Below are 281,872 nucleotides of genomic sequence, written 5' to 3' on the forward strand. Positions count from 1 at the left end.
TAATTTTCTAAATGCCAAAGTGTTTTGCAAAGTGGCTGCACCATTTTACATTTCCATCCTTGATGTATGAAAATTTGAGTTGTTTCACATCCTTGCCAATACTTAGTGTGATCAGTATTTTTAATTTTAGTCGTTCTAATAGGTGTATGCTGGTACCTTGAGTTTTAGTTTGAATTTTCGTAATGACTGATAGAATTGAGCGTATGTTCATGACCTTCATTGCTACCACATGTATTCTTTGTTGAAATGGCTCTTCAAATATTTTTTCCATTTAAAAAATTGGATTTTTCCTCCTTATTGTTTATTTTATTTTTTTAAAGATTTTGTTTATTTATTTGATAAAAAAAGAGAGGGAAAGAGAGCAAGCACAAGCAAGGGGAGCAGTAGGCAGAGGGAGAGGGAGAAGCAGGCTCCCCGTTGAGCAGAGAGCCCGAGGTGGGACTCCATCCCAGGACCCTGGGACTCCAACCTAAGCCAGAGGTAGACACTCAACCAACTGAGCCACCCAGGAGCCCTGCCCTTATTTTTGAGTCTTGAATCTTCTCCAAATATTCTGAATACAAATTCCTTATTATAACTATCATGTTTTCTTTCAGTTTAACTTCTCATTATTTTGATAGTAATTTTTGACAACAGAAGTTTTAAATTTTGGTGAAATCCAATTTATCTTTTTTATTTTTAGATTTTTATTTATTCATTTGAGAGAGAGAGAGAGAGAGAGAGAGAAAGCACAAGCAAAGGGAGGGGTAGAGGAAGAGGGAGAACCAGACTTCTAGCTGAGCAGGGAGCCCAACATAGGGCTCAATTCCAGGACCCTGAGATCATGACCTGAGCCAAAAGTAGATGCTTAGCCAACTGAGCCACCCAGGTGTTCCATCATTTTTTTTCTTTTATAGATATGTTTTTGATGTTGTATCAAAGAAATCTTTGCCTAACATAAGATCACGAAGATTTTCTCCCATTTTCTTCAAGAAATGTTAGACTTTTCAGTTTACCATTTAGGTCTAGAATCCCTTGTAGTTAATTTGTATATGTGGTGTGAGGTGTGGATTAAAGTTCATATTGTGCATGTGGTTATCTAGTTGTTCAAACACTGTTTTCTGAAAGACTGTGTTTTCTCCATAGAATTGCCTTTTCTCCTTTGCCCCAAATCAGCTGTCTGGTAAGGGTAAAAGTAAAGGATTCTTTCTTGACTATTGTTCCATTGATTTATTTGTCTATCTTTATATCAATACCATATAGTCTTCATTACTTTAGTCTTATAATTAGTCTTGAAATCAGGTAGTTCTCTTTTGCTCTTATTTTTCAAATTTGTTTTGGATTTTCTGTGTTTCTTGAATTTTCATGCAAATTTTGAAACAAATATCAACTTATCAATTTATACAGGAAAACCCACTGGGATTTTTGAAAGATCAATAAGTCTATAGATCAATCTGAGGAGAATCACTATTTAAAAAAATCTAGTCTTCTGATTCATGGGTAAAGAACATCTCTCCATTTATTTAGATTTTCTTTAATTTCTCTCAGCAATGTTTTACTGTTTTTAATTTATAAGTAATAACCTTTGGTCAGATCCACCTCAAAGTCATTGTTTTTTATGCTATTGTAAATACTATTTAAAAAAATTTCAATTACTGATTGTTCATAGTTAATATAGAAATACAATTTTCATTTTTGTGTAGAGATCTTTTCTTCTACAACATCTCTAAATTCACTTTTTTCCTTAGTAGCACATTGTCCATCAGATTTTTTATGAAGATGATCATGTCTTCAAATAAAGACAATTGTATTTCTTACAATCAGGCTTTTGTTTAGCCGGCCTCAATGGCCAGAGTCTTTCACACAAAGAAAGGAAGTGGTAAAAGTGGACATCCTATCTTATCCCTGATCTTAAGGGGAAAGCATTTAGTTTTCACATTAAGAATATATTAGCTATAGAATTTTCACAGATGCACTTTATTCGGTTAAAGAAATTTCCTTCTATTCCTTATTTGCTGAGAATTGTTATTGGAAATAGATATCAGGTTTTGACTGATTGTTCTCTGTATCAATTAAGAAGATCATAGAGATTTTATTTTTATTTTTTTAACATGGTAAATTACATTGATTTTAAAATGTTAAACCAACCTTGTGTTTTGGCATAAACTCTGCTGAAATCCAATTTACTAAAAATTTGTCTAGTATTTTTCCATCTATGCTCATGAGGAATACAGGTCTGTCGTTCTTTTTTGTGTAAAGTTTTTGCCTCGACTTAGTATCAGGATATTGCTAACCTAATACAAAATGTTGAGAAGTATTCCTTCTTTGATGGTCTTTAGTAGTTTGTGTACAATTGGTATAATTTCTTCCTTAAATATTTAGTGGAATTCACCAGTAAAGCCATGTGGTCTTAAAATCTTCCATTTTAGTAAGATTTTTTTTAAAAATATTTATTTATTTATTTGAGAGACAGAGAGAGAGGGGTGGGGAGGGGCAGAGGGAGAAAGACTCTCTTCTGAGTGCTGAGCCCAATGTGGGGCTAGATTCCAGGACTCTGAGCCAAAATCAAGAGTTGGCCACTTAACCAACTGAGTCACCCAGGCACCACTTTCTGGGAAGATTTTTAACTTCAGGTTTGATTTATTTAATTATTATAGGACTATTTTGTTTATTTATTCTTTCTTGAGTGAATTTGTTTATTACTTCTAAGGAATTTGTCCATTTTACCATTTTTGGCACAAAGCTTTTCATATTTCCTTATTATACTTTTAATATCTATAAATTTTGTAGTGATGTCAACTCCTTCATTCTTGTTATTAGAATTTGTGACTTCTCTCTCTTTTTTTTTTTTTTTTTACATGTTCTAACTGGTTGGAGCTTTACTAATTCTCTTGATTTTCTCAAAGAATGAGCTTTTGATTTCACTGATTTTTCTTTATTGTTTTTATTTTATTTTTTTCAGTAATTTCTTTTCTAATCTTTATTAGTTTATTTTGCCAGCTTTGAGTTTAAGTTGCTGTTTTTTTTTTTTCCCCAAGTTCCTTAAAGTTGATGTTATCAGTTTAGGACTTTTTTTTTTGTACTATAAATATTTAGTGCTACAAATTCCTCTACATAGTTCTTTCATGGAATCCCTCAAATTTTATATACTGTGTTTTAATTTTTTAAAATGCTGCATAATTCTATTCTCATTTCAAAATAGAAAAATTTTTCTCTTCATTTCTCCTTCAAACTATGGATTATTTATAAATGTATTCTTTATTTTCCAATATTTATAGATATTCCAAGGATATCTCTATTGTTATTTCTAATTTAATTCCATGTTCTCAGAAAACATATTTTAAAAGACTTGACTCCTTTAAATTTATTGAAGCTTGTTTTATGACTTAGAATATAGTTTATCCTAGTAAGTATGCCACATGAAACTGAAAAAATATATAATTTCCTATTGTTGGAAGGAGTATGTTATAAATGTCGATTAGGTCAATTTAGTTGATAGTATTGTCCAAGTATTCTATGTATTTCCTGACATCTGTCAACTTTTTTTTTTTTAAGTCAATTATTGACAGAGGAATATTGAAATCTTTAATTTCAATATAATTGAGATTATATTTGTGGATTGTTTCTTTCTTTTTGCAATTATATTAGTTTTTGCTACCCACATTTTGAAACCTGGTGATCATATGCATAAATATTTAGGATTGCTATGGTCTCTTGAAAAAGGCACCCATTCAACAATATCAAATGATCACTTTTATTATTGATAATATTTCTTATTCTGAAACTGAATTTTTCTATTCTTAATATAGCCACTCCAACTTTTCTTTTAATTAGTATCATCATGACATATCTTTTTCCATTCCATTATTTTTAGACCCTTTGTGTCTATTTAAACATCATTTCTTATAAGCAGTATATAGTTAAGTTTTGTTTTTATACCCAATATGACAGGTTTTTTGCCTTTTAAGTGATGTGTTTAGACTGTTTACATTTAATGTAGTGTTGATAATTAGAATTAAATATATTATTTTGCTAGTCACTTTCTATTTGTCTCATTTGTTTTTTTTCTTATTTTCTTCTTTGGTCTGTCTTCTTTTGAACTAATTGAGTATTTTTGTTGTTGTTGTTCCTTTTTTGTTGGCTTATTAGTTATCTTCACTTTTATTAGTGATTATCTAAGGTAGATTGTATGCTTATTTAAATAGTCAAATTTTAATGACATGATATCACTTTATGTGTACTACAAGAACTTCACAGTAGTGTATTTTATTTATCTTCCCCTGTCCTTTGTGATGTTGTTACATGCATTTTATTGTTACATATGTCATAACCCCCATACTACCATGTTGTTTTTGCTCAAATAATCAATTACCTTCTAGATACATTTAAATAATAGAGAAAAACATGCATACATTTTCCCTTCTAGTTACCATTGTTGCTGATCTTCATTTCTTCATGTATATTAATATTTTTATGCAGCACCATTTTCTTTCTGTCAAAGTACTTTCTCTAATATTCTTTATTTATTAATATTCTTTATTCTTTTGGTAGTGTAGGCGTGCTGGTGATGAATTCTTCAGCTTTGTATTTCTGAAAAAGTCTTTTGCCTTTATTTTTGAAAGGTATTTTCTTTATAGCATTCTCAATAGTTTTCTTTTCTAAATGTCAACGTTTCAATAATATTATTTTCTCATATGTATTGTTTCCAGTGAGAAATCTGTGTTCATGATTAGCTTTGGTCTTCTGTGTGCAAAGTTCCATTTTTCTTTGGATGTTTTCAATATTTCTCTGTACCATTGGTCTTGAGCAATTTGATTATGATGTGCCTTACTATAGCTTCCTCCTCCTCCTCTTTCTTCTTTTTTTAGGTTTCATCTAACTTCTTGAACACATGTGGGTTTATGGTTTCCATCAAGTTTGGAAATTTTTCATCCATCTTTTTCAAATGTTTTTTCTATCCATCCCTTCCTGAGAATTTCAATTAAATGCATGTTAGGGACCAACATCATCAAAATGCAGAGTAGAAGAACCCGGTCTCTGTTTCCCCACAAAAGTAAACAATTAGACATCTATCCATGAACAAAAACAGCTTTAGGAGAGGTCAGGAGTTCACTTAAGATACTTTGGCAACACAGCAGTGGAAACAGCAACAACAACAACAACAACAAAACAAACAAACAAATAAAATACAAAAATATCCCTGAGAATAACCACATAAAAAGGGAAGGAAGAGCAACTTCATTTTCTTGCATTATTCCACCCGCCAGGCTGAAACTGCTCAGTGCGAAGAGGGAACTCCCTAGCTAGAGTTTCCCATGACAGGAAAGGGATAGCAGGGTGAGTGATCAGCATCCTGAAACTTTTGGGGGCGCTGCATGAAGGACTCACTTTAGTTTCACCTCACCCAGATATCAGCAAAGCCGAGACAACTGGAGACAGTCTAGAACAAGAGGGCAGGGTCAACCAGTATTAGCCACATAGTGGAAATGGCCATGGTTTCCGATGGCCCTCTCTGCAGGGGATCCCAGCAGCTTTTGCCACTGTAGAAACCAAATGCTAGCACAGTCACTTTGGACCCTGAAGGTTTCACTGTTGATGTTTTCTCTCATAAGTTTCATGTTCATAGGTGCCAGCTGCTTGAATATCTACCCTGTCCCTCCTATTACCCCCATCCCCCACTGGAGCCCAGGATTCACATAGGCAGCCAACCCTGGCCTCTGCAGTTGCACAATGAGACACAAGTCCAGACCCTCACAGCTGACTGCCACTGCTGTGTGCACAATCTGGGCTAACCTCTCCAGCTATGAGCCTGCACTCTATTGTCTTGATTCTCCTACCAGACCTCCACTGCCATGTGTGTATCCCTGGAGAGACCCTGCTACCATGGTAGTGCTTACTAAGAGCCAGGGATCCCACAGTTATTTGTGACCCCAAATCCAGCCCTGTCTCTTGTCACAGACATGACCATTGTGCTCACGTGCAGCTAGCCCAACCATCTGTGCACTTGCACACCCATGATGAGATTCCTATTACTGGCTTTCTTTTGTGCATGTGCCATGGCAATAGCCTCCAGCCGTGGGGGGTGGACACTGACAGCCCAGACCCCTATAGCTGTTGTGCTCTGGCAGTTAAACACTGCCCTTGCTGCTGGCCATGGCCCTTTTACTACATATGTCTGCAACCAGCTCTTGTCATTACACAGGATCTGCAACCAGCCCTGCAGCCAAGTGTGTACACACCACCACTCAGGCCACACCACTGCTTGCCCTCGTCTTAGCTGATTGATATGGAGGTGTTCCTGAGGATTCCAACAGTCCTTGTAGCTAATGAAGACCTACCCTACAGTGCTTGCCAAGGCCCATGCAGTTGTTGATCCCTGCAGCCTGAGCCATTAAGAGATCACACAGGTTGAATCCAGAGTCACCAGACATACCACATGCACTTAGCACTTAGCACTTAGCACCTTACAACATTACAACATTAGACCCAGGATCACAGAATGCTCTAGTGTATCCCTACACACAGAAAAAGGCCTTTCTTTCCTGAACTCAGTGTAGAAAGACTGAAGAAGAAGACTGTTTCTTCAAATATGCAAATACTTGAACAAGGCTACAGAGATTGTGAAGAATTAAGGAAACATGACATCACCATAGAAATACAGTAAGCCTTTAGAAACTGAGCCCCCCTCCACTAAAATAGAGATACATGAATTGCTTGATAGAGCATTCAAACTAATTGTCTAATAATGCTCAGAAAGCTACAAGAGAACACAGATAAACAATTTAACAAAATTAGGAAAACAATATAAGAGAACAATGATAAGTTCAAAACAGAGAGGAACATGAAAAGGAGCTGAAGAATACAGTGGCTGAACCAAAGAATTCAATAGATGGTTTTGACAACAAACTGGATCAAGCGGAAGAAAGAATCAGTGAAACTTGAAGACAAATTGTTTGAAATTATCCAGTCAGTGGAGCAAGAGAAAAGGAATGAAAAGGAATAAACAAAGTCTACAGGATTTTTATTATGTTAGTAAAAGAAACAATCCATGCAGTTTGGAGTCCCAGGAGGGGGAAAGAAGCAGATAACTTATTTAAAGAAATAATGTCTGAAAACTTCCCCAAACCAAAGAGATATTTGGAATCCAAGTTCATGAAGTTCATAGATCTACAAACAAGTTCAACTCAAAGACATAATTTTGGAGATATATTATAATGAACTCTCAAAAATCAAAGACAAAAAATATCTTGAAAAGAGCAAAAGAAAAGAAGTGTGTAATTTATAAGAGAAACTTCATAAAAATAAGTCCATCAGCTAATTTCTCAGCAGAAACTGTAATGACTGGGACAGTAGGATGAGATATTAAATGTGCTGAAAGAAAAAAATTGTCAATCAAAAATACTTTATTTGGTAAAGTTGATCTTCAGAAATGAAGGAGAGATAAAGACTTTCCCAGACAAATAAAACTTGAGAAAGTTTATCATCACTAGACGTGCCAACAAAAAATGCTAAAAGGAGTTCTTCAAGAATATATTTGCAATTCATATATCTGATAAGGGTTTAATATTCAAAATCTATAAGCAACTCATACAAGAGAACAACAACACAAATGATCAGATTAAAAAAATGAATAAAGAATTTGAATAGACATTTTTCCAAAACAGACATAGAAATAGCCAACAAGTACATGTAAAGCTGCTCAGCATCATTAATTATTAAGAAAAAGCAAATCAAAATCACAATGAGATATCAGCTTACAACTATTAGAATGATGATTATCAGAAAGCTAAGAGGTTAGTGTTGGTGAGGAGGTGGAGAAAAGAGAACCCTTGTGCAATGTTGTTGGGAATATAAATTGGTATAGCCACTATGGAAACAGTATGGAGGTTCCTTTAAAAATTAAAATCAGAACGACCATATGATCCAATAATCTCACTTCTGGTTATATATCCAAAGGTAATGAAATCACTATTCCAAAGAGGTATCTGTGCTAAGCATTTATTTTAGTTCTTTTTTATATCATTTAGCTAATCTACCTAACCCATTTATATCATCTCCTTAACTTTTTGAATAAATGAAATGCAGTTTTAATGACTATTTGAATGCTCTTGGCTGCTAATTCTGCCATCTTCATTAGTTCCGCATCAGTTTTAATTGATTGAATTTATTGTCATTATCAGTCATATTTTCCTGCTTTGCATATATGGTTAACTTTGGTTTAATGCCAGACACTTTAAATTTGCCTTGTTTGTGCTGGATGTTTTTATATTTCTACAACTTGCTGACTTTTATTCTGGATGCAGTTACTTAGAAATCATTTTGTATTTTTGAATCTTGCTTTTAAGATTTGTTAGGTTGGTCCAGATCAGCATTTAGTCTAAGGCTAATTATTCTCTACTACAAGACATTCTGAGTAACCTATCAATATCCCGTGATTTAGAATATTGTTCATTTTGATTGATGTGAGCAGACACTATTCCCAGCTTGTATGAAGGCCAGATACTGTTTCCTCTGATCCTCTTGAGTGGTTCTTTCTCTGGCCCTGAATTGTTTTCTCCCATGCATGTGCTGATCAGTATTCTGCTGAATACTCAAGAGGACCTTCTGGAATTTTTCTGTGTAGCTTTCTAATTTTCTGAACTTTGTCTCACAAACTTAAGCTGTGTTGGTTTTCCCAGACTCTTGGTTCCATTTCCCTAACTCAGGGGATTTTCTCATCTCCACAGCCATGGCCAGTTGTCTCATTCAAGTTGATAAGCCATGGCAATTGTAGAGATTCCCTTGTTTGTCTCTAATCTTTCAGTAATTACTTTTCTTCATTGCTTAATGTCCAACATCCTGAAGATCTTTGTTTCATCTATTTATTTAGTCCTGTTTTTGGTGCCTATGAAGAAAAATAGAGCAAAGTAGGAGATAGAGATCATTGTGGAATAGAGCATAGATTTGGATAGGCTTCTTAGGACCCCGTACGAGTGATTAATCTGAAGAAACACTGACAATATTAAAAGAGTGAGCCATGAGGCTCTCTTGGAGAAGAACATTTGATGCAGAGATATCAGAAAATTTTCATTTTATTTTTTTAAAGTTTTTTTTTTTTTTTTAATTAATTTGAGAGAGAATGAGAGAGAGTGCACAAACACGGGGAGAGGGAGAAGACAACTCCCTGCTGAACTGGGAGCCTGACATGGGGCTGGATCCAAGGACCTGGAGATCATGACCTAAGTTCAAGGCAGATGCTTAACCATCAGAGCCACCCAGGCACCCCCAAGATATCAGCAAATTTAAGAACAGTGATGGGAACATCACTAGCTTTCCAAAGAGCACTGTAAAGGTCAATATGGCTTGAGACAGTCAACAGGACTGAGAAGATGAGACAAGAGAGAAAACAAGGTACACAAATAATCTGAGACTCATATAAAGAAAGGACTTTAGATTTCATTCTAAGTATTATGAGAAGACATTGTAGGATTTTTAGGAAGGTTGTATGTTTAAAGAAAGAGATTTAACATTTTAATGGGTATCACTAGATCCTATGTAGAAGATAGATTATAAGGGGTCAGGAGTAGAATCTGATTTAGACAAGGATATTGACATTGGAGGTGGTAAAAACTGATTCAGTTCTATATTATTTTAAAGGATATGCTGCATATGAAATGAATTATGGGGCATGAAATGAAAGGAGTATGAATATGGGGTATAAAAAAAAGAAAGGTGTAAAGATGAATTATTAAGTTTTTAGCCTAAATAATGGCTTCATTTATTATTATGGATAACAATGAAGAGAAAAGTTTTGGTGGGGAGAATTAAGTTTGAGATCAAGTAGGCAGCTGAATATTCAACTCTTCTGTATTCACTCTTCTAGAGATATTGTAGAGTCATCAGCATACATATGTTGTATGGGGATCACTAGGTTGTGTGAGGCTTAAAGAAGTCTAAAACCTGAGTTTTGATGCATTTTAAGATGTCTTGGCTGGCAAATTGAGACTGAATCAAAAGACCAAGAAAAAGCAGCCAGCAAACTGGGACAAAAACCAGGAAAGTGTGGCATCCTGGACACCAAGAACAGAAAGTACTTCAAGAAATAGGGAGAAATCAACCATATCAAACATTAGTTAGAGGTCCAAGAAGACAAAAACTGAGAATTGACTTCGGATTATTCAATGTACAGGTCTTCAGTAAATCTTCATTTTTATTTTTCTGCAAAGCCTCAAATATTGAAAGAATTTCATTTATTTAATTAGATTAAGATTCGTGATGTGCTCACTCTTTTTACTCCTGAGTTTGGATGAAAATTTTGCTTTCTTTATTTGTTGGTGTTGAAATCAAGAGAAAATCAATGTTTTCCACTTTTTACTCACTAGGTTGTTGAAGCTTAATATGGAATCCAGAGCCTACCCTCTCAGGGATATGTTCCTAGAAGGACTGCCTAATGGAGCTCCTCCTAACAGCGTGAGCAGTAACCTTGTGGGGGAAAATGTCACCTTGTGCCTCCTAATGTAGGCAGCCAGTCAGTGTTCTATTTAGTTTGTTTCTCTGTTTATTTTTAATATTGTCATACTATATATATACCCCCAAAGATACTTGAGATCCACAAGAACCCAAAGGTACACTTTGATAAAGAATATACTCTGTTTTTCATTACATTAAAAATATTTCACTCCAACTATGATTAAAAATATAAGAGCCAAATTTCAAAATAAAATAATTAACTATAAAACCTAATATCCTGTTTGAGTTTTTTACCTTAGATAATTTTTTATTTAAACACTAAAAAGGAATTGTAAAAGAAATGTCTATTAATAACCTCGTTAATGTTCTCAATATTTTATGTGCTTGATTCAACATGTTGGTTTAATTTTAACTTTACAAATGCAGTTGCCTCATTTAACCTACTACATTCTTTATATCTGAGTTGACTCTGGTCTGTACAATACATCTCTTGTTTATTTAATCACTTAGATGCCATTTAAGGATGTTTAAATAATCCATAAGTAATATATTTCCTAAATAAAGCAAATACTTTATTTATCAGACATGGTGGTGGCCTTGGGGTAAATGTCCTGTGAGAGTGTTTAAGGGTCAGAAACAGAGCAGAAGTGGGTATTTGGTGTAAATGTGTACTCTGTCCCGAGCGACAAGGGCCCTGCCAGTGACACTCTTTACCAACGAGAGCAACTCTTCCACAGAGGTGCAAGAAGCTAGCAGGCTCACTTGATAGCTCTTCCTCCCAACCTAACAGAGGAAATACTACAATTATCTGACTGAAAAGTAAGTAAAAGAAGAAAATGGATACAAAATCTATTACTTTCAACCATAGAAGTTCATATTTTTTAAATAAATGGTACTGAGGTGTTATAGGAGCCAGAAACTACACAATTTCTCTCACACAAGAGTGAAGGAAATAAGTCAAGTATGAACCTCTCTCCTGCTTTTTTAGTACTCTGATTCATGGCTTTTAAAAAAAAAAAATCTTACCCTCTGTGATGGTTAATTTTATGTATCAAATTCACTACCATAGGGTGCTCAGATTGAACATTATTTCTGGGTGTCTGTGAGGATGTTTCTGGCCGAGATTATCATTTGAAGCAGTGGATTCAATAAAGTAGATTGTCCTCACCAAGGTGCGTGAGCATCGTCCAATCTGTTGAGGGACTAAAAAGAACAATATAGAGGAAGAAGGAATTCCTTCCTTTTTGCTTCCCTGTTGAGCTGGGACATTTTACCTCAGACTGGGATTTACATCATTGGTTTCCCTAGTTTTCAGACCTTTGAACTCAAACTGAACTACATACTGACATTCCTATGTCTTCACCTTACAGACAGATATATAAATATACATACGCACATGTATTTATGTATGTATGTGTGTATGTATACATTCTTCTATTGGTTCTGTTCCCCTGAAGAACCCTGACGAATACATCCTCCATTTTGTTCTTGAGCTTAACAAATAAAATAATGAGGCTAAAACATGGCCTCTGAGAAACATAATTTGTTATTAGATGTCTTATGTGTAAGTAGGGGATCTTTGTTGAGCACTCCCAGAATGGCTAGTCCTGATCTATATATCTGAGTTCTTAAATTAAGGGAGAAGAACTTCCTTCAATGAGTTTTTGTTTAGAAGGATAGGTTTGTCTAGACAGTGGAAGCCAACAACCTCAGCATCTCAGACATTTAACAGAACTAAGTTCTATTTCTCACTCATACCACATGGACTGGCCAGGAACTTCTCTCTCTCTGCCCATTGTCTCATTTAGAGATCAGCTTCTTTAAAAAAAAATTTTTTTTTTAAAGATTTTATTTATTTATTTGACAGACAGAGATCACAAGTAGGCAGAGAAGCAGGCAGAGAGAGAGGAGGAAGCAGGTTCCCTGCTGAGCAGAGAGCCCAATGCAGGGCTCGATCCCAGGACCCTGGGATCATGACCTGAGCCGAAGACAGAGGCTTTAACCCTCTGAGCCACCCAGGCGCCCCTCATATATGGTTCTTAATGCTGCCACCCAGAAGTCACACGTCACTTGCACTCACATTTTATTGAGCCAACCAAATATGATGGTAAAACTATTCAGGCTTGAGTAGAGAACAACAAAACCACATCGTTAAACTAGATGGTGGTTCTTTAGGTTCATGATAGGGTTACCAGGCCCTGGTTAGAAACACAGCTGCCAATATCTTGGGGTGTAATAGTTACAAGTTTAATGATCCAAGGCCAGGAACACAAGTCAGGAAAGCATTCTAAAGAGAGAGCCAAAAGTGAGACTTAGCTGGGATAGGTTCAAACTTCTGCTCTAACAAGATAGATTGAAGAGGCACGTAACAGGATCTCTCTAGAGTATCTAGAAGTGTATCTAGAAGATTTCTATGCTCATCTCCTCTTCCTGATATTTATTCAAATGTTAATTCCAATGGACAATGAATGTCTGGTGTTTTATAGCCTCTGCATATTTAGGTTCAAGTCCTGACTTCAAAGAACTTCAAAGTAAGTAGATTCTGACACTTTTCAAAGTATTTTAGCTATATACTTTTTTCTACCTTAAATTATATATGAAAACAATTATATCTAATAATCTATTTACATTCCCATAATAAAGGTGCTGTGGCTATTGTTCTAGAGATAGAATGACGAATATTTATTGAGAACGTTCTCTCTGTTAGATATTTGATATACACTATGTCATTTGATTCTCCCATTAAGCCTGTGAATACATTATCACTAATTTGATGTTCAGAGACTGTTTACCAAGTGCTTACCATATTCTGGGCCCTGTGCATTGCATATTTTAAATTGGTTATCTTATTTAATTCTCACAACAACCTTAGATAACTAACTAGATAACTAGGTAACTATTCAGGAAACAGAGGCACAAAAATATTAGGTAACTTTACCAAAATCTCAATTAAAATATAGAGGAGTGGATATTTATATTAAGTTTTGTCTGTTTGGCAAATCCTATTCCATTATATCAAGCTATGCCTTGTTTATTGAGAAAAGATTCTAAACTAAGAATAACTTTAAAAAATCTAGTTTATCCCATCACATGCTACCAATTAAAATTTTAGGTGAGTTGGATTCCTAGAGTTTTATTCATGACTTACCTGCTCTCTGCTTATTTTTCTGTCAAAATTCCCACTTGAATGTTCTGCTCTCTATCAGCAAGAATTAATTCATAACTGAAAACTCTACCACCTATAGTTTCAAGCATAAAGATATTTATTGCTTCCTTTATAAGAAGTCTGGAGTAGGTGATATCAGTGTGGATTCGTCAAAATCCTGGGTTGGTGTTTTGCAATTCTGTAAGATTTCTTACTGCTACTACCCAGAAATAATACATCATTTCCACTTACATTTTATTGATCCAAGCAAGGATAGTGGCAGGACAATTGCTCGAGTAGAGGCACCTAAACCACATCATTAAAAAGGTGATGGCTCATAGCTCAAACATCAAGGGGGCATGGGTAGAAAGCAAAGGGGCATTTAAGGAAGAGCAAGGGAAAGAAGACAGAGAGGGAAAGAGAGATCTCTTCTGACCTTCTTCTATCAGGTAAAAAGCATCTTTCCAGAGGATGATGCAGCAAGAACATGCTTTCGCTTACCTCTTATTGATGATAACAAGTCCACATTACAATCCTTGTCTACAAGGGAGGCTAACAAAGGATTCATGGCTTTTTCAAGATTTGTTGTGGTTCATATTTTTCAAAAATTTGTTGTATGTGGTGAGAAAGGGTGAAAATTCGCTGTATGTAGTGAAAAAGGGAGAGGAGTTAGGGAACCAACATTAGAAACTGACTGCCACTCGCCTCTAATCTAGTATTAAGTAATTAAAAAATAGTTTATTCGTCCATCCCTACAATTTACACAGTTTCATTAGCCAGTTTCAATACTACCTTCCATTAAAAATTCAAAAAATTATATCATCCAATTTACCAAAAATTTCTTCTACTTTTATTATTTTATTTAATCCCTGCATTAAAGTGCCATTAAATTAACATTTCATTTCAGGGAAAAGAACCTTCCAATTCTGAAACTTTCTACCTCCAAATCTCATCCCCACCCCATTCCCACCATCATATTCAAACTGGTGGTGTCAAGTCCTGTCAAGTTTACATCAAAATTATATTTGCAGCATGTCCATTTCCTTCTACTCTTAGCATCCTTATTTCTAGGCACCATCATTTCTCATTTTGAACACTGCAATAGCATCCAAGTTGATTTCCTCACTTCTGTTCTAGGTACCCTCTAAGACATTCTTTGCAGAGTAAAGAAGATTTAGAAATATAAGTCAGATTATATTGCCCCTTGCTTAAAAAACTCTTCATGATCATCCTATTGTGTAACTTTTACAGTCCTTAATATGGACCACACCCTAATAGACTGAGAACTTCTTGAGGAGAGAGACTGTATCTATCTTGCTCATATTCTACATTTAGCAAACAGAGAAGTATCTATTATTTATTCAGGTGTGTGTATTAGATGAAAGAATGAATGCTAGAATTTTAAGTTACTCTTATCATAGTATACAGAAGATTTATAGTAGGAATGCTTTGAGCAAGTTCTTCCTTTTTATAGAAAAGATATTCCAAAGGCTCCTAACCATTTGGATAATGGGATCATAGAGCCAAATGAGACTAAATAGTATTGACTGATTTCAACCACGTTAACAGTGAAATAATGTATATGAAAACATAACATATCTAACTAATAGGGTATTTTCAATTCTGTTATTTTATAGCATCTTCCTACTTTAAGTGTCAACATTTTGTCTAAAAATAGTTGGATCCACCATTTTACTGTCTTAAAATGATACTTAAAATCTATTCTTTTTCCATTTGACTTTGTAAAGCAAATAAGATAATTAGTCTGGCAGCAAAGAATTCTCTACTATGAAATAATATGTCTAGGTTACTGAACATTTTAACTTAACCATAAATACATTTCTACCATTTACAAGTAATATAAAAATTTATCAGTAATGTCTTCTGTATCCGTTTCCATTTATTCACATTAGATTATTAATGAGAATCTTATCAGCAGTTAATGCATTTTTTGTTGTTGTTGTTGTTCCTGGCCCTATATGATGATTTTCTTCTTTTGACATCTCTCTGTTCATCTTTTCTGCCTTACTCTGATCTATATCCCATGCTAAGCCAAAACAATTCACAGGGATGGTAATTTACCTCAGAAAGCATACACTCATTAAAGATGATCCCTTGTCTCTCCACACTTACTCCAAAGTCAGTCATTTAAAGTACAGAGTCTTAATTAACCTTGAACTCTACTGTTAAAGCTCTGCTGTTTCTGTTCATGTTTGGTACCTCACAGATCCAGGCAATAGAATGTTGCCAATGGCAGTCACGAGTTACATAATGCTTCTAAGCTAGCTTGCTTTCCTTCTTAAATCTGCACAGTAAAAGAGGCTTTACAGAGACAAATTTTTGTTTCTGATGTCACCCAGAAAATTCTCTCGAATATTACTCAGAAGCCCCACATTCTACTTAATTTCACCTATCACATGATGAAATTTATACTCACACTCCTGTTCCTAGAAAAAGTAACAATAATTAAAAACTATCTGCTTGTTGTTCACTGGGTTCTTACTCTATAATTTTTACACTTTATTGTGTACTAACAAAACTATCCTCTACAATGAAAAGTTATTAAATGTAAAATATTGTATTTTTCAATGTCACTATTTCTTTTGATTCTGTATTTTTCTATTTTTGTAATTATTCCACTTGTTACATATCAACGCTGATTCTTTCCACCATAGCTTTTCTTATGATTGATATGTAGCAAATGGCTCTAGTTTAAGGTTTATGTGTCAAGAATAATGCTTATAAAGTGCAATAGGTAAACTCTATTTTAATCCTTTACTTCAATTAGATCGGAAATTAGTAGTTGCATTGATAATGACACCATTTTATAGCATCAAAATGTACTTAGTGAAAAATACTTTGGGGGGATGTCTGGGCATCTCGATTGGTTGAGCGTCCTCCTCTTGGTTCAGCTCAGGTCGTGATTTCATGGGTCGTAAGATTAAGCCCCGTGTAGGGCTCTGTGCTCAGTGGAGAAGTTTCTCTCCCTCTGCACGTCCTCCCTCAAATAAATAAGTGAATCTTTACAAAGAATATATTTTTGATGTGTCATATATACTAGTGATGTAAAAACCACATTAATTAATTTAATTTTGGAGAATTTTATGCGGTATTGTTGGACAGTTGTTGCAGTATTTTATATTTAAATCTTAAGTCATTTGGCTCCTTATTATCCAATCACAAATGTATGATTGACAAGTTCACCTCATTTCATGGTGCAGCTTTCCTCTGAAGCTCTCTGAAACACAGAGGTCCTGGACCTGATCGGGGAAAAAATGAGAGGACCATGTGTATTGAGTCTGCAACGACCAGAGAGAATTGTTATTTCTCCACTTATTGTTTAAATCACTCACAAAAAATGAAAAACTCTGGTGTCCTACTGCATGGGTTTCTCTCCATTTCATATCTCTCGGGATATATGACAAAACTTTAAAATTAAGTCTATAAGAATTTTCCTTTTGGGGGGGGGAAAAGAAAAGCCATCTGATTTTGTGGTTATCATTGTTTATAGTAGTAAATGTGTAACAATCCTAAAGTTCCAGCACATAATCGAATGACAAGTACTCACTCTGTGCTGCCTCAGATCCGTGTTTCTCAATATTACCCCCAGACAACACTGGGCAATATCTGGGGAGAATTTTGGTTGTCACCCTTGGGGGTGAGGGGAGAGGTGCTACCGGCGTCTAGTGGGGAGAGGCCAGCAGTTCTGAACATCCTTCGTGCCCAGAAACGTCTCCACAACAAAGAAAAGCAGACCATAATGTAAATAATGTAAAAAGCCCTTGTTGGATTGAAGGAAATCTCTCATTTTTTTTAAGTCATCAGAATGTGAAATTTCTGTGGAAGAAGTTAATTCTAAGAATACATCTTTTCTTTTTTAGAAATATCTAAAATTTCCATTGTTGAGATCCAGATGAAAGCTGCTCAGTGACCCACTCTGACAGATAGGGAATAATTTGGTGGAGGTGACAGAGTAGGGGGTATTTGTGGTGACTTTGGTAGTGCACAAACACAAAGCACCCCTATGAGCTGCCTTTTGAAGAAGGAAAAAAACTGTCTCTCAAGCAGAGTGTATGTAGCTCATTAGTTACCTAACTGGACTCTCTGTTCTTTTTAAGAGAAACTTCCTCTGGGGTTGAGAGTGGGGGAAGGGGGGCACTCAAGGCATGGGAGGGGGTGGGCAGTTTGCAAGTCTGAGGAATACAAATCTTTGAGGTGACTAAATTAAAAACATGCTATGAAGCTATAAACTCACTACCGAAAACTGTGGCCTCAGGTCAGAGTCCCTGCAGGAGAGCGGTTTCCTCAATGCCTGCGCTTGTTAACATTTTCTGTAAGGAGCAGCCCAGGGCTAAGTCAGCTCTGAGCAGGACTCTGGAAGCCCACATCAAAAATGACAACAGGCGGGCCAGTGTGATGAGGCCTCGGTGGGAGGTTCACCCTGTGTGAGGATTCTGTCCTGGCACACCCCGGGAGAGTAGCAAGGACAAATGTAAATGTTCTGTTTCATTGAAAATCACTTTGGATTATACAAAGCCTATTCTTTTTCACTTGAAAAGCTACCCATTTTTGCATTCATATGTGCAGGAGATGATTGTCCTTGGGCCACAGAACTACCCAGTGACAATTCCTGTGCGTGTTTTCTCCCCACAGTCGAGATGGCGTGATTTCCCAGCGCTCCGTCCCGGTTATCGCGGATAACCCGGCACCCTTCTTCGTTTCTCCGATGACTATGCTTCCCAGCTCTGGGAAAAGAAGACAAAGAATGACATCATTTACCTACGTGAATAGAAAAAATGGTTTTAAAGCAATGCCTGGTAAAAGACGATGTTCTCTTCCCAGTGTGTTTTATTTATTTTTAAAAATTCCTAACACAATTCATTGATTTCAACAGGGGGAGCGGAGGGACCATGGCCGTTTTACGTCCTCCCTGCCCCCTCCGCCCCACTCCAGGACAATCGGCACTATTTGGAGACCTTTTTTGGTTATTGGGATTGGGGTTCTTACTGGTGTCTAGCAGGAAGAGGCCAGGAGTGCTGTTGAATATGCTTCAATGCTCAGAACACACTTTCCCAGCAAAGAATGATCCGACCACAGTATTGACAGGGTAAGACTGAGAAAGCCGGGCCTAATCCAATGTCAAGGACATAAATGGAACTCAATGCTCGATATTCCAATTACTTATGAAGGAAACTCCGTAAGAATGTGGGGAGTGAAAAGATTTTGCATCAAAATTTCTGGACCTTTTAAAGATAATCATGTAGATTTTGAGCCTGGAATAAGTTGAAACATATTTTCAACTCACACCTACTCAGCCACCCCACTTCAGGAACACCTCTCTGTCCAAAAAAGAAAATTAGTTTAATTATAATTAAGTTATGAGTAATAAAGTCCTAGAATATCAACCTCGATATATAAAGAAATAACAGGAGTTCATAAATGAATGAGTTACCTCTTTCATGTAACTGGATATGGCAGGTTTACCTATAACGCCAGCAATGCCATATTTAAATCCCTTTAGTCAGGTGCCTGGGTGGCTCTGTCACTTAAGTGGCTGCCTTTGGCTCAGGTCATGATCCCAGGGTCCTGGGGTTGAGTCTTGCGCTGGGCTCCTTGCTCAGCAGAGAGCCTGCTTCTCCCTCTCCTCTGCTGTTCCCCTCACTTGTGATCTCTCTCTCTGTGTCAAATAAATAAATAAAATCTTAGAAAAATAAATATATCCCTTTATGTCATAATTATTGCATTAAAATTGAAAGTCACAAAGGCTCCAAACAGACCTAGACTATTATAATTTCAGCACACCTAGGTCAAAACTCAAAACAGTAAATACTAACTTACAAATATAAGGGAATATCACATATTTGTTGTTTTCTTTTTAATATCCGCCTGCATTTTCATATTGCAAGACTGAGTATAGAAAAGCCAGAGGCCTGAGATGAAAATCATTTTGGAAAATACTCATTCTAAATCATTTTGACTTCAGGCCTGTGCACTGTTTTCTTGCACCAAATTGTTGGTCTTGATCCTATAAAATATAAAACTCAGCCTCCACGGCTGGATTCATTATGAATTATGTAAATGCTCTATTGTTGCAGTCACTTAGGTGGTCAGCATTGGTTACATGACACAATGTTCAAAATATGTACTTTATGTAATTCATCATGCACTTGGCATTTTCTTGCCTTTAAGTGTTTATATTTTCTTTTATATTTGGAACTGCTAAAATAAACGAGGCACATTTTCTGCCAAATTTAGCAAGCTCCCAACTAACAGCTTCTTATACACTGTATAAATAAAGTCTTTGTGCCAATGGAAGATGTACTTCGCAACTTTCAGATTTCTACAGGTAGAAGCACATGACTTAATGTTTGAAGTCCTCATGCCTGTCAAATCCACCTGTGCCATGTTGGGTAAAACACATTTTTTTTTTAAAGATTTTATTTATTTATTGGACAGACAGAGATCACAAGTAGGCAGAGAGGCAGGCAGAGAGAGAGAGGAGGAAGCAGGCTCCCCACGGAGCAGAGAGTCCGACGCGGGGCTCGATCCCAGGACCCCGGGACCACGACCCGAGCCAAAGGCAGAGGCCTTAACCCACCGAGCCACCCAGGCACCCCGGTAAAACACATTTTTGAAGAGCTATTTTTAATATTGTTCTCACTAAAAACCCTTTCAAGGTGCATTGTTTTATTAGATGAATTTAGGAGCAGCCTTTGAGCTATGATCATGGGCCATCTCTATTTACCACTGGGTTAAAATTGTAACCATCTCCACACCAACTGCTCTTACCATCCACAAAGAGACAAGGTCCACTCCAATTAAATCTGATTAAATGAAAAAGACAATTACAAAACCTTTCTTTTAAATAGTACCTGGAAATGGCACTCTCAAAATGTGATTCAACATCCACATTGGACAATAATTAGTCTTTAGCCATTGGCCTATGGGGATATGATCACTGGGCCTCAGTAGCCTCCCATGTAAAATGAAAGTGCTGCATGAAACTGTCAACTCATCTTATTAAGCATATTCCATAGAAAATCTAATCCTTTTAAAATAGTTGAGTTTTTGGAAGAGCTATTTTAAATTTGATGAACTATTGCCATTCTTGATGTCATTACATGCACAGCTGAATGTCTAACAGATAATCTCAACACTTAAAGCTCTTAAAATGGTTAGTGTTTTTTAAGTTACTATTTGAAATTTTAAGGCCTCTGTTATATTTTTAAGAGATCAAGAAAATATTTTATATGTACTATTATAGACATTATTTGTGTTCATTTCTAAAAAGGAAAACTGCACCGATTTCTTTACTCATAAAATGTGAGCAACTTATTTCAGGCTTCCCACAGAGCAAGGAGCCAGATTTGGACTCCAATCCCAAGATCCTGGGATCATGACCTGAACAGAAGGCAGAAGCTTAACGACTAAGCCACCCAGGCATCCCTTGAACAAGAATTCTTATGATTATTATGATATTATTGATTTACAATGAACTACTTGTTATTATCAAACACAACACTGCTATTTGAGAATCATTGTATGGCATTGTCATAAAGAAAGAGAGAGCTGAAAATAAAAAGCAAAACAAAACCAAACAAACAAACAAACAAACAAAAAAAAAAAGGAAGAGACTCTTAGGAGCTTTCAGTCTAGATGGGAAAAGCTCCTATTGCAGCAAATATTGAAATGTGTTTAATCATTAAGTTTCGTTGTATTTGCAGAAGGACATAAAAAAGTGAACACGTGGTTTGTTGAAGTCCCTTCCTCCATCTCATAAGTCTTTGTAGCTCTCTCCACCATACATGTACCCAAGAAGAATTGTTAGCTAACCGAAATCACCTTATTGTCAAGTGCACACCATGGCCAAACGGTGTCTGTACGCCAGGGGACCCAACCTCTACCTTCAGTTTGCGCTGGTCTCTGTTATCACCGCTCATTAGAATTCTAGGTGGCAGGCTGGGGGTTGGCCAAAGTTTCTTCTCAACCGGAACCTGAAAAATAACAGGATTGGAGGAGATTTTTTCAGCTTCTACAGCACATTTATTTTGTAAAGGGCAAAAGAAATCTCAGAGGGAATTTGGAATGAAGAAAAGACAGAGGTTAAAGCTCTAGCCAATATCAACAACCCCAAAACTCTCATAGAGTAAGTCTGAAAAGCTTAATGCCCGCAGAGGGGGATTGAGGTCGGGGTGATGTTAAAAACTAGCCCAGGTCACGTGGCCCCTCATTCACATCTGTGCACACCCTGATCTATTCCTTTCCTGTCTCTGGGTCTGAAGTCTACTCACTCTTCTACCATGAAGAAAACTCTTTGTCTGCACAAAGGAAGAGATCTCAATCTCAGGGTCCTTTATGATTCTGGCAGTAGAGGATTTTCTTTACGTTCCTTTTCATATTGAATATTCGTGCCCATTACAAAACAAGTAAATTCTCTTTTGCTGGCTGTTCTTTCTCTATCTTCCCCATACTTAGACCCACATGGGACTGTGCTTAGTGAATGTTGTCTTTTTTTTTTTTTTTTATTCAGAGTTTTTTAAAAATAAGGATGTTTGGGGAGGACTTGTCATTACCTTCTGCACATGGCTAATATATTTATAATAATGTGAACAAACTGCATGCAAATGGGGACTTGTGCATTTTTGCCAAAATACTTTTAGCATAAAAAACAAAAGAATATTCACTTGTACTCTCATAATTTAAACTCCTAAAATTAGCCATTTAAAAAAAATAGTCTATTTTCCAAAGATTGCACTATTCTAATGTTCGTGCTATTTTATATTTAGCTGGCACTATTTAAATGTGTGAAGTAAATTATGTGGAAGAAAAGTAGATGTATTGGTGAACTGTTTTCTGACAAGCTTTTCATTTGGATGTCAAGAATTCAGGTCATTTGGGTAGCTGACAATTCTGTTACTTGGCACCAATTTTAAAAAAATATTTTTTTCCTAAGAAATTGTAGTAGCTATTTTTGGAAAGTGCCACGTTCTTACGGAAAGCCTGTCTTTGGAACATACGTAAATTCAGTGTGACCCTCCCACTTTTCTTGGTCCCTTCTTATTTTTCTTTATCCTTTCATGGTAGGAGCCTAAAGCTTTTATGATCTGGTGGCTCCTCTTTATCAAAAGAAATACAGAAAGATCTTACCTTTGCAAATGTTACTAAAGTATACAACCATGTAAACACCTTGCTAGGACCCTGAAGGGCACCTGTATAGGCCAGGGGCCCTGAAACCCGCTTTAGTAGTTTCAACATAATTTCATTGCTGCTTTATTCCTGGACTTATGCACACTGGGATTTAGTACTTGCCTTTATTTCTTCCAGGTTCCTGTGTGGCTCAGACAGTTAAGCATCTGGCTTGGGCTCAGGTCATGATCCTTGCATGGGGTTGGGCTCTCTGTTCAACAGGGAGCCTGCTTCTCCCTCTCCCTCTCCCAGCTGCTCTGCCTTCTTGTGCGCTCTCTCTCTCGCTCTCTCTCACTCTCTCTCTGTCAAATGAATAAATAAAAAAGTCTTAAAAAAAAAAAAAAGAAAGAAAGAAACTGACTTCCTGATGTCTAGACTGTATATGACTCTTCTTATCTCCCTTTTCCCTCCCAGCACAATCCACATCTAGCCAAGTGATCTACTTATTTTGTTGCAGACAGATATCAAAGGAGTCTAGTTGGGTGGGAAGTTTCTTTATCTTGGAGTACGCTCTCAAGTCTCAGCTGATTCAGTTCTGGATTCAACCCTGATATGTGTATGGGAAGTATAAGTAAAAACAAAATCATCTTTGAACCCAGAAATCCTCTACACAAATGTAGTAGAAAAAAAACCCACTTTTATTAATGAATAAGCATTAAACCAGACTGTGACATGTGTCACAAACAATCCACTAAGAAATTGTGATGACAGAAAGAAATCTCATTCCCTAATAGAGGCATACAGATATAATCCATTACATACACGTTTTCAAGATTCAAGATAAAATATAACTAGTCCTCATGTAAGAGAACTTTGATAGTCGGGGCGCCTGGGTGGCTCAGTGGGTTAAGCCTCTGCCTTCAGCTCAGGTCGTGATCTCAGGGTCTTGGGGTGGAGCCCCGCATAGGACTCTCTGCTCAGCAGGGAGCCAGCTCCCCCCGCCCCCCGCCAGCCTCTCTGCCTACTTGTGATCTCTGTCTGTCAAATAAATAAATAAAATCTTTAAAAAAAAGAGAGAGAGAGAGAGAGAGAGAGAGAGAGAGAACTTTGATAGTCACACATAGCTCATCCTAACTACCACAATTGAAGTCACTATCTATGGTAACAGTTTTGCTTTATTCAGAGGAGAAACAAACTCCTACTACCTTTATGACAGGAGGTAGTTTTGCAACTTGGAGCATGATACCAATCACAGTTAGGTTAGTACCCTCCCACAAAAACTGAAGATAGGAATACAATCTCCCTTAATGTTTACATTTCCAAATGATGGCTCCCAGGTCTGTAGAAGGGTCCTGGGTCATAAAGTTAACAAAAGGCCCATCTACTTTTCAAAAGGATATGTATGTGCATTTTAAGAAGAAAGTACTAAAAATGACAAGATTTCTAGGGTAAATACTCTAGGAAAAAGGATGGGAGAAAATTGTTTTTCTTATTTTCAGTAGGAAAGATTAAGCCTTACATATTTAATGCATATTTGCTCTTACAATGTCCAACAAAAAATATAGGTCGATGATAGAGGATTTTGTTACAAGTGTCTCATAAATCATCTGTTGCAAAGACTTGTCCTATTGAAGCTTCCCTTGTCTAGATGCTGTTTTTCTTAGAGGTTTTTATTTTATTTTATTTTATTTTATTTTTTGTTTTGTTTTCTTTTTTGAGAAACAGAGATTATGAGTGGGGTGGGGGGGGGCAGAAAGAGAGAGAGAGAATCTTAAGCAGGCCCCATGCCCAGTGTAGAGCCAAACACAGGGCTTGATCTCATCACCTGAACTGAATTCAAGAGTTGGACATCAAACCATCTGAGCCCCTTCTTAGATTTTTTTATACCAATAATTTTCAAGGATTTTTTGATATTAAAAACCAAAGTAATGTATATATATTTTGCTATATGCAATGATCTTTTTTGACCCCGTATCATGTCTGTATCTCTGTAGTTCTATAATTCTATAGCTATAAAAAAGAGGACTTAGTACACCAAGTGTCAGTATTTGGAGACAAAGGTTTGTAGTTCCTACCCCTGCTATGACATTCTCCAACTATACAATGCTGTTGGAGATGTCTTGCTGCACAGAGTTCCCTATCTACTTGAGAAAAGCATAGAATCCCTTTAAAACTATTCAAAAAACTATTGTAATTTGGCTCTCACCTTCAGTAATATAATGCTACTTGATTAAAAAATGTGTCACGTTTTCTTAAGCTATATATTTTTAAGCTTTTTATAACATTTCATAATATTGATCATCATTTCCCCTTTGAAACTTTGTTGTTAGAATAGAGAGGAACACTGGAAATAATTAGACCATATTTCTTGTATTAGAGATGAGGAAAAAGTGGCCATAGAAGATGAAGGGTCTTGTCCAAGTTCACATACTTAGAAAGTATCTAGACACAACTTTCCCAGTTCTCTTCTCTTCTTAATCTCCTCCAGAAGATGCTTTTTACTTGGCAAGAAATAAGTGTCAGTCAAGTTTCTTTCTTTCACCTTTGCTTATCTATTACCTCATTCTACCAAAAGGCTTCCATGATCAACCCTATGTGACTACAAAAGAACATAGATATAAGAATAAGGCAGCTTGGATTTAAATCTTTGTTCTGTTATTTCTATTAACTTGTAAATGTGTCACACTGACTTGAACAAGTTTAGGACCACTTAAAGGATTTGTAAACGCAAATTCTGTCAGTGATAAAGGAGGTAATATAAATGAATTAAGTTGGTGGTATAAGACAATACTAGATATTGAAAATTAATATCTAAATTTCCATCTCAAGAAACTAGAAATGGATTGGCAAGTTAAATTGAAGTAAAGTACAAGAAAGGAAAAATAATATATACATAAGAGCAAAAACCAGGCCAACTAAATACAAAATAATTGTATGTGAGAAAATAAACAGAACACCCAAAACTGGCTCTTTGAAAAGATTAGTATATATTTAGTAAAACTAATCAAGAAAAAAGGCAAAAAAGATAAAATATTAACACTGATAATTTATAAGAATATCACTATAGATCTTACAAATTTTAATTTTTTTCCAGTTCTACTGAAATATAGTTTAACATATAACACATTAGTTTGAAGTGTACAACATAATGATTTGATGTATGTATATGTTGTGAAATAATTACCACAGTAAGTTTAGTTAACATACATCACCTCACATAGTTATAATTTTGTTTTCTTGTGATGACAACTGTTAAGATCTATTTTGGTAACAACTTTAAAATACACAATACTCTGCTGTTACCTATAGTCACCATTCTGGGCATTTTATCTCCAGAACTTACTACCTTATAACAGGAAGTTTGTACCTTTTGATCACCTTACCCATTTCACCCACCATCACACCCATCCTTCACCATCTTATGTCATAACCACCAATATCTTTTCTGTATCTGTGAATTCAAAGTTTTGTGTGTGTGTGTGTGTGTGTGTGTGTGTGTCCATGCACATATGTTTAGATTCTACATACAAATGAAATCATTTGGTATTGTCCTCTTCTTTCTGGCTTGTTTCACTTAGCATAATGACCTCAAAGTTCATCCAAGTTGTTGCAAATGGCTAGATTTCCTTCTTTTTCATAGCTGAGTATGTATGTACATTTTGTATGTATGTGTGTGTATACAGACACACACACACACACAAACATACCACATTTTTATTTTAATCCATTCATCCATTGATGGACACTTAGGTTGTTTCCATGTCTTGGTTATTGTAAATAATGCTGTCATAAACATGAGTTTGTAAATATCTCTTAGAAACAGTGATGTTGTTTCTTTCAGATATGTATCCAAAAGTAGAATTGCTGGATTATATAGTAGCTCTATTTTTAATTTCTTAAGGAAACTTCATACTGTTTTTCATAGTGGTTGCACCAAATAGATCTTATGAACTTTAAAAAGATAGTAAAAGAGGGGCAGCTGGGTGGCTCAGTGGGTTAAGCCTCTGCCCTCAGCTCAGGTCATGATCTCAGGGTCCTGGGATTGAGCCTCGAGTCGGGCTCTCTGCTCAGCGGGGAGCTTACTTCTCCATCTCTCTTTCTGCCTGCCTCTCTGCCTACTTGTGATCTCTGTCTGGCAAATAGGTTAAAAAAAAAAGAAGATAGTAAAAGAATATTAAGTGCAATTTTGTATGAAGGTTGTCATAATGTCATAAAGTTGTCAATTTATATTAAATAAATTTCTTGAAAACACAATTTATCAAAACTTCCTCTACAAGAATTAGAAGATCTGAAATTTTTATTTTATTTTATTTTTTTAATTGACAGAGAGATCACAAGTAGGCAGAGAGGCAGGCAGAGAGAGAGGAGGAAGCAGGCTCACCACCGAACAGAGAGCCCGATGAGGGGCTCGATCCCAGGACCCTGCGATCACGACCTGAGCTGAAGCCAGAGGCTTAACCCACTGAGCCACCCAGGTGCCCTGAAAGTTTTTTTTTTTTTAAACAACAAGTTTATTCCATTATTAAAATCTTTGCTCTCCGCTCCCTCAAATTCCTCCAGCCAAAGAACTTCTCATAAGTGGCACCAATCTTACACACAAACTCTTCAAGGAAACAGAAGAAAGAAAACAATTCCTATTTTATAAGAGAAAAGCAAAATCTTGCTATCAAAGGCTTACTCTGGCATTACAAGAAAGGAAAAATGAAAAAGAATGTAAAAATATTAAATAAAATATTAGCACACAAGCATAAAGAAATATAAAGAGGGAAATGTACATCCATGTACAATTTAGTCCAAGAATGCAAGAGAAGTTTAGCACTCAAAAAACAATCAATATATTCTACCACATAATTAAGAGAGACAAAGAGAGAGGGATCCCATAATTATCTCCTTAGATGCAGGGAAAATAAACACACTGTGACACAAAAAACTCAGTGAACTATGAAGAGAGAAGCACTTCCTTAATTTAAATATAGAACTTCTATTAAAAAACTACAGCAGATACCATAGTTAATTGTCCATTAATGAAAGACTTTCTCCTGAGTTTCGAGCTAAGAAACTTTTGCTCAGTGTTATCAACAAGGTACTGGAGATCCAACCTAGTACAAAAGACAAGAAAAGGAATAAAAGTGAAATGAACTCACGAGTAGCTAAAATTCAGAAGTGAATTTAACAACATGGAACTATAATTGCTTGATATGAGGTCATTATAGAAAAACCAATTACATTTCTACATATCAGAAGCAAACAAATAGAAAATGAAAGTAAAAACACAATGTAATTTACAATAGTATCAAATAACATTAAATCTCTAAGAATGCAACTAGTAAAAATGTGCAAGACATCTACAATTAAAACATAGAACATTCCTGAGAAAAATTAAGCAATATCTAAATAAATGGAGGTATATACCATACTATTCATGATTTGGAAGATAAATAATGTAAAGATATAAATTATCACAAAATTGATTTATGCGATATAATGTAAGTCAAAATCCCACAATATATTTTGAGAAAATTGCCAAACTATTTCTAAAATTTATGTGGAAATACAAATGACCAAAATTAGTCAAGGCAGCAGTGCCTGGGTGGCTCAGCTGGTAACTGCCTTCTGCTCAGGTCATGAACCCAGGGTTCTGGGACTGAGCCCTGCAATGGGACTCCCCACTCAGCTGGAAGCCTGCTTCTCCCTCTCCCTGTCACTCCCTTTGCTGTACTCTCTCTGTTGAATAAATAAACAAAATCTTTAAAAGAATTAATCAAGGCAATCTTATAGATCAACACAGAAAGGCTTATATTTTCATATATCAATTTTTTCAATAAAGTTACAGTATTGAAGACACTGTAGTATAGAGAATATGCAAATAGTCAAATAGACTTATGAAAAATACTCAGTTTTATTCTTTATCAACAGAATGCAGATTAAAAGAATGAACGATATTATTATACTCCTGTAACTAAAAGGGAAAGGTAGGGAAGGGAAAAAAAGAAAAGGAAGACAACTCCAAGTATTGGTGAGAACTGGGAGCAGTTGCAATTCTCACACACTTCTGATGGGAGTGTAAATTGGTACAATCATTTTGGAAATAGTTTTGACACCATCTAACAAAGCTGAATACATGCGTAACATATGACCCAGAAATTCTAGTTTGAGATTAATTCTCACAAGAAATTGTGTGTATGTTCACCAAAAGATAGGCACCAGGATAGTACAGCAGCATTATTTGCAATAGCCAGTAACTGGAAAAGAGCCAGATGTCTATCAATAATTGAATGGCGAGACACAACTGATAAACTCTTGAATGAAATTGTAGAACACAGCTAGAATGAACAAGGTACAAAGATAGAGCAACAGGAACGAATCTCAAAAATACAACGATGAGGGGCACCTGGGTGGTTCAGTGGGTTAAAGCCTCTGCCTTTGGCTCAGGTCATGATCCCAGGGTCCTGGGATAGAGCCCCGCATTGGCCTCTCTGCTCAGCAGGGAGCTGCTTCCCTTCCTCTCTCTCTCTCTCTGCCTGCCTCTCTGCCTACTTGTGATCTCTGTCTGTCAAATAAATAAATAAAATCTTAAAAAAAATACATGATGAGTGATAGAAGCCACACACACACACACACACATACCCCAAATGGCATATTATTTATGTAAAATTTAAAAACAAGAAAAGTAATCTATTGTGCTAGAGTTAAGACAGCAAGACAGCGACCTTTGGGGTGGAGACCCAAATTTGGAGGAGGGAATTACTAGGAAGAAAAGCAAGGGGGGATTGGAAATGTTGCTAATGATCTATTTATTTTTTCTTGGTTTTCTAAAAATTAATTTTGCACTAACTTTCCAAAAATTCATCAAGCTGTGATTTTTGTGTGTGTTTTTCTAAAAAATATATTGGTGAGCAGCTGGATGCTTTAGTTAGAGCAGGTATCAGTTACTCAGCTTTAACATATGATTCTTATGCAAAAATTAGACTCTAGTGAAGTACAGTTTTCTAGGTTTCCAAGAAAAAATTAAAATGTGAATTTTAAATAAATCCTTTTTTTCTTTTAATTCCAATATAGCTAACATCATTAAATATTTTTAAATGTTAGCAACCAATTCAGATCAAAACAACCACAAAACCAGCAATGTGGGTCAAAAGATAATAATAACAGCCACAAGTTTATAGCGCTTGCTTTGAGATCCATCTCTCAGTTTTGTAACAGGGATAATACCACACTATAGTGATTTCAACATTTAAATGAAAAATTGTGTGGAGGGGTTTATTAAAATGTCTGGGGTATAACAAGTGATTGATACATGGTGGCTATAGATACGTTGCTGTTTGAAACCATAACGTGTCTCTTAAAATTTATCTTAATGACCCTTTATTTTGGTGGACCTTTTACTGAAATCCCACACCATTACTGTAGTAGCATTGCATCTACCACAGAGCAGTTATTCAATACAAATTTGTGGCTTAAATATATGTGAATTGATTGATTAATAATGATCTATATTTATATAATTCAGTTTCAGCATAGTTGACATTATTTCTATAGCATATGTCATATCATGGAATGTTGTAATAATGTTAGGATTCTGGAGATCATGGGAAATTTAAAGGCTAATTATAGATGGTTTAGACTAGGTATAGACAATTTTCAGGTAGCTGGAGTATCATGTGTATCATTAAACATATGTAAAAGTGTTTCCTACTCTACCCTAGGCAGGTGGTAAGAATTGATTCACAATATCCCTTTTGCCATTTGTGAGCTCCGTCTTGCATTCTTCATACTCTTTTCAAATAGTTCTGAGCATGGGGCAGGAAAGGCATGTACAGCCACTGTTATTGACTCATTCATTTACACCACCCCTCCCACCAACTTCGGTCTTTGTTATTTTCAGTTCTTATGATATGTCTCCTTCACTCCAGTCCCTGCTGGAAGTTCTGATGCTGCCAGTACCTGTCGCTGCTGCTGAAATCCACAGACATACACATCAGGGCAGCCAACGTACACCACTGAGGGTGTCCATATCTATGTCAAGGGCCAATGAGTCTTAGCACAGTAGAAGCTATCAGCACCATATCCTATTGATGTAGAAGCAGCCAGCAGCATTCTCTGACACCTAGTACCATAGTACTTTTTAAGATTTCAGTTGCATGTTTGCTGTAATCCTCTTTCCAATAAAGGAATCCAAGGGAGTTGAACTGGTGCTAGATCTTAGCAAGCAACATCCAATATTATGCAGGGAAGAGGGAAAGGCTGGAGGGAGATGTCAAGTTGAAGAAAACAAAAACAAAACAAAGAGACAAAAGAGGACTAGAACAAGCTCTTTAGCCGCAGGGAGGGGAAAAAAAATGGCTTCAAAAGAGAATTGAAGTCATATTCTAATGTTAGGATTTCAACCAGTTTACCTACTGTCCCTGATACAAACAATCAAGAGAGGGGATCCTTGAGTTAGGGGCTTAGAACTCAGTTGCCTTGAACTGATATAGAAGAGAGCTGCCAGCATCCAATTTACCCACTGGGGCTGGACACAACTCTAGAACCTGGTTGTGCTGAATTGTCCTTGCGAAACCATGTTCCTCTACTCTGCGGAAATTGACCCTTCCACTTTAACGGTGTTTTCCAGATTTGAACATTGGCACAGAAGAACTTCAGAAACCCACAAGTCCAAAGCACCCATTTTGTCAATTACAAAGTTGACAGTCACTCAGAGAAGTTAACTAATTTGTCGAAATCATTCAGCTAATTATAGCAGAAATAGAACTAGATTCTAGATCTTTGATTTTCAGTGGAGAACTCCATCCACTCTGTCACTATGACAGAATTTTTCTGATCCTTTCTTGAGAATGGGTTTACTCAGAAGAATGAATGGAACAAACTAGAAAGAAAGGCACTAGTAATGGTGTCATTTCACTGTTTCTTGCTTGAACTACACTGCATATATTTCCATGAACAACACTGCACACATCCTAATCCCCTGAGGAAGAAAGTAGAGAAACTTATCTCTGTCCTTTTCAAGCAAAAACCGGTATTTGTTTGTTGCACATTGCTAACTTTTTAGATATGTAAGTGTGCTACTTTCTAAGTGGGGTCCAAGGATAGCCACGATGAATATCTAATAAATATGACAGCAGATGTTAAAAATTAAGAATAAATTTCTTCACCTCAATTAACGTGATGAAAGAAAATATCAACTAGGCAATCGTGTGATTTTGAGTTTATTCTATTTCATATTTAGGTACACCTCTATGAAAGCAATACATGTGTCATTCATTTGTAAGATATGCCTTGAGGTGGGAGTGGAAGTCAAATGTCAGCTCTCTGGTTATCCTTAGGCTAGCTTCGCTCATGATACTTTAAATGAGAAGAAAGAGATTTTCCCTTGAAAATGTAACAGTCAGCTTGACTTAACTTCTCTTATGATTAAGCCTGCCTCCAGTATCTGAATAATTCTTTCCTTAGATATGGAGGAAAATACAGTGTTAAGGAAGTTGTTTATTTAGAATTTCAAATTCTTTGAAATAAAAACCACACTGTTAAATGCCATCCTGAGTGAAAAAGGAAAAGAAATGTGAGCATACGCACAACCTTAAAAAGAGCTTAATGTCATTGCGTTTTTCTTGAGAAAGTCAACATCGTGCATGTGCGTGGTGCATAGAATACGTTGTTGGCCAATAAGTTCATGCGTTTTTCAAATAGGACAGCATTAAAGTCAATGTGTTCTCGGTGTGCCATAAACCCTTTTAAAAGTTGTGTGTTTTAAAATGATATAACTCTCATTATCAAAAAATGAATGAGACTAAAATGTACAAAAAAGAGAATATGGGCCCTCAACAATCTGACGTTCAGAGATAATCAGTTTTCCTCTTGGGATACGGACCTCTGGACATCTCTCCACACACACGTTTGTGTTCACACACACACACACACACACACACACACTCTTACATGAATGCAATCTTACAAAATATGTTTTGCAGAACCTACTTTCCCCAACCATGAATAAACTTGCCCATTTCACAGGAAGATGGATAAAGTCTCCATGAATGTGTGTTTGAAAGTGTCCTCTTTCTTTGTTTTTAAAGATTTTATTTATTTGACAGAGATCACAAGAAGGCAGAGAGGCAGGCAGAGAGAGAGAGGAGGAAGCAGGCTCCCTGCTGAGCAGAAAGCCCCATGTGGGGCTCAATCCCGAGACCCAGAGATCTGAAGGCAGAGGCTTTAACCCACTGAGCCACCCAGGCGCCCCAGAAAGTGTCCTCTTTCTTAACGGAACTTCAGCTGTATACACTTTCAACACAGGAGCCCAGTGAGTACTACTGCATTATGCAACACTGGTAATATTTCAGAGGGTGAATATCAAATAGTTTTGATAAGATACCATTAGCTGAAAGCCCCACCTGTGAGCTAAATTTGCATATTTCTTACACTTACTCTTTTTTAGGATTTGTATTATGAAAATTTAAGCAAAAAGAAAAGAATTCTACAGTGACCATCCGCAAACCTGTACTTCGATTCACCAATTGCTCACAGGTTGCTATATTTTCTTTGCCTACCTATGAAACTCTCAGTTTAATCTCTTTGATTTTTTTTCTGAAGCATTATAAAAAACAACATGACACTTTGCTCTTAAAGACTTCAGCCCAAGTAAACAAAAATTTATCAACATTCTCTTACATTTACATTCATATTATCATACTATTATGTATAGAACAGTTAAGATTTTTTTATAATGTCATGATGAACTTTTGTCAAGCGCATATGGGGTGATGTGAATTTTGCACAAAGTTTACTTTGCACTTTATTTTTTATACACATAGAGAATTCACAGGGTGTCAACACTGATAAACTATAAAAGAGCTGTTTATATCCTTTGACATGGAAGCATTACGTTTGCGTAATTAGCCCCTCTTGTATTCAGAAAACCTAGATTCACTTACATCCCTTTAAAACTATTACCACAGAACATCAGGCAGGGGGTCACCATCTTCAAACACAGTACAACGTGCACCTGGTTCTTATAATGCTAAGAGACAAAGATGAAAGCAACAGACAGCAAATACGAGCTGGCTTCCAGGGATTTTATTCACCTGAATCCTTTGGGATCATAAGGAAATGTGATAGAAGGGAGTTCCTTCAGCAGTCCTGAATCAGTTCATGAGGATCAAAATATGTATTTTTCTTCATAATATACTTGAGGAGATAGAGTCACTTTCGTCATTGATATGGTCTTCTTCTCCCCCACACTTTTTCTCTTTTCCGTCATTCGTTTACCATTGCAGTGACGATCCATAACGTGGTAACAAGGAAAGAGGTCTTTCCTTATTGATATATTTCTAGGCATCGAAGCCATTTGCCACTCATCCTAGGTGTTCTCCAATCATGCATTATTTAAATGAAGGCAGCTGTCTCGAATTAGGATGGATTTATTAGCCAGGGCAGGGACTGCAGGAGCTTTACATGGGTATGATGGGAGGGAAGCAGGTCTCTCCTGTTGAAGAGGGGCTGCTTGGAACAGCTGTATGAATGCTCATTTGCCGTCCTGAGAAAGGATGATGGCTTGTGCTGCTCTCTTCTACAGCAACATGGGGACTCTTAACCTGGGCATTGAACTCAGCTCTGCTAGCTGTGAGATTGGAGCTGTGCCTCACCCTTGAGAAAACCTATGCTGTGAAACTCAGATGGTTGCTTCCTGCCCCACAACCTGCCCTCCACTCAGCCATTGGAAAGAAGTTCCGCGGGAGGGCAGGGCAAAGACAACAGCTCCTGAGCAGTCCAATGCAGAGGAGTTGTATGAGGCAGTTGCTGCAGACTAAACTTCGAGCAGGTATGGTTAAAAAGGGAACCACTGACTTCCTGTGAGCACGCGTTCCAGTCTGCAAAGTTGAGGCTGTTTAGTTCATCACAAAGGAAGTGCTCTCAGCACCCCGGAGGTGCTGCTCCCAGGGGCTTTGAGTTGTGGGTGGAGGAAGGCATGCTGAGATGAAAGGCCACGTTCCCATTGTTAAGGTCACCATGCCTCTGGTTGGGTTTGTCCCTGACTTACGGCCGCAAGTCATGGATGTGTGGCCCTCAGAGTCTTGCTTACAGGGTTCATAGCACACACACTGCAGCTGCACCACCCAGCTAGGAGGAGTGAAACCAGTGGAGCCTTGTAGGCTGAGCTCATTTCCGCCCACATCAGAAACAACAGAGGAGTTTGTGGAGAGCTACACTTGAGCCCTCCATTAGCTGTTTTACATCTTATAGACCAAGATGCCACTTCCTACACCCTGTGTAAGCGGGGAACCATGTGGACATAAAGTCATAGGAGGACCTAGCCCTAAATGTGCTAAGGCATTGAGAAGGCTTTCCTTGTTCACACTTGCTTTCCAGCGACATTCTTCACAAATAAACTCCACTCCCTTCTCCCTCCTGGGATTTTATGACACTAGACACATTTTGAGTGCATGGAGAAAAGAAGAGGAGAGGAGAGGAGGGGAGAAGAGGGGAAGACAGAAGAGGAGGGAAAGACAGGGGGAGAGATAGGAAAGAATGTACCAACCAAAGGTTTAGGGGTGTCTGGGTGGTTCAGTAGGTTGAGTATCTTACTCTTGGTTTCAGCTCAGGTGATGATCTCCTGGGTCCTGAGATCAAGTCCTCTCTGGGGCTCTGAGCTCAGCAGGGAGTCTGCTTGCAGATTCTCTCCCTCTGCTGCTCCCTCTACTCTCTCTCTCACACTCTCAAATAAGTAAATCTTAAAAAAAGAAGATAGAATTTTAAAAACGGTATGTTACCAAGTCATACATTCTTTTTTGAACGAAAATAAAAATGAGTTGGTAGTGAAAAAGAGAAAAGGAAGCATTTCAAAGATACAAAACAGGAGAAGATGGGATAGAGTGAGAAAGGGAGATCTTTAGTTTTACCCACATTTACCGTACCTTACAGGTCTGACCAGTATAAATACTGGTGAGTACTCAGAATTTTTCATTCCATTGAAATCGACACTCTCAAATGCATTGATGAGACATCTTTAAGACCTTCTACTTCTGGTTCCTGCCATCAGCTCCATAGCTCTTCCTTTGATTCTGGTCCTCACCATGGTGTTGTGATTATGGTCCCTTCACTCAGTCAGATCTACTCTATGCTATTGACAAGAAGATTTAGTAAAAATAAATTTTATTATATTCCTCCCCTACTTAGATGGCTTTGATGATTATTCATTACCCACAGACTGAAATCCAAACTACTAGTAAAACAGCCAAGGCTTTTCCTGGTCCAGGAGTGGCCTACCTCCCCATATTCCCACCTTTGCACACCCATGATTCTGTGAATTGAAGAGTTTTGTTGGAAACTTCTGTGCAGTACATTTGTACCTGTTGTTCCTCTAACCCTCTCCCCACCCCCATCTCAATAACCTTGTCTGTGCACCTTCTACCCACCACTCAAGCATAATTGATCACTTCCTCCTTTATGCCACAGTGTCATACTTTATCACACCGTATTTTAATTATTTGTTTATAAGTCTGTTTGCCTACTAGATAGTAAGCTGCTGGTGGGTATAAGCTTTGTTCCTACTTATTTTTGTGTTCTTATATCCTATTGGTAATAAGATATTGCCTGGAACATACTAGATATAATTCTAAAAGTATTTGTTGAAGAGTAAATCATTGAACACTCCACTGTAAGAAAGTCTTGTTTCATGTGGTTACTCAGGGCATTTTCTGTTGCAAGTGTCACAAAATTGGACTCAATCTCATTTAAGCAAAGAGGTAAATTATTAGTTAACGTCAGATAAAACACTTAGGGCAATTATTAGATTAGAAATAACTAGACTTGACACATGAAAATATCCTGTTTTTCACACCTCTTAGTTCTCCTACCCATGGTTGCATTTAGGCTGTTTTGGCTTTAGCTTTAGAAATGGTATGGTAGCAAGAGAAGGTCCAAACTCCAGCCTTTTTAATTTTTTCAATTTTCAGTGCAGCAGGGGAAAAAGAAAGGGGGTGGTGGTGGAGTTCTTTCCCAGAAATACCAGTTAAATTCACCTGAGCCAAATGGACTCTAATTGGGTTATGTGCCCCTTATGGAGCTCATTTCTCTGGCAAGAAGACACCTTACCCTGATGGACTTAAGGCCAAATGCTGTGCTCGACCATTTGGTTTTGGTGTTTCTTCAGGGTCACAGGAGCTGACAGTGGAGAGGGGAACATAGTCACAGAGTCACCAGAAGGAGGAAGAATGAAACTGGGTGACAAAAACAATGGGTCAATTATAGGGTAATGAAGGAAATATTTGGTTCCTTTAAACCAAGATTTGGGAAGTTGGGAGCTTCATTTGTTGCTTAATTTCTAATGAGAAAATCTGAAAAGTCATCTCCTACTTGATTTTAGTGTAACTCTTACCACTCAATGTAGATCTTTTAAATGGAAACTTTGTTCATTTTGATATTGGAGTTGAATTTATGGCACAAGAAAACTAATTATTTTGATCAACACAGTCAAAATTGTTGATTCACATGGCCCAGTGGGGAAAGACATTTGTAAGGGATAAGGCTAGTAAAATAGTCACTTTTGTTTCTTTTCTTTTTTTTTTTTTAATTAAATATGACTTTTCACCATCATGTTTAAGAGCTGCCCTGGTTGTCCATTATTGTCTAACAAACTATGCCAAAAATTACAGCTTAAAACAATTTATTATTATCATATCTCATGATTCTGGGGACCAAGAATTTAGATAGGACATGGTGTAGATGACCCATCATGCCCTGCTATCTGGGGCCTCAGCTGAGGTCACACAAATGTCTGAGGGCTAGAACTATTGAAGACTGCTGAGTATCTCTTTTTCTCTCAAGATCTCACTCTGCCAAACCCAGTCTGCAGCCTATAGTATAGCCCATCAGCTAAGATTTAAAAATTTTTTAATGTTAAAAAAATCTGAAAAAAACATATCTGAAGAAGAACAATGTACCTTCAAGTCTGAAGCATTTTTGTATCTTCAAATAAAGCTTTATTAGGACACAGCTACACATATCTGTTTAAATATTGTCTATTCTCTGCAACCATATATCCTATGGTTTAGCAAAACCTAAGATATCTACTATTTGACCCTTAAGAGGAAAATTTGCTGACTTCTACTTTAAATGACTTCTACATGTGGCTGCCTTAGGAGTAAGGCATCAAGAGCAAGTAGTCACAGGACAGGAAATGGAAGGGGTCATTTTCTTCAAGTCTTTTCTGTTGTTCAAGTAATGTCACAGAATGTGTAGCTGGGGCTCCTGAGTGGCTCAGTCTGTCGAGCGGCCAACTCCTGATTTTTGGTTCATGTCATCATCTCAGGGTCCTGAGATCAGTCTCTACCCCTCATCAGGCATAGAGCCTATTTAAGATTTTCTCTCTCCCGCTCCTTTTGTCTCCCTCCCCCTATGGATTATCAAATCACTAGCTGAGGAAGCTAAGGTTTGACAGATAATTTTATAAATAGGAAGAGATGAATAATTTTCCTAAGAAGGGAAATAAAAAAAAGAATGGCTAAGTGGTCAGAGAGCAAATAAGTGGGAAATGCAAGAACAGAAAGAAGGTCTTATTGTTCATGGATCAATGCTTAGATCACAATCTGTGTTCTCTAAAGAACTAACAGTAGTTGAGCCCTTTCCATGTATAAGACCTTGTGCTAGATGCTTGGCATATTTCATTTAGCTCACATTCTAATGCTAGTAACTACCATTTTATATTGAGGAAACTGTGCTAAGGAAAAAAGTGCCAGTAAATGCAAAATAACTTTCCATAAGGTCTCAAAACTTGGCAGCAGCATTTAAATTTTTAGGAAAGAAAACTGACTTGAAAGCGCAAGCTACCGATGTATTACACCAAATCTCTATCTAATGAAGTTACTTGTATGTTAAATTTCCTCATGTGGGAAAAAGAAATGCACATTTTTCATGTATTCATGTATTAATCTACTTGTTCATTTATACCATTATTCTCTGCTTTACTGACAGATATGTACTGAGCATCTTCTAGAAGATAGGCCCTGTTCCTGGCACCATGACTTAATGGTGGGCAAGACAAGTAGGCCCTTTGCCTTTATGGAGTTTACATTTGAGTTGAACACTAGCCAGATGAAAGGCTAGTAAATAAAAGAAACATATACATAAAATATCACAATTACTGAAAAATGTTACAAAGGAAAAGATTGAGAGGTTGAGATGAAGGAGAGAATGAGAGTTGGTCATCTTCTTCAGAACCTGGTCAGTGACATACGTCCTTTCTGATAGTTAAGCCATGATGTAAAATTGAGAAGGACTGAATGATGGGAGGTCAGAGGGAAAGAGCATAGTTCAAGGAAGCAGCATATGTAACCACCAGAGTAGGACCAGAATAAATCCTGGAGAACAAAGTGAGAGTCTGGAGGGTCAAGTGTGAGAACCAGGCTGGAGCTAAAATTTACAATCTAGCTGTCCTCCAAAGGTTACATTCCATAGTAAGCTGGCTGGTAGATGTTCAGCTGGAGACTGGATTTTCCCATTTCTCCTTTCCCTGTATGGAGGCCTGACAATGTGGCAAGTTATTGTCAAAAGTGTGGGTGGCAAAGTGGTATGTGTCAATTGCAGGCCTTGTGGGTTCTGATAAGGAGTTTGGATTTTATTTGAATTGCAAATAGAACCCATTGACAGTTTTTAGGACACAACAGAGGCATATATACATTTTAAGAAACTTGTTGCCTTGTGGAAAAGGAAGAGCGGAAGCGGAAGGACTGGTTAAGATGCGTTATTAGTGCTCTAGGAAAGGAGTGGTGTCCTACAGACATAGAAGTCGCAGAAGTGGGAAGAAGGAGATGACATGGATACGCATCGTAGACACTCAACTGAGAAATGTGTTTCTGGATTGGGCTTGCTAGCTCGACGTGAAGATGCAGAATGAGGAGAAGGATGAGGATGCAAGGTGATCTGCAGGTATCTGACTCAAGAGTGACTGGGTAGATGGCTGTACCCCACATCAAGGTAGGGAAGGATGCTGGGCCAGGAGAGCAGCGGGGTGGCGTGGAAGTCAAGAGTTCAGATTCAACATGGTTGTCTGTGGAACACGCACGTGACTTGACATTTCAGGCAATAGGAAACAGGGACACAGAGGTAAGGTTTGGACTGAGTATAGAAAGTATGAATGGATCTCTGAATCCATGGAAATCCTCAGTTTTTCAGTTCAGGGCAGTCAATAAGATTATCATGGGAGAGAGTGTGGAAGAGGACAAGAGCCCTGAACTATAATATTTAAAAGCTGGATAGAAGAGTTTAAGTAGGAGACCCTTGAAAAATTGCTTTTTTGGTATTACATGCATTAACCCTGTTGATTACTTCTAAGAGACAGGTGGGTAGGTTTGATTAAAAATGTTACTTGAGTCTGGGTCATTTCTGTTTCCCTCTGAGTTACATAGATGTACATTTATTCGTAAGTGAAAACTGCTTAATGTAGAATTTTGGGGAGTTGGGTGCAGCTCAGATTTATAAACTCAGAACTTGGGTTCAAATTTAGAATCTGTCTCTTATAAATGAACGAAGGAAAGTTTCTTTCCTAATCCGGGCCTGTTCACTCATTTAAAGAAATGACAATATACTCCCTCATACGGGTGCAAAGATCAAAAGGGTGAATTCACATTAGTGCTTAGCACAATGCTCTATACATAGTAGGTACTGAATCTACCAGCACCTTACTACCAAGACTCTGTCCAAGCAGGATGCTGTGGTTAGTAGTAGCAGTATTTGAGAAAACATAACTAATTAGAGCTGAAACTTCCCCCTTGGTACTTTAATTTATATTCTTGTTCTATCGACTTGCACAGGTACATGATATGTTTCCATTTTTGCTCTAGTTCGCTCGCTACTATGGTGTCCTTGTTATGGTGCTTAGTTTACATTTGTTTTGCTTCAAATATTTGTTTCTTTTTAAAAAATTTTAATTCAGCTAATTAACATATAATATATTATTAGTTTCAGAGGTAGGGGTTAATGATTCATCAGTCTTACATGAGACCCAGTGCTCATTACATCACGTGTTCTCCCTAATGTCCATCACCCAGTTATCCCATCCCCCCCACACCCCCTTCCCTCCAGCAACCTATGATTTTTTTTAACCATGAAAATTTGTTACTTTACATATTAAATAGGTCAGCAATCCTTAAAAATGGAAGTGCCAAGATTACCTGACAAGTAATAAGTATTCACAAATACTATGCTTCTCCTGTAAAACAAGTAACTTTTTAAAGATAATATTCCTTCAGTACCAAAAAAACACCAATGCTTGACAATCATCTGAAAGAAAACTAAGCAATTCTTAAGACCGAAGTATGCCCTGAAGATTTTTTTTTTTAAAGATTTTATTTATTCACCCGACAGATAGAGATCACAAGTAGGCAGAGAGGCAGGCAGAGAGAGAGGAGGAAGCAGGGTCCCCGCCGAGCAGAGAGCCCGATGCAGGGCTCGATCCCAGAACCCTGAGATCATGACCTGAGCCGAAGGCAGAGGCTTAACCCACTGAGCCACCCAGGTGCCCCTGCCCTGAAGATTTGAACTGTCTTATATTCATCAAAAAATTGAACACACATGCAGACACACACATTGGTTCATACATATATCACCTACATACATCATATTATATTACACTATAGTTAGTTGTGCATTTGTCATTTTTCTCCCTGACCTGAATTCCTACAGGGTATGGATAATATTTTACTTATTTCTTATAAGCACTGTACTCCACACATTGTACAATGTTTTGGCACTCTCGTTTCTACTCCTAAGTTTTCATGGAAATTTTTTTCTTATCCAAAGTCAGAGTATTTTTGGTAGAAATGTCTAGCTGTCCTCCAAAAGTTACATTCCATGGTAAGCTGGCTGGTAGATGTTCAGCCGGAGACTGGATTTTCCCATTTCTCCTTTTCCCCTGTATGGAGGCCTGACAATGTGGCAAGTTATTGTCAAAAGAGTGGTAGGCAAAGTGGTATGTGTCAATTGCAGGCTAGGTTTTTAAAACTTGGTGTGTGCCTTACCCATGCTTTCTCTCCCCTTCTGCCACTTAACGAAGATAATAGCAAGGCCCAGAAACTGTGAAGGCTCAAGGTGGAAAGGACCCATTCCCTGAATCACTACCTGGAGAAGACCAACAGCCGACCTCGGAATGGTAGCTTGGGCTGTTTTGTGAAAAATAAGCTCCGTCTGTGTTTGAGTTTTTATCACTGTGAGTTGCTGTTAGTTCCAGGAGGTAGCATGAACCCTAACAAGCCCAGGGCTCAGAAGACTTGCATTAAGACGGAGCTACATCTTTGGAAGCTGAGTTTGGCTTTACATGCTTATTCTATTTCCTTCTGCATAGAGTGAATTTGTCTTTGTAAACAGGAAGAATAAAGGTGCCCAACTAAGCAAGTATAGCAGATATTATTTTGTAACCTTAATCCAGGTGTTCAAAACTTGTCACACTTCTGTATTTCCTATAACCCAATCTAGCTCTAAACCTCTGTTGATTTTATTACCAAAAAGGGCAGCACATTTCATTTCCATCTCAGGGCTGCAAAGGAGTTCTGTCCATCTTGGGCTACCCAGACGCATTAAGAAGGATGCTGTGGCTATTTATGCATTTTAACAGTGAATTACAGTACACCTCTGCCCATGGGCTCAGGTGGCCATCCTTATTAAATGTAAGTTTTCATGGGAAAGACAGACAGAAATTAAATAATTACCCAAACAATGAGACTTCTTATAGACAAGAAAAATAGATCCTACCTATAGGACTGGGAGAATATTGCCAGATAGAGTTTTTAAAGTAGAGAGGGCACTGTATATAAAGTCTCTTACGTGATAAGGCTAAGGTAAACAGGAAAGAGTGAGCCAGTGCCTTCTGACTGGGGAGAAGTGAAATGGTAAAAAGCGGGCTTATAGAGGAAGGCAAACATTGGGCTGGCAGGGCCTTGGGGGGTTCTCTTAAGCATTTTTCTTTAAATCCAGATTCAGTGGAGAAGTATTGACAGGATGAGGGAAAGGTGCACAAGATACAATTTTGTTGAGAAAAGACCTCTCTGACTAAAGAGTGGAGAAGGGATTGGGGAGTGAGAAACCATATTAGGGCAGTTACAGGTAAAAGTATTAGAAGGCCATTTTAGTTGTTTATTCAAGCTATGTTAGTAGTTGGACGAAGATGGTGGTGGTGTACATGGCGACAAGTTGACAAATCGAAGATAAATTTAGGAAGTAATGTGGAGAGAAGCTTGTGATGGATTGGAGCAATTAAGTTTTGAGAGTGATCCAAGGTCTCTATTTTCACAATGGAATGGCTGGTGGCACCACAGCCTAAGTTAGAGAACCCTAGAACAAAATCTTATTGGGGGAAGAAAGATGAATTTAATTTTAATCTCCTCTCTTCCACAGTTCTCTCCCAGTGTGTCCACTGGGTCCGTTTTCTAAGCCTGGCCCGTCCCTGGAATTGTAGCTACACTGCTAGAGTTCTAATTATTTTACCAGATGTTCTCATGACCTCCTGGGGCACTGTCCCTTTAACTACAGTGGCCAGAGTAAAGCATACGAAAGCAGAGTAAGAAACGAAACTCCCAGAAGACCAGACCAAATGGAGAGCTGAACGTGGGTCTCTTGCACACGTGACTCACAAGGTTATGCACCACACATCTCTTCTCACTCTCCAGAGGAGTTTGGGTTCTCAGAAATCACACCAAGTACTTTGCCTGACTCAGTGGCCCAAGCAACAGGTTTTCTCACCTTTTTATTCTCAGAAACAGCAGCTCTGATGCCTACTGAGGCAGTCTTACTGCCATTGAAATCTCCCTTTACTGGTTTGTAAAATAATACGTGGAACCTCGAAGCCGATGGCATTGGCCTGGCTCCTTCTGGGCGGAGTTACCCCTAGAGGGTTTGTCATGAAGCACTCCATCTTGGCATGGGCACAAGCCTAATATGACCATCACCCTGCACACAGGGCTTAGTGGGGAGGGGCTGGGTGACCAGGATTTCTTAGAGGAAGTGCCATATTTATGTTTTCCAATTTTTTAAAAAAAAATAATACAGAGGGACGCCTGGGTGGCTCAGTTGGTTAAGCGGCTGCCTTCGGCTCAGGTCATGATCCCAGCATCCTGGGATCGAGTCCCACATCGGGCTCCTTGCTCGGTGGGGAGCCTGCTTCTCCCTCTGCCTCTGCCTGCCTCTCTATCTGCCTGTGCTTGCTCGCTCTCTCTCCCTCTGTCTCTGACAAATAAATAAAATCTTAAAAAAAAAAAAAATACAGAATTCCCCCCCTCCCCCGCAAAGGGCATGTTGTATCCCATGTTGTCAACCTGAGGAAGAATTTAAGATTGCATCTAACTAAACCTGCCTAACCAGAGCTAATGTGTTAAAGACTTTCAACAAATCAGAGTAGAGAATGAGCCTTTTTAATGTGTTTCAGTGATTGGCCAAAGCAATCTGTAATGGCTTTAAAATACCAAGAACATGATGGTTAAGAATTGTACCAGATTGAAGTTCTAAGAACTCATTACATCCAACTTGCATATTTCCTCATGTTTCGCCCTTGTTTTACTTAATTTAGTTTTATTTAATTTAATTTTGCAGAGTCCAATCCATAGCTCATCTAACACTGTTTACTCTGACTCTGTACTAAAATTTGGGAATGTCGACGTTCTTTGAAATATATGAAATCTGCTATTAACTTTTTTGAAAAAGCATTTTTGTATTGTTTTGTTTGTTTTTGCAGTCCGTTATCTATTTGCACTACTTTCAAGCTGGATGCAGAAATTGTAACTTAAAATAGCATCTTTTACCACTTTGTTTCGTTTATGACACTGTCTACTGGCTATTTATTGATGCTGTTATGCTGCTATTCCATAGTGCTGCTTGAACCACCATGGGATTCACAGATGGGCTTCTAGAAATGTTTTATAAAAATAAGAAAAAAAAATAAGACTACTGTTTTACATCACTTTCAAGTAATCAGGGCTACCAAGAAGGACACTACCACCAACCCCCACTTCCTATTAAATTGATGAAAAATTGGAGGGTTGTTTAAGTGATAGACACCTGTATGTAAGGGCGAACACATCCATGCCCATCCCCTCCATGTGCAGGACTCCATCTGTATACAGAGTGTGAGGGAGGCATCAGTGATGGTTAAGATACAGCAAAATGTGTATCATCTTTCTTTTTTATTTTCTGTTGAGAAAGTAATAATACTATCTGAGTGCTGTTGTGCAACAAAGTTAACTAATTAAGCAAGCATGCGATAATTATTACAATTACTTTACCAGATGCTCTCATGATGTCTCAGTGAGCCTGTTATAATTAAAGCACACACCATAGGTCATACATGGAGTCATGACTCCCATTGTACCTCATCGTCCTATTTTCCAACATTTTATTTCATCATAAATTCGGAAGCTGATACATCTCCTGTGCTATATTTGGTACTGTGATATGTATGTGTCTAGCCATGCAATTGAAATAGTCCAGAAAGGAAAGTCATCCATTGCCAGAAGCCAGTATAGAAAGAAGTGTGGAATGAGAGTTCAGCTTCCTGACGTCTTCAAAGGAATCTACCAATGTTAAGCATGGCTTGTAATCAGTAATGTGGGGGCCTGAAGTTAAAACATACACATCTCAGCGTAGTCCTTTTGGAATAAGAACAATGTGGAATCCATGGAAGATCAGGCCAGAGTGGAATATTCTCTTAGTTTGTCAAAGGCTACAAATATTTTGGAGGCAGATTTGGAAATCGGTATGAGAACTCATTGCCTGTATCATAATTCTTCATATAATTACCTGTTCATTAAACAGTCTGAGCTCACTTGGATATAAACAAAATCTTTATATTTTTTTTCCCCTGCCGCTGGTCAGCTATCCTGCCACATTCCATTGATTCTAAGATGTACCTTTTATAAAATATATTTTAACATCACTGAAATCAAGACACATCTTTCAATTAACAGTGCCTTTAAGCCAATTAAAGAAAACAGAATAGTGAATTTCATTTTTTCATGTCTAAACAATAAATAGGGCAGTTCTTATAACTTTCTAATTACTTTTGGGTACAAAAAAAAGATTTGTTCCAGCATATCAAACCCTTTCATTTCATATTCAATTCAATATTCATATTCAATTCAATATCATATTTCAAATTCAAAAATCCTTCACCTCTGTCAGAACCCTGCCTGTACGATTTGCAGAAAGGAACTGGTAGGGTCAGGTCCTAGGGCACTCCTCTCCCTCCGTCCTTTGGATTTCTATTTCCCTTTTTTGGGGGGCTGAAAGGAGGGCTAGGATACATATTCTATTGTATATTCTTTTAATTCTAACCCAGTGTGTTTACTCTGCAATGTTAGTTGGATGTTTTCTTCATTAATTAATTTGGTTCTGAAAGCAACACTGAGGTAGTATGATTAGCTCCATATTGGAGAGATTAAATATTTGCTAGAACTCTGGTTTAACTCTGTTTCTTGACCACTAGGAAAAAATACATAGACATCAGTATTGTATTTTGTGCATCAGTTGGCACTGATGTATAAGAATGCATGGGTCAGGTTTACCTACACTCACCAGGAGAGTTAAAAGTTCTGGTGCTCAGAGTGAAAACATCTGTCAAGGCAGTGCCACCTCTCCCTTTACACAGCTTGATGTTAGTGAGACTTACATTTGTCTGGATTTGCATTTTACATAAAGACAGAGGGGCAGATATATCAAATAACATGGATTTCTTTGCTCAATACCCAAGTTTTCAAAAGGCAAAATGGCAGAACACAAGAATGTATTTTTAGAGTAAATCATAAAAATGTAGTATGCCCTCCTTTGTGCTCTTAAAATATTTTGTTAATTGATAACAGTAGATACGAAGTTTTATAATTGCTGGTGTTAAGTAATGCAGCCATTTATTTCACTGGTAAACATTTCTGCTGCCATCACGCCTTTCCTGTAATACAGCAAACTTCTCAACAATTTTGATGGCCCTACTCTTGCCTACTCTCAATATGTTGGCCACATCACAGCTTCATATGTCAATCTTTTCACTCATTCATTCAACAAATATCATTTATGGCAACCACTGTAATTAGCATCCCTTATACCTCATAGTTTACCATCCAGAACATTGTAATCAGCATCCCTTATACCTCATAGTTTACCATCCAGAACATTGTAATTAACATCCCTTATACCTCATAATTTACCATCCAGAACATAGGCTTAGGTACTAGTGGGGAAGGTGGATATGAATAAACAAATATGTCCCCAGATTTGGAAAAAACAAACATGATTTTGAAATAGAGAAGAACATGGAAGGGCTACTTTAGTGGGAACAAGGTGGAAAGGGGCATTACATGAGTTGAGAATGTGTACCAAAGCTGGATTTTATTCAACATGTAAAGTGGAAACCATTGAGAGGTGTCAAGGATCTATCATAATTTTAACTTGTATTTGGAAATTGCTTGTGGAGGAAATACTGAAGGGAGATAAGATAGAAGCTCAAAGATCAGTTAAAAGGTTGTTTCAACAGTGATGGCGGCTTGGTCCCAAATGATATAATTGGAAAAGGAGCACAGTTAAGATGGTAGAGATAGAATAAATTGAATGCAATTGTGACAGAACAAGAGAAATAAAAAATAATACTGATGTTTCTGGCATAAGTTATTTGATATATATTGGCACATTTACAGATATGGATAAGATCGGGAGCTAGGGCAGGTTTAAAAAGACTTTCACATTCCATTGAGTTGGCCATGAGGCAATGTAGTGTACATGTCAAGAAGGCAGGACCAAATGTGATTCCAGAGACCTGAATGGCGGATCTGGCTGGAGGTAAATATCTGTGAGTCATCAGCATGAAAGAGCTTACCCAGGAAGAGAGAAGTAGACCCAGAACCGGGCTTCAATGTATCACAATCCTTAGAAGTCAGGTAGAGGAACAGGACTCAACATGGCAGCTGCAAGGGATATGACAGTGAGGGTCAAGAACAATCAGGAGGTGATGGTATTTTGGAAACTGGCAAAAGATAAGGATTAGGGGAGAGTTAACCATATTTAATGCTTCTGAGAAATCATGTAAGATGAGAACAGAGAAATAAGTGATGGTATAAGATCTGGCAAAGTGGATTTCATTGGCAAGAAGATTAATTCTTAAAAAGTTTCAATAGCTCCCGGTATCTCTTAAGTAAGGTTAAATTCTTAGAACCACAAAGCCTAGCACAGTTTGGCTATCATCTCCCTTGGAAGCCACATGTGTTTTCTTGTTGTTGTTGTTGTTGTTGTTTCTTTCTTTCTTTCTTTTATGTCTCCTTTTTTTTTAAATTGAGATATAATTGATATTGTGGAAGTTTAAGGTATATAATGTGTTGATTTGATATATTTATATATTTCAACATTCCAAGTTCTGCTTCTCTTTATCCCAGCAACACATGTCTCGTTCAGTTCCTTGAACACACTCTCCTTCTTTCAATATATTGTTCTTTCTGCCCGGAATGCTCTTTTTTTTTTTTTTTTCTCCCCATGCCCACTCAACTTCCACTACTTTTTTAGGTCTACCTTCAATGCTTTTTATTTCAGGCAAATGTCACCTCACAACTAGACCAAATACCTTATTATTCGCTTAAATCAAGTATGTCCTGTGTGCTGAATTTGTCACTGCAATTAGTTAATGAATTACTGTCTCTTCCACTAAAATGGAATAGAGAGGGAGAACGTCTGTTCTGCTTACCATTCTTTCTTTGTATTAGAGAAAATAAATGTCTTATATGCTAGGAAATAACTACATATTTGTTGAATGAATGAATAGATAATGTCTGCTTCTGCTGTTAATCTCATGTAATCTGTTTCTATCCTTTCTAAAAAAATGTATTTATTTGAGAGAAAGAGCATGTGCAAGAGAGGAAGAGGGAGTTGGGGGAGGAAATGACAGAAGGACAAGGAGAGAAATTCTTAAGTAGATTCCATACTAAGCTTGGAGCCTGACAGTAAGTTTGGAGCCTGACACGGGGCTTGATCTCACCACCCTGAGATCAGACCTGAGCTGAAACCAAGAGTCCAGTGCTCAACCTATTGTGCCACCCAGGTGCCCCTTTGTTCTTTACAAAACCTTTATTATAGGTGACTGAAAGGTTTAGGAAATGATGATTAATTTAAATAAAATATTATTTACTTATTTAATATTACGGTTTTTAGACTCTCTTTTAAGTCAGCTATGATTATTTTAAAATTTTATTGATCTAGCTTTGTGGCCATTCCGGCTACATACTATTTCAATCACTCAAGAAGTACCACTCTCTTTACTACATTTAAATTCTGATGTTCCCTGGTCCCTTCCCAGCCTCAGTTGTTCTCAGTCATTCTTAAATACATACATTTATCAGCAGCCCGCCCACTCTCCCAGAATCAAGAGAGTAGATCACATCAGTTTGTCACAAATAGTTCTATTTCTGTAAGAGAGTTCTGCTCCTCCTGTATAGGGTTTGGATGCTAGACCCATACATGATAGATTTCCTCAGATGCCCCTTGGAAAGCCTCACTACTAACCAGACTTCTGCCTAGATAATCCAGTCTGGAGCTGTCCACTCTCAAAGAGAGGCTGTGCTTTTCCCCCAGCAAACCGCTAGGGTCTTCCTTGTTGTCTCCCTCCTTGCTCTTCGCATCTCAAGGGGTATCAATCCTCTGGCTCACCATTGCCTCTATTCTGAGAATATGTGAACTGAGTGCAAATCTATCCATTGCTTTCTGTCTACATTAGGCTCTATTTCTTTCTTTTTTTTTTTTTAAGATTTTATTTATTTATTTGACAGACAGAGATCACAAGTAGGCAGAGAGAGAGGAGGAAGCAGGCTCCCTGCTGAGCAGAAAGCCCGATGTGGGGCTCGATCCCAGGACCCTGGAATCATGACCTGAGCCGAAGGCAGAGGCTTTAACCCACTGAGCCACCCAGGCGCCCTAGGCTCTATTTCTTTATACCTTTTCAGTATACAATATAAATTTTGCTACCCAAAGTCTAAAATTTCCTATAGACAGTAGACTCATTTTTAATACATTAAAACAAAATGTATAATTCAACTCAGGTATTCCTAATTAATCTCAGTGTTTCTTGGGTAGAATCTCTCTGCCCATTTGTTTAAAATGGAATTTAATTTAAGTTCTTACTGTTTCTTCAAAGTCACGATCTACAAAGCCCCTTTAAAAATCTCTCTTTAAGGCTTCTAAACCCCTCCTAGCTTTAGCTTGTTGTAGAGGGTACTTCTTATACTTAACTCCCTTGAGTGTCATGCACTGTCTTCCTGGCTTCTAGTTTTGCCAAATAAGCTGCCATAGTAGCAAGCTAAGAGAACACAAGTATTTGCTTACAGGTAGATAAAGCTAACTCCTGGAGAGTTTTCCATTGCAAATGTATTTGGAGAAATAAATTTGAAAGCTGAGTACTTGAACTTGTGCCTCCTGACACGTTTCTCATGAAGATTACCTCCTGAAGAGTAGTGTTTATATTCACAGCAATTTTATTTGAAAAGACACTTGCAAAAAGAGAAGAGCATCCTTTTTATGGAATCAATGTTCTAACTTTTAGAGATCAAAATTTTTAAAAATACATAATAAAAAAGACTGGAGAAAGAAGTGAGAAAAACGAAGAAGGTTAGTAAAGCAAGAAAGGAAAGTAACATGAAACTTAGAGATTTCAAAACACAACTTGTCTACTTTTTAGCTATGAGAACTTGGACATACCACCTAAGCCCTCTGAACTAGATTGGTAAAATGGGGAGTAATAACATTATTTTTCTCAAGCATTTGTTGCACAAATTAGATTATGCAGTTAAAGTGTTAAGTATATTTCGGGACATAGTAAAAACCCAATAGGTTAACTATGGTATGGTAATAATCAAAATAAAATAAAAATCATACCAAAAATCTCATTATAATGTTATTATTCAGAATCCAGTAGCCAGTGACGAATAAAATAATGAGTTTGTAAATATGAAAAGATCTATTCACTGAAATACAAGAACCCTTAAATTGTGCTTTCTACCTGAGGATTGTAGAGTTACTGCAAGGGTTCTGTTTGTAAGTCTCTTAACTACCGTATACGGCTCAAATCATACTGTCCTGTGCACATGCGCACTATTGGTTTTAAAGGAATCGGATATTGTGATAATGATACCAATTTATTTAATTGTGTTGCTGAATTCACTGTAGCTTTTTACCAGTCTGCATTTTCCTAATTGATGGACTTGCTAAGAGCACCATCAGAATCATGAAGAAGGCTGTATTAATTTGCTGTCTTTTAATCAAAAAGATTGGGAGTGTATTGCTGAGGAGGAAAAAAAAGGTTAGCTTTGTAAAAACAACAACAAAACAACCAGCAACAACCTCCCAGCTGTCGATTTCATTGCCCTTCATACCCTCATCAACAGCCTAAAGACCTCTCAAGTCACAGAAGCATTCTTTTTTTGAAGCAGGATTTGCTGCTGTAGACGTGACTTTCTGATTCCATTGCTAGCCCCATGAGGATATCTGTGAAAGATCTGGGGTAAAGCTGTTAAGCTTTCTGAGAGTGCTTTTGCATAGAAAATGGGTTTGACTGCTAAAACTGTTACATTGGTGGAGTTTGAATATCTGCCTAGTAAATGATACTGGTTGCAAAAAATAACCAGATAGGTAATTGTTTACTTGCTCCTTTGGTCATTTTGAATCAAATAGAGGTATTTTCTACTAACTCAATCCTTGTGTCATCTTGCCAACCCCATTTTGGTATCCCACCCTGGATCTGATTTATCATCTCTTAGGTGAGAGAATTATTGATTTTTTGGGGATGGGGATGTGACTTTTTTTTTTTTAAGTTGTAATGAAATACTGTAAGAGAGTATTATTTAAAGCTTTAGAAAACATCTTCCTTGAAGGAAAAAATCTTTTAAAAGGCCTACTAACGTGGCCTAATTACTTGAGTTAAGGAAGTAAGATACTTTTGCACTGACTTTGAACAACTTTCTTGACTTCCTGCAAAGAGGATTCTTGACAGTATTTTTGGAGAAGTTAGTAAAACCGAATCTGACATCACTACCTAGCAGTTTCTGTAGCTACCAGAGTGGTTTGTTCTTAGGGTAACAGAGGAGGAAATTGCTCCCTGTGTGATAAGACAACAGCAAAGAGTATGCATTCATTTCTTTTATTTTTGACTCAATTTCACAAAGAAAACCTTTTGCAGAGATAACTATTATTTTGCCTTTCAGAAGGACGCATGCTGTTTCATAGGAATACGGCTGATTTCCAGATATGACCATGTACTTGTGGCTTAAGCTTTGGGCATTTGCCTTTGCCTTTCTGGATGCAGGAGTGTTTGTTACCGGTAAGTACAAGTATGTTAATGTATTCTTAGTAATATTTTTTTTCCTTATGGAGAGACATGGGTTTGAAGTAGACATAAAAATAAGTTAACTGTTGGTGATTGGAAATGAGGAAGCTCACTCTAAAATGATCAAGGCTATTGTAGTTCAGAGAGACAAGTCTTGCTATGTGACAGAATACATTGTTACTGTTTAAAAAGCATAAATGTATTTGGGGAAAAATCACAATTTAAAAGAAACGTCTACCTGTATCTTTGTTTATGAACTATTCAAGGATATTACAAAAGCAATGTTGTTACTTAACCCTCAAATACGTGAATATAAGTTTATGAAAGTCTGAGGAAATCTTAATGACAAAGTAAGTGAATTTTTATCCTTTTAACAAAAAATGATTTTTTTAAAGTCATAATATGGCTTTGGTTGCATGTAAGCCATTCTTCTTTTTTGAACTGGAGCTTGCTTCCTCAAAATTTAATTACTACTGAAATAGTTTTATTAAATACTTAGCTATATGATAGCTTAAAATAATATACTTGGGAATTTACAAAATATTAATTTTATGCATATTCTTAGCACAGAATGTATTTTAAAACAAGTTTTTGGTTTCCTCCTAATAGCTTTAATGGTCATTTGCTTCGGAAATTTTTACGGGGCCACCGCCCTTCCTGGGTGTGGGTAAATATTAGAGCCTTGATGAGATTAAAAATGCTTAAATTCTTAAGAGTCATGCAAATGCTGTATTCTATAGGAAAATGTAATGGGGAATCTCAAGTACTCATTTAATTTGAAGATCTTGGCATATTTATTATCTATTTAATGGACATTTATTGAACAGTTTCGGTTTGGGTCATGAGTGCATCTCAGTTGATTGTTAAACGTAACTAATAAATTGATATTTAATATTACTCCTTATGATGTAGTATCTAAAAGCTGTTATTCATTATTGAAAGGATATTAAAAATGGCATTTTTGTAGACATTTCAAATAGGTTTTTAAAAAAGGGAAAAAAATTTTTTTGAAAGTGTCGCTTACTGGAAGTCACTCTGAAATCTGTTTTTGACTTTCCGCCACTCTTCTTTCCTCTCAAAGGCAGGATAGTAGCTACCTCTAGAGCTTGTTACATTGTCAGTTGATATTTTGTGTAACCGAGAAGAGTGGAAAGCGTTGTAAGATACTGTTTTGTTTTTAACTGCAAAGATGGGTTAAAATTTGTTTATTGTTTATACAGAAACATTTTGTCTCAATACAGAAAATGTTTTTCAAGTTACCTTTTCTATAAAGTTAGTTATCATGACCAAGACCAAATTATAATGAATAATGATTTTAACCAGGTGATACTATGTATATTATCATAAATCAGAGTGAATATTCATTAAAAATTCCCACTTAAGAACTGTTGCAAAGCATTTTTAAATAAGCACAAAGAAACACTGAAGTATTTTGTAGGACACAGAACAAATCACCATAAAAATTTCAACTCACTTTATTAGGGATTTTTCATAAGAAATTTCTTTCAATTTATGATCAAAATAAAAATATAAAATTATCCAGAAACATTTAAATCAATTGTGCTGAACAATTTGTCCTAAATAAATGGATAAGTATACATAGATTTATTTTGAAGGATATTTGTACAAAGTTTTTTTACACTTGTTTGTACAAATATCAAGAGCTAATACTTTTTCTAAAAGGCATTGAAATGTATACAGATTTTTGGAAAAAACAAAAGAATCTAATTATCTGTGCCTGCAAACCTTATTTAACATATAAGTATAATTATCTGTGTCTGCAAATCTTACATACCATCCTTTTAAGTTCGGAGAGACTATTGTGATTCAATGTATGATTTGGGAAGTTATTAATCTTTTAAATTATATATATTTCTTTATTAACAGCTAATGAGTTTGATTCTATGCTTGATTTTAATGTGTTACAATTGAGTTCAGTGAGCATAGGAAGTATGCTCAAATTTATATTGTGTACTTTAGGGGAATAAAAAACCAGAGCCAAATGTAGAGAGACATCAATTAATAGATAAATATATGCACAACTCAGATGTGTTATTTAATACCTAAAATAAAAATACTGGCAAGGCAAAACGAAGCCTTGCCATGGCAACAATGCTGGGTTGGGTTTTACGCAAAAGTTTGTAATCTCTGTGCCTCTTTGCCATGATAACTGGAAAACTTGGTTGAATATTTCTAAATAATTCTAGGGAATGATGATTGTTTTTAGAATTCAGGTAGAGATGAGTGTTTTCTGACTCTAAAAAAGGTGTAAAGCTAGGCAAATCTATCAGTCTATAACATAACAGCTAGGGTATACAAGTTATATTATGTGAGTTATGAGTCATAACAGTTTAGATTCATTTCCTGCTCATAATTCTCCATTTTCCCAGCTACATTTAAAATAAATATTTCACATTATAAACATGTATTATGCTTGCACATCTCAGACTTTCAGTGCAAATTGAATTTAATAAGCAACCTTACTAAGTTCTAAATACTCCACAATTTAGAGATTTAAGGATATGAATGTTATTTTTTATGAATCTTGCACTACTATTTATTTTTTATAAAAATCTGCCTGTGATCCTTATCATTGCTAGAATTTGAAATGCATTTTTTTGACGGGGGGAGGGAAAGGCTAAGGTGGACTTAGGGGTCTGTCTTTCCTTTTCCTATCTTGTTCTATATAAGTAAGTAGAAGGGCAGTGTGATTAGTCTGAGCTAGGTCTTTTCTCTGTTCTGGGGTACTTATATACTGATATACAAACACATGTCTATTCTAGTGTTTACCTGTGAATCACAAAATACACACATACACATATCTACTTATCTATCTTCTGGTTCTTCATATTTGTCTACTTTTAAACATTGGGGTTTTATGGGCTTTAATCCTTGGCCAGTTTTATTCTTATTTTCTTGTTTTCTGTGCTCAAAGTTCGATATCATTATTGATGATCCCGATTTCCCATCTCCAGACTCATTCCTCTGAGGGGCAAAAAAAAAAAGAAAAAGAAAAAAAATCTGAAATATATTTAAATGCTCCTCAAGTCTTATAATTTTACTTTTTAATAATCTCTAAAATCTTTTCCCCCTTCTTCATCTCCATTGACATCACCTTAATTCATGCCTTTATCACTTTTTGCTCGGAGTATTATAGTTTCCTAATCTATCTGCAGTCTCATCCATTTCTTTCTATACTCTACACCTTAAAAATATAAAATGAAAGGAAGAAAAAACCCTCTGATATCTTCTTATTGTCTTTGGTATACATGGTAAACTCCTCGTAAGAGCCACTGGGTTCAGTGAACTAGGAGCTGGGTCTGGACTTAGGCCTGGAGCTGGGCAGAGAGTATTTTGTCTTTTTTTTTTTTTTTTTTTTGTATGATTCATTAACCCACAGGAGGCAGTTTCAACACTCTGTTTCACTCATCTACACTTCCTCAGGACCTGGAAGGCTCTGTGCAAGTCCTATTTCCTCTTGAATGTTTTCTTCGGTCACTCATGCCACAAAATCTCTCTACCGAAATTATACATGTTTTGCCAACTTCCTGTGGCATTTTTTCACATACTATTTCAATTTTGTTGTTGTTGTTGGTATTAGTATTATTATTTACCAATCAGTAATTACAATTACTTCCATTGTAACTGGTTTGTAAGCACAAACTATGTCTTATGCCTTTTTCTGTATCATCTGTACCTGATTTTTTACCAGACACTAAAAAGTTATGGATGTTTTTTGAAAAGACCAAAGATTATAATAATGAAGGAGAAAGAGGAAGAATACAAAAAAAAAATTCCAAAACAAAGGATTAAGGAAGAGAGAAATGAGCAAAAAAAATAGCAAACAGAAGGATAGAGGGAGTTAGACAATGTCATCAAGGTTAAATAAAATCATTTTGGATCTGGATTTTTATAGGTTTTGATTTTTAAAAATTTGATTTATTCTTCTTATTATTATTTTGTTATTTCCTTCATTCATCTCCTTATTTTCCCTCTTATCTGGAAGACCTTCCTAATTTCTTAAAAATCCATAGCTCAAGAATGTTATTCCTAAATACTTCTTGGCCTACTCTTGGACATTTTTAGTAATGGCATTTCATTTGGTGGGTTAATTTTGTTCTTTAGATAGAGATGACTGTGGGAAGAGAAGTAAGGAATCAAGTGGGAGAGGAGATACTTATCTACCATGGGGACAAAAACCCAGGGAGTCAGGTCCAGTCCTTGCAGATAGAGTCACGGACACTGGTAGTGTTGTGGGACTGCTTTCGAGGGCTCACTCTATGCACTGCGTTCTGGGCACACAGAAAGTTTGTTGGGAGTTTGGGCATCATTTCTTACTAAGACAACATGATAATGAATTTCAGTTTTAGTAGATAAAAAGCAGAAATTTATAATTAGGTTGATTAATTTTGTAGTGAAAGCACAGTGTTAACATACACATACAGTGCTCTGACCAGATCATGTATGTGTAAGTCACCTTGGTGCAGAGAAAAAAAATTGTCATCACCGAACACCTTTGATCGTTTTCAGTCACCTTATAAATTTATGGGAATATTTACATAGGAGAAAACTGGAATGGGAATTGAACTTAATCTCAGTTTAAACTTAATTTCAGTCTAGTCTTAATATCTGTGTCTGTATTAGATACCCAACTCTATACTATTTGTTTATTATTAAAGAATTAGTGCTATAAGTTTTATATACATAAAGATAATACTCTGTAGGGAAGGATGAGGAAAAAAATGAAATATTGCAAGTTATTCATTTAGCCATATGATGTGATATCTATTTCTACAGAATACTGAACTATGTAGACATATTTTGTAGACAAGGCCATAACCAATATTTAGATAAGAAATATCTAATCATTGCTTAAAATTTTTAATTTGCATTCATTTTTATATGTCCAGGTGCTACCTCAATTTCGGTCTGTCAAGAGTCTGGGGGATGACTACTGTAAGCAGAGTATTGTGGGTTCAGGAATAACAACAAAAACAAGAAAAGATAAACAGAATTTTGGCATAAATACACATAAAGTCAGTGTTAGTGAACTACATAAGCACCTTCCACGTGCGTTCATATCTTTAACTGACCTCTGAAAAAATAATCAGTAAGATTATCAATGCTTTTATTGGATTCTTAACCCAATGAGCCACCCAGGCACCCAATCAATGCTTTTATTAGATTCTTTACTGAAGGCCCACTCAAACAACTCAACATCTTCCATGGTGCTTAGCTATATATACAATGTTTAAAGATACAACATTTATTTCCTACTAAAAATGAGCCACAAATACCTTAAATGAAAAAGTTATTTTACTAAAACTTCAATTTCTCCTATATATACTGCTGTGTAATAAAATTATAACTACATGCAATGATATTGCAATGAAAATGATTGCCATTCATATATTTAAAAAACTACTTCCAACCAAAATGTGACCAACTGCAGGAAAATCATCAGCCCTCCGAAGAGGTGATCTGCTAATAGTGGAGCACAGATCAAGAACTAAGGGCAACTCAGCATCAACACATATGTATTAGAAAATGAACAGCTACTCTAGCAAACATAACAAAAGGCACTAATGTGCTAGAAGAAACTCGGCATTGTAAATATTAGTAATAATTAATTGTACTGATAGTCATGGAAAATAGATTAGAGAATCCTATATAAATAATAATGATGTTAAGAGATGATAGGAAAGGGATAAATCATGGCAATAAAGTGTGGTTACCATATTTTAAATATCTCCATTTAAAGAAAAAAACCCCCAGTAATTTGTTTAGTGATAAAAACATCACTAAGCATCATAGGAAACAAGGTAGGTGCCATTCTGTGTTGGAGATGGCATTTAGATCAAGAAGCATTTTAAAAATCGAATTTGATGAATTGTATGATCTCAATTAAAATCACTTTCCATCTCTGATACACACTGTCCTCATCTATAAAGTGCTGTAAGCATTAAAATTGAGAATATTTGTGAAATGATTTGAAAACTATGAGATGTCCTGCAGAGTTACCTATTGTATTTCCACAATCCCATAAAATCACAGCAGTAACTACTTACTATTGACACAGGATTCCAAATTACATCTCTTTCCTTGAGTGGCTCAGAGGAGATACAGTTTAAGGCTATGAGGTAAAGGAATAAACCCTTAGAGATCTTTGAATCCTTTGAACTTTCCATCCTATTTTAGGGATTTTTCAGGCTACTCTGGATGTCACCTCTTAAATAGTTTGTAAATCCAACTTTTTGCTAGAGATTCTTAAGTTTTCTTATTGTGACAATAGCCTGCAATTTTGCCTCCCTTCAATCCCTAGTGTGTTCTTACCTACTTCTACTAGGATAATCTCTGTAAAAGGTGAAACTTACCTTTGTATAATCTTCATTCAGTGACTCCCTATTGGATAGAGAATATACTAATCCCATGATTTTGATCCCAAGGATGTTTAAGAAAAATAAGCATTTCATTAGAATATACCTATATTTATGAATTTTCCTTAAGAACTGCTTTCACAGAAAACAAAACAAAACTCATTAAGTGAAACTAATTCCCTGAGCATTTTTATATAACCTGATTAAATCATTACCAATTTTTTCATTAAAAGAATTTTACTGAACTAATGTTCAATAGCATGACTTTTCATTCAATTTTTATAATTAATATTAAATTCATGAATCAATTTTTTTAATCCACATCCAATTTTACTGATTATAGACTTATGCCTCTGATAATTTTCCTTTATGGTTATGATATTTCTACGTGAATTTTTTTGGTCAAATAATACAGATCTAAATTTCCTAAAAAGGTTTTAATTCTTCTATTTAGCCAGAAACAGCATTACTTCTGCACAGTTTTAGCCATTGCTTCTTTCTTTCTTTTTCTTTTTTTATTTACATTTCAATATGACACAAAATGTAATTGATCTAATGTATTTACCTCCATCAAATCTTAAGTTGTGCAGTATTAGACATTTTCAAATTTATATTGTGCTGATAGAACTATCATTAACAAACATTTTGTGATTGAGAGCTCCATTCTGAGGTTTCAAGTGTTTTGATTACTTCTCGAGTAACCAGTGGCAACTTCAGAAGTACTTACAAGACTGCTGTATAGTCTAGAATCGCATTTTAACTCTCATTCATTTGAATAGCATTCTTCTTATTAGCTTACACACCTTATGCCAACTTCTTACTGGTTGGTACAGCAAAAATTAGAGAGATTAATTAATGTTTTCAATATACATAGTAGGTGAGATCAAAATAAGGTGTCAAATCATCCTACTTTTGTCTCTGCATTTAGAAAAAATAAAGCTATTAGCATGGTATACACAGCTTTAATTTAATCCCGCCAGATTTTTATAGCTTTATCTGTAACTTTGTGACATGTACTACACAGTTGACCCTTAAACAATGGAGATTAGAGAGACTGATGCCCTACACAGCCAAAACTCTATGTATAACTTTTGATTCCCCTAGAATTTAACTACTAATAGTCTACTATTGACCGTAAGACTTCCTGATAACATAAAAAGTTGATTAATGCATATTTTGTATATCATATGTATTACATATTATATCCTTGTGATAAAGTAAACTTGAGAAAAGAAATGTTAAGAAAATCATAAAGAAAAAAAAATCAGTAGTACTGTATTTATCAGAAAAAGTAGACCTACATAGTTCAAACCAGTGTTGTTCAAAGGTTAACTGCATACTCCTGTTGTAACTTGCATTTTCCTAAAAATATAATGTTTTCTTTTCTTCTTCAAACTGCTGACCAGGTTGTTTCTTCTTCCCTCCACTATTTTTTTTTTTAAACTGGGCAAATTATAATGTTCTTTAAACTTTAGTTCAAGGGTCACTTCCAATGAGCAGCCCTCTTGCATGCTCCCTGCTCTTCCAGTCCTTTCACACCTGGGCAGGTGTTCGTCTGCTGTGATGATCCCATGAATAACCCTCTTGGAGATCTCTTTATCTGGCTTTCTCTCATATAGTTGGTGAGCTTGTGTAGATCATCACTGGGTCTCTGCTTACTTATCAGTGAGCTCCTTCAGGTCCTTGAAACTTGTTTGTTAAATGAGTGGGTAGGTGTCAGTATAATCTAACCCTGTATGAAGAAAGCACTTAACAACCCACAGAAACAATTTTAAATCTGTCCTTTTGTTGTTGTTATTACAGTATTTATAGTAAAGTTTCTACATGATGGAAAAGTTCAGGAAATAGAAGGAAGAAAAAATTGCTTAAAATCCTTGCTCACCCTTTTTCTTTCCTTCTTGTCTTCTATCTCTGTTTTGATTATGTTCTGTGTGTAAAATGATTAAGTGCTATTTGTAGAATTGCACATTGCATTTTTTTAAGTGAACCATGATTATTCTAGGCAACTTGAGAAACACAGAAATGAATAAATAGGAAAATAAAAATCTCACGGATTCTTGAAACCCATCACTAAAAACTTTCTGAATATTTTATTTCACCAGTCTAGCTAAATCTGTTTATTTACTCATTAATTAATTCATATCATGAACAAATATTTTATGAGTCATTTCCCTGTACCTTCAGCTGGGAATACCATATTCTATGCCCAGCCTTGGGAAGTCTATACTCTCATTGTGGCAGTGGCTGCTTGGAGATGGGGTTTTAAATCTTCCAACTTCTCCATAAGCTTTCTCCTCAAAGTAATAACATACCTTGCAACAGGTGATTAATTGTTTTCTCAATCTTTACAAATTATAGATTAAAAATTATTATTTAAAATCTACATATAATACACTCTTTAAATAAAAACTCTGTTCTTACCAGACAACATCTAGGCCCCTGTTTTAACTAGATTTCTTCTGTAGGCTTTCAGTTATAGAAGTTCTGAATCTGCCACTGAGTTGTGCAGGTTATTATTAGGTATTTAATAAATAAAGGTGGTAGATGTGAAGACAAACTAGACAAAAGTCCCAATTCTCTTTGGTTTGTTTGCTTTGTGATTTAGTATGAAAATAAAAGCTTTATTTAGAGAGACATGTTAAAACATACACATGTGCACAGCATGCAAATAAGCCCTTAAATTATTTTGGTGATCTTTCATAACAGTTTTCCAAGGTTATCAGCTAATGAGGGCTGATATTTCATCCTGGGTCAGTCTGATTCTTGGTCCATTCTTTTTCGACTGGGTTACTCAGACTTCTTTGTGGTTAGCCTACTGACCAGGTAATTGAGGACATGACTATTTGATGGTAGGCAAATCACACCAAGACTGCAGGGTGGTTGGTAGTGCCTCAGAGGTCATTTGTGTGAAACATACATTTCGGCCCCATAGTTTATTTAGCTACATAGGTAAAACACTGGGCACCCAGCCACTTCAATATCTTTAGCAAGATCTAAGTCACCTAAGATTTTGTCTCTTATTAAAAAACAAAATACATCTTTGATTAATTTGTATTTACTATGAATGTTTATGCTGCATTAATAATACAAAAGTAATGTTGCCATCATCTTGAAATGGAGCTTAAGAAGGTACACCACTGAGTCTGTCTGGAGGTGAGTGATATGATGGAAAGAATGGATTTTCCCCAAACTTATTTGTTTTTTATATTACATAAAGTGAAAGCCATTGAATAATTTACCAAAGTATCTAGAATTTTTTTTTGTTTTTGAAGTGCAAGGGAAGTAACTTGACCTTTGTTAAACACTTTGATCATGGAAAACACATGAGGTTCTCATCTTATTCCAGGAAGTGTAGACACCAGATAAGCTTTTTATGGTTATCCAAGAGTCATATTAAATGAATCTGGTAGAGCTGTCTTATAGGTTTCTACTCCAGGGACAGGTTGGCTAAAACTCAAGGGAGAGGAAAGAATAAAAAAATATGTTTATTGTTTGGTTACTGTGATAAATGTAGGCTGTCAATGAAATAACTTAGGTCAAGTATTCTACCTTGAATTCTTAGACTTAGGTTTCCAAATCCCTTTTTTAGTTTCTAACCTAAGATTTTTAACTTATGCTCTAATAAGTCCCAAGTCTTTCTATTTTTTTAGTGACCATGTTTTTATTTTCTGAATTTACTGATGGAAGCTTTAGGTATGTCCAAAGTACATAGTAGCTAAGAAAAATTAATTAAGCAAAATATACCAGTTCAAAGCATTGACTGTGGGAGGGAGTGATGATATGTAGGAGATAGGTAAGTGAAAGAAAAGGGCCAGGGAGCCGATGAAAACAATTTAAAGAAATAATACTAGAAATATTGGATTCAAATCAGCTCTGACCCTTAATGTGCTTAAGAAATCAGTCTTTGAAATGTTGCTTAGATTCCATTCTGAGCTGTCCAATTAGAAACATTACCTTTTAAATCCTCAGTTTCCTTATCTGTACAATAGGAACAATAGCAGTAGCTATTAGATGGGATAATTTACTCATTGATTTAGCCATTTTTAAAATAGAATCCCCATTATGTGCTAGGAACTATTCTAAGTGCTGACACAGTGATAAATAAAACAGGAAAGGTACCAACTTTCAAGGAGCTTAATCTTAGTAAAAGAGATAACGAAACTAAGTAAATAACTGAGAAAGTTTCAGATATTGATAAGTGCTATGAAATAAAACAGTGTAACATGAGAGAGACAGGCCAGATTGGGGAGTGACTGGCCTTTTAGACAGTGATCAAAGAAGGCCTCTTAGAAGTAGTGTCATTGGGCTGCTGATATTGGGTGATAAGATTTGTAAAGATTTTTGTAAAGAAGAACTGGCAGGTGCAAAGTTTCTTCAGAAAAAGCAAAAACTTGGTGGGTTCAAAGCAAGGAAAGGAGGTCAGGTGCTTGCAGTATGGTGGGTAAAGGCTGAGTGGTTTGTGGTGAAGCTGGAGAGATATGTAGAAGGGCCAGGTCCTAGAGGGCCTTGTTGGAAATGGAAAGAATTTGGATTTTTACCTTAATCATAAAGAGAATAAGCTATTTGGAAGTTTTAAGTGGAGAATGAGCTAATCTTATATCCATGTTAAAGAGACGATTCTGGCTGCTGTGAGAATAGATTGGAAGTGAGTTATAACCTGGAGACAAGTTAAGAGCCAGTTGAATTGGTGGAAAGGAGAAAAGGGGTGGTATCTGGACTAGGTGCTGACAGTGGTGGTGGAAAGAAAGGACAGATGTATATAGAATCAAGAGAAGTTGCTGTGTGGAAAAAAAATAGGAAGTTATATAGAACACCTCATCTTTTCCTCATGAGCAATTAAGATGAGAAATACCCCAGTTGGGGTAGGCAATCAAGGGTTCTGTTTTATCCATACTAATGTTTGAATTCTCATTAGACATTCAACTAGAGATATTAGAAATTGATTGGAATTAAGAGTGTGGGACTCATTAGGACTAGATTGTAGTCAGACATTTGGAAGTCACTGAATAGGGATGGAATTTAAAGCCAAGGAACTGAGGACCTAATTCTGAGCCCTGGGACATGTCATATTTGGAGGGGTTAAGAGGAGGGACTAGGAAAAGAAAAAGTGAGAAGGGGTAGCCAAAGTGGAAAAGGAGAAAAAATTTGCTATGGATATTGAGAAAAAAAGCTGATGATTTAATGAGAATCCAGCCAATTTCACATAAAAATCCAAATTTGTGTCTTTTGAAAGTTTGGTTGAATAGTAATTATAAACATACTAATTATTGTCAAATATCTTTTTTTTTTTTAAAGGTTTTTTTAATTTATTTATTTGACAGACAGAGATCACAAGTAGGCAGAGAGGCAGGCAGAGAGAGAGGAGGAAGCAGGCTCCCTGCTGAGCAGAGAGCCCGACGTGGGGCTCGATCCCAGGACCCTGGGATCATGACCTGAGCCGAAGGCAGAGGCTTTAACCCACTGAGCCACCCAGGCGCCCCTTTTGTCAAATATCTTTATTTAACTTTAATACTGGCACAAAAGTAAGTTATGAAAATAATTTGTAGCAATATTCATAAGAATTAAATATATATGTATATTTGTGTGTGTGTGTATATATATATATATATTTACGTGTATAATATTTATCTCCCTTGCTAGCTCAGCTATTCGAAAAAAGGGGTATGACTTAAAATAATATTTTAATAAAATTTGTGTAAAATATATTGAAAGACTAATGAATTATTAATTTAATTGAAAATGTCTTGAAAAGGTAATACTATGTTAAATTTCTTGTTTGGTATATTTTGTTTTGGTGCACATTGATAAAAATCTTTAAAGATCCTATTTAAGCTAATAGATGGACAGGTTAGGAGGTTTGTTGAATATTAATTATTTCATAAAAGGCTTATTTCTAAACAAATTTTAAATCTTTCATTTCTTTGAGAAATTTGAAAAACAATTGCTTATTACTTAGGCTTATATTCGGTAAGACCAAAGAGCCTTGATAAAGAGCTTACAAATCAGAATTTGTCCTTTTGGGGACATATCTATGTTTATGAATATGTTTATATATGTATATACATATATATGCTTATATAAATATATATATTTAATAAGATGAATTGTTAATAAGGAAAATAGTGCTACCATGTGCCATGTGTTTTCAACACTGTATAAATGTGATCTCATTTAACTTAAGTATACATATACAAATCATTATGGAGTCTAGCTTATACGTATCTTTAATATCAGTAAAGTTGTTAATTTGTTTCCAGATATTTTATCATAAAACTTACTGATTATAATATCCCAAAAGGGAATAGCTAAACTTAATTTTTCTCATTCTAATTTTAAATATTAAAACTGAGAAAGAAGGAGTGAAGAAAGGAAAGTAATAATGAGCTCCTCCCATGTGCTTGGCACTAAGATGCTTCACCTGCATTGTGCTGTTCAACCTTATCTTTCTTTCTATATTTTGTTTCTAATGGTTTGGAGTATTAAATAAATGTTCAGATAAACCTCAGTAACCAGTGTGAACAGAGGAAAACAGAATTATGGTTAAACCCAAAGAATAAGCGATCTAAATATGATTGACATTTGTTGTTCTAGTAGGGTATTTTGCTCAAGTTCAAAAATGGGCACATCAGATGTTTGGGTAGTTTACTCTGAGTTCAAAAATGAACTCATATTGAAAAGGCTCAGCACGGGAGAAAGTTGTGCAGCTTTCTCTTCCTGCCTGGCTTCATTTTCACAAGGATATAAAGCCATCGTTTAAGCCCATCTGCCTCAAAGCTTGTGATAGACAAAGAGAGAGGAAGAGAAGAGTGGGGGTCAGAGAGAATGAATGAGAGAAGGTGAATCCATTTATTGCAAACAATATTTTAGTGTGTGGAAAATAGATTAATCATGTATGCAGGCACTAACATCAGTGAGTCAGAGAGCATAATTTGCTGTAATGCAGAAAATCTAGCTGTATGTAAATAGGGACATAAAATGCCTAGTAAACCTAAGTAATCCATTTTAAGATGTGTTAGCTCAATTATGCAAGAAAATGTCACTATTTCTCTGCCCCCTACTTTGAGGATAAAAGTTGGAAAGATGGAAATAACTTACAATCAAAAAAAAAAAGAAAAGAAAAGAAAAGAAAGGAGTCAGTATCATTTCAATGTGCAGAGCTGTGATACCACATGGCAACTTTAGAACAAATGGAACCCACAAGTCCACCTTCAGGTTCAAGAAAGAGAGGTTCTCACACAGAGGAAGATTAAAAATATTTTCAGGGTGATCTAAAACAGAAAATCACCAAAGCCTTTGAAATAAAAAATTATCCCTGTTCTAAGAATAGAAGGTGGTTTTATGTTGAGGGCAGCTAGAAGGCATGATGGAAGAACTACAGAGAACGGCTAGTGGGAGATCAAAGGCAAGTAGAACCTCAAAATTCTGGAAGTGGAACAAGTCAGATACAACATAAGGAGTACTTCAAAGACAAGGAAGCAAGAATAATAAAAATATCTTTAGTTGTCAAATGTAAAATTTATGCCAGTTTTGTCACATTTTATTTTTCAAGAGCACTGTAAAACCAAAGACATTTTCTGTTCACATCAATCTGATGATACATATTTTTCTCATCTATCTGAATTAGTCAATTTTCCAAAAGAAAAAAAAATGCATTTTGCTAAGAGTCCAAAATGTCTTTTCTTGGTTATCCTTAATAGAATGCCTTCTCTTAAACTAAATTTTAATATTTACATTTCTAAGTATAGGGTGGCCATAGGAAATGAATGAGAAATCACTTCTTAAAGTAGAATGAAATGGAATAATAAAGGGATGGTTGTATTCTTTAAGCATCTGCAAAACTATACAGGAGTGCCCGAGTTCTGTTATTACTACTATAATTAGCTTCTCTTTTGGTCTTTCACTTTAAGAGTTGGAATCTTGATATAAGAAATAAGAAATAGTTTGCATATTAATCTAGAAATCAAAGTACAGAAATATAGAATGTTCAAGCCACCGTCAATGTGGATTCCTATTTTGTAACTAAGTCACCCTACAAAGATCTGTATTTGTTAAAGAGCTGATAGACTAAAGAGAAGAATCAGTGCAATCTACAATGCCTTGATTTTGTAGAATCTTTGTTCTGGTATATGTTTTGTCAATTTATGAAAGACAGTGCTTACCATGGACTTGGTTTTTGCTAAAATATGACCTTTATGACCTATTTAGATTTTAAACAAAAAATATGTACATAATGGTGTTTCTGAAAAAAAAAATGATGTGCTTTTTATTTTAATTCATCCGTTATTCTATTCCTTATTTAATTTAGAATATATTTCTATAATTCCTTTAAAACTAAAACATGATTCATTTAAACTTTATTCTGGCTTCCCTTATCCATGATTTTTCTCTGAATTAACACTTCTGAAAGATATCTGATACCATAACTTGTCCTTCACTCGAGGTCTCCATTTTATGAGCTGAACATCTGGATTTGATGGCCAAGAAAACATTTCCTTCCGCTGACTTTTCTAATAATCTTCTCTAACAGATACACATGCTTCATGTTTGTCAGTAAAATTGACATAATTTTCATACCTAATGTTTTACTACATGATTAGGGAATTTTTTTTGGCTAGTTTTTAAAATACATTTTAATATTGTATGAAAACAATATTAGGAGCCAATCTAAAAAATATTAGAAACACAGATGTTTTCCTTTACTGTGTTCATTGATTTAAGATCCACCAGCATGTTGTTAAAATGTCCAGAGGTTAACGATAATGATGGCACATGGGGCAGATTAAAATTCTTTTTTGTAAAAAAAAATTTTATTTAAATTTTATTTAAATACCTTATTTTAATTTATTTTCTTCTGATTGAAAAAAATGGAAGGAAACACTCTGACATCTAAAATTTCTCTCTCTCATTTTATAATAACAGGGAATTTGAAATTAGGATTTAGGGGTTATAAGGCAACCCCCAAAATTTATTCACACAAACTACAAGTACTAGTTTTGTTTTCAGTGAGGAGAAGACAAGGATACATTTTCTCTTAATGTCAATTGTCCTATTTTACAACTATAGCAATTGATCTTACTGAACTCTTCAGTCTGTAAAATACAACAGGTAATAAACAACTTTGGTCCCTCTCTCCCTCTAAATACAGGAGTATAAAAATGAAAAATTTTAAAAACTGATCAATGTTTCTTATCTATAATATTTAAATTGCTAAGAATAAATTTACAGATCCATAAATACTTTGGAGAATTTTATCTCAGAAAATATATCAGTGGGTTTCAGTGAATTAATTAACCCATTCAGTGAGTTAATTAACAACACTGCTATTTACATGACAGATTTTTTTAATTTTTATAGTCTTTGTATTGCAGATATATAGTCAAAATAAGTTAATATATACACAGGATATAAAAGGACCAGAAAAACTTGTCTTCACATTAGAAAATAAACAATGAAGATTTTTTTTTTATTTTTAGCTAATGCATTTAAATTTTATTATGTTCTTCACCATTTACTGAGAGTCCAGTATAGTTCAAGATACAGGATTCTATCAAAGTAGCAACAATATTTCCTGCCTTTATTTGGGTTAGTATTCCTAGAAAAGAAATTTTAAAGAAAGAGGAGGGGAATTTGGAAATTCGGAGACCACGATAATATAAGCCATCAGTAATTACATAATAGTACAGTTTTAGAGAAAAAGGAGACTGGAAATCATCTAGTTTAACTCATCTATTTTATAAAAAATGTGAAACTGAAACTCAAAAACATTTAATGACTTGCCCCATGTTTTACTGAAAATGAAGGAACGTGGTCCAGCATTCCTCCAGTATAGCACAAGGTTTTACCCATTTATTGGGTTTGCCTGATATAATGAAATGAGATTCAGATTGGACATTCAGGGACAAGTTTTGAAACCTTCGTCTATCGCTAATTCCTTTTCACTAGACTTAGACTTTGGTGGTGTTCGATAAATTATTTAACTTACTTAAACCTCAGTGAAATTTTTTCAGTGAAATTAATTGCTTAGTTCAATTTCTCAGCCTCGAATTGATTGATAGGTTGGCTTGGATAAATGAGCCATCCAAGTGCATTGGAGGATGTCAGTATCCCTGACCTTTACAAACTGGAGGCAGGAGCTCACCTCCCTCCTCTCCTCTAGCAAGTCATGACGAGCAACAAAAATGTCTGCAGGCAATCAGTGTCTCTTGAAGACAAAATTGCCAGCCCTCACCAGCTTTCTTTAGAAATACTAATTTATTTGAAATCATTTCTTTAGAACTTACCCACCTGTAACACTGTGCTATTCTAGACCACATCTTTAACTCTTGGTTGCTTCATTAGAAAGCACTCTCTAAGCATTATTCCCTGAAGTTTGTTGTATACTTGTTACAGTGACCAAAGGGAACATCATATAAAATTCGGAAACAAAATAAAAGATCAGGGGCTCCAGTATGGCTCACTTGTTTAAGCATTCAATTTTTTTAATCTTAGCTCAAGTCTTGATCTCAGTGTCATGAGTTCAAGCCCTGCTTTGGGCTCCAAGTTGGGCATGGGGCCTACTTAAAAAAAAAAAAAAAAAAAGAGAGAGAGAGAGAAATCAGAAATATTCACAAGTAAGAATTTTATAATAGTAATGAAATCTTAAATATTAGAAAGGTTTAGGAAGACTTAACAAATGATATTAAAGTTTTCAAGGTAATTGGAAAAATTTTTTTCATGTAAGAATTATATATGTATTTACCAGTTGTACTGAAAGGTACAATGACAATTTAGTCATCACAGAGACTCATTCCAAATCTTAGGTGTCCACTATGCATATTTCTTTCTAAGATCACTTTAACTGTGTGGGGCAGTGATTTCTGGTAAGATTTGCTAGAATAAATATGAAGTATTTCATAGTGAAAAAGGTCACATCCTTTCATCCTTTGCACAGGAAAGAAATAAATTCCTATTATCTTCAGTTTTAAATTAACAGATTTTGTTGCTTCCCCTTCTTTCTCTCCTCCACCCACATTTTTCCCCCAAGTGGGTCCAGACACCTGCCAACAGAAGATGAGAGCCTCCTACAGAAACAGTGTATGCAGGGGTGCCTGGGTGGCTCAGTGTGTTAAAGCCTCTGTCTTAGGCTCAGGTCATGATCCCAGGGTCTTGGGATCGAGCCCCACATTGGGCTCTCTGCTGATCAGGGAGTCTGCTTCCCCCTCCTCCCTCTCTGCCTGCCTCCCTGCCTACTTGTGATCTCTGTCTGTCAAATAAATAAATAAAATCTTCAAAAAAAAGAAAGAAAAAAAGAAAGAAAAGAAAAGAAACAGTGTATGCACGGGAGATACAAAGGGCCATTGGGAATTTGTGTCTAGCAGTTGATACCTGAACAGAGAGCTGGTCTGATGAGCTGGGCTATGTACCAAAGAGTGACTTTGTCATACCTTGCTACAAATTGCCCCCAAGGAGGTTTACCCACTTGTGGTTTTGGGAGAAATACATGTCATGGCGGTCGGGTGGAGGGTGGGTGCACAAGGAAAGTTTAGTTGTTAAAAAACGGGAGCTGTGAGCTCAAATAGGTTGGTTATGTTTTGCCAGATGAAGATAAAACTTGAGGCAGCCACATCCTGTGACTAGAAATTGTTAAAGTAGGCAGACTTCTATCCAGAAGTAATAGTGAAGTGCCCAAGAGAAGGAGACTAAATTAGAGAGAGGAAATCAATTTTGTTTGAATTGGAAGATCTTTTTCTTGGTTTTATGGAATATTTTAACATCATGAGGGAATCAAGATCATGTCTCACTTATTATATGTATGTGTATTCCTATCTAAAATAAACATTGCAATTTGTCTTTTTTCCAGTAAAGCAGTAAACTGAAGTCCAAAATATTTCATTACTGGAGTAGAGAAAATGAGCTTAGTCTTTTTACCAATTACAGGGTTGATAATTAATATTTCAGGAATGTAATTTTTCTAATTTTACTAGTTGATAAAAAATGAATGGAGAAAAAAATCTTTTCTGATATTCAATACTGTCATCAGGTTACTGGTGTTTTAGATTTTTTTTTCCATTAAAGAAATTCAACTTTTATAAGCCTTACTATTTTCTGTTTTTATTGGGGCCAAACAGCAGAGATTTAATTTTCCTCCCAAGCTAAAATAAAGGATGGCATGAATAAACTACTTTTTAATTTTAAATAAAATAGCTTCAATATAAATATTCACCTAAAATCCCAAACATACCTGCATAAATTATAGTCAGTTTTATGGATGAAAATCAATTGTCATTTAAAAAAAATAAATAATATTTTCATTTTTATCTCTGTTGCTACTTCTGGGTTCTGGCTGAGTCCGGAAGCAGAAGTTGCAAAACATTGTGAGAAAATTTTTGCCTTTTTTTTTTTTTTTTCTATCTTCACCCAAATGGAAATACCAGAAGTCTAAGAGGAAAGTCCATTTTTGCTAAACTCCCAATTCAGTGTTGCATCTCTATTGCCATCTTCAGTTATCTCTTTACAACTACCCTCTATCCATTCAGAATTACTGCTCATGTTTTAACATCCCTGTCCTCACCCTGAGAGAATTCTTTTGGGTTTCCTGTTGCCATTGGCTACCTCTGTACCCCATGAAAAAAATGCACTGGTAGCATCTTTTCCATAATTATACAGAAATATTCTAATTATGGTTACTCAATGAATGTGTTAAACTGAGCTTATCGACATAATCAGCTTTGTGGAATAGCACAGTTTTTTGTTTTGTTTTGTTTTGTTTTTGTTTTTTCCTTTTTCCAGTGAAGAGTTGTAAAGTCATATGGATTGCTGCCATCCTATGTGCCCACAGGGGTGTCTTTCTGATCCCTGTCTCACTGGGATGCCCTTCTACTTACTTGTAGTTACTCTATATGATATTGTAAGCTCCACTGAGGGAGCTTATGTATCCTCAGTGCCTGACATTGGAGAGTAATTTTTAAACATATATTTACTGAATTAATAATGAAATGGATGAGTGAATGAATGAATGAAAGAATGAACCCCTATAACTCTTTGAGACAATTTGGTGTCATGGGAATATTTTGGACTATTTTGTGTAGATAGACTGATAGTCATGTCTGACTGATATTCTGATAGAACAGTGGCAAACTACTGAACTTGAATATTATTTTATTATGTTACTTTCTTATATAAGGAGGGGATAAAATAAGGGAATATATGGGTAATGGTATTCATGAAAGAAACACAGTACACAAATGCTTCACTTCCTTGAGACAGAATGACATGGATTGCCTAGAATGTTCACCCTGATTTATCAATCTTTGGTATATGAAAAAAAAAAAATTTCTTCTATGCGAAGTGGTACAAGTTGTGACACTTTTTTGCCTGACCTTTTACAGATGAAGATAACACATTTTCTATGCATCTTCCACACTTTCCTGTCCCTCTCACCCCCAAAAAGATGGTTAACACTTTGGTATTTGGGATACTGAGTGGAACATATCACACACACACACACACACACACACACACAAGCACGTGTACACACACGCATACACACACATAAATACCTATGGCAACATGACAAGACTTAAAGGAATAGCTTTTTTGTTCTTCTTATTCTACTTTTTGGAAAATTGTGATAATTTGGGCCTCCAATGAAGACTTTAGAGAGACTAGCCAGTTTTCTGGTTGTTTTTCATAATAATCAGAAAAGAATCCTAGTTCTCCCTTCCCTTTGAAGTAAAAGTCTTTAGAAGAAAAAGTAATTTTTACCCCAACCATTGGAGAATGTTAAGTTGATGACATGATATGGTCCTACCTTCCAGAAGCATACAGCAGATATGGCAGGCAGCATTCTGCCTTTGGTGTGGTACGTAAACGAAATTTTTCTTTTCTTCCAGACAAGATTTTTGAAAATAAACATTTTTAAAAATTCATAATGATGAACTTAAAATCAAGGACTAAGTTACTTCAAGTACAACAAAAGTTTCAGAGACGTGACATTATATTTCATTAAGGTTAGAAACTCGGAGTTTAATTAAGGTGGACCAATGACACCGGGGCCTAAAGTAGGATCCAAGTAAGTCTTTAAGAAAGAGGTAGAAGCTTCTTCATAATTTGACTTCTGCATGTCACCATCAGGCACAGGCTATGTCACAGTAAATCATTTGCTTATTTCATAGGAAAGACATCCTTCCGACAAACTGTCAACATATGTATCACTTAATGCCAGGGAACCGAAAACAAAGCAGTGATAAGACACGTGTCCTTCCCCATGTGGAACTTCTTGTGTAGGCTCCCCCAACCCCCAGACTGTGGAGGTGTTCCACTGTGGAGAAACGGAAGAGACCCATGCTTACTCCCAGGCCACCGTAGGTGGGGACTATCTGAAGGAATGAACAATGTATGTTTGATGATCAAAACAATTTGGGCCTGAAGGATATTTTGCTTAATTTTTCTGTGGAACTAGTGTATTAGTTTCCAGGCTAAAAAGAATATTTTGGCAGTTTTTCCTTAAAATGCATATAATTATACAGAAACCCTGTCCGTAGACATATGACCATTTCTTTAAGAAAGGGTCCTGGACTTGGGATTACTGTGCCAAAGACCAGGGACATTTTAAGTCTCTTCATGCATATTAATAAATGGCTCTTCAGAATATTTTTCTTGCCTATGTTCTCCCCAGCAATATCTGAGTCTCATTTTGCATGTACTTGCTAGAGTTTAATTTCATCATTTTAAAACCTATGTTAATTTTATAAGTGCAACTGGTCTTTCTGAAAGTTTCTGCCTTACATTGAATTTGATTTCTATTGTTTTTTCATATATCTGTCATCACATGCATCCCTTCTGTGAATCTCATTCACGTGGTTTGTATGTTTATCTTTTGTGCAGCTGTGTTTAATTTTTCTATCCCAAGTTTTATGGAAGAGGAGAGGAATAGATGTTTTCTGAGTTCTAACAAATGTTAGAACCATAAGTCGAAGTGACTGGGTTGTCAGCTGTGATGGAGTCTAGAGGAGGAATCGTATGTGCTTCTGTCAATGTTCCTTTTTGAAAAACTCTTGACTATTAGTTTCTGGGATGTTCAGGGAATACTTGGGAAGCCATGATGGAGAACAGTGTCCATCTGCCCAGGAAGAGATCCCCTTATGAATTCTGGGTGACTTTGGCAGTAGCCCTTGAACCTTCTTATCTTCTTCGGAGAACCTACCAACAGCACAGTGACTCAAAGTGCACTGGGTCTTGCACTGGGATTCTTCACTTTTGGCTTCACTCCAAAACTCCCACCCCTAACCACATGCCTATCTACCAGCTTTCACAGCAGCCTTATGAGGACAATAGTCTCAGTAAGCTCCTTTCTCAATTCCTGTTGGAGGGGCATCATACCATCTGGATGAAAGAAATCTTAGAGGCCACAAATGTCAACGTGTGCAAACCCTTTTACCGCAAACCCTCACTGTTTGAATATAAATCTAACTACTTTTTAAAATGAAAATCCTAGTTTAATGGTGACCAGCTCAAATTACTTGAAATTTGTGGCTTCCATATCTCCTATGCCATGACTGAAACTGGTGGTTCTCAAACATTTTAATCTCAATATACTGTAAATGGCCTTAAAAAGAAAATAAACTCCATTCTTAAGCATAATTATAGAACCTGAGGAATTTTTCTTGATTTGGGTTATATGTATATTTATTGTAATGAATATTAAAATGGAAAAATTTAAAAATATTTATTTACTATTAATTTAATAATAGTAAACTTGATACATGTTAATATAAATGGCATATTTTTATAAAAGATAATGACATATCACAAAGCAAAAATTTGATAAGAATTGTGGCACTATTATACATTTTTTATAAATCTCTTTAATGTCTGTCTCAGTAGAAGGGTATCTGGATTCTCATATCTGCTTTTACATTCTGTCTGATGCAATATCATATGCCGTGCAGCCTCTAAAAGCACCCATTTTCTACTAGTAAGGGGAAAAAAGGTATATAATATCTTAGTATAAAAATAATTTGACCTTGAAATCACCTCAAGGTGATCTTCACAATCACAAGGGTGTCTCCAGAATGCATTTTGAGAGCCAATGGCTTCAACCAATTAGCTAAAACTCTTTCCCTCACAGCTGCATAGACTAGGACTATAAATTCTGCCATGTAATACTATTTTAAGTGTTCAAATGTATTTCTTGTATCCTCACACACCTCTTTTTAGAAAAAGATATCCTACATTTTCATATAAATTACATATGGCATGCTATATGGCATCCCTTCCTACCTCCTGCCCTTGGGTTAACCTCTTCTAAATATTCCTGGATTTCAATTCCGTTCTTAAAGTAGGAGATCCTAGACTGAACATAGCAATTCAGGGATCTGTGATTGATTCAACAAACATATGCATTCCAAAAACTGGCTCTTGAGAAGCTACCATGTCCATCTGGTTAGCCAACTTTTTATATTGTATTAAATATTAACAATCTCAGAGTCAGACCTTATTAGGTTCGAGTATATGTGTTTCTTCCATGCTGTATTGATTATTTTAACAATAACATCAATAAGACTAATCATTAAAATTATTAATTAGACAAAAGTTAGTACTTGACAAGTGCTGGATGCTGTACTTAATGCATATATTCATTCACTCATCTAAATCTTGTAATAATCCCGTGTACATATATTTATTTTTCCCCTTTTACAGATAAAGAAAGAGAGGTACAGAGAAATTAGATAAATTGTTTAAGATTACATAGCTAATAGAAAACAGAGCCAAGATTTGATCCCAAACAACTCAATCCCAGAGTCATTTCAGGTAGGAATTTTCTGGGAGCTATGTGTTTAGATAAACATATAAAAATATAAACCTACATTAGTATAAACACAAATATCAGTATTTATTTAAAGATTTATTTATTATTTTAGAGAGAGAGAGAATGCAAGCAGGGGGAGGAACAGAAGGGAGGGAGAGGGGCAGAGGGGAGGGAGGGGAACAAGAAACCTGTCCGCTGAGCAGGAGCCCTACACCAGATTTGGGGGCTCCATCTCAGGACTCTGATATTATGACCTGAGCTGAAATCAAGAGTCAGCCACCTAACTGGCTGAACCGGTCAGGCACTCATTATTTTAAACTGGAATGTCATACGTAGGAGTGGCTTATTTGACAGCGATGAGACAAACAGAAGCGGATGGAGAGAGAGAGAGAAAGAGGAAAGAAAAAAGGAATTATGAAGACTGCAAAACCTAAAAAAGCGTCCTCTCCTTATTCTAGATACTCTTGTCTTTTTTTTTTTTCCCCAGCTCTAAATCCAGAGTGATTCTCCCCACACTGGCCAGTTTCGCTCCCTCCTTTGTGAGGACAGCCTTCCAGATCGTACAGATATTCTTAGCTATTTGACAGCTGCATTTGTGTTCTTTAAGCATACCTGCATCTGTAAATGTTGCATTTAGATGTTTTCACAGGAATCATGAATATTGTGGTTTCTCCTTTAACGTCGAGAACTTTGTTCTGGACTAACCACTCCTTTTGTGCAGTTGCTCTAACTATGTCATGTGCCCATTGTGCAAATGTGGGAGAGAGGAGCCACATTACCGTGGTCCCAGCTTGAGCAGTAAGCCCTTTGCCATGAGAGAGATGGAGCTTATGTGTCTTACTTCCCAGGTCTCCGCACCTAGGAAATGCAACAGACTCCCAAGTCTGTGATCACTCCATTGTCGAATGAAGATATTCTCCTAATACAATAGCACTGCAGGCAGGATTGAATTTACAGTGGCTTCTTCTGTGTAATTCTGAATTCCATAGACCTGAGACATGCTGAGTACACCTGCTCCCCTCTCTACGTTGCTGCATTTCATTCTTTTCAGTCCATTAATGGAGCCAACCCAAGCTGGAAGTGGTAACAATTTGAATAATAATGGTCTTTAACTTTTTATCTTTCCTTATTAAAAAAAAAAAACCAATTCTGAGAGCACTTTTAGCTATAAGGTTTTTCTATCTCATTAAATGAGCTTAAACTTCTTGTGAAGTGTAAAAAGGCACAGGTGGGTTTGTGGAAGTAGAAGGAAATAATCCTGAGTCTGAACAACTTGAGGGACTGGTAGGCTTCTGGAACCAGTCAAAGGAAACTTCGCTTCAAAACTTCCTTAGTCTAACAGATAAATGCCCTGACCTGGACGCTGAGGACCTGTGGCTTCCCGCTGAAGACAGCAGAGCTGAGCTGGTGGCCTTGACAAATCATATCAATTCCAAGGTAGTTTCATGGTTGATTAAAATGCTGGACTTTAGGGCGCCTGGGTGGCTCAGTGGGTTAAAATGCTGGACTTTATTTTTAATTTTTAAAATTTTTTATTTATTTTAAAGATTTTTTAATTTATTCGTGGGAGACAGAAAGAGAGAGAGAGATTGGCAGAGAGAGAAGCAGGCTCCCCGTGGAGCCGGGACCCCGATGCAGGATTGGATCCCAGGACCCTGGGATCACGACCTGGACCCAAGGCAGATGCTTAACTGACTGAGCCACCCAGGAACCCCTATTTTTCATTTTTTATTTTTATTTTTTTTTAAGAGTGTGGACTTTAAAATCTAGACTTCCTGGGTTTAAATTGTAGCTCTACCACTCTGTATTTCTTTGGGAAAGCTGCTTAGCCTCTATGCCTCATCAGTAAGTGGCGATAATCTGAGTAGCTACCTCACAGGTACTAACGAATAAATGATGAACACAAAGAAAGTCTTAAATATATGTTAGTAATTATTATGATCATTGCTATGCTATTATTATTTTCATTTTTATTCCTTTTTGCATGACAGCATGTTACCTCTCTACCAACAGGAGAATACAAACGAAATAACTTTTCAATGTTAATAATAGCAATAAACACATTCAGTGCTCCCTCTCCCACATCCCTTCACATGCCTTAAGGTCATCTAAGGAATAGGATGTCAAATAACCAGATGATACCCAGGCAAGAAGGAAGGAAATAGTATCATTTAAGGCAGTGTCTACTATCACTTTTGTATATCCAGGTAGGCTTATATGTTTTAAGAGAGTTGTTCTGTGGATAATTGAGGTGAAAGTGTGAGTTTTCAGTTTGTTTCTTTCAGATAGTGCCTGTGGCCTGAGAAATAAGGAACAGACCATCTTCCCACATTTGAAAGGGAAATGTGTAACAATGGGAAAATGTTTGTTCAAAACAGCTGTTTGACATGAAGTTTGCTGTAATTGTGAAGTATTTTGACAGCATCAAAAATTATTTGGTTGGTGAGAAAAGATTTAAAGTTGCTATATGTGTAGAAAAATCAAGTCCCTACATCTATTTCTGAGAACAGGTTCCAGAGAACTTGTTTTTTTTCCTTGTACCTTATAACTATCTCATTGAGGCCCAGTGTAGGAGCTATTTCCCTGTAGAAAACAACTGTTTTCTTCCCTTTGTCAACTAATAATTTTTTTTAAAGATTTTATTTATTTATTTGATAGACAGAGATTACAAGTAGGCAAAAAGGCAGGCAGAGAGAGAGGAGGAAGCAGGTTCTCTGCTGAGCAGAGAGCCCGATGCGGGGCTTGATCCCAGGGCCCTGAGACCATGACCTGAGCCGAAGGCAGAGGCTTCAACCTACTAAGCCACCCAGGCGCCCCTCAACTAATAATTTTTAATAGTCATGTTACTTGATGACAACATCAAGTAGAATGGTAATACTTTTTGAAAATTTTGAAAATTCCAACTCAGATATGCCATGAGCTGTTTTCCATCTTTGTCTCAGGAATTTATGTCAGGCTTGTGTGTGCAAAGCTCTGGAACAGGCTGTTGGGGAAAGAACACAAAATCTCCTTTCTGAAGCCAACTTGACCCTGAGGGTTGACAGATTGTAGGAGAAGGTCTTACTCTCCCACTGGCCTGGCCCTCCTCCTCATGTTCTGTATAGTTCTAACACTGGCTGAAGTGCTTACACAGCCTTTTCCTTTTGACCCTGCGATACTCACATAGCAACAATGGTTAATGATAAGAGGAAGAAAAAGTACAATCTTTATCCTCTTGAGGCTGATGTTCTGTGAGACCCATGATGAAAACCTCAGGTCTCCCAATTTGGAGAGTATCTTTGGATTCTGAATGGGATTGAAGCCAGTACAAGGGGGACGGACCCTCTTGGAGTATTCTTGCAGCCTTTTATGGCAATCTGATAGATCATTGGAATATATTTCAAAAGGGAATGCATTCTATTATTTATTATAATTTTGATGGACATGTTTTGGCATCAGGATGGGCCAAAGTATGCAAGTTAGTCACGAGTGGAGTGAGAGCCAGGTAGAGGCAAAGACAGTAAGCAGTGCAAAGAGCCAAGCCCCCAGAGCGCATGCAGAGACATTCTTTGGCGGCCACTTCTCACGGCAGTGTGAGCCAGATTCCCGTCTTAAGGTAACGAGAGCAACTATAATGATGTATTCATGCCAATGTCTCCAACCCCTATGTGTCTCTAAGAACAGAAAACCTCTGAACCTAGTTCATGTGTCCCCCTTCCTTGGTTCCTTATCATCTGACACGGGAGAAATGTTCAAATATGTCCCGTAGATGCATGGCAATAAATACCATGGCACAGACTGAGAGACATATTTGGCAAAGTATTGCATTGTTGGCAAATAAAATTGGGTTGACACACTTAGGATAAAATGAGAAGATGGAGACATACGAGTGATTCTCTTCGTAGTCCTGGAAAGATGGCTCAAGTGCACACACTGTTTATATTGCCATTAGCCATCTTTATCTACAAAGGGCAGCTCATTATCTCTCAATCTGCTCAGATATTCACACTGAAAGATGTAGGGAGAGTTGTGGACATCCACTCATAGATGTTTGAACAGTAGGAGACAAACATGTGTCTGGAGTAGTAGATTTTTCCACTCGTGTCAGAAGGAGAGGGCAAGAACAAGGAAAAGGTCTTTCTGGTGATCATGGTGGTTCCAAAACAGGTTCTTGGGACTTAGCAGATCTTTTCAGAGCCAAGAATTTTTAAGAAACTATTTGTAAGACTGCTCTATTTTATGAAGCAAAGGAAATAATTAAAGCATTTGCTAAACATGTCTAGATACTGAAGTAAAGGTAAGACTAACATTTCTGTTAATCTATGAAAATTAGTTTAAGAGATGATGTAAGAGTGGGTTTTACACATGCAGGGGTCTGTAACAGAGACAGTAGTGAACAGATTTTACCCAACCTTAGTGAGACCAGACACAGACGTTAATAGCATAATATAACCCGCAAGCAAAGTGATCTTAACATAGCACTATCTTCAAGGTAGACTATAAATACTTCTACCATGGATCTACTTTTTAAAATAGTAGGTTCATTTTTATTTGTCTTTATAAGTTAAATGCATTCTTGCTTGAAAACAGATGACTGCAAGAACTTCAGTAATAATCCTATAGGTTACTGTATCAGTCAGCCTTGTATTCATTTAGCAAACAGCATACAACATAAACTCATGGTTTAAATAAAGAGGAGCTATACAACTAGAGATCTGGAGAAACGTAATCCCTGACTGGCACAGAGGCATCAGGATGACTTAAACAACCCACCCCCTTTCATGTTTTGCTTCTCCATCCTGTTCTATAGGCTTTTGTCCTTGTGCTATGTATCTCATGTCTCTTGATGGCTGCTGGGAATCCACACCTTTCATCTGCATTCCAGGCAGGAAGAAAGAGGACAAAGTCACAAGAGAATTTCCCTAATGAGCTTCTCTCTGCCTTTTTATTCAGGGATGAAAACTTTCCCCAAAGACTTCGTATACTCTTACTGGCCAGAAATACATCATTTGGTCCTCTATTACTGTAATGGATGGGAAGGAAGCCTTGAGAAAGAAAAATGTTAGCTTTCCAGACTCTATTGTAGAGTTAGACAAAAAAAGAATGGGGTTATGAATAGCTTTTGAGTACTTGAGTGCAGTCGCTGTAGCTGGTAGTCACTGCATATGATTGAATCTATATTGTGCCTTTTTATCAGACAAGCTTCTCATTGTACAAGATCAAAGAAAAGTAGTAAGCTTGCCTCAGATGGGAACAATTCTATTTTACAATTAGTAATGATGTAAGATCCCAGCTTCTTCAGCCAAATGAGTTTGCAAAGCCAAGAGTTTGGCTTGCTTGCATTACCAAAGGACAACAGAAAATGGGGCCATTTATCCGTTCATTCAGTCAGTCTAGCTGTGTTTTTGAATTCTTACTAACCGCAAAGCAGTGAGCTCAATTCTAGGAAGAGCACAGAGGAAAAAAGTCACAGTGTCTGCCTTGAAAATACATTTCTATTTGTTGGACAAGACACATACACATGTATGCAAACCAGCAGTTCGCAACATGCCACAGAAATATAGAAAAGGATACCAACAAAAGCTGGAATGTTCAGAGAAGTCTTCAAGTAATTGAGAGAACTTAAATCTTAAGATGTCACAGGCACTGTAGGCAGTAAACAGCATGAGAAAATACGGTAATAAAAGCAAACCCAAGGGAGAGTGAACGAACTGGTATTCTATTTGTTTGCAGAGTAAATGAGGAAATGTTAGAAAATTACTCATGGATTTAGCCTCTAGCAAACCCTGGATGCAGAAGTCAGAATTAGAAGGTGCTTTCAAAACAGTGGACCATTAATTGTAACTTGGTCAGCGTGACCTTACAGAAGGAGACACTGCACAAAGAGCAGAACCATAGAAGGTCAACCACATGGTTAGCTGGGGGAAAGGGATTCCAGTACTCAAATTGAAGGTTAAAACACAGTGTGGTGAGTTTTATGTAAACATATGCACAGAGTGACACCATAGCACAATATCGTATCATCTAGCTTGGGGTTTTACAGACCATTCAGGAATTAAGTAGATAAAGAAGATGGGGAGGACAGAGCACACAGAAGAAAGAGACATCACTAAGACATCTGAAGTATGGACTCGCTTACAAACTGAGTAATTCAGTTTTGCTAAGCACCTCCCAGAATGCTACTGAGAATGGACAGTATTCAGAAGAAGGAAGTAAGGGGACCTAAGGGCTTACAAAAGGCCCCTTGCTTTGGGCAAGCAAATACCAAGTGAGGATAATAATCCCAATAGCATGGTTTGAAGGAAAGACAAATGATTACGGTTAAGGTGAGAATGGGTGAGATGGCATTAGGTAGATTCTGTAGCAGGAAAAATGATTTTTTAAAAAAATTTTATTTATTTATTTGACAGCAAGAACAATAGAGCACAAGCAGAGGAAGCAGTAGAGGGAGAGGGAGAAGCAGGCTTCCTGACAAGCAGAGAGCCCGAAGTGGGACTCCATCCCAGGTTCCTGGGATCACGACCTGAGCTGAAGGCAGACTCTTAACCATCTGACCCACCCACATGCCCCAGGAAAGGTTAATTTATTAGGGAAGTGAGAACTATAGTGACAACTATAATGTACATCAGGAAAAATCAGACTTTTCCAGATTAGGTGGGAAGGTACATGTTTAAGAGCAGAAGGAAAGGAGCAGCGAATACTAAGACTGTATACATTCTAGAGGAGGAGATAAACTTGGAGTCACAGAGATCTGAGACCCCAAAGGGCACAGGTAAATGTTCTAGCCTTTCAGGATTGAGGAATCCATTTCTCCCAAAGGAAGATTTGGAGCCCTATGGCAAACAGATACATATTGAAGGGAGATTAAGGAATTTAACAGAAGCCTACCATCCATACATAATGCAAGCAGCAACAAGACTACTGGTGGGCTATGGTCCATTTAGCTAGAAGGTATTTTCATATGTTCACTGGGTGACATGTGACATATAGACTGCAACATGTGGAACTGATATGTGGTCATTGTTGGTGACCTACAAAGAAACGCTTTTGTATATTCAGCCTGATGGGAATAGTTTCAAAGGGGTGACTTCTGTGCAAATAACAGGGTTGAAATAGTACCCACAACGATCACACCAGGCAAAAATTACAAAGAAATAGCTAAGTTGTTTGCATAGTAACCACAAAAAATGAACACACTTATTTTCAGAATTCAAATCGTGGTAGATTTTAGAGTATGTTTGGAAATGACTAATTCTTAGCGTTGTTTCCTCTGGCGCCAAATTCCTATGCAAGTTTCTTTATCTCTGACTGGTCATGCTCACATTGGTCGTCTGCCAGCTTTTTCCGGTGCTCACACCCACCCACCTGCACCCAACATCCTCCTTTTATGCTTTCTGCCTTCCTTGTTTGCACCATGTGGGCCTCCCTACTACGTGATCTGCTGTGTCCTCATAAAACTGGATTTTTTGAAAACTTTGAGTATCTTTCTTCTTCATCTTCATAAGTCTCTACTAGTACATCTAGCCAATTGCTAATGAATTGCTCTTTTTAGCAGATGAAGACTATGTTTGCTTGTGGGGATGCATGTGTTTATGAAGCAAATGATAACACATTTGTTTTTGACCATATAGAAGCTATTATATGCTTAGAAAAAAATTTCAACATAATATGAGGATGAGCACTTTGAGTGTTTGGAGATAGTGTAGACTATAATAAATTTATAGTGATTCTACTGGTTGTCTTAACTTTATGCTGAAATTATTACATGCTTAGAAAAAAATAACTTCTTTGATTCTCTAAGAAATAAGTTGATGTCTTAGAAACTCTACCTTATAGACTTCATTTATGGAGGGAGTGGGAGATAATGGAATTGCTTGATCGAGATTTTTTTTAAATCACCAAGTCTGTGGTATAAATTGACTTACTTCTTTTAAAAGAAATTATATAATTAGATTTAAAAGTTTAATATTTTTAAAAATATTTTCCTTTGCTTTTAGAGTTTCACATTTTTAAAGTTTAAACCTTAACTGTTGTTAAACATCCACTGCTGAATCCTATGGAAAGCAAGGCTATGGTGAATGCTTGACTTGCCCATCCAGTTAGAACCAGAGCCAGCTTTTCATCCAGGACCCCTGATCATCACTCCAGAACCCCTATTTTCCCCAAGCAAATGAAAAACCTATTCCTTGGACAATGATAAGCAATTGGGGAATTAAAAAAAAAATCAAGTTGTATTTAAACTGAACTAGTAACCTAGTCTTTGAGCTGAAAAGTCCAACGAATAACAAGTCATTTTTTCCAAACTTTACCCTCTTCTGCACCTTTCTTTGCCTTCTTATCATCCTGAAAATTACATTTGTAAAGAGAATAGATTTCAATCAGATATTTCTTTGGCCTCCCTGAAAAGACCTTAGTAAAGTTAATATGTGTTCCCCTTTTTTCTGTTTTGAGCATCTTAATTCAGAACTGTAAGAGTAAATGCTATTTTTTTCATGCTAAAGGAACTCAAGTATTATTATTAGCTTCTGCTTTGAATTTACTTTTATACTTCTCTCAGGAGTTTTGACAGTGATATAGACATTTTATAAATCAGGTCACGAGTGAAATACACTCCTGGCATAGCTCAGCTAGGGTCCACATGACAGACTCAGCCTTAAATGCTAAATATGAATGTTTCCATTGTTGACTTCCTTTAGCATTTTAAGGCAAAGACACTGAAAGTAAAAATCTCCATGACAACATTTTTATAATAATTTATTATTATTATCCGACCCTAGTAGGTACAAAAATTCCTAAATATGAAACTTGATCAGTTTGGGATTTAAAGATTGGCAATAAAAAGAAACACCACTGAAGGAATACATAGAAAACAGGATCCAAGATAATTTTGGACACATAAATACTTAAAATCAAAGACTCAAAAAAAAAAAAAAAAAGAAAACCCACAACCCAAAACCTTTAAAGAAATTCCCTAATGGATTTATTGTATACTAAAAACATTAGGGTATTTCTTTGAAATTATTTAAGGTGTTTTAATTTTTAAATTATATTTGTTAAATCTAAAGCTTTACTTCCATGGACTCTAAAACCGTTTATAAATACAATCATCAAAACCAAATTTTGAGACAAGACAATGAGTACAATTAACAAATAAGTAAGTACCGTCTCTTCACTCTATCTAATTATTCTTCTCTAGCTCTTTCTTCTCCTTCGCAGACTTTTTAATTTTTTTTTTTTTTTAAGTAGGTTCCATGCCTAACCGTGGGACTTGAATAATGGCCCTGAGATGGAATGCTCTACCAGCTGAGCCAGCCAGGCTCCCCTCCTTCACAGACACCCTCTCAGTGTCTACACTCTTTCACTTCCCATTCACTTACCCGCCTACTGCTTTCTGGCTTTTTCTCCCAGCCCACCACTGAAACTACATACACTAGTGTCACTGTCCCTGCCCCCGCATTCTAAAAAATTAAATCCAATGGACCAAGCTTGAGCATTTACTTTCCTTCACCTCTCAGACACCTTGGGCATTATTGACAATTTCCTTTTTTTTGAAACTCTTTCCTTGGCTGGTCTCCCTAAAACTTAACATCACCTTTTCTGGGTTTTCTTATTTATCTCAGTCCCCGGGCTCCTCTTTCTGGAATAGTCCCTTAGACGTTGGGGTTGGTATCTTTCTGGGTGATATCACTCACTCCCGTTGCTTCATTTGTCTTCTGTCTAGTGGTGGCTTCCACGCCGACGTCTCTAGCTTTGCTCTCTCTTCTGCACTGGAGGCTCATTTGTCCAGCTAGGTATCTTTTGTGCTAGGCATCTTTCGTATCCCATTGGCATCGCGAGCACATTTCCAAAACTGAACTCAGAATCGCCTTCCATCAACCTGCTTTGCTCTCATTTTCCCTATACCAGTGAACTCTAGTAGCTTCCATACCGTCGTCGCCCAAGACAGAAACTTCACACCTGTTCTGAATTTCTTCCTATCTCTTGACATACTCTCTTCTATTTCCTTTGCTACAAACTTGATCCAGACCACTTTGCTTCCTGCCATAGTCTCTGAGATTGTTAACCCCCACACCTCTGTGTATTCTAGATAATGGAACCTTTATTTTTTTAAAAAAATGACTTTATTTTGTATTTACTTAATTATTTAGCTCTTTATGCCTTTCTATGTGACTTGAAGTTCAATTAGAGCTTGCTGTTTCTGTGGGACCTAAGCTTAGGTGTTGATTGGTCAACGTGAATCATGGTCACTATATTCTCTTTGACAGTGATGTAATTTAGAGCAGTAAAACCTAAAGGGAGTTGGGGGAAACTGTGCTTCATCTTAAAAGGAAACAAAAGGAAGCCAAGGCCCCTTTCCTGGCTCTGGCTGTTATTTTACAAAAACATGACACCTTGTCATTTTGACACCCTTCAGGGCAGTTAGGCCCATACCCTGTGAATGTCACAGAAAAAACATGGAAGAAACCTGGACTCTGGTACTGTTATTCAGGCACGGAACTAATCCTTTTTGGGGAAATAGTAAACTCCTACATGTGTATTTTGTTTGAGGTCTGTCGTTTTTTCTTCTGTTAGTTGTGGCTGAAAGTATGTTAATACCATTTTAAAAAACATTTTATGGCCTCCTAGCCCATATCCCTGTCCTGCGTGCCTCACCTTGACTCTGCAAACCAGGAGTGGGATTGCTCCCTGCTTAAATCTCAGCAGTAATTCCAGTTGCCTGGGGATAATTTTCCAACCTCGTAATGTACAATAGGATGCCTTCGCCAGCAGCATTGCATCCCCTTCCAAAACCATTTCTTGCCCCTTTTGTACCTTACATCTTGTTTTCTAGCCACAAAGAACTTTTACTTTCTGAAAATGTACTAGGTTCTCAGCTGTGGACCATACTGTTCTCCTTCTCTGAAGGACCAACTTCCCTTCCTGCCCAATTCCTTTCCAACTTAGATATTTTTTTTTTCAGGGAGTCCTCCATTGTCACCCCAAGAATGGATTAGGCACTCCTTCTCTCTCTGCTTCTGTAACACACTGTGCTTATCTCCACCAGAGCACTTAGCACTTTGCAATTGTGGGTATAGCCAGGTGGCTGGAAGAATTGACTTTGAGCTTGTCTTTGCCATTCACAAGCTGAATGATCTTGGACAAGTTCTTGGATGCGCCTTATTGGCTTTCCTCATCTCTTAAAGCAGGATGGTAATTATACATGCCTCATATGGTTACAATGATTGAGGAAGCTTATATATATATGGTACAAATTTACGAATGTTATAGGTAGCCTGGTGTACTGTTTGGTGCATAGTGAGTGCCATGTACACAATAGTTGTTACTGTAACTGTGCCTATATAACTTGCTGTTTCTGTTAGGCTGTAAGTTGGTTGAGGTCACATTGTGTGTCCATAGCACCAAACATGGTGTCTTACACATAATAGAGATTTGAAAATATTTTTTGAGTGAATCAAGTGTTTCTTTTAAATAAATGAAAAGACCTTGTATTTGATAGTTTCCATGACAAAGGCAAAACTCGCTTTCTATATCCTCAATTCGTTAGCCACAAAAATGAAAGAGTTAATTTTTAATTACTCCTTCAGTGTTATTAAGGAAAACAATCTCTTGGGAAAATAAAATATAATGAAAGAATATAGAATAATATAATCTCAGAATAAAAAAAAATTCCTTAGGAGGACAGTAGAATAAATCTTTCGATTTATAATTTTTTTTCTTTTTACTCACTGTTTTTTTTTTTTAAAGATTTCATCCATTTATTTGACAGAGATCACAAGTAGGCAGAGAGGCAGGCAGAGAGAGAGGGTGAAGCAGGCTCCCCACCAAGCACAGCCTGGATGGCTCAGTTGATTAAGTGTCTGCCTTGGGCTCAGGTCATGATCCCAGGATCCTGGGATCTAGTCCCGCATTGGGCTCCTTCTCCCTCTCCCTCTGACTGCTGTTTCCCCTGCTTGTGTTCTGTATTGTATGCATGTGTCAAATAAATAAAATAAAATCTCTTAAAAAAAAAAACCCTTTAAGAATAATTTCAGATTTACAGAAAAGTTGCACAGAAAGTTCCCATTTACTTTTTTTAAAAAAGATTTTATTTATTTATTAGAGAGAGAGAGTAAGTGAAAGAGACAGAGGAGCAGGGGAGGGGTGGAGGGAGAAGTGGGGAAGCAGGATCCCCTCTGGGCAGGGAGCCTGATGTGGGACTCAATCCCAGGGCCCCAGGATCATGACCTGAGCTTAAGGCAGACACTTAACAGACTGAGTCACCCAGGCATCCCTCCCATTTACTTTTTACATATCTTTCTCTAATGTTAACCTTTAAAAATTTTTTTTAAATTCTTTTTTCAATGTTCCAAGATTCATTGTTTATGCACCACACCCAGTGCTCCATGCAATATGTGCCGTCCTTAGTTCCCACCACCAACATTTTACTAAGGTATAATTAAGAAATAATCATTCAGATTTTAACTACTTTTCCACCATTGTCGAATCCATAACTTTTATGCTATTGTATTGAATCTAGAACACCACAGGAAGACCTCCTGTGCCTTTGGTATCCTTGGATCTGTGAAAGTTTTTCAGTATTTCATTGTTTTTCATGATCTTGAAACTTTTGAAGAGTTACTGGTCAGATATTTTGTAGAACATCCTTGAATTTGGGTTTATCTGAGGTACAGACTGAATTGTGATGCTCTTGAATGTAGATGCTAATCATAAATAATTTTCAAGAGAATTTTACTAAAGCTAACATTTTTTAGGACTGAGTACTTTACAATATTATCACTAACAGTATATCATTTGATTTTCACAATGACCCTGACGTTTAGAGAGCTATGACTCCTGATCTCATCTTCCTCTTCTGCTGTATCGTTAGCCTTGTTGTTTTTTCTCATCAATACTACATTCACTTTCCCTCTGTGAAATTCATACAGTTGAGCATACATCACAGACTCGGTTCCACAAATATTAGTGAATTCAGATTTCCTTACAGAAACTTCCACTCGAAATTTGCTATAGCTCTTCTGTAGCTGGTCTTTTCCTACTTCAAATTTGCATCTCTGGTAATGAAGACAGCGGTGTGTTACTTGGAATGTCTTCTACAGATCTGACGCTTTGCATATATCTAATCTTTACCACACCACTGCAAGATAGGTATTATCTCCCCAGTTTTCAGATAAGAAAGCAAACCTTACTCTCCGGGCTTTGTTCCAGCAGTAGTAAGAGACAGAGCCTTTACCATATTACCATGGACAGAGGACCATGCACTCTGTCTATATGGCCCTCTAGTTGAGGGTAATTGTAGCATACTTTCTAGCCTCTCCCAGGATGTATATTAAAGAGATAGTGATCTTGAAGAGATACTAGGTTGAGACATATATGAGGGAACAATAAGGGAGGGGAATTATCAATACTACCAAAGAATGTGTAGAAAGTGGCATGAAGGGAGGCTTATTTAAACACATCAGTGTAATATTCGCACATAGTGAGGACTCAGTATTAACTATCATCATTACTATTACAGCCACTATCTCAAATACCAGGGATAAGCTCCAAGTGATTTCAAGTATTTTCTCATTTTCCTAATTCTGCCATTTTATATGCTCCATCTTAAAAGTATGTTGCTCTGGGTTCTGAGATACTGAGTGGAGCAACTGTTCTGAATTATTAAAAATGTGTCAGCATATTATTTAGGCATCTACAAATTAAAGGTACCATGAAACATAATCCTTACCTTCTAAAAGCACCTATGTTTCTTTTTTGTTTTCTTTCAATCATTCTGTCAAACCAATTAGCAGAAAATAATAGAGATTAAATATGGTTTTAAATAAATTTCTCTCAGACACATAGAATCAATATTAATTTTCTAATTAAAAATCTAATAGGTTCATTTTAACAATTTAAACACAGAAATATGTGAGTTAGATGGATAATAATGTTAATGGTTTATCATGTTTAAGAGTTAATATAATGATGCATGTGTTTCTAGACTTCCTTCCCCATGTATGCATCAAAGTGTCTGTTTTTAATTTACCAAACTATTTAATTATACTGTATATGGTAAAACTACTCTACTGGAACTCACACTCCATTTTCAGAGACTGATCATTGTCACCATTAGTTTCATAACCTTTTAAAATTTATTAAACTTGCAGAGTATGTGAATTTCACCACTTTCTGATCTGAAGGCCTGATTTCAAGGGTTTAAAGAATGACTCTAACAAATTTTGCAGTCATCCTTGGAAAATTAAATATTTCTCAGTTCTATTCATTTTGTGAATATAGGAATTGTAGGGTTTTTTTTTTTTAAGGATTTTATTTATTTAGTTATTTGAGAGAGAGAGGGCACATGCACGTAAGAGTACTGGCAGGGGGAAGAGCAGAGGAGGAGGAAGAGGGAGGGGAAAGAATCTTAAGCAGACTCCTCAATGAGCATGGAGCCCAGGGCAGCCTTGATCTTCTGACTTTGGGATCATGACCTTGGCAGAAACCAAGTGAGATGCTTAACTGACTGAGCCACCCAGGCATCCCATAATTTTATTTATTGACATGGAATTAATGTTTGTGAGAAACAAACAACTAAATTAAAAAAAATGTAATTTTGTTGAAGTAGGTGATAGACTATGAAAAAAGTATTTGTTATTTTTTTTATTATGTTATGTTAGTCACCATACAGTTTGCCATTAATTTTTGATGTAGTGTTCCAGGAGTCATTATTTGCAACAGTGCTCCATGCAATACATGCTCTCCTTAACACCCATCACCAGGCTCACCCATCTTCCCACCCCCTTGCCTCTAAAACCCTCAGTTTGTTTCCCAGAGTCCATAGTCTTCCATGGTTCATCTCCCCCTCTGATTTCCCACACTTCATTTTTCCCTTCCTTCTCCCAATGTCCTCGATGCTATTCTTTATGTTTCACAAATAAGTGAAACCATATGATAATTGACTATCTCTGCTTGACTTATTTCACTCAGCCTAATCTCCAGTTTCATCCATGTTGGTGCAAAAGTTGGGTATTCATCCTTCCTGATGGCTGAGTATTATTCTATTGTGTATATGGACCACATCTTCTTTACCCATTCATCTGTTGAAGGACATCTCAGTTCTTTCCACAGTTTGGCTATTGTGGACATCACTGCTATAAACATTGGGGTGCATGTGACCCTTCTTTTCACTACATCTGTATCTTTGGGGTAAATACCTAGTAGTGTAATTGCTGGGTCATAGGGTAGCTCTATTTTTAACTTTTTGAGGAAACCCTACACTGTTTTCCAAAGTATCTGCACCAACTTGCATTCTCACCAGCAGTGTGAGAGGGTTCCCCTTTCTCCACAATCTTGCCAATATTTATTTTTTCTTGCCTTGTCAATTTTTGTCATTCTAACTGTTGTAAAATGGTATCTCAATGTGGGATTGATTTGAATTTCCCTGGGGCTAATGATGATGAACATTGAAAAAAGTATCTATTGTTAGAAAATCTTAATGTTTTCTCAATAAATGTGTCTCAAATTTACCTTTATTTCATTATTAATATTTAGCTTTTGTTCTTCTAAAAAGTATATGCCATTGGTAATATTCCATTAAGAATAAGAACCTACTTAATTTTAGCCCCACTTCATTAGGATCAAGTGGAAAATCATAAAGAGATAAAGTAATGCAAAAAGAAAAAAATTAAATCTATGAACTTTTTATAAGATTTCTCATAAGAATTATTTCAGTCTAAATTTACTCTGTTTTATAACATGAAATGACATATTGTGTCAAGAGCCAGATTTCCCTTGTCATAGATCAGGCATAAAAATATTTTTCTATTAATATCTATAGCTTAGATATAAGAAAATGCTAATAAATTGATAATTCAAAATTTGGGGTCTTTTTCTCTTAGGAGGTTTTATTACTATGAAAGGGATGCAGGTGTCTCCTCCTTCATGTTTAGCTTCATCTGACCAATGACTACATTCCTGGATCTGAAATGAGTGGGGTAATTTTTGTTGTAACTGCTGATTTCATTTAAAAGGATAACTAGAGAATATTAGAAGATTTACCCTAAAACTGTGCCAATGACCAGCATACTATTCCTGCCTCAAAATCAAGGACTACTCTCCTCAAATGGAGGCTGTGGGTACTATATAAGATTACAATTTTACCTTAAGGATAAAAATGAATAAAACGGTTGAGATGAGAACTAGACGAGCCATGGGTCCTCTTATTCAGACTACTGCATATCCATGGGGATCTCCAAATGTGGCTGAAGAAATTGTAATTGGTGTGGTTGCTTTTAAATGACTTAATTCAGTCAAGGGGCGCCTGGGTGACTCAGTGGGTTAAAGCCTCTGCCTTCGGCTCAGGTCATGATCCCAAGGTCCTGGGATGGAGCCCCGCATCGGGCTCTCAGCTCAGCAGGGAGCCTGCTTCCTCCTCTCTCTCTGCCTACTTGTGATCTCTCTCTGTGTCAAATAAGTAAATAAAATCTTTAAAAAATAAATAAATAAGAATAAATAAATAACTTAATTCAGTCAAACCAGACAGGGTACTGATGTGCTCTATGCGGTCCAGGTTAGCACTGGACACTATGAGGACCCAAGCCCAAAGGAGCCATGTCCCAAGGTTTTAAAATGGTGGCTGTTTTAGCATAGGCATAACATAAGCCTAAGATGTTCTTTTGACTTTTGAGAATGCCTCAGCCAACCAATAAGAAGGAAAAGTAAACTAAATATGAAGTAGAAAGGGGGTCACATCCTTTTCCATTCAGTCATGAAAAATTTTTTGTGTACAGATGTCAAACTTAAGAAACAGATGGTAGATCTCTATCAGTCAGTGAAAGAGTTCTGAGGCAGTTTTGGGGATGGTTGCTAGGAAGCTGGCCCTCAAGACTGCAACGCACAGGCATCGTCTGAGTACCGTTGTGAGGGCAACTCTGGATTCAAACCTGTGGGATGCAGCCATTTCCATTGCTTGCATGAAGATAGAGTCCTAGATGATAGCTCATTGGAAAATCATGTGTTTTTGATGGTTGAGATCTTTACTGTGAGTCCTAAGAATTTGATAAAATTTCTTCGAAGCCTTCCAAAGGACGAGGGAGAGTGCAAACGGAATATGATAAAATACAGCAGCAGAAGTGATAATCACATTCAAGCTAAAGGGACATGCTAAATACCATACTCTGACAATGTAACTCTTATTCCTTGCTGAGCAAAAATTGCATCAGCATAGAAAAATTATGCCCAATTTTAGAATTGGAGACAGTAGCCACATAGAGATTCTTACCCAACTCATAATTAAAAAGAAAAGGAGATTTTGTGTGCCAATTATACAAGTCAATGGCTCAGCCCTGATAGGTTCTTAAAATTAAAATTACTGGATTTCTGAATCTCATTTGAAAATTATCCACTGATGGACAGCAAGTGGAAAGGGCAGACGAATGGACGGGTACTAACTGCAAAGAACATTTATTTAACATCACCTGTATGCCTGCTATCCATTTTGTAAAGCCCTCTGCAAACATTACTCCATCTAATCCTCATACCAACCTATACATCCAGTAGTTATGACGATCCTATCTCTACATACAAGGAGAATGAAGTTCCCAAGCATTGTTTAACCATGCAAGGCCCTCATTGGCTGGGCTAGGATTCAAACCCATGTCAGTTTGAGTACAATGCAAAGCCCAGCTCTTTCTGGGTAGAGTTTTGCATTTTGTTCTTCCTTGCATGATATAAATATAGATACATATGAAAATTTGAGAACATATGAAAATGCCAAGAGGAAATGCAATGCCATCTTATGAAAGGACAAATTACACGTGTCACATCTTACAATGAGTTTCAAAATTATGTTGCTCAAAGTTTTGTTAACATGGGACCATAGGCCCAAACAATATTAAGACTAAAACCAAGAATATTTATCAGGATAAAAGGGATGCCAATGTCACCAGTGCCCTTAAGAAACAGGAATAGAGTTAATACGTCAGTGCCTAAAGGTGGTAATCATGATGTTGAATAACAATGATTAGTACCAGTTATTGAGTTCCAAGTGAGGAAGTGCTCTGTGCTTATTTACTTACTAGGTACCTCACATTGTCCTATCTTATTTAATAACCATAACAATCTTATGAGTAGATATAAATTAACTGATGAGGAACAGATGCTTAGAGACAGTCATTTTCCCCAAGGCCATATAGCTAAAGAGTTGCAATGGAGAGATCCAAACTCTTGTGTGTTGCTTTCAAAGTCTATGATCTTAACTGGAATACTCCATGTAAAAGATAGCTAATCACATAAGTCAATGTATGGTATGTATCCCTATGAGTGGTATATGTGATCCTTGCTCTAAACATTAGGATAAGTAGGTGGTCTGGGGAGACCAGGAAAATTGGCATGAAGCTGGAACTTGAACCACATCCAGAAAATGGTTATGATTTAGGATCATTAAAAGAAGGCATGATATTCCAGGTTAGGGTCATATTGGACTGAAAGGGAGAGAAGGCACGTGCTGAAATTTTGTTGGGCTACAAGAAATTGCCTTTGAACTGAGTTTGAAATGAAAAAAGTGATTTCATTTAAGCATATTGATAACGTCATTGGAAAGGCAGGTTGGAAATGTAGTGTGAAGGGCTTTCCATAATAAGAGTAAAGATTTTGGAATTTGCTACTAAAATATTTTAACAGGAAACATATCAGTGCATTTAAAAAGCAGGCTGATGTGGCAACCTCTAGCTTGCATGGGGAAGGGAGGGAGGAAGTTGCAGTTTAGAAACTGAGTTTAAAAGTCAGTAAAATAGAGGCACTTGGCTGGCTCAATCAGTGAAGCACGCGACTCTTGACCTCTAGTCCCGAGTTCAAACCCCAGATTCAGCATAGAGCTCACCCAACAAACAAACAAACAAAGTCAGTGAAACAGAACATGACCAGTACTTGGACTAGAAACAGTGGAAATGGAAAGGAAGCACAGACCCTGGCTGTTAGATATTCAAGGATTCTGTACTGAAGTTGAAAACGATGCTATGAAACGAATGCTCTGAATCCTGTCCTCCCACTTTCCCCAACGTGGTTACTGGAAAATGTAGGAGCTTTGGCATCTCATGGGCCTGGGATGGGGCTTTTGCACTGTTACTCTCTACTGGAACAATTTATTTAAACTGTCAATGTCTTCATTTCCTCATTTCTAAAACAAGAGTAATACCTTAGCTCATACAGATATTATAAGAAGAGGAGGTATTCAAAAACTGTTTCTTTTTTACTCTACATAGTGGACAAATTTTCTGACATGAAAGGGGCATGAAAAACTGATCCAATATAAATTTTTCTAAAGAAGTTAAATAAAAAATTATCTCATGCCTTTTCCAGGATACATAATTAATGGATGTTAATATATTATTTAAATATTTTCTCTATCATGAACAATTGTTTTTAGTCAAAATATGAGACAATTGGTAGAAGTTTCTCAGCTTGGAAAGTTGTTACAAGCCAGGGCTGAAGCATGCCTGGTACCGTGAAGGGAGCAAAATGCTCCCATACATTTTTGTGTTTTCTGGCACTACCTTTCATGAGACTTCAAGTGTGGTATTAAGGAAGTCACTCAGCTCATTTACATTTGCCTGCAAAGGGTACGACAGAATGTCCTAGTGGTAGAGCAGTGCTTGTGTGTGCTGATGAGGGATTCTACACGCATAGGAAATGTCCTTCCTTGTCTCTGTTTGGTCGTTTCATCATTTTGAAGTAAAAAGGACATGAAATATATTTACAAATAAGCACATTTCTCTTTTTTGTTGTTGTTGTTGTTTGTTTGTCATCTACTTTCTTCAAGTTTCATTATGTGACTAAATCAAATTTAGTTGCTGGCCAAAGAGATGCTGACTTTTTATGTTATGAAAGATAAGACTGGATTTTTTTTTCTCATTAAAATATCATTTGTAAACATTTTTCAAACGAAGTCTTTTCTCAGTGAAACAAATCACTACCATAATAATCAACCTTTTCTTTGAAGTATCTTTTCAATGAAGCAAAAACAAATCAAGCTGAAATTCAGTTCTTTCTTTTTTTCTTTCTTTCTCCCTTTCTCCTTTCCTCCCTCCCTCCTTTCCTTCCTTCCCTCCTTCCTTCCTTTTTCTTTCTTTCCTTCCTTCCTTCTTTTCTTTTCTTCTTTTCTTTTCTTTTTCCCTTCCTCCCTCCGACCTTTCCATCCTTTCTTTCTTCCTTCCCTCCTTCCTTCCTTTTTCTTTCTTTCTTTCCTTCCTTCTTTTCTTTTCTTTCTTTTTCCCTTCCTCCCTCCATCCTTTCCTTCCTTCCTTCCTTCCTTCCTTCCTTCCTTTCTCTCTCTCCCTCCCTCCCTTCCCTCCCTAACTCTTCTTTCTTTCTCTTTCTTTCTTTCTTTCTTTCTTTCTTTCTTTCTTTCTTTCTTTCTTTCTTCTTTCTTATTCTTTCTTTGTCTTTTTGTCTTTCTGTCTTTTTCCTTTTTCTTTTCTTCTTTCTTTCTTTTATTTTGTAGCAGTTAAATGTCTAATCAGACAGCTTCAACGTAAACTGGAGAAGTTGCGGTTTAACCCTGAGATAGAGCTGATTATGCCGGTGCTATGGCAACCCGTTTCACCATGCGGACTGCTTGTGTGCTTAACCGCAGGAGCTGCACCTCTTCCTTTCCTATAAAGACTTAGAATCAGAAAAACAGAAGTACACCGAAGAGAAGAAACCACAAGAGCAGTAAAGACACTGCTGTTAGCTTTTAGCTGTGCAAACAGCACACTTGTGAGAACAACATACTGAAAACCTTTTCTATTTGAAAGTGTAGCTTTTCCCGTTAAGCCTGGGATTCCTTTAATGATTCTGAAAGTAAATCAAAGGTTCTGTTCAGAGTTTTAATTAAGGGGAAATGAGAAGTTAGTGGTGCATTTATCAGCCTTTGCTTTTATTACCTTCCCTTAGGGAGAGAAGGCTTTTGTGCAATGCGTGTAGAGTGTGATTCATGTTTGTCAGATAAGAGCCCAGTTTGGTAGGCGGTCTCCCCCAAACCTAGTATTTATTTTCTGTTTAGTACTTATTATCTTGCATTTACTTCTCTCTCTCTCTCTCTCTCTCTCACACACACACACACACACAATGTCTATAATTTAAAGTTCAGTCCCTGTTCATTTAAAAAGGTTTGTGGGTGATGCTGTTAAGTCATTGACTTTAGAAGTAAAGTAAATGCCCAGTATCCCCCCTCCTCACTGGCTTCCTGACCCACATGGCGCCTCACCTATCCATTCACTCTTGCATCCTTTGCTTCTACAAGATACAGATTTCTTTCTTCTTTTAAAGAGCATTTTTAAAGGTTTATTTATTTATTTGAGAGAGAGAGAGAGAGAGTACAGGGGGAGGCGCAGAGGGTGATGGGGGAGAGAATCCCAAGCTGACTCCAAGCATGCAGGGGCGGAGCCTCATTCAGGCAGGGGTGGATCCCACCACCCTGAGATCATGACCTAAGCCAAAACCAAGAGTTGGAGGCTTCACCAACTGAGCATAGATTTCATCAGCACAAGCTTTTATGTTGGTTTGTTTTGCTTTAAAGCACGGACATAATAAGAGTAAACCATTTTAAGGACGTTTTATTTTTCCTTCCTTGAAGATTTGTGTAAAAATAAGTCCTTATTTTGGTGTTACTTTGTCACAGGCCTGTCCACACACTCCCCTTTTTTCCCTAAAGAAATGTTTTCTTCCTAATTCTTTTATAGTCATTGTTCAGCAATTGCATATTTTTTTTTTATTTTTTTATTTATTTTTTTTATGCAATTGCATATTTTAAAAATAAATTTTAATGTCTGACTTAACTCCGAATACTAACGTAATGCTTCATCCATGATGTTTTACTCATGTCTGGGTCTCTGATAGGACTTTCACACAACTACTGGATTTAGCCTGCACAGTTTTCCCTTAGAGCACAGTATATTTGAATAAGCATGAGGCTTTTGGTATCAGATGTGCATTTAAAACCAAGCTCTTTAGCCTTGCACAAATTTATTTATTTTTTGAGGCCTCATCTGTAAAAAGAAGACAATGCTGTCCAATCACAGGGTTTCTGCAAGAATTATATGAAGTAATATGTAAAATTATTTCATGTAGTGCCATCTACATAGTAGCTGATTATTATAACAGTAACTATCATGAATGCTACTAAGGACACTAATAAAACAATTTCACCACTTGTACAAACATCCTTTATTGATTCTTTGTATTTCTTTGACCATAATCTTATTCTAATCCTAGAGAAAGCCAACAGCTACAAAAGCATACATCTACTAAGGGATTAATATAATTAGACAGTTTTTGCTAGCTGAGATATATTTTAGAAATAAGGTACTTATTCCTGGATTTAGATAAATAAACATAGACATTATTTTAAGAAACAAAAAGACATTTAATGTGAGAATACAGGCATCCTTCATTTCATTGTACATTGATTCACTGTGCTTTCCAGACACTAGATTTTTTTATTTTTTTATTTTTTTTTTTACAAATGGAAGGTTTGTGATGATCTTGCTTCTGGCAAATCTGTTGGTATCATTTTTCTAACAGCATTTACTCAATTCGTGTCTCTGTGTCACACTTCTGTACTTTTTGCAACTTTTCAAACTTTTTCATTATTATTATATTTGTTATGGTGATCTGTGATCAGTGCCTACAATTCACCAAAGCTCACATAGTGACTAGAATTTTTTAGGAATAAAAGTATTTTTAAATTAAAGTATGTATATTTTTGCCATATGGTATTGCACACTTCATAGACTACAACATCATGTAAACATAACATAAGCACCTGGGAAACAACAAAAAAATTCATTTGACTCTCTTATTGTACTATTTGTTTTATTGTGGTGGTCTGGAAGTGAACCTGCAGTATCTCTGAGGAATGGACTGTAAATTTATTCTGGGAAATGTTTTCAGAGTACAGTTGACCCTTGAATGAAGGGACAAAGGGTACTGTCTTCTACCATCAAAAATCCAAGTATATCTTTTGGCTCTCCCAATACTTAACTGGATTGATTGGAAACCTTCTGGTAACAAAAACAGTCTATTGGCACATATTTTATATTTTAATGTGTATTATGTGTATTATATGTATCATTATTATATGTATTACTGTATTATTACAATAAAGTCAGCTAGAGAAAAGAAAATGCTATTAAGAAAATTACAAAGACAATATATTCACAATACTGTACTATAAAAAATCTGCACATAAGTAACATGGGCAGTTCAAATCTGTGTTGTTCAAGGGTTAACTGTACATAGATAAGGGAAGTATCTTTACCAATCATTCTTAATCCTTGTCTCCCCCCCCCCCATCTCCCCATAATCACCATTAGAGCTTTAAGAAAATACTAGTGCACAAATCACACCTTAAATTTACTGAATCAGAACGTGGAGAGGTGGAGCCCAGAATTTTGAATCTAATTTAAACTGAAATTTTAGTCTGGTGCAAATACAAATCCTGATTTTGTATTAATTGGGATTATAATATTGTTCATTCTTTCTATCTCTCTCTTTATATATATGTAAAGTTTTATGTAACTAATACAAACAAGAATCATAAACTGTGTTCCACTGAATTTCTGCAGGGCTCTTGTTTCATGACAGTGTCTTTACTATGTCCATGGGAAAAAATGGGTTGTTGGCAAATACTTCTGGAAGATTCTGGGTCAAATAAAACTACACAAATTTCTCTTTGCCTTTGATTTGTTAACACGTTATAAAGGTCTTTGAGGGACAAGTAGCATGAAATACTTCTGAAACAAATTTGACTGTAGGACTTTTTAAAACTTGTGACTCTAAATCAAAGACTTCAGAATGACCATCATTACATAGGAAGAGATAATCTAGCTTTTTTTTTTCTTTCCCTGTGACTTAGAGATAAATATTTTAAGATAAAAATTCAGGCAAAGTAACCAATCTTTTATAGATGGTCATCTTGTGTTTATTAATTTTTTGTTGTGATTTGTTTAATCAACATGGCTGAAATTGATAATATGTTTTAAATCAAACATGAAAGATATATGAATGTATGCCTGGTTTTAGAGGTGAATGTGTTTGCATACTCGTATGTACGATAATTGAATGAGAATATCTGTGATGTTTCATATAAAAATTCTTTAGGAGAAAGTTATATATGATTTCTATATGTATTTATTTTTAAAGATTTTATTCATCCATTTGACAGACAGAGATCACAAGTAGGCAGAGAGGCAGGCAGAGAGAGAGGGGGAAGCAGGCTGCCTGCTGAGCAGAAAGCCCAATGCGGGGCTCAATCCCAGGACCCTGGGATCATGACCTGACCCGAAGGCAGAGGCTTAACCCACTGAGCCACCCAGGTGCCCCTGATTTCTATATTAAAGATAATGAACTCCTTGATTTTATTCTATCCCAGGCCTTATGCTTTTGCCCTCTTTACCTTCAACTTAATTTTACATACTGATAACTGTATGTGTATTTTTATTCAAATTGTGTGTGTGTAGTTTTGGATGTTTGAATTGTACTATCAGGTTTATAGTAAAGAAGATCAGTCCTTTGTCCCCATCCTGCTTCCCATCCTCAATTCCTGCTTTCCAGAAGCAAACATAAACACTTTGAGATATTTTGACATTTTAAATGGTGCTTTCTATTGTGCTTTGTTTTTTTTTTTTTCAAATATTTTATCCAGTTTCTATTGGCTTCCTTTCTTAATCTTGAAATGTTGCTTTTTATTACCCTTTGCTCTTGTCATGGATGCCATGTTGTCTCATTTCTGAGAATATGAATTATTGGTTTCAGGGTTTCTTCTGCTCCCTGTATTGTCTCTGTTTCTTAGATCCCTCTTCTGTTTATCTTGGTCTCTGTCTTTCTTTTTAGAGGCTTTGATCTAGTGTTTCTTGAATGTCCATTGTTTTTAAAGTATGTTGCAATTCTATGGTGATTGGTGGATCTTGGAAATCATGGGTCTTACTAAACTACATGAAATGAGAAAGGCACTGAAGCTCCCCAAGTTTTAGTTTCCTTATCTATCAAATGAAATACATGTCAATAGATACTAGCATCCTGTGTTTCCATATGACTAGAAATCTCTAACATTATTTTCTGGTGGTAAGCAGTAGCTATTTTATCCATGAGATTCCAGGAATAACAACAATACAACCAATGTTTTAACATAAAGTTCAAGTAAAGAAGGGGAAAATTATGATGAGACAAACACTCCTTCAAATCTAACACTTCCTAGGTATGTGACTATGAGCAATTTTCTAAACTCCGAGTCTGTTTCATTCCCTATAAAATAGGAAAAACACTTGCTAATGTACTTGCTTGCTTTGATGACTAAATGTAAAAACATGCAAGGTTGTTAGCAGGTCTCATTAATACCATTTCAGAAAATTGCTGCTGTCATTATTATATTTACTAATAAGCTAATGAAGGAAGGACTATTTCCTATGTTTCCCTGAAATCCAGATAAAACTTTGTTTGCCCCTTGCACAGAGTGCTTACCCCATAGATAGTTCTTATTTTGATAGGATTTGCAAATCCTAGAATTTGCAAAATTCTAGTGGACCACATACCAGGTTTACAGAGTAAGTAAAAGAATACTTTTACTTTTATTTTTGTGCTTTATTACTATCATGCCTTACTAAATAAGGAAAACCATGCATATATCTGACCCCCCCCTTTTTTTTTGTCTTGTTGTGCTTATTTCACTTTTGTATGGCCTTTGTATTTATAGAGGTCAGATATGTATTCTCAGCCTTCAAAACATGCCACTGTTAATTTTAGGGCAGATGCTGAGATTATGTATTTATTTCATCTATTCTGTTTCATCCTTCTGTCCTTGTATTTTTCTTAGATTGGCTGAACTAGACATGTTTAAATCCCTTTGGAAATGACATTCTATTTCTTTTTTGGGGGGGTGAGGGTTGGGGGTAGTGGTGATGGTGAGAACAGGTGGTGTTTAAAGCCCAACTATGACTTTTGAAATGCCATTTTCACTCAACTGATTCCCAGTTTTTACTGAAATTTCTGATCAGGGACTTAGGAGTGTGACTTCAAAGTAACTTTGATTTGTATCACTTAAACATTTGAGTCCTAAAGGAAACATATTGGGGAAGGTAAATTCAGTAACAATACATCTGTTAGAATAACACAGCTTTGAAGATCAAGTGCTCTGTTATCTACATTTTCATCTGTTTAATGTACTTAGTCAATTCCACTGGTGATTCACAACAGGATTGTAATGGAAATGAGTGCTTGCTCAATGATTTACAGATTTTTGGAGCTATGGTGCCACCTACTGGAATATTTCTAAATATTCCCTTGTCTTAATAATGAAAAATAGGCACTTACCTTAAAAAATAAATGTAGAAAATGTTGTCCCAGAAGAGTGAAGTCAAAAGATAATATATAGAAACACCAAGTTTTACTATGCTCTCTTTTATTACATTTTATTTCCTGCATTTGTAGATTACATTTTGTTTCCTGCATTTGTAGAATTTAAGAGCGTTCAATGCAGTTCATACTTTTAGAGAGACTGACGCTTTCTTTTTTGTCACACGTGTATACATGCCCCCTCTTCATCCCAACTGCTATTTCACCGATTTTTCTTTACCTGTTTTCCACACCAGCGCTGTTCATATAGAAGGTTCCCACGTATGGCAATACTATTTGTATTTATACAATCTCCTAATATTAAATAGGTATTTATTATGCACTAATTATTAAGTACTTTCTGCAGAGGTTTATTTGCTTTTTCCATGCCGATTGGAGTCCACTAACAATATATGATGGCTTTTAAGTCATACATGAACTAGGGCATAAAGGGTACAGCGCTGTCTGCCTACGCCAAACAGCTGAGATAACTCCATTAGTTCTCTTGCTTGGCACTGGCCGAGGAGATCACTCTGTCACCATATACTGAAGCAGAATGAGTAAGTCATGAAATAACTAAGTATTTCATGCAGCCAGTCTGATCAGATCTTCTTGTTCAACAATGAAGCTTCAGCATAGTCACTTCTATGACTTGGGTAACGTTCTGATAATGTCTGCATATGTAAAATACAATAGACAATTGAAGTCATTGCTCATATAATTTAGGATATGTTACAAAATGTGATGGGAGATATTGACAAAAGTACTGCAGACATTTGGCAGTCTCCTCTCTAAATATTTGGGTGACTGCTCTATCTACCTTATCCAAAAGAGTTTTCTACCTGGGTAGACAGTTTCCATGGATGTATTTGTTCCTGTACTGCTTATATTTACGTAAGTCATTAGAGTGGTTTCTTGAGGGGATATGTCCTTTAGATATTTGTTAGATTTTTAATGAGACTATTATCATGTAGGTTATCTTTTTTTGTGATTTTATTTATTTATTTGACAGAGATCACAAGTAGGCAGAGTGGCAGGCAGAGGGCGGAGGGGGTGGGTTGGGGAGCAGACTCCCTGTGGAGCAGAGAGCCTGTTGTGGGGCTCGATCTCAGGACCCTTGGGATCATGACCTGAGCTGAAGGCAGAGGCTTTAACCCACTGAGCCACCCAGGCGCCCCATCATGTAGGTTATCTTTATATATATTCCTTCTTTGAGATTTGTAGTTAAGTATTTTTGATATTTTTAAAGTAACTGAAAATCTTTTAAATGTATGTAATCTAGTAGATATGGTTTATTGAAATTAATGTCATTTCAAGTTTCAGTGCTGTAGTTCCCAAATATTTTCTTAAGGACAATAACTTAAATTTGGAAGTGGTTTCTATTTTTCAAATGTTATTTTAGTGTGTTTCTATAAGATTTATTGAGTGCCTAAGTAATTTTCTTGTGATTTGTCATGTTGACTGAAAGTGTTACAGAGAGCGAAAATCTGTTTATAGGGATTTTGTGACAATGAGAATAAGTAAGTTTAGTTTTATATTGAGTCTAAATTGTGATTTGAAGACTTGGAATTTTCTTTCAAAGGGATAAAAGACTTGTGTTTGTGTGTAATACTTTAAAAAGAAAATGAAATAAAACAAAATAAGCTACAGTGTTTCAAAATAGCCTGAAAATCGATCAGCAGAGGAATTTAGAATTAGATCCTGAGATAAATGGGGATATAGGAAAAGACATATTCAATTTGGGAAGCCTTTATGGAAAGTAAGCATGAACACAGAGGAAAGGAAGATGTGATCCCTCTTTAGATGTTATGTTGTTTGCCATGGATGCTAAATTTTTTTTTGCATTGAAAATTAAAGGATTTGGGGAAATGTTGAATGGGGCCATAATTAGACCAGAAATACATAGATGTAGATAAACATATAGAGAGAAGCTATTTTTCTGTTTCCAGTCTACGAAGTCTCTTCACAGAGAAACACAAGGTCTGTGAGTTACAATACTTTTGTTGATGTCACTGTAGTTTGGTTGACTTTCCTGTCAAAATAATATTCTGTAGTAAATTAAATTCACATACCTCTGATTTTTCTCTAGTATTTACCTTTACCATACATAGAGCATTTATCCAGCAGAATATAAAATTTAACCAAATGTCTATATTTAAGGTCAAGTTTGTTTTAGCATTCATAGCACTATTAGTAATTTATTTTGTAGTCTAATCCTGATTAAGATGTTTTTTTATTTAGCTTATGAGCTTTTAATAAATACCGATTTCTATATAACCTAAAACATTGGCTAAAAGAATTTCCATGCTGAGAGGTTAGATGGAGAGGAAAGGTGGTAAGGATAATTAGAGAGGAAAGCAGGAGGCCTGGAGGTAGACAGCATTATCTGCAGAGTCTGACGGGCTCAGGTTCAAGCCTGGGCTAGCATATACTAGCCTTGTGAACTTAGCCAAGGCACTTGACTTCTCTAAGCTTCTTAGGGTGTTGTGATCCCTAAGAGAGAAAATATAAGCTACAGGCTTACTGTAGTACTGGCATACCATGAACACTCAATAGATATTAGCAATTAATAATAAAAATATCATTTCTGAATTATTCTTTTAAAAATATACACCTGTAGAAGTTGTCTTCTCCATTTTGGTAATTTACCCTGCTCTCCTTTTCAAAATTTGGATTAAAATACTATATATCACGTATTTCTTCTTTTTTTTTTACATATTTTTAAAAAGATTCATTGCTTTTTTAAAAATTATTTATTTGTTTGTTTATTTATTTCTTTATTTATTTGGAGAATGAGCGTGGGCAGAGGCAGAGAGAGAGGGAGAGAGAATCCCAAGCTGACTCCATATTGAGTGGGGAGCCCGATGCAGGGTTCAGTCCCAGGGCAATGAGATCATGACTTGAGCTGAAATCAAAAGTCAGATGCTTAACTTAACTAACACCCACAGTAACACCCACTTCAAACATTCATTGCGTTTGAAGCAGTTAGAATTAAACTAATATCTCTGGGGCATTTAACATATATGTGGCCTGATGGATAGTCTACTGTTTAGAAACATTTCTAGCGTATGTACTCTAGTATTGATAGTTCTTATGTTAAAATGAAAGCTTCCTTATTATCCCAACATTGCTTTTTCATTTCCATAATAAATACGTAACAAATTGTAAACTTTTTATAACATGTTCTATGTCATTGGTGCTCCACGTTTTGGTGGCAACAAACCAGTAACCCAGAACAACAGAGCATAGTGGTTGGTGGAATTAGTGATGGCTATACGACAGGTGATATTAAGATTCCTCTCTTCTCTGTCATTAGGTCTACTATTTGATTTCTCGTCTACATTTATTGATCCAATGGCTTACACCTGTTTCAGGAAAAAATCCAATCTCTTTATCATAGCCCTATAAGGCTTGCTCCTGGCTCTTCTCCCGAAGGTGTTGTCATCAGATCTCTTTGATTTCTCCCTTGCATTTCCTCATGCTCAGAACCATCAGCAATTACTTATCGACCACTTACGATATGCAGCACTTTTAGCTACATATCAATGTCTGCTTTTCTTCCCCCTCATCTTATTGTGACTCTTGCTGATCTCCAATGGAAGGAATTTTAATTATTAGTCCTAATCAAGTTCATCTATGACCCAAATGTCTTTGCAGACTCTTGGAGATTTCTATCAGTATGGATATAGATATATCTCAGATGGTAATTTTTCCCAGAGCAAAGGACCATGCCTTTGACATGTTCAAACCTAGCACCTAATATCATGACAGAAAAGCAACACAATTTTTTTTTCTTTTTACTTAACTGAATCAAATTAATTTGTTTGAATTTCCAAGGAATTGGGTGTTTATATTGAGAAGGGACATATCAAAAATAGTTTTAGATATTTAAAAGCCTATATACTTCTTAGATAAAGAGAGAGATGTATTAGATGGAATATGTAGATGTATTATATCTAGTACACTCAAACTAACTTGAATATTTTGAATGTAGCAATATACTAAACTATCTACATTTATCATGAAGATAATTTTTTCTTTCACTTAAAATGCAAGAGCTGTTAAAAACTCCCATAATAATATTTTTTTATTTTTCTTATTACTTCTTTTACAAATCAACACAATTCTAAGAACTAAATCTAGAAGGAAGTAAAAACACATAAAAAGAGAGAAGACTACTAATAGGAAAATGAAAATAAAATAAAAATATTTTATGTGAGCTAAAAAGTAAAAACTGACTAAACAAGAGAAGGAACAAAAATCCACATCATGTAAATTAAAAACAATACTTAAGTTTGAATGATGAAAAACAGTAGAGAACTATAATGAGAAAGTAAGAAAATATTTGATACAATATACATTTTAATAATGTATTTTAATAATTACACTTTTACATATGATATACATAACATATATATAATATATAACACATGAATACTTTTTTATTAAGGATAAGCCAGGGAATGTCATTGAAGAATACTAGGTCATACACATCTGATGGCACTTCTGAGGGGAGAAAATTTTTTCAGAGTGGAAAACAAAATCTCAAGGCAGGAAGGTTCCTTAAATACTAGCCAAGCTGTTCTTTTATCCAATGCTTGATTCCTTTTCACATCAGTTGACTATCATTTGGGAAAGAGCTTTATGATCTTTTTAATAGTCATTTTCAAAGAGGGGGAATGAAAACATGTTTCATTTCCCTACAGACTGAATCCAGTTCCCAGCACAACAATAAAGCCGGCCTTTCCAGCATTTCTATGAACCTCATTGATAAGTCCAATGTTAGCTCTCATCTCATTTGATTTCATTAATTTCCTTCTTTTTTAAAAAAGATTTTATTTATTTATTTAAGAGAGAGAGAGCACAAGCAGGGGAGAGGGGTAGAGGCAGAAGGAGAAGTAGGCTCCCTGCTGAGCAGAAAGCCCAACACAGGACTTGATCGCAGGACTTGATCCCAGGACCCTGGGATCATGACCTGAGCCGAAGGCAGACACTTAACAGACTGAGCCACCCAGGAGCTTCTTGTTAATTTCCTTCTTGAAACACCCTCTACTCATAATCCTTGTTGATTTCAAATTCCCTCCTACATAGAAAATTAGGTCACCTTTGCAGTCCCTCTCCTTTAATATCCCTCTCCTTTAATATCTATTCAACTTCAGAATTCTATCTTGGACACTCTTCTTTTTTTTATGACTGGGGAGTCACCTTCCCCTTCTTATCTACAATAGTTATCTATATGCTGATCCATAGCCTTAGTCCAGATGTATATCCTGAGCTACCAACCTCCACCTCCAAATATTACCAAACATTTTTACATACAAGTCACAAGCATACCAAATTTTCCTCTTTGTTTTTTATTTCTTCTTCAGCTTAATGAGAGCTTCCAAAATCTACCTAATGCAATTGCCTAGTATGTTGAGTTATCAACCTGAATGCTTTTCCTTCGTACTCATTCTCTGCCCTCCTTTAGTTGTAGAACATTTACAAAGTCATGATGACTACTTTCAAAGTGTTTCACAGATTTTTTTCATGTCTTTTCTTTTCTTTTTCTTTCCTTTTTTTTTTTTTTTGGTACAATTTTCCTCATATAGAACATCATCTTCTTCATATACTTTTCTTTTAGTCTCCTGATGTTTCTGTCCCCAGCTTTGCCATCTGATGAACTATTTTCCATTTTATAACAAGGTCAATAAAAAAATTGAATTGCTTCTCCATTAGACTTCCCCTTAAACACCCTCCTCTGAAGGTTTTCTAAAGCCTATAAGACAAATCCCAGTTTCTTATTCCTCTAGCACTAAGCTAAAACTGTCCATAATCCTTTAGGTCACAGCTTAATGTATCCAAGAAACCTCTCTGTCACCTCCTCCCCCAGCTGGTCACCAACCCCAGAAGACTAAATTAGCTGATCTTCCTATGTGGTTCTATAGCACATTCTGTCTCATTGGTCATCACACTGTATGACTTCTTCTTCTTCTTCTTCTTCTTCTTCTTCTTCTTTTTTTTTTTTTTTGATCTGTATCTCACCCTGAATTCAGCTCACTGAGGCCAGGAAATTCCTGTGTCTTGGTTGTATTATAGCCCTAGAATGTGGCATGATGTCTAGCACTTAGTAGGCACTCAGTAAATAATCATTATCTAAATAAATGAATGCATTTGGGGGTAAATGTCTAAGGTCTTTTGCAAGTTTAAAATTAATTCTAATAGTTCTCCTTTATTCTATTATTTTTCTTATTTTACCTGAGAATTCAAAAGCTAATAGCACAATTTTAATGCACTTCAGCTTTGTAAACATGACATTAAGAGAAGGAATGTAGTTTCAGTGGGGAAAAGGGTAATGAAAATTGCCATTTTGTGAATGTTCACTAACATAGAGTTGAATATATATATGTGCATATACATATATATATACATATATATATATAAATCTAACTTCTATTTATATAAGTATGTGTGAAATGTGAAATTTTCTAAGAGTTTTTTTTTCCTTTTTTCAGGACAAGACCTTAGTTCTTCTACTGGTAAGAATTAATATTTGCAATTTACTTATTTTATTTTTTTTCTTTCAAAGTTTATATATTTAATTTTGATAGAATTTTCTATTGTTATCCAGTAAAATCATTTTATAAGAATGAATGTTATAATTATTAATGGTTCTTGATATTTTCTTATTCTTAATATTCTTGCTTATAAGATATAAAGATTGACAACTACTTGAATGTATTTGTATATATGTTATTGTGTATAATTTATAGCTTTTCTTAAACTTGACAATAAATTATATGGCAGGACTCCAATCTCTTTTTAAATTTTAACATTACAAACAATTCAAGTTAGATCACAAAATTTCATGGTTCAAAAGTTGGTTAAGGAGTTATCTGAGAAATTAGAGTTCTAAACATATTACATATGTTATACATATATACATATATATATAAAAGAAACACTTTGAGAATAGTAAGATATTTTATAATAATCATTTCCAAATTCTGTTGTCACAATGGAATTAATAATCTTAGTGAGTATTCTAATCCTGAGGTAAATTAAATTTAAACAATGAAAATGTTAAAAATAAATTCACACATACTACATGCAAAATAAGAGAGAAAATAAGTTATATCTCTTAAAGGTTATTGCTATTTAAACTGTATTACTGATTTCCTGATTCATCATATGGTTGACAGTATGCACTAAGAAGGTAAGTAAAGCCACTAAGATAATTCTGTTTTGATAATTATAATGCACAGCTCTGCTTAGGTTCATTCAAAATATTCTGAGAATTGGGTAATTAAAGGAATTTTTTTTAATTAAATGAAAATTCACTTCAAACTATGGAATCAAATAACTATGTGGAAACTAACAAAATGTTCCTGAATCTGCATAAGAAACATACTCTCTTATTTTTTTTAAAAGATGTAGTATTAGGATTTTATCATTGTATAGTACAGCAGAGAATTTTTATAAATACATAAAAAAGTATTTAATGCATAGTAGACGTGATTGGTTTATGCCAACTACTTTCAGGCATTGTAGCACCTCCACTTTTTACAAATGATTAAGTTCATTTCAATCATATAAATTGATTATTATTTCAGGAGGGAGTGGGAATGGGTAGAATGGGGAGTGAATGTTTATAATGGTAGATGACTCATCTTACTGAGTTTCCGTTATCTCTGCACTGACCATTATAACAAGCCTCCAAATTATGACATCAGGTAAGTCAAAATAGTGAGCCCAAATGCAAATGAGAATGTCTTCTTGCAAATACTGCCAAAAAGAAAATGATCAGTGGAAACCAGTAGTATCTCCAAAGTAAAGATGAAGGACAGTGTAGAAGTGGCAACTGGAGTGTGCTTTCTAGCCCTGAATTAAATTCTTATTCATTGAATTAAGGAATGTGCACTGAGCTTAAGTCATATGCAAGCATATTAAGGAGTCTAAGTAGGAGGGTAGTTTTCTGAACATCCTTTTTTCATAGACCTTGGAGTAGATTTGCTTGATGGGATGTAATCTTTAGGATTGCTGCTCTTCAACAAAGCCTAGCACAATTTACTAGGTATTTGGAAAGATATTCCCTTCACTCACTTTGTAATTCAAATCTAAAAAAAATGTGATAAAGGGAAAATGTCACCACATTTCCTTAAAGCAGAACAGATCATCAAAATCCTGCCCAAACCAAAGACAGTTTAACCTAAAAACAACAAATTAGTAATTGTTCAAGTCTATAATGATGAAAGTGCATTAATGTTATTGTGCAGAATTTTAAGCTTCTCCCTCTCTCCCTTCCCTGTTCTCTCTCCTTCTCTTTCTTCATGCTGTCTTTTCCTCTTCCCACCTCCCTTCCTTTTATTCAACAAAGAGCACAGGTGAGAGAATAAGTCAAGTTAGACTTAGAATTTTACACGGAAGCCAGAAGGAGTTACTTGCCTATTACATAGCTAGATGTGTTGGCTTGTATTATGGGTGAAAGTTTGCTAGTAAATATATTGATTTGTGAGTTACTGGGTCATGAAATTCTAGAGATTTTGGAAATTTTCCTTGGAAAACAAGGACTGTAACAACTGTACTATCACTTTGGATTTCTGAACCACAGCAGAGTTCCACCTTATTTCATGTGCAGGGCCTCGGGTAAGTTCAATAGGGTTTGGATTTTTTTTTTTTTTTAAGATTTTATTTATTTATTTGACAGAGAGAGAGATCACAAGTAGGAAGAGTAGCAGGCAGAGAGAGGGGGGAAGCAGGCTCCCCACAGAGTAGAGACCCCGATGCCGGTGTCGATCCCAGGACCCTGGGATCATGACCTGAGCTGAAGGCAGAGGCTTAACCCACTGAGCCACCCAGGTGCCCCGGGGTTTAGATGGTTTTTAATCTGTATTTAGTAAACATTGATTTCACTTCGCCTTTGACATTAAATGAATGAAGCAAGGACTTCTGTGTGTCCTTTCAACTTCTATTTTCTTAATTCCCTATTCAGTAATCCTTTAATTTCGGTTCTTAATTCTTATCACTTCTACTCATTTCCAGTTTCTCCCCTTCTTCCTCTTCTCATATTTGTGCTATTTTCTCTTACCCACTCTTGTTGCACTGAATGGTTGAAATACTTGTGTGATATAATTCAATTTTTGTTAATTAAATATTGAAAAACATCAATTTGGCTATTCATAAAAGTGAATACATGTGAAACACAGATGCTTTAGAAAAAACACATCACTATAACCTCAATATCCAGAAATCACAATGTGTTTTTTTTAAAAACAATTTTTGGTGTATTCTTCACAAGTGCCCCCCCCCATTCTTTAATAAAGAAATACACACTGAGTAAGAGACCACCAAAAATTTAAAGGCCTTTAACACTGGTGCTGATGTGCCTGCAGGAAGTTTTTTTTATCAAATGTATACTTCAATCAGCTGTGCCTGTACCTATTTCAACACTGCCTTGTGACATTGTTTTTCTTCTGAGGTGAAGAAATAATGATATAAGACATCATCAAAAAATTGAAAACATTTTTGTAGACTTGAGTCATTTGTGTATCTGTGTGAGACTTTTGCTTCCCTGTCTTTTACTTAATCTGCTTTGTTTGACTTTGATTTATTAAAAAATAATCACTTTGTACCTAGGACTATATCTTTCATTTTTTTTTTTTTTTCTCCTGGAACACTTGTTCTCCTAATAATCTCCTTTGGAGTTTATCTTTCTCTATTCTTCATTAATAAGTCCTTTACATTTCTCTTTTTTTAATTTCTGTTCATCAATTTTCTTTGTATGTGTGTTCCATCCTTATTTTATTTTATTTATTTAATTTAAATTCATTTACCACACATATAGTACATTAGTTTTTAACATAGTGTTCATCGATTCACTAGGTCCGTATAATACCCAGTGGTCATCACATCACATGCTCTCCTTAGTGCCCATCACCCAGTTACCCCATCCCCCTACCCACCTCCCTTTGCACAACCCTCAGTTTGTTTCTCGGAGTCCTTCTGAACCCATTTGACTTGGACAGTTGAGAATCCAGCAACTGAAAGGGAAGAAGGCAGGGAATAGTTGCTTTCAATTTCATTTCCCCATTTGTATCTTTAGCCTCTGTTCTGTAACTTGTTTTATATCTAAGTTTACATATCTATACCTCTGTATGCATCTATATTTATATATATGAATGTATATATGTATATGTATTTACTAATATATACACACACAGTGTATACACATATACACACACCATAGATCTTGTCTATGTTGTGCATGTATGTACACATATACATATATATTTATATATTTATATACACGCCATAATGGACTGGGGAGTTAATAAATTCAGATGAGTATATGCTGCAGGATATGATTCACATATTTTGTTTTGTTTTGTTTTCTTTCTTCCATCTCCCATGAATACAATAGGACTGAAGTTAACAGAAGAGCCCCGTGCTCTGACTTCTGGCGACCCCTTATCTGCCCGCACTACTGCATTCTCACTCCCAAGCATCTCTGAAAGAGAAAATAACTCCTCAGACACCACCCCACTTCCTCTTAATCCAGACATTACTCCAACTGAAAGATCCTGGAGCCATTTGGATAATAATACTCTTGCTGTGACAGGTTGGCACAGAGATGTTAACTGAAATGAGTTTAGGAGAACTAATCTTTCTTTTTGAATTCTAAAGTTATCAAAACGGTTTTTCTTTAAATTACAGTGCAGTTTCTATGTATGTGATTTTATTCAGGCGTGTTAAGGGTGGGACATCTAGGTGTTCATGAAATATTGACTGGCCAAAGTAATGAATGATCTCTGTCGAGGAGACGTCGGAAAGGGTTGGGGGTGGGGAAGCCCCCACAAGGAACTTTGTGTGGGAGGGGGCTTCTCCCTGGCTGGAATTCCAAAGCAGAGTCTTTCTTTGTTCAACTCCAGATTCTCAATATCACAAAATTACTGAAGATATACAATTTATTTTTTAAAAACCACACTGAGGATTAATAATTCAGCTTTGCTACTTGGATTTCCCCCAGGGATATTTGCATTATTTAAAAAAATATTAATGAAGGTTGTGGGTCCTGATGGTAGAATTAAGGTAACGTGGTGACATTCATAGCAAAATATGAGTGATGTGGGGGGCATTTTCGCCAGGGAAGACCACTGAGACTCTTCAGAATCCCAATAAATCTGTAATGTGTTAATTTTTTATATATTGTTAGGTCTGCCAGTGTATTTGGTACATAAATCAACTCTCAAAGAGGGTTGTTCATGTCTTTTCTGAAATAATGCGCTATATTGTCATTTTCTGAGGCAAACAGAATTGTAGACATATTCTGATTAGAGATTAAGCTATCTGCCTAACAGGGCCATTAATCTTAGTTTGGAAAACAAGTACGTCTAACACTATCTCAAAAATTTGGGGGGGAATACATGATAATGTTTGGAGTATCATACTGATGAAGTTTATTAGCTGTAATAAGCAGTTAAATAAATGATAAATGCCTCTGTATGTTGATTGCAGGACTGTACATCCAATCTTTCCTCCAATTTTCCCCATTACCTTAGCAGAGCAGCAGCTAGGACCTATCTAAACATTGCAAGCATTTGAATTAATTGCCCCGAATTTTAACAAAAAGAATGTGAGGAGGAGGGTGTTGATGGTTAGGCAGAACATTTCAGGCTAAACTTTTTTACTAACTTTTTTACTGAGTAAATGTCACGCAGAGTTTTCAATTTCAAAGTTTCCGCATTTCATTTCTTGTACACAAATACATGCATACAACATTCCAGATGAAGCAAAATGTGAGAAGAAATGTTTAAAAGGGAATAGATTAAGAATAAGGGCAAATAATAATAAAAATATTATAGTAATATTAAAATGCTAACTTGCTCTGGCATAATAATACTGATGGTGAAATTAGCTTGGAAGGTTTCTTATACTTTCAAATAAAAAAATAAACTTTCCCCCCTAGAAAAAAGTCTTGCTATCAGGTGATATTTTAATTATCTACTGGGATAAAATCTATATATGTTATTTAATTTTTGTTTATAATCGATCTATATTGTGGAATACAATAAAATATTCAGACTTACAGATATATGTAGTGAAAAAAATCCTTTGATCTATTTCCTAACACTGTAATGTTCTCATACATTTTCAAAATTACTCAAAAATCATTAGACTTCATTATGAAGCAAAATCATTCAAAAATCATTAAGCTTAATTTTACAAAAATATTTTATGCATGTTGTGAAACATCAGTATAGAAGCATATACAAAGTATATACTTATGCTTATAAATACTAAAATGCATACATATAGTATTTACATAAATACATATATTTATTTGTATAAGTATATAAGTATATATATGTGTATGTATGTATGTATATATATATATATATATGTATTTGTTTTACACACATACACAATGAAAAGACTATTTCTCCAAATCCTGATTCTTTTTTTTTTAAAGATTTTATTTATTTATTTATTTGACAGACAGAGATCACAAGTAGGCAGAGAGGCAAGCAGAGAGAGAGAGAGAGAGGAGGACGCAGGCTCCCAAATAAGCAGAGAGCCTGATGCAGGGCTCGATCCCAGGACTCTGGGACCATGACCTGGGCCGAGGGCAGAGGCTTAACCCACTGAGTCACCCAGGTGCTCCCAAATCCTGATTCTTAAAGATATTGTTTTATCTGTGTTATAACCTCCAGACTCTAGACATGGGATTCTGTGAGAGAGTGTGTGTATGTGTGTGTGCAACTGTTTCCCCACATCTTTTCTAGTACTAGATATTAATTAATCTTTTACAACTCTGCCAGTACGACAGTTAAAATATTTCATTTGTACATTGAAAAAAATTTCATACTGACGAGCATTTTTCCATATACTTTTTGGCCACTGCATATATTAGATGTCTGTTACATGTCTGGTTCATTTTTTTTCTTTTTCTTTTCTTTTTTTTTTTTTTTTAATGATTTGCCTATTGTATATTGACGGATTTGTTATTGATTCTGCCTACAAAGAAAGATCCCAGTTTTCAGTTTGTAAAGTTGCAGGAGGGTGCACAACGCTCATAGGGACGTAGAGGTTAAAAAAAAAAAAAGCCACCTGGAAACCTGAGTCATCTGTGACTTCATGGCCCAGAAGGAGCCTCTGGGAATATGTAAATCAAGAACAGGTGCCACCTTCCTGCCAGGCCAATTTGACTAGAGGCAGACAAACATATTAATAGACTGAGTCATTTCACGGTTCGGTAAACAAATATACTTATAACCTCCTAGTATTTGTATTTTTCATCTAGAGTGAGGAAACACTGAAATGATTTCACTTTCTTACCTTAGGTGTTACACAGCCACCTCTCCACCCCACGCACGCAGTCTTGCAGACGTCCTCTGCCGGATCTGACACGCAGACACCCAGCAGCGCTGCTACCCTTTCCCCACTCACCCGTGCTCTGGGCGGGAATGACACATCAGGTTTGCTGGGCTGTTAGACTTGCGCAGATAGGAAGAGAGCGTGACAACTGCCTGTGTTTAAGAACAGTGTGTGGGAATCCAACCACTTGTTTAAACGTGTAGCACTTGCTAGTTGGTGAATGTGGAATTTCACATTTCCATAGTTACTGTAGTTTGTGAGGCCACATAACTATTTCCTTGTAATACAGATGAAATCATAAAGAATGAGACTTACAAGAATAAAAGAAAGACCTATTCTGGAGGAAACGGTTATTTAGGACACTCTCTTATGTTTCTTTATATCCGGGGCAAGTATCATTGCAGAATGAGAACTTTTTTGCTGCCAATAAAGAATAATATATATGAATTATTGCTTAAAGATCCCTGGTCAATAAACAAAATCATGAAGACTGGGTGATTTCCATCATCAATGAAGGGCAGTAAGAAATTGTAACTACAATTTAATTATGTTTTTAAATGGGAAAAAAGAAGTAGATGCTTTGTATTCCCCATTCAAACATTAAGATTCTCTTAACTTAGCATCTCTGTATATAAAGCAATGCAAAATATTCCCTCCCTTGTCTTTCCAAAATCAGCGTCTAAGTCACTTCATGGTGCCTTTTTTTTTCTTTTTTGGTCCCAAAAAATGAAAATCCACACAGACACATATGAAATTGTAGGAGCATGAGTGCCTGAAGGTTAAAGATAGAAATGGGACAGCCTACAGAGCTGGGGCTAAAGTGGCCTTGCTCTAAGTATGAATCAAACATGGAAGTCAAACCTATCCAATAGAATGATCATTATTTTGAGGGATTATTGTCCCTTGGCACAAAAATTTTGTCCCTTGGCACAAAAATCCTTAGAGGCAATGCACAAGCTTAAAACAACTGAGGACAGAGCTGCCCTTGCCTCCCCGCCTCATTCTGCCTACTCCAGCTGCCATGAGAACCTCAGGCAAAAGATTTGGAGCTTTTAGCAAATCCACAGATGCAGAAGTCATGGATGGGAAGGAACTGTAAAAGAATTAAAGGGGACTGACCTGAGGGGGCTGATAATCACAGGATCTACTCTATTTGTCCTCCTGAAGAAATTCTTCCTCTCCAAGTGGCTAATTCCACTAATTAAAAATTGATTGGGATTAATTAACCTAAAGTAAAATGGTAAAAGCCACTTCTAAACCAGCACTGAGATTACCTACACAAGGGAGTAGTAGTTTTCACATGAAGGAGGAAGGTGGGGAATTTGGGGGGGGGGCTTCAGAAGAGCAGGAGGACAAGGGAATCAGGGGAGGTAAAGAGAACAAGCTTGTGAAAGAGAAGTAGGGAAGAATATGGAAGGAAGCAAAAGATAAACTTGCTGGTTTTTAAAACATGGCAGAGGGCCAGTTCTGGCTCTAAATTTTTTTTTTTTTTTTTTTTTTTTTTTTTTTTTTTTTTTAAGAAGAAATAAAAAGACCTTCTTGCCCTTCTCCTTGTTCTGTTGGAGCCCTTCTCTGGGGATCCAGAACTGAAGAAGTGATGTTTATGTCATTCATTCTCCTCTATGGTTTAGTGAAATGGGGTAATGGGGAGTGGATTAGGAAGACTGAGCTGAGAACCCGAAGTCAAATTTTTGGAAGATGCCTTTCAATTCTAATGGATGTAGATGCGAAGTCATAGACTATTCTCGGTGTGTAATTGGAGGGTGTCTGCGTGCTGGCCTTGAAACCATTTTCAGAATACACGTGCGTGTTTCACTCTGCTCAGACATTGTGAATCTTACTGCAAATGCAAGGCTGATATCCTATCATTGAACAGAGGACTCCAGGGAGCATGACAGTGAAATAACCAAACAAGCTCGTCAATATTTCTGTTATTTTTGCCATGACAACTGCCAGAGTGCTAGTCATCTAATAGGCACCCAATGCATACATGTTGATGGCTTGCGCCATAATTCTGGGTGTGACGTCTGCAGGAAGACGTCATATGCAAGAGATGCTTTGAAGCTTAACAGTGAAAAGTCCTAACCAAATACATTGTGCTGTTTCTTCAGGGGCGACACCTGATTCTATACCAATTGGCTTAGATGTACTTGGAAAATAAAGGAAATGGTGTCAGGATAATGTGAAAGTTCTTTGGTTCTAAGCCAGTTTTGTTTTGATTTTTCCTGGCCAGGGCTTTTTCCCTACATAGGGAAAGCCAAATTGTAATCTTCAGCTGGAAAAGAAGCGCCCTGAGCTCAGCAGGTGCACAGGGCAGAAGCCCATTCAGCTCTGATTTCAGAAAAGTAGACCTTAGCACCTGCACCCAGAAATTCCTCCCCAGAGAGGTGCACCCTTGTGAGGCTTTCAGCACATGGCAGATTGTGCTTCCTCTTCTGTCAACCTTAACATAGATTTTTACAGCCAGAGCTCGACTCCCATCTCTGTGTCCGCACCCGCAAGCCAGCACCCCACTCTATCGCCTTGGTGCAGTCCATTATACTGTATTCTCGCTCCCCTCAGCCAGGGAGCTTGGCTCCCCTGAGTTGTGAAGTCTGGCTTCTGAGGTCCCAAAGACTTTTAACATTTGTGCTCCAATGACAGTCCTGCACAGGTTCTGAGTCACCTGACGTTAAACTTGTCTCTGCCTCAAAGCTTGCTGCATTTCATTCAGTTTTGCAGAATGCATAGAACAGTGTCTGATTGTTGCTTGGCCTTCGCTTCAAGAATCTGCGTATGTTGACTGTCTGGCCATTGCCCTTGGAGGGGCAGAAATGGATGACAGTGATGATGGCCTTTCTGATTGCAGGCTCCCCAGGAGAGCGGACTACAACGAGCATCTTCCATGTAGACCCAACTTTCACACAAGTAGCCACCCTCAGCCCTGCACACAGCAGCTCTGCTGCCTTACCTTCACGCATCTCCAGCACCACCGCCAATGATAACTCCTCAGGTTTGACCATGATTCTCAAGGTGTCTTAGGATATGGATAATGAGATGGAAACCTGAAACTTTAATGCAGCTCTTTTGCTTCATACCAAATATTATTGACAGGTTTCCTGTTTTACAGAGTTTCATATATTGATAATAAATTGGACAAAATAAACTTGCCAGTAAGCTTTTTTTGGGGGGGGCATACTTTATTTTGTTATTCATAGTAGGAACGTTGATGGCAAAGAAGAAAGATAATAGACTTTAGGGTCATATAGCCCTGGGATCAAATCCTTAACTTTCTGGATGACTTTAGCACAAGCTACTAATAATTTGTGTGTGTCAGCTTTCCCTTCTGTGAAATGGGTATTATAATATTCATTTTATAGGATTGATGTGAGAACTGAGTATGTAAAAAAAAAAGGTTGGTAGGCAGTAAATATTAAAAAAAGAGTAAGTGGTATCATTGTTAGTAATTAAAATAAGGAAGCTGTAATTGAAGGAGAAAGCAGTAGTTTGGTCATCAGGTAAGAATTACACCAAGGAATGAATAGTTTCTCTCAACTTATTCAATGTCATGTTCTAATTATTTGAACTATTGTTTATCTTCAAGGGCTATTGGTAGATAAAGCTTTGATTGACTTTTTTATTTTAAAGATGAGCAAGTGTTAATTTCAGTGAAGTCTCCTGTAGTAAAGATTCGGTTGGGAAAGTATCTTTGCTGAAGAGTTTTTCCCTTGTCCTTCATTATGACAAACTCATTAACTTTTATTCTCTGTTCATTCCTTGCAGATGTGTCTCTTATGTCCACTTCACCTGCAACAAGCACTAACCATACAACTGCTCCCACAATAATAGGTGACAATCTTACTCTCAACCACGCAGTCATACTACCACCATGTACCTGCGATGTGCTCATAGAAGGGTCTTCCATTTTCTCTACACTGGGTTCTCTTTTTCTGAGAAGTTCCACTGAGTATTCTAATCATGGGGGCTGTGGAATAGCAGTCAGTCTTATAACCCTTATTTTAGCAGTGCCACAACTGGTGAGGTTGGGGCATAATGTTACTGTCATAACCTATCAAGTCATTACAACATCCTCTAAGAGTTGTGTGCTTTATGCAAATGAATAGAAAAATATTCAAGTATACTAGGACTTCTTTCTCTAGGAGTGGGTTTAGGTGTTAGTAGGAAACAGAAAAATTCTACCAGTGGGATTCTCCATTCCAAGGGGTGATTCACAGAGGATTGATTGTAGAGCCCCAGTCAGACAACATGGAGCATGGAAGCAAAGCGAGGGGACTATAGGGAACAAACTGAGAGAATGGCAGTGTTAGTCAGTGGGTCGGCCATGGCAGAGCCTGCAAGCCCACTGTTCTTTCCTAAATTCTTCCAACTCAAAGACCAGATTAGCAGAGATCTCTCAGCTTTCACAAAACACATCTCCACTCATTCTTCAGTGAAATATATACGCTTCACCCAAGATATGTTTCAATTCATTGAAAGAGCTATTAATTACTCTGGATCCAGTGTATGTGCAAAGAACTTAACAAAAGATTAAACTAGGGAATGAAGCATCCTTTGCCTGTTTTCTGATGTTTTTAAACAAAGGTGTAAACTGAAATGTCTAGGGATTATAATTCTATAAATCTACTTTGAGATTAATCAAGGGGATGAGTATCTTTAAATGTTCTGGCTGTGTGTATGGTTAGCTATGTCCCCACACCATAATAAAATATGTGCTCAAAAATACCAATATTGTAATTATCATAATCATGTTCATTGGGTAATTTCATGAAATGTTTTATAGAACTAGCCCATTAGTTTTTAACACTTGAAGTTTTGAGATTAAAACATTGTACTGGGCATTGCAAACCCTGCACTGTCTGTTAAACCTAACTCATAGACATTATAATATATGAAGTTGAAACATTGTAAAACCATCTTTTCCCAAAGTGACTATAGCAGAGATACAGTAAAGGAAATTTTAATAATTTACATTCTTTTTTTTTTCCTATTGCAGTTTCTGCTACATCTAAGCCATCATGTGGTAAGTTTTTTTTTTTATCTAGAGGGAGGATACATCACTTTAGAATATCGCTTGAATTATTTCCTTCTTCGTTCTAAGCCTCCAAACCCACTAGCAAAGTAACTTCACTGGCTCTCACTTCCCAGCAATGAATAGTTCCACATCTTAAGAGCCAGTGTCCTTAATAATCAAACTATGGAAAGAACCTAGATGTCCATCAACAGATGAATGGATAAAGAAGATGTGGTATATATATATACAATGGAATACTATGTAGCCATCAAAAAACATGAAGTCTTGCCATTTGCAATGATGTGAATGGAACTAAAGGGTATCATGCTAAGCAAAATAAGTCAATCAGAGAAAGACAATTCCCATCTGATCTCTCTGATATGAGGAATTTGAGAGGCAGGGTGGGGGTTCATGGGGGAAAGGGAGGGAAAAATGAAACAAGATGGGACCAGGGAGGGAGACAAACCATAAGAGACTCTTAATCTCAGGAAACAAACTGAGGTTGCTGGGTGGAGGAGAGGGATAGGGTGGTTGGGCTATGGACACTGGGGAGGGTATGTGCTATGGTGAGTGCTATGAAGTGTGGAAGCCTGATGATTCACAGACCTGTACTCCTTGGGCAAATAATACATTATATGTTAACTTAATAAAAAAAAAAAAAAGAGCCTGTATCCTTCAGGAGCAAGAAGCTTTGATGTTATATTCAGACCTAGTTTTGAGTGTCAGGATTAAGAATTACTAGCTAATGATACATGTGAAATGTGGAGAATACCTTCCAGGCTTGTGAAGAAAAAGAATCTGTGTTTGTCTCCGCCTCTCTGTCTTTCTGTCTTGTCAGAGTTTTGGCTCAAAGCAGGTGCTTGAATACTTACCCGGCAGGGGAGACACCATGATCAATCAAAGCAGGTGCTTGAGAACAGTTTATGCAACCCTGTCCCCATTTTCCTATCCTCTTCTCAGTGAGGTCTTTCATGGCGGGGGCTTCACCCTCCATGTTTGTGAGTCTCCCTGCTGAAGTCTCTGCCTTCAGTAGTTCTCCATACATTTAATGTAAAGATCAGTCTTCAAAAGTTTGCTTAATTATACGGTCTTTTATGCTCATGTTTGTCCTATATTATTGCCTCCTTACACTCTTCCCTTAACTAATCTGAAACTACTTAGAGTGTTCTAAGCACATAGTGGTTACGTAATGCCTCTGTGTTCCCTCCTACTCTGCTTCAGCTACACTTAGAACTCCACTCCACCCTCATCCAGTGCACCCCCCCCACCATCTCTTTCCCTACATCCTGCTCATATTTTAAAACACAAACTGAGTCACCCACCTCCTCTGGAGAGCCTCTCCTATCCCTGCACTCTGAGTATATTTCCCCCCACCCTACTCTCGTATTATTTGGTGCATAATCTTATTTTAGGTGTTTGCATGTCTTCTGCAACTCGTGTCTGTGTTTGTCTCCATGATAGGATTCTATGCTTCTAAGAGCAGATCATATATATTCCTAGGGCTTGGGACAATGCCTTAAAGATACGGAGGGCTTAATAATGCTCATTGGATTAAAATGAATGAATAGATTAGCATTTGTGGAAAAAAAATATTTTTACCAGTCAACTGAATTTGTTTAAATAAAGGAGAGAATGCGACATGTCACCAAGGGGAAATCCTTAGCAGGGTTTATTATTGATAATTTTAACAAAGTAAAGGAATAATGAGGCCTGTGGTCCCTGAATTAATTAATGTCCCTGGAGAAACAGGTAACCAAGAACTGCATTTTTAGAAGGAAAGAGAAATGATAAAGCAAGGAGAAGACATTTGTCAGATACTTCATTCATTTGTGCATCAATTCAACAAGCAATTCAAACAAATGAGCCCCTACTAATGACAGCTTTTATGCAACAACTTGGATTTATGTTGATGCTAAAGTAAACTGGCTGTTACTGCCATAGAATATACAGTTCAGTCAGGAAGACAGACATTAACCCGTTAATCCTCCAAGGATAAACTTAAAAGCTGAGGTCCTTGATAGGCAGTGATATAAAGGGAATTTTGAAAATTAATTATGGACACACCTGATGTTTCTTCTCTTTTTCATGTTCCTGGGGATATTTTGTTAGATTTTCATATTTTTGAAAATCTCTACTAAAGTGCTCACATTTGTTGTAAGTTTATTTTTTCTGAAATTCTTTTTAAAAAAGGTAATCCTCTCTTTCATTTTCTTTCAGATGGAAAGTATGAAAATATCTCTGTGGAATATCATTATGATGAAGAAAATAAGTCATTTCAAGCACATCTAAATGTGACTTGTGACAATGTCACATGTGAAAACAGTACGATCTATAACCTAACAGAATGTTCACGTACAAATTTTACTATAAGTCACAAATCATGTGTTAGTACAAATAAAATTTTAACCCTGGAGGTACCACCAGGTAAATATAAATTGGTTTCTATTTGTATATTTACAAAACTGTACAGTTCCATGTGTCTTGCATTCTAGTGGTTGCAGGAATCTGTCAGGTGAGTGAGCAAGGATGAGGGACAGGAAGTCGGCAGGAGGCAAGAGGATGAGCTTTCTACTCTCTTAACCCAGTGAGGTTAGGAACCCTTATAAGCCTTCTTAATTCTTTTCTCCTCCTTACACTTCTTCTACGCAGTGTTTCATGTAGATTAAGTATTATTTATCCCACTGTGGATAAGCAATTATCCACAAGTTTTCTCGCCCCCCCACACTTAATTCAAGTCATTAAGTATATATGTACACATATGTATCCTACTAAATGAATACAGGTGGGTCTGGAGTATATAGGGGGAAAACACAAAGTCAAGGATTTGATGGTTGTGGAAAAAACAAGGATACTTTCACACACAAAAAGGAGAGTTATGATCATGTTAAGGTGATCAAGTCAGTTTTGCCCGCTCAGCTCCTGCAGGAAAGGAGAAGGGACCAGGGTATCAAGCCCACCTCTCTAAAGCATATCTTAACAGAATACGTTTTGGAAAAGAGATTCAGGAGCTGTAAATTTTTTGACTCTCTCACATCACATCATAATTCAAAAATATTGATTTGTTAACATTTCAGTAGGTTAAAGTTTGCTTTCCTATATTGGCTATTGTACATAATGCTGCTTCAAACATAGGGGTATCCTTTTGAATTAATGCTCTTATATTCTTTGGGTAAATATCCAACAGTGAGATTGCTGGATCATAAAATAGTTCTATTTTTAACTTTTCGAGGAACTGCCATATTGTTTTCCACAGTGGCTACACAAGTTTGCATTTCCACCAACAGTTCATGAGGAGGCCTTTTTCTCCACATCCTCACCAACACCTGTTGTTTCTCATATTGTTGATTTTAGCCATTTTGACAGGTGTGAGGTGATATCTCATTGTAGTTTTGATTTGCATTTCCCTGATGATAAGTAATGATGAACATCTTTTCATGTGCCCATTGGCCATCTGCATGACTTCTTTGGAGAAATGTCTGTTCATGCCTTCTGCCCATTTTTCAATTGGATTATTTGTTTTTGGGTGTTAATTTGTATAAATTCTATATATATTTTGGATACTAACTTTTTATTGGATATGTCATTTACAACAACATGGATGTAGCTAGAGAGTATACGAGAGAGTATAATGCTAAGTGAAATAGAGAAAGACAAATACTATACGACTTCATTCATATGGAATTTAAGAAAAAAACAAGGGAAAAAATAAGAGGGAGAGAGAGAAAGCAAGAAACAGACTTTTAATATAGAGAACAGACTGATGGTTACCACAGGGGAAGGAGATTTAATAGGTGATGGGAATTAAGGAGTGCACCTGCTATTGTAGGGAATTGTTGGATGACTATATTTTATGCTTGAAACTAATATTACACTGTATGAACCAACTAGAATTAAAATAAAAACTTAAAAAAATACATAGGTTAAAGTGATTTTCTTGAAAAATTATTGAAATAAATAATTAGAAACAGAAATGACCATTTAAAAAACACATTCCCCAAGACAGAGTCCCACATACTCTGTGTAATAATCATTTAATAAAAAAAAAATCAAGAGTCAATAAAAAAATTGCTGGCATAATTAAGAAAGGGAATGAAGTGAGTGTGTTAAAATATGCAAAAAATGCAATGTCACCTAGATATTTGTTTGGGTCCCAAAGGTAAGATAAATTCTAAATAAAATGCTGCCAAAATATGTGATTTTAAAAAGAATAAACTAAATAATGGATATGGACAAACCCCTGAATTCTTAGACTTCATCAAAATCACTCTAAATACTTGCCAAAGACAGTATCATGCGTGTAATTTCAGTCACTTGAATTGAGCATATGACACACATTATGAAACATTGAACATCTATTTCTATATCTTCTTTTTGACAGATCCAGAAAGATTTTCTTTGGTAGATTGTACACAGGAGGAAAAAGCAGATACTTCTCTTCATTTAAAAGTAGAAATGCGAAACAACTTCATTTGTGATAAAAATAAAATTACATACAGATTTCAATGTGGTAAGAATATAGCTTTGATTAGAGTATTTTTCTGGTAGAGAGTTGTTCTAGATATATCTAATCCTTCCTTCCTCCCCTGCCTACTATCCCCTCCCTTCTTTCTTTCTTTTTTTCCTTCTTTCTCCCCCTTTCCTTTCCCTGCCAATCTCTCTCTCCCTCCTCCCCCTCCCTTCTCTTTTTTTTTTCTTTTTTTGGAGTCAAAATATTGTATTCTTTATACCACTCAAATTCACAAAAAATAACCTTTCCCTAAAAGGTTTCCCTTTCCCTAAAAAATAACCTTTGAAAAAGTAAAAGTCAATTAATTTACAAGGATTTTCTTGGCAACTATTATACACAAGGTATTGCTAAGGGATCATCAGAGAAGGATGTTATAGAAAAATAAAATGCACATACTGTTAAAATAAAAACAAGCATAAGATCATATGATTCAAGAGTTTATGTGGTCAGCCCTCAATCACCAAAATTCATAGACACAAGAACACATACATGAAAGACAAGTGGGAAAAATGCAGTAATTGCCTCTAGGAATATGGGTTTGTGTTCATATGGGGGGCAAAGTTGAGATACCAGTTGTTTTTAATAATTAATGACTTAATGAATTTTTATTTCTTTTTATTTGAATTTATTAAGATGGAAGCTCCTTCCTTGGCATAAAGCCATCTGCTAAGCCATATATGGCAAGACACACATACACACACACAAAGGATGCAGTGTGATACCAGTTGTAATCATCATGTTATAAAAATGATTAATGGCTATGATATAAGTAGAATGAGGAAAGCAAGAACAAACTGATGAACTGATGGTAGAACAATGATGTATCTAAAATATTTATTGGACAAAAGTTAACTCAGGTGCAATCTCAGTTTCTGAACAGAGAACTCATTCCATCAGTTAAATTAGAGATACTCTCAAATTCAGTTAGACTTTTTAATATTTTCTTTAAAATGGAGTGTGGCAAAATCATGCGTTATGATGGTAGTTTTTAGTATCTTTTACTTATTTACTATTTGCAAAAGCTTTCAACCTGATCGATACTAAGTTATTATAGATATGAAATCTAAAGACAAAGTTAAGTGTGATATATTGTATTCATATACTGATATATGATACTTATTTCTTTCAGAAAATTGTACTCCATCTACTGGGGAGGAAATTAACTGTGAAGGCTTTTTACCTCAGACAAAGTATTACTGTGATTTACAAGCATCCTATGATGGCCATAAATTTTTGTCCTTAAATAAAACTATTGAAACAGATTTGGGAAGTGAGTATGTTACTTACATGTATATGTAAAATTTCTTCTTATGTGCTTGCAATTATTTGAGAATCACAGGAAATGATGCTGTAGATTTGGAGAAAGGGTTTCAGAAAAGAGATATGTATCCATTTTTAAAGCAGAATTTCAAAATGAATGACAGAAGATACAAAGCTTTGTCAAATTTTTTGTGTATTTGTTTTGGTTTTGTTTGTCTGTTGTTGTTTCAACTGTGAATTGTAGGCCCTTGTGAGATTATGGTGGAAACAAAACCAAGACAGATGATACGGTTTCTTCATGCATTTCCCGTCTCCTCAGCAGCCTCATTCCCTTCTTGGTGCCGTTTTGCACCCTCTGCCCCTCTATCAAACCCTGCCTTTGACAGAAGTGAGCACAGGGCTATTAAAACACAGCAGCAAATCTAAATATTGGTGGCAAGTTAGTATGTAGCATGAATAAAATGTTAGCAATGTAAATAATAACAAGACTATAATAGTTAATCACAGTTGGAAAGTACCATTCTGGAAAATAATAGCATTTGGGAGCTGGAGTGGAGAAGGAAGGGAATAGTAAAATTCCACTCTTATTCAGTGGAAGTATGGAGATTCTGATGACATGTAGAATCTTCTAGGGAAAAAAAATGTTAATTATGTGTATGACAACTTATGAGTAACCACCAAAGAAAGAGAGAGGAGGAAAAGGCAGTGGGAAAAGGAGGAGGAGGAAACAGAGGGAGAGAAAAGAGGAGGAAAAAGAAGAAGAGGAAAAGAGAAAGATTGAGGAAGAAGGAGAAAGAAGGAAGAGGTAGAGGACATGGAAGCGGCACGGAGGGAAAGAGAAAGGGTGAGAAGAAATACTAGTAGAAAACTAAATAGATAAGACAGCAGAAATATGCCATGGTATATCAAAAGTCACCATAAATACAAATGGCCTCAATTTACCTTTTGAAACACAGATACTCAGATTTGAGTAAAGATATGTTGTGGAGGAATTTTAAAGCCTGAAGGAAGACCAAGTGGTATTTTAGGAGAAATGTTATCATTTTGCTGTATGCTGAGTGACAATCAATGGAGAGTGCTTGTAAGAATGAAAACAACAAATGCAAAAATGGTAGAAGGGAGAAGATAGCTAAGTTTATAATTCTAAATTATTGAAAGAAGAGAGGAAATTATATTAAGAATTTATTCACAAACTTAAAGGCTTGATTTTTAAAAGAATGCTAAAATAGACCTCTAGCAAAAAATGAAACCTCCTTATTGGTTTAAAAAAAACGCTAAAAGTAGATATTCAACAAATTATAAAGCCACTTTTCATCCAATATGAAAAGTTAGATAAAATGAATAATTTTCTAGAACTTATGAATTATGAAAATTTACCAGAGAGGAATTAAAAAATTGGAATTAAATGTATAGTCCAATGTCTCTCTACTTATTTCACACTTACTGTCTGCTTCCCTCACCTGCCCTTAAGAAAATATGAAGACAAATTTGCCACATGTTCAAAGAATGGTTGGTTTCTATCTTATCCAAACTACTCAACAGGGCAGAAGACACGGAAGTCTATCAATTAACTTTAATTATTCTTAGGGTTTAGGATAGGCTTAGGGTTAATATTCAGTGGATTTGCAACTTGGATAAAACTGAGGCAACTATAGGCCAGTTTCTCCTATGAACATAGATACTAAATAGTAATTTAAGTATTAGAAAATTGGATCTTTTAGTGTATTAAAAATATATAATCACCAAAAAAGAGATACAAATGACAAATAAGAATATGAAAAGATGCTATCAGAGAAATTCAAGTGAAAACCAGAATGAGACACACTACATGTCTATTAGAATGTCCAGAATCTGAAAAACTCACAACAACAAATCTTCGGAATATGTGGGACAATGTTGCAATCCAAAACAAAATCATTCATTGCTAGTAAGAATGCAAAGTGGTACAGCCACTCTGGAAGACATTTGGTGGTTTCTGCAAAATGAAACATACTATTACCATACAATCCACACTCCTTGGTATTTACTCAAAGGAGCTGAAAAGTTATGTCCACACAAAAACGTGCACAAGGATGTTTATAGCAGCTTTATTCATAATTTCCAAAACTCAGAGGCAACCAAGATGTCCTTCAGTAGGTAAATGGGTGAACTATAGGAGAACCAGACAATGGAATATTATACAGCAGTAAAGAGAAATGAGCCATCAAGCTATGGGAAGACATGACAGAACTTTACATGCATATTACTAAGTGAAAGAAGCCAATTTGGAAAGACTACATACTGTATGGTTCCGACTATATGATATCCCGAAAAAGATGAAACTATGGAAGCAGTAAAAAGATCAGTGGTTGCCAGGAGCTGAAGAGGAGGGAAAATAAATAGAGCACACAGGATTTTTAGGGCAGTAAAAATACTCTGTATGATAACATAATGATCAATACATGTCATATGATACATTTGCTCAAGCCCATAGAATATAGGACACCACGAGTGAACCCAATATGAGCTTTGGATTCAGAGATTGTGATGTGTCAGTGGTTAATGCACCAACTTTATGATTTACGCATTTAAAGTACAGAATTCAATGTTTTAAAAAATAATATGTTAGGACTATATTAAGAGTTGTGCAGTCACCACCGGAATCAACTTTAGAACAATTTCATCACACCAAAAAGAAACCCCTTAACTGTTAGCGGTCAATCCCCATTTCCCTCCTACTTTCCATACCTAAGCAATTACCAATCTACTTTTTGTCCCAATGAATTTGCCTATTTGGACATTTCATATAAATAGAATCATATAATATGTCATCTTTTGGGACTGGCTTCTTTCACTTAGCTTAATGTCTTCAGGGTGCTTCCATGTTATAAAATGTATCAATACTTCCATTTTCATATGTATGCCAATATTTATTGCCTGATAATATTCTGTTGTATGGATATACCTTATTTGTTTGTTCACTCATCAGTTGATTAGGTTGTTTCCACTTTTTGGTTATTACGGAATAATGCTGCTATGAACATCTATTTACAAGTTTTGTGTAGACTTATGTTTTTATTACTCTTGTATCCAAACTTAGGATTGGAATTTGGGGATCATATGACAACCTTACATTTTTAATTTTGAAGAACTGCCAATCTGTTTTCCAAAGTGGTTGCATCACTTTACATTTCCATGAACAATGCGTGAGGGTTCTAATTAACCCACATCTTCACCAACACTCATTATTGTCTATTTTATTATAGTTATCCCAGTGGGTATAAAGTGGTATCCCAATGTGACGTGGATTAATGACTGATGATTTTGAGCATGGCTTCAGGTGTCTACTGGCCATCTGTATATCTTTTATCTATCTACTCAAATCCTTTACCAATTTTTAAATTATTTTTATTTAGTTATAAGAGTTATTTATATTTCTAGACAAAAGTCCTGTGTCAGAGATATGACTTGCAAATATTGTTTTCCATTCTGTGGGTTGTCATTTTACTTTGTCGATAACTTTTGAAACTTACAAGATTTTAATTTTGATGCAGTCCAACTTAATAATTTTTACTCTTTTGCTTATGCTTTGGTATCACCTTTAAAATACAATTCCAAAACCAAAATAATGCAGATTTATTCCTATGTTCTCTTCTAATAGTTTTATAGTTTTATCTCCTACTAAATATAACACTATTAATCCATTTTGAGTTAATATTTGTATACAGTATGAGGTGAGGTTCAATTTCATACTTTTGATGTGGCTATCCACTTGTTCTAGCACCATTTTAACCATAATGATGGGCTTATTTCTGGACACTAAGGTCTATTCCATTGATCTACAGATCTATTCTTACACTATTATCACTATTGATTTCTATTGCTTCATATAAGTTTGGAAATCAGAAAGTGTGATTTCTTCAACTTTTTCTTCAAAATTATTTTGGCTATTCAAGTTTCCATGAAATTACATGTGAATTTTTGGATCAACTTGTCCATTTCTACAAATAAGCCAGTTACAATTCTGATAGTAGTTGCATTGAACCTGTATAAATCAATTTAGAGAGTAATGCCATCTCAACAATGTTAGTACTTCAGTCCATGAATATGGGATGATTTCCCATTAATTGAAGTCTTCTTTAATCTAGTAAAAATTTTTGTAGCTTCCTATACATAAAATTTGCATTTCTTTTGTTGAATTTATGTCTAGTTTTAAATTTATTCTTGCTTATATGGTAGCATTTTCTTAATTTAATTTAATTTCTTTATCTCTAGTATATATACATACAATTGATTTTTGTGTTGATCTTGCAGTCAGCCACATTACTGAACTTGTTTATTAATGATAATATCACAGAATTTTTGATTCACCATATTAACATGATTCTAAATTTCATATGGAAGGGCTAGCTAAGGACTAAGGGAGTTGCCTAAATCTGCCTCCTGATAACCCTCCAAAACAAAATCACAAGAAGAAAAATGAAACTACATTAAAATTATGTTCCTATCATACCTAAAAAAATTTAATACTTTTTGAATATTAATTACTAAAATTGTTGCAATCTTTATAAATAAATAAAAGAAAATAGAAATCCTAGGAACATTTTTTGTAAGTAAAAGTATATTTTATCTATAAAAAGTATGGAGGAAAGGGTAGTCTTTTTCAACAAATGATCCTGGTATCCCTATAGAAGAAAAAATGAACATCAGTCTTTAGCTCTCAATAAACACAAAAATTAACTCAAAATGGATTGCAGATATAAACATTAAAGTTAAAACTATAAAACGTCCAGACAAAGACAGTAGAAAAAAATCTTTGCTACTTTGGTCCAGGCAAAGATTTCCTAGTTCTCAAAAAGCAAGAATCATAACGAAAAAATTTTATAAATTAGACCTCATCAAAATTGAATGTTTTTCTCTTTAAATAAAGCCATCAAGGAAATAAAAAGCAATCAAGCCACGATAGGAAAATATCCACAATTAATTTTTCAACAAAAGAAGTTTCTCCAGAATATATAGGGAACTCTTCCAAACACAAAATTAGACACCAACTGACCAAATTAAAAATACTCAAACATTTTGAACATATGTTTCACAAAAGAAGATATGCAAGTGGCCAATAAGCATATATAAAGATGCTCAATATCATTAGTCATCTGGGAAATGCAATTTAAAACAACTAGGAGAGGATGATGACATTACACCCCCACTAAAATGGCTAACGTTAAAAAGACTGACAATACTATTGGTGGAGGATGTAAGGTAATAACTTAGAAATTTTACTCCAGGTATTTGCCAAAGAGAAAAAAACATGGGGGCATCTGGGTGGCTCAGTTGGTTAAGACTCTGCCTTCAGCTCAAGTCATGATCCCAGGGTCCTGGGATCGAGCCCCACGTCGGGCTCTCTGCTCAGCGGGGAGCCTCCTTCCTCCCCTCTCTCTCTGCTGGCTTGTGTTCTCTCTCTCTCTCTGTCAAATAAATAAATAAAATATTTTAAAAAATAGAAAAAAACATGTCCGCACAGTGAACTTCTACACAAAGATTCATAGCAGATTGACTCACAGTAGCCGAAAGTCTGGAAGTAACCCCAATGTCCCAATAATAGTTGAATGAATAGATAAAATGTGGTGTATTCTCACAGTGAAATACTAATCATGAAATAAAAGAACCAACTCCTGATACCTGCAACAACATGAATGACTCTCTAGAACATTATATCAAGTGCCATATGCTAAACATAAAAAACCACTTACTACTTGATTTTATCTATGTGAAATGAGTGAAAAAATGAATTTAATCTATAGGAACAGAAAGCAGTTCAGAGGGTACTGGGACTGGACAAGGGAGCTGAGTTGATGGGGAAGTGTCACAGAACTTTTTGGGGATGATAGAGATAGTTTAGGTCTTAACTGTGGTGGTGGTTAGGTAGATGCATATATTTGTCAAAAGTCATACATTTTTTACCTCAAATTAGTATGTCTTACTATAAATTGTACCTGATAAATTTGATCTAGGCATTTATTACATCCTCCATCTCAAGTTATGATGACTAGTTACTGGAGGCTTCCAAATAATGACAGTTAAGTTTATCAGTACTACCAATGACAGATTTTCAGCACAGTGGAATCTAGAAATCCCAAGATGAATCATAATATATATAAGAGGAAGAGGATATTCTCAGAGGTCTTCAGGTCAGTGGACTCTTTCAGGTCCTCGGTGCCACTTCAGAGTGACATTTCCTCTGTTAAGGGACCTCTAAAGCAAATTGGGTAAGACCAGATGTCTTTCTTTTAATTTCATGATTAATTCATAGTTAAAATGTGGTTATTGATCATCATAATTATAATAGGAAGAATTTTTTTTTCCATGTCTTTTTTTCATATTTTATATTCTTATTCTTTTAACAGGGCCAGGCTCACCTCAGAATTTTAGCTGCAGTGATAAAAATGCAACTAGCATCATGCTCACCTGGAAACCCCCTACAGATATTTTTCATAATTATACTCTTTGTTATGAGAATACAGGTAATTTGTTTATGATATAATTCCATATCAGGAAAGATAATTCCAGAAGTGAAAAACGCTAGAAATGGGGGTTGAGCTAGTGAGTGACTGTGATGGGCACTATAGATGCCTTAATTTTAGAACTGCTTCCACTCTCTGTGGGCTCTCCAGTCTCTGATGCCTAGAACATTCCCAATGTTTGCTTGTCTTTCTTGATCTGTCTTAGTTCTAATCTTTACACTCCAAAGCCTGGAGAAAAATATATCTGCAAATAATACTCATTATTATTTTCCAAATATTATGTAAGTTGCATGGTTCAAACTCCTTATTCAGGCTCACAAAGAAACAAATACCTCTCAAAACTTGTTCCTGGTGGTATACACAAAATATTGGATGAATAAATAGGAAAGTTTGCCTAATTTAGCCATGGAAGCCAGTTTAATGGCAGAGGAATCTTGGAGCATAGCTCTAGTTAAAGTTAGACTTTGTAGAAATAAATGTCATTCAAAAAATGTGCTATGACCACTTCAGCCATGAACCCTCCAAATGAGAGTCTATTTAAGGGGAAAAAAACATCTCCTGGATAACTTAAAGTATCCAAAATGCTTGTAGAAAACTGTAGGCATCACTGGACCCCCTCCCAGCCAACTCAGTATGTGAGAGCTCACTTGCCAATCCTTTACTTGTAGCTTAAAGTAGGCCTGAGCTGAATATCGTACAGAATTCCATCTCTTTGCTTGGTAGGAAAGAAACATACATTTAAAATTCTGAAATTGCTTTTTTCTAGCATATTAGTTTATATTTTGATAACATTGTTCCTGCTGGTTGTTTGACTCTTAATAATGAAACTACTAAAGCAGAGTTAAATACACATGCATTTTCAAATTAGCATAAGAGGATTCAAAGGCTGTGGAGAAGTAATACATGCCTTCTACTTGCTGTAATGGTAATTTCAAAAGTTAGGTCTATGGGAAAAGAAAATTGAAATTACAGGAAGATAAAACAGCAAAACAATCAGATACTTGCTCAGACCTTTCTTGTACAAACTTCCTTGGTTTGGATTCTGTATGAACACATTGTTTGGCTTTCTTTTCTCTTCTCTGAGTCGTCTACTCACTATTCCTTACTGTACTCTTCCTTTTCCAAACTCTCTCCTACGGAGTATTTTGGATGGAAGACTATATGGTAAACATTTATGAGTGGTGTTTATTGCTCCTTTGTACTCTGCACAGCTTTTAAAAAATGTCTACTTTAATAATCAGGTTAAGGAGGATGTAATTATTAGCAGTCTGACAAATTTTGTTTTATTTTAGTTTTATTTTCTTTGCAACTAGTACAGCTCCTTTTTATTTAGTGCCACCAAATATATGGCTATCTAAATGTAACATTTGAACAGGATTGGGGGGGAAAGAAGGGAGAGCTGGCCAATATCAGGCTATGTGTGTCCTTCTATTTCACCTTTCATATTTTCCCCCATTTCCCCACCTTTCATATTTTCCTCCATTTCCCCCCAAATCAACTTCCGTAAGAAGAAAGGTGTTCTGCTGTTCTATTCATCTCAAACATAAGCCATGAGATCCTCTTCAATTTTATCAGGGAGTTGATAGGATTTTAACATTGTTAAAATGATTATTTTAACTAGTTTCATTATTTCAAGTAGTATCACTATTAAAAATCCACAGGAATAAAGTCTAAGAAGTACTATTGCAGATTATATTGCTTTTTAGTTGGGTATTACATTTGATTTCATTATTTCATAATCTAATCACTTCAGTGTCTCTGAAAGCTACATATTGAAGGAGAACGAAAATGTAGTTTCCTACATTTACTTAGTTTCCTCTTTGTTGGGTGTTTTCATAATATTTTCAGATTTTGTTAAGCATTTCAATAATAACTCTGAAAAAAGTAATGTATCCATTGTTCATGTGATGCAACTCAGGATCACAGAACTTCTGATAAATGTTCAAATTCAACAGCTTGAACTGTGCTCTTTTGGCTACTGTGTTGTTCATGTTTTTAGCATGAGCTACTTTGAGAAACTGTAGTATTTAATATTAACTTAAGGATGACAAGTGACAAGAAGTTCCCCCAATAATGGGAAAGAGCCATCTATGCTTTGTTGCATCCAAAGTACTATATTTGTGTGTTGGTGTGTGTGTGTGTGTGTGTGAAGGGTGGGCGGGGGGAGGGGCAAGAAGAGAGGGAGAGGGTGAATCTGAAACAGATTCCACACTCAATGAGGAGCCCAACACAGGGTCCAATCTCAGGACCTGAGACCCAGGTGCCCCCACGTACTATTTTCAAAAGTTACTGATACCAATGTGTACCCTTCAAGACCACAATGATGTTGTTGGAAATTTTGTGTATTACTTTTTTTTTTTTTTTTAAGAAGAAAGATATTTTTTCCCCCTTCCAGCACAAAATTCTTTGGGGATCAATAGGTTTATACTATTTGGCATAGTGTTCAAGAAGATACTTCAGAGTAGTTTTAGAAGCTGTGGATTTCCCAAGGTATTTTTTTTTCTTCTTAAACAAAGAAGTGACAAGTGAGGAAGCCAGTGTCTTTTTAACCCTTTCCAGTCAACATGCATGACTTAAAATTTCATGTCTCTGTTGCTCTAAGAAAAGACAAATTTCAAACACTATGTCAAATAAGTCCTTAGTGTGTTTCATATTGCACTTCTGCTCTCAAAGTCCTGAGAAAAATTGTTCAAATACGTGGAAGAGGCAGAGATATTCACATAAAGTATTTTGACATTTCAACCAAAGTTTGAAACCCTTTGCAATCAGAAATGAACATTCCCAACCACCCTTCTAAGCACTGAAAACTTTAATCCCAAACAGCAGTATCTTTTGAACAACACATTCTTATAAATTAAATCATCAATTTGACTTTTATCAAATTAGCTAAGATAAAATCTTTACAGAAGTACATAAATCAATCATTTTGAAGCAAAATGGTTGTCAGGTTACATATGCAAATACAAAATTAGGTCACTGAATGGAAGCCAGAGTGACCTTGAGAATAGCATCTTGATGCTTAGATTTTATCTGGTATTGTTCTAACAATCAGATCCTATATAAGGAGTGAGTAGAAGTCTTGAGTGAGGGGTCAGGGAGAGTTATGCCTGCCCCTCTCTTGAGCTAAAACCTTTCCTGACCTCAAAGAGAATTCTCACTAGGGATAGAGTAGAACTGAGCTGGCAGGTATAAATCAATGAACTCCAGCTTTGGGGATTTCTGAGAAAATAGACATTTAATCAGGTTAGAAGAGTCATTTTATCTTACTTATTATTTAGCATTCCATGGTAAGGTCGAGATATTACTATAATCTCAATACTATGGATAAGTAACTGAGACAAAAAATTAACAGGTTAGATCTTATACTGTTTCTGCAAATCCATAGGCATGTCAAGCTGGACCAGAGAAGTGAAGTATCCGGGTTCAAAAACAACTTGGCCCCACTGCAAACCCTTGTCCCTTCTTCCACAGCAGATAATATGCCCAGTGGTGAAGGCAAAAGCAGAGACCCTAGAACCTCAATGCTTGGGTCTCATCCTGGCTCTGTTCCTCCTTTCCTGTGAGATCATAGACTGATTGTTTCATGTTTCTATGGCTCAGTTTTCTCATCTGTAAAATTGGATGAAACTAAGGGAGCCAGCCTATAGAGTTGTGGTGATGGCTAATTCCTTCATGTACACCAAGTAAAATCGTGCTTGGCACATAGAATGATCTAGTCATTATCTTTCATCATCAACCTTATTATTATTACTATTATCACTATAATTGCTAGCCAGCATCATGCTGCCAACTTTAATCTTCCTTTAATTATATCCTGGTTGTCTTTTAACAAGTTTTGATTGATACCACTTGGCTACTCAAAAATGGTGGCTAGTGAATTTTCAATTTAACAAATGCTAACTCTTCTGCTTGAATGTCAAAACATATTTAAACAAGATCCTACCTGCCATAATCCTCCCTGACCAGAATCTGGTATCCTCGTCAGGCTTGTCCCTACTTTCAGAATGCTCCTTCTTTCATTCATAATGCTTTCTTTTATCCCTTATGCCAACATAGTTATTAGTCCTTGAGTGGATTCTGTGCCTCAAATCCATAACAGTAACTAAAATCAGTGTTCAAAGGTTGCATATTAGAAAAAGATTCCCTAAAAAGTACTCTTTCTAAAACAATACAACTCAAGACTTTCATAAAAGTCATTGTGTGCTGTGTTTTCTCAGAAAGGAAGGAGACCACCTTCACAAATATACTTGAGCTTGTTAAATATTTTATGTTCCAAATCAATTATATGAAATTATATTTTTGAATATTTGAGTTTATTTACAATAAATGAATTTGTTCAATACATTTGCTAATAATTGTATATACAGTACTTCTGAATACCAAGGATGTATATCTTTCTCAATCTCTCAGTTTGGAGTTGGTTCAAAATGATTTAATGTAGAGGGGCACCTGGGTGGCTCAGTCGTTAAGCTTCTGACTTCGGCTCAGAGCCCCGCATCAGGCTCCCTTCTTGGCAGGAAGTCTGCTTCTCCCTCTTCACTCCCCCTGCTTGTGTTCCCTCTCTCACTGTCTCTCTCTCTCTTTCTCTCTGTCAAATTAAATACATAAAATTTTTTAAAAAATGATTTAATGTAGAGTCCAAATTAAATATGTGGCAATCCTGACTTTTAATGACTTAATAAATGTTTACATTCTTCCCCATGATAAAAATAAAGAATGCATAAATCTGGATAATACGAAGACCCAATATAGATTGTCAGATTTGGTACCTTATACAGACTACGAGATATCATTAAATGCCTATGCCATTGGAAAAGTACAACGTAATGGAGCTCCTGTGAAGGAAACATGTCAAACAGCAACAACAGGTAAGTTCTATGCTTTGATGCTTCTTTCTGTGAATGGCAAGGTGCAAAGTGTAAACTTTTTAGTATACAATCCATCTGTCTTTATGCTTCATTTAGGAAACACATTGAGATGGCACATGTGTTAACATCTAGGGTTTATAATAATTCAAAATACAGTAATTTCATAACTGTTATCCTGGGTTTTCTGTATATCTCATATATCATCATAGAATTGTAAGAATGAAGCAGAGGGCATTTTTTTAATAATTTTATTTTTTATAAACATATATATATATATATTTTTTTTTTCCCCAGGGGTACAGGTCTGTGAATCTCCACGTTGACACACTTCACAGCACTCACCATAGCACATACCCTACCCAATGTCCATAACCCCCTCCAACCCCCCTCTGCCCAGCAACCCTCAGTTTGTTTTGTGAGATTAAGAGTCACTTATGGTTTGTCTCCCTCCCAATCCCAACTTGTTTCATTTACTCTTCTCCTACCACATTAACCCCCCATGTTGCATCTCCTCTCCCTCATATCAGGGAGATTATATGATAGTTGTCTTTCTAAGCAGAGGGCATATTAACAGGTACAATTTTTAAGGTTTCAGGCAATTTAGGTACCTAATCAACTTAGATAGAAATGCGTTATCTGTTGTTTTCTTTATCATCTATAAGTATCAATTGTAATCAGACACCTAATAATGTCTCACTTTGAAAGCAAAGTGTTCACTTGCTGACCTCTGCTTACCTCACAAAATGTCCTATAAAACATAACATTTTATTGGCATTTTCTTCTCTTTGTTATACTGAACTACCTACTATTTTATTTTATGGTACATTTTCCATTTGAGGTTTCCTTTCAAAGGCATTTGCCTCTTGCCACCTGTGTGATGTTTCCATAGTTTCCAAGATCTAAAGCTAGTTCTATCTCTGAGGTGAATGTTAACTCCACTAAGTCAGGAAGGAAGAAATAGCCCTGTGTAAGGTAGTATTTGTAGCTACGGAGATCCTAACTGGCACCAGGCTTATGAAGAAAAATTTTGTCATTTAGGGCTGGGCGCAGAATGCTCTTAGTGAAATTTAAGGTCATTTAGGTTCTGGTTTTAAAAGTCCAGATCCTTGAACTTTATGGTTTTATTATTTTTCTAAATCTCTGTGAAGTCACAAAAAATGAAGATAATTTGTTGCTGCTCCTGAAGAATGCAGCCAGGTAGGTGGTTACTAGGATAACATAAGCATCTCAAGGATGGAGAAGCTGGGACATCTGGCTGGTTCAGTTGGTACAGTGCAACTCTTGATTTTGGGATTGTGAGTTTGAGCCCCAGGTTGGGTGTAGAGATTACTGAAAAATAAAAGTCTTAAAACAATGCAGGTGCTGGACTGTATGTAAACCTTCAGAGTCCCCATATCATCCTTTCTTTTCTCCTTGCCCCTTTCTTCCCCTCCCCTTCACCTTCCTCTCTTTCCTTCTATTCTATAATTCTACATACTCCCCATAGGGGATAGCACAAACTCTCATGATTTCAAGTACAACACAGATGCTAATATTCACTGAATGACTAGGTGATTTATTTTTAGGTGTTTTGGTACAACATTTTGATGGATGTACTATTATAACTTCCTCATCTATAACCACCAAATTCACACTTACAATAATTTATGTTGTACATTTACATTGCCAAGTAATTTTAATATGCATTTACAAAGTGATTCAAGTAACAAATCTTTCTTCATTTTGATAGCTCCAGGCCCAGTCAACAACTTACATGCTTTACTGAAAACAGATAATAGTATAATTGTGACTTGTAAGCCTCCTACCATATATAATGGCCCCACAAATGGCTCCTACCATCTGAAAGTCAAAACTGGAGGTGGTTATGTTAAAGAAGAAACATTCAATTCTTGTAATTTCTCTGTAGAAGATCTTCAATATTCAACAACATATGAATTTGAGGTAAGATTTTAATTTCTATAATCACTATAGTACTGAAATACATTATAATGATTATCATGTCATACTTAAATCATACTAAGACCAGTGTTCATGTGAGCTTGAGAAACTGTGTCTAATGAAATCAAACTTTGAAGTCTTAAATATTTGACTTCAAACTTTGAATCCCTACTTCTAAAAACAGTGGTTTCAAGCAAATTTTTTTTTTTTGGAATATTTTTGACCTTCAATATGATTTACTTAAAGCAAAATTATTGCTCCTCTGTCAAGAAGCACAACATTTTCAGGAATTCTATGCCAGGAACCAAGGGCAAAGACCAGTATATATTTTCCATTACCTCACAACTTCCATAACGTGTAATGCATGTTTATATATATTCAGCACATATATTATCAATATTTTGAACATGCAGTTTTTCACTATCGCTATATCACGAGCAGTTTTCCATGTTAAATATTCTGCTACTATGCAATTTTTAATTGCTGTGTAAGATTCTATCATATGGCTTCATCACATTCTATTAACTGTGCTTGTTTTCATCTCCGTTGTAGAAAATAATCAGTAAACACACTTACTGGTAAACAGAAAAATCTTTGAATCTGTCTTTAATCAGTTCAGTTTAAATAAATTCCTGGAAATAAATGTATTGGTTTAAAAATAATTTACATGTATTTTAAGAATTTTTGTGATAATTTTTTTTCCCTTTAAGTTGCCAAATTACACTTCCCATAACAGTATATGAAGTGACTGGTGTTAAGTCTCACAATACTGGGCATGCCCTTCTTTTTCTTTGATGTGTAGTAGGTGAAATATGATATTAACATCTCTTATTGTTTTAATGGAGTTTCTTTACTTACTGATGAAGATAAACATAGTTTTTGTTGTTGCTGTTATTGGTCTTGTGCTACCATACTTTTTACCTCCTTTGCCCAGTTTTATTTGGGGAAGTTGGATATTGATGATATTAAAGTCTGTCATGTAAGTTGCAAATTTTGTTTCTGATTTGCAGTTTGCTTTTTAATTTTATTTAGAACACTAAGTCATATACAATTTTTCCTTTTATTTTTATTCAGTCAAATTTATCAGTTTTATTTCTGATTTGATGGAAATTTAAACAGTCTATAGTTGACTGTTCAGTTGGCAACTGGCTTCATATCTTTAATCACTTAAAGAAATGTTTATATATATAATAATGTATATAAATATATAAACTTTCTTGTTGTTTCGCTGTTTAATCAGAGATATAGGTTAGACTTTATCACATGTTTTTATTGTACTATATTAGATGATGCCATGGTTGTGATGACATGATGTTATTTGTTTATATGGTGAATTATAGTAATAGGTTTTGTAATGCTAAACCATGTCACATTCTAAGAAAAAAATCTTGCTCTGTTGTTATGTATTATTTCCTGAAAGTATTATTGAATTCAATGGCTTAATTTTTTTAAGTCTTTATGAATGGATATTCATAAATGAGATCATTCAATAAGTGGGTAGAAGTAGTGGGCATAGCCATTTGGTATAGGTATGGGCATGCTCCATTCTTAATATATTTTGGTACAAAGTTTATGCTAACCTGATAAAGCATATTGGAGACATTTTCCTGTTTTTGTACATTTTATAACTTTAATATAGGGAATTATTTGTTCTCTGAATAATTTGTTTTAATCCTCTTAACACAGAGGAATTCCTTCTGAACCATTTACTTTTCTTCCAATATTACTGTTCTTTACAGATATTTTACACTTTGTGAGGATGATATTTATTTTTTCAAGGAATAGTCCATATAAAAGAAATATTTTGTTATTGCATATCACGTCCATTATACGTCATCTCCCATTACTTTTCTAGCACCCATTAAGCTACTTTTTTTTCAGTTTCTCAACCACATCTGTACAGGTACTTTACCTGATGCTCTTCTCTCTTTCTAGAATTTTCTTCTCCCATTTGTCAATATAAGTTATTCTGGAAAAATATAGATAAACATCATATTAAAATACAATCTTCAAATTCAAATTAGTATATTATTATCTAGTTATTCATTTTTCCCTACCCTCCAAAAGATTGTCTCTTGTTTTCTTCATTGCATGTACCATAATTCATTTCCATGTTTCTTTCTGTTTCTTCTACAACATTTATGCCATCACGAGGTACCAATCATTTTGGTTTTCATCATCATTGTGATCTCTGGTTAATAGAATAATAAAGTTGTTTTTTTTATCATTCTTAATTTATTAATTTTCTTTTATGTAGATTTATTTTTATGTTCTGGTAATTTAGGATTGAAAGTGGTTTCTGTCCATTTCTTTCTTTTTTTATTTTCTAAAAACAAAACAAAAGAAATCTATGAACTGTCCTTTGGTAAAATTTTGGCTGTATACCATGTCTGTGATATTTATTACTAATTTTTGAATGACTGATATAAAATTTAATGAGTGGATTTTTAGAGTAGAATGTTCTTATTATTAATAATTTCCAAAATTTATAACTGCAATTAGAAAGAATTTTTCATTTATGTGTTTTTACATTTTTGGTGCTTGGATTTTTATTATTATTAATTGTTAGATTTTAAAAGATAATCAGCTTTTACAATTCCTACTTTTTGGAATTTATAAAGTATTTTTTATAGCTCAATGTATAATGAATGCTTTTAAATATTCTGTGAGTACTATATTTGTCAAATCTTACCAAAGGGTAAAACTTTAGATATATATTTTCCGAATTTGTCATGTTTACCTTTTAATGATACTATTCAGATTTATTTTTACTTAAATTTGTTTTTTGCCAAAGCCTCTTATTGCTTTCTTGTTCCTTTCAGCTTTCCTTGTATCACTAAATTGTGTTGGTTTTATTTGTATTCAGTATTACGAGACACAGATAGTTATGCTAGTTAGGTCAACACTGTAGATTTTAATCTATATCACTTGAGGGTGCCAATCTTTATCGTTTTAATCCTTGTGAATTAAATATCACTTTATTATAAATATTGTGATTCTTATTTCTACTTATTTTTATAAATTGTGTGAGCATTTTATTTATAACTCTTATAAACAGTATATGATAGAATTTCCCTTTTAAATAAAATGTAAAGATATTAGATAGGGAATTTTAACTTTAAGATTTGAATATTTTGTTGTGTTGGATTTTATTCCTTCAGTTTCACTTATTTTTGTTGATTATAACCATTATTATTATGATGATTATAGCTAAATAGGTTGAGATTTCTTTTATCTTTTTCACTGTTAAATAATGTCTTTAAAAAATATTTGATAACAAAATGTTGCCATAATCTTGGTTTCAACTTGAAAGTTAACCTGTATATCTAAATTAAAATAAATAGCATTGTATGAGAAGTAATATATGTGTTTCAATATGATAAATAAATTTACATTAGAAAATTATTTTCTCTTTTACTACTGAAATTCAGGTCTACTATAACAATGGGAACTTCGATGGACCTGCAAAAAGAGTTTCTCGATCAACATCTTGTAAGTCATTACATGGCTATTTATTATATTTTATTTACATCAAAACATATATTAACATTTACAAAGTTTTATTTTACATTCATACTAATATTTAATTTTTAAATGTTCACGTTTTCCATAAACGATATTTTAAGTTGCCTGTAAAAAGATGTATAGGTAAATAAAATACAATATTTTACTTTATTTTTAATTTTTGAGTATAGTTGATACACAATGTTACATTATTTTCAGGTGTACAACATAGTGATTTAACAACTATACTTTATGCTATGTTCACCTCAAATGTGGCTACCATCTGTCACCATGCAACACTATTACAGTATCACTGGCTCTATTCCTTATGCTGTGCCTTTTATTCCAGTGATTTATTCATTTCATAACTGAAAGCCTGTGCCTCCCACTCCCCTCACCGTTTTACTCATCCTGTCACCCCTCTTCTCATAGACAACCATCAGTTTGTTCCTTGTAAAATACAATATTTTAAATTCCATTAGGAGATTCAAGGATTCAAGGATTGTTGATTTCATAAAATAATTCACAAGAGGACTTATCTATATAGACTTAAATTATGATTAGGTTTATGACACTTTTTCATGTTTGTTTTGTGTACTGTTTTGGAGTTTGTTACTTATTTTATCTTATTCTGTCAGTCCAAGGTAAGCTTGGTAGAAGTAGGCATTAGAAAAAAATCTGTCCTGCTTTACATAACTAAAGCCAAGATAATGCTTAATAACAATATGCCTATTTGATTTTTTATCATTAATATTTTACACATTTAAATCAAAATAAAGTTGCAGATAGAAAAAAAATCACAGGGGCACCTGGGTGGCTCAGTGGGTTAAAGCCTCTGCCTTCAGCTCAGGTCATGATCTCAGGGTCCTGGAATCGAGCCCCGTATCGGGCTCTCTGCTCGGCAGGGAGCCTGCTTCCTCCTCTCTCTCTGCCTGCCTCTCTGCCTGCTTGTGATCTCTGTCTGCCAAATAAATAAAATCTTTTTAAAAAAATCACTTAAGTATAAATGTCATCATGATAATGAAAATAACAGGTACCTGTCACCACTCCCCACTCTTTGTCCTGCTCGTGGAGAGGACCAATTTTCACCATTTCTGTTTTCAGTTCGCGTTATAGTTCTCTCCATATATGTCAAGAATATTGCTATTCTTTCTAGAGCTAATATAAACATTGCCCATTGATCTGATCCTATAAAGGAAGAAGACTTAGTTCATTGTTTTAAGTTTTCTCTGCCTGTTGGCTTGTAAATTAAGTTAAATTATTTAAATCTCTATGTGTTGTGTTACCAACCACAGGCTGTTTCTGATGCTATCATTGCAGCGTCTCAGCCTCTCTCTCTTACACACATATGCATCTGCACGATGACGAACACCTTCTTTTCTGAAGTCTTTGAAAAAGAGGAAAGAGATAAAAGCTCCTGTTCCAAGCTGCTTTCCTAAGGCCTATGTACAGTTTTCATTCTTTCTGTTCAGAGGCTTGAACTAAATGTTCCCAATGTGAAATGCCCACCAAATTCAGCCAAGTAGCTTTGATTTTATTACCATTTAAGTACTTTTCTTTTATAATTCTTTACAATAAAAACAGCTTCATTGATTTTTTTTTTCCCCGAGCGTGCAGATAGCTTATAGCTGCAGCACCTACTCTTGGGGGTCAAAGACTCAACTGGGAGCATTTCACACTCACATCTTAATAGGCCAGATGTGAGACCACTTCACTCAGAAAGACACAGAACGGGGAACACAGGGTGCCAACTGCGGTAGCAATGAGCATGGTGGTCTGAGAACCATTCTGTGACCCCCTCCCTGCCACCCCCCAGAGGCGAGGGAAGAGAATCAGACGGCATGTATGGGAGTGGGAGCTGCCCTGGCTTAGAACCCCCATGTTAAGAAAGGAACCAGTATCTCTTAGAATAGTTCCAGGGGCATAGCTTCCAGATGTGACAACAGGAATAGGGCCAGAAATGAAATGTGCCCTGGGTTACTCCATTCAGGAAAACCTAAAGCTAGGGTTTCTCCCAGGACTGTGTAGTTGGTACAAAAACCTCCCTGTCCAGATGCAGTTTAGCAATCAGGGATCATTTTCACCATTGGCAATGTTGCCTTTTAACACAGGTAATATTTCACTTTTCTCAGATTTCCATGTCAGTGGGGCTAGAGAGTTATCCCAAGGTCCTTTTTCCATAACGCAGAAAAAGTTTTATTAACCTTTTGCTCCCAAGGGCATTGTCATTAGAGATAAACAGTAAGACACTATTTTAAAAATTTAAATTCAATGAGCCAACGTATAGTTATAATGACGTTTTAATAGTGACATCTTCTCCAGGGGAGGTCTGGGGCTGGCACTTGCTAGCCAGAAATACTAGAAAAGTATTGCTGAGCTTCCCCGGTATAAGATTTCCTCATTTATATTTTGACAACATTTCCAACTGAACTCCTGGGGCCCCTTTCTTCTTGTACTCATTTGGACTCCCTAGGTGTACAGTTCAGCCGCTGAGGTAAAATTTTCCTTCATTAGTTTCCTCTTTTAGAATTGCTACATCTGAATCTAACTTTTTAAAAAATTTACTTGTATATATTCTCTAGTGCAAGGAGAAAATATTCTAGTGCTTGCACATATAAAAATGAAATGCTTGATTCTACCCTGGCACTTGATCAATATTTTGACCTGGCATAGAATTCTAAGTTAAAAAAAAAATCAAGAATTAAAAAAGGATTTCTGTTTTGTTCTCCTGCATCCAGTATTACTTTCTTTTTGTTTTTTTTTTTAAATTTTATTTATTTATTTGACAGACAGAGAGAGAGAGATCACAAGTAGGCAGCGAGGCAGGCAGAGGGGAAGTGGGGGGATTAGGCTCCCTGTTGAGCAGGGATCCCCATGCAGGGTTCGATCCCAGGACTCTGAGATCATGACCTGAGCCAAAGGCAGAGGCTTTAACCCACTGAGCCACTCAGTCGCCACCAGCATTACTTTCTAATGCCTTTCCATTTCTCAGTCTTTTTCTAGATTCTCATATTTTTGTTCTCTTGGGAACTTTTAGGGTTTCCTCTTTATTCTTGATCTTGCATTGGTCTTTTTTTCATTTCTTTCCCTGGATACTATTGGCTTTTTTGTCCTGGAGACTTATATCTCTGAGAAATTTTCTTTGCTCTATTTTTTTTTTTCCTGTAGTCCTTTTGACACTCCTGTTAGTCACATTTTGGAAACCGTAAATCAGTTTATTATTTTGGAATCCCCCTCTCTTGTTGAGAGTTTCCTTGAGAGTGTGGTTCTTGTCAGCAGTCTGATCAAAGCCATAGTGAGACAATAGGAGAAGTTGATTAGAGAAGTGCTATGATCCTTAGAGGAGCTGTTGACTGAGGATTCTTTGTATTATTATTTTTTCTGTTTATTAAAATAGAATTTTACTTTATTATTTACTTATATAGCATCTATTTTTTACTTCTTTTTAAAAAAATTGTCCAAGTTTTATTTATTTATTTATTTATTTTTTTAATATTTTTTTTTAATTTTATTTTTTCCAAGTTTTATTTAAATTCAAGTTAGTTAACATATAGTGTATATAGTACTGGTTTTAGGAGTAGAATTTAGTAACTCATCACTTACGTATAAAACTCAGTGCTCATCACAAGTGCCCTCCTTAATGCCCATCACCCATTTAGTCCATCCCACCACTCACCTCCTGTCCAGCAACCCTCAGTTTGTTTCATACAGCTAAGAGTCTCTTATGCTTTGCCTCTATCTCTGTTTCTACCTTATTTTAGTTTTCCTTCTCTTTGCCTATGTTCATCTGTTTTATTTCTTAAATTCCACACATGAGTGAAATCATATGGTATTTGTCTTTCTCTGACTTATTTCATTTAGCCCTCTAGCTCCATCCTCATTGTTGCAAATGGCAAGATTTCATTCTTTTTGATGGTCAAGTAATATTCCATCATATATGTAATAAACATATTTTATATATATATATATTCACATCTTCTTTATCCATTTGTCAGTTGACACATGGACTCTTTCCAGAGTTTAGGTATTATGATAATACTGCTATAAACATCAGGACGCATGTGCCCCTTCAAATCTGTATTTTTATATCCTTTAGATAAATACCTTGTAGTACAATTGCTGGGTGGTAGGGTAGTTCTATTTTTAGCTTCTTGGGGAATATCCATACTGTTTTCCAGAGTGGCTGCACCAGTTTGCATTCCCACCAACACTGTGTGAGGGTTCCTTCTTCCCCGCCTCCTCACCAACATCTGTTGTTTCCTGTGTTGTTAATTTCAGAGTCATTCTGACAGGTGTGAGGTGTTATCTCATTGTGGTTTTGACTTGTATTTCTATGATGATGAATGATGTTGAGCATCTTTTCATGTGTCTGTTAGCCATCTGGATATCTTCTTTGGAAAAATGTCTATTTATGTTTCTGCCCATTTCTCAATGGGATTATTTTTGGGGGGGGTGTTGAGTTTGAGAAATTCTTTATCAATTTTGGATCCTAACCCTTTATCAGATATGTCATTTATAAATATCTTCTCCCATTCCATAGGCTGCCTTTTAGCTCTGTTGATTGTTTCCTTCGCTGTGCAGAAGGTTTTAATTTTGATGAAGTCCCAATAGTTTGTTTTTGTTTCTCTTGCCTCTGGTAATGTGTCTAATAAGAAGTTGCTACTACTGAGGTCAAAGAGTTTACTGCCTGTGTTTTCCTCTAGTATTCTCTTTCGTCTTCCTTTTCTCCAGGAAAGGGCATGATTTCATGTTAAACTCTGGTGAAAATTTACATCAGGATAATCCTAATGGTAGAATGAAACAGTTTTTGTCCCTTGGTTAGTTGATTTTATGCCTTAGTGAGTAGATGAGAAGTTTTATCTGTGTGGAACAGAAGTCTTTCTGATCCTTTTGGGAAACTATCTGCTTCTGTTAAAAGTTAAACTATGTGAGTTTTTTTCTGAAATTTGTAATAACTGGATTATCTCTCTTATCCCTTCAAAATAGAATGCTGAAAGAGAGAGAATTAAGCCTAAAGGATTGTGTTGCATAAAGGAACAGTATCTAAAAGAGAGTTTCTCTTTTATATTCTAATTATTCCCTTAAAATAGTAGGTGTTTTTGTTTGTTTTGAGTAATGTAGGCAAAATACACAAAATCAAGAATTTTTTCTATTTGGTCTCATTCTAAAAACTTTATTTTTTGAAAACTTCAAAAGAAGATAACATATTAAAATGAAAGTACTTTTTTAAAAAAAGATTTTATTTATTCATTTGACAGAGACAGAGAGAGAGATCACAAGTAGGCAGCGAGGCAGGCAGAGAAGGGGGGAATGCAGGTTCCTTGCTGAGCAGAGAGTCCAATGTGGGGCTCGATCCCAGGACCCTTAGATCGTGACCTGAGCCAAAGGCAGAGGCTTAACCCACCGAGCCACCCAGATGCCCCAAAATGAAAGTAATTTAAAGGTGATATTAAAAAATCCAGTTAAATATTTGCCATAATAAACTTTCTTCATGTGTTATTTTTCACTTCTAGATAATTCTAGAGCACTGATTATATTTCTGGTATTTCTGATCATTGTGACATTCCTAGCCCTCCTTGTTGTTCTCTATAAAATCTATGACCTTCGCAACAAGAGGTCCAGGTAAGAGTTGATTTCAAAATGAAAAATAATAGTAATAATGATGAAAACACCCATATATGGGGCAACTTTAGACCAGTTAAGTAAAGAAGGGGAAGTAGCATGAAGTTCAGTTCGTCAGTGAACTTTTGATCAAAAACTTAGTGTGGTCTTCTTGGTTTTTAGTAAATACTAATTGTTTCTACATTTACTAATAATGTTATGGATTTTTAAAATTAATAGCCAATGAAATGAATAAATATTTATTCTTTTAGTACAAAGTAGGTCAGAGGGATCTAGAAATGATAAAGGCAAAAAGGAAAGAGAGAACTATCTAAGGAATCATATATATTCCCTTGGCCAGGAACAGCTACATTTTATGAAAAATAAGAATTTAAAAACAAAATAAATTAGTCACTTAATTGCATTTAACAGACAACTCCTAGTTGGTTTCTTCCTCCCTTAATTTTTCTTTACTCCTCTCTCTCTCCCACATCTCCTCTCCTTCATTCTTTCCTCCCTCCCCTGCCATATTCTTTCCTCTTCCCTTCTCTCCCCTTCCCTTCCTCCCTTCTCCTCCTCTCTTCTCCTTTCCCCTTTATCCTCCCTGTCTCCATTCCCTCCTTCCTCAACACATTCACTAAATATAAATTGAATCCCAACTGAACTGTTTCTTTAAAAAATATATAAACTTCCATTTCTTATTTTCACAGCAATATGGAAGAAGAGGTTATACTTGTTGAAAGGGGTAAGTGGAGATATTTTTTACTGGTGAATATCCCCTTCACATTTGAATCCATTCATTTTAAATAAGAATTCAACATTTAAAAAAAATATATTTTGGACTTCCTCTGTTGATACAATCATGAAACTTAAATTCATTTATTCTCTCTCTTTGTCTCTCTCTCTTATATATATGTGTGTGTGTGTATATATATATATATATAAATATATAAGTAAAATATAAATAAAATAAATATATATGTATATTATATATATGTGTGTGTGTGTGTGTGTATATATATATATATATATATATATATAAATTCTATTTAGATCAGTAAGTACTATGAATTTCCCAGTATATGCCAAATATTGTGCCAGCACTGAAAACATGGCAATTATAGGCCACAGACTCTGCTCTTAAAAGGTTGTGGGGAGACATTAGATCAACAATTGAGGGAGTGGTGGATGGAGAACAGATGGAAAGTCTCATAGAGGAGGAAGTGGTAAGTGTGGTCAAGTCTCTGCCAGGATGGGATGGTGGCTTTTCACTAAAGGCTCATTTATGAGCATGACAAAAAAAATTGCAATTTGACTTAGGTGAGAAAAAGGAATTCCATTTTTTCTCTTCTTTTTCAACTTTTACACTGTTTCTTTAATTCTTCCAATGTGATTTTGGATCTGGTAAAAGGAGATGGAGATAAAGATTGAAACTATGTTTACAATAAAGAAAATGATTTGTTGTCTCATATTCAAGACAGCAAAAATTTAAGAACTCTGTCTTATTTGAACTTCTGACAGGTTTTCCTCTGTAAGAGCAGGTTCTAAATCAGTAAGCAAAAGCGTTAGGATTGGTTCTGTAGAGTTCCTTGACTTTATTTTCCATTGCAAAATTTATCACTACCTGATATTGTATTATATGTTTTACTTGTTTGATAACTCTCCTGCCCTAACTAGAATGTAAGCTGGGGATATGAAGATAGGGAGATTTTTCTTTCTCGTTTCACTGCTCTATCCCCAGTACCTATCTGATAGTACTATCTCAGTACCTATATGGCATTCAAAGCATGTCAGTGAATACATGCATGAATGAGGTAAAGTGTTCTGAAAATTAGTTCTGATAGACAGAGGGAAGAATGAAGAGTACAAGAATAACAAGCCCCTAAGTAGAGAAGGGGAATGAATTTCAGGGTGTCAGTGAAGACTAGGAAGGGTCAAAGAAGGCTTTTATGTCAAAGTTGATACTGATTGTCCATTTGCATGCATTAGAACTTACCCAAACTCCATTTAACCTTGATGGTGGCTCTAAATTCAGAACAAATGAATATCAGAGATTCCCAACAACCCAAAGAAGCAACTGCACATGGCTAATTTGTTAAGAGTATTTGGATAGACTGTTTCCACAGACAATAAGATAAATGTGCAATCCTAACAGACATCTTCTTTCTTTACCTGATACAGAACATTAACCCGAAGAGAAGAAACATATTTTTCCTATGTGTGACAGTTTACATTCTCTTATTCTTCTGAAACTGTTGTTTTTTAGGAGCAATGCACAACTGTAGCTCTCTCTATATTTTACTCCTTACTAAGTTATTAAAAAAGCGTAGCATGTACCCTCGAGGCATAACAGATAAGCACAACTTGTTTAGAGCTTAGTGTGAAGGGAATATGAATGAAGCTGAATCCTGACTATCAAGGTATTAATCATATTCTCTTATCTGTACAAAATTTCATAATAACTTAAAAAAGGAAAAAGGAAAAAGTAATAACTATAATATAGGCACATAAGTATAGTAACTGTTTTATTAATGAAGTAATCAAACATTAGATTTAGGCAATAGAACACTAATAATAGTGTTATAACTTTTTAACAAGTAGAGTTACCTGCTCATGTTGGTATTTCAGAAAACTAATTTTGGGGGCAGTTTAAAAGAAAAGTCAGCATAAGGAAAAACTAGAAACAAGGAGAGGAGTTCGGAAGATGTAGTTGCGTGCATGAGGAGGACTGTCTGCCCCTGACCAATGACAGAGAGATCTAAAGCACCCAGTGACCTACTGGGTATGGAGACAGAGGGGGTATCTTGGATCAGGTGGAAGTTTCGATCTTAAGTTACTTTGTGAATGGTGATCTTGTTTACTGAGATTTGAAGTACTAGAGTCAAGGAAACATGATTTTTACTTTGAACATTTTGACTTTGAGATACATGTGGGATAACTGTATGGAAAATCTGGGAGATGGTCTGAAAGGTTAATATAAAGCCCAGAAGAGGGCTGGAGCCCAAAATTTAGAAATCATGGGTTTATAGGTGAATCTTTGTAGACGAGGGAGATTTTCCAGATGGAACATGTGTGAGGAGGAAAGGAGCAAAGGGTTAATCCAAGCTACAAATTTAATGGAATTTGTATGAACACTTGAAAGATAGACATAACCCTGGTTATGAATCTTTAATATGTTTAAAGATGATGAAAAACAGCTGATGAGTGTAGAGCCAATCCATGCCGATATTTTGTTGGAAACTTACAAGAGGAAGATTGCTGATGAAGGAAGACTTTTTCTGGCTGAATTTCAGGTGTGTGCTTCTCTTGATATATGATGAGAAATTTACTCAATTGTTAAGATCATTCCATTTTAAATGTATTATGTAACTATTTGCCTTTGTAGTTTATCCCACGTAATACTGCAGCATAGTCAAAGCAGAGATTATTAAGATATTTATAGAACAGAAGAGATACTTATAGTCATGAAGCAAGTGAACATTTCAAAATAATTCTTCATTGTATCATTATCAGTTTTGAGGTTGTGACACAAAACATATTTGGTCAGTTTTGTACTTATAGTCTAGGTAAATATCCAAGTGTGTGTTTTTAAATGAATTTTACAGTGGTAATTAATTCTGAATTTACTCTCACTTGTGGGTTTTATTCTCAAAGTAGCCAGGCCAACATTCATTTTTTAGGTTTTTTTTTTTTTTTTTTGCATAATTTCTAACAATGTTAATTTCAATTACACGACACAGCTTGCTTATCAGCATAAAGGAAATACATTATAGGATGTTTCCTTTGCTCAAAATGACAAATGGCAAGGGGAAAATTATTTTCCTTGAATCTTCTGTGACTCAAAGTATCTTTGTCTTTCAGAGCATTCCACGGGTATTCAGCAAGTTTTCTATCAAGGATGCTCGAAAACCCTTTAACCAGAATAAAAACCGTTATGTTGACATCCTTCCTTGTACGTACTCATTGAGAATTGGATTTCCATATATTTAGGCTATTTAATTATTCATTATTTCATTTATTTATATTTCTTTTCTTTGAACAGATGATTATAACCGTGTTGAACTCTCTGATATAAATGGAGATGCGGGGTCAAATTATATAAATGCCAGCTATATTGATGTGAGTCAAAATGCATAACTGCCAGATTAATTTATATCTTTGTTATTTTGTCATTGACCATTTTCATTTTTCTTGTATCTATGCATTCTGTTCAGTTCCTTCTTTATCATGGCAAAGCTTCAGAAATATTATTAGAAATAGTTTGAAGTAAACCCCTAATGTCGCTGAGATAAACAGTAAAATCATTAATAACCACAAGTATAGTTATTATTTGTTATTGGTACTAGGTATTTTATAGAATTTTTTCTACAAAAAAGATGATACTAATAATTAAAATATTCTGGTACCTACTATGTGCTGGATATTAGACTAAATGATCTATGTATATATTGCTCATGAGAGCCCCACATTTGCCCTGGCCATGTGTACCATTCATGCTCACTGTAGAGGTGAGAGGTGAGGACTGGGAGGCTCTGGGGAAGTCGTTGTCCTTGCCCTTGTTCAGTTAGTAAAAGGTTGACTTGGGATTCAAACCCAGGTCTGCCTGACTCCAAACTATGATGCTTCAGTTGTATCACATTTCATGTCAGCAGAGATGTTCTTCATTGACCCGGCTCATGTGTTCATTGTATTTACCCAAAGCCAAATACTGCATGTGGTTAATGTATCCATAATATTTAAAAATGTTATTTATTATATAATTGTTGAATAAATAATGTACCACACAATTTTTTTTTAAAAATTAAGTGGTGTAACAATAGAGAGAGACTGAAAAAATTCTCCTTCCACACAATCCACCATTTGCCCCATGTCTCCGTTTACCAGAACATGTAACCTTTACGTTGTTTCTTATTGATCCAGCCAGTTTCTTTATAAACAAGAGAATGCCAACTTTTTTTATCCTCTTCTTTATCTAAAAATGTTAACATAATATTCATATTGTTCTGTCATGCTTTATATATATATGTAAGATTTATATATGTGTATATGTATATACATATATCTATGTGTGTGTATGTGTGTGTGTGTGTGTACACAGAAAAAAATTATATATATATCACTACAAGAAAAGGGATTGACAAATTTTTTCTGTAAGGGGCCTAACAACAAATATTTTGGGTTTTCAGGACATAGCACTTCTGTCACAATTACTTAGATCTGAAGTTTAATGGCCACATCCAGAGATAATACACAATGTGAATGCATTCAATTTCTTTTCTTTTTTTTTTTTTTTTCCAAAATCAGACACAGGGCACTTGGGTGGCTCAGTGGGTTAAGCCTCTGCCTTTGGCTCAGGTCATGATCTCCGGGTCCTGGGATTGAGCCCCATATTGGGCTCAGTGGGGAGCCTGCTTCCTCCTCTCTCTCCTCTCTCCTCTCTCTGCCTTTCTGCCTACTTGTGATCTCTCTCTCTCTCCAACAAATAAATAAATAAAACCTTAAAAAAAAATCAGACACAAGTTGTAGCTTGCTGACCCTGGACATAGAGTATTTCTATACCTTTCTCTCAGATTTTATAAGACATTCATGGTTATACCTGAATTGTGATTTAGTTAATCATTTCCTATATTAATGGACATTAAATGCCTTTTCTAATCTTCTGCTTTTACAAACAATGTTTCAATGAATAATCTTGACTTATTATTTTACACTGGGCTTTAGTATATATAGGATAAATTCCTAAAAGAAGAATTTCTAGGTCAGAGAGAATATGCATTTGAAATTTTAAAAGACATTTCCATATGGTCCTCCACTAGCATTGTACCAATTTACATTCCACCAGCAGTGTATGAAGAGGGCTTATTTCCACAGACCGCCAAAAGAGTAATCAACAAAAAATTGTTTTGACAGTCAAATGGTTGACAAAGTGTATATCATGCTACTCTCTATGCTGGTTTATGAGGTAATTCACAAACTTTTCTTAAAGAAAAAAAATTGAAATTGAAGTTTGTTTTGATCTACGTGAATATATAAACTTTCAGTGGAATAGGTAAAATGGTCAAAACATATTTATTTACTTATTCACATGATGTGTTAGTTTCCTAGGGCTGACATAACAAAACACCACAAACTGGGTGGCCTAAAACAACATAGATTTATTCTCTCAAAGTTCTGGAGGCAAGAAGTCTGAAATCCAGGTGTCAGCAGAGCCATGCTCCCTCCGTAGGATCTGAGGGAAACCCTCCCTTGCCTCTTCTAGCTTCTAGTAGCTCCTGACAATCCTTGGCCTTCATTGGCTCACAGCTGTTATCACCCTAATCTGTGCTTCCATCATCACATGACCTTCTTTCCTGTGTGATTCTACATCACTATGCCCCCTTTCTCTCATAAAGACACCAGTCATTAGAATGAGAGCCCATCTTCAGTCCGTAGAACCTCATCTTCCACAAAGATCTTCTTTGCAAATGAAATAATATTTTGACATTCTGACTGGATATGAGGTTTTGAAGAATGCTATTCAATCCTCTACACACAGATAATGTAAAATTACAGCAAAACTTTAAAATTTTGGATCATCTATGAAACATGCACCTTCACCATTTTTGCAAGTAGAAGCAGAGCTGGGACTTATCTTCTCAGGCATTCTGTCCCTAGAGTTGGCACTCTAACCAATACATATATCCTGCCTCCCATCCACTTTGTTTAATACATGACAATTTTATATCCTTGCTTACTGTTGTCTCTGCAAGTTCGATCCCAAGCAACAAATACCTCTTCCATCAACATATACTCATGATATCCACAATAAAATTTCTTACTTTATTCCTTTTTAATATGATCAACAAAAGACTTATTTATAATAATGAGCAACACTTACAAATGTGAGGTCATAGTCTAAAGATAATTATGAGTACTGCATCATAATTTTGACCTCTATTTTAACTGATTCTGTAAGTAACTTCTGTAGGCTTTCACAACTATCACTGATTAACTTTATTTCAGTACATAGTGTTTCTTTCACATTGTTTTTGGAAGAAAATTGAGAACAGATTTTATAAGAATTTATCTGGTCTCTGAAAAAAAAAACTTATAATCTCTATTCAAATATCTATGGTAATTATGGTATTGAATTAATACTTATTTTTCTCCACCAGAGCTGGGAGCTCCCAAAAAGCATGTCTTCAGCTTTTGGATAGTTACTTGACATATTGTAGTCCCTCAATAAATAAGTGTTAAATAAGTTAATATACGACTAACACTATGTCATGAGATAGATGTTTCAAGAAGTTATTGACTTCATCCCGAATTTTTGTGGCCTATGTAACCATATTTCATCGAATGGGCAAAGGTTATCTCTCTGAAGGCTTCTCTGATTGCTGAGGTAAATTTAAGGAATACAGGATAATGTGGAAGAAATTAGCACAATATCTTATCTGCCTCCGTACTCCTTCTTTACTTTGGTAATAGGAGTGGAAAAAGCAGATATGTAGGTAATGAAATGAAAGTTATTGTATCTTTTATCTACAATGGCAGAGAAGGAGTCTAGGGAATCTGCGGTCTATCCCAGCACCAGTTAAAAGGTAGAAATGTGGGGATCATCTCAGAATGATTTATTGAAAGAAATTGAGTAAAAATCCCAAAAATAAATATACGGCTTGTACGAAGGTTTAAATTTTAACAGATGGTTTTGTAAGAGTTGGCAGAACATAAAATATAAGAATGTCTGGATTACTTTTATAAATTGCTGCACTACCCCAGATGAGGATGAAATCTGATTTCTAAAATTGTTTTGGGTATATGGGAAAGACACATGAAAGCCATGAATATGGTTTGTAAATGCTAACATGTTTGGCACACTTTAATGGGTGATCACGAGTTAATAAAATCCCCCCTTATAATTTGAAAATGTCCAGAAAAATCCACAACCAAGAAATGGTGGCTCTAAATCAACCTCCTTTAACTCACAATTTTGCAGGTAAATGAGTAATTGAGGGTTCACTAAATGATATACCTTTGTATGTGTTTTAAACAGGGCTTCAAAGAACCCAGAAAATACATTGCTGCACAAGGTAATTTACCTGATATTCTAACATTCTTTTTGAAAAATTGTTTCATAGTTCTTTTATCAGAAGATATTTATCAGTTAGTATTTATTTACCTCCTAGGTCCCAGGGATGAAACTGTTGATGATTTCTGGAGGATGATCTGGGAACAGAAAGCCACGGTTATTGTCATGGTCACTCGATGTGAAGAAGGAAACAGGGTAAATGACATAGGATGAAGATGCGGGTTAGGAAAAGAGCATGTTGAATCACATTTCAAAATACAAAACAAAACACACATATTGCTTGATGACAAAAACATTTCTCTATTTTAATCAGTGTAACACTTGACTTAAATGTTTCATACATGTAGAAAAATAAAATATGTACATACCTAAATATATGTATATATGAATGAAGTTTAAGTGTTTGTGGTTAATTGCTGGCCTTACATCTGATTCCCATTTCTTTGCAGTATTGTTATGAGTTTAGTGCATTGTTATGAGTTTAGTGCATTTCAATGTGCTGATTTCACAAACACTCATGAATACTTAAAACAAGACTGTCCTTGGGCAGATAGGTGGTAATTCATGTAATAGGACTTTAGGAAGCGTGTAAACCTCCCTACCCTGCAGCCTAAAATTAACTGCATGCAACCACATCATTTCTGCTGACAACTGAGCCCATCCTCTTTTAATATGCAGCTAAGCCTAGGAAGAGCATCCTTCTGCTAGGTAGCATGGAGAAATCTTTCAGGACATGTTGTTAATGGGAAATGAAATACTTTTCAAACATCACAGCTTGAGGTGTATATGTGCTTGAAGAAGAATACACAAATGTTGTGAGACTTTCAGAGGAATATTTTTTGTGTTTTTAATTTCAATAAACAAATTTGTTTAAATGAAAAACCAAAATTATTAATATTTTTTGAAATATAGAACAAGTGTGCAGAATACTGGCCATCAATGGAAGAGGGCACACGGGCTTTTGGAGATGTCATTGTAAAGATCACCGAGCACAAAAGATGTCCAGATTATATCATTCAGAAGTTAAACATTACAAATGTGAGTTTGTTTTATTACATGATTTTTATTTTCATATAGGTTGTCTAAAAATGCAATTATGGAATGAAATTAAATGCAATCTATTTAAATTATAATCTTATCTAAATTATAATCTATCTAAGAAAAACTATTTCAACAAACTACAGGAGGAGGGGTTGCCTTAGAACAATAACACAAGCCAAAAGGGTCAAGTTAAATGACTGGAGAAAGTAGTATTTGTCCAAGTCATATCAAAAGTATCTGTAGGGGCACCTGAGGGGCTCAGTTGGTTAAGTGTTCAACTCTTGATTTTGGTTCAGGTCATGGTCTCAGGGTTATGGGATCAAACCCCTGTGTTGGGCTCCATGCTAGTCACATTCTCTCTTCCTCTTCCTCCCATCCCAGTCTCCCACTCAAATATATATAGTAATGTTGTGACTCTTGACATAAAGAGAAGATCTCATTAATTGTGTTGAATAAGTGATTGGATTATTGAATGAATGATAAAATGGCCCTTTTCTCAATGGGTCTATTACCATTACCATTATAGAAAGAATACTTAACCAAATGGCACAATTAGAGAGCTCTCTCTGCCCATGGATCCTGGCCTTGTACTTTAATAAAATTACCTTTTTGCACCAACCCCCCCCCAAAAAAAACAAAACAAACCCAAAAAGAAAAACAAAAAGCAAATGGCACAATTAGAGACTACTGTAAGAAATACAAAGTTCTGGGGCACCAGGGTGGCTCACTGGGTTAAGCCTCTGTTTTCCTCTCAGGTCATGATCTCAGAGTCCTGGGATCAAGCCTCACATTGGACTCTGCTCAGCGGGGATCCTGCTTCTCCGCACCCCCCAACCTCTGCCTGTCGCTCTGCCTACTTGTGATCTCTGCCTGTCAAATAAATTAATAAAATCTTCTAAAAAAAAGAAATACAAAGTTCTAACTATGTAGCAAAGATAAAATGTTTAGTTTGGAAAAGAAAATTGTCACTGTGGCCTTAGATAATAGTTAAAATGGAGGTCCTCACACATGTTATAGGATTCCGAGTTTTTTGTTTTTTTTTGGAGTTTTTGTATTATTATTATTTTTTTTAATTTATTTTTTAAGTAGGCTTCATTCCCAGCATGGAGCCCAATATGGGGCTTGAACCCACCAACCACCCTGGGATCAAGACCTGAGCTGAGATCAGGAGTTCGACACTCAACTGGCTGAGCCACCCAGGCATCCCCTAGCATTCCATTTTTATGAAGAGTCCAGAATAGGCAAATTTATGGAGACAGAACGTTGATTAGGATTGCTTGAAACTGAGGCAGGGGAGAAGCAGGAGGAGGGATGACTGCTAATCAGTAAGGGTTTCTTTGGGGAGCTAATGAAAATGTCTTGTAATTAGCTAGTGGTAGGATTTTACAACTCTGAGAATATAATAAAACATTTTTTCATTTAAATGAATGAATTTTATGGCATGTGAATATATTTTAAAGAGGGATAAAGACGCAAAACATACCCCTACCACTTGTGTATTTCTTCCAAGGCTTTCATAGGCTCCCATGGCATTACTAACTACTGTAACCACAGAGGGCTGTGGGGCAATGGTTCCACCACCAATAGTTCATGGTAAAATACATGAAGGACTTAGGCATGAGACCCCCAGTCCATATATATGGGTCATATGTAGATCAGGTTACATCGATTGGTCTCATTATTATCCTTAATTAATATAATTATTTCCTACCAGAAGATTACAACCAACCAAGTTTTATTGTTTCTTCTGCTATCTAAATGTAGGTGGTTCTTCTTCGTACCAGCTCAGGGAAGTATGAATTATTCATCTTGTAGGGGTTATCTTGAAGTTGGGACAAATATGAGCCATAGTCTGGGGCTGACTTTCCTCAGTTGTCTCCCCACAGTCTGAGCTAACATTTCTAATATAAGATGCCTACAAAACATAGCATTAACCAAATAATTTATCAGACCTTCTTCACGTGAAGAAAATTTACTGGTCTACCAAACAGAATTATTTCAGCCGTGAGAATGGCCTTTGCTTTATATCTTTTTCTACCCACCCACACCCCCATTTTTGGTGCATGCGTGTGTTTCTGTTGTTTGTTTCTGGCATGGCAGCATGGACGTTCCTAGCAGCCTCAGCTCACTTACCACAGCTTACTACCTTCCTGGTAAGTCATTGCTTACGGTTAGTGCTTGCCAACCCTGCATGACGTCTCAATGGCTGGTTATCCATTGGAAAGGAAAATGTCACCATGGTTGAAAAAACTTACATGAGGAGTTCTTGGTCCCGCCCCTCCTTCTACTTATTTGTCAGGTAGTTTGCTTTAAAAAAAAAAAAAAAAAAATCTTAAAGAAAATATCTTTTGCTTAGAAAAAAGAGAAAGCCACGGGAAGAGAGGTGACTCACATTCAGTTCACCAGCTGGCCGGACCATGGGGTGCCTGAAGACCCGCACCTGCTCCTCAAGCTGCGAAGGAGAGTGAACGCTTTCAGCAACTTCTTCAGCGGCCCCATTGTGGTGCACTGCAGGTAAATGGAGCCCCACGGCAGGTGCCAGAGCTATCCCAGTCCTCGCCTTGAGGCTGGTAGGGACATCCTTCCCTTTGGCAGTTGCTGCTTTGGGCAACAGTCTGTGAGGAGAAACTTAGGTTCTTTCCTCTGCTTCACCCCGTCAGCTTTTCCATTCACTTCCCTGCCATGATCACGCCTTCACTTTGTTTGTTTGCTTTGTCAGTGCTGGTGTTGGACGCACGGGCACTTATATTGGAATTGATGCCATGCTAGAAGGTCTGGAAGCAGAAAACAAAGTAGATGTTTATGGTTATGTCGTCAAGCTACGGCGACAGAGATGCCTGATGGTTCAAGTGGAGGTATGAGCCAACCTTCAACCCCAAATATCCCTTTTGCTTTTTGATGGAAATTTTCCCGTGGGGGAAACAGTGATCTTAAAAGAAATCCTGAGTCTTCGAAATTTTAAACAGTGGGTGAAAACAGTTTTCTTTTAATTTCTTGAAAACTATATCAATTGGTAAGCACCCATTAGAAGTATTTTGCATTAGTGTCTAAAAAGTACGGTAGAAGAAGGATGATTCTAAAATATATAAACAAACACATACATAAATAATAAATGCCATTTACAGGTGTCAGAAAGGAAAAAAGAATAAATAAAACACTGAAAACCAGTTTGGCAGAATCTCATAAAATTAATACCAGGGAGGACAATATAGTATAGTGATTAGAGCCCAGATTTTGGACCTACACTTCCAAGGTTCATATCTTGCCTTTAATTCTTAACATTGTATATCCTTTCACAAGTTTTTAATATTTCTGTGCCTTTGTTAAGTCATGTATAAAGTGGAGGTAATGACCTATTTACTCTATGGAATTTTGATGAAAAGGTATTCTAAGGAAAGTATGTAGGCAAGTCCCCGGGACATGTATGTAGCCAGTAATTGTAAGTGATGGTTATTATTGAAAATGTCTGCACTTGACCCAGCAATTCCGCATGTATGTTTATGCCCAAGAGAAGCACCTGCAAATGTGCACAGTTAGAAACGTGTGCAAGAATGTTCATTGAATTAAACATTGATAGAATAACCAAAAAAAAAAAAAAGAAAGAAAGAAAAAGAACGAGAGAGAGAAAGAAAGAAGGAGAGAGAGAAAGAAGGAAAAAAAAAAGAAAAGAAAAGACAAGACTTTATTCATATTTATGGAGAAAGAGGGGAAAATGTAGACATACAGATGCCCTACAATGCATGCTATGCAGTTGAAAGGAATAATCTTGGTCTGTATCCATCCATGTGGTTAGATGCTCAGATTAAAACCATGAGTGAATAAAATCACTGAATGAAACATGTAAGATAAAATGTATAGAATTTTAAAGAAGCACACAAAAATGTACAATGTTTATAGATACATAAATATAAGTGCAGAAGTATAAAGATAGATTGTCAACCAGGAAAAAAATATTATTTCCTATGGAAAAAGTAAATGGGGTAAAAGGATACATTCAAAGTAGGGCGCCGGAGTTAGTGGTTAAAGAGGCTTGAACTTTATCAAAAATATGTCATTTATTTAAAAATAGTGGATTCAAATATGATAAAAAGTTTGGAGTTGTTAAATGTTGATTTGGCATAGTGCTTTTTTTTAAAAATAATTTTCTCTATTTTAAATGATTCTAGGAAACTCTTTTTAAAAAATGTGTTCTAGGGAATATCAACTGGTGTTCTTTTCCTCTTAAGTACAGTGCAAAATTTATTATAGTTTTATATATTAGTGAATTGAGTTGATGGATCAATAATAATTACTGAAGGAAGTAACAGACAATGCTTTCTGATTTTTAGAAATAAAATAAAAGTCATGCACTATATAGTAGATATTTAATCTATTTAGCAAGCTATTTTTTCCTGGGAAAAAAACTGTCATGGAATTTGCCCACATTCTAGACAACTGTGAGAGCCAAATTCCACAATATTCAAATGTTATAGGTATCAGTTTTCTTTTGCACACATTGTCCCAATATGAGGAAAGTTATGGAGATGTATAATTTATTTAAATGTGATTTATAGGACTGTAAGTTATCAGTTAATTATCTATATTTTTCTTTGGAATTGTAGGCACAGTATATCCTGATCCATCAGGCCCTGGTGGAATACAATCAATTTGGGGAAACAGAAGTGAGTTTGTCTGAATTACACCCATATCTATTTAACATGAAGAAAAGAGATCCACCCAGTGAGCCATCTCCACTAGAGGCTGAATTCCAGGTAATAATAGTGATAACAATAATAATAACTATGGATAACTTTCACTGAGGGCTATTTTCTAGCGCTGCGCTTTACGTTTGACATGGTTCTTGAATTTGGGCCTTCCCACAACCAATGAAGCACAGATGAGGAAACTAAGACATAGAGAGTTTAAGAGAAATGCCCGAAAGTGAAAAGCTCTTACAAAAGAAACTTGTTTAAACCTAGAAATGTGTCTACAGCCCACACTTTTAACAATTTCTCATTAAGGTGGTATAAAGTAGAGTGTCAAAATAATAGATAGTATATACGTACAAAATTGGTCTGCCAAAGGCAATGTAGCATCTCACCTTTTAAAACTACATATGGTTTTGGTTTGGAAAGGAAATAATTAGAGGAGTTTATGACTACTTAGGAAGTTTAACTGGCTGGAGCTGGTAGACAGAAACTAAAGGATAAATACATGTGTCCTAACCTATTTATTGGGCTATTACTTGGAAAGCTGGCTTAGGATATAGTTCACTCACTCAGAGAATTCTCACAGCTATCTCCAAATTGTTCAGTTGTCCAGAAAAAAAAAAAAAAAAAGTTTGCCACTTTTCTCTTATGATTTCCAGTTTACTGAAACATTCTGTAAACTACCAAACTGGCCAAACTGGAGAGTTTCACAAGACCAGGAATATGTTTTTAATCAGATGCAGAATTGTTTAATGTTTTGGTTCAAAATGAGGATGAGGTGTGGGGGAGGGGCTAGGTAGAGCATCCGATAATCAGCAGGTAACACAATCCCCTAGAACACCCAAGCATAGTGGAAGGACCAGCAGCCTGCCAGAGTAGTCTTGAGTGGAAGGATGTTTAATTGCTTTTTTCTTGCTCTTTTAGCTGACAGATCAAACACCTCTCAGTACACTAACTCTGCTAAACCATATACATATATGCTGTTTGGAAATATTTATAAATGTAATTTAAACATTCACATGTAAAGTCACTAAAAGAAAGAGTAAATTCTGTGACTGAACAAATATGATTAGGTTTTTGCCCTGTGTTGAGTACAGTTTTGGGTATAAGAGTCAGAGTGATTTGCAGTGGACATGGTGAGAGTGTGTAACCCAGGTCACAGCTAGTGACTATAACTTATAGAAATAGTGAAATTATTTCATTTAAGCATAAAGGAAGATAGGAAATGAGAGGAGAGATGTAGGTTACTTGCTAGATTTGGTGATAGGAAGTTAAGGTTGTTCTTGTCAATTGTCTTCTTTCTAAAGAGGGTATGAAGCAAGATCATCAGTTAAAAGTTTAGGGGGGCAGGAGTGAGTAGGGCAAAGAAACACTTATGCTTGAGGAAGGAGAAAGTAGATGGAACAGCTATGTCAAAGTAGGAAAGCCACATCCCTAGGGAAAGTAGTAGATTGATGGAAATTGTTACATCAATTTCAAATTTATGGTCATGAACTTAAAGAGAGTCCTTTGGTTTTATTGTTTTCTATAGAAACATTGAAAATAGGGGCTGTGTATACAGACAGTTGGGTTAAACCCATCTAGGATTTCTTGAAGTGACTATTTGAAAGTCAGAGGCAAAGTAATTGAGGGTGTTTGCAAATGTGTGATATAGTGGTGGATGATAAAGAGCAAATTGGCTGCAGAAGGACATGGGGCACTTAAGGACGGTGGTAAGGGTGGTATGTGGAAGATTTTGATAGAATTGCACAATGCTAGACTGAAGATACTAGAATAAATGACTAGGAAGAAAAGAGGTAATTTTCAATAATGAGATGATTGAAATTGTAATTTTTAAATGAATGCTTGAAATGAAACTTACAAAGGTAGAATGGGGAAAGTGGTTGGTAGAAGAGTGGAGGGAAAGGTCATAGGAGGTAAAAAAGCTAAGAAGAGACTAGAGCGTTGCATAGATCATCCTTGTCAATATTGAAGTAACCAAGAATGATGATAGACCTGGGAAGAAAAATGAGGCAAGTCTAAAACCAAATGAGAAGGAATGATTCAGGAATCAGTACTTGGAGCCTCTAACAAAGGTCAAAGCTATATGACATGGCATCAGGAAAATCGAAGTAGTTGGGCTTTCTGAAAGAGAAATGAGTAGAACTCATAAGGAGAAATGAGTAGATGAGGAGGAGAAATAAGTAGAAACACGTAGCAAAGACAGAACATATCTTTCCTTCAAGCTGTGATGTATGTGGGGAATTCAGTTTTTGTTTTTTTTTTCCAAAGACCTACTAATGCATTTTTGGTGGTGTTCTCAAGAGACGCTTGGGTTTCACCTGGTGCACCCCTCCTCCCCCAAGCATAAAAGGTGAAGGAACTGTTGGGAGAAAAGCATTAAGATGGATAGCAGTTTACTGATGACAGACCCTGAGTACCAGAGAGCAGAGAGGAAGACATTGACTGGTGAGATGTAAGAGACTGAGTTGTAATTTGAGAATAACGACTTAGACAATTATTTAGTAATAGAGCTCTAGCAGATATGGATGCACTGGGAAGCTGAGACTGAGGTGTAAAAAGCCCTTCATGTCTTAGATGAGGGTAAGCCATTAGTTTTATCTGTAATAGTGGGTATTGGCTAGAGGGCAGGGGCCACTGGGTGACCATTCTAACAGACAGAAAGTATGATGCTTTCCAAAGCATCAGCCTCCGTGAGTTCAAATGGCCTGGTATTCAAAAATGAGGTTTTCTTTCTTTTTTTTTTTTTTTAAGTTTTTATTTATTTATTTGACAGAGCGAGAGATCACAGGTAGGAAGAGAGAGAGGGGGAAGCAGGCTCCCCATTGAGCAGAGAGCCAGATGAGGGGCTCCATCCTAGGACCCTGAGATTGTGACCTGAGCCAAAGGCAGAGGCTCAACCCACTGAGCCACCCAGGAGCCCTGAAAAATGAGGTTTTCATTCACTCAGTTACACAGCAATGCATGGGGTTTGATACAGGGTGCCATATTTAGTTTGAAAGAGCGTCCCATATTTTAAAAATATATATACATATATATGTGTGTATATATACATACACATACATATATAATATAAAGAGCATACCATATTTAAAAAAATATATATATATACATATATATGTATATACACACACACGCACACACACACACATCCCATGCACATATGTTTGCCTGTGTATAAAATCCTAATGAACTGTATATGATGAGCTCTTTCAGTTTAGATTATTCATTCATTTGACAGATACTTAAGAACAAATGCGAAGAAGGGGCTACAGGCAGAGAGATCTTCCAGAATAAATAGCATTTAAACTGATAGTTAGGGACCCCCTGGGTGGCTCAGTTGGTTAAGCCTCTGCCTTCGGCTCGGGTCATATCCCAGAGTCCTGGGATCCAGCCCCGCATCAGGCTCCTTGCTCAGCGGAGAGACTGCTTCTCCCTCTGCCTCTGCCTGCCGCTCTGCCTACTTGTGCTCTCCCTCTATCTCTCTGTCAAATAAATAAATAAATCTTTAAACTGATAGTTAAAAGGCGTCTGAAATGAGCAGAGTGACTAGAGAAAAGGGTAGCCCAGGCATAGAACTCACAAAAGTTAAAGGACAACTCAGCCCCTTATCAGAGTCAAGACGTTGGTTGGCTGAAGTGGAAGGGAACTATCATAGGGTGAGGCTGGTCCCAGGCAACGAACAGTGCAGCCCTGAAGGGTTTTTGGTGCAGCTGAATGCTTCCTAGATGGCAAACTGCTGAGGAGCCTCAGGGGGACTCTGTTTCCTGTTTTAAAAGGATTAGAGCAAGTGAGATTGATTGAAGATAAAGAGACCCGTTAAGAAACTGTTGATGTTTTCAAGTGAGAAGTGGAAGTGGACTGTAAGAAGCAGAAACAGAGAAATGCAAAAGGATTTGAGAGCTTCCCCAGCACACAGGAGAGGTCTTGTGGATGGATCATCTACTGTGAATGGGAGGGAAAGCAGTCAGGAAGGTGTAAGCAAATGAAGCATCACATGAGCCAAGTCTTCTGCGAATGCTGCATCTGGAGAGTTTATTACTGATCATTTCCAGTAATATACCACTGCCTTTTGTAATATGGATAATCATCAACATGGATACAGTAGTGCTTCGGCATATATAGGACCAAACCATTACTATTTTGCTCTCCAGCACTCTTAAGTGGGAAACCTATTTTGTTAAATGATTGTATATCTTGAGTTCAAACTCACCATGTCAAAAATATGAAATGCCTGAAAAGCTAAAAAGAAAACTTAAAACTTGTGAACTATAGGCAATGAATACACATTTTCACAAAATTTGATGTAATACTTTTCTTTAGAGAACATCTTTTGCCACAATAACAAACAAAAGCACAACTTGCATTTTAAAAGCAGTGTTCGGTTCTGTTTTTTCACCCTCAGAGACTTCCTTCGTATAGGAGCTGGAGGACACAGCACATTGGAAATCAAGAACAGAATAAAAGTAAAAACAGGAATTCTTACATCATTCCATGTATGTAGCTCATTCTATGTTATTCTTTGGTTCTTTGGTCTCAGATAAAATTAAACTCTTTTTTGCATGCACACACACAAATGATTTTGAAGCACATTTTCAACATCGGGTTCAGAGTAGGGAATAGCTAATGGGCTATTTAAATTTAATTATAGAAAATATTTTGCACCCCATACATTAACAATGGACTTTGGAGGGTAGGCCGTATACAATATTTTCTACCGAGTTAGTATTTTCTATCGATTATTTCAGAAAAGGGTTGTCAGAAAGATGTAACCTCTGAAGCTGGGAGAAAAAAGGCCAAGTCCACTTTACTAGTTCTCTCTCATCTTGAGTTCATTTCAGTTATTTGTTTCAGGGTAACTGCCAATAGCAATTATTACTTCCTTTTTTTTCTTTATGTTTTCTCTTTTCCCCTTCCTTCTATCTGGGAGATTGACAGTAGGTAAAGGTACTAGAGATGGCACGGATTGCATGGAGCACTGGGTGTGGTGCAAGAAGAAGGAATACCATTATGCTGGAAAAAAAAAAAAAAAAGTACCCCATAAACTGTTAATCATCAGACTTAGTAGACTAACAACATATGTACAGTTTCAATATTTGAATTCTGTTATTTAAGAATTTTATAGGATCATGCCTGGTACAACTTTCATTTTATTCATTTGCATAAACTAGCATGGAGAAATTTGCATAAATTAGCATGGAGAAAATATAACAAGCTAACAAACTAGACAACCAAATAAATCGCATCGATGTATGTTTGACCTAGTTAATTTCTGAAGTCCTTCTAAATATTAGTTCAAAATCTAGAATTGATGATGATATAGCTAATCAGATCATTTGTCAGGATATTATAAAGAAATTGAGAAACACTGAGAAATTATGGACTAAATAATTTTCTTGATTGAATAATAAGTCACCTGAGATACCTATGTAATTAAGATTGTTAATTTGATATTAATAGGATATAAATGAGAAATTAGGTTTTTACCTAAGCTATGTATTTTTTCAAACTTATGTATGTATTTTTAAACGTATCTAGCTAGAATGATGATTTTCCATGGAAAACTAAAGTATATGTCAAAGACTGAATGATTATATAGAATATTATATCTATTTGTTGTTTAACATGGTGCTATATCCCATTTTTTTCCTAGGAACTTTTTTGAAAGCTGCTTTTTCTTAGATTTCTTTTTTGTGATTTGTTAATCAATACACACTGAATTTTATGTACGGTCTCATTTCATGTACATTAGTAAATTTACTCTATGCAGTCTGTTACTTCACTAATTTCTACATGACAATCAAGAGGGTATTTGATTTTTTAAAGAAAGACTTACTACTAATTTATTTTACATAGATGACTTTAACAGAGTGCCACTTAAACATGAACTGGAGATGAGCAAAGAGAGTGAGCATGATTCAGATGAATCTTCTGATGATGACAGTGACTCAGAGGAAACAAGTAGATACATCAATGCATCTTTTGTAATGGTAAGTACCTGCATTTCCAAAGCCCAGGATCTAACCATTTAAAAAATGTATTGTAGAATACATTATAAAAATCTATATTTTTATGGTCATTCATTAAGTGATTTTATAAAAGAATGATGAGCTTCACAATAACTATTGATTGAAACAAAATTTCTGTTTTTAATACTATATTTTAGCTTACTGAAAGACTTAAAGATATTAAAACCTAGTGTGTTGATACAAAATAAGACAATGCTTATTAGTTACAATTTATGACCGGTAGGACTCTTCCAAATAATAGAGATAATACAATTTGAGCAAATATAAGTATTTGAAAACGTTTCTACTTACTCAGATACCCAAATTTTAGGCAAATAAGAATTTGCATATTTGCATAGCTAAAAATTTTCATTCAGATTATCTGAATTATTAAAGAGTCTGTCTCATAACTTTTTTTTCAGTAAACAGAAAATTCTAACAAGGAACCATAGTCATTCGGTAACTACTTTTTGCATGTATATGAAGTTGGATTTATTTTTCAAATTTTTCTAAGACATACCCGTAGAATATTAGTTTAATTCGGAGTTATCATAAGACTGTGCAGGTAGCAATCAAGGTGGAGACATGGTGAAGATAATCTGAAATGCTTACATATTTTCTTTTTACAACCACATTTACTTTTTTTTTGAAGTTAGTTTTGGAAGGAAAAACTTGTTAGTTTTGTTAAGATTGTATGTTCTAAACTTGATTTCACACTATTAGCTAAGTATTATCATTAACTAAGTATCATTAACTGACTACATATAGATATCACATTGTTTCTTGGTTCTAAGGATCTTAGTATTTTTATGTTACAAAATTGGTATCAAATTAAGTGACAATATTTCCAAATGATTATTTTAAGAATCCATTGCTCTCTCATCAGTGAGCAAGAGTAACAGAATCTGTCTCTCTCTCACTCTGACTCTCTCTTTCTTATTAAAGAGTTACTGGAAACCCGAAGTGATGATTGCTGCTCAGGGACCACTAAAAGAGACCATTGGTGACTTTTGGCAGATGGTATTCCAAAGAAAAGTCAGAGTTATTGTTATGCTGACACAGCTGAAGAATGGAGACCAGGTTTGTACTTCTAAGAATATATATATTTTTTGTATTTCTGTCCTAAAATATCATTCTCCATTCTTGAATTACTTTCCTGATTACTCTACCCTAGGATTTTTGACCCTTCTGTCACAAAGTTGCCTTTGTTCATTCTTACCACCTTCCATGCAAGTGTTGGTCTTCGGAATCTCATGTCTGGGTTTGACAGTCTCTCATGCTACTGTTTCTCTAGTCCTACACACCATCAGTGGATCATCTCATGCAGAGCAATCCCAGTGTCACTGCTTGCTACAAACAACAAGCAACAGACACATTTTCCTTTTGTTTTCCTCAGATGAAAATCAAACTCCTCAGTGTGATGTTTAAGACCCTCAATAACCAGACCCTCAAAAATAATTCCATTTTCGTCATATTTTTATGTTTTCCATGATTTCTATTCTGGACAAGTAGGTTTTCTGACTGAATCTTGACACACCATTTGCATTTTCATCACTGAGACTTAATTTACTGGCATTCCTATGTCTAAACGTGTCCTTTATTTCCATTTTGATCCTTTTCTTCTAGAACTCCTGAAAAATTTATCTAAATCCTGCCTTCTTTATGTTCATGTAATATTTATTATTACAAAATTTTATAGTTGGAGGTGAACCTAAGATCTATTTTGATCTGTTTAATGCCTGTGACATTTATTTGATCTTTTCCTTAGTACCTTGGGTTATCAAAATCTCACTAGTAGTAGATTTTACTTAGTTTTAGTACCTAACACATTATCTGGCATATGTTACAGCTTATTTAGTGAATATTCTCATAAGCATGCAACTATATGCCTTTTCTTTCTGTCTTTTCTTTGGTGCCTTACTCCTGGATATAGGACACGTTTTATTTTATGATTTTTAAAAAAAAATTTTTTTTTTAAAAAGAAGTAACATGTTCAGATTTCCAGCATGGAATTCCAGCACTCTTTTCTTTCACCTAAATTGTGAAAGCCAGGAACTAAAACACTAGTTTAGGCCTAACACTGTCAGCAACTGTGATGGTAATGGGTGCAGAACCATTTGCAGAGAGAACACACTTCTGTGGTCCACCTGCTTTTCAGTCTGACTCTTTACTTAGGTATAGAGTCAACTTACATAAGGCTGCTTAGGGTGTTGGTCTTCAAAACACAGAGATAAAACTCCAAAAGAAGAAGTCTCCTTCCACAAGGACCACCGGAAAGATAGTGACACTTCTTGCAAGGGTCATGATCAACATCAGCTCAATCTATAAATTTTGAAGAACTGTTGATAATAAGGGTATGGAAGGAAGAAACAGATCTCCAAGACCTACACTAGTGGCTACAGAGCCGTTCCTATGGTGTCCTGGCCACTTCGGTTATTTCTCAATTCCCTTGATTCGCACAAGGAAGCACCAGATATTGTGGAATGGATGTCCACCATACTGAAGATAGATTTTAACCCACTGAGCCACCCAGGCACCCTGAAGGTAGACTTTAGAGTTTTATGTGTGGCTTTCCATTTTAGAACACAGTTAGTAATTTCAATCTAATAGAATGCAGGGAAAGAGAGAGAGGGCAGAGAGAGACAGAGACAGTAAGAGATGTTCTGAATACGTTAAAAAGCAAACAGAGCCCTTGTGTGGGGATTGTTGAATTGTGTTCTTTGTCATCCAGGAAGCCTGTGCTCAGTACTGGGAAGAAGAAAAGCAAACATATGGAGATATACAAGTTGATATGAAAGATACCAGAGAATCTCCAGCTTACACCCTCCGTGTATTTGAACTGAGACATTCCAAAGTATGTAAATAATTTCAGGAGTACGTATTTTTGTTCTGATCTGGTGGAAAAACTAATATAATTAACTCTATAAAAGCAAAGCGAAATCTGTATAATGTTTTTAGAGTAAACCTTTAAGAGTTAAATGAAAGCAATTGTAAAGACAGTGTGACTATTAAATTATTAAATGGACTGAACCTTACTTGAATTAATGTTCCCTTCTTTTCTGGTTTCAGAGGAAAGATTCTCGGACTGTGTACCAGTACCAGTATAATAACTGGAATGTGACAGAGCTTCCTGCAGAACCCAAAGAATTGATCTCTATGATTCAGACTCTCAAAGAAAATCTTCCCAAGAATTCCCCTGAAGGGAATAAGCATCACAAGAGTGCTCCTCTGCTCATTCACTGCAGGTGGGTGGGATTTGATAAGGTATTCTCTAAAAATCAGCATAATGCTTGACTTCATGGTTTACACTTGCAGTTAAAGTCTATTTATCCTGATATATAAAATGCATGACCACAACAAAAGCTTTTTGTGGAATCAGTCACTCTCAGTTTTGCTTGCACATACAGAGCAATTTCTATGACTGTTATAGAAATAATGATAGCAATGATTATATTATAGTGCAGTAGTGTTAGTCTATAAGTTTCTTAATACCAGTGTCACATCATCTTTGACTCCCAGTGCCTCACATTGAATCTGAATGTCTTATGGCCTGGATGAATTAATGAATAAGTGGCAGGATGCATGAACAGACAGGTGGATGGATATCAATTTTGTTTATGCTTATATGCATTGATCCATTCTATTGGGTCTTACGACAATCCAAAGGAATGAATGCTTTGCCTTCAGTAAACATCTCAAGTTATATATTAACTGAAAAGACTTTAATAATATAATAATAACTTTGACTTTATTAATTTTTACTATGTAGACCCTTGACTTTCTTTATGTTTTTTTTTTAAAGATTTTATTTATTTATTTGACAGACAGAGATCACAAGTAGGCATAGAGGCAGGCAGAGAGAGAGAGAGAGGAAGGGAAGCAGGCACCTTGCTAAACAGCGAGCCTGATGTGGAACTCAAACCCAGGACCCTGAGATCATGACCTGAGCTGAAGGCAGAGGCTTTAACCCACTGAGCCACCCAGACACCCTGACCCTTAACTTTCATGTGTGAGAGATGCCTACATATCTACCTTAAAAAAGAGATATTGAAAGAAGGATGCATAATATAAAATATTTACATAAAACATATTAAAGCAAATGCAAAATAAAAATAAAAAGGAAAATGAGAAATGTAAATTTACTGAGATGCTTTTAGAAATTTCAAGAAAGCTTCATTATTATTATTAAAATTGCGGGGCGCCTGGGTGGCTCAGTGGGTTAAAGCCTCTGCTTTCGGCTCAGGTCGCGATCCTAGGGTCCTGGGATCGAGCCCCGCATCGGGCTCTCTGCTCGGCAGGGAGCCTGCTTCCTCCTCTCTCTCTCTCTCTGCCTGCCTCTCTGACTACTTGTGATCTCTGTCTGTCAAATAAATAAATAAAATATTAAAATTGCATACACTAGTATCAAGTCCTTACAGATGCACGACTTTTCAGTCTTTATTAGAGTTTTCAAAGGTGATATTTGTACAAAAGAAAGCTAAAGTAGGCAACATTAAGCTTTAAAATTATATGTGTTTCTTAAGATATGGCTGAATATCTATTATATGTCCCTTAGTTATGTACAATAAATAAAATCCTGCTAATAACATAACTGAATCTTTATTATAATGTAACATGCTTCTTATAGGTAAGTAAATCTTTGAATTGTCCTCTATTAATGAATAATTACACCAGGTGTCATTTTTCTATTGATACAGAAATGTGGACATTTATAAAAAGCATTAGAGAGTCAGAAGAGAGAAAGAGAGAAGGCATGTGTTCTAGCAATATACAAAATATTTGGTCTGGTATTTCTGGTTTTATTGCTTTCTGGGCATGTCTCTATCTTCCCTAAGTCTTGATGTCCTCATCTGTCAAATTGGCATTACAATATTTGTCCTAACAACTTCCTTATAACTTCAGATGTAAATAAAAATGCATTATAATCTATAAGGGACTAAACAGAAGAAAAAAAATATTTATGAAGCCTGAGACAAGTATTTTTAAACTATAAGATTATTATATTCTTAAACCGAAAAAAGTTTTCCAAAAAAAGGCATTTAGCAGAAACGTTTTGCTCTTAGGAGATTGGAATGACATAATTACAATAAACATGAAGTGAAGAATGCATTTCATCTCTCTCAGTTTTTACTCTAATATCGCTTTCTCCATAAAATGTAGTATTATTTTCTTTTTAAAACTTTTCTTCATTTTATAGAGATGGATCTCAGCAAACAGGACTATTTTGTGCTTTGCTAAATCTCTTGGAAAGTGCAGAAACGGAAGAAGTAATAGATGTTTTTCAAGTAGTAAAATCTCTCCGCAGAGCTAGACCAGGAATGGTTCCCACGTTTGTAAGTAGATCTCACAGCAGCTTTTGATGTCTTTTGCATTTTTATTTTAACGGTTTCTTCTCTTTCTTTCCTTTCCTCCCCGTCTTCCCTATTCCTCAACTTTTCTCTTCTTCTATTTACCTTTCTATTTTTCTTTCCTATCTTCCTTTTCTACATGATAATTCACATTAAATTATTATATTTTATTTTTTAAAGATTTCATTTATTTATCTGAGAGAGAGCACAACCTGGTGGAGTGGCAGGCAGAGGGAAAAGGAGAAGCAGGCTCCCCACTGAACAGGAACCCCACATGGGACTCGATTCCAGGACCCCAAGATCATGACCTGAGCTGAAGGCAGATGCTTAACTGACTGATCCACCCAGGCTCCCCTAGATTATTATTAATATAAATAAAAGAACTAACTAGAACTTGCCAGCAGTTTGTTGTGGCAATTCATGAAGAACTTCTCTTCAAATGCTCATGAATTCCCTAATTTTCCCCATCTTTACTCCTGTATTAATTTGTATTGCTGTGTAACAAACCACCTCAAAATTAGTGGCAGAAAAAAAAAAAAGAACTATTACAGTTCAATAGTCTATTGGCGCAATGAAAGAGTTCTGCCAATCATATCAGCGTCAACCAACGTGGACAAGGCTCACTTACTGGTTTGCCACTGCTGATGTGTCTGCTGGGATTTGGCTCATCCAAAGTGATCCCTACCACTAACAGATTGGCAGTTGCAAGCCTTTAGCTCTGGCAACAGGGGTGAGTAGAACGCAGGTGTCTTCCTCTCTGGAGGACTAGCTCAGGCACGTTCCCATTAAGGCAACAGAGTTCTGAGAAGCAGGGCAGCCGAATGCGAGACCTCTTGAGGCCCAGGCTTGGAAACTGGCACAATCTGTCGTCCTCTGCATTTTCTTATCCAAACAAGTCACCACGTCAGCTCAGATTCAAGGAATGGGGAAATTGACTCCACTTCTTGTTAAATGGGTCTGCAAAGTCACCTTGCCAAGAAGTGTGGATCCAGTGAGAATAGCAAGTGTGGCATTTTGTAATCAATCTAACCTGGATGTTCCGGGTAGTCCAGAAATTCATAACTAGTCACCATATAAGCTTAATCACTCACTCAGATCTATGCAGCTTTTAACGGTGCAGGACGCTGAGCTTGCGTACAGTTGATTATAAAAATGTCCTGAGCACCTACTATGTGCTCTTGCCAATAAGAGACTCACAGTTTAGTATGAGGAAAATGTGGATATTTATTAAACAATGTGGTAATTGAAATGACAGAGAGATTATACAAAAACATGAATAGGGGCACTGAATTTAACCTATGGGGATCTGCACAGGCTTTCCAGAAGCAAGCGATTTCTGCTCTGATACTTAGAGGAATGATGCTTAGGCATTAAACCAAGAAGGATAAGCCCAGAAAGTGGCATCATGGGCCAAGGCAAAGAAATGAGACCCCACGTGGCCTGGGAGGGGAATGAACACGTTTGGTGTTACTCCAAGGAAAATTTTGAGGAATTCCCTGCAGTCAATCCTTTAGAACTAAAGGGGGACTAAGCCATTTAAAATGTTCTTTTTATAAAAACAAAAAAAAAGGTAGTTTTCTGCTATCCAAGACTTCCAAGGAGATGACCAGTTCTTGCTAATTTTCATCTGACATAAAAATAAATACGTAAACTTTCTTTATAATAATTACATAAGCTTTTTTGCTTCTTTCTTTTACTAGGAGCAATACCAGTTCCTGTATGATGTCATTGCTAGTACTTATCCTGCCCAGAATGGACAAATAAAGAAAAGCAACAACCAAGAAGATAAAATCGAATTTGATAATGAATTGGACAAAGCAAAACAGGGTGCTAATTGTGTTGGTTCACCTGGTGCCCTTGATAAGGCCAATGAAGGAAACAAAGAAGATGAAGGTACTAAAATCACGAATGGCCCTGAAGAGCCAGAACATTCTGCCAATGGTCCTCCGAGTCCAGGTTTAACTCAAAGTGCATAGGAAAGACAAATACAGGACTCAAAACATTGTATTAAGTGTTATTTCTATTTTTCTAAAAGTAGGAGGATAAAATAGATATACAGTGGATTAATGAATGAAATACTTTGGACAAATATTTGAGAAGTTTGTTTTTTTTTTTTTTTACTACTGTGGAAACATATTTAAGACAGTTTTGCTAAAACATTTGTACAGTTTTATTCATATTTTAAAATTTTACCTGTCATTCATCAAAAAAATATCTTCTTTGTAGTCTTCGGATGTGTGTGTGTGTGTGTGTGTGTGTGAGACAGAAACAGCAACAGAAAGGGGAGAGAGGGTACTTTTAAGTGAACTTAAATGCTTTTGAGAAATTTTGCCCTTTTATCTGAAGGAAAAACACATTTTATACTGAATATATTAACTTAGTTTAAATGACCTATTTTTTAAATCATGAATTGTGTGTGAGACCTAAGAATAAAATGTGCATTTCTAGAATGACCTCAAGATGTCCTCCTTGTTCTACTCATATATATCTTGTAGTTTACTATTTTATTTTTAGAAATAGACATAAAAGTAGTATGTGTGTGTGTAGTTACTACAAGAAAGTAAACTAAATTAACATTTGGAAATCTTACATTCCATATGTTAACATTTAGTCCTTACCTTTCAAGCTCATTTAATCTAATTTAAAATTTTTAAGCAAGCTCATCTTGTTATATTCATATGGTGTTTATAATTTTGTAGCATGGACTATTCCCTGTATAATATGTGAAATTCATTGCTTGATACTTTTGACCAAAAATTATGTTTGTTGCAGCTGAATTTAAATAAACATCTTTAAACAAATGCCCTTTATATTAATATTCATGGGATACAAATAGAATTATGCAAACATATTTGTGTGAAATATTTAATTTGAAACCTGATCTAACTATTTTTATGGAATGCAACACTGATATGAGAAATATAATATTGCACACGTATACTTTCCATTTTAAAATTCATGCTTAACTTTCACCCAAGTGCATTTACTTTGTTTTTTTATCTATTTTATTTTATTATAATTCCAGAATAGCTAATATACAGTGTTTACTAGTTTCAGGTGTACAATATATTGATTCAACAATTCCATTTATCACAACAGAAGTGCATTGACTTTGAATTTCTCAAATGCTTAGATTATAATAGTTGAATTATGGAAAAAGCCCGTGTCCATTGATTGATGAATGGATAAAGAAGTTATGGTATATATACACAATGGAATACTACTCAGCCATAAAAAGGAATGAAATCTTGCCATTTGCAATGACATGGTGGAGCTAGAGACTATTATACTAAGGGAAATAAGTCAGTCAGAGAAAGACAAATACCACATGTGTAATTTAAGAAACAAAACAAATAAGCAAAGGCCAAAAAAAGAGAGAGAAAGAGAGGCAAACCAAGAAAAAGACTCTTTTTTTTCATTTTTTATTAACATATAATGTATTAGTTGCTTCAGGAGTACAGGTCTGTGAATCATTAGTCTTACACAATTCACAGTACTCACCATAACATATACCCTCCCCAGTGTCCATCACCCAGCTACCCTATCCCTCCCCCTACCCCCAGCAGCCTTCAGTTTGTTTTCTGAGATTAAGAGTCTCTTATGGTTTATCTCCCTCCCTGGTCCCATCTTATTTCACTTTTCCCTCCCTTCCCCCCATTGACCCCCACACTGCCTCTCAAATTCCTCATATCAGAGAGATCATATGATAATTGTCTTTCTCTGATTGACTTATTTTGCTTAGCATAATACCCTCTAGTTCCATCCACATCATTGCAAGTGGCAAGATTTCTTTTTTTCGACAGCTGCATAGTATTCCATTGTATATATATATATACCACATCTTCTTTAGCCATTCATCTGTTGATGGACATCTAGGTTCTTTCCATAGTTTGGCTATTGTGGACATTGCTGCTATAAACTTTTGAGTGCACATGCCCCTTTGGATCACTACATTTGTATCTTTAGGGCAAATACCCCATAGTGTGATTGCTGGGTTGTAGGGTAGCTCTATTTTCAACTTTTTAAGGAAACTCTATACTGTTTTCCAGAGCAGCTGTTCCAGCTTGCAAAGAAACAGACTCTTTTTTTTTTTTAAAGATTTTAATTATTTATTAGACACAGAGAGAGATCACAAGTAGGCAGAGAGGCAGGCAGACAGAGAGGGAAAAGCAGGCCTCCTGCTGAGCAGAGAGCCCGATGTGGGACTCGATCCCAGGACCTGAGATCATGACCTGAGCCGAAGGCAGAGGCTTAACCCACTGAGCACCTAAGCGCCCCAAGAAACATACTCTTTTTTTTTTTTTTAAGATTTCATTTATTTTATTTGACAGATAGAGATCATAAGTAGGCAGAGAGGCAGGCAGAGAGAGAGAGAGGAGAAAGCAGGCTCCCTGCCGAGCAGAGAGCCCAATGCAGGGCTTGATCCCAGGATGCTGGGATCATGACCTGAGCTGAAGGCAGAGGCTTTAACCCACTGAGCCACCCAGGCGCCCCACCAAGAAACAGACTCTTAACTATAGAGAACAAACTGCTGGTTACAAGAAGGGAAGTGGGTGGGGGATGGGTAAAATAAGTGATGGGCATTATGGAGTACGTTTGTTGTGATGAGCACTGGGTGATGTATGGAAGTGAATCACTGTATTGTACACCCGAAAGTAATATTACACTCTATGTTAACTAACTGAGTTTTAAATCAAAACTTAAAAAAAATTATTAGACTGCTTTTACCAGAAATTAACATTAATAATCATAATAAAATCCAATCATTATCTTCTCATATATATTATGATATGCATTCCTATATGAATTATATAAGCATATATTAAAACACAGGCTTAATGCAATGAACATTTGTAGAACAATGTCATAGATCTCAATTTTTTTAAGGTTTTTTTTTTATTATTATTTGAGAGAAAGTGTGTGCATGTACAAGGAACTGGGGCAGAGGGAGAGAGAATCTCGAGCAGACTCCCCACTGAGTGCCCAGGCCAATATGGGGCTTGATCCCACAACCCTAAGATCATGACCCGAGCCAGAACCAAGAGTCAGATGCTTAACTGACTGCGACACCCAGATGCCTGTCACAAGTCTCAATTTTCTTTTTAAAAGATCCATAGTCTAAAAATTGTTTAGAATCATAAAAAATTGAAGAAAAATGGCATTTTCCAAAAACGAATGAACACTCTTTTTGGTGAATTCTGCATGAGGTTATTACATTAGTCACACACTACATTTAGGTTAACTTGGTTTTCTAAATCTTCACTCTCCTGACTGATTTTAAGTGTCTTAACTATGTATCATCAATTGCTTTCCATTCAACTCAATTTATCTTGTGTTCATCTTTCTTTTTTTTTTTTTTAAAGACACATTTATTCAGCGTCATGATCAGACTATTACATTTAGCAATCAACAGCATGGGTGCAAAAAAAAAAAAATCTACATTAAAACCCTTTGTTGGAATGCTTTACACTTTCCACAGAACAGAAACTAAAATAACCTGTTATACAATTAGTCACAAATACAGTCCTCGAGTTTTTTTGCCCATACACATGAGTATTATCTAAAACATGTCTTCTTTGTAGCAGCTAGGCCCTGCCACCACTGTGCTTGGCTGAGTTCACAAATCTGTTGTAACCTGTAGCTTCCCTGTCACTTCTCTGGCTCTCCTCTCCTGCTAAGCTTTGTTTCCTGGCAGTAATTAAAACCTTCTGCCACTGCCGTAGCTGCTGCTGCTGCTGCTGGAACCACCATAGCCACCTTGGTTTCGTGGTTTGGCGAAGTATTGGCCTCCACCACCATAAGGGCCAGAGCTTCTGCCTCCAAAATTGCCTCCTTTCATGGGTCCAAAATTTGAGGATTGATTGTTGTAATTGCCAAAACCATTATAGCTTCCGCCACGTCCAAAGTTGCTTCCATCATTACCAAATCCGTTATAGCCATCCCCACTGCCACCATATCCACCACCACCTCGACTGCCACCAAAGCCACCTCGACCACTGAAGTTTCCTCCGTGACCAAAGTTGTCATTCTCACCAAAACCACCTCCACGACCACCACCAAAGTTTCCAGAACCACTTCGACCTCTTTGGCTGGATGAAGCACTAGCCATCTCTTGCTTAGAGAGCGCTTTCCTTACTTCACAGTTGTGGCCATTCACAGTATGGTATTTTTGAATGACAATCTTGTCTACAGAATCATGGTCATCAAATGTTACAAAAGCAAAACCCCTCTTTTTGACACTGTCTCAGTCAGTCATGATCTCAATCACTTCGATTTTCCCATAGTGTTCGAAATAATCTCTTAGATGATGTTCTTCAGTGTCTTCTTTAATGCCACCAACAAAAATCTTTTTCACAGTTAAGTGGGCACCAGGTCTTTGAGAATCTTCTCTTGAGACAGCCCTCTTTGGTTCCACAACTCTTCCATCCACCTTGTGTGGCCTTGCATTCATGGCTGCATCCACCTCCTCCACAGTGGCATATGTGACAAACCCAAAGCCTCTGGAGCGCTTGGTGTTTGGGTCTCTCATTACCACACAGTCCGTAAGTGTTCCCCATTGCTCAAAATGGCTCCTCAGACTCTCATCGGTTGTTTCAAAGCTCAGACCTCCGATGAAGATCTTCCGCAGCTGTTCAGGCTCTTTGGGAGACTCTGACTTAGACATGACGGCGGTGGGAGGGGACACTTTAACGATGCTTACTCGGCAGCGTCCACGGGCAGAAAGGGTGTTCATCTTTCTAATTCTTTTATTAGAAATGTGAAATTAGCAATTAATTATTACTTTTTTGGATAGTACCTTGTTAACATATGAAAAGAAGTGAATTTTAAAATGAAACATTAGTTTCTAATTTATACTGAGTTTACATACTATCTCCTTACTTATTAGTGAGAAAAGGGGGTCTAGAATCATCCAGTATGGGTACCATGAAGAAAGAAAACTTGCTTTCACGTCTCTCATTAGTCACTCAAACTTTCATTTTTTTTGTTTTTAGTCCATCAAACTTTTAATGCCTTGATATCTCCAACTAACATGCAATCAGTTGCCATTTACTAGGTAACGTTGATACACAGGTTTGTTTTTTTTTTTTGTAGCAAACTAGTGTTACCTTGTAAGGACCTATTTAGAAACTGTCCCTGCTACCCTTCCCCCAGGGGATTTACTTGGAGAAAAGTCCCAGGAAACCAGCTTCGGGTAACAAAGCCTAGATACAAAGGTGGGTCAGGCCAGGTGGAGACATCCGATCAGTGGGGGGATGCATACTGTTTCCCTGGTTACCAAGGAGTATGGGCCCCCCGCCCTTTGGGAGCCTTTTGGGCTCCAATCCCAGTCAAGGTGTAATAGGCTGGTTCAAATGTCTACTGGGGTAAATTCTAACTGAATTGGTCACCTAGCATCACTGTGGAGTTTCCTGTGTGTGTTACAATCTCATTGGCCACCTGTGTGTGGCCAGGTTTGACCGCAAGGCCTTTGCCCTTAAAAGCTAGTCTGTGAAACAGAGAAGGGTCACCCTCTCTTGTAAGAGGTGCGTCCCCAAACGTTCGGTTAGATTCTTGATGCTTGGCGTGAAATAAAGCTTTGCTTGACCTTCGCTTTGTATCAGTCTCGCTCCTTTAATCACGGACCCATTATTGGGGCATAACAACATGAGCCCATTTTATTTGTGAGCTTCTTCAAAATACAAACAGCAGAAGTTTTGAATTTTAAATAGTCTACAAGTGCAGTGTCCCTCTGAGGTTTTAGGGGCAAGTGACATCTTCCAAATGGGGCTATTATGTGTTTTTGATGTGTTTTTTTCCACTTGAGTCTACCCTTTTGAGAAGATACAAAATAAATACTTACAAAATAGAGCCATGGCAATTTCTGTTATTTTAAGAAGCAAGTTGGAAACTTTATTTATTTATTTATTTTTTAAAAAGATTTTATTTATTTATTTAACAGAGAGAGATCACAAGTAGATGGAGAGGCAGGCAGAGAGAGAGAGGGAAGCAGGCTCCCTGCTGAGCAGAGAGCCCGATGCGGGACTCAATCCCAGGACCCTGAGATCATGACCTGAGCTGAAGGCAGCGGCTTAACCCACTGAGCCACCCAGGCACCCTATTTTTTCTTTTTTAAATAAAGAAGTTGTAAATGAAGAACTAGAATAGGGGGTCAGAAGGACCATTACTCTGTGAGAATATCTATCAATCAGAAGGTGGGACCCATTGCATTAGAACATGGAATTAGATGTATATGATTTTTATTTTTAAAAAGAAAATCATATATGAATTATAGACCCATGCCCATGACTATAGGTCGCATTCCTAGAGAATCTATCATGAGATATAAAAGATTCGTTTTCTAAAGTTTGGGATTGCCATTAGTAATTCCAAGGCCTAGTTAGAGAAATTAAACAAAAATTTCCAATTTAATAAAGGCTGGTCCATTCTAGGGTTAAGGCTCTGGATATCATTGTACATTTATTGGGCAAAAAAGACACTATGTTTCTTTTAAAGTTTATTTTATTTCTGGTACCAGGATTCATTGGAAATAAAATATACATTTACTGTTCTTAAAACTCAGCTCCCAAGCCATTTATTTTTTACAACAAATAAATATTTGCGGAAAAGAGACATACATTGTAATAGTCCCTTGAAATTATAAAACTGTGTTTTATAGGGATGAGCTGAATGTCTTTGCAATGATAGTTTAGAAATATAAGCTTTTAATCAAATCTCTCGTACATGTACAGTGAAACTTTCACGTCTTTGATTGCTCTGCTCCCCCTAAAACACTGAATGCAAAGTTTATTGTTTCTTTTAACTAACTGGGACTGATCTTAATTTTTAATTTACACCAGAGATTTGTTTTAAAATGTTCTCATTGCAGTATATTAGGTCAAATTAAATGTGTGGTAATTGCTCCTGCTTAACTTTAACATGTTTCTTGACATAAAGACTTTCAAATGTACAACTTCAAAGGAAAAGAATATTTGTTGAAATGAGTAGAATAGGCTATGCTTTCGTTCTCCTATACAAACTTTACAACTGGAACAAGCTGAAGGTTCTTCAAAGAGAAACATTCAGAATTGAGCTTTTTCATTTCCTATTTCAGGTGAAAAGATTCATATTGTTAAGGGTCTATTTTCCGTAATCATTCTTTTGTAAGCCTCCTTACGTGTCTCTTTACATTTTCTTGACACTTTTTTGTTGTTATTGTTCACTACTGACCCAATGAAAGGGTGTGCAGGCTATGTCGTTACTTCTAAATTTAACAATGAATCTTGGAACACTGAAAAAAAATAAAATTACAATATTTTTTAAAAAAGCAATAATAATTGTAATAGCTATTATTTATTGAGGCATAATACAGGCTTGGCATTTTATTAATTGTCTTACCTATGTTTGTTTATCAAGACAGATTCTATGCCGCACAGACTCTTAGTATCTCCACTTTGTAGACAAGGAACTGAGGCTTAGTAAAGTTTGGTAGCCAGCCTGTTGTACTACATCTAGTAAATGGTAGAGTCAAGATTTGAACCAGCCCTTGCTGGCACCGTAGGCTGCGTTCATAACCTTTTGCTCTTTTGGCTCTGAGTATCAACGTTGTTCATGTGTTTGGAAAAATTAGTGGAGAAAATAATGAATTTATTTTATGTCTTTTCTCTACCCATGATTAAAACAAAAACAAAACCACGTGTTACACACTCTCAACAACACTGCACAACAGAGTAAGCTTAGCTGAATTCACAACACTGAAGTTATTATACAAAATAAATACACTCTTAAACATCCATGGGAAAGGATTATTCTCATAATACATATGAACAAAGATCACCTCATCGCTAAAGTGAGTGCCAGGAAATAAAGCCTAACAATAAATCACAAATGTCACTGTTCCATTGTCTCTCAATTTGGTAATCAGAACAAGTTCTTACCGTTTGGATCACATTTCAGTATGTTTGTCAGAGAACCCATCAATCAGTATTTGAAACAAGTTAACAGGGCACCATAAAATGCAAACCACATTTATGGCAAGTATGACTCATTCACTCTCTCTGGTGAGTCCAAGGGAGCTTGGATTTTTTTGACCTAGCTGTCCCCAAACTTAGGAGACCATGTAACTGGAAATGGACATCCTACGTAAAGTCACACATGCATTTCTCTCTAGAAAAACCAGTGCTTTCTTGATTCATATGCACCTACTCAGCATAGTAAAAGTGGGACCTCTGGTACCCATAGTTAATTTTCCTAGAAAAGAGAACTTATAGGGTCCATTAATATCACTCACATATAGTAGGCAATCCAGATCTGCAGAGGCTGATGAACTATCAAAGGAGAAAAGTATTGTCTTGAATTTTTATGCTTGCATAATCTTTTTTCAGGCTGGGAAGTGGGGAAAAGATGCGACACTAGAAAGGGAAATAATCTGCCTATTATTAATACATGGAATGGAAAGTAGGGTCGTACCAGGACACTCACAGAATCTGCCCCCTCCCCGCCACCACCATGCTAGCTGACACAGACTCAAAGCAGGGATTTCTTTGCAGTATACATAGGGAACTGTGTACTGAGAATTTTTACCAGTAATCAATAATTCAGATTTTTCATTAACTCAGACTCTTATTATCCCTCATGAATTACATTTCATGGCTTTTGTTATGTGTTATAAGTCATAAAACAGAAAGGGGAGAAATGAATTATTATATTTATAAGAAATTCACATGTAGTAAATCCCTTTATAAAGGAGTTTCCATTTATATTTAATTACTTGCTTCCATTGCATTGACAGCTTAACCTAAAGACAGGGTTGGTAAACAAAGGATATGCAGAGGATTTAATACCATAAATTTGGATATTTTTTCATAATTAATGGAAATTTTAAAAAGTAAACTTAATGGTCATCTATTATCTGTTTTGAGTTACTTTAAATTGCCTTGGCCAAGAATCACAGGGGTGGCTCCATCAGTGGGGCATCTGACTCTTGATTCTGGCTCTGGTCATAATCTCAGGGTCGTGGGATTGAGCCCCACGTCAGGCTCCAGGTTCAGTGGAGAGTCTGCTTAAGATTCTCTTCCTTTCCCTCTGTCCCTCCCCCACCTTGCTCGCTCTCTCTCTCTCAAATAAATAAATCTTTTTCAAAAAGTTAAAAAATAAATTGCCTTGGCCAGTAAACTTTCCATCGTGTTTCTCATCTCGGGATGGACCATCATAAAGAATAGCAAACAGTTGTTAGCGATTTAAAGTTGAACACTCTGTGGAACATTTTAACAATTATTATTTTGACATCATCTTTTAAGAGCATGCTTTCCTTCTCCCACACACTATTCTTTTCCCATAGGGATACTGCCGATTAGGTGACAAGTCTTTAATAATCCATGAGATCTTTGTCCTAGAAGCTGTACCTTGACTTTGATCTCCATAATATCTTTGAATATCCAGTAATTCTAAATAACTCTGCATCCCTATTGAAGGACACCATAAAGGATCACACTTAGTTCAACATACAAGAAGCACTTTTTCCAACAGCGAGGGTTATGTTAATTATGTGAGCAAATATATATCAGTGATATAAATGCAGAGAACTTTGGTCTGGATTTTTCAGTGTGTGTGTGCAAGTATGTGGGTTTCCCTTAAGATGGTCTAATGTTTCTCATCTGGGATCATAGTCTTTTTTAGTTTTATGAAATGACTTCTTAAATGAAACAAGTTATTTTTGCAAATAAAACATGATTTGGCAGTTTTCTTTTTTGTTTAAAGTAGCATTAAATCATGGAAGTCAAATTTCTTTTTGATGAGAATCAGTAGGAAATGAACTCTATTTGTTCTTTCAAGAGGTAGCAAAATATTTGTTCACAATTTAAATGCAGGAAGTTAGTAAAAGGTCAAAATCAGTCAACTCAATGGTAAGTTTAGTCGAATTACTAAAACCCACTGAATTTCTACAGATTTTTTTTTTTTTAGTATGTTTCAATTCAATGCCCTGTAGTTATTCAGGGAATGTGTGAATTTCAGAAACAATACCAACCCTACATTTACACAACATTAAAGAGAAAGACTAATTTTATGTAACATTGCAAGATGATACACTTTGTAGGCTATTCATTATCTAACGTAATTCCATGGGGATTTACATATAAGATATTTCTCTGGGAATATCATTTGAGCTTTATGTTTGGTGATTTTGTGTAGCTTCTGAAATTATTACAAGTGCAAGACATGTTTTGGTATTAAGTTTCACAAAAAAAAAGGAAGAAGAACTGGGTATGGTCTGGGATTTCTCATACTCCATGGATAATGCTAATCCTTCTTCCCACCCTGATTCTTTTCTTTCTGTACCCTGACTTCAAACATTTATGCAACAGTATCATCAGGTCCTTGCACTACCTTGGCCCACAAATACTCCTTTCCAACTGACAATTAAGTGTGCATTCATCTGATTTCTCCCATCTGTTCCCATTTCCAGTTCCACAGCTTCTCTGCTTGGAACTATTATTATTTAAGACGACAACAACAACAACAACAACAACAACAACAAACACTTAAATTACCTATTGGTATCATTAAATATGGATGGTTCCGGCCCGTGCACGCCACCGAGTAAGCATCGTTAAAGTCTCCCCTCCCACCGCCGTCATGTCTAAGTCAGAGTCTCCCAAAGAGCCTGAACAGCTGCGGAAGATCTTCATCGGAGGTCTGAGCTTTGAAACAACCGATGAGAGTCTGAGGAGCCATTTTGAGCAATGGGGAACACTTACGGACTGTGTGGTAATGAGAGACCCAAACACCAAGCGCTCCAGAGGCTTTGGGTTTGTCACATATGCCACTGTGGAGGAGGTGGATGCAGCCATGAATGCAAGGCCACACAAGGTGGATGGAAGAGTTGTGGAACCAAAGAGGGCTGTCTCAAGAGAAGATTCTCAAAGACCTGGTGCCCACTTAACTGTGAAAAAGATTTTTGTTGGTGGCATTAAAGAAGACACTGAAGAACATCATCTAAGAGATTATTTCGAACACTATGGGAAAATCGAAGTGATTGAGATCATGACTGACCGAGGCAGTGGCAAAAAGAGGGGTTTTGCTTTTGTAACATTTGATGACCATGATTCTGTAGACAAGATTGTCATTCAAAAATACCATACTGTGAATGGCCACAACTGTGAAGTAAGGAAAGCGCTCTCTAAGCAAGAGATGGCTAGTGCTTCATCCAGCCAAAGAGGTCGAAGTGGTTCTGGAAACTTTGGTGGTGGTCGTGGAGGTGGTTTTGGTGGGAATGACAACTTTGGTCACGGAGGAAACTTCAGTGGTCGAGGTGGTTTTGGTGGCAGTCGAGGTGGTGGTGGATATGGTGGCAGTGGGGATGGCTATAACGGATTTGGTAATGATGGAAGCAACTTTGGAGGTGGCGGAAGCTATAATGATTTTGGCAATTACAACAATCAATCCTCAAATTTTGGACCCATGAAAGGAGGCAATTTTGGAGGCAGAAGCTCTGGCCCTTATGGTGGTGGAGGCCAATACTTCGCCAAACCACGAAACCAAGGTGGCTATGGTGGTTCCAGCAGCAGCAGCAGCAGCTACGGCAGTGGCAGAAGGTTTTAATTACTGCCAGGAAACAAAGCTTAGCAGGAGAGGAGAGCCAGAGAAGTGACAGGGAAGCTACAGGTTACAACAGATTTGTGAACTCAGCCAAGCACAGTGGTGGCAGGGCCTAGCTGCTACAAAGAAGACATGTTTTAGATAATACTCATGTGTATGGGCAAAAAAAACTCAAGGACTGTATTTGTGACTAATTGTATAACAGGTTATTTTAGTTTCTGTTCTGTGGAAAGTGTAAAGCATTCCAACAAAGGGTTTTAATGTAGATTTTTTTTTTTGCACCCATGCTGTTGATTGCTAAATGTAATAGTCTGATCATGATGCTGAATAAATGTGTCTTTAAAAAAAAAAATATGGATGGTTCCAAACTTGATTCAGGACCACAATGTGATGAATGGAATATTTTCTGCTATAAACTGATCTCTTTCACTGTCTTCCTTGGTGTTTTTCCAAACTTGAACCAACCCCAAGTCTCCTACTTTCATCAGATGTCATTGATTGTTTTCCTAAAAAAGAAGGAGGAGGAGGAAGAGGAGGAGGAGGAGAAGGAGAAGAAGAGGAAGAAGAGGAAGAGGAGGAGGAAGCAGCAGCCACTCACCTGAATTTCTTCTTATTCACTTAAAAATATATATTCCCATCCTTATCATACTCACTTTTTCTCTCCTTTATCAGGGGAGGTTTTCCTCTACTTTATCAGGCCAAATTCTTTATTCATGAGTCTGTATGTTTTTTAGAATAAGTATTGTTTTATAAAGCTGATATATTCTTACGTAAAAACTAGCAATCAGAAAAGAACCAATAAAAAGTAAAAAAAAAAAAAATTCTAAATCCAACTGAAAATTAGTCAAGAGAGTTCACAAAACATGTACTACAAAAATCCCTAAACATAAGAAGAGATACTCAAACTCACTCATAGAAGAAAGATGCAAATTAAAATGACATTGAAATAGTTCATAATGATAAATATACAAAAGCTTGTCCATGTGCTGTTCTCAGGGCTGTGCGGAAATAAGGACTAGTACAAAGGAACAGCCCTATGATAGGCAATGTGGCCATAGCTGCCAAAGTTACAGACGAATTTATGCTTTTAGCCTAGAAACACCACATCTCTTAATTAACCATCCAGAACTATCTGTAAAGTTACAAAATGTTACAAATACAAATTATTATATCTTTCTTGTAAACTGGAAATTATTAGAAAAAACCCAAGTTGTCCATCTATAGATAGCTGGATAAATAACCTAAGGTACTACCATTCAAAGAAATCTGTATTTACCTAGAGGGGCTAGTGAGGAATGGTGACATGACTAGAAGCTTGTATATCTTAGCATACTGTTTTGGATTTTAACTGAATCTTACCTATTTGAAAAACAACACATTTTAACTTAAAAATTCCTGGACAGACTTCAGATATAAATATCATGACAATTTAGTGAATATTATTATAGTCATTTCTCCAGATATATATAGAAGTTAGGAAAGAAGGAAGAAATGAGGCAAAGAGGGAGGGAAGAAGGTCTAAATAAGAATTTTTTTACATTAGGAAAAATGTAGAAAAATTTGGAATAACAAAAATTTGACAACAGAGATTTTCTTTTTATTTTTATAAAAGGGATTATGTTTAATTCAATTGAACTTATTCAAAGAGGGACTTGAATGAGTTGAAATAAATTTTGACCCATACTTAAATTTTCTTTTTCAGAGAAGCCACCTTTTTTAGGTGGCTCAGTTGGTTAAGTGTCTGCCTTGGGTTCAGGTCATGATCCCAGGGTCCCAGGATGGAGTCCCACATAGAGCTCTTTGCTCAGTAGGGAGCATGCTTCTGCCTCTTCCAGTCCCTCCCCCTGCTTTTTTTCTCTCTCCCTCTAACAATAAAAATACAAAATCTTTTTTTTTTTAAACACACACATACACACACACACACACACACACACACACACAAATGTCCTAAAATTGGATTATGATGATAACTGCATAGCATGTAAGTTTAATAAAACACAGATATGTGTAAACTTAAAGAAAAAACAGGTCTTTTTTAAAAAAAATTTCTTCTTTACAACATATATTAAATTTAAATGACTTTACATTGAACTTAAGGCAAAGTTCATAAAAATTTGTTTTAACTTCCCTAGCTGTTATTTAACTCTCTGCTATTAGAGGTAAAAAATCTTCATGTCCACATTTCCTCCAACATCGACTTCCCACCTCTTGATACTTTTCTTATTTGTATTGCTGATTTCACAATACAAGTTGACTGGTAGTGAATTCGACCTCTATTTGAACTGAGCTGGAGTCTAGAATCCTCACTAGGGCTTCTAAATTTCTGAATTTCTTCTTTGGATTCATCTCTAATTAGCTTGATTTCATTGTAAAATGAGTCTTATCAGATATTCTTTATGATGCTGTTTCCCTCTGATCTGGTAGAGTTGTCTTTACACTGGAAGGAGAGTATGCAGGAGGTATAAAACTTAGGAGTCACATTTTTGATTCCAAAGAATTTTATAGAATGTGTTTCACTGAGTTCTGTCTTTGATGCAGTGGAATGTTGGCACCAACCCAAACGTTTTTTCTTTTAAGCATTAACTTGTGTTTTCTTTCTGGATAATTTCATGATTCTTTCTCGATCTTTGAAATTCAGAACATCATTCTGCCCAATCTTAGTCTTGATCTATTGTGTGAAGTCTTCCTGGGGCACAGTGATTACTTTCAATCTTTAGGTGCAGATTTTAATGTTTTCATATATTTTTTTCAATTAATGTATCTTTGAATTTTTTGTCCATGTTGTCGGTTTCCTTCAGGGAATCTTGTTCAACTTTCCACATCTATAGGATTCTTCCAGATTCTTAAAGGCACTTCCCTTGTTCTCCAGCATTGTCTTTTGCTTCTGAGAACAAATTCCTGAAGCCACTTCACTCCTGATTCCTGGTTTCTGACCTGTTTTTGTTTTTGTTTTTATTCCAAAATCTTGGGGATCTATTCTTTGCCATCAATTAAATTTTCACAAGGTGACAAGATGTGGGCAGGTGTTGTTTATGTATGTTTGATTTCATTGTTTTACTCTCTTGGAGACTCATTTATATGAAAATGAATATTGTTCAGTTTGGATAAATTTCCCTAAATTATTTCCTTCCCTGTTTCCTTCCCATTCTTTAACTCTTAGTCTTTCTCTCCTCTACCCTCCCTCCATCTTGTTATTTTTTGTTTTGTGTATTTGTTGGGGGTAGGTGAGGGTTGCCTTTTTTTTTTTTTTTAATTGAATCTCCAAATTCCCTTTCTTACACTTACTTTGCTGTTTTTCTAATCTTGGTGTCTTTTTAGTATCTCTCTGAGAGTCTTCAACTTTATTTTTCTAGCTAATATTGATGTATTCCCTCTAAAATATTATTTTATTTATAAGAATTCTTGTTTAATTTTTGAGTTTATACATTTATTTCAGAAAGACAGAGTCAGGGCACGAGCAACGGCGAGGAGACAGAGGGAGAAGCAGACTCTCCGCTGAGCAGGAAGGCAGACACAGGGGTTCCATCCCAGGACCCTGAGATCATGACCTGAGTTGAAGGGAGAGGCTTAACCAACGGAGCCACCCAGGAACCCTAAGAATTCTTATTTACTGATTTATTTATCTTCAAAAATCTTCATTTTTAATGTTGATTAAACATTAAGTATCACATTGATACTTTATGATGGGACTAGTTCTCTGGGCGTATTAATTACAACTTTTATCCTATCCCAGATATTGTCTTTGTTTTCATCTATGTTACCTTTGATTCACTCCAGACTTTTCTCCTTTTCTGATGTGATAACTTAAGTTCTCACCACTGACAGCTAAATATTTATGTTAAGACACATTACAAATATCACTAAACTTTTAAATATCTCCTTATTACCTTGGCCAGAGTTTATTGCTCCCTTCATCTGATTCGTACACCACAGTGATTATAACTCTACCATAGTACAGATCACATTCCATTGTAACATTTGTACAAGTGTCTCTCTGGGAACATAGCTTCTCAAAATCAGGAACTATATCTGAACCCACCTGTGTATCCCTTCTGCAGCAACTTGCAGTAGCAAGATTATTGGAATGGTGGGTAGGCATGTTTTAAAGGCTATAAGTTATCATCTATTTCTGTCATGGCATTCCTTTTTTTTTTTAAGTATAAATTTATGTCAACCTCAAGTAAAATATTTACTATAGATGATCCTCAACTGGATACCATGTTTTTTCAGTCAAGTACCCCACACTGAAGTTCTGTGTTTTAGAGCAAGGGTTGTGCTCTTCTCCTTCGGCTTCTAGAGTTCTTAGCTGCTTTCATTCTCCCCCACCGCTGATCATTTCCAACACCTCCTCTAGGCCCTGGGCCTTTGCCTCATCATGATTTATATTCACAGAGCTCAAGCCTCAGGGTGCTTGTCCATTGTATTTCAAGTATCTATCACATGGTAGACTCCAGGGACTTTTTAATGAAAGGGTTATTAGGTGGAAGGAAACAAGTTTGTGGGGGACTCTGTGGTCTGCCACAAACCCCATCCAGAAAGCAGAGCTTAACTGCTCAGGAGACACTGTGGCCTGCAGCCTTGGGCCATCTTCCTGCCTTCACACAGGAAGCAGAGGGATCAGTGAGGAACTCAGAGAGGAACTTACAGGGAGTGACTTAATGATGCTAAATGCACTTAGAATTGCTGTTCTGAGGCCTCTTTCTGTTAGGACTTTTTGTCCTGGGTGGAAGCTTTTGGTTTTAGGTCCTTTCTCCCCAGTGTTCTTACCTCACAAATAATTCCACATTCTACTTACCAAATTTTAAGATAAGAAATGGGGATTGCTTGGAAACAGCTACTAAAATACAATGCCTCAGATGCTCCAATGGTGTTTCCCACCTCCTCATCAGACATGTGCAAAATTAAATATGTGTTTAACTTCCAGATAATGTAATGTTGTATGAATTTTACAGGATCTCGGTGAAGTGATATTACTACTGACCAGGCTTTTAAAACACTGGTGATTCTTTTGTAAGTATTTTTAATAAAACGGGCACTTATAAATTGATATATATATCCTTCTTATAGAAATAATCTTCAAAATAAATGAATTTCATGAAGGGAAAGTATAATTTCTTTGTAGTATTAAAAAAATAAGGCTTTAAAATTTTATTTATTTATTTATTTATTTTTTAAAGACTTTATTTATTTATTTGACAGACAGAGATCACAAGTAGGCAGAGAGGCAGAGAGAGAGGGGGAAGCACGCTCCCCGCTGAGCAGAGAGCCCTGTAGGGCTCCATCCCAGGACCCTGAGACCATGACCCAAGCCGAAGGCAGAGGCCTTAACCCACTGAGCCACCCAGGAACCCCTAAATTTTTTTTTTTATTGTAAAAACTCTTTAGTTTGGGCCATGGCCAGCCCATGAGATAGTGCTACATATTCCACTCCAGTTTCAGTGTAATAGTCATTTTTCAATTATTGAAATTGTCATATTTCATGAGTAATTCTTAACACAAATTTGTTAATTCAGAAATAATAAGCTGCTATTTAATGCTTTAAAAATCATACCATCTTTAAAGAAAATGTAAAGATCACCTAAGAGGTAGGGCTGCGGATTCATAATAATTGGAACAAGGAAATTCTGGGCTTTACTGATATACTTGCTTAATAAAAATTTTCTTCAAAAACTATAAAAACATCCTAGAAGAAGATTCAAAATTATTAGGCTTAAATGGTTCTGACCCCAATAATTTGTAATCTAAAATATCAGAGGAAATGTCTCTGAATCCTCCCTGGAAAGTAAATCTTTTCTACATGGGCAGCCCGATCCTTATCTCAGTCATTTTGGCTATTCTATCCCTTGCTTTATGAAAAATAGAAAACTTTTTTTTTTTTGAAGCTTATGAACTTCACACATAACATAAATGATTTTAGTGGGATTTGCAGGCTATGATAAGAAAACCAGACAAACAAATCATACAATTATTTTAAACTTTTTTATTAGGTTAAATGCAATGTTCTTTTACTAGTAGAACAAAATATAAATATTCAGTGTTTAAATCTGGACTTTCTAAAACTTTTTCCTTGTATAAACGAACTCCCATCAACTTATTTTTAAACTCCAACTTCTCCTTTTTTTGACTAAGACCAAATCACTAGTTTAAAAAAATTTTTTTAAATCAATTCTATGGAAATAGCTAACTCTCTGAGAAAAAGAAAAAAAAAGTCTGTGAAAACTGGACTTTTAGCCAGATACTTCTTCATCTAAAATATATATTTTCTTTCTGAATGCATGCTCAATAAAAACAAATCTGAGAAAATATATGTTTATTTTACTGACCTATGCTCATATTTTAACATCAAGTAACAGAACAGTAAATTCTACGAGACCAATTTGCATTTTTTCTGCTATAATTTTCTTAAGCTGAAGTGTTTTTACATATATTTGAATGCTTTCCATTAACTTATTGTAGAATGACCACCAGGTTGTGCTAAAACCCTTGCAATGGTTTTATTCAGAAGGAGGCGGGAAGGGGCACTTCTAAATGCTACAGCTTATATGTGTGTTAGGTCTCAAAACTATATTGTACATTCAGACATGTTTGTATTCCATGTGCATGCTGGTATTTTATAACATCAAGCTCAATCCCACTTACTTAAGAATGGTACTACTAGGATAAACCAATCATATTCTTTCTGCAGAAAATTATTTTTCTGTAGACCATATTCCATACAATCATTCCAAAGAGGGCCAGGTATGAGATCTCCATTTACCCATTATAGAAACCCACTTCTATCTCACTGTTCTGAGAGCAGGAACCACTGGGAAGAGAGTGCCTTTTAGGATCAGAGCTTCCATGAGTAGCTCTCATCTCTCTCTAATCTTTATAAGTGTATTCCTCTATCTGTCCCACTATATTACCTCCTTTCTATCAAAAATACATATAAGGAGCTCCAGGCTGACTCATATTTTGCTTTGCCCCAAATCAGAACAATGTTACAAAAACCTGCATATCTAACAAGGTATAGAAATACATCCATTGGGGCGTCTGGGTGGCTCAGAGGGTTAAGCCGCCGCCTTCGGCTCAGGTCATGGTCTCAGGGTCCTGGGATCAAGCCCCGCATTGGGCTCTCTGCTCGGCAGGGAGCCTGCTTCCCTCTCTCTCTCTGCCTGCTTCTCTGCCTACTTGTGATCTCTGTCAAATAAATAAACAAAGTCTTTAAAAAAAAAAATAAATACACCCATTGAAGCCAATTTATACTGTATATTTTGGGATACTTGGAAGACTCACCCAAGGACTGTCTCTGCCAAGACAATTAGACATTTATCAGATGGTAGATTGAGTCTGTGTAAATTTAGGTACTTCAACATCCTCTCTGGATATCTTTTGAAATGGAAGAATTGAAGAGAACGAAATAAAATATGATGGTAATTTAGATATCGGTTTCGAAAAGATAATTTAGGAGTATAGTTTTTAGGGAAAATATGTGTGTATAAACCTGTGTGTTTTATTATAAAAATTTTGAAGCTGTTATGATAACCCTTAGTATCAGTATTTCCTTATTAGAAATCATTTCTGCCTTCATGCTTATTGTCATCTTGTGTTCGTACATTCCTTTCCTCAAGTTCCAAACTTATCTCTGCTGGGCTGACCATCTTTAGAGGTCAGGCCTCTAAAAACGCTGGCTTCAAGGCCTTCCCAGAACTGCTTGAAAGCTGGAGTGCACAATCTTAGATATCTTCAAAGGTTAGAAACATTTTTTTTGGAAAAAAATGAATGAAAAAGGTTTATAAAATATTAAGTGGTGGCAGCTTCAAAAACAGAAAAAATGCATGTCCTACCCACAAAAGCACTCCAATTCAATTATTTTGAAAACGTGGCTCTGGCCTTGACAAAACACACCGGCAGCCTGAACATTTGCCATCTCTACACTGCATTTTACAAATGCTTTTTCCATTGTATGAAACTGTGGCTGTCGGTCCACTGGGCTGCTCTTCTTTTCATCTGTCTCTGGACGTTTGTACACGGTACATTCCACACGCTGAAAAAGAACGGGAACGAGAAGAGGGAAAGGAAGGGCAGAAGAAGAGTGTCTCCATCTCCATTCAAAGAACTGTGACTCCTTTTGCTGTACTTTGTACTTGAAAAACCTCTTTAATCCATGCTGGGCTCAGTTTCTCTCTACAACAGTTTTCAGGGCTTTTATTTAACTTTGATACTTGTTTCTACCTCTTCTAATGTGTGGATATTTTTCATTCAGACATGTTTGTATTCAGGAGATCTCAAACCTTATCTCAGGCGATCTCAAACCTTCCCCTAAGGCAAAACTTCCCGAACAGGTGGGCGGGACAGGTTCATGTACCTTGACATTGATCTTCAGTATCCTCATAGGCTTCTGAAGCCACAAGAATCTTCAGGCTGGTCATCTGCAGGGATAAGAATCCTCGTGTAAAAACTCTGACTTCTTCAATTTACTGTTTACTCCAGTGTGCCTTTTAACTACTTTCATTTGCTCTCTGCTCATGGGGTGAGTTTGGGAAGCGGCACCTTATGAGGGACTGTCATCAGTTATCACCTGGGTCAAGGGATTGTGGTCTGCAGAGTATCTTGGGATCAATCCATGTGTCCTTAAGAACTGTATTGATTTGGGTCTTGCTATTGCATATATGTGCCTCTGATTTATAGATCCTAATGATCCAGACTTTGTGTTTGACGCCTATGGTCTCTCCCATTCTTGCTGAGGACTATTTGTACCTACTGCCCTCAGGCCTGGGAAGGAAAGAGACTTTCATCCTGAGGTGTGGAGAAGTATGGCCTGGGGAGAGAGACCATTTTCTTTAAGGTGTTTTTCCTATTTCCCAAATATTCTCCCCTTTTCCACACCTTCCTGCCGAAAGGGAAAATGACCTTGCCTTTTATACAAATGCATTTTCTCTGAGCAGCTGCTGTCTCAGGAGAGGGATATCCTTTTTGTCGGTTCTAAGTACTGTAAGTTTTCCTTAATGCACTATTCATGACTGGCACTTTGAACCGACTGATTTCACAGCTTGGATTTTAGACCTTTCACTACTTTTGTATTTATAACTTCCCCACTCTTTATTTTAGGGTTTTATTTGCCCTTCTGACCCCTTGCCTGTTCTATACTCAAGTAGTTGTCCACTGCTTTACTCTTTACTCTCACTATTTATATATCCAAGTATCTAATTCTTTTTTTTAAAAGACTTTATTTATTTATTTGACAGAGAGAGAGCGATCACAAGTAGGCAGAGAGGCAGGCAGAGAGAGAGGGGGGGAAGCAGGCTCCTGGATGAGCGGAGAGCCCCATGTGGGGCTTGATCCCAGGACCCTGAGATCATGACCTGAGCCGAAGGCAGAGGCTTAACCCACTGAGCATCCAAGTGCCCCCAAGTATCAAATTCTTTCCTGCTTGATTCTTGAAAATTTTAACTCTTGCCTTGTTTTTTTGGAGCATCTCCTTTTAGTCTCTCAAACCCTTCCATACCGAATGGTCTCTGACTACTTCTTGGGTTTCCAGAAAGTCTAAGCATCTATCTTGAACTCTACCCATGTTCCTCTAAAAATGATTCCTGGAGCATTTAGATAAACAAGTGTAGAGGAAATCTGCTCTCTCTCCCATGTGAATGTTCTTCTGAGAAAATAAATTTTGCTTAAAGGTAAAATGTCAGATCTCCCTCATTTTCAGTTTTAGGAATCAGGACTCGCCTGGCTCCTGCTCACCCTCCTTTCCTAATGGGGAGTTCTGGAGGCCAGAGGGGAGCTTCTGCCTCCAGCTTCCTTTGCTTAGTTAGAGTCATTTATATTCATGCACCTTGGGGTAGGGAAATTAGTCAGGTAGCATGAAGTTCATTAAGTCATGTAAAACATAAGGGAATTTGACTTTATTATGTATATATATATGTATATATATATATATATATATATACACACACATATTTTAAAAGAGGGTAACTGTTCAGATTGCTTCAGAAAGCTTTGTGTTGAAACAATAGACTTTTTTTTTTAGTGGAGGCAAAGCATCTTTAGTGTTTAATTATACTTTTTAACTGTATTGATTTTTTTCCTCTAATGTGTTCAAATCTTGGTTTCTATCTATATTACAGCTGTATACAGCCATTGATTCTTAGAGAAATTGCTTGACTTTACCTCTCACCTTTGGCTAAAAATATAAATAAATAAAGAGTTACTTAACTCTTTACACAGATTTTTCTTTTATCCTAAGTAAGGTATTGACTAGCTTTTTATCCAAAAGAAACTCACGAAGAGAACTGGAAAGAAAAAAAAATATATATAGCCTATAGTTTTTATCTGCTTTTAGAACCCAAATTAATGAATTAGATGAGACCAAGTTCTATGTATTAATCTCACAAACTAAATATACGACACACAGAATAGGTTTAGACATCTTCCCTCCACCAAGTTTATTTAAGGTTCTTTGGCAGGAACTCGTGCTGGAATAGGCAGCTTCTTGGATGCTTTCTACTTGCAATTTGACACCTAATGGTTTTCCTCTTGGCTGAGAAACTCCATAAACAGAAGTGAGGAGAGATCATGTGACCCCAGCACTCCAGGAGGCTTGGATCTGTGGAAAGGAGGGGCGTCAGCGGCACTGGGACAGAGACTGCTCTTGGTTGCTGTGTTTAAGATGCATCAAACAACAAAAACATCCTCTCTAAGAAGGATAAGGTCGTGTCCTTAAGAATCCGGGCATTCTGTTGAACTTCTGAGAGCTGGTTGAACATGGCTGCTCCATTCTGGTGAGGGGGGGCGGGGGCTGCTTCAAGCAACTGGACACTATGGAGGTGCAAAGCAGAGCATGGGAATAGGTAAAGGCTTTGCAGCTGAAAGCTCGGGCCTTATCCTGCTAACCCAGTCATATGATTGGGAGAAAGCTACTTCACTGTTCTTAGCTTCAATCTTTTTCATCTCTATAATTGGGACAATATTAAAAAATTACCATTTATTCAAGGCAACAGCCCAAGCACTGTGTTAAGCACTTTAGATTTTCTCATTTGATCCTAAACGGAAAAGCAACCAAGTGGTAGAGTTTGATGGTGGTCCTATTCTTTGACCTCTCCAAGCCCCAGTTGTCTCTACTGCAACCAAGAAATCACGTGAGTTCTTACCTCCCAGGGTTGTTGTGAAGGCTACCCGATAAAATGGAAAAAATGTTTACGAGTGACTGACTCATAATGAGAACTCAGTACATAAAGGCTCTTATTAACAGTCCTCAAGAGGTAGTTATTATCCCCACTTTAAAGATGTGGAAATTGGTATCAGTAACAGTTGCTAAGTAATAGAGATCTGGGATTCAAGCATAGGGCCATGGGTTATTAAAACTGAGCTCCCATCACCAGAGTCATAAATCCGTGCTGCAGGCACCCTCTCGTTCCCTTTGCCTCATTTCCCACCCCCACTGCCTTAGCTGCGCCCACTGGTCTCTATGAATCATGCAAACATTCCGCTATCGTCTTCTGGTTTCCAGTCCTATCCTGACTTGAGGGAGGAAGTTCCAAACCAGACTCAGCTTCTCCATCCTTTGAGGCTGGCTATTGAGTCACTCTTCCTGTTACTGTGAATTCAGGACAAAGAGTTCCAGCACTGACCACAAAGTCCTGTCTTGTTCACTAAGGAAACCCCCGCAATGGTCTCAGAGAAGGGAGGAAAACCTCCCAATGCTGGCCACCGTGCCGGTCCCAAGCGTCAGTGGCCTCTCCACCTTTCCCATCTCTAGTCCTTCCCACTCTGCAGCTCACAACAAACCAGGCTCCATTTGCTGTTGACAAGAATGTGACTGGGATTGGCACTTTGTATCCATCCCCTCCGATGTGAATTCTATCCCTCAAGGCAATGATAAAGGCAGATGCTTATCTGACTGAGCCACCCAGGCGCCCCTATCCACATCTACATCTCTTTCCCTCCTACTGATACTTATCTATATCTATATCCTACTGGTTCTGTTTCTCTGGTGAAGCCTGACAAATACAGAAACTTCACTGCTATAGGGGAAAAAAAAAAAAAAAAAAAACACCTAGAAATGGGAGACAACTAGCAATTTCAGCCACCACACTTCAGTGTTGTCCCAAGAATCAACTGCATTGTAAACCTGCGAGATCTCTGTGGTCCCTAAGCAAAAACATTGAGCTAACAGGAATTGCAGACTTCCTCTAAGGAAACCGTTATCCCACCGATCTTGAAATTGTCCCAACTCATCAACAGAAGTCAAATGTAGCAACAACCACATCGAGCTTCCCCAGGAGCACCAAGTGTCACGGCAGCCGGTAGCTGCCGCCGAAGCCTGCATAGACCCTGCGGCCCAGTGAAGCGCCGAACGATCGCGGGAATTCTGAATTTAGGAGGAGTTACCATTGGCTGGGCTGAGAGTCCTTTGACTTTCACGTAGGTCATTGTCTCTGGATTGGAGCAAAAAAAGCGCCTGGCTTCCTGTTGCTCTGGTCACGTGACCAGCCACACAAAGGCGGCTGCGGATGACGCAGTTCCTGCGAGACAGCCTTCAACTTGGGAACTGACTTTGTAGAGGATGATACAGATCTGCTTTGACCACGCCCAGCTATGGGTCCGATTTTCGCTTTTCTTATCTGCAAAACTAAGGCAAAGGACTCAATCTTCAAATTCCACCGCTGCACTAGCATTCTCTAGACCTTGGTCTCTCACGCCACAACATGAAAGTCAAGACGAAAGGGTGGTGGGGACAGTGCCAGAAGCTCCCTTTCGGTGGTCTGAATACTGTAGTGTGGCTCACACAGCAGTCATCGCCCGGCTGGCACTCTTGGTTCAGCTGAGGTCCAGGCATAACAGGCCCGCCCTGCTGCCCCTGACCGAGGTGTACTCAGGGAGACGCGTGTGGGTGTTTACACAGGACCTGGCTCATGCCGGCCTAAGCCTCTCACTTCTCTGAGAACTGGAATTCCCCAAATTTTCCCCCAAATTAAAAGAACTAACAAACTGTATTACAAAAACAAACAGAATTTGTTTTTCTTTTAACAAATAGAAGCTAATTTATGCTAAGGCTTTGTTGCCTTGAATCAAGCCAACCGCATTATTCACTGCCAACGCTTTTCTGTATTAACTTCTCAAGTTCGTCAAGCTTAGCCCTTGCTGGAAAAAGTATAGGGTTTGCAAGCCACTAATTGGCCTAAAATGCTCCTCGATTTTATATAAACACACAGCATAGTATCAAAAATAGAGTTGTATTCATTAGCCTAAAAATCCAGCTTCCCGTGTGAAGCCTTTTTTTGTACCCCTCAAGATTTAGGTCTGCCTTTAGAGTTAAAGGAAAACTTGTTTTTTAAACGGGTACTCTGTAATTTCACATTAAAAAGAGAGAGAGAGAGAGGGATGGCTTTGATTTCTATTTTTGCCTATTAACATATTCTATAAGTGCTGAGGCAGAAAACCGAAATCTTTCCCTCCACTACTCAATACTGATATTATTAGGGAAGTAAATCTCTGAAATTATGAATAAATGTAACAATAACAACAAACCAACAGTGATTAAAAAAAAAAGAAATAGAGAAATAGATGTGTGCTTGTGGATTCCACCACAGATCGGTGATTAAATCTCTATCACATTTTGCAGAGCTATTGTTTGCAATCCTTTGTGAGTCTATGGCATCAAGTCCACCCACCCCCTTACTACTCAAAGCAGATGACTCTTCCTTCTGCTTCACTGAGAGCAGGATGATTCCATGTGTCTCCTTGGCAAGCCTTCTCCTAACTCAGAATCCCTCTGTCTTAATTCCTTCATCCTCCTTTTTCCAGGGATATGAGGTGTTGCTTCTCAATCCTTTTTTCCATAGGGCCCCTTTACCTGTGTGTCCTTTGTCCCAGGGCCTCACATCCCCTCAACAACTTTATCAGCCTCTACTTCTTCAAATGTGTTTCTTCTCTTGCTCTTGTGAACTACAAACGAGTTTTCTCCCATTCTAAGAACAATTTTCTCCTTTACCATTCCCCCCAGCTCCTCCCATTGTAGCTTCCTCTTGATCAACTCCAAATTCTCCAAATAGTGGAATAAATCAGCTGTCTAGATGTCTTCATTCATTACCAACTTTTCAAATCTTTGAAATTTAATGTCTATCCCAAAATCAACTCTTGACACCAGCCTTTCCAAATTAAATAACCTCAGGATTGTCAAATTTAGTGATTTCTTTTAGTCCTGTACTATTTGACTTCCATAGCAGATGACACTATACACATTGATTCCTTCCTCTCTGTTGCCCACTAACCTGGGCCTAGAGACACCAGCAGCCCACTACTCTTTCTTCAATATCATGGCCTGGAAACTGAGCATTGGACCTAGAAGAAAGACATTGATTTCCCCAAGGATGATAGCCTTTTCCTTATTATAGGATAATGACACCAATTTTGACCGTATTCATTGATGAAGTGAATTTTTCCTTAGCTTCCTCTACAATACAGTATTACTTTTAACATGGTATATTTCAATGAACAAAAGTTCTTACTTTTAATGTAATAAAATGTATGATTGTTATTTTCCTTTATGGATGGTGCTATTTGTGTCATACATTTTGGTTTAGAGGCCAAAAATATGATCATCAGAAAGACCAAACGAAGAACTTGTATCACCAGATATGAACAGATATGTTAAAGTTCTTTGGTTTAATATACTGTGGTGGTGAGCCATGATAGACCAATAGACATATATATTGGCTTCTAAACCAAAATGTTTGATATCAACTACTGCTCTGAGGCACCAAACTTAACATTTGCAATTTAGTACTGGGTATTCCCCTTTAGCCTTGGTAAATGGACTTGAAAATCTCCTAGAGTTCCAGGATAATGTCTTCTGTGTTGTCTTTGATTTATTACTCTTCCTCACTGCCCAGGATCACCAAAACTAGTTGATTCTCCTTTTTCAAAGGACCTGGAAGATATCCATTACTTTAATACCTGCTACCAAAGCCCTGTAGAAGTTCTTACTACCTTTTGACTAGACTATATCAATACCAATTTATGGTATCCTGGATGCCATTTGCTCTCATCTTTTGTTTATCCAAAACTTTACTATCCAGTAACATTCCTAAATACATCTCTGATCATAACATTATCTTTTTGTGGTTCTCCAATGGTTCACAAGAGAAGGTCATTAATGTCACTCTCATGGTGACTTGACACCCTACCATCTACACCCTATGTACTAGCTGAACTGTCTACTCACTGCATACTAACTATCATCTATCTTTTATGTTCCTAGAACTTATTTCAGTGTATTCTCCTGCTTAGAAGGCTTTGACCATAGAGATGTGCCCTCTAAAAGTGACCTGTCATTTTAAGTCCTAACAAAAATTCTGTTTATTATGAGAATCATTTATAGATTCTGTCTCCCTCTCCTTTCGGATTTATCCATCTTGGAAGTGATTTCTCCTCCAACTCAAATCTCGCTCATGTTTTTATCTCCCACTCAGTTGGCATTTATTTGAGTGGCAAGCCAGTTCTTACTGACTTCAAGAATAAATTAATGGAATGGGCATCTGAGAATAAAGAAGGAAGGAGGAGAAAAGGTGAGATGGAGAAAGGAAATAGAATGAACTGTAAGAAGAGAAGAAAAGGGGAATGGAGTGATGTGGAGGAAGAGAAAGGAAGAAGAGAGAAGGAAAAAGATGGGAGAAGAATAAGTTGGGGGAGGGAGGTAGAAGAAAGGGGACCACAAAGATGAAGGACAGAGATGATCATCAGAAAGACCAAATGAAGAACTTGTATCATTAGATATGAACATATGTGTTAAAGCTGTTCAGTTTAATATAGTGCAGTGGTGAGCCATGATGGACCAATAGAACAGATATGTGGATATGTGGGAGACATAATTCATGGTAGACCTGGTAAAGCAGATCAATGGGGGAAACTGCCAAGGTAATTAGTTAGATGACAAAGAATTAATTGTATTTCTATCTCATATCATACACAAACATTAACTCCATTTAGTATAGGTATTTAAATGCAAAAGGAGGAAATTTAAACTTTTAGATAAATAAATAGGAACATAAATTCATTGGGTAGTATAGGAGGATTTTCATTGCATTAGAAATATCAACTTCTGTTCACTGAAACATACTGTGTTAAGACTGAAAAGATGAGTCAAACTTGGAGTATAAACTTGTCACATATATGACCAATGCAGAAGTAATATCTAAATACTAATACACATATGCTCACAGATATAAACATACACATATTTATAAACCCTATGAAAAGTGGAAAAAATAACAAAAAGAGTTAGGAAGGTTTTATACAATAATGAGTGGGAAATAAATAATTTCTAAATATGTGAAAGAATATTTAGCCTTATTAGTAATAAGGAAAAAAAAATTAAAGATATTACCCAAAGGCTGGTGAGGAACAAGAAGAACTCTCGGCTACTGCTGTGATGTTCTTGCTGCAACTGCTGTGACAAACACTTAGTTTTAAACGTGCAAATTTGAAGATGTGCATGCTTTATAACCTAGTGATTTCACAGATACTTGAAAACCTCTTCCATAATTATAAGATGAATGAAAATGAGGGAATGGCAGCTACAGGTATGAAAAAGAAAGTAAAGAAAAAGCAACTGTGGAAGAGTATTTACTGAATCAACTAATTTGTTTAAGAGTTTGTTATTTGTTCATTTGAGAGAGAGAGCAAACAAGAGCATGAGCGGGGGAGGGGCAGAGGGAGAGGAAGAAGAAGACTCTCTGCTGAGCGGGGAACCCAGTATGGGACTCAATCCTAGGACCATGGGATCATGACCTGAGATGAAGGCAGACGCTTAACTGAGTGAGCCACCCAGACACCCCCTGAATCATTTAATTTTTACAAAGGCCAAAGACAAGTAAAAATAAATGTTTTACAGCTTAAAGATTATACATATGTATGAATCTGTGCATGTATGCAGACATGTAGGATATAAATAAAAACAAGTAAACCAATGATACAACCCCAGGGCACACTTACATTTGGCCATGGGAGAGGAGCATACAGTTGATGAAAACACACAGTGGCATCAAAGGTTAATATTCTATTTCTTAAGATGGATGTTGGGTACTGAATGTTTATTTTATTTTTCTTTGAATAGGACTCAGACATTTTGTGCCTTCTTTTACTTACATTATATATTTAGTGTGTGTTTGTATATATTATTTATATATGATGCTTTTATAATAGTAAGTGAATACACAACATAGGTAAACATTTATCTATGTGATATATATGTAGATTTATACGTAATATATATCTAAATCCATCCATACATACATGAGAAGAGAAGATTTATTCTGATGCTATACTCTACAATACTTCAAGAAGTAATCGAAGCTCTTAAAATATTGATATTACTGATTATTACAGAAATTTGAACTTCAGGATATAAGAAAACAACCAGGGTAAATGGAAACATTAGAAGAGACCACTGGGGAAAACAGTGGAAAAGCACAGATTTTACCAAATGTATTGCATGTCCCCAAGGGTTAAAACTACTGACTTACTGTTTGGGAAAATGAGTTTGGAGCATGTTGCTGCCTGTGGGAAAGACCTGAGGGTAAAGAAGGATGAAGAGAGATGGGGGAAAAACACAGAAGAGAGAAGGACACCGAAGGCTGTGGTGGAGTGTATACCGAAAACACATGTCTAGGAGGAGACAGGAAGTGTGCAGTGTGTCATCTCGGCAATGGGGAAGCAGAGTGCAGAATATGGGACTTACAAGTTGTGACCAGCTGCTGATGTATACCAGCTGACAATAAACGGAAAGTTTAACTGGATTTTTTTTTTTATGCATAAGCATAAAACCTTGCATTGAAGAACATTCCACTGAGGGCAAGTAAGCTTCCTCATGCCCTGACTCTTCTCTCACAATGTTCTTCCAAAAATTGATGGCGCCTTCAAATACTCAAAAAGGATACAACATAGTATGTAGACACAAATATGACTTGGAAAGAGAAGAAGGAATGACAAAAGAGAGTGGTCATTGAAGAATACAGGTGTGAAAAAATATCACCACTAAGAAATTGTTGGAGAACATGCCCGAAGATATTCCCTAGTAACTCAAAGGGATTTGTGAAAAGATCTATTAGATCTACTGTTTATAGTACATTTAGCCTTTATGATCATTCAACTTATGATTTTTTCAATTTTAGGATGGTGTGGACATGATACTCATTCGGTAGAAACCATACTTTGAATTTTGAATTTGGATCTCTTCCCAGGCTAGCCACTTGTGACAAGATACTCTCTCATGATGCTGGGCAGGGACAACCAGTGGCAGCTTCCAGTCAATCACGTGATCAGGAAGCTACACAGCTGAAACACTCGTAACCATTCTGTACACATACAACCATGCTGTTTTTCCTCCTCAGCACAGTAGTCAATAAATTACATGAGATATTCAATACTTTGTTATAAAAGTAGGCTTTGCATTAGATGATTTTGCCCAATTGTAGCCTAGTGTAAGTGTTCTGAACATATTTAAGGTACCCTAGGCTAAGCTGTGCTGTTTAGTAAGTAGGTGTAGTAAGTGCATTTAACTTATATTTTTTTCTTTTTTTTAAGATTGTATTTATTTATTTGACAGAGAAAGACGCAGTGAGAGAGGGAACACAAGCAAGGGGAGTAAGAAAGGGAGAAGCAGGCTTCTCACCGAACAGGGAGTATGATAGGAGGCTCGATCCCAGGACCCTGGGATCATGACCTGAGCCGAAGGTAGATGCTTAACAACTGAGCCACCTAGGCACCTGACTTATGATATTTTCAACTTAAAATATGTTTGTTGGGACTTAGGCCCATTGTAAGCCGAGGAAAACTTGCAGTTAAAGTAGAGCTCAAAGAGGGGCACCTGGGTGGCTCAGTGGGTTAAAGCCTCTGCCTTCGGCTCGGGTCATGATCCCAGGGTCCTGGGATCGAGCCCCGGGTCGGGCTCCCTCCTCAGCGGGGAGCCTGCTTCCCTTCCTCTCTATCTGTCTGCCTCTCTGCCTACTTGTGATCTCTGTCTGTCAAATGAATAAATAAAATCTTTAAAAAATAAATAGAGCTCAAAGAAAAACATGACATTTAAAATGTCGGATGGGAAGATGCCAGAAAGTAAATAAAGGAGGAAAATAAAGACATCAAGAAGCAAAATGCAAAAGAAGTTGAACACCTAATTAGGAACATGGTGAAATTTCAAGGGAGAAAAATGAAGTTAAAAATATCTATATTTTAAAATAATGTAAGTAATAAGGAAACATGATAGTTACAGAAAGTAAACAATGGCATCCAATCTACATACACACACAAAAATGTGGTTAATTAAAAGAGAAATGGAAGAAAGTGAATACTGAAGCACAGTTTTGTGAAATACTGGGAGACGAATTTCTGGATGTCTAGGGTAGACAGTGCCTGGCAAATAGTGAAGGTGAATGGCAACCACACTCCCTCCCCACCTCCCGTCCACTTCTCACATCAAGAGGTGGAGGGATTTCCCTCCTGCTGGAATCAAAGCTTACCTTGTGCCTGGCTCCTACCAATAACCTGTGGTAGAACTGATATTCTGGAACTTTCAAGCCCTGGCCTTATGAGACCTAACTGCTTTCACTTCAGCTGAGAGGAAACCACCTCAGGGAAGAGTAAGGATTCCCCTGATGCTCAGCACCTACAGCGAATTGTGCGTATTTCTAGTTTAGAATTCATTACATTGCAGGGGTCCCCTGCCTACATCAGCATAATCATTTTAAGATTTTTGTCAGATAAGTAAATGGATCGATGGATGAAGGAAGTAATTGCATAGAAGTAGCTGTGACCAGCATTGGAGAGAAGAACACCTGCTAAAGATAGATTATGAAGAATGAATAAACTATATTTAGAGGATAAAACGTAGCCTTAAGAGTAAAACAACTCGGTCAACTAGATCTTGGATAAGCATGCGAATGCTTAAAAATATTAGCAGACTCAGAAGGAAGTAATAGAGGCCAGTTAAAAAAGGGAGCTAATTCACAGATTGACTTACCCCAATATGAGCTTACGTATATAAAAAAGATAACCAAACAGTAAGACTTCAAAAACTTGCTAAAAGCTGTCTTTTGCTCCCACTTTGGACCTAGGCATTCAGTTATTTTCACTTATTGCTCAGACCTTAAATAATTAACTGATTCCCTCTAGAGTAAATGATAGATATAAATCTATGCATATTATATCTGTATATCTCTATGTACAATTATGTATATAATCATCAGGTTATATGTTTTCAGGGCATAAACAAGCTCAATCATTTTTTTCGTGGTTCAGACATTCATCAGGTTACTGGCCATTCCTTCACCAGAATAATTATACTGCTCATCTTTATAATACCAATTTATTCATTCATTTATTTAGTAAATAATTATTGAACACCTCGTATATGCCATCTCCAGCTTGTTAGCTGGAGAAACAAAAGTAAGCTATATAAACATAATCTCTTGTACTTGTCAGGGAACAGACTAAGCTTCTGTAACAAAGAGACATCAAAGTATAGAAAAATGAATTAGAAAATTGGGGCGCTTGGGTGGCTCAGTGGATTAAGCCCCTGCCTTTGGCTCAGGTCACGATCTCGGGTCCTGGGACATGCATCCGGCTCTCTGCTCAGCAGGGAGCCTGCTTCCTCCTCTCTACCTGACTCTCTGCCTACTTGTGATCTCTCGCTCTCTGCCTAAAAAGAAAGAAATAGAAAATGTTTATTTCTATTCATAGACTGGCAGGGTCACCCTCAACACTCATAGACCCAAGAAGTCTGCCCCAATTTTGCCATATTTCAGTTAATGCAAAAGGAGAGGTTATGAAGAGACCATATGTACAATCATATATGTGGAAAAGACCCAATAGGATCATGCATTCATCTATTCATATGTCTTTGATAAGAATATAGCCACATGGTCTCATGTGGCTAGCTACAAGAGGGCTGGAAGATGTGATTTTTCACCTGCTGGCTCTGGGGTCAGCTAAAAGTCTATTGTATGTGAATGGAGAAGAATGGAGATTGGGTAATCAGTAGTAGTCGACCATCCCTCTTGTCAGTCATCCTATAAACTTCACGGTAGCTATAATAGTAAGTGATATTTAGTGATCTATGCCTTTAAGACAGGCTTTGGGGCCTATGGAGGTTTACCTGAATAAAACTCATTTAAACTGTGACTCTTAGGATATTTAAGAATTATCAGGTAAAAGGGCAAAAGGAAGAGTATTCAAAGGTCAAGATATTAGGGCAAGTAGAACTACTCATGGAAAGTTTCACTGAATCCTAGATAGCTCTCTGGTGCCTAAGAGTCCCTGTCATATACCAGACATGCCATACATATATATGGAATGAATAAACAAATAATCCATTGAGTTCAAATACCAACAACTCTATAATATTCCCAGCAGATGAGTTTCCAATCCCTGAATACTTCCAGTAGTAGAGAATTGTTATTAAATGTATTATCTATTTATTTATTCATCCAATCAGTTAGTAGGTCAGCCAGTCATTCAATGAACTAGGATCTATTGTAAATCCTATTGTAGACCTTGGGACATGAAACAATGAACCCAAAGAGAGACCCCATTCAAATTTCAGTGGGGGAAGGGGAGGAACAAATTGGTCAGTTAAAAACACAAAATTGATACTGTATCAAAAATATTAAATGATGCTATGAGAACTTGTCCTAGGAATTGCTTTAGCAAAGGAAGACCAACAAAGCTTTCCTGAAGCTAGAATTAAATGGACTTTGAAGAATACAGAAGAATTTGCTCCTTAAAATGGGAAGGAAAACAGCATGTGATGAGGCCCTCTGTAGAGTGGAATCCTGGCATTGTATAACAGAAAAAGAGAAATCCAGTTTGGCTGGATTGGGGCTGAAAAAGTTGGTAAAAAAAAAAAATCAAATTCTGGATTATAACACATTAGCGAGTTTGTTAGAGACAGTTAGATCTCGCCCAGTTTCCCTGTGTTCTTCCACATACATATGAATGAAGGCTAGATGAGTAATTCTTACCCATAGACTGTGAGCAGCACACTTCTGGCCAATGTACCTAACAAAGAGTATACCTACTCCTCCTCCTTTCAACCACGCACCTGGAGCTAAAGGACCCCGACTCTGGAGCAGCATGCCTGAACCAGCTCGGGTGCCTAACGTGCTGCTTGTAGGAAGGTGATTTACACTCTTACTCATCAACTCCTTCTCTCTTTGGATTAGAAGATCCTCCTATCAGAGTATTATGCTGAGTGAAATAAGTCAGTCATAGAAATACAATTACCATGTAGTATCACTCATATGTGGAATATAGGAGACTGTGCAGAGGATCATAGAGAAAGGGAGGGAGAACTGAATGGGAAGAAATCAGAGAGGGAGACAAACCATGAGAGACTGTTGACTCTAGGAAACAAACTGAGGGTTGCTGGAGGGTGGTGGATGGGCGGACGGGGTAACTGGGTGATGGGCATCAAAGAGGACACGTGATGTGATGAACACAGGGTGTTATATGCAATTCTTAAATAACTTAACTCTACCTCTGAAACTAATGATGTACTAGATGTTGGCTAATTGAATTTAAGTTTTAAAAAAAAAGAAAAAAGACCCTCCTTTCTCTAGTCTACTTACCATCTTTTGTTCCCATCCATTTCTTTCCCTTTGGAGAGCTTGTCCCATCAGTGATTCCATTACTTTGTGGTGTCTGGCTCTGGTTCTTGCTCCTAGCATCTTCTCTTCCACCCATGATACAATGGTGGCATTTTTTTTTAAAGACTTTATTTATTTATTTGACAGAGAGAGTGAGAGAGGGAGAGCACAGGCAGAGGGAGTGGGAGAGGGAGAAGCAGGATCCCAGCTGACCAGGGACCCAATGTGGGGCTTAATCCCAGAGCTCTGGGATCATGACCTGAGCTGAAGGTAGATGCTTAACTGAGCCACCCAGATGCCCTCACAATCATGTAAAAGACTTTACAAATAGAATACAATGATGAGATGAAGGGAACACACTCTGAATCCAGACTGTCTGGATTTAAATCACAGCTGTCATCACTGGACTTACTTTGTAATAGTCAGCCAATAGTATAGCCTCTCTGGGTCTGAGTTGGTATTAATAGTAAAAATCCTTAGTTTTATGCTTGATGTAAGGACTAAGTGAGTATATATATATATATATATATATATATATATATACACACACACACATATATATGTGTAGTATACACATATGTATGTGTGTATATATATATATTCACAGTCTGATATGTGATGTATACATCACATGTATACATATGTATATAGTGTGTATATAGTATATACATATGTATACATGTGTATATATATATACACAGTATCTGACACATCATAAGTTCTCAATAAGTATTAGCTATTAATCTTGTTTTCCTTATTAAATATTAATGAAGAAATAAAATAATAATGACACAACTAAAACAAACAAGAAAACAAAAAACAAAACAAAACAAAACTTGCCCTCGAGGCTAAAGATATTGTTCATTTCCTGGTCCAATCAAGATTTTTCTTTCTTTGGCATGCCAGAACCCAATGTTTCCTGGATAGATATTGATCTAGATTGGAAAGCCAGTTCCTTATTTTAGGTCCCTCATGGTTATTTGTAAAAAAGTTGCCTGTTCAGTGTATTTATTCTTTGTTTTTAACTGAGTTACTTTCTTCCAGTAAATCTTGGAAAGGCTGCCACTGGTTAATTATCAACACTGGAATGGCCTTTCTGTTTGTGTGGCTCTCCTCTCTGCTTTGTGTCTTTTTCCCCCTCACATCCCGATGGCCTGCACTTTAGTTGAAATGATTTTTTTTCTGTCTTGACTTTTTCAGAAAGAACAGATGACCACTTGCATTAGAGACACAAAAATGAGATGACACTAAATTTGTAACACAATTAAGCAACCTTTTCTACCAGTGTACCTTAACATAGTTGTTTCATGTTTGTAATTTGGAATAAAGCACAATAGGAATTCCAAGTGGGAAGTATATTTGGGTGGGGGAGGCATGGCATGAGAGAATGAGTGGGGCAAACTTGAAGAAAGAAGCGACATTTGAAATATGATTAGAATTTTCTCAGGAAGAGAAAAAAGCACATTCTAGACAAAAGGTCACTAGGACACCCCTACCCCTCTCAGTAGCTGTGGCCTCTCTCTGGTTGCCTGGGTAATATATTGAAGGCACACACCAGTCTGGCTCACACTGTCTAAGGAAACTTTATTGACCTCATGTTATACACTGGCAACATGAAATTAAGCGGTGTAACATCTCAAGCTCATCACAAAGGAAACCACTTTTACAAAGTTTATAGAGGTTAAGGGCCTCTCCACATTGCAACATCTGTCACAATTCCCTCCCAGGTCAGCGGCCCCTAGGATAACCATAGCAACCCTTCTCCCCCAGTCAGCGGTGTGGCCGGTCTCTGCAGAGGAGGACAGGACACACCTCCAATCAACCTAAGCTCCCCCTCCTGGGAGATTGCATCTAGTGATGTCATGGAAGCCAAATGCTAAAATAGAAGTCATTTTGGGTCTTTATTGAGTTCTCACTTTGTCTTAGTTGTTGTCTCTATTGTACTTTACAACACATCAGAAAGTCATATCATCCCACATACAGGAAAGGGCTTCATATCAAGTGATATTCAAATATAAATAAATGTATTCAAATATAAATATCCAATACATAAGGAGAGTGAACGACTTTGCACATTTAGCTTACAAGGAAAAATTACAGAGAAAATATTCCAAACACATCTCGCAAGTCTAGTCTGCAGACTCTCTGCTTGCTTTCCTCTCTTGTCCAGCTTTTTCAAAGGTGCTGTGCAAACCCCTCTGATTTTCATGAAGCCCCCACTCAAGGCTGCTGTGGGCTGGTGAGAGGGATCAGAGGATGCCAGTGAGAAACAATTAAGCCAGTAATTATGAAAGCAAGTAAGTTTGCAAAGAGATAAAAATTAACTGGAGAAAATGCTTTGCATACCATAGAAAGGAATTGTTTTAGGTTACCTTCACACCACTAAGCAGAATATTCTCTTTCTTCTTCTTCTTTTTTTTTTTTTTTTAAGATTTCATTTATTTATTTGAGAAAGAGAGCGCGCATGAGAAGGGGGATGGGACAGAAGGAGCGGGAGAAGCAGACTCCCCAATGAGCAGGGAGGCCAGCTAGGGGCTAGATCCCAGGACCCTGTGATCATAACACGAGCCAAAGGCAGATGCTTAACTGACTGAGCCACCCAGCTGCCCATCGTGGCATGTTTTCTGAAGAAGAAAACATAATGCTCTATGGATCACGGTTTCCAGCTATCAAATTAGATCAACATTGGAACTCTCAATCTTCTTGATGAATAGGACTGATCTGCACTTATCTTGTACTTTTGGATAAAAATCTTTTTCAGTTAAGCCCTTCTTCTATCAACTTTCAAATCATCTACCACCCTAGCTACCTACCAGATTATGAAAAAAAAAATAAATTGAGATAATATAAGGAAAAAAACCCCTCTGAGTACTTCTAGGACACTTAAACATAAATAATACTATGAAAAATCATATCCCAAGTAAATTTTGCATCTGTTCAAGAAAGCAGTATGTATTATTTATTTTACAGTAATCGATCTTAGGATAAGACTAAAGACTAGATATATTTTCTTCAATCTCAACAAACTATAACAAATCTTTAGCTAAACAACTTGTTTTCCTCAAGAGTACGAAAACGAATCTGTTAATCCAGATATTACTGACTTTAGTTTATTTTCCTAATTTTGTACATTTGTTTTTGGAAGTGTTGTAAATTTATTTCTCAGAATTATGTAATATGGCCCATCAGCTGATGAACGTATTGATATGTCATACCGTATTATTTATGGCACTTATTGGCAAAATACATGTTGTATTGGGCAATCCTGTCCTCTTCCAGGGTGTCAATAAGCACTTTCTGTACTTCTGATTCCCAAATTGCTGTCTTCGAGAGGGGCCAAGACTGGCCAATTTCTCATCAGTTCTGTTTCCTGGAGTCCCAGCTAGAATATATATTCCCCACCTTCCTTGCCGTGAAATGTGGCCAAGCACTTACATTCTCCCATCTGAACAGGAATGCGAGTGACATGCAGATCTTTCTGGCTGGCCAGGCATGCTCCTCTACGTCCTTCCTCTTCTGCAGCCTGAGGCTAAGGCACCAGAGCTGACCTTGCTGAGACCACCAATCAGAGAAACTTCCAGTGATCCATTGAATAAGAATACTTATTGCAGGCTTTACACGAGGGGAAAAAAAAATGCCTGCAGGTTAAGGCATTGAAATCTAGGAATTTATCTATCAAAATGGTATGTACTACCTTAACCAGTGGTCCATCCCAACTCCTGTCTTGAGCTCCAGACCCCTATTTCTAAATATTTACATGTCTACTCTTTAGAAGTCAAGTACAATGTATCTAAAATTATCTTGGTCTCCAAACATACCTTTCTCATTTTTTAAAAGATTTTATTTATTTTTTACTTATTTATTTATTTGAGAGAGATCGTGTGTGTATTTGCACATGAGCAGGGAGAGGGGCAGAGGGAGAGAGACAAGCAGACTCCCTGCTGAGTGGGGAGCCCCATGCAGGGCTCGATCCCAGGACCCTATGCTGAAGATGTGTCACTGACTGAGCCACCCAGACATCTATACCTTTCTTCTTTTCAATCGCTCTCCACTCCACTCACCAGCTTAGGAATTTGTGCTTTCTATCAGTGCTTCTACAACAGTGGCATGCATACCGATCAGTGGCGGACTTGTTCCAACAGCAGTCTGGGGCTCTCCCCATCTGTCCCCAGCCCCTGTCCCTCTGAATTCTGATTCAGAGAGTCTGGGGTGTGGACTGAGACTCTCAGGTGATGCTGATGCCACTGCTCCGCAGATCACACTTTGAGTAGCCCTGTAAGCACCCTGCCCCCAACCAACTCATCTTCCAATTTGCTGAGTGCTAAGTAGTGTACCTCGGATTTATCTCTGAAATCTGTCTTCTTTCCATTTTCATGTGGCCTATTTTCAGCCTCTGTTCCCTCTCACATTAATTGTTCCATAGACCTCAAAAGTGATCTGTCTTCTTCAAACCCTTCCTTGGCACACCTGTCAGAATGGCTTTAAGAACTAACCAACCAACCACAAACAGAAACGTTGTCTATCTGTGGTTTTCCCACTTCAAAATATTTAATAGAATGATTTTTCAACTTCTTCCTTTATTTATTTATTTTTTACACAGCAGTACTCTTTCTTCAATAACATTTTGTGGGTAAGTAAGGTTCATCTCTGGCTGAAATCTGAAGGGGGGTGGTGGGATCCTGGAGCTTATTTCTTTTTTCATCTCATCCGTTTGGAAGTCTGGTGAGTCTCTTGATAAATCCTACGGCCTCTCAAAGCAGAGTTTGAAAATGATTTATTCAGGGACACCTGGGTGGCTCAGTGGGTTAAAGCCTCTACCTTCGGCTCAGGTCGTGATCTCAGGGTTCTGGGATCGAGCCCTGCATCGGGCTCTCTGCTTGGCAGGGATCCTGCTTCCTCCTCTCTCTCTCTCTGCCTACTTGTGATCTCTGTCTGTCAAATAAATAAATAAATAAATAAATCTTTAAAAAAAAGAAAAAGAAAATGATGTATTCAGATGGAGGCTCAATGTTTGTTTTAAAAAGTTAAAATAGGGGTGCCCAAGTGACTCAGTTGTTTAAGCGTCTACTTCCAGCTCAGGTCATGATCCTGGTGTCCCAGGATCGAGCCCCAATTTGGGATCCCTGTTCTGCTTCTCCCTCCCCTCCTCTGCCCCCTGTTCCCACTCTTGCTCTCTCTCTCTCTCTCAAATAAATAAATACAATCTTTAAAAAAAATAAAAATAAAAAACTTAGGTGTTCACCTTCATGCTCTTTCTCCTTCCTTCTAAGGATACGAGTGCCACAGAGCCACTCTGGAAGCTCATAGTTGTCCACCTTGCCACTGGTTACACACTTTTCCATCCCTAGTACAGCCTTGTACACACATAGCCCAGTCTAGCACAAACATCCCATCACCTGTAAAGCTCTTCAGGTTCTTAGCCCACTATCTTCCCACCACGCCAACACAGAAATCATTGTTCTCTCTTCATTTCCATTGGCATCCCGGTTGCAATTGTTGGTCTGTCTTTTGACTGAACTCTAGAAAAGCAAAGCCCATGTCCTTCTGTATCTTTGTATATTCATCATTTTTGAATGTAGGCTATGGGTACATAAATTTGCAATGAATATTTGTTGTGCTCCTGAGCAGGGTATGGTGGTTAGCAATCATGATGATTCTCATAAATATAGTAGGATAATTTAGAGTCATTACAATAAATAATTTCCTATTACAACAAAGAAATTAAGGACCATGTAATATTCATGTCTCTAATTATTCTAAGCCTTTTATTTATAATAAACAAGGGGAAAGATAAATTAGCTGTTTGGGTTGTTGAAGAGGAATTCTTTCTGACTGGAAATCTGTCTTTAAAAGGAATTATTTATTTTAGCCATCACACATGAAACATTATCACCACCATGGTCTCAATGGATATGACACTGGAGGAAGCAGGCCCATTCTGCATACTCCTGGGGTGTGAGAGAGAGAGTTATTTTGCCAGAGAGTCACATGTAAATTTAATTCTCTTTCAATCTTATTGGACACCAATGATTCTTCTGTGACCAGTTCTAACAGCAAATGATTGATGAATTAAGAAATATCCTGGGCTCTAAGTGAATACTTTTTACCTCCTTAATTTGGAACAACATGCCCTCCTTCAGTGCAAGACTTTTTAGTGTGATGCCATCATATCTTAGCATGGAAAGGTAAATGTTACAGACCTGACAAGTAGTCTCCAAGAAAGCTTGAGATTAATTCAAAACAGGAGTAGCCTCTTCCCCAGTGAATGTAAAATTGCCACAATTCCTAATGTTCTCACTCCCACATGGATTATTAATTTCCAATAGCATGAGTGGGAATTACATGGAACTTAGGAAGGAATAGGATCCCCAAAGTTTGAGAACTCATTCTGTTCAGTGATTAAAATATATGGGACTTTTGCATTTTCCTGACTTTATGTAGGAACTGTTGTTTTTCTTTCTCTTTCTTTCTTTCTTTCTTTCTTTAACCCACTTCATATCACATTAAATGTATCAGTTTGAATACATGATGCAACCTGCGTTGTTTTCTCCAGGCTTCCAAACATGTGGGACCATTTATGTTGTTCATAGCATAGCACTTTACACATGAATAGTGTTTACAGTGCTCAGTACAGTTTTGTCTCTTTAAATTTTGAATTGGTTGCCGGTACCAAGCTGGTGCATTCTGAGCAATAACTTTCCATCAACTGATCCAAAGGCATTCTTTCTCCCTTTTGAAAATCATGGCTGATTAGAAGTCTAATGCAACAGCTGTTAGTGATCATGTGATTGATATGTTTTTAAAGACAGATGTGGAGTATTAGAAGCAGAGCCCTTCAGATTTCTCTGTCGTCCATGAATATTTTTGAATGGCTGCTGCTTTCATTCTCCCTTCTCCATTTGACTTCTCCTCCTTTTTCTTTCCTTCCCTTTTTTCTTTCTTTTTTTTCTCTTTTTTCTTTTCTTTTCTTTTCTCTTCTTGTCTTGTCTTACCCTGCTTTTTCTTTGTATTGTCTAGCAGAAATAGTTTTAATAAATGAATTATTTAGAAATATATGCAATACCCATTATCCAAAACAAGTACTGGAATAAAATCCATCTTTGATGGTGAAGAGGTTTCCAAATTCCTTTTTAAGAAAATATTTTTAGGTTTTGACTAAGAACATAGATCCAGTGGAATCCAGGGACCATGTAGTGCTCAGCTGGGAACTTTCTAGATGACCTAAAGTGCTCTAAAACCGAATATATGTTAATTAGAAACCATACGTCTAAATAACTCCGATTTTCTATGTTATGGTTTTCTTAACATATTCTTTCACAAATTAACCCTCATATTAGAGAAATATTTAAAAGACATAACAAAGGCATTACATTGAACTCTTTTTGAATTTTTAAAATCACCGCGCTTTAATGCCTTTTTACACACTCAGACTTTGTTACCGCTGATCCTGATCCTGTAGCTCCTATCTTAAAGTTCTTCTGTCTGGATATATGACAAGAGGGTGATTTCTAATATGATGTTGGTGATATCTCAGGAATTGATTCATCTGGTAGCGTCTACTAGAGGGAAGAAATTGTGCTGTGAAAAAGAGAAACCATATTACATACCGAGAATCACAGCATTTTACAACAGCAGAGAGCTTTGGAATCACTTCAGGAAGAGTATTTAAAACACTTGATATTCAATGTAAAGGCTTAAGAGTGAAAGGTGATCAATCAACATAAACCACAGGGCCTGCAGGATTCTAGGACAGCACATTTACCGTGGTGTTTGGAACCTTCTATTACTCCAGTTTGGGCGGTCCTGTAGGAACCCACCCCCCTCCTACTGGTTATCCAGCAAGAATGGAAAAGCCATTAGCTAAGCCCAGAGGAAATCACCGTGGAAGTTATAAGGCCTAGTCTCTTGATAAATACTGTGCATTTATGTAGTACCCTTCACCCTTAAATCATCTGGAGAATGTCCCAATATTATTCCCACTTCATATATAGAGAGTGAAACAGTAACTTATCAATGTGAATAAATAACTTAAGATTGCTGTGAATAAAAGTATATTATTAAAAAGCAAGTTATGGGGGCCTCTGAATGGTACAGTCAGTGAAGCATCTGACTCTTGGTTTCAGCCCAAGTCATGATTTCAAGGTCGTGAGATCGACCCCACGTGAACTCCATGCTCAACGTAGAGCCTGCTTGAGCTTCTCTCTCTCTCTCCCTCTGGTCCTTCCCACCACCGCCCCATGGTCGCTCTCTCTCTCTCTCAAATAAGTAAATGAACTTAAAAAAAATAAAAATAAAAAGCAAGTTATCAATTTATCTCAGTTCTTAAAAAACAACTTCTCAAAAGAAATGCAAAAATGTACACATTCAGCTCAGAGGGAAAAATCAGTATGTCTTGCTTTTTCCTCATCAGCATTCATAAGCTGTGTGTAATTTACATGGATTTCACATCTCTACTCATGTCATTACTATTATCCTCAGCATCAAAATTAGTTTTCATTCAGTCTGCATGAATTTAGAGCATTTCTCAAAAATTTCCACAACCTTTTTATGTCTATTGGTTTTGTTTTGACGTGCACAATATTTGGTCTGGGACTAATAACTTATTGTTGCTCTCAAGTTATAAGGAGCAGTAATTGTCAATAAGACCATTTTCATCAACAAAGTTTGATTGAGTAAGACGCTGTTCCAGGCGTATTATCAAAGAATGTGCTCAGGGGGGCATCTAAGTCAAGTCTGAGCTCTGCAAGAAACCATTTCCCACCTGATCGATGAGTATACTTTATTCTGAGCATTGGTTAATCTACATCAATTTCCTGGCACTTTTAGTGAGGTTGTGGCCTCTTAAAACAAGTTAGCTGGGAAATCAAGTGCTTGAAAATATTATTTATATTTAAAGATTGTACCAACATTTGACTTTTCTGCAATTTTCAGTGAATTTAATTTAAACATAATCCTAAACTGCAACACTTTGACTATCACTAATACACTTATTGTTCCTACTCAAAGGTTCCTTTGATTTCGATCAATGAAGAATCCAAAATACTCAACCTCTGTGCCACAGCTGATAATATTTTTAATCAGGAGCAAAGATGCCATAGAAATTCTCTTTTTCCACAAACAACTTTATTTACATTTAATAGTTTCATCTCATTGCTAAAAAACAAAAACAAAAACAAAAACAAAAATCTGTGACTACTACTAAAACTAATTCACAGTTTGCTAATTTTGGAAATACTGCCATTTGCGGCTGAATAAGTCTTTGTCATAGGGGTTTATCCTGTCACAGAGGGTTCCTTAGCGATATCTTTGACCTCTAGTTAAAGATCTTTGACCTCTAGTCAAAGATCACAGAGTGTTCCTTAGCGACATCTTTGACCGCTAGTCACTAGATGTCAGGTACATATTGTTAAAAGATAAACTGAAGCCTATTAAAAATTATAAGCAATGATTTGAGCAAAAATTGATTCAAACTGAGAAGCTCCCAAGCTAATAAATAGAAAAGAACCCCAAGTACAAAATGAAATATTTTCAAAAGCAGAAGGCAGCAGGAAAAAGGAAGTTACACTATGAAAAAATTGTGATGGTCATTGCAAGGTTACTTTCTTTTAGGCGATGGCAGGGATCTATCATGAAATTACCCCCCAGGGTCCATCAGGTGATTCCTGGTTGACTGGTTTAAGATCCCACTTCTGCGAGACCTAAAACTACATTAAGTTAAATCTCTGGTGAGGTGGAGTTTAGCATAAGCAACTCCTTTTTGGGCCAGTTGTATTTTTGCTTGTTTGTTTGTTTGTTTGTTTGTTTTTAACAATGTCCAAGTTGTGACATATCACATAAAAATATCTCTAGACATTGCCAAACGTCCCCTGGGCATATACTCCCCCCCTGCTCCCCTACCCTCAGACTGGTAACCACTGGTCTACTACGTAAATTTATGTTTCTAGTGTTCAATGTTGGTATCCTTTCTTAATATATGGCATCTATATTGTCAAGGTGCTTCAAGACCACTGGTCCAACGGGAGTGTGGATTTCCACAGTGAAAGACATGACTTTAATTTCTGTATCTTATATCACTAATCCCAAGCAACAATTGTTCTCAAATATCATCATAGATAGATTGTTTTGGAAACAGTCACTGACCGGTTTTAGGCAATCAGGCTTAAACCTCAGAGATTTTTGTTTGTTTGTTAAATTATAGAGCTGAATGCTAAAGTAATACCCAATAGCTTCTGGAAGTCATGATTTCTTGTGATTTAACATGTGTATATACTAGAAAACTTATACTTTGCAAATCTCCATTAAAAATACCAAATTATAAAAGTCTGACAAATTTAAGGAAGTGTCAGAGTAAAGGAGATAAATTCTGATTTTTTTCTAATTGCATTTGATTTTTTTTTAAGATTTTATTTATTTATTTGACAGACAGAGATCTACAAGTAGGCAGAAAGGCAGGGAGAGAGAGAGAGGAGGAAGCAGGCTCCCCGCTGAGCAGAGAGCCCGATGTGGGGGTCGATCCCAGGACCATGGGATCATGACCCAAGCTGAATGAAGGCAGAGGCCCTAACCCACTGAGCCACACAGGCGCCCCAGCATTTGATTTTTATGCAGGTTTAGTTTTATTATTCTTCCATTAAAACATATAACTATATTTTATAGCACTGTAAGGGTTGTCCCACCCAAGTCTCATCATTTCATTAAATTAAAAAATCAATAAGCTGCAGTTTTTCTCTGGTTTCACTTTTTATGGTAAAATCCACTTGGTACATTTTATGGTAAAATCCACTTGGTACATTTGCCAGAATGAAGCTTGTACACAAAGAGCCTCTTGCTTTTTTGAAATTCTCCAACAACAGATGCATGTAAGCCTTGAATAAAAAACAGTTCTTTTGAAAATCTGAAGTCAAGCAGCTGTTTTGCTGGAAGCCAGTGCAATCTGAGTTGGATTTGAGAAATCTGGATTTTATTACTTAATGCAAAATTAATCTCAGTTTTTCCATCTGTAAAATGGTAAAAACATCCACTTTGAAAACATTTAGGGAGAATAATGTGATCATCGTGATGTGTGAGTTATGCTTCCAACTCTCTCCAAGAGAAGCAATAGTCATTGTGCTCCTTTTATGTTGGCACATATAACAAGAGTATACCAAACACTTTAAACTGTTGAACTTACCTACTTAATGAATGTCCTTTGACGACTGTAAGAATTTTAATTCATTCAAAATGTCATTACATTTGTGTTACTATAGAGTTGGCATGTTAAAATGCAAGTTTATATTTCTCATTCTGTCACTTCACATTGGGTGGGAAAGAACTGTTTTTTGTGATCTGCAACAATAATAGTGAAATCAGGTATAAGCTATATTCACATAACAAAAAATGCTTGATATACTCACTTATGGTTCCTGTTGGTTCCTGTTGGTCATAGCTACAGGGTTTGCCTATTGTCTTTGTGATAGCTCCACTCATTCTAGTTTGGGGATAGTGTTCTCAGACTAATCATATTCAAATTAGATAAAAGAAAGGCTTAGATGAATTGCTTTGGGTTTTTGTGGACGGATAGTGAATAAATGGATGAGAAGAAGACAATACCAGGAAGATATTTTATATATTTAATATTACATCTATTTTATATATGCTGTATTTCTATACTATTTCTATAGTATATTATGTATTATATATGTATTATATATGTAATATATATGTATTATATACTATATGTATTATATACTATTTATATGCATTATATACTATATATATGTATTATATACTATATGTATTATATACTATTTATATGTATTATATATATACTAATTATATGTATTATATACTATTTCCATACTTCTATACTATTATATAAATATGTACTATAAATATATTATATTTATTGATATATGTAAATGTATAAATTTATTTAAATTTTATGAAAACAATATATTAAATATAAATTATATAAATGTATTTAAATTTATATAAATATATAACATATGATTAACACATATTCTGTATATACATGATATACTTGTATACCTGTTTATACATTTTATATATTGTGCTAAAAAAGTTTTCTTACCATGGTGCCCTGATGCATATGAGAGGAGCTTAGTAAATACTTGTGAATTATTTATCAAATGAATCAAAAGTGAAGAATATGTATGCAAAAGGAAAAGAATTATTGAGATAAAAGTAAGTGATAGGTTATGGTAAAACTCAGAATCTTGGTTTTAACTTTGGCTCTGGGTTTCAACCCATACTCTAGAGAGTGATCTTTATTCTTAAGGTGTGATCTTTCCAGAGACTCACCTGAATGCCCATGTCCTCGGCAAGACTTATTCTCCATGGCTGGGCCAGAAACCCGGCATCTCTCCACACTGCACAACATCTGGCATCTCTATTCATCACCACACTGTGCTGAGCCTGCAGAATCCTGCTTGTGTGGTGTGTGTGTGTGTGTGTGTGTGTGTGTGCATGTATAAACCCACTCTCAGCTGAAAGCCTGAGAGGGAATCCCATGAAAACTGTAGACACCTCTCATTCTGGTAATTCCCTCCTTTCTGATATCTTGCCTTACAAATTCCAGCTGTCTCATCAGCCCAGACCCCAATCTCAGCCTCTTTACTAGAGTGAGCCCCTGTTCTCCACGTGGTCTCTACCTCTTTATACTCTGCGGTCTGGAAAGGTCCTCCATGCAAAACCTGGGTGGAACATGGAGTTCCTTGAGTATATTCCGTTCTCTCATGGATCACACCCTTCTGTTTTCTGTTGTCCCATACCTTACAGTGTTGCTTTTCATATTTTATTCAGCTGTAAGATTATTTGCTGTGGCAAGGACTGAGGAGGTGGTCAGGACCAAAAGCAGAACTGCATCATGTCTGGAAGTGGAAGTCGAATGCTACATTGTTAGAGGTTAGGTCTGATTTCATGGACTATTACAGTTTCTGTTTACTTGAGAATCTTGATGAGGATTTATTTAAAGAAACGTCCCCTCTTTTTATGTGAGAGTCTTACTTTCACTTCTGAAAAATTAGAACAAAGTTGAGGCCACCATCTCTTGGCAAATGCTGTGTATGTGCCCATTTTCTTCTTTGCTCCAACTCATGCAAGTTGATCTTTTCTTGTTTATTTGATATGATAACTGAGTATGGCCTTTGAGCATGAGAATAACAATGGTAGGCATAAAAATAAATGCAAATTAAAGAAAATAAAGGTCTCATGAGAGGCTTGATTCTTCAAAAACAAAATTATATAAACCGTACATAACCCATGGAGGCAGAATACATAGTCGCAATAAAATAGTTCAAAGAGAAGTCTGGTTTCTTCTTGAATCTACCTTCAGTCTGACATGTTCATAATGTCTGCAAAAGGCAACAGATGGTATCAGAATGGTAAATTACATTAAAATATGTGTTCCAATGTGAGTCTTATGTTTGTTTATTTATATAGTCACAAGTTCTGTTTAAAAATAAAGTCACTTAGCATGTCAGGTGTAGCTTAAGTAAAAACTCATAAACTTGCAGGTCTATTTCAGATTTTAAGAAAGCAGATCCCACATTAGGACTGATAAAACTGAAATGTCCTTCCACAAAATGTGGCTCTTTTGGCAGTGAGTTGTTTCTACCCAAGGGTTAATAGTATCCTCTGGATAAGGAAATAATATAAGGCTACCAAGTTGCCTTTAGCAGTGCATATATTTTTGTTTGTTTCCCAGAATTTGAAACGGATTGGAGTTAATTCACCCATACTTGTGTTTCAAGTTATCTTGGTGAGTTGAAGGATTTAACCTGGAGTCATGGAATACAAACTTAACTGGTTCACAGTACAATAAATATATTTTGCTGGACTCAATAGTTCAGTGTAATTAGAAGCATGAAATAACCAGCTAACTACCTACAGAGAGATGCTGTATCTACTTGTTTCTGCTTACATAAAGGAGATTTGACAGTAGAATCAGAAAACTTCCAAGAAGTCAAGACCATAGATGGTCAGATCTTGGGTGGTTACAGAGTCAAGGCCTCTCAGGTCCAGAAGAGACTCACGCATCTCTTGTTTCAACTAAATTCTAGTTCCTTGCCAGATGGTTCCCAACCCATTGAAGTTTTCAGAAACTTGGAAAAACGTGCCTTATGGTAGGCTGCATGATTTCAGAGGAAAAGCATGAAATACAGAAATTATTGAGTTTAATTTAAACTTTGTTGCTTCCTAGTTTTCTCACCTGTCAAATGAATTCAACAAAGTGTCCCTCTTTAGTAAAATGAGCACTCTTTCTGAGAAGATGAAATGAGAATGTCTTTATCGCTTCTTCAAATGTAGCAGATAAATACTATCGTTATCTTTAGAAAATAGTGAAGAAACTGAAGCTCACAGGAGGTAAATGAATTACTCCATGTCCATCCTGTGCTCTCTCATCCCTTACTCTTCATAGATGTTTAAAAGGTACTTGGAGTGTGCACAGAGTAAGGTCACCACATGGAGGGAGTCCTACTGTTGATGTTCCTATGAAAGAAATTGGCCTCTATCCTACTCAGACCACTTCGCACATGTCTTGTGTGGAAAGTGGCATTTCAAATCCCCTTTCCAGCACTTTCTCTCTTAGGCCAAGTCCTCATTAACAGGAAGTTTATGCCCTAAATTGCTATGTGGCATAGTGGTTAGTCCCATGCTCTTGCGTTCAATGCCCGGGTTCAAGGCCAAGTTCTATCACTCACTGAATATGCTGCCTTTGGAAATTTATTTATTTATTTACTCTCCCCTTCTCTGATTTTAAATGAGGATGGTAACACTCAATTCCCAGGGTGATTATGTGGATTACATTTGATGATTCCTATGATTGGAAGTGATTGGAAGAGAGTATCTGGTAAATGCTGGCCATTCCTATTATTTCCCTGCGCCAAACACAAAACTGGGATAGGTTCTCTGATGTACTTCACAAATGATGAAACAAGAAGATGGCCTACTAATAGGTTGGGTTTTTTTCTTATAATGAATGATACTCTTTCCACACAGGGTGCCACCTTCCTGTAATATTCTATGACAGCAGTACCATTTGCCTGGTACCAAGAAGGTACAAGTCACTAAAGATGCAGTTCAGGAAAAGGTACAAGTTTGTTCACAGATATCTCTGGGATCAAGCCTCCTTGGTTAGTGTATCTTATTTCCTCACTTCTCAGACTTAAATTAGCAAAGCTAAGAAACTTTCAAGATAGGTATAATGAATATATCAGAAGCACTCACATATACTCATTCCCTTGGGTTATCTGACAGATTACGGACTTGCCCTACTAATCATTTTCCTTGCAAAATGCATTTTCTGTCTAATGCTCAACACCCCAACGACGTCATACTACAGATGAGTGTGGTAATTTCAGCGCATGGTAATTCACTAGCCACATTCATTTTTAATATATTAATTTCGCATTTTCATGTTCATCCAGAAAGACTAACAGTTTCTGATCACAGCCTGGAACACATGTCTCTAATAATAGCTCTCATTGTGCCAATTTTTTTTTTTTTAACATAAAGATACATGGGTTGTTGAGTAGCTTAGATATTCTGAGATTAAACTGATGAGATCAGGCAAGCCTGACTGCTTTGTTTTCTAGAAGTCAAACAGACTGCAAATTTACAGGATATAAGTAGTTCAGTTAGACAGCGAGGCACCACCGGGGAGACAAATGCTTATTAAGTTCATGGATTAATGCAGAAGCAGTGTGGAGAACACTGGTTCAAGGCTGAGGCTTTCAGCTGTATGATTTGAACATAACAGTTGTGGTTGTTGTGACAGGATGCCAGCCGACACGGAGTCAGTGTGCAGGGCAGTTAATAAAACCCCTACAAATGAGTTTTGCTTTTGTTCGCTTGTTGAGAGTTCAGTGTATATAAGTTTTTTTTTTCTTTTTTTAATGAATTTATTCAGTTCTTTCAGACTGAGATCTGTATAATAACAAAAATGGTTTGAGTGGGATTCTAAAGTAGCAAAGGATTAATCATAGGGAAAGATGGTGAACATTTCATGACCAAAGTTACATTTTTCCCTAATTCTTGGATTAATGGCAGATAATAAATAACCTTTCTTTTCATGTTGCATGGAATTAGCCATTAAGGGAAGAAAAAAAAGAAAGAAAGAAAAAGAATACTCTGAAAACAGAGGATAAATTTCTTTTCTAGCCAGCCTTTGCTTTCTTCCTTTTTTTCTTACTTACTTCCTCTCATTTTATGCTTTTTGTATAATTTTTCTTCCTACAGGTCTTTATTTTGATTTGTCTCTAATCCCACACCTTGTTTTGCTAAATGTTTGCCCATCCATGCCCCTGCTACCAGGATAAAGAACATTTGGATGGAGGAAAAATGAGCCTGTTGACTAAAGAGATCCGGTTCTATGTGCGACTCTAATGTGAGAGTGTTACCTGGTATTACGGGCTGAATAACACCTCTCCCACCAGATTCATTTGCTGAAGTCCTACCCCTCCCTAGTACCCCAAAATGTATTTGAAGACAGGGCCTTAAGAGGTGATTATATTTAAAATGAGACCTTTAGGGCAGACCATAATCCAATATGACTGGTGTCCTTATTTGAAGAGGAGATTAGGACACAGACACGCACAGAGAAAGACAGTGTACAGACATGGGGACAAGGCAGCCATCTCTAAACCAAGGAGAGAGGCTTCGGAAGAAACCAACCCCTCTGACACCTTGATCTTGGACTTTTAGCCTCTAGAATTGTGAGAAAATAAATTTTGTCATTTCAGCACCCAGTTAGTGTACTTCGCTAAGTAGTCCTACCAAACTAATATAACTGGTTTAATATATCATTATTTCTTCAGAAGACCCAGGGCTGCAAGGATAAAATATTTTTCTATTATTCATGCAGCCAACAAGCAGATGTCAAGATACATCTCATCACAGTAACCAAGACAGGAAGCCAGGAATTCCCACCTTCATGGATCTTACCAAAATCATTCCATGCAAAGTACGTTGTAAATAAAATTGTTAAACACATTTATTACTATTTATCATATTACTGGAAATATTTTTATTTCCAAAAGCATTAGTGGAAAAGGCTGCATTAATAGGGTAGTCAAATTCTAAAGCTTGAGATTATTACATGTGTTTGCCTCCATAGTAATAGTTAACATTTATTGAGCACTTACTATTTCAAAAGCTTGGTTAGCAATAGTTTAATTTATTTTTGTAACAACAAAAATGAGTAGATACTCATACTTTGCTCACTATACAGATAGGAAAAGTGGGACAAAGAGAATTTAAATAACTGGCCCAAGATCACACGGCTAAAAATAGCCACAAGTTACAAATCATTATGAGGAAGTTGAAAACAGAATCTTAACACAATAAAGCCAGCAAGTAATGAAGAGTTGTCAGAAATAACAGTTGGAAATGCTTCACTGGAGGGAGTCTTCCAATGAGTCAGTCTCCGACCTTGGCCGCATGGGCAGCATACTTCAAATACCAAAAACATGGTTAGGGAAAAGAACAAGATGAAATTGGGGAAAGGGTGAGATTATTTTGTTTGCTGATCATTTTCAAAAATGCATCTTCAGGAGTGGATGCATAAGGAGGATGAGAAAGGAGGCAGTAAAAGAGAGATTGCAAAATAATCATATAATCAGCAGAAAGTTTACATATACACTCCCCCAATACTGTGTCAGTGGGGCTTTTTTAATATCAGGTGACAGAGAGGAAGGAGCAAGACTCTCTAATGGTCTCCAATCCCGCTTCTTCTGGAGAATCGCTTTATAAAAGTGGTTAATTTCTGATCATTCCCAATTCTTAACTGGCTAATGAAAAGATAATGAGATTTTAATATAGGTTGAGTAGAAGACTTAGACTTTATGTATATAATTAAAGCAGTATTAAAAAGCCCTATTAAGAATGCTCTCTAGAGTATGTATGTGTTTATGTGTAAGTTCCTTCCTGCTTAAAAAACAAAACAAAGCCACAACAAACATTGGAAGACCATCATTAGTGGTTTTAAATATGTAGCAAAACTGTAAGTTCATTTTCCTCTAGTACAATTTTTTCCTCTCATTCAACTAAAAAACTTAAGTCTTTGGAAGGCTATAAAGCTAATGTGCCCTAAATTATTTAAATATTTTAAGTAGTGCAGATGTGATATCAATGTTCAAGAAACTCAAATACTGCAAGACTGAAATAATGATATGCAAAACAAGTGACACATTTCCATTTACAGAAGTGTTAGCTTTCCTATGGGGGCTAATTTGTTATTGCTTTGCAGAAAGCCAAGTTCATGCCCATGTATTGAACAAATACCATTATTTACAGCCCTTTTTAAAAGGTGGAACTTCAAGTTTAAGAAATTGTACACATAACCCAGATCAGTTGTGTGGGTTAAGAGAGAAGTGAGAACAGTCATCATCTATTGGGAGGAAATGTGGGACAATCTTGGCAGAGGTTGTACAGTTGAGGACAATCCAGTGAACAGAATATGGTGGTTCTGTTGTTTTAAGTGGTATAAATTTAGCCAGAGTTTGTAGGAAAACTGGACTAGTGTTTAATACTACTTTCTTTACTCTATATAAAGAGAGCCAGTCAATAATGACACTTGGGTATGACACGATTGGACTGTTATTTAAATGTCATCAGCCAGAAGCCCTTATTTTTCTTATGGTACCACTGCTTTGTTAAATTTTCATAAAAATATTACTGTAATTGATTGGTTTTTGTCACTAGTTATGTGATATTTTCTATATACGAGGATTGTACTTTATGTCCCATCGAATTCAGACTTGGCTGTGTGATTCGTTTTGGCCAATAAATGGGAGTGGAAGGGAAGAGTGTTGTTTTTTTTTTTTAGCTTAAAAAAACACTCAGGTGATTTCACCTTTTGCTCTTTTCCTTTAAGAATGACATATCCTTGATAGAAGCTGCTCCTTCAGTCTGGGCCCAGGAATTTAAAAAATGCGAAGCAGACACAAAACCAAACCATGCTGGATGTGTAATATAAATTTGAAGAAAAATTCATTGTTGCTGGTGTACAGCCCTGATAATTTGGGGGTCACTTATTACTGAGCATAATCTAGTTTAAGCTTATTGATACAATATTGTAAATGAAGTATCTGATTTGGTCTAAATAAAGTTCAGATACTAAGAGGAGTCACATGACCTAGAGTCTAGGATTGGTTCTGCTTCTCCTTTCTTCCTTCTTTTCCCTCTCAGTTGCTTTCTGTGAATAGTTCTGGAATGATAAGTTCTTTGTTGGTATGTTTATAGTCCCTGAGTGTACCAGCAAAGTTCAGTAAGGGTCCTCACATATACAAAAAAAACAAAAACAAAAACAAAACAAACAAAAAAACAACCAAAAAACAAACAAAAAATTTTTAAAACAAAACCAAAAAACCCAAACAAACTATAAAAACAAGATTAGAGTTCATCTGATTTGATCCCCTCATTACACAGAGGCCTATAAGCTAAAGTCCAGAGACACACATTGCTTTGTCCAAGTTCCTGCAGCAAGGGAGTGACAAAGTAAACTAGAAGGCTAATATCAAGGCTCTTGGTCCAAGATGGTTTCCGTTAGAGGCTTCAGCCTTCTCAAGGAATTTTAAGATGCTGCAATGAGCTCTGACACAATATTTTTGTCTTTTAAACATTTGGAAAATGACTCATATATATAACAGACACAGCAGGAAAACAGACATGAAGGATTTAGGGAACAAAACTATAACTTCTTGGTCTGTTTCCAGGGATGGAGAGGAGAAACTGGAGAGGCAGGAAGAAAAGCAGTATTGGCTACCTACCCTTGCTGGATCAAATAGGAAAGCTCATCAAGACAAACTCTGTGGAGCCCATGGACATATGACTCTCCCCATACTGTTATTTCTCCACCACAAAAGAAAAAGGAGGCAGCACAAATGTACAATGAAGACTCATTTTCTGGTTTCACTTCACCTGGGAAAATTAAACGTTTCCCTCTAATGGTTATAATAAATGTGTTGGCACCATTATTTTTCAACTCATCTCTTCTCCCTCATTTCTCTTATATTATTTTATATAAAATGACATGGACCTACCCTTAAATTTTGTGCCTTCTTCCAGAGAATCAGAACATGAGAATCAGAACATGAGAATCAGCACGACAGGTTTATTCAGAATCTACAGCCAGGACCTCCAAATTCTGTCAGTAAAGGACACGTCTCTGGCTCATCCTTGTTCTCATTGTCTTCTCTTCCAAAGTGCACTTGGAGTAAAAATAGAAATTAATGCATTTTTCAGAGGCTGTCTAGTCACCAACCTTCTGATTCTCTTCAAGGACCCTGGCTCATGCTGTCTCCTTCCTTAGTCTATGCCTTGTAAGGATACATCCTCAAATTTTACAAGTAATACAGACTGAGTTTTACTACTCAAATGAAAATGTCCATTTTATTGAAGTGCAGTATAAGATGAGGTAAGGCAGGAAAAAAATATCTCTAAGTTACCAGAAGCTGAAACTCCACAGACTTTAGTATTTAGGAATGTTTTAAAGTGTGTGCATTCCCTTTATAAAGTATTATTCCAGTCATGCCATTTCACATAGCCCAAACTGTTAATGACCCCAACTGCCTGTGCTAATAAGCACACCCTTCTTATTCTGGCATTCTGGAATCTCCACCGCCCAGCATATCTGATTTTTATATGCCCCTACTTTCTCAGGCTAGAATTGATGTGTTATTTTCCCACACCCTCACACCTTTTCCTCCCACAAGCCGCATATACGCAGGTGCTCTCTCTGAAGGAGTTAAAGACTGTATTCCTTTTTCTTTCTATTCACTTGCATGACTTACACCTAGCTGCCATTTATCCTCTAGCCTTGATAAATGGCCTCCAAACTAAATCAAATCTTGCCCCCATCCAACCCATCTGCAACCCATAGACTCATCTTTTGAAAATATAACTCCTACCATGTCAGCCTTCTGGATCAACCATCAGTCTTCCCCTAGACCTTAGGGCAAAATCCTATAAGTGGTCTCCAAGTACTGATTTCATGTAACTCCTTTCTAAAACACAGCTTCATCTTCCTTCTCTCTCCTGAGTTCCAGCCATACTGGATTTCTCTCAGATCTCCAAACAGACTGTGTTTTCTCTCACTCCAGGGTTCTCATACATTATTTTCTTTGGCTGGAATGTTTCTTCCATCATCTTCCCCTTATTTGTTCTTCAGTTCTCACTTTCCTCTAGGTATCTCTGGCCAAATGCTTCACCAGTAGACTCTTAGACATTGTATAGTATTCATTATATGTATACATATGTTTAATAGTGTGGAGAAGGAGGTATCCATCCTGTCTGTGGATATGTCTCCAGGAGCTAGCAAAATGCCTAGAATATAATAGCCACTTAAAAGCACATTTGGTGTGTGGCTCTTTTATAAAATTGTCACAATCTTCCTCAGATTTCATTATAAATATTAGTTTTCAGGAAGCCTTTGCAAAAAGTAGATTATTAGCTGGGGTGTGGTGAGAATGCAAAGGAACAATAGAGGGACAGCAGATTTATAATGATAAAGATATAGAGGATAAGCACAACATAGTCCAATGGAAGATGTACTTACGGTAAGTAAGCCTTAAAGACAAAGGAGAAAATGCAAAAAAGGGTTGTTGACACAAAAAGTGGGGATGGAAAAAGGACTCTGAAGAACGAGAAAAACCCTTAGAGTTAATTGATTTTAGTAGTTCTTGCTTTCTCTAAGAAATTTGAGCAATACCCAGAAATCAGCCTAGAAAGAAACTCCGTGTTCCAGGCCACTAAACAGAGCTTCCAGGGTTTGTGTATCTGTTAATTCCCCACATCCCAGACTGGAAAAGCACAGTCAGAGAAGCACAGGCTGCTCTACAGTTCATTGGGCATAAAATGCCTGACAGCTCTCTTGGGATCTCCATATCGACAAGCAGAACAGCCCAGCTTGTCAGATATTATCATTCCTAGCTCAGTCAGCACTGTGGGTATCTGGCCCTGTGCTATTCCATGGGGTACTGTACATCTAGACTAGATAATTTAAGTACTCACCACATATTGCTAAGATTCCCATGTTTTAACTTTATGATTTCCAATCTTTCATTAGAGGTTACATCTATTTACTGCATTGGAAGATAGAAAATCCCATTATCTATAGTCTATACACACAAAATATTTAATAGCTGCTAAAATAGTCCTAGGCTATAGAATATCATCTTGTGTGTGACAAGATAGTACACTTAAATGGGAATTAACATAGTGTTAACATAGTGTTATGTATTAACATAGTGTTATGTAACTGTCAGTGTGTTAAACATTTTCCTATTTACAGGGAAAGTACCAACCACTCTTTTTCCCAATTAATTACATATCTTTGACTAGATATTCATTCTGTTTTTAACTAAACACTGGGTATTGTATATTCAGATTACAACTCAACACTAGATATCCAAAACAATCTTGAGAAAGAACAGAGTTGGAGAATCCATATTTCCCAACTTAAAAATTTACTACAAAGCAGCAATACTCAAAATATTATGTGACTGGTCTAAAGTTAGAAATGTAGGCTAATGGAAATTACAATGTTCTCTAGACTGAAATAGCTTTTATTGAGCGAAACTGCAAAATTGCATTGCAAAGGGTGTAGAGGACACAGTGAAAAATTGTGGGCACTTTTGTCATCGATAGGCAATAATCTATTGCTGCTCATATCCATCCCATGTACAAAATTCCCCCATTTCCTCCCAGTATCCACAAATTGTTATTCAGTTGCAGCATGAGGTGCAAAATTCAGTATCTTGGTTTCTACATCAGATCCTGATATCGTACCTCTTGGTCCAGAGATTTAAGAATCAAAAAGACAAGAATTCTACCCCACATCATCTTAACACAGAGACGTGGAAAAGGAGCTTGATATCCTTAACAAGCATTCTCATTTGAAAAGGTGATGAGTAAGAGGCATTTCAGTCACTGATCCGTAGCTCTCTGAAATCCTAATGAGTAAAGATTATCAGATTCTGGGCTCTGATAGTGAAGAGTATTCCTTGATTAGGTCCTGGTTCTTTTATCTGGAAATATTTCCTAAGTCAATTGTTCCCTATGACTTTCGGTTTCCCCTGTAGGATCTTGGCTTTGCTCTCTGAGACTTACTGCCTTTTCTTCCCTCCTTAATCACTTCTGAAGACAACACTGGAAAATACAGACTTTGAAGAAATTTGTCAGTTCTTTCTTGCCAGTAGAAAGTCGAAAGTCAAGAAGCCTTTTTGATTTTTGAATAGCTTCAGTTTTAGTGTGGCAGCACTTTTGCCAATATAACTCCCTTAAAAACATCTTAGGTTTTCTATGAATCTGGTTCCACCCAATTCTAATTGTGCAAAGACCACACCTACAGTTTGAGAGATAAGCCTCTCTCTTCAGGTTTAGTGATAGCTATTTAGGGCGTATCAAATCCTTGTGGGATAATAGCCTTAAGATTTCTGAGGTCCTTTTTCCTAGGTGAGATAGCCCACTGGGAACAAACCTAAATTTTTCAGAAGTATTACCAGGGCTAGTTCAAGCACCCACTTTAGTTAAACTCCTCCCTAAACCCTATTTTATTTTTTAGTATCTTTTGTTTGCTATATTTCCAAGGCAATAAGACCTTTCTCCTCTATAGTTCTTACAAAATCATTTTGTTCTTACAAACTTCAGGTCTTTCTTCAGTTCATTTATTTTTATGGCTTATCATATGCAGCTGGAAGTAACCAATTGACGCTTTCAATATTCTATGTGGAGGTCTTCTTAACCAAATCTGAAAGTTCATTAGGTGGCTTTTATTTTTTTTTAAATTTTAAAGTTTTTTTCCATTTTCCAAGTGAACACAGATTTTTCTGCTACTACTGCATAAGCTGGCTCTCCTTTTTTCCATCCTTATAATACATTTTCTTGTTTTTTTCCCCTGAATTTTGTTAATTTTCTTTTGTGGCCATTTTCTCAATTTCTTCCTGCCACTTGGTCCCAAAGCCAAGGCCATATTTTAAGTTTTTGTTATGGCATCATTCCTTTCAGGAATTAATTTCTGTTTACATTATTTATTGCCACAATAAGCCACACTAACACCCCAAGCATAATGGCCCAAGTAGCAAATATTTATTTAATTCAGAAGTCTGCTTCTCTACATTGATCTTGGCTGATGACCACTCATGTGTCTACGGTCAGCAAGCTGACCAACTGGGAACTCTCATCCTTCAGCAGGTTATCCTTGGCTTGTTCCATGGCACTCTTAGTGTTCCAAGAGGGTGAAATAGAAGTGTACATACCTCTTGAGACCTAGCTACAAAATGGCACCCAGTCACTTCTGCTTCATTCTATTTACCCAACAAAGTCATAAGGCTAACTCTGATTCAAAAGGAAATAAACTCCAACAGTATTGCTTCAGGCATATATAAAGACATAGGTAAGGAACTTTGGCCAATTTTGCAGCCACTGTAGACAACTCCTCTTATTTCCTCATAATTCCATAGATAAATCTTAATGGGAAATTCCTATTGACTCTTCCTTCAAAATATAACTGGAATCCATTAAGTTCAACCTTCACTCCCTTTATTTACACTCAAGTCAACTTCTTTTGTCCTTGACTTCCTATTATTTATTTTTCCTGCATCAGACAGATCACATCTTTAAATTCACAATATGAAGTCAGATCATACCACTGACCAGATTAAAATCATTGAGTAATCTTTCATCTTAGGCATAATGAAACTCAAGTTGTCTACAATTACGTACAAGTACTCCAAGTCTGGCCGTCTCTCTACTGTCTGAGGTGCTCTCCTGTTGTTCTCATCCTTGTTTGCTGCCCCACCATCATACCAGTCTCTGTGCCCTTCCTTGAGTAGTCTAAAACCTCATGGAACCTTTGTGCTTGTCATTTCTTCCATTCAGAATGTTTATCCCCTCACTTCTTTCAGATTTCTATCCCAAAATAACTTTTTCAGAGATACATTTTCTGACCCTACATAAAATATCATCCCTATCATAGCCTATACCTGTGTTCCCACTCTATTTCCTTTTGGACTTACCTGATACATTACATATTTATTTTTTTATTTTTTATAGCACAACTTCTAAAAAAGTAAGCTCCTTGAGTGTGGTAATTATGCATCTTTTTTTAAAATTGCTAGAGCTATAGTGCTAGAGAAGTACCTGGCACATAACATGTACACAAAAAATAGTATTAATGAATGAATGAATGAATGAATGGAGTTGATGGAAACTTCAGGCAAAAGCATGGACTGATAAAGCTGTTGTACTTAAGAATTTTAGGTTATAGCGGCTGGGGCTTTTAGGCAACTCCTGGTGAGAGCTAAAAGGTGCCTGAGAACATCTGAGAGATTAATAGTTTATTAGTATTTTGTGTAGGTGTAGACACAATGCATAACACTCTGAAAATATTACAGTTCCTTAAGGGTCTGCTTAATTTTCTTAGCAATGTCATTACATCTACACAGAAATGCAAAATACATGCATCCATGTATTAGCACTTAATTGCTTATCTTTTCTGCCTATTTTGATGAGTTATGGGTGTTTTCAACTCAGCCTGACCCAGTCTAGACTCATGTTCTTTCCATTGAATCTGGTAGTCCTTTAGCAGTCTCTGTAGATGACACCACCATGTCCCTGGCTGTTTAAGCCACAGATGTAGATGTCACCTTTCTCCTGTCCCTTCCATATCCAACTTCTAAATCCTCTGATCTGTCAACTTCTTATGCTCTCTAGAGTCATAAACCCACCTTTTATCTGTTCTTCATATTCTTTATTCTGTGTTATGTTTCAATAGGGGATCGTGTAACATAAGTATTACATAATTTTGAAATCCTTTTCCTCATAAAATTTTAAAACAGCAAAGCATACTTTCTGCTTTTGATTTATTGTATTAATAATTATAAAAATAATAAATTAAAAAGTTAGTAAATTCTGTATAATTATTTGTTATAATTTTCTATATTCTGGATAATGTTTCAAAAATATTATCATAAATATTACATAATTTTGGAAATTTTTCTTTATGAAATTTTAAAATAACAAAGCAAACATTTTTCTTTTACAGGGATTACCAATTAGTATTTTTTTTTCCTCTAAAAGAGGCAGGGCCTAACTTGACTTAAATAAAATTAAATAGACTTCTTGAAAGCATTTTCTTTATTTATGAATGCTATTATACTACAATAGTTAGAACTGAGTTTAATCTGATCTCTATTATTCTGCTTTGGGCCATTATTATTTTTTTTTTTTTAGTATTTTATTTATTTATTTGACAGAGAGAGACAAAGTCAGAAAGGGAACACAATCAGGGGGAGTGGGAGAGGGAGAAGCAGGCTTCCTGCTGAGCAGAGAGCCTAATGTGGGGCTCAATCCCAGGACCCTGAGATCATGACCTGAGCTGAAGGCAGATGCTTAGGGACTGAGCCACCCATACACTCCTGAACCATTATTTTATAAGAAACTTTATACCATTTTTTGGCTTGAAGAATATAATGTTCTTTGTAAATTAACCTACTAACAAATTTCTTATGATTTGTACCAACTGTCAGTCTCTTCTCTATTAAAACAATCAAAAGTCAGTTTTGTATATGAGATTAATAGCTGTCACCATCATTATTAATTTCTACATCATTTAACTAATCATAAATATATATTTTTCTATTGATGAATAGAATTTCAATGTATTTATGCATGAAGAGAGTTTTTTTTGTCAACTCAAATTCTGTATAGATTGCTCATCTATTTATGTTTGAATGGGAGTAGGTATTAAGGACAAATCTTAAGGCATTCCTTGCTTATATTACTAATGTTGAGATAACTAGCAGTTATGATGGAAGCCTCTGTGATTCACACAATATTTGATCATACATAAATAACATAGCAATCCCTCTAAGGACAATGCTGTAGGCCTTCTTAGGGTATTAATGGTCCTCCAAAGGCTGAGGCTAAAGCTGAATGGAAATTTGGGTCCCAAACTCTCTTTTTCTACATGTTCTCTAACAGTAACTCACAATGACCCTTGAGAACCATATTATCATTCCATTCCATTACAGATGAGAAAACTGAGATTTAAAAATGTAGGATGATGTGGCCGCAGTTGCTGAGCTGGTAAGAGGCGGGGCCAGGGCTCAACCGTTAAAACCTGTTTTCTTATCTATCACCTTAGTAGATAATCATCTAGTGAGAGGGACAAATATAAGATGACAAATAATTATAACACAGACTAGACAGTAATGAGAGCCACAATAGTTCCAAAGTAGTATCTCTCTTCGTAGTGGAGTTGGTGACCTCACATTGCCTTCATTCTTCATGGGTTCTCAGATCTGCATAGCACCTGGCAGATCATCAATAGATCTATCTATACACCTATCATCTATTTATCGTCTAACTATTCACCAATCATCTATGTATCCGCAACATATACTGCCTTAACTTAGTGTCTAATCCAACGTTCGTTTTTATTTAAACCACATAGAAAGCTCTTAGATGCCAAATTCAAGCAAATTCAGCTCATTTCTAATCTGTGAATCCTCTGAGTTAGGGACTGAGCTAAGCCTGGCCTGGCTGCTTGGAGAAATTAGTCTGTTGATTTTAGCAGTCTAATAGAACTAAAAGTAGGGCAACTAGTTGAATAAAACTCCTAGAAAATTTGAAGTTAATCCAAGGACCAGAAAGATGGTCCCCACATGTTTCCAATTTCAATTTTCTGTTCTGTCTAATCATTTTTATATCATTATCATGAGGTTAAAATCATCATACTAAGTCTTAATTCATTTTATTATAGTTCTGTCATTATGCAAAGTGGACATAATGATGATTTCTTTTAGTAAATAAGTATGCTAAAAGGATTAACTTTATTAATAGTTTACAGAGATCTGTGGAGCAACAAAAAAAAATTTCTTTTTTCAGACATAGTAAATAGTGTTTCCATTGACATGTTCTTCCTAAGTTTTAGAAACATGTCAAATCACCTGAGGTCTATCAGATTGCTGCTCCAGAGTTCAGGGTGAAAAGACAAGTTGATAAGTTATGTAGAGAAGAGACAAGGTCAAAATTATTTAGATAATATGTTGCATTTGATAAGCAATTTTCAAAAATTCACACAGATTGTCACAAATACATTCACTCATGGGGCTATGTCCTGACAGGAAAGTTGAGCATATATTTGCTCTATGCTGAGGTATTTTTGGAAGTCAGCAAAAGGCTGAAAGTAAGGATTTGGGCTTCAGAAGCAGGAAAGCAAAAAGGTCAGTAAAATACTTTGATATTCCTTTTAAACAAAGAATGGATATATAGCATGGTTTAGTATCACGTGTTCATGATTTCTTTCACAATAGAAAATCTACTGAAGATTCAAATTGTTAGGGGTCAAAGTCAATGACTTACCATTATTATGTATATCATGTACAGAAGACAGAAAGCTCTCCTAGGGAGGGTGGTTGTGATAGTTATGTTGACTAATTAGTACTTAAAAACTTGTCAAAATGACATGTTATTTATTTATGTTAGTTTAAAAATTGATATGATTAACCTCCTATGCATGCCAACAAGTTAAAATTTAAGAAAAGTAGAAACTTAAAATTTTGCCTGTAGATGTTCATGAATTCTTATCACAAATAGGACTGTCCTTCTTGGCCCATAGTCATTAAACTGTGTACTTTTAAGGCTGATTTTGCAAAGTGAGGTCTCCAGGTTGTGGAACATTCTTAATGTGCGTCCTCACTGGCAGGGGAGGAGGGATGAGAGCGCTTTCTAAGGCCCTTGGACAGCAGTTGCTCCTCTGACTTGCCAGGTCTTCTCAGTTACTACAGACACAAATCAGAACTAGAAGCAAGTTTTCTCTTGGTGGCTAACCATCACCTCAGCTCCACTCTTGCTCTATCCTGGGAACGGTTCCTATAAGGGTTTCCATTAGGTCCTATGCACATTGGGTTTTAACAGGTATCATTGCTTTTTAGTTTCACTTCACTTGACTGCTATTTTCTTTTAAATCTGCCCAAATGCAAACCCAATGAAGTCATTCTCCATGGTTCCTTATTGTTCAAATTCCTCAGAATGGCAGATAAATTCTTTGAGCCTCTGATCACCTCCTGTAGCCTAATTTCACCTTCTGCACATAGGTATCTCTTTCTCACATGTATCTTACATTTCACTCCGGTAAACTTGCCATTCTCCTTCTAGCCTTAATGCATTAGAATTTATTGCTCCATTTGATGGAAATGCAACGTCTCTGATCCTTCTACCTCATTAAAAATTCAAATCCAACCTAAGTCCTCCATTATTTTCCTAATATTGCTGTAACAAATTTCCTTAAATTAGTTTCATTCAACAATGCAAATGTATTATCTTACAGTTCTAAAAGAAAGAAGTAGAAAATGGATTTACTCAGCTAAAATCAAGGTGTTGGCAGGGCTATCTTCCTTCTGAAGGCCCCAGGAGATAATGTGTTTCCTTTTCTTTTCCAGCTTCTAGAGGTCACTTGCATTTCTTGGCTCATGGAATAGATGGATTCCTTTCTTCATCCTCAAAGTCAGAAGCACGACATCTTCAAAGCTCTCTACCCAGCTCTGACTTCCTTGTTCTACTTGTAAGAACCTTTGAGATTACATTGGTCCCACCCAGATAATCTTCTTATCCTCATTCTTCTTTATCAAACACCCCCCAAATTAGCCTCCAGTTTTCTAATTTTTCACATCTAGAACTATATTCTACATTTATTGTATATGCAAAATAGGTCATTCTTAAGATCTATTTAGATCAAAATAATGACAAGAGATTCGATCTGCTGTCATTCATTACAGAGTTTATTATTTATCTGTGATAAAGCTTAACATTATTTTAAAATCTTCAGGGTGGAATCTATGTTACGAAGGCAAGATTTCAAAAGAGACCAAAAAAAAAAAAAAATCCAGGTCTTGCCATGATAAAATTGAGGAACACTCTGAAGTTTTTCTATCTCTTAGAGAAACGAGAAATACCTCTGATTAGAGAACGGGTTCTGGAGCAGGACACTGAATATGAGCTGACATGAGAGACATGAGCATCCGGGTCCCCAGTGGGTGTTCCCTGCTCATAGGTCCAGCCAACCTTTGCTCTTACCAAACATTAGAAGCGAATCCAGGCTTCTGGGCTGAGTTTCTTGAACATATTGTCTTTGTACCACTTTAATATAATGAAAAGGCTTTTTGTACCATTTTCCTGCCATAGCCTATTTAAAGTCAACAAAAACAATTATTAATTGCTATGTTTTAATCCAAATAGTCATTACAGAGCTAATTTTCTTAAGAATAGAAAACACATGTTTAAAAAGTGTGTGTGTGTGTGTGTGTGTGTGTGTGTGTGTGTGTGTTTATGAGAAACCACATTTGTGAATGTTTTTGGAAATTGCCCACAAATGACAGAGCTTGATTTGTGTTATGTCTTTGCACAGATGGTAGGTATGTGTTGGGGGGATGGACTCACTGACTTTAAGCTACTGTTAGAGCTTACTTTTGTCTATGGGTGTTATTTCACTTGGCAATGGGGTGTGGCCTTATATAATAGAAATCCCAAATGATAATGACTTTAATAAAAATCAGAGTTATTTATTCTCTCGCTCATTTACAAATCCATTCATTCGTTTGGTGATAATAAGAAACTAAGAGGTAGGCAATTCATGGCTGGTGCAGGAGCTTAGTGATATCCTGACTGAAGATGTTTGTATTTTCTTGGCCTTTCCCTCATTTCTGCTGCACCTCCAGTCATCCTGCCAGCATTTCAGACAAAGAGAAAGGGAAAGCAAAGAACATGAGTTGGTTCTCTTTACTTTAAGAACTTTAAAAACTTTCTTTACGTAAATAAAGTTTCTTGGCAAACCTACTTAGATTCTTCTGTTTATGTCTTATTGGTGAGAATATAATGGCTTCCCTTAGCTTCAAAGGAAGCGAGAAACACTTGTGAAATGTTTCTGTTAATGTTTTGTGTTTTTTGGGGGGGTGGGTGCTGTGTGTTTATTTTTTATTTTACATTTTTAAAAAAGATTTTATTTATTTTTATTTGAGAGAGAGAGAGAGTGTGTGCATGAGTAGGGTGTTGGGAGGGACAGAGAGAGAGAGAAACAGATTCCCTGAAGAGCAGGGAGTCCAACACAAAGCTCGATCCCAAAGACCCTGAAATTAATACCCGATCTGAAGGCAGATGCCCAACCAATTGAGCCACCCAGGAGCTCCTATTTTCCATTTTTTAATTCAATCCTTTTTGGGAGGGTCGCCTGGGTGGCTCGTTTGTTAAGCGTCTGCCTTTGGCTCAGGTCCCATGGTTCTGGGATGGAGCCCCACATCAGGCTCCCTGCTCAGAGGGAAGCCTGATTCTCCCTCTCCCACTCCCTCTGCTTGTGTTCCCTCTCTCACTATCTCTCTCTGTCAAATAAGTAAATAAAACCTTAAAAAATTTAAATAAATAAATTTAAAAAATCTTTTTACAAAAATTCCAGTTAGTTAACAAACAGTGTACTATTTCAGGTTTCAGGTGTACAATACAGTGATTCAACACCTCCACACGTGTCACCTGGTGCTCATCACAGTGCTTAATCCCCATCACCTATTATAGTCAATGTTTATTTACTTTCTTATTAATTTTTAAATTAATTTGTAAATTTGAGACTGAACACATTAACTTGCAACATCCAGTCTCCACAGGAGAATGTAGCAATCTCTCAAACTAGCAACCTGCTAAGTTATTTTACTTTATGGCATTTTAACTTTTTATTTTGACACTGAATCATAGTGTAAAAATATAAGTTGCTAGTTAAGATAACTCTAGAATGATGTTTCTCAAGAAGATTTCTTATAGAATTCCTTTGTAAGCTTGGTTTCTCCAATGATCTTTAATCAGTAAGAGAAGGAATTGCGAATGATGATTTTGAGGAGAAAAGGACTTATCTACAGGGACGCCTGGGTGGCTCAGTCAGTTAAGCTTGTGCCTTCAGCTCAGGTCAGGATCCCAGGGTTCTGGGATGGAGCCCCACATCGGGCTCCTTACTCAGCGGGAAGTCTGCCTCTCCATCTACCTTCAGCTCCCCCTGCTTGTGCTTGCTCTCTGTCTCTGTCTCTCTCTTTCTTTCTGACAAATAAATAGATAAAATCTTAAAAAAAAAAGAACTGGTTAATAAATTGGGCCCTCACTTTTATAATTAATTCTGTGTTGGCTTAGAAGCTTTCAGAAGGCTTTAGCATCAAAGAGAAAAAGTTCCAGTACTTTTAAAGGTGATTTGAGATTATTTTAAAGTATTTTCTTTCTGTGTTCTCTTTTCCTCATGAGGGGAAATGTTCCACTGAGATGGGCTAAGAGGGGATACTCCAGTTCATGGAGGAACAAAGCACGGTTATTTTGTCTATTCTCTTAGAGGAAAACAAGAGACTGAGAATTAGAGGACAGAGTATCTATTCTTCCTTTGCTGAAACTTCTCTTTCAAACTCACTTTCTACTTTCGTGAGTAAGAGTTGTAATATTTAGCTTCCTGACATCACAGAGTTGTTGTAAATATAAGATATGTAAAAACACATCAAAAAATTTTAAAGTGCTATGTAAATTATAGGAAATTACTGACTTCTCAGGATAGTTTATAAAATGCTTCTTAGAGACAAGAAGAGTACTTTACATTAACTTCCCCATAAATGTTTTATTTTGAGAAACAGAAAGTAAAGGAGTAATTCTATCTCCCAGGCAATGTAAATTGCAATGTAAATTGCAAAGGGGAGAAATAGTGCATTACATTGATTATTTATACCTCAGTTAACAGTCATGTATCTTGAAATGTAGTAATCGCCCCGGGAAAAGCTTTATCATCTAACTTATATTTTCCAAGTTTTAAAGGAATGTTCATAACCATCATAACAATAATTCTCAGTGAAGGTTCAGTTAATCATTATAACAATTCTGTGGCATAAGTGCTGTTATTATCTTCATATTACACAAAAGGAAATTGAAACAGAGATGTTAAGGAACTTGCATAATGTCACAAAGCTAAGAAAGTATTGAAGGCAGGATGGTCTCTTAAACTTCCTGCTCTATAGCTTGAGCTATTTATCAGTGAGAACTACATACACAGTTAAAAGCTTTCTTTTATATTACTGGAAGATAGATTTAATATTAATCATTGATTGAGGAAGCTTATTAAACCCGCTCTGTGTTTCTTCAGTTTCCTGAATTTATACTCACAATGCTGTGTTACTCAAATCTCTGGTCTATTTAGCTGGCTAGGAATCTGGCTTCATTTAGTTCCCAAAGTGTTTTGGATAGTATGGTCTTTATGCCTGAGACACCACAAGGAAGTGCTAAAATAGCTATAGAATAGCTAATAGGCTTTGAGGCTTAGGGAAACAACCTACACAATTCTGCTCTGCTCTCAAAAGCCTAGGGTAGGATTTATATTGTTACCCAATGCCTGACCTTGTCAGATCTCTTGTGAGTTCCGGGTCATAGCTTCCTTATCTGTAAAATAGAGATAATGGTACCCAACTTACAGGGTTGTTGGGGATTCGATGAGATAAAAACATACAGTATGGTTTCTAGTAGATGGAAAGCTCTTAAGGAGTGTTGGGTGAATTGTAGCAAGCTCCTCTGTGGAAATGGGGTGATCCTATAATCGGTGTTGTCAAATTGATTGACTTGGGATTTTTTTCTTGTTAGTCAAGTGAGTAAAAATAGAACCACCAAAGCACAACAGGAGGATGCCTATAGAATTAAATTCTATTTTAAAAATAGATTCTAACAGAGCAAATATAACAGCCATTAACACTTTTCCATAACATGTGATACAAAGTAACTTGATCAAATCCTCTTCAAGCATATGTTGTACAGGAGAGTTCATGATTTGATTCTGAAAGGAATTCCCAATCTGAGAAAGAATATCAAACTGTCACTCTCAACATTTACCACATCTGACTAGATATAAATAAGCTATTTTAAATATTCTGGAATATAATCATATAATCAGCTTTAGACACCAGCTTAGGAGATCAAGTCAAGAGTAGAAAGAATTTGAAGCATTCTCAAAATGCAACGAGCAAACTGCACTAAGTTAAGGCTCTTCTCCTATGCGTAGGACTGAATTTTCTCTGCCAAGGGACTTTTGAGTTAAATGAGTTGAAGGAGTCCAAATGCTGGGTCTCCGAACATTAAAAGACACACATATGCCTGTATGTGCTTATGCTCATTCAAACTGAAATGGCAGCTCTATAATCAGGAAATAATTTTATATGCAAATATCTAGTGGGACTCTAACTCTGTACTCTTTTTCCTTGTTCATTCAAACATAATTCTCCTGATTAAAAATGAATTCTGATACTGTATCTTTTTTAGAGTCTAGTGGACAGATTGGGAATTGGAAATCTGGCCAAAACTTAAAACAAGCAAACCTGATCATCGGGACTTTCCTATTTTTTGATTTATAGCACCTTCTTTTTCCTTCCACAGCGCTTGTCTCTAGGCCTATAAAGGTTCTGGACTCAGATGGATCTAGACAGTTTCTTAACCTCATTGAGTTCTATTTACTGATCTGGAAGATTTGACTAATAACAGCTGTCTCGGAAGGTTGTGAAACTGATCTTACAAAGTTACCTGGTACGATGTCAGCATTCACAAAATAGTACTTATATCATCCACTCTGTCGCCTGTCTTGCCTGGATTTACAGCTTGGTCCTGTTTATGTGATGCTGGATTTTACCAAAGGACACACACCCACAAACACACACACATATCCACAAAAACATACAGAAACAGAAAACATATATCCAGATGCTAAGCAGTGTGTATTATCAGCCGTTACAAAACCAACATGAACATATGACTAAAACACAGTTTCTACCATGGAACCAGTTCACAACTAATAGAGGAGACAGCAGCTAAAAAAATGAATTAATTCAGATGCAGGTGGTCCCATGAGTAGGCTAACGCATCGTGTACACGAGCAATTATCGGCAGTGAACTAGGATGTATGGTCAGAAAGCGGATAGAAGTGGAGAGGGGATGTCAGAACCAGCCAACAAATGTCATGTGAGCGATAAGGGAGGACTCAGACTGCCCTGAGGTTTTTACCCTTTATGTCTCACCATGGAAAACAGTATGTAGCTTCCTCAAAAAACCAAAAATAGAACTATTGTATAGTCCAGCAATTCTGCTCCCAAGTATTTTAGCCAAAGAACACAAAAACACTAATTTGAAAAGATGTATGCACCCTTGTGTTCATTGCAGCATTATTCATGGTAGCCAAGACAGGGAAATGAGTAAAATATCCATGAGGATATATATATATATACACACACACGGGTATATATATATATATATCTATCTATATATATATCACATTCATATATATATATGTGTGTGTGTGTGTGTGTGTGTGTGTGTGTGTATATATATATATATATATATATATATATATATAATGAGGAATACTACTCAGCCCTAAAAATGAATGAAATCTTGCCATTTGGGACAACATAGTAGTATTATGCTAAGTGAAAAAAGCTATACAAAGACATATGCTGTATGATTTCATTTATATGTGGAATCTGAAAAACAAAATAAACAAAATAGAACAAACAGAACTCAGATGCAGAAAACAGATAAGCTGTTGCCAGAAGGGAAGTTTGTGGGGGTTGGTGGAACAGGAGAAGGTGGTCAAGATGTAGAAGCCTCTGGTCATAAAATAGATAAGTCATGGGGAGGACATATATAGTGTGGTGACTATAGTTAATAATACAGGGGAATTAGGACAGGGGAAACTAGGTCTCTTGTGGTGATCATTTCACAGTACATACAAATATTGAATCACTGTGTTGTACATCTGAAACTAATATAATATCATATGTCAATTATACCTCAACTAAAAAAAAAACAAAACAAAACAAAACACAGTGCGTTGGTTCCCTGGAAGTGCCAGATGAGTTTTGTCAGTTTTTGAAAGCCCAGAGAGACCAAGTAGAGTAGGTAAGCGTAGATAAATTCCTGCATGTATGGCTTAAACCCTCAAATATCAGCCAATTGGGATTCAACTCTACCAGTATCAGTCTGCCTAATAGCCCAAGCAGATAGAATAAACTGTGGGAGGAAGACCTATCACTGCTCTTTTCAAAATCTGGTCCTACCTTCAAATTTGCTCCAAATCTACTTTTAATTATATGTGAACGAAATAAAAGATGGCCTAGAACCATTGTTTATTTTATAAAGATTATCCTAATCTCAGAAGAGCACTAAATTTTCCTCATTTATCGAAAGTTGCAATTGCATTGATTGGTAGTGGTTTGCCAAAATTTCTTAGTCCTTGTTTGAACTCAGCAACAAGAGTGCTGAGATCAAGAATCACCAGGTCTCCCAGCAGTTGTGAGAGGGAGAAAGACAGCTTTTGTGAGAATAGATTCGTTCGTCTGACCTGAGATTTATGGCTTTCTAGGCTCAGGCTGGATCAGAAGCAGTCTCTGGGCGGACACCACATAACCACCCATCCCGCTGAACTCTCCTATGCATCATATCCATACACATCTGTTAGGGCAAATATTTTCCTTCTTATTTCCACACATTTTTTGAGTGCTTGCTGTTATATTGCAATTGGCAGGTTCCTTTTACGAGTATCAAACAGAGCAGGGCAGTCTTCTACTACAAGAGCAGAGATCTCCCAGAAAATTATGAAAGCTTCACAATCACCCCAAAAATTGTGCTGCACTACAAAGACCTGTCAATACTATGAACCACAGGTAAGTGGTTCCTGGAATTGGCCAAACAGTAAATACAAACATTTAAAAATACATGAAAAGAAGGGACAAGGGGCCTTTTATCATAACTCCATTACAAAACCCTAAAACACAAACACATTCAGTTCCAAGTAAATTTCTTTTCACACTTAAGAAAGGGAGGAGAAGGGAAAGAGTTTAAATTTCTGTATAGTTTCTTCTGTAGTGGAATGTGTAATACCTGGTCATTGCTACGGAATACACTGGCTTTTATGCAAACATGACGTCAAACCCCATAAAATGATGTTACTGTGTTACAATTAATTCTATCACATTCCTAACACTGTGGAGGGAAATTATTCGGTTGAATTCTCTCTCTTGGCTCAGCATAAAAATTGGCAAAATGCATAGATCTTGCTTTACATTAGGGGAACCCTCTCAGCCTTCTGGCACGTTTTAATCATATAAACGTGGTCAACTTTCAAACGTCTACTAATAATAGTCAGTTTGTGAATTACACGCACTGTGATGTTTTTCTCCCTTCATACCATCCCTGTCGTTTAGTCTTTGTTGTTGTTGGTTTCTGTTCTTGCCTGATGCCTCCACTGTGCTGTGGTGTCTCCAGAAATGGAGTAAAAACAAATAGAACAAACAAACAAACAAAAAAACAGGCTTTGGGTTTTTTTTTTTTTGGGGGGGGGGGGTTTTGTTTTGTTTTTATGTTTCGGTTTGGGATTTTTTTTTTTCTTTATTAAAGCATCCCCGGAACGTGGGGACTCGTTACCCTTAATTTATTGTCGCACTTTTTCATGTATATCACCTCCTTTGTTTTCAAAGTGAGGCACGCCAACACTGAATTCCAGAGGGTAACACACCGGTAAATGGCAAACTGTGATTTGTACTCTAATGCAAAGCCGGGTCTCTCTCCTCGCTTCCCTGCTGATTTCTTCTGAAAGTGAACAACAGCAGCAGTGAATATCAAATCAGGTTTAATAATGTGTCTGAAGATCTCTATGTATATCAAATTTGGTTTTGTTGATCTCTCAGGTCCCGAAGTCTAGATCTAGTGTCCAAATCAAAGTTTATTTCTCCCCATTGTTGTAATTGTGTTTTCACGTAGTATTTCAAGATTTTTTTTTTTTAATTTATTTGACAGAGAGAGAGAGATCACAAGTAGGCAGAGAGGCAGGCAGAGAGAGAGGGGGAAGCCGACTCCCTGCTGAGCAGAGAGCCCGATGAGGGGCTCGATCCCAGGACCCTGGGATCATGACCTGAGCTGAAGGCGGAGGCTTTAACCCACTGAGCCACGCAGGTGCTCCTCACATAGTATTTCAAATACGTGTTTGTAAGAACATACTAGAAAACTGTCTTTGATAGTGAACTTTTATTTTCCAAATAATGTTTAGTCAGATGATATGCAGAAGAGTTTCTGGGAGATTAAGTGCCTTCTATTCTAGCTTGAATTTAGGGGTGAATTTGGGTCTCTCATCAAAAGTGTATTTTCTTTGTTTCTGGTTTTTTTTTCCTTAAAGATTTACTTATTATTTTGAGAGAGAACACGTGTGCATACATGTGTGCATGGCGGGGTGGGGGGTAGTGATGGGTTTGAGGGGGAGAGGGAGAGGGAGAGAGAATCTCAAGCAGACTCCCTGCTGAATTCAGAGCCTAATGCAGAGTCAGTCCCATGACACTGAGATGGTGACCTGAGCTGAGATCAAGAATCAGAGGCTTAACTGACTGAGCCAGCCAGGTGCCTCAAAAGTGTATTTTCACTAGATCTCCTATTAATCTATAATTCACTAGTTTTACTAACTGTAGTATATGAAACCCCATCCCTTCCCCTGGAGTAAAGAGAAATGTCATTTTAATACAAAGACATGATGCTAACGGTTGATACTTATAAAATTTGACTTTTTTTCATAATGAGATTTCAACCTCATTTATTGTTTAAAACTTAAAATTAAGACATTTTTAGAGATACCAATAGTATCTATCTCTATTTTCAGATCATGATTTTCAGAAATGAATTCTAGGATAAATTCAACATATTCTCATTTCTTCTTGTTAAAAAACTTCGTAGATTGTGAAAGTCAAAACATAACTATTTTTATGAAAAGAATTAAATATAATATTGTCATTTCCCAGAAAATAATAGTTGAATAATGAAATAGCTATTTAACTATAGAGCTGGTTTTTTTAAAAAAAAAAATCACAGGAACTAACATTTATGTAGTACTAAGCCATCATTTAAATTATAATATTTTAATCTTCCCAGTTACAAATGGGGAAAACAAGGCCAAGAAGGAATGAAAAATTCCAAGTTCACACAGCCTGTAATTGCTGGTACTTGTTCTCAATCCTACATCTTGGCACAGGTTCCCCTCTACTATATCCCTCTGACTCTTCCTCTCTCCTCAAGATAAGGAAATTAGGGCCAGTGGCCAAGAAAGAAAAATCCTGCGAAATAAAATGGTTCAGTGTGGTGCATTTCTCTCAGAACTGGGCGTAGATTTCAGTTAAAAAGTCTCATATTCAAAAACACTTACGACTTGGAAATACTTGTATAAAGTGCATTTGTGACTGATAAAATGACAGCAGTTGCCAAATCAGTTTTTAATGCATACACATTATTGGAAAACATAGGAATTACCATCTTAGGAGGGAGGACTGAATTCCAGCTAAATCTGAAGGGAAGAGGAAGCACCACGTTTGTGCCCCTTTTCTCATTCCAAGGATAATGCCTTGATTAATGCGCCTGTGTTGAACTGAGGAGTAAGTACTCGAAAGTGTATTTACCGAGTTTGTTTTCAAGTGTGAGATTCATGAAATTCAAATATATTTATGAGCAGATAAACACGTTTATGTCTACCAAGGATTATTCAAATTAAGTATAATTCCTGTAACCCTGGTTTTAACCCCTGTCTGCTGCTTCAAAACCTTGGGTTCCCTTTACCTTGTCATTCAACCTGGCTGAAGTGTTCCTAAGGTGACTTGTGTGTGTCCAGCATTACCTTATCCTCCCCTATTTGCCAATTTCCTCTTCTCCGGACTGGGGCCCCTGAGGTGGGGAGGTATCTTCTCGACATCCTACTGCTTGCCTCTTGCACTAATACTGCTGTTGGTCAGAGACAAAAAGACTGAGGTCCCTAAGTCCTGTCTTCTGATGCCACCACCGGAAACATCCATGCTGAGACTGCTGATACATTGGAGATCGTAAGCTAGATAGTGACTCCCCGAGGAAAGATCTCAAGGCTTCTCTATGGTCCTTTATCTACTAACTACCTCCCCAAGGAGGAGAAATCTTGATAGACTGGTCAGTTTCTAGCCGTCAAATTGGGCTACATTTTCTGTGGGATGATATTTTAAAGAAAATAAAAATATAAGCCTTCCTCATCAGAATTTCTTTCCTCCTTCCCTCCAACCAGACTAGGATCTGAGGTAGTCTAGCCAAAGAGTCAGCCATTCTCTTTCATCTGAGCAGTTGTCATTTTGACCCATTGGGCATCTAGACCAGAGTTACCACCAGCTGAGCTCTAGGTAGGAAGGCAGACATTTGCTCTTGGTCTTTCTCTTTGATTCCTGCTCTTCTGGCATTGCTGGGGAGGCTTTGGGTCAACCTTATCCTACCATTGCGGTGGTAGGATCTGCCACTTTCTAAAGAAAGCCAATATTTTCTCTCTCAAGTCCACTCAGGTAGGTTAGTTTTCTATGGCTGCATAATGGATTACACCAACCATAGCACCTTAAAGTAATATCCATTTATTGTCTCACTTTTATTAGGTCAGATGCCTAGGAGGGCTCAACTTGGTTCTCTGTATGGGGTCTCACAACACTGAAATCAAAATATTGGCCATATTAGGCCCTTATTTAGAAGCCCTGGGGAAGAATCTACTTCTAGGTTACTGGCAGAATTTAGTCCCTTGTGGTTGTAGGACTGAGGTCCCAGCCTTATTTCTAGCTATTAGCCCAGGGTCACTTTAATTCCTAGAAGTCTGCTTACAGATCTTCTGTCACCAACCCCTCAACCCAGTTCTGCAATGAATCTATCTTTTGTCAAATCCATCTTAAACTTCAAATCTCCCTGGCTCCCTCTTCTACCAACAGCTGGAGAAAACTTTTTATTTTTAAAAGCCTCATATAATTAGATTGGGCCAATCTGGAGAATATTCTTATCTTAAGGTCCACTGATTAATAACCCTATTTGTATCTCTAAAATTACTTTGCCATGTACTATAATTAGGATAGTGACACCTTATTAAATGCACAGGGAGTCATTCTAAAATGCTGCTTACCACAGAAGTTATTTTGAGGAGGCTTACTTCAGCTCTTGCTGCCTGCCTCTCCTGGGCCCCTTGGCTCCACTCGCTTCTTCCTCAGCTTTGCCCCATACAGAACACTTTTTCTAAATTCATCAAAAATATAGCAAATAAAAAACTCATGTGTGTAATGCACTTTACTCCCAGTAGGGGTATTAGTATAAGATTTTATCAAAGCATAATAAATACAAAAGAAATATAAATAAATATGAGAAAGTACTAAACTTTCTTCCTGGTCAAGTCTTAATACTTGGTTCATGACCATCTTCTCAGGGTCAGTTCTTCTTCATAAAGACCTTTTCTTCCTTCTCCCATGCTCTAGTTATCTATGACTTCTTTAGAAGACAAGGTCAGAGTTTGTCGCCTATCCAAATTATACAAAGTTACCCAGACACACATTCTGGAATTTTCTTCAGCAAAAGATGCATCAGGCCAGTCCTCATTCTCAGCAATGGTCTCCTTCCCTACCCTCACTTCCAGTAAAATATAGAAAGGGGATTTTTTGTTGTGTTTTGGTTTGGTTTCTTTTTCAAAAACATTTAATCTAGCCCTATACAGCAAAACACTAGAGATAGTAGATTTTTTGGTTTGTTTGTTTTCTTCCATGTAAAAAAACTCACAGTCAGTCTCACCAGTGTCTTAGTGGAGCAGTGGAAGCTGAAACCCTCATGCACCAAAGCCTCATGTGTTAAGAGACCTAGAAAATTCCTCTCTGTACCTTGGTGCTGAATCATGTCCCCTGAAGCACTGCCTTGTGACCTGTGTCTGCACTTTACTATTAAATAGTTTTCTCGTTTCTCCTTGGAGTCCTCTCTCTTTCTAGAATACACGTGAGTCTTTTAGACCCATAGATGGGTCTCCTGACATGGAGAAGGAAACTGACAGACGTGATATCCTACCTTCTCCTCACAATGGAGGCTTGGTGGGATGTCCTTTTCCTTAGCATGTCTTTCTACACAAGAGGTTTCCCCAGTCCCTCATGTGAACCAGTTCCTGGGGGTGCCCCATGGCAGCCAACCAAGAATTCACAAACATGCCTGAAATGCTGTGAAGAATACAGACTGTCTGGGATCACCTACACAGAGGAATTTGCAAATTGTTCTTTTCCCCCATGTACCTAGACATACAGTCTTTTAATCCCAGCATGTAAGTGCTTTACCAGTTTTATTGGTCAGATTTGCAATTGCCTCTTTCACTTCTGGTTTATATGGTTGAGGTCAGAATGTTAAGTTTTATGGGTTAAATATAAGAGACTCACTGTTCCCTCTTGTTTTTCTTGTCATAAAGAGTACAGTACTGGAGTGGCAGGACTTAATGAATCGGGTCTTTCGACTGACATCCAGACCAGCACCTGCTGGCAGCTGGAAGTGACACTGCTGTAAACCTTCTACCCCATGGTCAGGTGGTGCTCACACTGGAGACTTGTTAACTCACTACTCTTTAAACGAATGATAAATGCTCTTTTTTTTTTTTTAATAAGGTGTTTTAGATCCAAATTTTGTTTTCCACATGTTGATTCCATTGGGGCTATCAGCTCTAATTTCAGTAACAATAGGAAAGTCATAGTGAGTTGCTTTGTGTGTCTTTTTATTGCAGCCGCAAAGACTTACATCTTTCCTCTGCCCTGTCCATGTTATGTTAATACCTAAAGTAAACACGGGAATGTGATTCTTTCTGAGAAGTCTTGCATTGGCCAGAGAGAAGAAAGAAACTGACAGACATGAGATTGGATCCTGACCCTGCAGCAGAAGCTCTGGTCAAGTGGCCTTTCCCTGACCATATTTTTCTATCCATGAGGGTTCCCCAGTCCCTCTAGTAAACCAGCTCCTGGGAGAGGGGCATGTGGCAGCCTGTCAAGCACTTACAGACGTTCCCAAGGTGCTGCAAATGACACAGTCCATCTCTGTTCCCGGATCACCTACTCAGAGGAATTTTCAAATTGTTCTTTATCCCCTTTATCCCAAGTGGGTAACCAAAGACCTGCAAATTCTAGAAGGGCTGGTTATGATTCTTATGCTCTGACAAGCCTCACCTGTCACAAACACTGAGGAATTGAATAGTTGGTTTGACATGAAGAAAATCTTTTCTTTTTTCAAATCAGCAACATGTGAAATTCTCTCTTTTGTTCGTATCCTAATGAAATACATGTAAGAAATGTGACAGTTAATTCTTCAAAATCTTCAAAATAAAGTATGGTAATTTTATTAAGACATTCTCTCTCTCTCTCTCTCTCTCTCTCTCTATTTTTGCCTTTCTTTTCCTTTCTTCTTTTTTTTATTTTGTTATGTTAGTCATCATACAGTACATCATTAGTTTTTGATGTCAGATAAAGACAGCCTATAAGACAACTGAAAGGATGTGCTACTCACCCCCAGGCAGAAAAATTATAGTACAACCAGTCTTGCTTTGAGAAAATGTTCATGAAAAAATCTTTCTACAACAAAAATTTTTATCATCATGTAAATAAGCATGAGATTTGATAAACAAAAATCCTCAAATTATATTTCTTCATTAAAACCCAATTATTTTTAGGATTCATATAAAAATTCATATAGTTTTATAATTATTTAGTTTTTATATATATTTATATATATAAATATATACAGTTTATATATATTATAGTTAATATTTATTCTACATGACAAAAATAATAGTTTCTTCTCTTTTTTAAAGATTTTATTTATTTAATTTTGAGAGAGAGAGCATGAGCATGGGGCGAGTCAAAGGGAGAATTGAGAATCCCAATGCGGGACTCAATTCTGGGACTCCAGGATCATGATCTGAGCCGAAGGCAGTCACTTAACCATCTGAGCCACCCAGGCACCCAAAATTAGTAGTTTCAATGCTGCAATGACCCCAGAATTTATTCTGAGCAAATTGCTTAAGAACAAAAATATTTATTAGTGTTTTCGCTGTGCCAGGGACTGTGATAGTTGCTGTGAGATACTTTATATTATGTGAGCCTCACAAAATCACAGCAAGATATACATTTATGTATTTATCCATTCATTTGTCCAATCAACCAAGATTTTATTTATTTCCTGCTAAGCACCAAGCAGTACTCAAGTTAGTGTGCAGAACGTGAAGAAAGCACATATCTCTGCACTCAAGGAGCTTATGTTCTAGTCGTGGAAGAGGAAAAATATTCAATAAGCATATGTAATATACACATAAATTATGTAATATATTAAGAAAGGCCAAATGTATGGAGCAAAGCAAAATATAAGGGGGATTTGGAAGGTAGAGTAGGAAATAGTTTGCTTAATAAAATAGCATGATCAGAGTAGACATTATCTTGAAAAAGATAAGGAAGTCAGCTATAAGATTACCTGTGGGAAGGTTCTATAGGCACTGGCCATAGCTCACAATAGATGTTAAGTCAAAAGTATAACTGACCTGTACACATAATAGCACAATGCCCAGTATGGCTGGAGGGAAGTAAACAAGGTGAAGAGCAGTGGGAGATGAAGTCAGAATGCCATGTAGGGTCTCGTCAGTCATGAGAGGAACTTTCTTTCTGGGTAAAATGGGGCACTGTTGCTGGCTTTCAAGCACAGGAGTGGACATAATCAGATTTACATTTCAAAAAAAGATTCCTCTAATTACCTTATGAAGAGAAGACTATAGACAGTAGCCCAAGGAAACAGGGAGCCAGAGAGATGAAGTTAGAAGCTATCACAATGATTCATGCAGAAATGAGGGTGGCCTTGACCAGCATGGTAGCCTTTGTAGGGAATAACAGCCAATGGGATTCCATGCCTTACTTGATTTCAAGGACGAAAAGTGGCATCAAGGCTGACTTTAAAGTTTTGATGTAAACCACTATCATGACATAGTTGTTTGAATTGAGATAGGAAAACTTGTACAAGGAACAGATTTAGAGGTGAAAATCAAGGACTTTGATTTTGGACATGTCAAAAGTACTGAAAATTACATAGGAAATTCCATGGATGCAGTTGGATATACAAGTCTGGAGTGAGGAAGAGGGCTGGGCTAGAGAAGGATTCTGGGAACCGCTGGCATATAGATATTATTCAAAGTCTTCAATCTGGTTGAGATCATTAAATGAATCCCACAAATAAAGCCTATGATCAAGATCTGGGACCTGGGGGACTACATGGATAAGAGGTGAGAAAAAAGAGGAATCATCAAAGAGGGCTGGAAGGAGGTAGGAGGTTAAGCCATGAAGATGACTAGGGAAGTATATGATATTCTCAAAGTAACTCAAAAGCAATGAGGAACCTATTTATCATACATGTGGCACAAAAGTTTAACAATTATATTAAATTTTATAGAACTTGTAGGTAGTAGAAATTAGGCTTAAAACCAGCTCCTTCACTTCAAATCCAGGTGGTTTACTCCAAACACTAGAAACTTAGAGTATAAGCTGTATTTGTTATACCCATTTTAGAAAGCTACAAACATGAGTTATAAGACGGAAGTGTTTTCTTGTCTGCAACAAGAAACTCAAACCAAATTTAGGCCAGAAAACTGAGAGCAATTCACTGATTATTGAGACTGACCCACTGATGATTACTTAATATGAACACTTTGTGTAATTTTTTCATCCTTTAAAGTGGTTTTTTACGTGGCTTACTGATTAGTCTATTTAAAATTAACTAAGACACATTTAAAAGTATATTTTAAGAAGATGTGAAGTGGAGAAGAGACAGAATATATAGTAGAGAACAGAAAAGGTGAAAGGTGGTAAAGAAGTTCAATGGTACACTAAGTGTACTCAAGTTCAGAGAAGTGGACAATCTAGTTGAAATACTTGACTAGAAACAGAAAAGGCTTGAGGAGATCTGAATCTTCATGAGTTCTTTTCCATTTTAACCAAAGAAGCATCACTGATATCTATTTTATACACCAGGCTGCCTGGTAAGATTTTTTTTTCCTAAAGAGCCTCAAAAACAACTTACCAAAGATAAACTCAAAGTGGATAAAAGACCTCAACGTGAGACAGGAATCCATCAGAATCCTAGAGGAGAACATAGGCAGTAATCTCTTCGATATCAGCCACAGCAACTTCTTTCAAGATATGTCTCCAAAGGCAAAGGAAACAAAAGCCAAAATAAACTTTTGGGACTTTATCAAAATCAAAATCTTCTGCACAGCAAAGGAAACAGTCAAGAAAACAAAGAGGCAACCCACGGAATGGGAGAAGATATTTGCAAATGACAGTACAGACAAAAGATTGATATCCAGGATCTATAAAGAACTCCTCAAACTCAACACACACAAAACAGATAATCATATCAAAAAATGGGCAGAAGAGAAGCAGACACTTCTCCAATGAAGACATACAAATGGCTATCAGACACATGAAAAAATGTTCATCATCACTAGCCATCAGGGAGATTCAAATTAAAACCACATTGAGATATCACCTTACACCAGTTAGAATGGCCAAAATTAGCAAGACAGGAAACAACATGTGTTGGAGGGGATGTGGAGAAAGGGGAACCCTCTTATACTGTTGGTGGGAATGCAAGTTGGTGCAGCCTCTTTGGAGAACAGTGTGGAGATTCCTCAAGAAATTAAAAATAGAGTTTCCCTATGACCCTGCCATTGCACTACTGGGTATTTACCCCAAAGATACAGATGGAGTGAAAAGAAGGGCCATCTGTACCCCAATGTTTATAGCAGCAATGGCCACGGTTGCCAAACTGTAGAAAGAACCAAGATGCCCTTCAATGGATGAATGGATAAGGAAGCTGTGGTCCATATACACTATGGAGTATTATGTCTCCATCAGAAAGGATGAATACCCAACTTTTGTAGCAACACGGACGGGACTGGAAGAGATTATGCTGAGTGAAATAAGTCAAGCAGAGAGAGTCAATTATCATATGGTTTCACTTATTTGTGGAGCATAACAAATAGCATGGAGGACATGGGGAGTTAGGAGAAGGCATTTGGGGGAAATTGGAAGGGGAGATGAACAATGAGAGACTATGGACTCTGAAAAACAATCTGAAGGGTTTGAAGAGGTGGGGAGTGGAAGGTTGGGGGAACCAGGTGGTGGGTATTAGAGAGGGCACGGACTGCATGGAGCACTGGGTGTGGTACAAAAACAATGAATACTGTTATGTTAAAAATAAATAAAAGAAAAAAATATTAAAAAACAAAACAAAAAAAAACCAACTTACCAATAAATTAAAAAAAAAAATTGAGGACCCAAAAAGTCTGTGACTCATGCAATATCACGGCTATTAATAGTTGGGCTGAAGCCCAGTTGAATCTTAGGATCCCAAATCCAAGTGTGAGTGTGTGTATGTGTGTGTGTGTGTGTGCGTGTGTCTACTTTCTTATCAACTTGATGGGGAAGTAGGGAAACCCTACCCTTTCTTTTCTTTAAAAGAGGCACACAAAATTCTCACTGACTGGCCAAGTAACATCCATGTTTAGATTTTAGTTAAAAGCAGCTACTGAGTAAACTCAGGAAAGTATCCAATTTAATAAAACTATGACTTCTACATTATGCTGTCCAATAAGATACCACATGGCAAAAATATCAGAAGTCCATCTCAAAACCTGTGGGAAGCTTTGGGCACTGTAGCACCCAAGCCAATTCTATAGTTACTATAGGGCTTTTCATGGTAATGAAATACTGTAGGTAAATGTCACCGTTGGTGCCTCTTCAATTCTTGAATTCTTTGCCTCCCTTTTAGTTTTTCCATTGCTGCTTCAGAGCACCTGACTCCTGCTAATAGTAATAGTTAATACTTTTCAGGTTTTATTATATGCGCGACACACTCTGTGTTTTCTATATATTCTTTATTTAAATTCACCAAAGCCTCGTGAGGTTAGTTTTAAAAGCACTTGTAGCTTGGAAGTGTGGAAACCAAAGCAGAGTGTGAAGGAACTTGCTCAAGATCTCATCACTGGAATTCAAATCTGATATTCTAATTCGAAAGACTGACATTTAACCAGTATGTGCATGTGGGAACAGTCCTGTTCCTCCTGAGCCCTACCACATGCTTCATGTTTTATGAGTTACTTCTTTCTAAGGATAATAGTTTTGTTTTTTATAGGACTTCATGCTTTGATATTTTCCCTAAGCATCACATCACAAAAATAGGCATTAAAATTCTCACTATATAACTCATTCCATCCAAGCCTTTCCTTGACTAGATGGCTAATCTAAGAAACCAATGAGGGACGTTATTAATATTTATAATGGGATAATGTACAATCCCTCTACTTTGCACCTACCCTTTATTACAGTTGGAAAGAGCCTTACCTAAACCAAACATGAAATAGCTGTGGAAAATTTAGACTCCAGGATAGGATCGAGAATGAATATAGTTCTGATTTTGCTGATCTCAAATCACACCATCTGAACACATATTTCTGCTATCTATGAGGAAGGGCATATCTTAAAAGCACTCACTTTATAAACCACTCAACTTGTATTCCCTAATAGGTCATTGTAGGATGGGATGTTTCCTGTACCTCAGTGTATCTTCTTGTCTGCAGAGGACTCACACTGACCTCTCCCTCCCATCCTTCTGGAAAATGATCTTCCCCACACTGTTGATTAGAGGCTTGCTGTTGGAATGGTTGTGTACTTACATGACTGAGACCTTAGCCCTTCAGATGGTGATCGTTGAGTAGCCTAGATTGCCTGATTCAGCAAGTGTCCTACCCTAAGGTTTTCGAATTTGAGTACATTATGAGTCGCTCTTAGTCTCATTCTGTTTGCAGAGCTGGGAGAGATATGTTTTGGTAGCTAGGAGGTCATAACACCCACTGTGTAGAGAACTTGTGTCTGAAAAAATAAAGTCAGTCTGAAAAGAGAATCTGCAATGAGGGAACTGGTTGATTCTGGCATCTTTCAAATGACTGAAACCAGCCACACCCTTGTCATCTTACAAGTTAGAGGCAGGATAGAAGGCAGCCAGAGCAATACATGCCCAGGAGATTCCCCTGCTAGACCCCCTACATCCATCTCTTCCTGAGTTTTCTGTGGAGGGAAACTGTAGCCAGAAGCCGAAAGAATTTTCTTCTTATGGGGAAAATTCTGAAACCTTCAGTTATGAGTGGCCGGAATGAGGGGAAGCCCCCCCAGTTACTCCTGAGAACCATATAGCATCTGTTTAGCACCAATTTGTTAAGTCACAGTCAAGTCATTAGTGGCTTTGGCAAGAGCGCCCTTGAAAAGGACACCAGAACCTTCATAGTTGAGACTGACAGCAGGGCTCAGAGAGAATAAGAATGTAACTGTTACTGGAATCCTGTGAAATATCTCAGCGATTCCCAGAAATAATTTTGTGAAGTTTTGGGCTGGGGAGTAATAAGGCATCAGTGGTGGAAGAGCTCCTTTAGTGAACGGGAACAGTCATGCGGGCAGGAGTTATTAAAACAAATGTGACATGTTAGCTCCATCTAGAACGAGTAAAAAAGAGATTAAGCTAGTGCAATTTCATTTTATATTTTTAAAAATTTTTTTTCATAAAATGACATAAATCATGGTTTTAAAAAGGTTAAATTATATAGAAGGGTTTGTAAATAAAATAGTATTAACCTCCCCAAGTTTCACTTCTCAGAAATAATCATTTTAAAAAATTTTTGTTGTCTTCCCTGTATTTGTAAGTGGTATCTTTATGCAATTACTTATTGATGTATCCACCATTAGCATAATTTATTGATGGCTCGCTATCATTCTCCCTAACTCCTTCCTCCCCACCTTTTAGCATATGGCTCCTCTGTTAGTAATCTTGTGGCTTTAAGAAATATACTGAAATTGCTGTTTCTTTTTTCATCATTATTGACAGTGTATCGTAACCCCCTACTTCTTCAAATGAAGATCTAAATGCCTCCCAACTGCTATTCTCTAACTTTTCTTATACCTCCCACATTCTAGCAGGTTTACTGTTACTTTCAAATTATCAAGGATGGTAAACGCATATTTTAAAAGTTCTGGAAACCCAGCTGACTCTTACATGCATTGCCGCAAAGCTGAAAATAACATTTACATTACTATGAATCTATTAGTATTATTTGTGTTGGAATCCAGCAGTATAATCGTCTATAGTGATCCTCTTCTATTGCTCTAATGTGTTCTCTAAGGAAAACAACCATATGGATTCTCCATTCTGTGGTCTACTAATTGCTCCAAATCATGACAGATGTTTAATTTTTCAACAGGTCTTTATTTTACAGGTTCTGTTATTCCTACAAAATCTGATCACTATCCTTTTTTGTCTTTATTCTTCTTTGTTCTTAAGCTGGAAGACTGTGTGTGTGTGTGTGTGAACATGCACATCTTACCACATCCATATTATTTTCCAGTATCTTTTCAATTCTACCTACTTGATGGAATGTTCTTGTAAAATCTTGTTCTGTAGACTTTTGAATGCTTGCTCCATTCTGAGATGGTTATATTACATTTAGAGCATTACAAAAAAACTTGAGTGTCTCCTTTATAATAACTTTCTTTATTCTGTGTCTTTATAAACTTGGATCCCCACCCCCACCACCCAGAATTCAATTTAAAAAATTAGAATACTCAGAACTCTCTCCTGCATCTTTTTTTGTTGTTGTTATTCAGGTCCTCCTTCTCCTTATAGTCTCTATCTGCTTTCTCCGTCTAGAATAGTTGTTCCATTTTGGGTTCAATGATTCCTGAAGATCATTTTAGAAAGTATGTGGGAGGTAAATGTCTGGTCCTCGGCTCCTGAAAATGTCTTTTATGTAGTTTCATACTTAATTTATTGTCGATAAATTTGTCTGCATTTGGAAATTAAGACTGAAAATGTATTTTTCCTCTCATGTCATGAAGGTAGTGTTTCCATTCTTTTCTGGTACCTTCTGTTGATAAGAATTGAGTGCTAGATTAATTCTCATGCTTTTTAAGACTTTTTTTTTTTTTTTTGGATCAGTTTTAGGTTGGAAGCAAAAACAAGAGGAAGATACAGAGCTCTCCCATATACTCCCTGCCCCTACAGATGCATAGCCTGCTTCATGACCCACAACCCCCACCGGGGTAGTGCATTTGTTAAATTGATGAAGTTACACTGATAACGTCATTATCAATTAAAGTCCCTAGTTTACATTACATTTCACTCTTGGTGTTACACATTCTATGGCTTTGGACAAATGTGTAATGGTATGTGTCCATAATTATAATGCAGAGTACTTTCTGCATTCTGCCCTAAAAATCTTCTATGCTCTACCTTATTCATCCAGATCGGCTTCTTTCACTTACACGGATTTTAGGCTCCTCTGTGTCTTTTCATGGCTTGATAGCTCATTCATTTTTAGTGCTGAATAATATTCCATTGTTTGGATGTGCCACAGTTTATTCATATTCACTTGCCTACTTGAGGTCGCTTGGCCATTATGAATAAAGCTGCTATAATATATGTGCAGGTTTTTGTCTGGTATAAAGTTTTAATTTCTTTGAGTGACCACAGAAACTCATTTCTGGATTGTAGGGAGGGAAATTATGCTTAGTTTTGTAAGAAAAACTGCCAAACTGTCTTCCAAAATAGCTGTACCATGTTTCATACTAACAATGAATTGGAGTTCCTGTTGCTCCATATCCTTGCCAGTATTTGGTGCTGTTGGTGTTCTGGAGTTTGGCTACTCTGATACGTATAATGTGATACATCGTTGCTGTTTTATTTGCATTTCCCTGATGACATGTTGTGGAGCATCTTTTCATCTGTCTATTTGTCATCCATCAATCTCCTCTGCGAGGTCTATTGCTTAATGTTTGTCTTTTTTCTTATAGTTGATTTTTAGATTCTTCTTTATTTTGGATAACAGTTCTTACTAGATATGTTTTTGGCAAATATTTTATCCCAGTCTGTGGCTTATCTTTTCATTCACTCGACAGCAAAATTTTCAGGGCAGAAATTTTTAATTTTCATGAAATTTTCAATTTTCATGAAGCCCAGCTTATCGATTCTTTCTTTCATGGATCAAGCCTCTGGTGTTGTATCTAGAATGTCATTACCAAGCCCAAGTTCATCTAGATTATCTCCTATGTTATCTTCTTGGAGTTTAATAGTTTTTTTATTTTACATTTAGGCCTGTGATGCATTTTAAGTTAATTTTTGTGAATGATGCAATTTCTGTGTCTGGATTCATTGTTTTGCATGTGAATCTAGTTGTCCTAATACCATTTAGGATCTGTGCTCACTCTACCATATTGAAATCCTACCTTACTTTAAAATATTAAATGTTTTAAGATGGTGAAAAATAATTACCAAGCAAGCTGTGTCTCCTTTCAAGGCTTCCCCATAATCCTTTTTTATTTTGTAAATTGTGGAGTTTAATAATAAAGACATGTGGGGGCTCCTGGGTGGCTCAGAGTGTTAAAGCCTCTGCCTTCGGCTCAGGTCATGATCTCAGGTCCTGGGATCGAGCCCCACATTGGGCTCCCTGCTCAGCTGGGAACCTCCTTCCTCCTCTTTCTCTGCCTGCCTCTCTGCCTACTTGTGATCTCTGTCTGCCAAATAAATAAATAAAATCTTAAAAAAAAAAACCAAAAGACATGTGAAGGTGCCAGGCCAGTGTATTTCATGGGCACTTAACAGTTCACTGGAACATAGTCTATCCCAGACAGAAGACATTCCTCTAGAGAGACATTTCCCAAATTTGTCTACAGAAAATCTGTATCTTAGAATGTTAATAAGTGTTTCTTGAGAACATAGAATATGTGATTTTCAAAAATAAATGACATGTTTTAATAGATTCTTTTTAGTCACTTAATTTTTTTTTATATTTAAGGTAGCTCAAATACATCTTGAGGGTTGTTTTGCTGACAAACAGAGGTTCAGAATAACTTCTATTTGAGATATATCTTTTATTTTAACAAAGTCTAAATATCTGAAAAAATCAATTTATCCCGATTTTTATAGCCAAGATGTAAAAATTCAACAATGTGTGAAAAATCGTCTTCTCTCATTAATTTATTCTTCCTCTGCTCTATCCTCATTAAAAGGATCTTCTCTGAGGTACCCAAGTGATTTCTGGTTTCTTATTCAGCAGAGACGTCCGAAATTACTTTCCACTGGAGTAGGCATTGTTCCTTCAGCATCTTTTCAGCTCTCAGATACCCCTTGTATTCCAGAGCCACAGAAGATCCACAGAACCTTTCCTATTTGCCCAACATTTTGAAACCACAGTCAGATCCTCATAACAAAGATCCCATGGCATCTATTGAAAATTTAACTACCAATTCCCTAAGTAATATTTATCCAGTAAACATGCTATGCCCAGAGCTCAAGTGAACATGCTTTGCTATGCTATACATAATACCAATACATCATTTAGTACAACTTGAATTTAGTCATAGTCCCAGCACAGAATTAGTGTTATATATAAAGAAATGGGAAAGAAGAGAAAAATCAGAAAAGAGAAAATCAATGTCTTTTGATCAGAGTTTACTGGTTATGATCATAAAGCTCAGCTAAGAAAACTCTCCCATCAAGGGATGAATGATGACTCCCATCATTCCCACACCTTGAGAGTAAATCCATCCTATACATACACTCTCTGCTCAGAAACTGTAATTGGAAAAAAATAATACAAAACAAAAAACAGTGTTTTCCTGGAAAAGTTTTAAAATATCTTTCCCAGTTTGTCTTTCTCCCTTTATATATTTGAACCTCAAACTGTTCCTTCACATTTAAATTAGGTCCCTGAATTGTTGAGGCAGTCTGCTAACATTGCCTCCTCTTTTTGAGCTGAATACCTTGCACATTATGTAGGCATTTCTTCAAGCTGTGGTTGTGCTCTTCCTGGAAAGTTTGCTTCTTCCACAGGAAGGGGTGTCTGAGAGAGGTTCTGCAGGAATGGATCTAGTAGAAAGAGATAGATAATGGTTTGAACAAATAATGCAATTTACCAAGATTGTTGTTATTTTTTGGCTTTGCTGTGGACAAAATTTAGGGGAACGTTTTTTGGCTTTTAAGACGTGTTTATGCTAATAGCTCCAATAAAAACACAGCATTACATAATTTTTAATTAAATTCTTTGATTTTATATTTGTACTTCTTTACTTCTATACTGAAAATCTTGGTTCTAATAACATTAATGTATTATGTATTTTTGTAATTATTTATATTATTCTAAAATTTATATAAAATAGTTTTCTAATACCAAATTACTAACGAATTAAACTATTGAGTGAAATTTACAGCTCTGAATCTCTCTGTGAAATATATTCCATAACGGTAATACTGTCACAATATCCTGTACTATGTCAAGTCACTAGGAAATAATTATTTTTTCTACCAACGGGATATGCAATTAGCTTGATCCATTTCAGTTCATTTTAATTTTGTGAACTGTTTCTTTAGTATTTTAATTATATTTAATGCATATATCATTCTATTAGATATTGCCCAATTCTTTTTCATTGGGGCTGTACTATTTTGCATTCCCATCTGCAATATTTGATGGTGCCAGTCTTTCCTTCAGTCTAAGCTCATTGGGCCATATTCCTAATTTAATGAAGGAATTCTTCAAAAAATTTTGGAGTATGAATAACACCTTTTCCTATTTTTTTCAATTGTGCTTTACTCTTAGTTCCTTTTGGACATTTCAGCAAAGATTTGCAAGAGGAGCAAGTTACTCTTGTGGAATCAAAGTGCCAAATTTTCCCCCGGTGCTTCACATTTCCTTCTGATGGCACTGAGTCAAGTAGAACAGAGTTTGTATACCCATGCAAATACTATAAAAGAACAAGTAAATATTTAACAATGAAATTGTGCTTCATGATAACTCACATGTTAAATTATTTGGCATGTTTTACTTACATCAGGGGTTCCCTTGGTAGAATACAGGTTAGTTAGCAATAAAAGCATTGTGAATCATTTGATGCCCAGGCTTGAAATCAGGAGTCTGAATCATTCCTCCTATTTCAATTAGCTTGGAATGAGATTTCAAGCACATTGGGAATTACAAGTGTGAAGAAAACAGCAAAAACTGTAACCTGCTGTTGACTTCCTCAAAGTGTGGAAATGAAATGAAACCCAAAATGGAAATTTGGGGATTATCTTTGTTCCCTTTGCTCTTACTGTCATTGTTTTTAATACCTCCTTATACTTGTCCTGCTTTAATAAAAATTTTTCATTTGATTTTCTTTGAAGTTTTGCTCTTTAAAAAAAATCTATTTATTTTAAAGTGATCAGTCTGATTATTGACGCAAACCAACAAATACTTTCTCCTCTCTTTATGTCTCTGTTGAATAAATGGCATAAGGGGTGCCTGGGTTGTTCAGTAAGTTAAGCACCCAACTCTTGATTTTGGCTCAGGTCGTGATCTCAGGGTCATGGGATAGAGCCCCAAGAACGGTTTGTGATTCTCTCTCTCTCTCTTTCTCTCTCAAAGGAAATAAGTAAGTAATTAAATAAATAAATGGTTTAAAATTGATAAAAATAAAAAAATTCTAATATCAGTAACGGTAAATGTAAAACAAAGTTTCTAAGATAGATATAATTGTTTGGCTAAATAACTTTTTAAAATTTTTCTTTTTCTTTCAATTCAATCTTACAGATTTAGAGTTGCAAGGGACTTTCGATATCTACTCTTCCAGAAATATTATTTAAAGATGAGGAAATCATTTGGCATGGAAGATTCTGGAAGAATAGTCAGTCTTATTTGCATCAAAGCAGTAGTTCATGGATTGGGCTAAAGCAATTCTCCCAATTTCTTAATTCAGTGTTCATACCTGGAAAACTTAAGGTATTTACTATTTCTATTGTCATTGTAGCTGTGTTGTTAACAGGAACAATTAAAAAGTAAAGGATTACTTAACTGGTGTTTTAGGGAACCACTCTGAGCTCAGGTAGTCACCTTTGCAGACCAGTTTGAGGATAAGTAGTTGCCTTTGATGTGATTTAGGTGATTCTCCCTATGCCTTCCCAGGAATCTATTTTATGAAGAGCTGAGGAACTTCCTCACAGACAGCTTCATTCTAAGAAAGGAAAAAAAAAGAAAGGATTTTTAGGGTTGGCCAATCATAAATCCTTAGCCTCTGTCTTAGCCTTAACACAAAAGACAGTTCTGAATTTAGCAAAGTGCTTGCTATGTAAGTCATTGAGTCTGTTGGCTTCACCTTATGGATTTATGCTTGAGTCTCTGAATAAACAGAAGGAACTACTCCATTACAACTTCGTGTGGAACTGGAAAAAATGCAGTTCTTTGGTAGCATTTTACTGGAGTGTGACACTGAAAAATGAAAGAAATTCTCTAGCTCTCCATATTGTGAAGCTTTGGCAGCTTGAGTCAGCACTGCAGGGGAGAGGTGGTACCCAGAAATGGCAGAATTTGGCAGCCATGTTGTTGTTACCCAATGAGATTGCTCTGTCAGCAGGAGAAAGCAGTGTCTGCTGGGTGTGACTACATGCAGCCAAAAGAACAGTGGTGCTAAATACAAATGGTTATAATTCAACAGAAAGGAGAAGTGGAAGAAGGTGGGTAGTACAACATAAGATTTGATTGGGTTTGTGAAATCTCCCAGAACCTCCATGAAATCTTTTGAGGTAGGGCTAGAGATGGGGAAGGAATTGCTGAAGGCTAAAGTCCTGCAGTATCCAGAGAGCAAAATTTTCATGGAAATAACTCAATTTTATATTCCTAAATGCCCAGTTCATTCTTATTTTGTAGTAGCCAATATTAAACAAGATACAGAAAAGGTCTTTCTCCTATCATTATATAATTATAGCAGAAAATGGAAGGCAGCTACTTTTGCTTAATTAGTACAACTGGAGTTTTACTAAACATAACTAAAATTCTCTGAAACAGAAAAGATAAATGTAGTTTGAGTTCTTTCCATTTATCTATTCGTTGAGAGTGCCAAATTTACTGAGGCAGAATACCTCCTAGCCTTATAATAGAGGTGAGTTTATAAATATATCACATTTTCATTCTTTTCTCTTTTATTGTATTTGAAATCATTCAAACTTAAATTATTTAAATTTTCCATCATGTCTGCACACCGATTTCAGTAAAAGTAACATTTTAAGAAGATTCGGTAAGAAAAGAAGTAAGAAATAATATAGTGAAGGAATGTAAAGTAGTGCACCTGGAGCTTTATATTTTTTTAATGAAAGTGACTTAAAATGGGTAAATTCCTTGCTTAATGCTAGTCACCTATTGCTGTGTAACAAAGCACCCCAATCTTCCCAACTTAAAAGAATAAAGAATTATCTCACAGTTTCTGGAATCAGGAATCTGGCATGGTTTGTCTGGCTCCTCTTGGCTTGAGGTCTTTTGTAAGGCTGTGATCAAGATGTCCATACTGCTTCAGTCATCCAGAGATCTGACTACAGGAGGGCCCCCTGACAAGCTCTCTCAAGTGGCTACTGGCAGGCCTCAGTCCCCTGCCACAGGAGCCTTTCCATGAGACTGTTTTATGATATGGCAAGTGGTTTTTCCCACAGTGTGATCCAAGAGAAAGCAAAAGAGAGAAACCAAGACAGAAACTACATTTATTTTTGGTAACCTGATCTTGAAAGTGACACTGTCACCTCCCCACATTCAATTTGTTAGAATTAAGTCACTAGGTCCAACCCTGACTCAAGAAGAGGCGTATGTTTGTACATCAGAATGGATAAATCAGTCGATGAGGATCTTTGGGGCCCATTTTGAGAAGCTGTCAAGCACAGTCTCTAAGACAGGGAAATGGTTGGATCAGGAATTAGGTATTATGTTGATGAATGATAGGACAGTTTGAAACTTGGGTGTCCTGATTATCATTTCACCTCACACTATCCCTCTCTTTCAATGTTGAAATCATCCATATTTACCAGAACCCTCTCTGTTTTAAATTCTGTCATTTCTGTTGTAGACAATGTTGATTGCTTCCTAAGTGCTATAGAAGCAGCTCAACTAGTGAAATCTTCAGTTCATCTTTCACACTGTAACTAGGGAATTTTTTGAAACACAAATCAGATCATCCACTACCCTCCAGCCTCTTTTGTTTTAAAGACTCTTCGGTAGACTCTTATTGTTTTTAGGAGAGTACACCAAAATTTCTAACATATCTTATATATTTTGTATGGCCTTTCTCTAGCCCACTTCCTCAACCTCAAATGACAGTATTCTCCCTATAGGCTCTGTTCCATCCACACAGTACGGGCCTCTAACCTTTCCTTGAACTGTCTTTCTTATCTCATGATCGATGTCTGCACATGTCATTCTCGCATGTCTGCTGGGATGCTCTGTCTTCCTTCGCTGACCTCTCCTACTCCAACTCCTTTACTGATTATCTTTTACATCTGTAAATGGAAATTTTTCCACCAGAGCAGCGCTGGCCTGAATGACACAAAAATTAAATTTCATCATAACTAGCTCAAACCAGCTGAAACTTATAAAAATGATGAAACTTTGAATGACCTTGGTACACCAAACTCTTACTTGACCTAACTGAAAACTCATTACTGACCAACAAACTATAAGATTTTTTTTTTTTCCTCCAACCATGTATAGACAAGACATCTTCTTATCCAGAGAGCTAGTTTTCAAGACTTACTTAGCACATCATTAAGAATACTCCTATCTAGCACTTAAAAATCTGTAAATTTTCCATGTTGGTGAATGACCCAGTGAGTTTCTTCACTGGTATATCTTCTCTTGCATCATAAGTCAAGTAAGATGCAACTTTGGTCTTTCTTTCTTTCTTTTCTTTCTTTCTTCCTTTCTTTCTTTCTTCCTTTCTTTCTAAGTTCTGGTGGTATTCCTTTTATTCTCTAGTCCTTTACTTCAGAGCTCTCTAGTTATGCAACTATGTGATGATTCTTTCTCTGCCACTAGACTGTAGGTTCCCAGGAAGTAGTGACTGTGCTTACCATGGTATCCACCAGCACTTAGCAAAATGCCAGTAAATAAATAGGCTCCCAACACATATTTATTTAGTGGATGAGGAAATAGCTTTCATTTTATGGCCTTATATTCTAAACCAAGAAAGTACATAGTGTGAACTTTGTTTCTTTTCTTTTCTTTTTCTTTTTCTTCTTTTTTTTTTTCTTTTCTTTGTTGGTTAGGTCTGAGGTTTTCAGGCAATGAGTGGCATTTAAAAAAAAATTAAAAGACACTATTTTAACTTCTAGTTAGTTTGTGTTTACCAGTTGTAAAAGGCATGTAATGATTTGGAGGAGGTGATCTCTCTTCTCCTTCCTTCTGACATTACCAATAATGTGCTTGGCCAGCTGTGCAGCACTATCCGGGTGTACAGAAATTCCTTTCTGAAAAGCGCAGGTGATCATGTTACACCCTGAAGCCTGAGATCTGATTACTCTTATTATAGTAGCCTGAGAAGTTACAAATGCCATTAGTAGTCATTAAATTACTCTACTTGGCTTTCTAAAAGGAGCTCTGGTATTTGACTCAGAGATCTCTTATGACTGTAAATTCCACATTTTGAACATTCACTTTCATAGGGCTGCATATTCTTTGACAGATTCTATGTATTATTGCTCTGAAAGTTACTCTCAGTAATGAAAGTAGAACCTGAACCCAAGAATTCTAATGGAAATTCATGGAAATACGAGTCTTGGAATTAAGTGTGTGTGAGTATTGGCATGCCCAAATTGGCTTCTCTAACCTTACACTACCTCTTTCGTTTTTGCTGTGTTCAAGCAATTTAATTCTGCATCTAATTTTAATCTGTAAACCATATCCCTTCCTGCAGTTGTAAAGCATGTGTTAGCACTTAACCAGCAGGAGGGGGTTGCCTAAGGTAAGAGGATTGATAGCATAGACCAAGCATCTTAAAAATGGCTTTGTGTGATTTGGCGCCATTAGCTAAGGCATTGCGTGCATGGGTCCAATCTGTCTGTCCAGGGTTGAGAGAGATTCAGGCAGTGAATATAGTGGAATCTTTTATTCTTATTACTTGGTGTTGATTTTTCAGGAAAATTGGCATAGGGATGGGTGGTTTAAAGGAGTCTGAAGGAACTCACAATTGCTTTCTTAGAAGGAGCAAGAACAATAAGTGAATTTGTCTAAAGAGGATGGGGAGTGACTTAGAAAACTTTGATTAAGACCTGTTAAAATTATACTGAATTGTGATGGCATTGTCTAAAGTAAAAGAAAGGATTTGTGCAATATAAATTCGGCTGCTAAGTAAATGCAGTCTCTTCTTACTAGGCTATAATTTATAGCACTAAAAATTAAGAAAAAACTGTTCATATACCCAAGATTTATTTTTACCTTAAGGTCAAGGGGAATGTTAGATTTTAAAATTAGCATAGCATCTATAATAAAAATCATGTATAACTAAAGCAACCCTTGAAAATCCTTAAAACACACGTGAAGTTCAAAACGTGTTTCCTTTGTGGTCAATGGTGGGAAAAAATTGACGTCATTCCCAAAACTTCACCATTTTTTTTCTTACTTGAATTCTCTTTTCAGATTTATTTGTATTTGTTGTTTAATATAAGGAACGCAACCCATCAGTTGTGGGTGTCTGAGGATAATTACTGTATTTCATTGACTCGAAGATGAATCTTTTTTTTCTTTTTTTTTACATTTTAACATATCTGAAATTGAGTTGTGTCTTAAAATTGAAGGCATTCTTAAGATTATACTGATCAGGGTTTGTTCCTTCCTTCTTTCTTTTTTTTTAATATATTTGTACACTTATTAATTTATTCCTTTGTAATGTCTTACCCTGAACCAAAATGCAGGTTTCCGAGAACAAACACTTGTTTTCTGTTTTATCTCCAATGTCTAGAATGGTTTCTAGTATAGAGAAGGCACTTAAATCTTATCGGCTGAGTGAATATAGCAGATATTCTATAAGTTTTGTTTCCTTCTCAGACTTCTCTCTCCTAGAATCTTCTGTCCTCTTGCTCCACTCTGGACCATCAACCCTCTAGGCCATGGATCATTTCCTTCAAGATTTTGAAAACAATTTTCCATCGTTTTCTGACTTTCAGTATTGTTGTTAAGAAGTGTGGTGTCATTTAAATTCCAGATCCCTAGAGGTCAGCTGATTTTTCTCCCTTGCAGACTTTTGAATGTTCTCTTTATCCTCAGTGTTCTGATTTTCATGTGAACCAGGGAATAGTTTTGATAAACCAGTTTAATTTTAGGTTCTACTATTTTATGTCCTGATAACTGGGCTCTCTCCCATTACTTCATTATTCTAGTTTGAATCATCTGTCTTTATTTAGGTTGCTGTAAGAAAATGCAAACACTGGGTTGCTTATAAACAATAGAAATTTTTTTCTCATAGTTCTGGAGGCTGGGAAGTCCAAGATCAAGGCATCAGCAGGGTTGCGTTCTGATGACGGCCCTCTTCCTGGTTCAACCCAGCACCTTCCTACTGTTTCCTCAATGATAAAACAGCTCAGGACATTCTAGAAGATCTTTTCTCTTTTCTTTTCTTTATGTATTTTTTTTCTTTGATTTTTCTTCTCTTTTCTTTTTCTTTCTTTCTTCCTTTTCTCATTACTTTAGACAATCATGGTTTGTCTTGTCATTAATTGTCTATTAGATTGGAAGAAATATAGTAGTTAAATTCATATGTGGTAAATACATAAGTAAATGTTAGGACTCCACTTCTGTATATAACTTTCAGAAAAAAATACTTTTCAAAGAGACTCAACTTTGACTCACAGCATCTAGCCTAAAGTATTATATCATATGAGTCAGTCATTGGAGGTACTGCTTGCTGAGTGTTTGTGTTCATGACTCATTAATTCAACTAATAACTAATGAGCTCTTATCATGTGTTTGACATTGCTCTTAATGCCAGGTTGGAGCAACAAAAAAAAGTGGGTAAAGGCTCTGATGTTTGGAGATTATTTTCTCTGATGAACAAAACAAAACAAAACAAAAAAAAACAACAAAAAACAAAACAACAACAACAACAAAAAAACAGGTCTTAAATCATTTAAATTATAGTACCATTCTTCCTAATATGGAGTCTGAGAGCATAAAACTTATTCTCAGATCATACCTTTATGCTTTACATAAATCCCAACAAAAGTTAATTTTGGCCTAGCTATTGTTTTGAAAGGAATACACTATCTTTTCTCAGAAACAGTTATTCACCGAAGGCTAGATTCTCAAAATTTCTATTTAAATTGGGTGGTTTAGAGCCATCCCTCTGCTGGTACTGTGACAGCATCATGCTACTTACTGTCTTGTCCCCGTATTCAAAATAGTATTTTCTTTCTCAAATGGTTCTTGTGAAGATAGTAGGACACATAGATCATTGTGTAATTTCAATAAAGTAAATGATAATTCTATTTAACTTTATTTCTTTTTGCAATTGACCAAGACCTACTTTTTTTTTTTTAATGTTTTTGTTTTTGTTTTAGAGAGAGAGTGTGTCCATTTGAGTGGCAGAGGTGGGGGTGGGGGTTGTGGCAGAGGGAGAGAGAGAATCTTAAGCAGGGTCCATGCTCAGCACAAGCCCAAAATGTGGCTTGATCTCACTACCCTGAGATCATGACCTGAGCCAAAATCAAGAGCAAGATGTTTAGCCAACTGAGCCACCCAGGTGCCCCAAGACCTGCTGTCTTTTAGGATAGTAAAGAAATATGTGTTATTAGCTTGAAACAAAACAAAACAAAAATATAACAAAGCAGAAAAAAGAGAAGAAAAGATATAATGCATTTGAAAAGAAAAATCACCAAAATTTCAGCACTAAGAATTACATTAAAAATAATAAGTGTCATACGTAAGATAGAGTTCATTGCAACTACTCAATATTTATTAATTGTCAGAAATTATTCTCAAGTCATTACATGAATTATTTTATTTATCCTCAAAACAACACTATCAGGTAAGAAATATACCAACTATACAGCTGAGAAAATTGAGGCTTCGGAAGGCTAACTAATTTCTTCATGGCTTTGAGATTTAATCCTCAGCCTGAGTTTTCTTAATTATAAGCAGGCTCTCCGTTCATTAAAACATTTTGGGGTTATAATTATTTTCTATCATATTCCTGTCATAATTCATTGCCCTCTTCTCCACTGTTGAATATGTAGCTTGCTTCCATTATTAAATTACCAAAAATAATATTGTTTTGAATATATTCATATGTACATACATTAAAGAGAATCCTGGAAATATAGTTATTGATTCAAATTTATGAACATTTTACAATTCTTGATATAATGCCAAATTGTTACCATAAATTTGGCATCAGTTCAAACACTTATGATTATATGGTTCTGAAGGCAAAGGATAGACACCAGCCTTAACTAACAAGTAAACTAGGGATTATTTAAAGACTTCAGTCATTTTCTAGACATCTAAAAGCCACCAAAAAACAGCAAAGACAGCTGGGAAAATGAGTTCTAGACCTGGAACTTTGTGGACTGAAGTTGCTCCAGCCATCTCTCAGGGAACTGTACAATATCTCACACCTGTTTCTTATTATTGCTCTTCATTGACCACCTTCTACTTCTGACTTATTGATACGTAAGCAGGGTAAAATGTCAATCCACCCCTTATCTTCATGACATTATAGATCTTGTACACACCTACTACCTCCTGACTGATTTAGTATATTTTAGTTCATATTCCTAAGAAAAAAATATAAAAGTTCTACAAAACCTATAAATTGGCTCCCTTTGGGACAAGTGTATACCACTGGTCCAAATCAGGCACTGCTGGGGAGATCACATGTTTAAAAAAAGGCAGTAAGATCAATTTTGGAAGTAAGTATCAGGAGAAACCAAAGATAATCATATCTAGTATATAAGAACATTCATTTCAGTATCACTCATTTGCATTTTTTCTGTGACTTTGCTGTTTGGTTCTGTTATTCATTTATCTTTTGAGGTGTTAATTTTCCCCTCATTGCTTTTTCTATATTAAGAACATTTTTAAATTTTTCATTTGTCTTTCTTATTGATCATATTCATTTCCATTTTGACATTTGTCTTTTTATTGTATTTTTTTGACATGCTACAGATTGAAGATTAAGATCTTCCCATAATTTTTTTCTTTTTGCTTTGTGTTAATATTGAAAAAGTTCTTCACTATTTAAAGATTAATAAATCTTCAACTACATTAACTTCAGAAGATTTTTTATAATTTCAATTAATTCCTTATAAGTAAATCTGGAGGGATTATGTGAAATTCCAGGTTAAAATTTCATTTTTTTCCTACTTAGCTAATATTCACATTTTTTCCCATCAGAACAATCCATCTGTTAAACATATTAAAAGCTTTATTCACAGGGCATTAAAGAGTTCTACAACATAATCAAGTTTCTAATTAAAAAATATATATATTGTTGAGAAAATATTGAACAGATGGTTGATTGTAGATAGGAATAAATTAGGAGACTGTTGGAATGGTCCAAGTAAGAAGTATGAGTTTCTAAACTTGGTAATACAAGTACACAGAACAATTAGAATTTTAGTTCACAAGAAGTGAGCATCTTTTTTTTTTTTTTAAGTTTTATTTGTTCAGGTAATCTCTGAACAAATGGGGCTTGAACTTATGGTCCTGAGATCAAGAGTGACAAGCTCTTTCAACTGAGTCAGCCAGGTGTTCCAAGAAGGACACATCTTTAGGATATTATGATTATATGTGCAGAAGAGAACAGAAAGCAAGAGACAGGAGATGCAATGATATGAGGGTTTCTGGCTTTGACTGTCAAGTAGATGAAAGGTGTTATTCCTTGGGGAAAAGATGATGAGTTTGCTGTGGTCATGGATGAACTTGGGTCTATGGGAAGAGCAGAAGACAATGAGATATGCAGATTCGGGATATCTAGACTGGAGACAAAGATTTCAGTATCAGCAGAATCTAAGTGGATATAAGTATCATACATGTGAGGAGATTGTGAAGATTGTGAAGCATGAGAAGATACTCTGAAATTTCAGTCGACAATGTGTCTCACAAGAAAACATAATGGTAGATTAAACAGATTCAGATAGGCTTCTAAAAAAGAAAAAAGGATATCATTGTTATAAAGACAGAAAAATTCAAATGAGATTAAGGTAACAAAAGTCAATGGAGACTAGACTTTAAAGAAGGAAGAAGTGTCAGTAGTGACAGACATTAAGGGGAGCCCAAGCAGGAAAGTATGATTTGAATTTGTCAATAGAGAGCTTGCTAGTGACTTGGTCAAGAGCAGTTTCAGTAGAACAATAGCATACAGGGGTGGAGAGAGGAATGGAAGAAGAAGACAAATTACAGGTAGTTGTGAAAATAGGAAACCACTAAATTTAGACAATGCTATATACTATTTTCAAAGTTTCAGCTTTAAAGAGGAGAAACAAATGGGATGAAGCAAGTACAGAGGAGATTTTTCTTAAATTCCCTTGAGAATAGAGAAAACTAAATGCTGTAAGTTTCTTTTTAAAGATTTATTTATTTATTTATTTATTTGAGAGCTAGAGAGAGAATGAATGAGCAGTGGGAGGGGCAGAGGAAGAGGAAAAAAGAGAAAGAAGCAGACTCCCCACTGAACATGGCGCCCAATGTGGGGCTCGATCTCATGACTCTGAGATCATGACCTGGGCCAAAATCAAGAGGCAAATGCTTAACCAACTGAGCCACCTAGGTACTCCAACCTTGTCCTATGTTAAATGGAAAGAACCAGTACAGTGAATGAGTAGAGGGATATATGTCCTGAGCAAAGCAAGAGGAAGATAACTATGGGGCAGGAGCCTATAAGTACAGTATAGCTGAGGAATTTGAGGGAGCAATTTGATGGACTAAAGTTACTCAGTGAAAACCATAGTTCAGTTCAGCCATTGGAAATGGAATGATGAAGCAGTTGAGACAGGAGGAAAACATTTGGGCTAACTATGGGGGAGTGGGTAGGAGAATGCTAGGTCAGAGTTGAGGAACTGAGGAACTTGGAAGCCCATACCGGATATGTACTAACATGCATCCTTATGATTGTGTGACTTTTTTTTTTTTTCCCAGCAACACCAAAACTGAAAGGACAGTCACCTTGTGAATAAAAGAGTGAGAAACCAGAATGGTAGGAAATGATAGGCAGAAAGTGAGATACCACAGTTTAGATCTTGGATGTGGTGAAATATCTAATGGTCATGAAGAGATCTGGAGCTGGGTCCCAGGAATGGGTTTCTGCAATGGGACTTGAAGGAAATTAAATTTGAAAAGGTCAAGGAATGGAAAGAATAATGTATTTGACAGATTTTAAAATATGAATATCCAAGTCTTCCAAATAATCCAAACATAAACATTCTTGAAGGATTTATGTGCTTATAATTACTATTATTATACAAAACAATACAAAAATTATTATTTCAAATGAAAAGCTTAAAACTGCTGCAGTAGAATGCAGTGACAATAGTTCAATACAAAAACAGAGAGCCAAACTAGTTCTGAAAAACCATGACATACATAGCCTTTCTGTGAAGAAGTCAGATCAGTTATAAGAGGCAATTAATAGACCACGGTTGTAAGTCTGATAACACAGAGTGGCATCTTGGAAGGCAAAGCACAAAGAAAGTGGGAAAAGTTTTATCTTAAAGTTGGATTTAATTAGAGAAATCAATCTACCATATGAGTCTCACAACTGTCCTGATAGTTATTGTAGTTATTTATACATTTTTTTCTCCTTAGCAAATACCATACAAGAGGAAGGATTACTTGAGTCCGTCCCCACCCAGAGCAACAGAAATATAAAATTACCACGTGTTTCTGTCTTCATTTGACCAAGAAATCTAGTAAAAGATAGAATGAGATTTTTAAGTCCTGTTGTTATTAAGGGCATGGGTGCCAGATGGCATGAGTGCTGATGTGTTTTCTTCTGTCTCCTTGTCCACCCACACCGAGACAGTAGGTGAGCTAACTTAAATGATTATCTTATAGATGCTATGAATAAAACAGGTTACTTTTTTTCTAAGTGTTCTGTACCATTCAGAAATGTAGAGAAGTATTATTCTTGCTTAAGCTAAAGCCTTTTTCATCTAAATCTGGTCCTTATGATAAAAATTGAGTAAGTAAACCAGAAGATGCTGCCAATTGGAAAAACGTTAAAGATCAATATTACTTCATTCAATACACCTTCTTTCAAAGGTGGAGTATCTCTTGATGGCATCTGCAAAAAGTGGGGCCACAGTTGCATTCATTGTTCAGTGAGCTTGTCCGCACAGTTCAACCCACCGACAGCAATGAATGTTGATTGTGACCTTTTATAAAATAATCTCTGCATGGGGAAGAGAACATCCTGGGGTGTCCTGGTTTGGTTTTCCATCTTCTTCAAATTCTGAAAGCCGTGGAGTAGTAGATTATCGTGGATGATGGTTAGCCATAGGGTACAATCAACGGTCGATGGTTTTGATTTTAATTCCAAACTCACCGACAGCGTTGAATGTTCACTGAAGCAACCTGTAAACTCAGAATTCTGCTGACTTTATAGGATCTGTAAATATTGGAAGGGGGCAGGAGACAGAAACAACAGAGCAACGTTAGTCATACATGTATTCATTTTAAGCCATTTCAAAAAAATATGAAAGAAGAATGTGATTCTTCCAACCAAGAGTTTGGTGAACCTCCACATCACATTGTGTGAAAGGAAAGGATCTGTTTCATGGATCTAAAAAAAAAAAAAAAAAATGCCTATTTTGGCTTAGTTTCAGAAATGAAATGATCTCACTCTTAATGACAGGCAGAATTTGTTATTCAAATGAGCTTGAAGTATCAAATCAAAACAATATCTTATAATTTAAATATTGCTATGAAGTACTTAGATTATACAAATTAAACAGAATTTTTGTAAACTTCCTAAAATCATATTAATGTTATACCCTTTTGTATTTAGTATTTTTTTCTAAAGTAAGGTTATAGAAAAATAAAGTTTAAAAAGGCTATAAAAATTAGTACATTTAAAAAAATTCTTATTTAGAAACTACTGAACAAATAAGTGAAGAAACCAGCTCAATACATTTTTTTCTTAGCTTATGAAACCAAGATTTCATTAAAATGGAAAAAAGCAAAAACAACACCATTCATTTCTATTTTGAATATGAAAACCCTAACACTTTTAGGGAGTTATTTTCATATTCCTTTTATCCAAGAGTGCTTTGTGGCTTATGCTTATTTTTTAAATTATTGTAAACTCTGTTGAATATATTTTTAAAACCACTTTCAATAATTTTTAATCACCAGTTTAAAAAAAAAGTCACTTTGTATGTTTCAAAACCCTGATAGAAGGTCACTATTTCATACACTAAAGTGGATCCCAGTGTGGTTACAATTATCTGTGGGGGAGATGACCCACAACAATTTAGAATAGTGTTTTGAAGGTGACCATAGTCTGTTCAACCAAGGCAACTGTCCTTGCAATATAAGTGAAATATATACTATAAATGGTTATATATTCTAATATTTCACTCACACAGAATATTTTAAAGGCACTGCTTGTTTAATGCCTTCTAGATAAAACGTTTAGGCAGAAACTATTTTTTTTTAGAAATCTATGGGGAGTATATACTGAGGTGATGATCTTAGACTATAAGATAATGATTAATCTGAATTTTGCAGTGTTTAATTCTTTAGAAATAACCAAATTTTTCCTATAAAATAAAACTTTTTAGGAGAATGCTTTATCTGTAGGTATTTCTGGGTCACTGCTGGAAAGCGTATTATCAAGGGACTATGGATTCCTTTGTTTGTGTTATCAATTACAACTGAAGGCACATCACTCGTGCTCTGTTGCCTGAATGTCATGATATTAGTGGCAGGTCAATACACAACCATTTTCAGTCATGGTTCTTCTTCTCTTGCTACATGTGTTAATACTTGTATAATAGGGATGCTGTGATAAAAGACTCTAACTTGCATTAACACAAAATGTGTTAATGCTGTGATAAAAGACTCTAACTTGCATTAACACAAAATATGCTTTGGGCTTATTAATAAGCAAAACTCTAGGGCAGTTACAATTAATTGCAATGTATAACCATGTTCTTATTTGTGTTCCAAAATGTTTTCCTACTAGTCCTTTATAGAATATAACTAACTTAAAATTCCTAACTATAAAAATGATTCACTTACAACAATAAGAAATTACATTAGATATCTTGCCATGCACACATAAAAATAGCAAATGATAAATACAGTAAATACAGTGATTAATTTCTTCTTTCTTTATAATAGATAGAATAGAATAAACTAGATGCATGCTTCATATAGTCATAGTTTGTTGAAGTAAAAATCTCATCTCTGAGCAGTGTAAATGTCCCAAAACTGGAAATAAGATGTCTGTGTTCTTACTTGCAGGTTCCCTTGTGTCAGACAAGAGAATAAACTTTAGATTATTTTTATTCCATATGGAAAAAGTGTTCCACTTGCTGGTCAGCTTAATTTTTTGCTAATTCATGTGTGCTTTCAATTATTATTATCTCCTATCTTCTAAATCTCTCTCTTCCACCTCTTTATTTTCATGACTTAATCCTTGGCTATAAAACATTGATCTTTGAAACACTGAGATTCACCAGTACCAAAATTTGCAGTATCATTTTTTTTTAAAACACATTGTTCCTAATTCCAGAATTCTAAGTTGATGGTAGCAATCTGCACACTTGCGTGTTTTTCCGTGAATGAAAGGAGCCTTAGCAGTGGCTCATACAGGACCCACAGCAGTGAGTCATTTATGGATCAATATCTTTCTTTCCACCTCTTCATAACTTTGGAGGGTTGTGTGGACAGAGTAAGACCAACTTGCAAAAGGCCAGATTTATTTTAGCCTTTATTTCTCATTTCTAGGCTTGCGAGAACATTAAATATTTCGTTTTGCTTAAGGTTAGTAGGTCATAAATAAACCAAAGCAATTTCTTTGCTTTGAGCAAGAGGGTCACAAAACACATGAAATACCACTTTTCAACACAGCACACTCTAACATGAATTGACAGAGAAACATGAAGAAGTAGTGTGATGTGCCTCAGTAAAAGGCCATAGGGATTTGGGATGCTGAAGTTGTCTGTTTTAAGAATAGATTATGTATCTTGTCTGATGACCTGTATTTAATTTAAGTGACTGCCTCTGCCAGTCCTTCCAGAGGGCAAGTGTGTGAAATAGAGCATCTCAATGTCAGTCTCCAGTCCTTTCCTCTGCCTGATGCCTTGACCTAAATCGAGCGTGTGGGCATTGATCTGGACAAACGAAAGACAATGAGATTTTGCAACCACGTGAGTTTTATTAATTTTAGTTGGTTTGAATATTTTAGGGACAGCACATATCCATGAAGAGATTTGTATTTTAATCAGTTTCATTTTCTGTTTATGAAAATGAATCTTCATTCCAAAACATTAAAAGTATTAAATGCTGTGTTAGAAATTGCATTTCCCTCCCCGTTCCCCTGGAAGAAAGTGACACCATCTCTGAAACGCAGGACAAATGAGATGCCAGTTTAAGTGGCATTTGGAGGGTCCCTAGATTCCTTTCTCAGGTTCATACCCATTTTCTTGGAAGATTTCTTCCTCTATTCAGGACATGAAATCTCTTAAAATGTTTCAGCAGTAACATTTTCACCTTACCAATTATACAGTTAAAGTGCCTATTACAGAAATGCTTATTCTTGGTAATTATCATCGCAATTATTGGGACTTCTGGCTACTTCAGTAGAAAGAGTGAAACATCAAAGAGGTCAGAAACTGACTCAATTCAAAGAGAGCCAAGTTGAATCCTTGGACCTCGTTCTTCACCGAGAAAGCAGAAAAATCAAGGCGAGTCATGCCAGAGCTTTGGCACAGACTAGACATCTTTTACTACTGAAATACTGACACCCAAGAGGGGCCTATAATTTTGTTTTCCGACAGCTTTGTAATTCCTGATAGCCCTTAACCCCTGGTGACAGCAGAGGGCCTGAACCATTTCTGGTTTTCCTTCCCTCCCAAAACTGTAGAAACAATTCCACACTATTCACTTTGTAAAATGTCTTATGAATTTGCTTTGGAGAAGAGACACATTTCCAGCACAACCTTGGTGCTATTTGGCAATGTTACCAACAACTGAATAAAAAAAAATGATTACCTTTTAATATACATATTAACTGGATTTATATATAAGTAACCCATATAGCGTGTATGTTCCAAAACAAACTATGAATGATTTTAAAATACTTTGCACAGACAAATTAGTCCAACGGACACTTATTGAGCCCTTATAATTTTAAAAGGAAAATTTCGTTTTCTGGAAAGATTGTGAAATCTACAGACTAGCCATCTTTGTGCTGTTTGAAAATGTTCAAAGACATAAATATTGGTGTGTTTGTTTAAAAACTATATACTATCTCAAATCAAAGTTTAATCTAATAGAGGAGGTTAAAGAAAAGAACCTCCATAACTCCAACATGAATGATACTTTTAATAAAAGTCTAGAATTAGTCATATTTTTTGCTTTTTTAACTTTCCTTCCATTAATCATTTATTATCACTAACTGGATTAAAACTCTTTCTTGGTAGAGAATGTATACAAACTATGTTTATACGCAGAAAGGCTTTCCGTATGTGTATTGTGGCAATTTGAAATGTATTCTTTATTGGATGGCACAGGAAGAAAACTAACGAGCAGGAAAACTGGGTCAGTGGACTGGGATCTGCCATGCACTGCCTGGTTACATAACTTCTCTGAGCTTTAATTTCCTAGATAAAATCTGGATAATAAAATCATCCTCACTACACTAGTTCAATTTATTTCCAAATAATTCTTTAGAATAGATATTCTGCAAAGGCTAGCATAATATTCCTTATTTTTTAAAGGATAGAGGTTTTTATCTAGATCTTCCAGGATTACAATGTTTCTTCCCTTTAAAAAGTGCTGCTTTCCCAATTCTATGATGAGAAAAGAAGAGAGAGAGAAATGTTAGATTTCTTTTCTAAATAACCTCGAGATATATCACTTAAAAAAAAGAAGAAAAAAAAAAAAAAACAGGACAATGATGTTCCCAGTAAGATCAGCACTCTGCTGTGTTTCTTCCTTACCTGGTAGGTGGTACTGACTGACAGGCAGGGAGAGCTCTTCCAAGACAGTTTTAAAGAGGATTGTTGTCTACTTTAAAAAGTTACAATTAATTTTAAACTCTTTTGAAGTTAGGAGCCCTTGATTAACCTAATGCATCCCTGTCTTAATCCCCATTAATACAGTGTGGGGACTAGAGTGGATTTAGGATGATTTTCCATCTTTTAAAATAATTTCTTGTTTTTGAAGTTATTTGTAAGTTATTTTAAATCAAATAAGTAATTGACTATGCATAGAATTAGATTAGTGTTTAAGTATTATTGTATTTTTAAACATTCATCAAATCTTCATAGTTTTTAATGTTTAAAGGTTTGTCTACTGGAAAATATTTCAGTGTTTCTTTGCTCTGAAATTTAACCTTCTTCCTGAAGCAAAGAAAAAAAAAAAGAAAGGAAGAAAAGAAAATCTATGTTTTATTACATTTTTCCAAAACCCACGAGCATATTTTGTAGTTGAATTATATCGGGCTTTTATAAACTATCCCTTTATGAATAATTAATCATGTAAATAACCAATTTACAAA

General features: G+C 36.4%; 1 protein-coding gene and 1 long non-coding RNA gene across 2 annotated transcripts; one reads left to right on the forward strand and one right to left on the reverse strand.

Moving 5' to 3' along the window:
- The first annotated feature begins 51,696 nt into the window (after positions 1 to 51,696).
- On the forward strand, positions 51,697 to 176,019 carry PTPRC (protein tyrosine phosphatase receptor type C). Its single transcript, XM_032878072.1, has 33 exons — positions 51,697 to 51,822; positions 51,904 to 52,019; positions 108,014 to 108,037; positions 111,919 to 112,116; positions 114,839 to 114,973; positions 117,721 to 117,864; positions 118,635 to 118,700; positions 119,866 to 119,892; positions 122,092 to 122,307; positions 124,262 to 124,390; positions 125,520 to 125,660; positions 132,037 to 132,153; positions 136,869 to 137,021; positions 138,751 to 138,962; positions 142,391 to 142,451; positions 147,977 to 148,085; positions 148,775 to 148,809; positions 151,248 to 151,357; positions 151,926 to 152,016; positions 152,107 to 152,183; positions 156,097 to 156,133; positions 156,230 to 156,327; positions 157,045 to 157,170; positions 159,530 to 159,687; positions 159,893 to 160,028; positions 161,775 to 161,924; positions 166,267 to 166,357; positions 167,718 to 167,851; positions 168,815 to 168,949; positions 170,601 to 170,723; positions 170,939 to 171,114; positions 173,067 to 173,202; positions 174,918 to 176,019. Exons 2-33 carry the CDS (start codon positions 51,947 to 51,949, stop codon positions 175,191 to 175,193), a joined length of 3,894 nt encoding a protein of 1,297 aa, XP_032733963.1. The 5' UTR covers positions 51,697 to 51,822; positions 51,904 to 51,946; the 3' UTR covers positions 175,194 to 176,019.
- Positions 176,020 to 262,455: 86,436 nt separating this feature from the next.
- LOC116879763 lies at positions 262,456 to 267,008 on the reverse strand. Its single transcript, XR_004385098.1, has 3 exons — positions 266,592 to 267,008; positions 265,193 to 265,351; positions 262,456 to 263,231 (listed from the first exon to the last, which is right to left on the reverse strand). It is a non-coding gene; the product is annotated as an uncharacterized LOC116879763 (long non-coding RNA).
- Positions 267,009 to 281,872: the final 14,864 nt, after the last annotated feature.

Source organism: Lontra canadensis, unplaced genomic scaffold (assembly GCF_010015895.1).
Source record: "Lontra canadensis isolate GAN:19392208 unplaced genomic scaffold, GSC_riverotter_1.0 scaffold63, whole genome shotgun sequence".
NCBI lineage: Eukaryota > Metazoa > Chordata > Mammalia > Carnivora > Mustelidae > Lontra > Lontra canadensis.

Excerpts from the sequence above, each read along its gene's own strand:
- PTPRC (XM_032878072.1), top strand. The coding sequence starts at position 51,947 with ATGACCATGTACTTGTGGCTTAAGCTTTGGGCATTTGCCTTTGCCTTT. Across the intron at positions 112,117-114,838 it reads TAATACTCTTGCTGTGACAG|GTGTTACACAGCCACCTCTC; the intron begins GTTGGCACAGAG and ends TTCTTACCTTAG. Across the intron at positions 142,452-147,976 it reads AGTTTCTCGATCAACATCTT|ATAATTCTAGAGCACTGATT; the intron begins GTAAGTCATTAC and ends TTTCACTTCTAG.